The 288,358-nt window shown below is 37.7% G+C and overlaps 1 protein-coding gene across 6 annotated transcripts; it reads left to right on the forward strand.

Moving 5' to 3' along the window:
• Positions 1–64,246: 64,246 nt before the first annotated feature.
• On the forward strand, positions 64,247–222,364 carry RUNX1T1 (RUNX1 partner transcriptional co-repressor 1). Of its 6 annotated transcripts, none has more exons than XM_087706864.1 (12): positions 64,247–64,952; positions 90,717–90,867; positions 161,269–161,406; positions 164,238–164,479; positions 166,481–166,570; positions 174,219–174,400; positions 183,919–184,169; positions 186,174–186,259; positions 189,487–189,682; positions 202,508–202,576; positions 207,956–208,146; positions 217,211–222,364. In XM_087706864.1, exons 2-12 carry the CDS (start codon positions 90,780–90,782, stop codon positions 217,484–217,486), a joined length of 1,809 nt encoding a protein of 602 aa, XP_087562990.1. In that variant the 5' UTR covers positions 64,247–64,952; positions 90,717–90,779; the 3' UTR covers positions 217,487–222,364. The 6 variants fall into 6 exon arrangements, with proteins under 6 accessions (XP_087562990.1, XP_087562992.1, XP_087562991.1 ...); XM_087706865.1 differs by lacking the exon at positions 64,247–64,952 and adding an exon at positions 73,219–73,290; XM_087706866.1 differs by lacking the exon at positions 90,717–90,867.
• Positions 222,365–288,358: the final 65,994 nt, after the last annotated feature.

A 288,358-nucleotide genomic window follows, 5' to 3' on the forward strand; every position in this document is an offset into this window, starting at 1 on the left:
TTTATTATAATTAATTAAGCAAACATGGAATTAAGTGATCTGACTAAAATGTAGTTCATATAATAATGCACCAAGAAAATGTTTGTGGGTATGCATTTCAGTCACTATTGCACACGTATCACTCAATATTCACCTCAATCTTGAGGGTTTTTCCACATTTCCACATGTGGGTTTACTTTTTAAACCAATTCACTGGAATATAATATTGAAATTCTAACATTCATTATGTGGTGGTGCAGTGGTTAGAATGCAGTATTGCAGATTAACACTGCATTTCACTTCCAGGGGTTCGATCCTGACTGGCTCAAGATTGACTAAGCCTTCCATCCTTCCAAGGTTGGTAAAATCAGGACCCTGATTGATGGGGGCAATATGCTGACTCTGTAAACCACTTAAAGAAGGTTATAAAGCACTATAAAGCAGTATGTAACTCTAAATACTATCACTATTATATTATTAGAACTTTATAAAATGGTTTTCCTTCCAAATTAAAAGAAATATGTACATGTCCGTATATAGTATATAATAACAAAATTATCAAAATCAACCTATTCTAATTCAGCAAACCCTTGAAAATATGATTAGCAATAACATTGATTCTGCAGCTCCAATGTTTAATAATGTTTATCACACTGAAATGTCATAACTTTCAGAGAATGTATTTGTCAATGTGAACTTGTCTTCATTGATTTCAATGAGAATCAAGGTCTGATTCAAGATTTTCTTCATTTTTAAAAAAAAATGTGGGTTTTTTTGCTATTTTGAAATTCATTATTGTGAGTTCAATCTAAATGAAATCAAGAATACAGACTCTAATTAAAAGGGCTCATAATAGTTACCAAATGATATTCATTTGTATGTCAATTGCTGCACTATTGTGAACTATTTTTTAAATTCTGCAAATTGACAAGAATCTAGGTGTTTCAAAATATAAGGCTTTTTTCCCCATGAACACCCCAGATCTTTCTGAAACAATAATGTCTAAAAACATAACAATTAAATACAATGAAATGTTTGGTGATTTTAAATTCCATTTTCTATCAACTATTCATGCAGAGGAATAGTTGGACTCATATAATTATCTCTGTGTCAAATCTTTGGCAAGAAGTTCAAGGAAGATTTCCTAGCTGAGTGGTTAATAAGCGTTATCTTACTGCCAGTTGCATTGTTGCAGTTCTTCGACAGCACATTAATAACACAACACAGATATGCTCCCAATTTCAAGCTGAGGTCAAAAAAAATGCCCACAAGGGCAGTTGATTCACAGCCTGAATACAAAATATGTTTTATACATATTTCATGGTACTGACTCAATAACTATCATCAAATAAGCTTCTTGAAACATGGATAAATCCATTATTTCCTGTGTCCCACAAGTGCAAAACAGCTGCAAAATGTGTGACCTGGAGACCCCGGAAGTCTTACTTAAAGAGGTGCAACTACAAACTGTGAAATGATTACCTTTGCTTTTTCTTTATGGATTACCTTTAGAGATCCTAAAATGATTATATTTAAGGACAGGAATTCCTCCTTTTTTAAAAAAAAAAATGTCAATTCAATGTTAAATGTCCTTCAAAATGTCACAATATTTATAACTGTTTTAATAGCAGGCCTTTTCCTACTGTCTCATATTTCTGTTTTGCAAAAAGAAGTCTTCCAAATTTTGAAGACGTTCATATTGTAGTAGACTGAATCACATATCCATCCTCCAATACATGTAAAAAGTCAGTCTGAATAAAAAGGACACAGTTGAGTTGTTCACATGACTTAGGTTTAATTGGCAACCTTCAGGATACAATCTGAGACTGTTCTTCAAAATAATCAAAATCTAGACATTAGAATTCAACTTATAATATTTTTCCCAGTAGGTAATATTCAGGGGTGGGTTCTGGCTTCTGCTACTGATGGTTCGCTCAGGGAAGTGCTTTGGGCGTGCGCGCATGTGCAGTAGTAAAAAAAATGCTTCTGCATATGCACAGAAGCAAAAAAACAAGATGGCGCTGCCGCCGATAGAACTGATTTGGGGGTATAGCAGGCCAAGTTACTACTTACTCAGCCAAACCAGTCCGAACCAGTAGGAACCCACCTCTGGTGATATTTCACCAAACCAGATCACATTGATAGTTTGCAATATGATACTATGATACTCACATAAAACAACCCTGAATATCTATGTTTGTGTGTCTTTGAAAACAAATTTGGTTTTCTATAAACTATAGGGCTATAAACAAATAGATATTGTGGCCTTGGGTTTTTCAGCAGGCATAATTAAATAAATGTTGAATAAAGATCAAACAGTAGTACGTAGAGAATGAGGCATTGTGGAGCCAGTAAAATTAGTATTACAAAAATCAAGCATCAGCCACTTTCTTCAACTGAGTAAAATAAAATATGGTTACCTCATGCGCATTACACAAATGCACAGGAAAGAATCTATCCATGGATTCTCTTTCTCAGATAATGCGCTTGACAATGTGCTTACAACAGCAAGAGAAGCAGGTGCGGGGGCCCTGGTGGCAACAGCTTTGCATGCTGTGCACCGAGATAGTCATTATAGGCCTTGCCCTGTATCTCGGCACATAGCGGTGGGGTTCCAGTTTCACAACTATTATCAACCTCCCTTCTCTCGTCAAGGTCAAGGCTTACATAGGGCTTCCACTGATAGTGGTATTTGGAAGGCTGGGGGAGTGTTTCTTTTTCCTTTTTCTTTATGGAGAAGCATAATACGAGGCAATGGGGGTTACGGTTTGCTCAGTGATAGATATACTGAGCCACAAAATAGAGTTAACAATTCAGAAATAGATGAATGCTCATGTACTAGAAATATACTGCAAAAAATTAAAAACTATGCTGTGTGAGCCTAATACCCCTTTCACGTGTTCATTGTTTGACCATAGGATATTTCTACAATGCTTAAGCCTCACTTTTTATACAGTCTAGGGTACTCCCCAAAATAAAGAGTTGAAAAACATTTGTTATTTTGCTTATCCAACATAATCGATATCCACATCCTCATCTCCCCTCCAGGCATGGGATCCTACCAGTTTATCAACCAGTTCTCTGAGCACACACTCTGCTGTGCTGATCAGCTGGGCTTCGGAAAAGGAAATATAGGTAAGTATAGTGCAGGGGCGGTTAGGCTGGTCCACTTCAAAGTCAGGCGAACTGGTTCACTCCCAGCTGATAGTTGGAGCTACCAGTTCACCCAAACTGGTCCGAACCAGTAGAATCCCACCCTGCTCCCCTCCACAAACAAGGGGACAGAACTCAAGTCACACAGAGTATAAAGAATGAAAGGCGGCAATGATTTACATTTTCATTTAACTGTAAATAATATGTTGGTCATCTCAATAATGTACCCATAAAAAAAATCTGGAAATCAGCAAGTTAAAGTTACAAAATATATGTGAATCATAACAACACTATTGGCCGTGCTGTCACCCTTGAAGAGACCAGCTCTTCCTGATCTTCCTGGGATAGGAATCTCAGTAACAGAGTCATATAGACTCAACATCCTATATAGGATGTTGTTAAAACCATAGTGCTGTTAATATAAGGAAACACCTTTTCAAAGCCAAATACTGCTCTTAATCTCAGCCACATACAACTTATTTAATTAATTAAGTGATATGGCTGCCCATTTCATATGCTAACTTAGGTAGCTCACAACAATCCATAAAACATACATTAAAACCACACCCATGTGCCCAGTTGCCAGACCAAACATCTGACAGATCAACACCTTCCCCCCCACTCCATCTCAGTGCAATCCTTGGGGGAAGAGCCAGGTCTTCACAGCTGTCTAGAAGGCTAAGGGATAGGGGTCCTCCTGATCTTTGGTGGGAGATTCAAAATACTGAGTTAGCCACTGAGAAAATGCATTTCTAAGGCCTCATCAGATGGCAACCTTTAAGGGAGGTGACTTGAAGCACACCCATCCTATTTAAACTAGTAGGAAGGACAGATACCTTCAGAGAGAGGTAGTACCAAAGGTATCCTGGCCCTGTGCCACATAGGGCTTTAAAGGAGACAACAAATACTTTGAATTGACCCAAACAGCAACTGGAAGCAAGTGCAACTCGGGGTGATCTGAGGACACCCAAAACTGTGCATGCTGCTGAATTCTGGACCAGTTGCAGCTTCCAGATAGTCTTGCTTAAAGCATATTGCAGTAATCCAAATGGAAGATGATCTGAGCAAAGCTTCCCAATCCAGGAATGGGCACAATTGGTGCACAAGACAAATTTGTGCAAAGGCCCTCTTGTCCATAGCTGCCACTTGCTCTTACAGCAGGAGCTATGACCTCTCCCAGCAGCTTGATAGATGCTAAATAGCAGGGGAGAGAGACTTGAGTGCTGATCAGGGGTGGGTTCCTGTCAGTTCTAACTTCTATAGAAGAGGTTCCACAAATCTACAGTGCTGTTTAGACCTGGTTCCAGCTCCCTCCCCACACCCGTCCGCACTCATCAAGATGAAGAGTGAGAGGAGGAATTCTGGGAGTTGAAGTCCACAAGTCTTAAAGCTGTCAAGTTTGAACACCCCTGGGGGTTTTTTTCTAAAGGGTTAGGGGTGCAAGGGTCTTGTAACTTGACAGCTTTAAGACTTGTGTGCTTCAAATGCCAGAGTTTCTGAGCCAACATTTTGGTTGCTAAGCAAGACTGTTGTTAAGTGAGTTTCACCACATTTTACAAGTTGGCCACTCCCACCTAGTCACATGACTGCCAAGCCACTCCCACTCAGTCATATGGCTGGCAAGCCACTCCTACCCAGTCACATGATCAGCAAGCCACTCCCACAAAGCAGGCCACACTTACAGAAGAGGTTCTAAAAAAATTGAAAGCCACCACTGGTGCCGATGTGCCTCTCATCACAAGTGTCTAGGGCTGGGTATCTCCTCCCCCAGTAACACTGATTAATAATGGAGAAAAAAGGAGAACCACTGTAAAACAGTGTTCAGCCAGCACAGCTGGTGCCAGACTCAGACAGAGAGGAAGTTTTGGAGACACATGGGCCAGTCCTGGAGTCTGGGGAAGACTCTGATGAATGCTCTGGTTTGGAGGCAAAGATGGGGCCAGGGCCATCCAACAGTTATCACCTGCCTTCGGAGTCAGAGATCAGTGAGACAGAAGAACAACTGGAGATCTGTTCCGATATGCACATGTGCAGATCTGCCAGGAGAAGGGAACAGCTAAGGAACAAGAGCTGACTCAGGAGTAAAGGCACAGATGGATGGTGAATGGCTCCTTGAATAAAGAGGAGCGAAAGGGGAGTGGAGTTTGCAGGAGACAATTTGTTCATTTAATTAGTGTGAAGATTTGTTTGTGACTCTCAGAGACTCCTTGCCAAGTATTTTCTTCTACAATGTTGCATTTGGAAGATATCGGTCTGGCAGCTCTCCAAGCCTGATAAGGTCTGTGGTTGTAAATTCACCCTTGAAAGACTGTTTGCTGGGACTTTCCTGGATGTGAATGAGAGGAATTCACTTTAGCTTAATAAAAAGGGGTTTTGTCGGCAAAAGGAGTCTGCTTCATGATTTTGTGAAGCCTAGGTCAGGACAGTTCCCCACTCCCAGTACCCAGAGCTAGTCCAGTAAGATACTGTGGCTGGTGCTATGAAAACCTCCAGTAGGCCCAGGATGAACACACTACCCTATGCCAAAGTGATCCACAAATGCAACAAATGCTGTCTCAGAATTATAGCTGGTCTGAATTCTGAAAAGGATTCCACATAAACCTTTTCATCTAAGGCCCTTGGTAGCTGGAAACTGACCATTCTCCTAACAATCTTCCCTAAAAAAGGAAGACTGGATACTGAACAGAAATTATCCAAAACCGTATGGTCCAAGGATGGCCTCTTGAGAAGGAGGTGAACAACTCTTTCAAGGCTGGTCAAACAACCCATTCCCATAAGGTAGTAGGTAGTATTTACCACCGCTTGGAACTCAACACATGCTACCTCCTGAAAGGCCTTAATCAGACAGGATTCAGAATCTTTTATTTGAAGATAAAGCCAATCATAATTAATATTAATAAAGTAAAACAAGGGAGCAGCAAAGACCTTAAGATATTTGCCAATAATACCAATTAGTACTTAGACTATAGACTGAGCAGGCTCACAGGTTACAGATTATAGTACTTGAAGGTTCTTCAACATTACAAAGTCCAACAGCCTTCTTTGTGTAAGAATTTAGACTGAAACATCCATGACAGATGATTGGCTAAGCCTGGCTTCAACACATTCAACAAAGAAGAATCTTAACATTCCCTACTGTATACTCTATTTCTATTATTTCTAAGCATGCATCAATATAGATAAATTAGCATAAGCTGATTATATGCAAATCTGTGTCCTACTTTTTGGTGGTGCATTTCCATTTTTTTTCGTCCACTTCACCCCCAATTTTTTTATTACATTTCAGTTACTTAAAATACTTTTCTCACATTCTTTCACAAGCCAATGAGGTGGAGTAGGGGGAGAGATAATAAATGTCACTCAGAGAACAATAAATTTAAGTTTTAGCACTTTCAAATTCAAATTCATCAAATGGGAGACATTTAAGAATGTGCTTTACTTTCTTATTTATATCACTATATCTAAAAATATTTAAGTTCTGAATCATCTCCTAAATAAGAGAGTGTGCATTGTACATTAGTAAAATCAGAGTTACATGAAAATACAATGCAGAATTATGAAGTCAATGTTTTTATTAGATTTTTAGAATAAAATAACAGAGTTGGAAGGGACCTTGGAGGTCTTCTAGTCCAACCCCCTGTTTGGGGGGGGGGTGTTAGGCAGGAAACCCTATACCACTACAGACAAATGGTTATCCAACATCTTCTTAAAAACTTCCAGTGTTGGAGCATTCACAACTTCTGGAGACAAGTTGTACCACTAATTAATTGTTCTAACTGTCAGGAAATTTATCCTAAGTTCTAAGTTGCTTGTCTCCTTTGTTTCTTTTATTCATTTACCACCAGGAGATGAGACCAAGCCTGCCTGAAGATCTGACAACTCTAAGTAATATACAGTAACATAATAAATGACAGTGAATTCCTGCAAAATTAATAAGTTCAGTACCGTTGTGGAGGAAATTCCAAACATCTAACATCCATTAAGAAACATCATCTTACTGGTAGCAAACCTAGAAATTAGTATCTTTTAATATTAATATTTCTTAAGAAAAAAATTCATCACCTATAGGATTGAGTTACAGTAGAAAAGTTAGAATAACTTCATGGCTAAGTCTCATGCTCATCTACCATCTGAGGCAGAATATTATAAGGAAAAAGAACATTTAGTTGCAAATGTATCTATCTTCATTATTCTCCCATTCAAGAAATTCTCACCTGCGTTATTAGCATCTGACATTTGCATTGCTATTAAAAAGGGATTTTCTCCCAATGCAAAAAGCAAGAGTGACATTCCTTCTCCTTTCCTGATTCAGACGTTCTTCATCTATTGCTTTTTATACTACACAAACTGAACATTTAACGAAAACAAATGCTATATTGTTACTATAACACCTATTGTGAGTCTTGAGTTAATTTCACATCTATTTTGGCTCTGGTTTCTGAAACTGACTTATATGACCAGTGATATAGCTAAGCTATTTATACTTCAATGGGAGCAATTTAAATTGTTCTTGTGAGACAGACCACCCACTTACACTGGTGAATTCCAGAAGAGTCTCTGAATTCTCTTATCAACAATGCTATTGGCTTTGACCTTGCTGTCTGGATTTCTAGAAGCTGCAGTCTTAAAGCATTGTTGTTGTTATTAGTTGTGAAGTTATGTCCAACCCATCACAATCCTATGGACAACGTTCCTTCAGGCCTTCCTGCTCTCTACCATCCTCTGGAGTCCATTTAAGCTCATACCTACTGCTTCAGTGACTCTGTCAGCCTCTGTTTCGCTACTTCCTTTCGGCTGCCATTGAAATGGGGAGGAGGAGGCATGGTATTTGGGAAGGGAAGTTTTAAGTACAGGAGAGATTGTAAAAAGGGAGTTTTGTTCTCACCATCTACTGCGGATGCTGGAGATAGTGGATGGGTCCTCCAAGGCCAACTGTCCTGCATATCAACCTGACAATGTTTTTTGAAGATGGAACTCACATGACACCTGAGGGATTTGCAGATTGGACTAGGGATGGGGTTACCAGGGGGAGGGGGTTGGGTCACATATTGATATCTATGATTACGCGTGTTTTTGCCTCAGATCTTGTTTTGCTTAGCTGCTATCTTTTCATAACCAGTAAAAGTACTCTTAATTCTGCAAAATGGAGTTAAGTGGTTTCTTTCTTGGTTGCTGAGGGAGGCTGGCTTGACAGACTCCATCCAGTCACCTCATTCTCTGTCATCCACTTCTTCTTTTGCTCTCAACCTTTCCCAGCATTAGGCTCTTCTCCAGTGAGTCCTTCCTTCTCATCTTAAAGCACAGGTAGGCCCAAGTGAGAAAGACTGTCCAACAACAATGTCTTTTATAGCAATAGCAGTAGACTTATATACCGCTTCATAGGGCTTTCAGCCCTCTCTAAGCGGTTTTTACAGAGAGTCAGCATATTGCCCCCAACAATCTGGGTCCTCATTTTACCCACCTCGGAAGGATGGAAGGCTGAGTCAACCCTGAGCCGGTGAGATTTGAACCGCTGAACTGCTGATCTAGCAGTAGCCTGCAGTGCTGCATTTAACCACTGCGCCACCTTGTGACATTATTGTTTACCTATCATGGTAAACCATAGTTTATTGAATTATATTTTGTTGAAAAAATCCTGTCTGGTTGGGTTACACATCATGCTAAGGGAAACTATCTCATGGCACAGCAAAATATACAAATTCAGCCTTAATCAAGGAAAATCTTTATCTTCATTGCATGTACTGAAATATTCTGATACCTGCTTAATAAGCATTGTAATCATTAATCACAAATGAGCAAAACCAAGTAAAATACCATTATGAAGTCTTCTAATATCATTTTTTGTAGATTAAAGCCAGCAGAATTAATTGTAAATAATAAATATGTCAATTGCCACATGAATGTTTTCCACAAATTATTGAAATAGATAAAATGCCCATTCTGTAAATTAAAATATTTGCTGGGTGTAAGATCATTCTAAGTCATAATGTGCTGTTTGGTTCTGGTTTAATGTGTCATGTAAACAGAGCCAGTGTGGCTTTAAAACCACAGTTTACCGCTTAATAATGGATGAACTTAACTAAAGAAACTTATGAAATAAACAAGCTATGATTTTCATTGTTACTGTATTTACATATAACTTAGATTTTTATGGTTGCCAAGCTCAAGAACAATTCTGGGTTAAATTTGCTATGCAAATCTAAAAAAAACAAATCCACATTATATTATCCCCACCTAAGTAAACAATAATTATTACAGGGGAACAGCTATGCATTTTCACAAACATGATTCAATCCAGGTGAGTGCACACCCCAACCTATACCAAAGTGTGGAGAAAAAGACAGATTTTCAGGATAACAGGATCCAGATTGTTGCCTCAATTGTTACCTCAGCAGGGAAGACTCATCTGCTCAGATGCTGAAATACACCATGTAAGCCAAGCGGAGAGAGTGGAAGGGAGAGGATAGGAGGGGAAGAGAGTGGATAGAAGAGAGGGAAGCAGAGGTGAGGAAAAGAGTAGGAAGAGAGGAGGAGTGGAAAGAGGAGAGAGAAGAGAGAGATGATAGAGGGAAGAAAGGGGGTAGGGAGGGGGAGAGAGGGAGAGGAGGTAGTGCGGTTGTGGAACAGGGTATAATATGATGTATGGCAAGCAGAAGAGCAAATGACGGTTATTGTGGGTAGATGGTGAGAAGAATTGATATAATATTGGACAATACATAATGGTGTTTGTTAAGATGTAATGGTATACTTGTGGATATTTATATGAAAATTAAAAAAAATATTTGAAAAAAACAGGGAAGACTCGCTTCCTAGACCCCTTAAGATGAAATAGAAAGCAAGCTCTCTCTGTTGAATCTTACACTATAGACAGAAACAATGGGAGAAAGGATTTTTTTTTCAAATCAGTGGAGATGTTAGTCATTGAACTACATCTGGAAGCTCACTAATAATGCACACCTGAGATGTTACATGGACATGCTGAGGCATGCAGATAACTGTCAATACCACTGAATTCTGGATCAGCTGTGGTCTCAGATTATCTTCAAGGGCAGCCCATTGTAGACTGCATTACAATAAACTACATATGACATGATTAAGATGTGGATGATTGTGAAAAAGAACACCTGATGCAAAGTTGCCAGGCCACAGATACCACCTACTTTCTGAGCTTTCTGAGCTACAGCTATATAGGAAGATCACAAATTCTTTCTGAGGAAGCACAATTCATAATTGCAGAAGCAATTTGTAATCTAAATAACCATCTACCATTCAGAGAGAAGCGTAAAACATTGATAATTTTGAGTCCCATTTCATAAAACGGTTGTATAACATTTCTGAACAAAACATAACATTCCTGCTCAGATATCACTTTTCCATCTCACTTCTAGCATAAAACCTTTATATTGTACTGTAAATCTGCATTTACGTTACACTGATTCTAAAACAGGCCATGCCGCTCATTTGAGGGAAAAGGGCAACACTGATAAACTAAAAAATAATTGGGGGATACACAAAGCTACACCAATCAGCAGTTTGGTGCCAGTCAGTTTCTGGAGTTTTCAAAAGAGGTTGATGAATTGTGCAGGGCTGCCTGCTCTAAAGTAAAAGTTAGTAAATGTATGTGTGGTTGAAAAAAGTCCCCAGTAAGTGAAAATAGTGAAGTGAAACAGGCCAGTGTGTTTATTCCCAAAGAACTGAAAATAGATTGCAGCCAGCTTCATCTCTTGCACCAATAGTTTTCCCTGCCGGAGACTGAGGAAAAGAAAATTTGAATGGGACTCAGTCAATCAGCTCCGGTGATACCTTCTCCTCACATAGGAACTCCTTTTCTGCCAGGAAATGATTTTCTCTTGCACAACCCAACTATTTGTGAACTCAATTCTCTTAGGGTTCATACACTTCAATAACAAATTGAACAACATAGTCTAGATTGCAGTCAAAGCTGTCATTTGTTATATTTCAAAAGAAGGTGATAAGAACTAAAATTGTGTCCACTTGTTGTTAGGAAAAGATAAGTTCTTCCTTCCTTCCCTTTCTGTTTTTTTTTTTATTTTTTATTCTTTTATTTTTGTTTAAGTTTGTATTGGTTATTATCTTTTTAATTAAACTGTTAAATAAAGTTACTATTAAAAGAGGAAAAATGTTTCTGGCATCACTGGAATGTCCTGGGGCAGAGATATAAAGCCAGATTTTCAGCATGCCACCAATACTTAACACCGTACCAACAAATGACCTCACCTATTGTCTTCATGTGGATGTTAAACAGAAGTGGGGAGAAAGTTGAACCTTGAGACACTTCACAGCACAGATTTCTAGGCCCTGGTTCTTTTCTCGTTCAATACCATCAATCTCAAAAGAAGGAGGAGAAGCGCCACAAAACTATGCCCACTATGCCCCTAAACCAGTCCAGAGAATAGCATACAGTAATTGATAACATTAAAGGCCCCTGAGAGATCAAGGAGGAATAGACAGATACCTTGTTCCCATCCTGAGCCCGTCAGAGCTAATTATGATGACCTATATGTGATGCCACAAACTCAGTTCTTATGGGCTTGCACTGAATGCAAGTGTGAAAATTATAGGATTAGCATTAAATTCTCATGAAGCATGTTGTATCATCTACCATTCCAGCCCCAGCCCATATGAATGGCCTTATATTAAGGTGACCAGACATCCCGATTTCAGCGGGATAATCACGCTTTATAACAATTTTTCCCGTGTCCCGGGCCGTTTTTAAAAAGTCCCGATTTTCTGGCTTCATGTTGAAAGCCCAGTGGATTTGCTTAAGAAATCCTAACCGGGGCAAGACAAAAGACACCCTGTCTAATCCCTCTCTGTCTCAGTACTTTCATTGAAGGTATTAAAACGTTAAAGCAACAAAACGGACCCCTCCCCCGTGCCCTTTTTACCTCATTTTATAAGAAAAAATGACCAAGTACCATAGAGCTCCAGGAAATGGCTAGAGAGGTTGCGAGTGTTACTTCCTGGATTTTCCGGAGGGGAGGAGCACGGAAGTTGGAGGGCTGCTCCAAAATGGTGGCAAAGTTTCTTTGAAAAATATTTCCCTGACTAATTTCCCCATTTCAATTTGCTCAGTTCTTTGTATTAACATCTACATCATTCTTGGGTTTACTTGGAGTGCAAGCCTGCTGGTAAGTGAGCTGGGTTTTTTCTTTTTTTTTTTTTAATGTATTTTAAAATAATATTTTATTTATTGTGCATAGGATTTTTTAAAATTCCGTGTAGATTCTTTTTTTAAATTGTCTTAGACTATTTAAAAAAAGATTCTATCCAAAATAAATTGAAGTGAAACTATGTTTAAAAATTCTATGCACAATACTTTGAAATATATTGTGCATAGAAAGAATAGTTTGAAATGTTTTACTTCAATTTATTCTGCATGGATTCTTTTTTTAAATTGTCTTAGGGTATTTAAAAAAAGAATCTATCCAAAATACAAAATACCAGCTGCAGTTATTCACTTAAGAACTGTGGCAAGAAAGGTGGTGTAATAGGCTTAGTGACCAAAGTTACAATGGCATTGAAAAAAGTGACTGATGACCATTTTTCACACTTAGCGACCATTTTCACACTTAGCAACCGTTGCAGCATCCTCATGGTCACGCAATCAAAATTTTGATGTTTGGCAACAGATTCATATTTATGATGGTTTCAGTGTCCTGGGGTCATATAATCACCTTTTGAGAAAGTCAAATGGGGAAACCAGATTCACTTATGTTACTAACTTATCAGCTGCAGTTATTCACTTAAGAACTGTGGCCAGAAAGGTGGTATAGTGATCAAAGTTACAATGGCATTGAAAAAAGTGACTGATGACCATTTTTCACACTTAGCAACCATTTTCACACTTAGCGGCCATTGCAGCAGCATCATGGTCACGTGATCAAAATTTTGATTTTTGGCAACAGTTACAATTTATATTTGTAAATTGAAGTTATGTTGAAATTAAAAAAAATATTACAATACTATTTTTGCGTTGTATGAAAATTTTTGTTGCTCCGTATAAAATTTTTAATCAACCCCCCACCCCCCGGTCAAAGGTGTCCCTCTTTACCAATCTGAAAATCTGGTCACCTTACCTTACATTCTACCCTAATGAAAAAAGCGGAAATGATTCTTTGTGTTCACACTTTCTACCACAGGCATGCTGTAGTTTACCATATTTTTCAGAGTATAAGATGCACCCTTTTCCCTCAAAAAAGAGGCTGAAAATCTGGGTGCATCTTTTACACTGAATACAGCATTTTTGGCCTCTTGAAACTCCGCCCCCTTTGCAAAAATGGCCATGCATAGCCTTTAGGAGGCTTCCATAGTGCTCCTGGGGGCTGGGGAGGGCAAAAATGAGTGAAAAATGGGCTGGTTTTTTTGCCCCCCCCCCCCAACCCCCATCTATAAGCATCCTAAAGGCTATGCATGCCCTTTTTTGACGGACCATTTTTGGGAGGTCTGCAGAGTGCAAAAACTTCTTTTTAAAAATTTGCCTCTTCAAAACCTTGGTGCGTCTTATACTCCGAAAAATACAGGTAGTTTAGTTTAGTTTACTTTATTGTCATTGCACATGGTACAACAAAATTAAATGCCATCTTCAGTGTACATTATAACTAGAAAAATAAAAACACAAAGATACATCCTTTACATCCTATATAATTGAAATTGAAAACCCTATATTGAACTATATTATAGAATTCAATATAGTTACTGTCCTGAGATAGAAGCTGTTTTCCAGCCCATTTGTCCTTGTTTTTTTTTTATCCTGTACCATCTAGTTCAAAAAAAGGGTGAGATGGATCTTTAAGAATGTTTTGAACTTTCTTAAAGCAGCGGGAGCTATAAAGCTCTTCCAAGGAGAGAAAAGGGCAACCAATGATCCTCTGGACAAGGACGTTGACCTCTGGAGTGCTGTCCTATCTGCCCCTGTGCAATTGGCAAACCATACACAGATGCAGTAAGTTAAAATACTCTCTATGGTGCAGCAGTAGAAGGCCACCAGCAATTTTTCATTCATTTGTTGTTTCCTGAGAAGTCTCAGGTAGTATAATCTCTGCTGGGCCATTTTGATCAATGCTGCAGTGTGAGTGCCCCAGGTCAGGACCTTTTTTATGATAACACCTAGACACTTAAAATTGGCCACTTGATCCACTCGATGGATCAAGCAATGGCTGGATGTCTGACCTATTCCTTCTATAGTCAGTTATAAGCTCCTTAGTCTTATTGGTGTTAAGGACCAAGTTATTGTCTTATTGTAGACCCTTTTAAAGTAGATAATCTCTCCCTTGCCTATATTTATTTTATGCTTAACATTTCTAAAACAGGGTTTGAACCACAGGTCCATGGATAGATTTGACCTTGAGTCTCCGAGGATACATTTCAGAGGTTCTATGAATTTGCATAAAAGGAAAAAATACAATGTATTTTAAATATAAAAATTAGAAAGTGATTTGTAGCTTTAAGAATCCAAAAATACCCATTACCATCAAAGGAGCCCTTGGCACAAAAAGGTTAAGAAATCCTGTGGTAAAAGATGTAGCCAGAGGCCTGACCTAACTTCTTAAACATTCTGATTGCCCTTTTCTACAGTTTTCAAACTCCTCAGTACTTTTTTTTTAATGGTAGGGCCTAGATTTGGATGAAATCTAATCTAGTTATTATTGGGTAGGGAATGACCCAGGAATGAACTGATTCTGGCACCTAAGAATAAAAACAGCCATTAGGTTGATGAGAAACCAGAATTTCCAGCAAATACCACAGATGGTTTCCAGATGTTGCTGTAGATAGAGTGTTGAACCAAGGCATTTGAGAAAGTGCTCCAATTATGGGAAAACAGAAGTGGGGGGGGGGGAGCTTAATGAAACCCCATACTGTTGGTTTTTTTAAAAAAATGTTTAGGCAAATAATGCCTGTTCTTTAGCATTCCAAATCTTGTAATTAAACAGGCCTTCACAAAATGACTTTTGTGAACTCAACTCTTTAAATCAAGTAATCCTTGAAAGTAATTTTTAAGTTGAAGGAACCGTCCTAAAATTCTAAGAAACATACCATTTGGTTTGGAAATTAACTTGGGACAGGGGTTTAATATTATGCAAAGGTTTCACCTACAACTAAGCACAAAGGCCCAATTCATGGCATTACTATTCTTGTCTAGCAGTAACTTTTCTTGTTTATTTATTTAATTATTTCAATTTATATAGCTGCCCATCTCAAAGAAATGATCCTGGTCTAATTATTCCTACAGTTTTGGGACTGCACCAGGATATTTTATTTAACAGATGGACAAATTACCCAGGGACCCATATCAAATAAAGTCCCCATTCAAAGATTGGCTCAGGGTTTCTGGCAAATAAAACAAACCAATTCATTTATAGTCTCAAGAATTACTTCAGCCATTAGGTTTCCTCTTGCACTCTTTATTAAAGGTAAAGATTCCCCTTGTACATATGTGCTAGTCGTTCCTGACTCTAGGGGGCTGTTTTCATCTCCATTTCAAAGCTGAAAAACCAGCACTGTCCAAAGACATCTCCATGGTCATGTGGCCAACATGACTAAATGCTTAAGGTGCACAGAACACTGTTACCTTCCCACCAAAGATGGTCCCTGTTTTTCTACTTGCATTTTTACATGCTTTCGAACTGCTAGGTTGGCAGAAGCTGGGACTGCCGAACTGCCTTTTTGATAGACAAGCTCACCGTTCTAGCCACTGAGCTACCATATCCCTCTTGTATAATACTCTTGTATTACTAACCCATTAAACCATTGAACAGAAAGCAATGGATGAAAAATGTTGCATCAATGTAGGATGCACTGAGATGAAAGGTCCTTCTGCCATCCTTTCAAAGTCTTCAGATAACCCATTTTATTAGTAGATCTATCAACTATTGATAGAACCGTACACAGAGTTACACTGCGTTGTCTCTTTTTTCCCTACTTATTTGTGCAAGATGGCACACTGTATATCAGCAGAATTGTAAAGTTGCGCCAATCCAGTTGATGGTATTGCTTGATTATAACTACTTACTATTTTCCGCAGAAGACATAATCTAACTGTCTCAAGCTCACTATACATGGCTTTGAATAAATTCTAAAGCTGTTGAAGTAAGCTTAAACATTGGGAGGGGACACTCCTTTTTTTCTATTTATGCTTAAAATAGACACAGTATTGCATCCTGCAGTAATGAAATAAGATGAAGAAGAATTGCCATTTAAATTGCTCACATTATTTGGATGCTTTCTCATTCAAAAACAAATCTTGCACTTGCAGATTATAAAAGCTGGCACGACATTTTGGAAGGCTTCACATTTTAAGATAAATTGCACTAAATCAGTGCCACAGGGATAGAGCTACTACCCTGTCATAGAAAAATCCAAAGCAATTATGAAGTCCCCATAGATTTGAATGAGCTCATTATTCATCGAACTACCTGGAACATACACAACAGACTGAGCATTCTAGGCAGGTTGTTAGAATTTAATTGCCCTTGCATCATGTCAGTTTCAAAAGGTGGGCCAATGATTATTTCATAAATGTGCATAAAACATTTGTTTGCTTCTCTGACAGTGCAACTTATGCATATTTCTGTAACACGAAATCCTGTCCCTCTGCTTTGAATTCTGTGGGGTCTAGACTTATATTCTCATCATGAATTTGTAACAGAAGCATTTATAAATGAATGGTTATTAATGTCTGTCTCTCTTTATCTATCATCTATCATTTATCTATCTATCTATCTATCTATCTATCTATCTATCTATCTATCATCTATCTATATATATATATATATTCATCTATCTATCTACTATCTCTAGCATCTTTTCATTTTTACCACATATCTTCCTGTGTAACTTCAAAGCAATACTAAAAATATTTTCTTAGAACACTGTTAATTGTACTGTCTAATAACAAAAGATCAACAACTTTTTATCATTCTAGATACCATCACATAATCTCAGGTGATTACTTAAGTATTTTCCCCAACATTAAATTTAATCAAATCACAAAACCTTAAAAACTTGTATCAGTCTCTCACAAAAATGAAAACTTGTCCTTCATTTCATTTTTTAAGTCTAGTAACATTTCAGTGAAAGTAATTATTTTAATGAGCCAATGGCACTGCTTAGAGTTTTGGTAAGCAATCTGTATCTTAAAAGGTACTGAGTTAGTGGCCTCTGAGAGCCAAGAAAGAGCCAAGGTGGCGCAGTGGTTAAATGCAGCACTGCAGGCTACTGCTAGATCAGCAGGTCAGCGGTTCAAATCTCACCGGCTCAGGGTTGACTCAGCCTTCCATCCTTCCGAGGTGGGTAAAATGAGGACCCAGATTGTTGGGGGCAATATGCTGACTCTCTGTAAACCGCTTAGAGAGGCCTGAAAGGCCTATGAAGCGGTATATAAGTCTACTGCTATTGCTATTGCTATTGCTATTGCTCTGATCTATTCTTAGTGCTGAAAGAGGATATGACTGACTGAAGATGTTGCTAAGCCTCATGGAGAGTTAATACAGTATATTAATTCAATTTAACAAATACACACACACACACACACACGAGTATGGAAGAGCAAGAAGTAGTAGATTCATCTATACTGTACTGGATATATATTCTATTATAGAGAGGGAGGGAGGGAGGGAGGGAGAGGGAGAGGGAGAGGAAGAGGGAGAGGGAGAGGGAGAGAGAGAGAGAGAGAATAGTCTCTACTATTCTATACTGGCCTAGCGGGTCTTCTACTTGAGCAGGAGTTAGATGACTACAAGGTCCCTTCCAATTCTTATTCTATTCTATTCTATTCTATTCTATTCTATTCTACTCTACTCTACCCTACTCTACTCTACCTGCTTTTAATGGATATCAGCTAACTAGAAGAGAGACAGTTTGATGTAGCGTTTCAGAAACCGGGTTCCAAACTAGGAGACTGTGAGTTCCAGTCCTGCTTTAGGCATGAAGTCAGCTGGGTGGTTTACAGCCACTAGCTCTCTTCTAGTCCTAGGAAGTAATCAGTGGTAAATAATGTCTAAAAGTCTTGGAAAGAAAAATAAGGAAACTAATCAAGGCAGTTTCTAGGAGTTATGAACTTGAAAATAATAAAATAAAATAAAATAAAATAAAATAAAATAAAAAACAGCAACAGCACCTAGCCACTTTTGAGTAATCATAGAAAGCTAAGCACAGTTAAATCTAATCAGAACTCAGAAGAGAATTCCAGGGGATTATTGCTGTGGAAAAAGTAGGAGAAGAAAAAAATAACATGAGTATTTGCTCCCTTGAGAAATTTGTAGAAAGAATGAAAGTGGGGAAATAGATAGATGATATATAGATAGATGATGGATAGATGATAGATAGATAGGTAGGTAGGTAGGTAGGTAGGTAGGTAGGTAGGTAGGTAGGTAGAGAAATTTGTAGAAAGAATGAAAGTGGGGAGATAGATAGATAGATAGATAGATAGATAGATAGATAGATAGATAGATAGATAGATAGATAGATAGATAGATAGTTAGTCAGTCTTGGAAGTCAAAAATATTCTGCAAAAAAAGCAATGGCAATCATAGGTATATCCAGAGGACATAATGCATAAAACATGTTTTATGATGTCACTGTGTTATTGTGTAAATGGTGAATATACGTATGTCACACAATATGACACAAGTACCTAATTGCATCATTTGCATGATAATGTATATTTTATTTTGATTTCATTGTGACTTACTACATGGTCCTATAAAGGCAACCACCTTAGTACTTTTTTAAAAAATGGGATTCCACTTCCTTTTAAGGAGTAGGGTTGCAGTTTTATTTTATATATTAAATTAGTAGGCAAGCATGAAATAATTGTTTCTGAATTTTAACATTCTAGGCATTGTACTTCATAATTAGTTACCTCAGCTATGCATGCAGAACTTGGCATCTGTAACTCATTGCCTGGGGGTGCTCTGGAGCACTCTGTATTGATTATAGCTTTGAAAGGTTCAGTGAGGGAAAGTAGAAGATTGCATAACTTGTTTTTACTACAGTAATTGATGTGCAAAAGAAATTACCCAAATAAGAGATAAGTTGAAAAACACCATTGTACAGTACTTCTGAATCTATCACATGGGTCACAAGGAGGGGAATCTAATTAAGACTTCAAAAGAAGTCTTCTATTGTGGTACAGCATGGGTCTTATCAAGCCAGACCAAGCAGGAGGGATGTGGCAGAAGACATTCAGGTAAGCAAGAGCCCTTTAGATATAGAATTGTGTAACCAAGGCAACTGACCAATCAGGAGTTGGGTAAATACTATAAAATAGGGTCCAAAGAGCCACATGTGGAACAATTAAAATTCAGAAGGTCTTATCCACCAAAATTACTGGATTCAAGCTCCAATGTCTCACTACAGTCTCCTGGCTGCCCTGTGCTCTCATTTAAGTGGCCAACTAACTGCAACCTACATTTAGTGGTAAAGATTTTTGTGTGCAGAAATATATGCTCAGTTTCTGTGCTAGGAGGATTAGCATGAGGGTTTTTTTTGCCTTTCTCTTTGTTACATTTTGCTTACCATTAGAAACAAGACATTGACTATTTTCTAGGATTTGGATTTTCTTTCTCGATATGATTTGAATGTAATAAGAGGAACTACCTCTTACAATCAGCAGCCATAAAAATAGAGAATTGGGGAGAATTTTCACTAAAGAAAAATGGAGTTAAAAATTGGTAACCCAGTAAACCTGAGACTCCCTGCCCTACCAGCAGGGTATTTTATGAATGTAACTCAACTCAGGATTAAGGATTACCTAGGGAAGGGGGTAACTGTTATCAACACTTTAGAGAAATCTTATTTCTGATGACAAAGTGCCTGTTTAGGGGTGAAAATACTCCAAAGGGGTGATTACCTGATAAATTGTTGTTGTTGTCGGTGCGAGGTCCTACCCATTATGACCCCATGGACAATGTTTCTTCAGGCCTTCCTGTCCTCTACCATCTTCTAGAGTCCATTTAAGCTCATGGCTACTTCAGTAACTCCATACAGCCACCTCATTCTCTGTTGTCCCCTTCTTTTGTCCTCAGTCTTTCCCAGCATTAGGCTCTTTTCCAGTGAGTCCTTCCTTTTCATTAGGTGGCCAAAGTCTTCTCCAGGGTCATAGTTGAAAGAACGCAATTCTTTGGCACTCAGCCTTCCTTATGGTCCAACTTTCACAGCCATACATTGCAACTGGCAAAACCATAGCCTTGACTATACACACTTTAGTTGGCAGGGTGATGTCTCTGCTTTTTAGTATGCTGTCTAGATTTGCCATAGCTTTTTACCCCAGAAGCAAGTGTCTTTTAATTTCTTGGCTGCAGTCCCCATCTGTGGTGATCTTGGAGCCCAGGAAAATAAAATCTGTCAATGACCTGATAAACTAGTGATTCCAAAATATGTGCCTGACAGCATTTTCAATTTACAAATACCCTTATGTCTAAGCCATCCCTCAGAAAACTTATTAGGGTAATATTAAGATTGAGAATTGAGAGAGAGAGAGAGAGTGAGAGAATTTCCTCAAAGTGTGCGAGTATGCCTGCATGCCTGCATATAGATATTTGTTTGTTTGTTTGTTTATTTATTTATTTATTTATTTTATTAGACATACACCGCTTCATAGGGCTTTCAGCCCTCTCTAAGTGGTTTACAGATTTTTTTTAGCAAATTGAGTCAGCAACTTGCCCCCACAGTCTGGGTCCTCATTTCACCCACCTCGGAAAGATGGAAGGCTGAGTCGACCTTGAGCCAGTGAGATTTGAACCGTTGAACTGCAGATCACAGTCAGCTGAAGTACTGCAGTACTGCACCCTAACCACTACGCCACCTCGGCTCTTTTGATAGGTGAAAGAGAAAGAGAGACATCAATTAAATATCACTTTCCTAGAACATAAAATTAGAGATGCATAGCAGCATACATCTCCACTTCAAAATACTTTTGAAGCTACTGTCATAACCTTTGCTTTTGAACAGGATTTTGTTAAATCAACTTAGAATCAAACCATGCTGAACACAGGACAGGAGTTGGTTAAGGGAAAGTAAGGATATGTGTTTAGATTATTCTAAACACACTGCACTATCATTCTAATGGAATAGCTGCTTTCTATTACCTAACTGAAAATATAAGAATATTTTTTTAAAATGGAGTACGTTGGGAATGAATTAGAAATACCATAACTGGTATGGTGGCTTAGAGAATTATTTTTTGAAATACTTTTTTCAACTTTGACTTATGACTTTCTCCAAATTCTGCTGTGCAGCTCATTTTATTTGATCAATTCCTAAGGCTGCCCCTCACCAAGACCTTGGACAGTCTACAAAGAATTAAAATCAAATCAGTAAAAATGACAGCACTGAAAGACAACCGTACTAGGGAGGGAAAAAGTAGAATTAGATATCCCATGGTTACATCCCAGTTGCGTGAGGGTAATAATATTGTGGGCTGCTGTCTCTGGATGCTTTCCAAGTTTTATACTGGAAAAGGAACAAAATTATGGAGGGAAAAAACAAAAAAAAATTGAAAATCTGAAAGCACTTTTACTCAGCCAATAGTACCACTTAGAGTTGCTAATAGGGAACTAACATGAAGCATAACTGTTTTCTTCCATGTATACACCTTGAACTTTCAGAAAGGTAGGATATAATGGTGCTTATGACAATTGAACTGTCATAAATGCATGCCAGTTGCCAAGCATCCAAACTTTGATCACATGACTGTTGTGGCCAGGGGTGGGTTTCTCGCCCCGTTCCAACCGGATCGGTTGGAACGAGGCTGGCGGCATCCTCACGCACGCACGCGGCGCGCGCATGCACGCACGCGGCGTCCTCGTGCACGCACGTGGCCCGCGTGTGTATTAGCGTCTGCGCAATGCTCCAGCTGCTCCTGGAGGATCGCGCAGGTGTTCTGCGCATGCGTGGAAAGCGTGAAATTCAAAAAAACTGGGTAAGGAGCGGGCGCGGGTGTGCGGGTGCGTGCGGGCGCGGGGGGGGCTTCGCCATTCCCGGAAGTTACTTACTTCCGGGTTCGGCGACCAACCGGATCGCAGGGACCGGTGCGAACCGGTTGAAACCCAGCCCTGGTTGTGGCCCATCAGGAGCCGTTGGAGCTGCCACCAGACTCCGACAGTGAGGGGCCTTATGAGTTGGCTCTGGAGGATGTGGAGGACCCTGGACAGGTTCCGACTCCGAGCAGGGCACAGAGAGGCTGGTTGGCCACCAGGAGGCTCCTGAGCCTTGAATCAGTGGGGAGGAGTGTGAGCCTGAGGTTAGCAGTGAGTTGTTCCTGGATGCCCAGCACCGAAAAGCTAATAGGCGTCAGGAACAGTTGCGCAAGTACAGGAGGTAATTGCACTCAGCTGGTGGTCATTAGGCTCCTCTCCAGACTATAAAAGGACTGCTTGTGCACACACACCTCTTGCAGAAATCAACGCAGGAACTAATGTCGGAGAACATTATTGTGAGCTTGACAGGCTGGATTGCTGCCAAGTCTTATCTGTGCTGGATTGCTGCCAAGGACCTGTCTGTCTGTTAATTAAATGCCGTAACTTATCTTTGGCTCGGAGTGTGTGTTGGTGTGGGACCAGGGCGGTCAGAACACTATGGAGAGGTTACAACAGTCAGAAGTGTGATCACTAGTTATAAGTCGAGGACTACATGTACTTACAGTGAATTATTTTAATAAATCATTTACTATATATGTGTGTGTGTCTGTGTATCTGTGTCTGTGTATCTGTGTCTGTGTTACACACACACATACACACACAAAAAGTGGGGTTCACTTTTTCCGACGTTTCCTGAGTTTGGTGGAGGTGGAATTGCTGCCGAGGTATTGACAGATGTTAACAACAACAATTACAGTTTTGCAGGCTGCAAACTCCATCATCTATTTATGAATGTTATATTGGAGGCAGTCAGTCAGTCACTGACTTTGCCTATTTAACCTGTCAGCCTTTTAAAAAGCTGCATAAATAAAATAAAATGACTCATCATTATCCCTTAAACGGTTTTGTTATGCGGGTGTACTTTATTACAGTCAAGGTAATAGTATGTGAGCCCTTAATGGAATAGTATGACAAGCAGAGAAAGTTGCTACAGATATATTACAACTTCAGAGAGAAGCAGTTTTTGAAACTGAGGGAAGTTGTTGCTTGCTTTTTTCTTTTCTTTTCTTTTCTCATTGCTACCTTCCTCACCTCACCTTCTTACAGTGCTTTGAGGATAAACGTTCCAAATCAACCCAGCGGGGATTAAGACATAAAAATGCCATTAGGATGAAGAGAAAATGAGTGCATAACCCCTTAGTGACAACAGTCTTGGCTGTGTCAAAATCACGCAATTTGTATTGACCTTGTTAAATGTCTTCCCCTCAGCATCTGAACTTACCTGTTTCTTCACAGGCATGCATCTGTGCAGTTTTCATGTATTCAACTCATTAATGCTTCCCTCGTTTCCACTACAGAGGAAAAGACACATGAAAGTAAAAATGTTACCTTTTTTTACACAGCAGGGTTTCCTGATAATGAAAGCTGGCTACAACACCTTTAGAGAACAGTAAACCTTCTACCATTTACATAGATCCATACTGTTGTTGTGTTCAAGAAATAATAAGGAAGCCCATAAAAAGATGCTGCAGCAGTAATTGTTCATATTTATTGGGTTACAACATTTCTTGATTGTTGTGGCCTGCCAGCGGCCAGCGGAGCTGACAGCAGATTCGGACTGTGAGAGATTAGGAAGGAACATGGGCCAGTCGTGGAGTCTGGGAAAGGCTCTTACAAGTGCAATGCATCGGAGGCAGAGATGGGGCCAGGCCTGTCTGACGGATATCAGCTGCCTTCAGAGTCAGACATCAGTGAGGCAGAGGAAGAGCTGGAGTTAGTGAGTGCATGTGCAGAGTTGCCAGATTAAGGGAACAGCTAAGGAACAAGGGTCGACTTGGGAGTAAGGCCACAGGTGAAGGGGACCTCACATAGGGAATAAAAGAGGAGCGAAAGGGAAGGGGTGTTTGCAGGAATTCATCCCTGCATTCTTGCCAAGTATTGCAGTGTCTGAAAGATATTGGCCTGACCACTCTCCAAGCCTGATAAAGGTCAGTAATTGTAAACTATATAAACTAAGACTGTGGGAGAGGAAAGACTTTGCTAGAGAAGAATTCACTGTAAATTAAGTAAAAGAGGTTTATTGGGATAAGGACTCAGCTTCATGTTGCTGGGGGAGCCTAGATAAGAACATTGATCAGGTCAAAATATCTTTGACTTCAGGGCTCATAATTCCCAACATCATGGACAAAGATATGATGGCTGTGAATTATAAGACTGGATCCAGGAATCATCAGAGAAAGGATATTTTATGGATTTCAGAAAAAGATAGTCCTTGACTTACAAACATAATTGAGCGTGGAATTAGAGTTATACTTTCTGGTGATCACCATATAACCAAGCCTGATTTTACAATCTTTTTTGATGTGGTCATTAAGCAAAGACAATGGTTAAGTGAAGCCATTTCCACCAGTGACCCGTTTTTGCCAGAAACCATAAATAAAGGCTGAAGACTGTAAAAAAAAATCCCTATCCCAAATCACTGTCATTGAATACTACAAAGGGTGTAAATGCAAGCCAATTGCCAAAATGGTACCACATGATTGAGGGTGTGTGGCGGTTGGAAATTCTAAAATGGACATAAATAGCTTCAGAGAGGTATGTTGTAACTTTGAATGGTCACTAAGCAACTGTTCTTTAAGTGAGAACTACCTGTACTTATAAATAATTGATAAAACTTGTAGCACAATTTATCTATTTTCTTAACCCTACTCAGCAATCTAATTGTTAAATGGAAAGGTAGTGTTTCATATATCTATGGTGAGCAGGGAATTGACAATGGTTTTGGTTATGGCTATGTATTCATACCAGAGAAAGATTTATTTTTAAAGTTTGCTTCACAATAATATTGATAAAATAGTTAGAATAGTTTAACTCTAATTAAATTCTTACTGTTATAGCTGCATTATTATGTCTTTGCTTGGCTGATCTAAGCTTGAAAATACTGAATTTGACTGGATAAAGAAATTATCTTGAATCAACTCATGGCTATCCCAACTCAGTCACAGTCCATTTTATTTCCAGGCAACATTTTCCACAAATAGTTTGTGCTTAAAGAAAATCAATTTAAGTGCAGGAATATAAATATAATTTCATACATAACAAAATTTAAATTAGCATTTAAACAGATTAAATATCTGTTAGTGTATCTGATACAAATGAAGCTTGGCATTTTAAACAATTCCAATAATACAAAGAAGGATTCTCTCTGCATAAACCCCAAACCAAGACAAAATTTGGAGGGTTTTTTTTCCCCTTTAACTCATTCAAGATGTAGCTTCTCTTTAACAAGACTTTCCCCAATTCAAATGCCTCCACATTTGAGAGAGACAGAATTTGGGAGAGACAGAAGAAAAGCAATGGCTTTAATAATTGACAGATCTGCCATCAGATTATGTTATCCTTGTGATCAACCGTCCCTCTTTTTTCTCAGTCGGAGCATTTAGGAGCATTTATATTCACCAGACTGTTTCCAATCCTCCAGCCTTAAAAGTTGTCAGACTTTCTGTGCTATTTTAACTACTGGACAATTTCAGCAATATGTTAGTTAGACTCTTATATTTCTCACCATCTTCTACTGTTCACTGTTTTCAGAAATGAAAGAAATGTTGTTATCCTTCCTAGAAAGGAAGTTTTTAATGGTAGTTTTCAAAAGAGAAGACAGGAGCCAGAGAAAGGTCTGGGATAAGGGTAGATAAATGACTATAGTGGGATGGATTATGGGAAACTGAGGAACAACAAGATATGAACCCTTCGATCCCCAAAATCAGGTGACTTTCTAAGCCAGGTAATGCTACTCACTACTCCAAAGATTTGCTGCTCTACCATCTGAGATAACTCACCTTGTTAATCTTCAAACACATAATTATCAACGGATAGTTAGAACTGCAGAAAAAACAATTGCTACCAACCTGCCTTCCATTGAGGACCTGTATATTGCAGGAGTCAAAAAGAGGACTGTGAAAATATCTACCGACCCCTCACATCCTGGACATAAATTGTTTAAACCTCTACCCACAAAATGACGCTTATAGGGCTCTGCACACCAGAACAACTAGACACAAGAACAGGTTTCCCTCAAATGCCATCACTCTGCTAAACAACTAATTCCCACAACACTGTCAAATTATTTACTAAGACTATATTACAATTCTTCTTCTCATCCTTCCTATTATCTATCTCCTCCCACTTATGATTATAACCTTGTTGCTTGTATCTCTATGATTTATATTGTTTTATTTGTTTCCTAGTATGATTTGATTGCTTATTAGTAACCTTTGACTATCACTAAGTGTTGTATCTTATGATTCTTGATGAATGTATTTTTTTTCTTTTATGTACATTGAGAGCATATGCACCAAAGAGAAATTCCTTGTGTGTCTTCTTTATTTGGCCAATAAAGAATTCTATTCTATTCTATTCTATTCTATTCTATTCTATTCCAGTCCAGTCCAGTCCAGTCCAGTCCAGTCCAGATTCTGTGCTCCGGCCTCTTTCAGTTTGTACAAGTATTTCGTCTCTATCTCTCCAGCCATGTCTCACATTTTCACTATTCTATTGTTGGATTATGTAAATTTTAGTATGGGCCCTGGACATTTGATTAAATCAGACTGTACTTTTTAATGCTGTTTGTACATGCTGCATTTGTTTTTCAGCTGGGAACTGCAAAGAAAGGAAAGTTGGCCTTTTCTTGGTGAAAGAACCAATGGTGGAAGCAAGGTGTGTGTGTGTGTGTGTGTGTGTGTGTGTGTGTGTGTAGATAGAAAGCTAGCTAGCTAGATGGATGGATGGATGGATGGATGGAGCGAGGGAGGGAGGAGGGAGGGAGAGGAGGGAGGGAGGGAGGGGAGGGAGGGAGGGAGAGAAAAAGAATGTATGAAGACACTTCCATGATCATGTGAACCTCATGACTATATGCTGAAGTGCACAGAATGCTATTACCTTCCCACTGAAATGATACCTATTTGTCTATTCACATTTGCATGCTTTCAAATTGCTAGATGGACCGGAGCTTGGATAAGAATATATATAATGTGTGTGCACGCGTGTATGTGCATGTGTGCATGCATGTGCGTGTGTGTTTTCTGTGTGTATGTGTCTGTATGTGTATATACACACATACACATGTAAACACACATATAAAAATGTATTCAAAGAAAATTGAAATTAGCGTGATCATTAGATCTGTACAGCATGGATCTGATCGCCAAAAGGTATTTTGGATTCCAAGGGAGTACAAATGTAGTATCTCTCGGCAACAACTTAAAACAGCTTTCCCTTTTCCCAGGATCCCACATGAACTTATACCCGCTGGAATTCACTTTTTTCCCTCCAGAATTGTACATGCTCGCATAAAAAATTGCAGCTGCTTTAATGTGTTGCAGACAGGAATCCTGTGCTCTGAAGCATCTTTTGGACATGCAACCCAATGAGCTACAGAGTCCTAGTAATGAAACAAAAGAAGAATATGCATTTGTACCATGTTTTATGAACTTTTAATTTCAACCTGTGAAAGAGCAAGTATAGTTTAAATGTTTGCCCTATTTTTATTTACACTTTCTCATTTTTTTTATTATTCTGTTAGAAATAATATGTGTGTTTCTCTTGCGGCCATGAAATTTAGTTGCCTTCCCTACAGATTCTGGGAAGAATTAATACAATCAAACCCATTGGGGATCTTGACTTGGAATACTTTTGATTCATTACCCCAGAGTGAAAGGTCAGGATCTCTGTCACTTAAATAAGTTAACGCCACCCAGGTTTAATCAGCATAATTGTGTTTGCCATTATGATAAATATTTCTATTACAACTGAACCTCTTTTCTGCTTTTGCCCTAAATCTATAATATAAATATTCCAGCAGCCCCCTCTCTATCCCCCCCCCCGCCTTGTTGAATAGGAATTAAGGATCAGATAATATGATAGAAGATCATTATTAACATTATTAAGAAAATAATGTATTATTTTCTCCAACTCCACATAATATTTAATTGAGGAGAAACAAAAGTTTCAAATAAATACTGTTAGGTGTAAATCAGGGTATAACCAAAGCAGTTAAGTGCAATTAAAAAAAAAATCAGCTAGTCGCATTTCACTGTTCCAGCGGCACAGAATCAAAAAACACAAACATTAAAACTTCCCATTCCTATATGATAAGTTAATGGCAGTGTATTTGCATACACAGACATCTCTATTCTTCCTGTTACATCACAGATGGCTTTAATTTGCCTGGCTCAAGGTTGCCTTCTGATTGGTATTCAAGTGGAGTGGTTATGTGCGCAGTCCTTAATTTCTGCAACACATGGTCATTTTTTCATTCTCGCTCATGTTCCACCTGTTCATGGACCAGTGGAAGACTGAAAAATCCTATCAGGGGAACTCAGCAGTGCTATAAGCCCACTTGCCTGGCCCCAGTCCATCACATGTGTACTCAGGCTGCAGAGTGCCAAGCCAGCTGCAGCCAAATGATCACATTATCAGATGACGGATGGCTTCGTATTAGGTGTTTAAAGTGATGAGCTGCCCCATCTGGTAAATGATTTGGGGAAGATTGGCCTGCATGATGAATTAGAAAGTGGCAATGCTGATCAGTGTGACCCCTGTAGCTTTCCTACAGCCATTGCATAGCCACAATAAAGGAGAGGCACCAAATTTAGTTTTGCTGTCCTGAGACACTCTCATGAGATTTGGCCAGTTGCTCTCAAATGACCTTATCATTATGCCACGAATCCAATGATTCCTTTATTAAAAACTTCATAAGCAAATACTCAAATTGCATAGAAACCTTATCAATGGGGAAAAAAACATTTTCTCTTGAGCAAGGAAGACTTACAATTTTCTTTATCTAAACAATATTTTATTTTTAAGCCATAAGTTTCTTATTATACAAACTTTTATAGGATTAATTGATTAAATTCATGAGTTTTTAGGTTCCTCCGTAAGAAAGCAGCTGCATTTATTGTATTAACATCAAATGCTATCCCAGCTCAAAAAGACTCTGTCTAAAGTCCTTTAATCTGTGTGTCAGATTCCTCTAAATCCAATTGAGGCCTATTACAGTCAGTGGGAATAGTGTAACTAAATCATTCTGGATCTGGGAAATGAGCCCAGTTGGATTTAACCAAGCAGTGCATAGATCTGAAGCCTTAACATTCAACTTGTGAATGAACAACACATGGTATCCATCATGGACGAATCGTTGAGGCTAGGTTCCTATAGGTGTTTTTTTACCAGGAATTAAATAACCCATCAGATTATTTTTTATTAAATTGCTGTCTTAATCATGCTTCCTAGAGTGGCAGAACTATTCTAAATAAGTTTAGGTAGGAGGAAAGATGCTTCAGAAGGAGATCATTGATTTCTTAAATTTCCTTTCTATTTTGTAAGCATAAACAAGGGCCAGTTCAAAGATCAGAGGGCCTTAAAAATTCATAAATGCTTTTTCTTTCAAACTGATGGAAATTCTGTTTGAAATTATGAAGATAAACAAGCAGGGAAATTGGATGCTTGCTTTCACATCACAATGTGATGGGGAGGCAGGGAATAGCAATAGCAATAGCAGTAGACTTATATACCGCTTCATAGGCCTTTCAGGCCTCTCTAAGCGGTTTACAGAGAGTCAGCATATTGCCCCCAACAATCTGGGTCCTCATTTTACCCACCTCGGAAGGATGGAAGGCTGAGTCAACCCTGAGCCGGTGAGATTTGAACCGCTGAACTGCTGATCTAGCAGTAGCCTGCAGTGCTGCATTTAACCACTGCGCCACCTTGGCTCTTGAGAATGTCATGGGTCCCATCCCCTAGGGAGATACACCTGGTGGGACCCAGAAGAATGGCCTTCTCTGTGGTGACCCCCTCTCTCTGGAATATCATTCCCTCCAGAGATTAGAATTTCCCCCACTCTAGCACTCTTCCGGAAGGCACTGAAGACCTGATTCTGCCAGCGAGTTCTGCCAGCAGAACCCAGAGCTGGATGTATCCCATTAAATAGCTCCTGTGAGGTGCTGTCACTGGGGTGGGGAGTGGGGAGTGATTTTAGTCTATTAATTTATTATATGACTCTTCTTTTATTAGTTTTATATTCTATAAGCTGCTTGGAGCCGCCATGTGTGAATAGACAGCAATACAAGTGGTCAAATATAAGTGGTCAAAAGCCATGTGTACATGTTCTGGTTTTTGTATTTCTTTCCAGTACTTTTCACACACCTGGGTTTTCCCACATACCATTTAAAAACAGAAAGATCATCTCGTGACTCTTGCTTAATTGCTTCTTTTTTAATTTAATTTATATCCTACATTTCTTTCAGAAATTTAAGGGATTATACATGGATTTTTTTCATTTCCCCCCATACAATGAATGGGGTAGATGATGCTGGCAATCAGAAATGAGTCTACCCAGAAGGCTGTGAGGTCATCTTACTACAGCAAAAGAAGTTTTTAAAAAATCACTAAAAAAATCGAATAAAATTTGGAAGCGCTCTAATAATGAGGTAGAAAAACAGAGGCTATGTGCAAATGGTTCTTTTAATGTGTAATACGGATAGTTAATTGCAACCATTTTTATGGTGTCTCCAGATGATGCTATTTTTGTATAGTGAACAGGCTCTGTTTAACTTCCCTTCTGGCCCATTTTTATGTGAGCAGCAATAATCCATTTAAGTTGAAAGTCCTAAAACAGAAGTACATTTGCTAAAGTTGATGGGCTGCAGCATTTAATTCCCTCAGGTTTTTGTAAGGTGACTTCTGCATCAGCAATGACTGTTGTTTTCCACCCACCATTCTCATGATCATATGTACTACCAGTCTGGGGAAATGAACAAGAGAATAAATTATGCCTGAGACCACTATTTTAGTCTCTGCAAGCATTTACTCAGTATTCCTTGCTGCAAAAGTTGATTGAAATTTTTTACTAGAAAGAAATTGTTTGGTCTCAACAACATTTGTAGCCCAAACATAATAGAGGCCAAATACCATTCAGAAGTAGCTAAATATTTCCTCACTTAGCACACTGAACATTTTCCCTTATAAATAACCAAATTTGATCACATATTACACTTTTTTAAAAGTGATTCACAGATATACACTTCGGTCTAGTTTCGCTAACATCAAACACCATGATGCCCTAAGGCAGTTTTTCTCAACCTCCACAGCTTGAAGATCTGTGGTCTTCAGCACCAGGAAGTCCCCAGGCTGGCTGGGGAATTCTGGGACCCGAAGTCCACAGATCTGTAAGCTGTCAAGGTTGCGATATACTGCCTACGGGCATCATGGTGCCTCCACTTCACCTACATATTTAATTCAAACTAGTATTCAAAGAATCATATGATAGCAGGAGAAAGATGTTGCCCATTGAAAGTAATTATCTCCAAAATACTAGCTGTTTATAATAGGGCTTAGCCTGCCCCCTCCCCCCCCCCGTGACTGGTGTCATTGGCGTAGCTAACAATATAATACTGAAATTATAGTGTGTTTTATTATAAATGCTTATATTGTTACCTGTACTAGAAATAAAGGAACAAATGGTTAATCCTAAATATGACTAACTAAACCATATGATCATATTAACTAAATATATCATTTATATTTATGTTTATATTTATTTATATTATATTTATAATATATAAAGATATCAGAGACATGGGTCAAAAAAGTAAGATGGCAGTTGATCAAAGCTTGCCCATCTTTTTATGTGGGGCTTCATTCACACAGTCATAGCTACAGGGACGTGCAGTCAGGGGAGGCAGGGGAGGTGGGGCCTCACCAGTGTCATGAGGAAAAGAAAAGAAACATTAAAAGGAAAAAGACTAAGGTAGTTGCTGCCAGACTCCAGAGTCATAGTGGATGACTCTGAGTCTGCTTAGTGCTAACTGCAGGGGGAGGAGAGGGAACTCAGAGTTAAGCAAGGGTTAAAAGGCGAAAAATTCCTTATGCAAAGGAGGCATGTGGTTCTCTGCCTCCTGATCTGGCAGCAGCAAATTATGCCTAAGTTGCCTTTTTATTTAATTTTTTACATTTTCATCATGGCGGGCGGATAAGAGGAGAGTCGAAATCCACAGCTGGAAAAGCTTTGTGGATCAGACAGAGGGAGGGGAGGGAATTCAAAATTATTGTAATTTAATTTGTAATTTTTTATTGTGAGGAATTTGCCTGTGTGTGTGTGCGTGTGTTTCTTTCTTCACAGCGGTGGGGTCGGAGGAGGCGGGGGGCGAGGTGGCGGACCGTGGCAGCGATAGGGACGTTCTCCCTGCTGTGTCCAACAGGGAAGGCGTCTCGCATTTATGTCTGCCATTAACATGAGACACCTGACCTGTCGGACACAGCGCTGGAGTCAGAGGAGGCAGAGCGCGGCAGCGGCAGGGACGTTCTCGCCACTGTGTCCAACAGGCCAGGCATCTCGCATTTATGTCCACCATAAACACGAGACGCCTGGCCTGTCGAACACAGCGGTGGGGTCGGAGGAGGTGGGGGGCGAGATGGCAGAGCACGGCAGCGGCAGGGACATTCTCACTGTTGTGTCCGACAGGCATCTCACGTTTATGTCCGCCATAAACATGAGACGCCTGGCCTGTCGGGCACAGCGGCGGGGACGTTGCTTCTTGCCGCTGCTGCGCTCTTGCCTCACCAACCATAATCCTCACCGCACATCACTGCATAGCTAAATCTTAACCTTTTTTTTAGCTCACTGCAGAGGTCCCTGCCCAAAAATATTTTTAAATCTGAAGAATAAAGGAAAATGCTGATAGAGTGTCCAGTGTGCCTTTACTATTTTGACATCAGCTGCTAGTTTCCAAAGCTGCAGTCAAATTATGGGATACAGAAAGGCAAAATTTATGGTTGAATAATAGTACAATTCCAAATTATTTATTTTGATTGTGTTTTGATTTGATGCCACTCAACTCCAAATGTCTCTGGATGTCTCTCAATACACCAAATAATATATTAGTTAACAAACAACAAAACACTAAATTAGAACAGAGGAAAACAAAGAACAAGATGGTGAACATGGCAGACAGTCTAAAACATTCTGCCAACATCTAACATCCAAATGAGTGCAAAAGTCTTCAGAATCTAAAAAACTCTCCTATCTATGCATCTTCTGCAAGTTTTGTAACATTTAAAAAAATAAATATTGTATTTCTTGCTATTTCTCTCGTGCTCTTTGAAATTGGTTCTATGTCTTTTCTACCTTCCTAATGACAAAAGTTCCCCAAATAAAACTAGCAACACAAAAGGAATATACATTCAAACAAAAGAAACAACATGGTAATACTAAACACATTGGTATGTGTCTGATTTTTCAAACTTTCATTTCACATTTCAGAGGTAACCTAATAAAATGAAGTTAATTATAATATAGTATATTATAATAAACATAATATAAGATAAAATAAAGTCTAATAAACCAGATGTGTCTATTTGCACCGTAAATTGACTGCTGATTAGTAAAAACTATTCTCATCATGAGGGAAGATCTTATCCTGCAGGAGTATCCTTCCATTGGTTTGCGATTTGTATTCCTCATAGAAATAAATAAAATTCCAATCAGCAGCACAAAGCTTGCTAAAGTATGTATATGCCATAATGTGTTGCAATGCATTATTTAACATGCACACCCATATCCTTTCTCTCCTCATTAGAGTGTTAGCTATTCATGTTTTCCTGAGGTGTGTTTTTCTTGGGTAAATGAGCTGGCTAATAAATCAGGAAGACTAGATGGAGCACAGATCACTTCAATTTATTATTTGACAGTATGTTGAACGTGTGACACAGAAGTAGTAATTTAATTAGGTGTAAGAGATCTGGCCACATGTGTTACTTAGGGGGTTTAGTCTAGCTGTCCCCAAATCTCCAGCTATACAGGCTGAGATGGATGAGAATAGTAAGGGTCGTTTCAACATGTTTGATGGGCATCCAAATTTGTCATAATGGTTAAACTTGCTACCCCAATGAGTTTCCTTCACCTTGTTCTCCATTTGCATTTCTAACATTTGCTTTCTTGTATTCTCATGTGAGCCCATTGAGCTGGGCCAGAACAGAAAACAAATACCATCATACGTACTTGAATTTTATTGATATAGGCTGGGGTTTCTCAGTTTCAGTAACTTTAAGATGTTTGGACTCCCAGAATATCCTATGCTGGCTGAGGAATTTGGGAGTTGAAACCACACATATTAAGGTTGATGGAGTTGAAAAACACTGATATAGATCATAATAATGGAACCTTGAAATTAACAATTTGCTTACCTTTCCATTTATAACAGGGATAGAAGGAAGGGCAGTCTTGCGTTTCATTATCTTGTCTTCCTCTTTTCTCTGGCTATGTTCATTTTTTTTCTAACACTTATCTCATTTCTATTTTTGAGGATGTCTGCATGCTCCTCTACTCACAGTGACCACTTCCTTATCCAACACCCCCACCCCACTTGATCACTTCCTTTTTAAAAGCAATGTATGCACAGATTCATGCACACCTGGCATTCACTTGCAAGGTGGTGTGTTAGGTTAGACCAGTGGTGGTGAAATTCTTTTTTTTTTTTTACTACTGGTTCTGTGGGCATGGCTTGGTGGGCATGGCAGGGAAGGATGCTGCAAAATCTCCATTCCCACCACACTCCAGGGGAAGGATACTGTAAAGTCCCCATTTCCTCCAGACTCCTGGGAGAAGGATATTGCAAAATCTCCCTTCCCACCCCACTCTGGGGCCAGCCAGAGGTGGTATTTGCCAGTTCCTCAAACTACTCAAAATTTCTGCTACTGTTTCTCCAGAACCTGCTGAATTTCAGCCCTGGTTTAGACAGAGTGTTGTGTTAATGCAGCTATTATTCTTCATTCAACAAACCATGGTTAATGGTCTCTACTACATACATGAATAACTGTTATGTCATAATTTTTATGTTAAATATTTGAAGGTAAAAGAATTACCTACAGAAAGAGTTGGGTGCTAAAGAGACTTCCAAGAGGCATTGCTGCTGATGGCCATAACATTGGTCCTTGTTTGCGATACATTTTTTAAAATTAAATCTGCCAAAAATGTCACTCCTTATTCATGTCCTTTCAGAGATACGTCTGGCTGAGTTAGCTGTTTTTATACACTTTATTTATATACTCTCTGCATGTTTCTTGGATCCTCTCTTGGGTATTTCCTTGATAATTGTTTTCTTTTTCTCTTCTAACATTTTGGTTGTTCTTTATGTCCTGGCAATCACTTTTGCTAAGAAGAAGCAAATCCTGATGATGCCAACAGAACCTGTTTTTAACTGTATACATTTAACATTTCAGCCCCATAATACAGTAGCACAATACACTTTCTTGGCAACAACCATTAGCTAATTGGGAGAAAAACTTCATACAACATGCAAGTGTTTTCATAACAAAAGATGAAGGCAGATGAAATTTTCAGAGGAACATAGCAAAGTAGCAATTTTGCATTTCAACCAGGTGGTTGTGTGCTTCCTTTCAGAGTTTAAGCCAGCATTTAAAGATACAGTCTCTCATGCTTCTGCAACCCCCAGAGATTCCCCAGTGTTAGGTGGAGGGGGCGGAGGGCATGTGGCAAAAGGTATCCCTTAAACCTCTCTTAGCCCCAATTCCCCAAAATGCAACAGTTTTATCCTGTTGGCAGCTCTCTCAGATAAACCAGACAGGAAACACAACCAAATGAGCTAATTCTACTTAATTGTAAGGCTACATTAACAGAATTTTGCAAGTCTGAAAATACAAATTTCCCGCTGTAGCTTTTAACAGTTTGATATGTCAAACTATTGACATATCAAAAATATCAATTGATATTTTTAAAGTTTCTTTCTTTGCCCATTAAAATTATGGGCTCTTCTGCCTTTAATCTGATGGTTCCATGGGCAGCATCTCTTGCCCTTATCCCTCAAATTCTTTCTTGACATTCTCTGTTGATCCTAGTGATGTCACAAGATCAACAAACTCTTTGTAACTCTATCAAATCAGAACACTAAGAAAAACAAGGGTCCACAATAGAATTAGCTATCATTGTTAGTTTTGCAAGGTGTCCAGATAAGAAACAGACCCAAAAGTAAACTACAATGAAGTTCAATTTCGTTATAAGGTTACATTAACAGAATCTTAATATATTCCCATTTACAGTCCAAGAAACGAGAGAAGGTTCCTTCTGAGACATTTGCCACGCCCCCATTCATTCTGTGGACTCAGCTACCATTAGTCTGGACTGTCTGTGATTCTCCCTTCCGTCTCCTAAGGACATTCCATCCACATAGAGGAGACATTGTTGCTCTAAGAGACCATCTAATCTAAGTCTACTTTAAAAAATGCTGTAAGAACTGCAGATTCCTGGCCTTATCCTCCAAAGAGACAAATCAGATAATGTCCCAATTCTTCAGGCATGCAAAGCTCAAGGCTAAACAGAATCATAAAAATGGAACTGAGTCCCCCTGTTTCTAACTCTGCCCCCCAAAACCTCAATCCAAAGTCCCAACTATCAAACACACAGAAACTCTGCAATTTTGGAATAAAATACTGAAAGACAGAAAGAGATGAGCACAGTCATAGGGGGAAGCAAATAGGTGTTTGTTTGCTTGCTTGTTTGTTTGTTTTTCACTCTTGTACAAGATAACAGGAATAAGAATAAACATGAATAAGAACACAGGAAATAGGTACAAATAAATGGGGACACTAGGACAGGGACGTTAGGCATTCTGGTACACTTATGCAGGCCCCTACTCACCTCTTCGGAATGGGGTCAGGTCAGCAGTAGACATTTTAAGGTTAAAGTTATGGGGGTATATTTAGGAGTAAGCTTGTTCTCTGAATAGATTCAGACATTAGGGTGGACTGATGCTGTTTTGCCATTTGGATGCCTTAAAGAGTCTGTAGTTAATGACCCACATAAGTATAATATGGTGTTGTAACAACTCTTTGACAGTGCAGCTTTCCGTTCTCTGTGTTTTACCTTCAATCATGAGAAGCTTGGAGGTTTTGATTCCCACACACACACACTTATACTATGTTCCATGCTGTATCATCTAAACCTTTCTTGCTGGTAAACACTGTACTCATATGTGCTCAGTCTGGTATTTCATCTTGACATTTGTCCTACAAATCCCCCTGCTGATTGTTAACCTTAAACTGCTATTTGAAAATATTTTACCCCAGCTCTTTTACCTCGTCATGTACATCTAGAGCTATCATCTCTTGTTGGACTATAACAACCAAAATATAAGAACCAAACAAAAACAAGTATGATAATAAATCAAAAAATAAATCAATATTGATTAAAAGGAAATAAAATGCAAATAAGAAAAAATCATACAGTAATATTAATAGAGAACTCTCAATACTTTAAAATATAATTAAATTTAAACCATATAAAGCATATTGCTCCTTATTCTCATGTTCATGAACATTTAAAAAACCAATAAAGATTGCATCTCTTGTATTCTCTCTTTAATATTAGGAGTGCAAATTTCTCTCTGACAATGCAGAATAATTGTCTTAGCTGAATCTCTCATAAACCCAAAGTTCTTCATCAAGTGAAAAATTCATATTTATGGTGTATCATTCAAAATCACATCTTTAACTGAATACCTTTTTCTTTTGAAACCAGGACAAAAGATGGCTACTATGTCTTGGATGAATCAATCTGGAAGTCTGGTTGATGATATCTTGGTGATCTTTGAGCTTGATTCTTTTCTTTCAGATCTTTCATTACCTGGGTAACATCATCAGTGCTAATAAGAAATGGGATGTGCTCTCATTTTATAGTCTAATGCCCTGTCAGTGTTGGTGAGAGGGGTCTTGTTGGTTCTTGGGATGGGCTGTTTACTGTTACCAATAGATGATATTTGTAACTCAGGGTTCAAATGAAGAGTTCTTGGTGATCTCTGAGCTTGGTTGTTTTCTTGCAGATATTTTATTGCACAAACTAAGGTAATGATCACCAAGGACCTCTCATTTCAACTCTGAGCTACAAATAGTCTCCTCTATATGTATATTATGCTAAGTAGTGCACCAGTACACAACACCAAGACAGTCTAATAATACTGTAGTCTTCCTATCTACAGTAAAATGTACTAATTTTTTCTTTCAGTTAGATTATTACTAAATATGGTTAAATACTACCATGTTTCCTCAAAAATAAGACAGAGTTTTATTTTCTTTTGACCTCCGAAATAAGCGCTTGGCCTTTTTTTGGGAAAGGTCTTATTTTTGGGGTACAGGAGGCAATGAGTATGGTTGCCTCATGGCTGCTGCTGTGTTGCAATATTTTGGGGGAGGGCTTATTTTCAGGGGAGGGCTTATTTTAACACATGCACTCAAAAGCCCAATTGGGCTTTTGTTTTGCTATTATTATCCGGGGAGGTCTTATTTCTGGGGAAACCAGGTATATATTAGAAAATGAAAGCTGTTGTCCTTTTTCATCTTATTTGCTATTACACTTTTTATTATATTTAGAGCAATGCATAATTGCTACATGGTACTTATGGGAAACTATTGTATGCCCTTAGACAAAAGAGATGCAGCTCAAAGAAATCTCCCAGATGATATTTGTGAAAATTGTCCCATCTCTGAAAAACCACTGACACAGAAGATCCAGTCCACTCACCTCTTTTCAAGAGTTGAATGTGAGGAAGCTGGTTCCAAAGGATATGCCTGTATATCTCTCAAGCACAAATGTTGTACCAAATAGCCCACTCTATCTCAAAGTTTAACAGTATTTTGGTTACAAGTATCTGGAGAGCTATTACATGAAGAAACACATTATCTGAGTTTCTTTGTGGTATCTCATGGTGGTCTGGAGGTCATTCTTCCATTAGCAGCTAAGCTTAACTTGAGCTCCCAGAATTAGTGCTTGGATTTGCTATCTATATTTGTTTTCTTTTGTAGCTGCATCAAAACAGGGTGGAGAAACGGAGGGAAGAGCATGGTTTAGAGGCATCCTATAGCCACGTTTACCCATTCCATCTGACCCATTTTGCCATCCAGTCATCCGTAATAATGGCACTGAAAGTATTTATTAAAGCAATAACGCTGAAATAAAACCCTGAAAGAGGGCAGTGGCAAACCATTTCAGGATTACTGCCAAGAAAATAAAGTTAATGTGTCCATGAAGTCACCAGGAGTTGAGTTCATCTTGAAGGATATTTTATTTATTTCTTTGAATTATTCATATGCTGCCCACTTCCCAGGTCTCTGGGCAGCTTTAGTACCCAGTAAAAACATCATAAAAACCTCATGACTTTAAAATCATTCTTTGACCATTGTCTGATTATTGAACTGTAAATATCCTCATCCTCAACATCCTCATCCTTAAAATCCTCCTCATTATCATCATGAAAGAACAGTAATGCAATCACTTCTAAGCACCTGGAAAAAACCACCTAGGAATGGTAGAGCATCCAGTATTTTTACCACCTGTTTTCCAATGACCAATGAAAGGCTTCACCTGTTTTCAGAAAACAGTTAGGAAAGATATGATTCTAACTTCATGGCAGCCACAGAGAAATTCCATGACTTGGCTGCCATCTCCAAACCATCCAGGGAAAGAAAATCATCAGCACATCTTCTCAAATAGAATGCATAAGCCAAGCAGATCCTACTAAATGTGGTCCCTGAAACAGAAACCCCAGGCTGGAAAGAACTCTAAGAGAGATGGCTAGCATTTAAATTATATTTGGAAATTTACTGATAGCCAAAGCATCTCCCATAGATCATTATAATTCTTCTAAATCAAGTTTGATCTAACTAGTTGAAGTCCAAAATACATTGGGATACATTGGGATACATTGGTACTCAACTGCTTTGAAACTCATTGAATTTGGTACTCAATGCATTTTGGCATCTGTCCTGGTACTCAATGTTTGTTTGGTACTCACTGCACAAGGCAGAACTTGTCTGTGTCGGCTACCTTGCAACTCCCTACATTATTCCTTATGGGAAAAATGTATTTGGTGTTCATCATTTTTGGTACTCATTGTGCCTCCCAGAACCAATTAATGAATTGGTCTTGGGAGGCAGAACAGGGGTGGGTTCCGGCAGTCGCTAATGCCAGTTCACTCATGCCCACACCACGCCCACATGCGCAATACAATAAAAATTGCTCTGTGCATGCGCAGAAGCAAAAAACAAGATGGCAGCACCTATGGTGCCACCGGGAAAACCGGTTTGGGGGTGTGGCAGGCCTGGGTCACTGCAGGTTCCAGCAACCCAGGCTGCCAAACTACTACTGGTTTGGCCAAACTGGTCCGAACCGATTGGAACTCACCACTGGTACTGAGATACTACTCTATTCTTTGACATTATTAAGGCTTACTTCATTACCAGCCTTTTGAAGAGAAAATACAAGATTGCATTATATGTACTGTAAGAATCACAACAGTAATCAAAATGTTTAACTTTGCTACTATAATGTTTTTTGCACTTTCAAATTATGTTCACCAAGAAGATTTTAATTGAGGAGACAGACTGATTTTCTAATTTAGATATTAGTATAAGTAGGGTGACCATATCTGGGTTAACCACTAGATGACAGCAAGAGGTTTAATGTATCTCTTTACTGCTATCTGGTGGTAGATTTCTATAGGCCAAATCTAGTGGCAATAATGTAAGGTATCAGATGTTCAGATGACAAAATGTGACTAGTGCAGGCAATGTTTTTCTTTTTTTTACTGTAACAATATATGGAAGCAGAAGTTAGACTTTTATAAAACAGGATAGAAAGAGCAGGGATATTTTTGAACCTTGGTGTTAAAGAAAGCTCTTGAAGATATCATGGATAGCCAAGAATCCAAACAAATGAATCACCTAAAACATTAATGGAACATCCTCACTCAAGTTACAAGTGACTAGGTGCAAGTAATCTAACTTTGGACACATTATGTGAAGGCCTAGTTTTCTGGAGAAGTGTTTATGCTGGCAAAGTTGAAAGGAATAACAAAAAGAGAATAATCAGCAAAATAGATTGACTCAATAATATCAGTACAAAGTTAGAATACCTGAAGGAGTAGTTCCTCCTCAGGGTGAAAAAGTATCTTGCTAAATTTTCATCAATTTGATGACACATAATCAAAATCACCAGTTTGAGGACAGAACATTTCGTGAAGGAGATATTATTGATGATCTATCATCCTTAATTCATTCTTTATAGTGGTGTTTTATGCTAGAGGAAAAAAGAAGTGCAACAGATCACTAATTCATTAGCGAATGAGTGGATTCAACCAAGGTATGGTGTCTTCATTTTAACTAACAATAGGAGAAAAGCTAAATGGGGCCAAACTGACAACCATTTCTGATTCTGTAATAATTCAATTAGGCTGCTCCTCTCCAAGGCTTTTGCTAATTCTCCAAACAGCTTCAGTTGGCAGGTCATAAATATATTACCATTTTTCACGCTTTCAAAAGGCATGACACTTTGATGTGAATCAATAAATCTTGGGGAAGATGCTTTTGTATTGTGTAGGTATGGTACTTTTTAAAGGATGTCAATATTTCATCTTATTTCTGAGTTTACGTAACTTCATATTCCACTTGCCTGGGTTCCTAGGAGTCTGCCCTCCACAAACCACTCTAAAACACAACCATGTCCCATCATCTATTTTATGTACTAGGCAAAAGTGAAGAAACAGCTGAATATAACCAGATTAGCTGAAAGGAGAAAGCAGCTGGGATCACTGTAGGCCAGCCTGCCCTCCCCCCTACGTCTCACAAGAGCATGGCCATCATTGTTTTCTCTGCCCTACTTATGCTTTTAACAACAGCAGTACATCAAGCAGGAGAATCCTGCTTAAGATCTGGAAGCATGATGGCCATGGAATTTCTCCTACCTCAGCAAAACTGCCTGTCACATTTTGTAGCCTATTGAACTCACTGGCAAGAAGACTGCACTTCTTTATTTCTTTACTCAATTATTTATGGGATTTATAGGCTGCCCCAATCTATTATGTCCCTGGGAGCAAACATAATACAAGGATAGAAGAGAAGAGTAAAAACAAGAAATGACATCATCAAAATGAGAACATCTGGAAAACAAAAAATGTTCAAAACATCACACAAGGGATCCATCACCCACTCTAGCTCAGAGCCTGTGGATAAAACTGGGTTTTAATCACAAGTTTAATTAGGACTGGAGGGTGGGGGCCACAATAGACAAGGCCTGTTTCCTGAGTCCCACCTGGTAACACTGTTTAATCTATAGACTAAGTGCATGCTGACTCTCTTAGATCTTGTAAAAGGGGAAAAAATTATAGACAATTGGCATCCTTCAAATAACCGGGCACAATGCCATGTAGGGCTCTAGATGTGATAATAAGCACCATTAATTGCACCTGGAAACTACTGTCAACCAGTGCAATCTATGCAAGATAGATGTTACATGGACACAGTATGACATGCCTTGCTAATGCTGTATTCTGGCCAATTGCAGCTTCAAGGGCAACCGCATGTACAGTGCATTCCATATATTCACAACTGGATGACCCTTGCTACTCTAGGTTCAATTACATAGCTTCAGCATTTATACTACCAAATACTACAAGAAAAAGACATAGGCTTAAATACCCCCCTGTCTCTCTCTCTCCCCCTCCCTCCCTCCCTCTCCCTCTCCCTCTCTCTTTCTCTCTCCATCTCCCTCTCTCCCACCCCACCCCCTCCTCTCTCAACAAGTGAGGAATGCATTATAGTATTGTAGGAAGACATCAACTGAAACAAGGCATTTCTAACTTAACAATGGGTTGCTTTGTTTTTGTTGGTTTATAGCACTACATCTTTTTTATCTTTCCAAAGGGACTTTCCTTTTTTTAAATTTGGGTATATTATCTGTTCCTTTCATAAGATAATCACAGGTAACTAACTTAGTAAAGGCTCTTGTCCTGTTAGATGGCTAATTGCCTAATTGCCTAATTGCCTTGTATTTCTCTGGTTTCTTCCAGAAAGGAAGGTGGGATCAGCACACAACTTTTAAAAAAAGAATGATATTTCAAATAATAATTCCAAGAAATGAGCTATAGGAAATGGGAGAATAAGGCCTGCTAGAAGAGTGGTGTAGTTAAGAAAAATCATGAGATTTATTCTTGTATCAGAAAATCAAAGTTATTAATTCTCGGAAGCTCCCAACTTGCTTTTTCACATCCCAAGTAGATGGGACATGAGATTGTCACCCGTGCTGAAAATTAAAGGAAGAAACAATACATAGGGATGCTTTAATCATATTTATGCATGGTGATATGCATACAAGTTTTGGACTACATCTTCAGAAGTTCCCTGCCATTTAATTTAATCCCTTTTGTGTTTCCTCTTCTCTCTGTTTCAGGTTTAAAAAGAGAGCGCACACAAGGGAAAGGCAGTTAAAAAGGTAAAGGTAAAGGTTCCTCTCGCACTTATGTGCTAGTCATTCCCGACTCTAGGGGGCAGTGCTCATCTCTGTTTCAAAGCTGAAGAGCCAGCGCTGTCCGAAGATGTCTCCGTGATCATGTGGCCGGCATGACTAAGCGCCGAAGGTGCACGGAATGCTGTTACCTTCCTACCAAAAGTGGTTTCTATTTTTCTACTTGCATTTTTTACATGCTTTCGAACTGCTAGGTTGGCAGAAGCTGGGACAAGTAACGGGAGCTTATGTGGTGCTAGGGATTCAAACTGCTGACCTTTCTGATCGATAAGCTCAGGGTTTTAGCCACTGAGCCACTGCATCCCTGAAGGGCAGTTACATACCCTCTATTTCTCATTGCTCTTACTTTTTTCATACTAAGTGCCACAACTTACAATGCCACCCCCCATTTTGTGTAGTGGAAAGGCAACAGCCAGGTTCCCAGACCTGTGTTTGTTGCTGAAGATCTAATTTTATCCCGAGAAGGCCACTTTGTTTTTCTTAAGTTTGTCATTTTTAAAGACTGGATGGAATGTGGCTATATTTGGTTGGTGTCGACAAGGGAAAGAGTAAGGAATGAATTCCCTTTGAGACTGAACTTCATGGGGAATATTTTCTCAACTGATCTCATTCATAGATCTTTGCCAATTATGCCAGCAGCAAATTAACTAGCTGATTTTTTTTATATCTGTAGCAAAGCAGCTTTCTTCATTAAAGGCTCACCTTCTGATTTATTTCTTCACCTTTGATCTTCTTGTGCAACATTAGAGAACCTTTTTCTCTCAAGGGCTATGTGTTTCAGTGGATGAAGTCAAAGTCAAAAGTACATTTGCAAGATTATATAGCAGTCTTCCTCTAAATATCCCCCCCCCTTGTTTCTGGGGCACTCCCTCTCTCCTTGTTGCCTACTCAATCTCTGCAGTTATTTAAAAGTTAAAGCCACATGAAAGTAGCCCATGGATGACTTGTTCCCCAACTCTAGTGTAACCAAACTTTTAAAAAAGGTAAAGGTCCCCTTTGTACATATGTGCTAGTCGTTCCCGACTCTAGGGGACGGTGCTCATCTCCATTTCAAAGATGAAGAGCCAGCGCTATCTGAAGATGTCTCCATGATCATGTGACCGGCATGACTAAACACCAAAGGCGCCAATAGTCCCTATTTTTCTTCTTGCATTTTTATGTCTTTCGAACTGCTAGGATGGCAGAAGCTGGGACAAATAACGGGAGCTCACTACGTTACAAGGTACTAGGGATTCGAACTGCCGACCTTTCTGATCAACAAGATCAGCATCTTAGCCACTGAGCCACTGAGCCACCGCATCCCGAACATTAGACTATTATAAATATATTGGGAGCTTCACTATGCCATCTTTCTGAAACAGGCACTCTCTATATATCCTATGTGTTTTATTAGATCATTATGTTATCTACAGACATAATGTAAATTATATGCATACATTCTGATGATGAACCTAAATTGCCAAGAAATATATTGCAGTGTTTAAAGAAGTTCAAATTATGACAGAGCTGTGTGCCAGTCTGCACATTTATTACTTCATTCCTTATATTAATGTGAAAAAAAATCTTCTAGAGCATTCTTATGCAGTCTCCCAGAAGGTATGATTGTTTAGTTGCTCTTTTCCAACTGCTGGCTGCTGTTGCTGCATTATAAATACCTCACAAACCACTGTATTTGCCTAAACTGTTTGTTGGCAATACTAAGATTGTTTGAAAATATGCTTGGCAGTAGTTTCTCCATACTTTCTTGGCCTATGTTTTTAGAATCTTAAGCATCTTCCATGTACAACACACTATTTACCTTTTCATGAAGAAAATTCATTCCACATCTTATTTCAAGTCATCTAACAACTTAATTACAGTTGCTATGATGAAATGATATAAGTTGAGAACTCCATAACAGCACTGAAAAAGGGCAAAGAGTGTTCTGTGCTATTTCATTTTTTTGTCTGTAAGTCTTTACCCATAGAAACATTCAGCGAGTCTATTTGAAAAGCTTTAAAGCCTTTAATTCTATCAATATTACTCTTTTTGTAGATAGTTGTGTTAGTTGAATATATCAAAACCTGATTGCCAAACCCAAGTTCTCATAGCAGAAAGCTTGTCAGTGTTTTTCAACCGTGGTAACTTTAAGATATACAGACTTACCAATATATATATGACACCAATATTCCTAAAGCATTATTAAAAGAGGCTATAGCATTTTTTTAAGGCAATCTCATCTATCACGTAAACATGTCCAAAATATCTACAAGAGGAAAAATGTATTATGTTTAAAAGCAATTTCACCCCAATATTATTTTTCTTCATGTAAAAATTCTACACCAACCCAATGTTCAAAAAACTAAATGGAAGCTTTTAGGACAATTTCTCACAGTTGGTTCTGTTAGATTTGTTTATTGTTCTTGCCCTTTGTAAAGGGCACACATTTGAGAGCAGGAAGGATGAAAAATAAAATAGAAGTGGTCTGGACAATATTTTACAAATAATACATTTTAATCTGTTGCCTTTAATATCAATCCGAGAACAAATTCTTTTAGTATAGATAGTCCTTGACTTATGAGCATTTGTTTAATGATCTTTCAAACTAACAATGGCATTGAAAAAGGTGACTTAAAACTGATCCTTGCACATGTAATAATTACACCATCCCCATGGTCACATGACCAATATTGGGCGCTAGGGACCTGGTATATATTTATGACAGTTGTAGTGTCCCAAGATCATGTGATCACCATTTACAACATTCCTAGAGGGATTGCAACAAGCAAACTGAATCGAAAAACCTGGATTCAGTTAATGACTGATTCATTAACAATGCAACAAAAATGCTTTTAAAATTGGGAGTGACTCACTTAACAACTCATTGCTTGGTGACGCAAGTTCTGGTCCCAGTTTTAGCTGTAAGTCAAGTTCTACTTTATATGTTAAAGGCATTTTATCATCAATGCAAGTAGATAGTCAATACAATAAAAAGTACACATGCATGCATCTATGTTTATATCTATGTACATTCTGTATTTGTCAATTTATACATTTCTTTATGCTCGAAGCAGAAAATCAGCTGTTAACTCTTCTCAGTTATCTAGACACAAGAAGTATTTATTTTGTGCTAGGGCCAGTTTTACTAATGGAAAGATCAGAGAAGGAGATATTAGTGGGGTGTGGTATTTGTCCAGAATGTTCAGCAATTCAGTACTCATAATAGGACAATATGCATAACAGCATGGCAAGGGAAGAATAATTTCGGGAGACGAGCAGAATTTTTGGCAGACACTATTTTGTTACTTTGCTCTCGGTCATTGGTACATTAAGTGCTTGATCACTACTCAGCCAAAGAATGGTTGACTAAGTAGGTACAAGCATAAATTAGATAAATAGAAGGAATTGAGAGATTCATTTAATTCTTACTGTTGAGCTGTTACACAAACAAAACTTCAATAATCCTTTTTTGGAAATTGTGATTGCAGTTCACCAATCCAGAAAATCTTGCCTGTACAAAAATGCATATATTTATCTTTTTAAAATGTACAAAATGATTAATATTAGCATTTTTTTTGTAGGCAAAATGGTGTATATTAAACAAAATTGCAAACAAAAATGGCCGGTTAGAGAAAATGTGTACAAATAGGCATGTGTGTGTTTGTAAATTGTCTGGTATGGGCAGGAGAAATTAATATGAAAATAGGACAGTTTAAAAATAAACATTTGAGAAGACGAAGAAGGTAAAATTGGCAAATCTGCAAGAGTAAGAAATGAAGAGAAACCCCAGTGGACAATTGTACTCTGCATTCCAGATGAGCAGAGCTCTTGCAAAATGATTTTTTTTTTCCTAAGCTCTTGCTTAGAGAATTGGACTGAACTGCCTGAATCTTTGCTGCTTGCTCAGTTAAGGGATTCATTAGGAGAAAACTATATATAAGAGAAATCAGTAACAAGAAACTTTGCTTTCTTTGGAGCGTGAAATAAATAGTCATATTCAGTAAAACAGCTGAATGATTGCAGAAGGAGCTAATGGGAAGGATTCATAGAAAAGGTAAAGATTTCCTCTATTCAGTTGTGTCCGAATCAGTGGTGGGTTGCAGGCAGTATGCCCCAGTACGGGCAGACCGGAGCCTGCCCGGAGCACCAGGTACTGTTCTGGTACGTGCTCTGGAGGGTTCACCTGCCCTCCCGAGGTCCTTACCTGTCATTTAAGCCTTTGGCGCTTCCGCGCACGTGCATGGTGCATACAGTGCCAGAGCGACGCTCCACTGAGCAGCTGGAGTGTCACGGAGGCGTTGCAGGCAGGTACAATGCATGCACGTGTGCACGTCCATGTGGGCGACACTGGGCCCGTACCAGTTGGAACGGGATCTGGAATCCACCACTGGTGCGAATCTATGGGGTGCTGCTCATCTCCATTTCTTGGCTGATGGAACCAGCATTGTCCGAAGACACTTCCATGAGCATGCACCTCACTGAGGTGCACAAAATGCTGTTCCTTTCCACCAAAGTAGTTCCTATTGATCCACTTGCATTTGCATGCTGTAGAACTGCTAGGTTGGCAGGAGTTGGGGCAAGAACACCTCATCATGTGGTGCATGGGTTGGGTCTCAAACCTGGGCTGTGAGAAACTCAGCATATTTAATCTCTGAGCCATCACGTCCCCCTCCAGCCTTATGGTAGGACTAAGAAGTCGGCCTTTTTGAAGAAAGGACAAAGCTGGAATATGGCACTGCTATTCCAGGTAACTTCTCTCTTTGTCTTTCACCTTATGTGGCAAAACTGTGTACATGATGGTGCTATAAATGCACACTTAGCACAACTCTAAGCTTGATTACTGAAGTATCTCTGTTGAGCTTTGGTGTCAAGAAAAAGCCATCCTGGACATGTCCTTAAAATTACTAAGTATGAGTAAAATTGTCCCTTTCATCTAAAATCATTCTGACTAGCTGGTACAATTAATATGAAGTTTTGCTTTCTGGGTTTAAATCCTTCTATGTTATGAGAATAAATGTGCATGTGAGAGAGAGGGGGGGAGGGAGGGAGGGAGGGAGGGAGAGAGAGAGAGAGAGAGAGAGAGAGAGAGAGAGAGAGAGAGAGAGAGAGAGAGACAGAGAGAGAGAGAGACAGAGAGAGAATTACCGTGTTTATATTCCCACCATTCTTCAGCAGAGTCATCAATTTATCTTTTTTTTGTTGAATAGGTCTACACAGAAAAGCATGGCTATTGTGTTTTATACAAAACATGTGGACTCTTTGAGGGCTTAGAAAAGAACCAAGAACCCTACACATTAAAAAAATACTTTACTGGATTACATATCTATCTGTACATAAAGAGATGCTAATATTTATTTGACAGAGTCAGAAATAAAATTCTCCTCTGACTCCTGAAGGCTACAAGGTACAGGCATGTAGTTTTATAATGAATAATATAAACGTGATTATTTCTTTATTCCGATATAGTTTTTGATATCCTTGTGCAATATTTTCAATGTTCCTGAGTGCTCATGTGTGTGTGTCTATGTGTTTGTGTGTTTATAATATTTCTGAACTCCCCATTTCTTTCCCTTTTTCACTAATATAATATTGAATACAAGTTCCCACTGAACTATAGAACAAATAAGTAGGTAAGAATCTACAGCAGGGGTGAAATGCTACTGGTTAGGACCGGTTCGCCCTAACCAGTAGTAAAAAAAGCTACCAGTTCACTTGAACCAGTAGTAAAATAATGCTACCAGTTTCGATGAACTGGTATTTCCCATGATATGCTGTGATGCATGATTTATATTAGCTAGAAAGCTAATTAATCTAAATCACATGGCACAGCAGATTCTCCCCCCCCCCTGTTCTACTTACCTTTCAGGAGCACCTGGTATCAGGCTCTGCTTACCTGTCTGGACGTCATCATATCCATTTTTGATGCTCTGTACATGCGTGGAAGGTCCTGCGCATGCGCAGAGGTGGCACATATGCTCACATTTGCAAAGGTAAGTAAATTTCAACCCTGCTCTACAATTGCAATCCAGTAAATTTTTTGTTGACTTTATTAATATACCTATACAGACTTGGATTCCAAAACTGTGAAGTTCAAACTTTTTTCAGTTAGTTGGTTGGGAAATGTGTGTGTCATTGTGGCATTCAGGTATTGTGTGAGTATGTATCACATCATACCTATTAGAGAAGGACATAATGTTTTAAGAGTAGGAAATAATTTGTTCTCATTGTCAGCCTGAGCAGTTTGAGATGCTCAATTGACAAGAAAGAAGGCCAAGTTCCCAGCATGTGTGGGCTTATTTTGTCTGCTCCTAATTAATAGCCCATGTCCCTGCTCAATTTGGGAGAGGGGGTGGAGAGCAGTTCACAGCGTGCCCAGGTAATGCCTTCTGACAACATTTTGAAGATCAGTTATGTCATATGGCTGCCTTTTATGGAAAAAAATGTAATGGATAACAGTACCATATGGCACCTCTGAAGAATCAGCTGGGTTGGACAGACATTCCTTGGATAAAGTCCCATAGTTCTTGGAAAGGAATGTAATCCTGTTGCCAAAATGTGGCCTTTGTTAATCTCCTAACTACTATTGTGCAGGAACCAATTCATCTGTATTAATTATAAACACATTTTAATTACTTTGGTAAAAAGCTCATTATATCACGAGATGTGATATCTATCCACAAAGCTCTGCCTTAACCCTTTGCTGAACTTCATATAAAAAATATTATGTAAATTATAAGAAGCATGAGTAAAGAACTAATTCAGGACTTTCGTTATTGTATTTCTGAAAAGTCATGGATAGATTTGGGGGTATAACATGCTTGGAAGTCATGCCCATTGAGCTTTCATGCCCTAGAGCACTCTTCCCCAGTCTATCTATGAAGATACCTAGCCATCTAAATCAGGGGTCACCAATCTTTCGGACCTCAGGGAGCATCAAATTTTAAATCTCGTGGACCACTAATATGATTTTTTTTAAAGATAAATAGTATTTAGTGCAATATAAAAAATGCAAATAATTTTTCTGCGGACCACCAAAATTTTCTCAAGGACCACTGATCTAAATCAAGATGAGCTTTTTCAAGACGCAATTGGACTTCTTTGTTTTTCTTTGAAAATGCTTCGCTTCTCACCCAAGAAGCTCCTTCAGTTCATTTCAATGTAATATTTTACAGAAAGACCACCAGACAATTTTTCTGATGTGATGTTTTTGCTACAGCTGTGGAACTAGCAACCGAGTCTCAATTATTATTTTTTTGCTGCAAGGCAGTTTCCCATAAGAACTAAGTAAAAGAAATAAATTGCTCTAAGTTTTTAAAATGTTTATTTAAAGTGCTGGAACATCTTCAGTTCTGGAAACAAACAAACAAATGAGATCTAGAGAATATGCATAGTTGAAACAGGGAGACTGAGGTTGGCCCGGGAATGGGAGGGCAGATCTATGACTCACCAACTCTCTCTTTCTATGTCTCTGTGTTAAGCATTTCCTCTATGGATTTTTTTTTAATGTAGCCCTTATAATTGGGCCTTGGCATACGAAGAGTTATGATCTTGAACAGCAAGAAGGAATCATGAAGCTGGCAGGATCGACGGCAGAAGCAGCCAGAGCATCTGCTTCAAAACATTGCCATAAAAAGGAACTGCAGGGAAGAAAACCCATCAAGAAAGTAGGCGGCTTTGGCAGCAAAATGAGGAAATAAGCAAGGATGAAAAGTGAATTAAAATATGGAGCTTAAAAATATAAACAAGCATCAGTTTAATAGGTGCTGTTCACCTATTGAAAAAGATAGGATAATGACTAGTTCCCTCAAGCAAGAGTTTGTGCTTTTGTGCAGCAAAGAGTGACTTTAAATTAAGTGTACTCTCCTCACTAGCACATTCTTGCTACAAGCTTCCTATAGTCCTTCGATGAACATTTTTCATCTCCTTTTTTAAAAATCGGGTCAAATCATAACAAATTACATAATGCATTTTAAATGATGCTGAAAGTGATGAAACATCAATGACTTATCTGTGAAAATTGGAAAATGGTACCACTTCTGAAGCTTGCAGTCTCACTGGAGCCAAACTTTAAAAATATTCCTTGTTAGGTTAAAGGAGAAGGAAGGAATTGAACAGTGACTTGCTTCCCTGTCATTGCAAATAGCATGTATAGAGTCTAACTGAATGGAGATTGTGAGCTCTAGAAATTATTCAAACTAAAATGGGGTTTTATCTTCCAAGTGCAACTTTCCTCTCATTTTCCTCTCAACAACAACGCTGTGATGTAAACTGGACTGTGAGAGAGTTACTGGCCCAAGGCCAACCAGCTGGTTTTCATTTCTAAGGCTGGATTAGAAGCAAACATGATTTCCGGGTGCTTTAACCAGTAGACCAACTGGTATATATCAGGTGATTACACCTCCTACAATTCCACCAAGTGCTGAAGTCTTCTGGAACCCAGGAGATGTATCTACTCCGTTAATAGCACTTGTTATCTGGAATTATATCACAGTTTATGCAGCTTATTTTGGAAACTGCTAAAAACCCCAGATTTTGTGATAGGTTGGTTATGGAGTTTAGTTTAGTTTAAAATTGGGTGCTTCTTTTTCTGATCAGTTGTATTCTTTCATTTATATGTATTGTGTCTTTTATATTTGTAAGTCACCAAGAGACTTTATTTTAAAATGGAAATAAAGACATTAAATCTAATGACTGAGCATTCTAAGTCAAACTGCTATTGAAATCCACAAATTGGCAAGATCCAAAATATTTCTACAGCAAAGGAATATGCTTGGTAAAAATTCACAAGTTCTGATAGTAAACAAGCATGAGTAAAATATTTTGGTTGTTTAAAAAAATACTGAAACAGCTGTATTATGGCATTTCATGGATTAAAAATGATGTAATTCTGAAGTATACTCAAATTTCTTTTCCAAATGCACTTGCATTTAGGTTATTGATTCAATCACTTTGTAATCTTGATTGCATTTTTAAAAAATGCTTTAATAATTTCATAAATGACCATGAATAATAATGGAATTAATCTTCTCATAAGGGGGATTAAAAGATTTCTTAGTGCAAGGCAACCTTGATTTTACCACCATTATTTGTTTCAGAAAACCAACCAACCAACACCCCCCCCCCCATTTTTTTTAGTATCTTTAAGAAATAATAAACAAGATACTTGTCAGTTCTCAGAGCCAAGATTTTGAACAAAGATAAAATTTTAAGCAGATTGTCACCCTGAAGTGACTGAAGAGAAATGTGCAAACATCTGAGGAAATTTTAGAAAATAATGCTAAGGAGACAAAATCCTCATTGGAGAAAAAAGAAATAACTACCAAATCAACCAATTTTCATTTAGGAGCAATGTAAAGCTCTAGAGAAAAGCTAAATTCATTCCACACTAATTTGTTTTAACAATGGTTTGTTGAAGAAGTCACTATTGGCGAGTTCACACATTCTGTAAACCCCAACGGCTGGCTTCACATAATATACATTAATATCTGACTAACATTTTTTAGAATTCAGGTCATATGGAAATCAATATGAACAGAGCTGTAAGCTTCAAAGCTTCCGCAGTACAAACTGTTCATAGAGCTGTCTCTCCTTAAATTGCATTAGCATCCTAGGCAGATGGGCTTCTCTCTGCTACTCAGAATATGGCTTTTTTTTCCTGTTTATGTAACATCTGAATGTGACCAATGTGTTGACAATTTAAATATTTGCAAGGATTGAACCAGGTTTTTCCTACTCATCATCCAGCATTCTGAACTTTGTAGCACACTGATGATAGGATAACTTTAAATCCCTTTTAAAAACCTCCTGTCTTTATGTTTTCTTTAACAAACATAGACCTTAAAAGTGTGTATAGAAACAGTTCAGGAGTTGGAACGCTGAAGTCTTATGGCATTAGGTGTGTTGTATATGAGTGTCTGCACTTTAGTCTTAAATTCATTGGATTTAACTCAAATTCATTTTTTGAATCAAATACCTGTTTGTCAAATTCATGTATACCTCCTTGCCTATACTCCTATTTAAAATACATCAAGGCATTAAGAAGTAGTGACACTTCATGCATTGAGAAGTATACAAGATAACTTTTATTATACAACTTTGGAAAAATAAATTTTTGTTCATTTGCAGAAGTGGATTGTCATAATATGCTATTTAACTAAATTTGAATTATTCTTTTTTTTCAACAGAGGGGTTTTTGAACAGAAGATTTTCAAACAATTTGGAATCATAACCTCAAATTATGTATTATGCATATTTTAAGACATTTTCTTTCCAAATTTATTATATATATTATCAATACTATTATAATTATAATTGTTGATCCAAACTGTATTGATTGCTCATATTTGTGTCAGATCATATTTATATTGATGTAATTTTGTTTTGGAGGGACGAGGTGGCTCAGGGGCTAAGATGCTGAGCTTGTCGATCAGAAAGGTTGGCAGTTTGATGGTTTGAATCCCTAACACCGCATAACGGAATGAGCTCCTGTTACTTGTCCCAGCTTCTGCCAACCTAGCAGTTCGAAAGTACGTGAAAATGCAAGTAGAAAAATAGGGACCACCTTTGGTGGTAAGATAACAGCGCTCTGTGCGCCTTCTCCGTTTAGTTATGCCAGCCACATGACTACAGAGACGTCTTTGGACAGCGCTGGCTCTTCGCCTTTGAAACGGAGATGAGCACCGCCCCCTAGAGTCGGGATCGACTAGCACATATGTGCGAGGGGAATCTTTACCTTTACTATTTTTGTTTTTAATATTTTGTAATTTTATTTTTTATTAAAATAAAAGACAAGATAAGACATTTACTACTGTACATTACTATAAATGCTGGTAATTGGCATAAGAAATTACAGTTTGGAAATACATTGGCACAAATGAGCCATCAGTGGTCTAAATTAAAGACAGCACTTAGAAAGATAACATAGGAGCCATCTAATGTGATAAAAATATTATAATTATTATCATTATAATAACTGAAGATATTTCACTATATATATGCATAAAGATATATATGTATAATAAATGAGATGTAGAAAAGTTACTTTTAATGTTTTCCATACTTAGTCTAATGCTTTTTAAAAAACAGAGAGAGCATATTTCTTGGTAAAATAGTTCATTACCTTAGGCAAAAATGGTTCGGCCTGACTCATTTCAATCCTGAGCTACAAATATTCTCCTTTATTGTGAATACATTTATTTATTTCCCATCCTTAATATTCTTTTTAAAAAAACAACAACTTGGAAGTCTTTCTTCTGAAAACATTTAGTGATAACTGGTAATGCAATGCTTAGTCCTCCAGGCCACTGAATAATTATTATGATGTGAAAATGTAAGAATATAACAGAAAAACAGAAATGCAAAACTCCCATAGCAGTTATTGAAACATTTATGAAAATATCTAAGGGAAAACTAAAATCAAGCTGAGTTTTGTGCTGGAAAAGTCATCATCTGGATGGATACAAACTTTAAGAAAATTTCTGTTCAAAACTGTACAGGGAAAAGAAATAAAACCCTACACACATCTGCTTTTTGGTTTAAAACAGTAGATAGGGCTGGATGCAAAGTAAGCTTTCAATTGCATCTGGGACCAGGCATCCCAAGGTTGGTTTGGTTTTTTTTTTTGGCTTCACAGCTGGGAATATGAAGTTTTAAGATGCTAAAAATGGTTCTGATCATAGATAGCTGCTTTGAGAAATCTACAGCTTGAATGTTCTCAACATAACTGTTCAATTAAAACATGCATTTTAACTGCGGTAGCATCTTGTAGTCAAAAATGAAACAGTCTTTTTAACAGAAACCAACCTTTCAACTGCTTCCATTAATGCAGACCAGAGAGACATAATATTTCTCAGGACAAAGCCTGTACTTTGAATGACTTTGAATGACATGTCAGAGGACAATTTCCAAAAACAGGTAATATCAGGCCAAGAAATAAATGGAATCGGGACAAAATCTTCATTTCTTTAAAATTCAATGCAACTTGCTTAGTTTTCTTTTTCTGACATATTACAATTGCAACTTGATGACAATGTTTTTGAGGAACTTCAGGCTATATCAAGTAATTTTGGAGTGGGTCACATAAGTGTTGACCCTCAAGACTGTACATCCTTGTATAAAAAAATATTGGTGTAGAAAACAAAAGAACTACATTTTCTTATGGTGAATTACTGGTTCCCCACAAATTATCAGTTTATTAATTCACCATAGTAAAATTGATGAAAGAAGAAAAATTACAAATGTCATATATGAACGTTTTGCTATTTTTTTTAAAAAAAGCCTCCTTGTAAATACTGTATATTATTAAGAAAATAATGTATGCATATGTATGTATGTATGTATGTATGTATGTACTGTATGTATGTATGTATGTATGTATGTATGTATGTGTGTATATATTACATACTAGGCAGACATAATATAGCCCAGATTCAAATCCCAGTAAGGGTATGGCTAGCTGATGAGAGCTAAATAGCTTGAAATAGATCTATACTAGTCTCCCTTTATTTATTTATGAGCACAAATACAACAAAATGTAACAAAAAGGCAACAGTAAAAATATTGGGTTTCTGCCTGGATGGTCTCTTGTGACGAGCCGAAGTTCCTCCCATATTTGGGCATACCGGGGGTTGTAAAAATCTTGTGTGTGTGTGTGTGTGTGTGTGTGTGTGTGTGTGTGTAGTTTATTATTTATCAGCACAAATACTATATATATATATACACACACACACACACATACACACACACATACATACATTTATGTGTGTGTGTGTGTGTGTGTGTGTGTGTGTGTGTGTGTGTATATGTATATGTGTGTGTTTTTATAACTATTAAGTATTAACAATTTGAAGAACCTCTTCATTGCCAGCAAATGATTGTTCAATTTTTGTAGCCCGGATGTAGTACCTGTCTTTGAATAAGTGTGTTTAGGTTTGCAGTCTTAAGTCACAGTTAAAATAGCTAAATTGGGATTTGTACACATATTAGCATAAAATGTAACTAGGTATTTTAATTTACTTTCTGCTGCATATTGATCAGCTCTGTTTCAACCTGATTGTTTTTTATGAAATTTAGACATGATCTGTGACTTTTGTAGGGCTGAACTAAATTCAGAAAGTCAGACATAAGTTTTAGGCTTTGTTTTTCCACAGAAAATTTGAATGGCAGAAAAAGTGCATAGAAAGGTCAAAGCATCTTGGATTCACAACAAATCTATTTCCTTAGATAGCTTTTTCTTAGATGATGGCATAGTTGGGCAAATAGGAGACCGATTTGAAACAAATGTTTAAGAGGGGTAGACTGTCCTCGGAGATAGTCAGAAGTATCAAGAAGTGATTCTCCCACTTTTGCAATTCAGCTTTGGACGGGTTTATGGTCCTGTTTAGATAAACAGCTTGTGACTGTTTATTTCATTACTGACCAGTAATAGGCCACCATTGTTTAATACAGGTGTCTGCCCAGCAGGTGGGAAATTGAAAGAACCCTAAGTGTGATCCAAGAAAATAGTCTGCTCCTTCCTACACTTGATAAGGAAGGTGTCTTCTCTCTGTGTGCCTATGTCGGCATTATGGCAGTTATTACTATACATTTAGCCTCCAGGAATCTCCACAGCAGAGTGTTTTCTACACTTTCACACTGCAGGAAACTAAATTAGCTCTTTTTCCCATTAGTTGAAATCAGGAGCTAACATTTGAGGTAACACTTTGTAGCAAATCTTCCACACTGTATGTCAATTCCAATCAATATCTCAAATCAGAGATATTATAATATGTTAAATCTTTTCAGTATTAGTTGGTGCTTTCCTAACAAATACATTTCGCTTTCACTAGACTGATAAGTTGCCATCACTTTATTCACTGCTTCCAAAAAAGACTTCAAAGGTGTTTAAATGTTCAGTTCTAAGACCTTAAAACGCAGCAGTTCTGCAAAATGTTCCTCAGGAATTGTTCCAATAATCAGAATGTCACCTAGATGTAAAATAAAATGCTCTTTAACAGAAATAATCTGAACGTCTGCTAAAAGATGTTCCATTAACCTTCAGAATATCCTGCAGGTATTGCATATCCTAAATGGAAGCATACTGAAGTCAAATATTAATTGCCCAATAATGTGGTTTGTACTATATGCCCATTTAAACTTGCCAATTTCTACTTGCCAGAACTAAAGTAGAAAGTTATTCAGCATTAACCAACATATCAAAGGTATTGTCAATTCTAAGAGGAAGTTAGACAGTTAAAGAAAATGTAATTATTCCATGCTTTTCCATATAATAGTACAATAGAGGTACATAGCACCTTTTCTGGCTATATATACTGTGTGTGTATGTGTTATATGCATATGTATATAGTCAGAATATATATAAGTGTGTGTATATGTGTGTGTGTGTGTGTATACACACACACACACACATTTATACTATATATATATAGTATATACAGTATGTGTGTGTGTAAAAGGTAAAGGTTCCCCTTGCACATCTGTGCTAGTCGTTCCCGACTCTAGGGGGTGGTGCTCATCTCCGTTTCAAAGCTGAACAGCCAGCGCTGTCCGAAAATGTCTCTTTGGTCATGTGGCCGAAATGACTAAATGCTGAAGGCGCATGGAATGCTGTTGCCTTCCCACCAATGGTGGTTCCTATTTTTTCTACTTGTATTTTTACATGCTTTCAAACTGCTACGTTGGCAGAAGCTCAGACAAGTAACGGGAGCTCACTCTATAACCGGCAGTAGGGATTTGAACCACTGGACTGCTGACCATTCTGATCGACAAGCTCATCGTCTTAGCCACTGAGCCACCACTTTTCTTTTGTGTGTGTGTATGTGTATGTGTATGCATATATATGCATGCATATATATATATATATATATATATATATATATATATATATATATATATATATATATATATATATATATATATATATATATATATATATATATATACATACACACACACACACACATATACATATACATATACATATACATATACATATACATATACATATACATATACATATACATATACATATACATATACATATACATATACATATACATATACATATACATATATATATATATATATATATATATATATATATATATATATATATATATATATAATTTGTGTTTTTTTTAATTTGTGCTGATAAATAAATAAAGGGAGACTAGTATAGATCTATTTCAAGCTATTTAGCTCTCATCAGCTAGCCATACCCTTACTGGGATTCGAACCTGTGCTGTATTGCATCTTAGGCAAATGTCTTAGCCATCAAGCCACAGGTCTCCTCCTTATCAGCTGAAGCCAGGGAAGAAGGTATATATTAGTGTCACAACCCCTGGTAAGCCCCAATTATGGGAGGAAGCTAACTGCTTCCAACATCTGTCAATCGGCTCGTCACAAGAGTCCATCACGACAGAAACCCAATATTTTTACTGTTGCCTTTGTTATATTTGTATTTTTTTTTAATTTGTGCTGATAAATAAATAAAGGGAGACTAGTATAGATCTATTTCAAGCTATTTAGCTCTCATCAGCTAGCCATACCCTTACTGGGATTCGAACCTGTGCTGTATTGCATCTTAGGCAAATGTCTTAGCCATCAAGCCACAGGTCTCTTCCTTATCAGCTGAAGCCAGGGAAGAAGGTATATATTAGTGTCACAACCCCTGGTAAGCCCCAATTATGGGAGGAAGCTAACTGCTTCCAACATCTGTCAATCGGCTCGTCACAAGAGTCCATCACGACAGAAACCCAATATTTTTACTGTTGCCTTTGTTATATTTGTGGTTCGTTTCTGTCGTGATATATATATATATGGAGTCGCTGATAAGGAGTCGATGCAATTTGTTTGAATTTTACTGCACATTTACTTTACTTACTGCACAATACTTATACTGAAACAAGACTCTTCTTCAAACAATGGACTATAATTCTGGGGAGCCTAAGCAGTTTAAAGTGGGCTATCACATTTTTTTTTTAAAGCTGATCAGGCTTGCTCAGACATCACTCTGACTTGGTCTAGGTAAACACATAACAAATGGTTTCAGTGAAGTTTGAGCACCTGTGTTATATAGAGATTAAATTTAATTTAATGGCATACTTATTTCTAGCTTGGGAGTTCCAGAGATTCATTTATCATGTTAAGGTACTGTAGTACTTCAAAGTTCCCAATTGGTTGCATGAATACATTGGTCCATAAATTATTTATTGTTTCTAACAATATTTCCCAATCTTTCCAATCCAGTTTTTCACTGAATGATTAGTGGTTGCTTCATTTTGCAAAGGAATGACTAATTCTTCTATCTTATCATGCATCTTGGAATTTAAACTGCCTTCTCTCCATGAAAAAACGTATTCTAATCAATATTCAAATGTGGGTATTCCAACTTATTTCACCATACTCAAAAAATGGGTTCCAAGCAGAACACCTGAACATAATTTTCACAGTAAGAATTCATGAGCCAGTTTTGTCATCTACAGTAAGTCTGCAGTTATCTAACTTATTTCACTAATAGGAAGGCTAGACCATTGGCGATTTTAAAAATCGTTTTACAATCCTGTACAGATTCCTTGGTACTTTTCATCTCTCCAAATATTAAGGATAAAAAAAATACTCTCTATCTCAGTGATGGCGAATCTTTTAGACACCAAGTGCCCAAACTGCGCACATACATGCCAAAACTGAAAGGTGTGCTTGTGCACAAAGATGTGTGCATGTGTGTGCATGTGCATGCAGACACGTGCATGTGCATGAAGACATGTGCACATGAATGCACAGACATGCATGAATGTGCACATGCACAGACATGTGCAAACATGCATATGGGTGGACATGTGTGCGGACATGTGCAGCAGAGACCTGAAGACCAGGTGCCCAACACCGGCAGTACGGCAAGAGGTAAGATCTTTTTCCTTCGTGAGCTTCTGTTTCATCATTTGCAGGGAAACAGAAGCTCACAAAAGAAACGCCACGGAGATCTGAGCAGAGTGGGTTCTGCGTGACACCTCTGGCATGGGTGCCATATGTTCGCCATCATGACTCTATCTTTTCTTAACTGATAACAGCGACTATATATGATCTGCCCATTGTCCAAGCCAATCCTTCTATACCTGGATTAACTGGGTTATCTGAGGGACTGCCTCTCCCTGATTATATCACCCCATTTAATTATGACTGGCAAAGAAGATATTACCTGATAATCCAGGTACCATCTCCTAGGGACTTACATTTGGTAAGTCAGGTACCATCTCCTGCACCTTGATGGGGGCCCATTTTCACTTTTGCCAGGCTCCGAAGGCTTTCCTCAAGCTGTGGAAAGGCGAAAATGGCCTTCCCCAGGCTCCAGAGGCCTGGTTCCAGCCTTCCAGAACTTCCAAGAAACCCATTTTTTCTCCTCCCTGAGCCTCACATTCAAAACGGGCCGAGTGGAGACTCCTGAGAGGGAGGCGGGGCCAGGCAGGGGTGGAATTTGGAGATTCTCCGAACTGGTCATAACGTTAGCTACGGGTTCCCCCAAACCTGGACGAACACATAGAAGCCCACCCCTGCGTTCAACCACTACAGTGAGTAGTTTCAAACTGGTCACCCCAATCAGTCTGCAGATATTTCCAGAAGAGGCTTTTTTAGGGTTAATTACTTTCATGGGCCTTCTTTCACTGTTTCTTTTAATAAAGAAAATAAGAGAGATGAAAATGTTGCACTGTGTCTTTTTCCTTAAGGACCAATTCTCATTTAGTTTGCTACACATGCGCAGCAGAGATCTTCTGGTTACTCTACCAAATGAGTTAAAGTATGATTAAGACAGTAAGCTTATCCTTATAATGGCACCATTTTCTTTTTAAATATCAAGAAAATTAACAAGAGTTATTGAATATTATTTGCTGATAATGTGATGCTATACAGCAATGTTTCTTAACCTTGGCAAGTTTTAAATATATGGACTTCAACTCCCAGAATTCCCTAGCCAGACTTGCTGGCTTGTTGAAGTCCACACATCTGAAACTTGGCAAGGTTTAGAAACACTGGTATAGTATATGCTGTGATTTACTGTTGCAATTGCTAGCTTTTATCTGTGTTTTATGCCGCAGCCAAATATTGATTTGATTTACACTATATATATATATATATATATATTTTAACAGGTAGACTTCCCTAGAAACTGTTGGGTGATTAATAATAATAGCAGCAACAAAAGGGGTTTGTTTTTTTTTTGGAATGTAAAAGCTCCATGACTAACCACTGACTGAATAGAAGATTGAACACAAACAGGAAGATACAGTAGTGAGTGAAGCATCATCTCTTCCTTATGGTCAAATCTCCATATGATTTGGACTGGAATCGTCTAATGCAACTAGAGTTTAGACTGGGGATAGTTATGATTCAACGTTCAAACATCCGTTGGTGGAAGTGGTTAAACATGATTTCGTAGTAAAAAGCAAGTCCATGCGTCATATCAACGAAAAAGTTCAGATTTTATGGCGGTGACTATTTGGAGATGAACACTTTTTTTTTTAAATAAATATTTTTTTATTAGACTTATTTTCAACTCCAGAATCAGCTAGATAGGCAAAAATAAATTTAATAAAGACATCTATCATCTATCTGTCTGTCTGTCTGTCTGTCTGTCTGTCTGTCTGTCTGTCTGTCTGTCTATCTATCTATCTATCTATCTATCTATCTATCTATCTATCTATCTATCTATCTATCTATCTATCTGACGTAGTGGCTCAGTAGCTAAGACACTGAGCTTGCCGATCAGAAAGGTCAGCAGTTTGGCGGTTCAAATCCTTTGTGCCGCGTATGGGAGTGAGCTCTAAATGGGGACAGTAGGACAGAGATGGAAGGCATGCTCATGCGCTTATGCATGCCCCCTTTACGGACCTCTTAGGAATGGGGTAAGGTCCATGGGATACAGCTTCTTCCTTTGGTAACAGTGTTCTGTGTGCCTTCGGCATTTAGTCATGACAGCCACATGACTATGGATCTATCGAACTATCATCTATCTCATCTCATCTTTATTTTCATAGATAACTCTCCTCTTTGTCCCACAACCCTTTGAGGTAGGTTGGGCTGAGAGTGGCTGGCCCAAAATCATCTAGGTAGCTTTCATGTCTAAGTCAAGACTGGAATTCAGTCTTCTGGTTTCTAAGGGTACCTTAGCCACTGGACCAAATATATACGGTATTAATTTGTAACTTAAACCATTCGCTTCTCCCTTTCACAGAGAGAATAGGCATGTTGCTTTATCTTCCCAATAACTTTGTAGGCTGATATATAGTGAGTAGCTCAAGATCACCCACAGAGTTAATATGGATGAGTAGTAACTTGAACCCGAGTCCTTGTCTTCACTCAATGCGCTCTCTCTCTGTCTCTCTTTCTCTTAACCAATGCCCAACACTGTAATTTAGCCATAATGGTTGGCTGCTACTGCTACAATTTACGTAACAAAAAATCCTTTTATATGCAGTGTGTGGGTGATTTTAAGCCCACTGCCCAAATCACAAAACAAGCATAGAATGTTTATAAAAAACACGACTATTGTGGCACCTAAGCAGGAAGCCCCCCTTTAAAGAGTGCTTACAATTGCAATCTAATTAAACAACCATAACTCAAGAAGCAATGAATGAACTGGCTAATTGCAACAAGTGTTAATCAAATAAAGCTCAAATGGTAAAACAGCATTTTGCATCCTGAGGTTTATTTTCAGTTTAGACTTCTTTAACAAACTTAATTCACGTTTGCGGAGGGAGGCCTCTGAAAGCCTTAAGTGATCATCTCATCCAGCAAAACACCGTGAAACTAAGATAAGCCGCCCCCCCCTCACTGGGGGGGGGGGGATTGTATGTTTTGATGCTGTTGTTTTAAAGACATTTTTCAAAAACAGTAATCCCCCCCCCAAAAAAAGACAGAAATTGGAAAAAAGAAAGAAAAAAATAGAATAAACACTCGAAAGAATCTGACGACGGTGGCTCCACACACCCCACACCCTTTTTGGCCTTTAATGTGAACGCAAAGAGTCAAGGGTTCCCATGAGCGAGAATTAGCCAGAAGAGATCGCCGAGTGGCTTGCTTTCTAACCCCGGCTGCCTCTTTCCGAAACTGACGGAGATACAAGCGAGGTGGTGGTGGTGGGGTGAGGGGGGAGCAGAGCAGCTCTCCAGATGGCTGGAGAAAGTGTTTCTCTTGGGTTACTCGAGGGCGGTCTGGACTTTTAAAGGAAGCAGCCGTGGGGAGCGGCTGGGCTTGGGAGCAAGTGGCACGTCCACTGTATAAGGGGGAGGAGGCGGGAAAAGGCAGGAAAACGAAGGCAGAAGAGGAAAAGGACCCGAGGATAGTTAACATATACTTGACCTCCCCCCCTCACACACACACACTCCGCCGTCCGCCCCGTTTTTTTTCCCTTTCCTCCCGACACAGATGTCTCCTAACTCTATCACCTCCCACTGCTTTAAGCCCTCCCTTCTGCACCTGGGTAGCTGAGCCAGGCCAGCTGCTTGCAGTCGGCTGCTTGACTTTAGAGGTGGCTGTAGAAGAGGAGGAGGGGAGGGGGGGTGAGAAGAGACCCAGGCGCACTCGCTCACTCACCCACCCACCCACCCACCCATACACGCGCGCACACGCACACACGCGGAGACAGACAAACAAACAAGCGGCGGAGACGCTCCTGCAGGGCGGGTCTGCGCAGCCATTGCATGGAGCGGTTTGCCCAAGGCGGTCGGGCGCAAGGGGAGCCCGCCGATCTATGACTCGCCGCCTTCGCGAGAGGCAAGCAAGCGGGCGCCTCGCCGTTGACAGCGCCGGACGAGCGGCTGCCGCTGGGACTTCGGCTCTCGCCTCGGCCCACAAAAAGAGGATCTCCGGGCGGTCGCCGTCGGACTCTCTCGGCTCGCTTCCCCGCTTTCTTTTTTTTGCTTTTTCTTTTTGCTTCTGCTTTTTTTTTTTTTTTTTTTTTGAGCCGGGGATGATTTTGCAAACCAGGTGTGATCCTTCCTGGCTCTCGGCGCGGCCCCTCCAGTAAAGCTCTCCCGCAGCCCCAACCAAAGCTGCACCGGCCGGAGAAAGGACAGCTGGACTTCGGGCTTTGTGTTTGTTTCCCGGTTGCCCCCTCCCCCCCTTTCCCCGGCGTTTGGACTCGAGTGCGCGGTTGTGTGGACCGGGGGGGTCCTCCGGATTGGTGGGGGGGCGGGGGGGATTAAAAAAATAAAGAAGAAGAAGAAAGGAAGCGAGATCAGCCTCCTCCTCCTCTTTCCTCGCTCGCCTTTTTCTCCGCCAGCCGGCCTGGGGCTGTCGGATCTTCCTCCAAGAAGGACGGGAACTTTTTATTTTCAGCTCCCTCGGCCTGTGGCGAATGGTTGGAGTCTCCAGTCCTTTTCGGTGTAAGTATCTCCGCTGCCGCCGCCGCCCCATCCCCGCTGATAGGAGAGAGAGAGAGAGCAGCACTGTTCGCGCCTGGAGCTGCGTTGAGGACCGGATTGTGGGGGTGCAGGCGGGGGATCCCGAGCCTCTCCCGCCCCCCGCACCGCTGTTAAACTAGGCGGGCTCCAGGGGCAGCCTTGAAGCCTCTCGGATGGAGGCTTCTCTTCGCCCGCCAAGGGGAGGGTTGCTTGGCGAAAAGCAGCAGCGTCGTAGGTTCTGCCTTCTGGCCCCATCGACATTTTTCTGAAAGCAACCCAGCGCAGGAGAGAAAAGTTTTAGCCCTCCGTTTAAGTTCCGCCTGTCGTCTAGATCCGGGGCGGCAAGCGGTCCAAGGCTTTCAATCTGAGCTAATAGGAAATAAACCAGGATTTTCCCCTCTCTCTCTCCCCCCCTCCGCCCCCAGGAAAAAAAAAAGTACAGCAGCACCTCTGAGCATGTACGGAATGATTTCGTTGAACGCCGAATAATAATTAGAGCCGTGCAGTTAGAGTGGTTGGGGAGGGCTAAGTGCTAAGGTATAACGCTGATTTCTTTCTTATTAATGTTTTGTCCCCGTGGGAAGTTGTTCCTTGCTGGGTTAGGGTTCGTACTATGCAAGATGGTTGGATAGATTTAAACACCCGTAAGTGGTGGCTTTGCTATAGGTAATCATCAGGATAGATAACCGCTTAGGCGCGTTCTGCACCGAACACAATATAGAAATGATTATCAAAAGGCACCCTTTATTTTCTTTTTTGCAGAAATGCATTTCAGGTAAGATGCACTAGGCATTGCTTTTTTTCCCCAAATCTGAAACTTTTATAAGTGTCACTACAATACATGCCAATATGTGGAAGGAGAAATGCACAAAACTGTGTATTAACTGTAAAAAAAAAACCCGGGAAATTGAAAGTTCTAATTAAATTACTTTTCGGAGATACTGATTTTATGAAAAGGGGTCTGAAACAAGATGCAGTTTTTTAAAATGTATTGCACGTGCCTAGCTAGATATGTTTACTTAGAAGTAGGAGTCACTGTGTTCAATGGTCCTTCCAGGTAAGTGTATAGCATTTAGGACAGAATTATAGCCTAAGCTTATAAATCACGGATATGTTTTCTTTAAAATCATCGCTATTGAAAAATCATAGAGGAGATACAACTGATCACTAACAATTTTCATTGATTTGAAGTTTTATTCACTTTACTGTTAGGAGAGGTTGGTCAGGAAATCTCTTCAAACTATATTGGATTTCAATTAGCACATATGAGCCAAGTTCCTGTATTCTTTAGATGTAAGTGGAGTATTATTTATCCTTGGACCAGATAGGCAACTTATCATATGCTGAATTACACCTTTGAACTACTTTCTTTAGACAGCACATCTGGAAATAGTAGGGTAGTGCAATTGTGTGAATGTTACTTGGAAACAATTCCCATTGCACTGAAGAGGACTTACTCCTAGGTAAATGCGTAAATATGCAGCCTTAGATTCACTTTAGATTTTATATATATATACATATAATTTGTGCTGATAAATAAATAAATATATATGGGAATTTCCTAAGAAGTATAACAATCTGGCCCACTCTTTGATGGATGACTTCTGAGTCTTGGAATGCAAAAATTCATGTACTTAATGTAACTTTGACCCCTTTAACTTTTAACATTGCTCCTCCTAATTAATCTGTTCAGGTCCCTGGACTTAAATGGCTGTCTACAGCTCCTGAAAATTGATTTATTCCCTGATGGTGGTCCCAATTGCTGACCAAATCATATTTTTTTCCCTTTAAGTTTTAGGCAGATTTTTATCTGTTTGGACTGTTTAATGAATGCATAGTTTTGTAATAAACTCAAAACACCTTTGAAATGCAAAGTTTTGAAATAAACTCAAAATACCTTCATAGCAATTTCAGAATTTTATCGCTTGAATATTTGTGTCGATAGCATAATGTACTTCAAATGGTCCCCAAATTGGTACCTTTTTAGACATGGCATTATTTGTTGAAAAAGATGCTCCTCCTGCTGATCTGAAGGATTCTGTACTTAGTTTTTATTCAGCTAATTAATGATTAGAGAGACTGTAGAAAATAGATAGCTATAGCATGGATGGTATTCTTATACTAGATTTAAGGGTTGGATCATAATCAAATATAAAAGCTATTGCTTTTTTGAGAGATGCTGGAAAGATTAGTTTAAATAATTCTGGAATAATTTTCTGCATAAAGCTAACTGACATGATCTTCTGTAACTACATTTTTAGAAAAGAATTGTTTTCCAAAGATTCTTTTCTAGAAACCCAAACTGGATATTTTATTTTGTTCAGAAGCACATGCCAATAATCAGTCGTTAAATATATGACAGGAGATGGGGAGATAGGTGGCTTCTTCAAGCCTCGCCAATGATTAAATGTCATTGTATTCACAAGTATTTTCTTTAAAGTATTGGTATGAAACTTTTCAAGACAGCATATCAAAATTCATTGTGCACGATGAATCAGCTTGGTCAATTCTACCTCTCCTTTTCTAACTCCACTACTGTACTGTCTAACATTATAAATATAGTTTATTGTTTAGTTTAGAAAGCCTATAGCAACAACTGAATGGGAAATCAAATCTTCATTCACATACAAATGAGAAATGCTTCACTTTGAAAATCTTATGAATGAACCAACAGACAAGTAATAATTCTATTTTGCAGTGGAATGTAGTTAATGATATCAAGCCATTTCATTCTAGTATCTGCTGCTTTCAGCTTGTCTTTCTTCAAAGGTATCCATCATTTCAGTGATTCCTACTTTATTTTTGAAATAGCATTTTCCCATTCCCATTGTTAAGCTACTGCTGATGACCCTCCACTAAAGCACCACAAGTATACCTTCGGCGGTATCAATTTGTCATCATGTTTCTGCAGCACATCATACTCTTATGCTGAAAAGTACTGTTTGTTGTATGGAAAAAGGAAGCAGGAAGCTAAGGGCACCTGAAATAGTGGTCAATGGCCAGAAAGCTTAAGGAATTCTCCTCTGTCAACTCCTATTTCTCACTGTTTTGAAATGGAGCTCAGCTGACAGCCACTGAAAGGAGAATCACTGAGCTTCTGTGGAGCATTTCTTTAGCAGGCATTCTGAAGTAGCTTGCATTGCAGGCAGGGAAGCCCTCGTGAAATTGGGGTTTGTTCAATACTTCAACTTTGTTTACTGCAGTCCCAGTGATGTTAAATATTAGATAATTCCAAAGGATTTATAACTGGTAATCAGTGTGCCAATATGAATCTTTTTTTAAAAAAACCCAAATATTTTCCACTGCCTCAAGTTAAATTTGGAAATATTCAACAGAAATAAAATAATTGTCTCTTGTTCAATGAAGGTGATTTGTTGTGAATTGACTGCATAGAAGAAGTTTTTAAAAATGGTCTTTTTCTCAGAGCTCTGACTTAAAAAGTGATTGTTATGGGAGTTTTACTATCACATAAAAAGGAATATTACTATTAGAATGTAAATGGAGCATCTTTCATGGAAGAATGGACTCCAGTGTGATTTTTTTAAAAATCTCCAGATTCCTTTTAACATGCTGAGCACTGAATGATCTCACTAGACAAAAGCCTTCCAATACATGGCATAATTACTTTTTCACATGAATTCATACATTGTTAAATACAGCATTTGATTTTTTAAAAAAAATTGAACAATTATATTGTAATTCAAGCTTGCTTTTATGTAAGGTTATGGGGGAATAAAAGTAGCAGTGAATAAGACCAGCATTTACAAATAAGAATAGTTAAAAGATTAATGATTGTGTAAAGAGAGATTTTGATTTAGAATTTATTAGCTTAATCTGATAGACATCAACATCCATCTTCATTATTATTTTTTTACCTTCCTTGATAAGAAAGTTCTCAAATGATGTTTGAAGAGCAGTGAATTTTTTATTAAAGTAAGCATTGCCTCGGCATAATGGAAGTAATTGTGAATGATAAGAACAGAGTAGAGCTCTGTATGTTGTCTAAACAGAAAGAGATACTTTTGCTCTATTTCTAGAGCTCAGTTTTGTATGACAAGGGCCACCTGTCTGTTCACACTAATTAAAGACTGAGAAGAGAGAGAGAAAGAAAGAAGGAAAGAAAGAAAGAAATCTTAAGATGTTTCGTCTCAATGAAATTTACCATAATTATATTATTATAATGTAGTGCTACATAAACACGACAGTCCTAATTTTGAAAGGAAGTAAATGCTATGTGGTTGCCATGGACTTGTAGTATGCATCAGTGATGGATAAGCTGGGGATGCTAAATTTACATTAAGCATGAATTTTAGTAGCAAATAATAACATTGCTCATTTTAATACAAGATATGCACAGAAATTCACTAAAATGAAAGAGAATATTTTAGTCCAAGTATGCATTTTCTATGCATTCTATTTCACCTGATTGTGTGAATATACACATGATCACTAATCTTAGAGGACTAAAATATATACACTGTGCCATAAGATCTTAGGAATTTCTACCACATCTGCTTATAGTAATTATGACCATAATTAACATAAGAATTACAAGCGAAGTGATGATGAGCTGAGCAATGAGGTATTATGGCATAATAGTCATATGTCGGTATTCTCACATTATTGCACACTAGAATTCACATATTCAATGCAAGAAAAGATGTTAGATTTCGAAGCATTAAGCAGCTAAAAAGGCCTCCCTGCCTAAGGCAGATGGACCTTTTTGATTTATAGGAAGGTAACCATTATTAAGAGAGAATCAGTTGAAATTAAGATTTATAGCCCCAAGCTTGAACTTTCAAGCAGCTTTGATTATGAATGGTTCATCTCTTACACATTTTCATTCTGACCATCAAGTATATCATATATATATATATATATCTTCCTTTTTTGTAAAAAAAAAAGTAATGGAACGTGTTAATAAATATTTTTAATCAAAAAATAAGATACCTTATAAAGGCAGTGTATGCAGTAGGCACTGGAAAATAAGTACAGGGATTTTTGAACTAAATAGTTGTACATAATTCTTTATTGGAAGATGTGTTGTAGATCTGGCGCCAAATTCATTGTTTCCCACATAAATGACTGCACGACTTGTGCTTTTATGTTCTAGGATGTAGTGTAGATAAAGTTGAGATTGATTTTAAATTAGCAGAGCAGTGTTGTGAATATTGACTTGGAATTAAGATTTTATTAAACTATGGTCATCTTAATTTGATTTCCTGAATAAATTACAATTATCTGGATATATTACAAATCATAATATGCTAGACCAAAAACAAGCTCACAAGGAGTGTGTAAATCCAGCCCCGGCATTCCATAGAGTTTATTCTGTAAGGCTGCAGCCTAACCATATCTGCAATCCTACATCTAAAATTGCTACTACCAGAAATGATCTATTTGCAGTGAGCATACTTCCTTTTTTTGTGAATATATATCTAGTTTTCTTTGAATCTAATGGCCCCAAAAATGAGTATGAAGAGAAAGGGATAACAAGAAGTGGGAATGTTATGTCTTTCAAATATGTGAAAATAAACACATACCAGTTTAAATCAATATAATTTGTTATTTTTCACAATGTACATTTAGAAATTTTGGAGAACAATTATCTAATTTTTCCTTTTCCTATATATAAAATTGATTTGTTGAAACAAAATTATGTTGCAACTACTGGTACTTGGCTCTAGTAAATTATATTGATGAGCAAGCTAATAGAACTGTCTCTTAAGGGTGTTTAAATAGAAATAAATGTTGTAAGTATAAGCTTTATAGGAAAGAAAAGTAGATGTCTCATCAATATCTTAATGATGCTATGAAAAAATTACATTATTAGTTTGATTGATTATGTGTCATCAAGTTAGTGTTGACTCTTATTAGATTATTATTAGTTTACTCAGAGGATTTATCATAAATCACTTTTAGGTATGATATAAGTTTCCATATAAATGAATTACTCTTTTGATGTTAAGTGCTGGATTTGACTTTTTATCTGTTTACTTTAGTAGAAAAGGGGTCCTGTGCTAAAAAGATTTTGGGTGGGATAGTAGGGTACTTGTCTTTTGTTTTGCAGTTATTCCAAAATAAATTAGGCATCATATTATGGCAAGGATAGCTTATTTCTACTTGTTGAGAGGTGCCTTATAGATCAGGTCAGACATCAGTCTAGGCTTACATGCTCTGTCTGGTTTTGACAAACAGATGCTTCATGGAAGATTGCAAGCTGGGACAAATAATTGGGGGGAAAATATTTGCCTCTATTTGATATCTAGAAGAATGCTTCTTCAGAAGATAGTTATGGCAAATAATTAATAGCACTTGATACTGTCTCCAAGAGCTTGTAGAATATGATGGTTGGTTACTTGATATACAGTGTTGTTTTTTCTACTTGGCTTTATTCTGATTTCATATAAAAATTACATTTCTGTTTTTTACATCAGTCAGGAGAGATCTCAATTTCTAACCTGCTCATATGTCATTCTTTGGTATTCCTGCGTGAAAAAAGAATAATAACTTGTCCAATACAGATTCTTTTAAAAAAAATAAACATTGGCTTTGCCATTGGAAAGCAGTGGATTAGAAAAATGTCTTTCTTATGTTTCATAAGCATATTAAATAGCGAAAGAAGAAATCCAAAAATGGTCAAAGTCTGAATTCAATATGACTTGCTAATTTATCAGATTACATTACTCTGTTGTCTGTTTCACATAAATTAAAAGGAAGGGAAACCTCCTTAGTTGGCAGTTCAGGGAAGAGATTATAGATTGTATATCTCTTTTATTAACATGTTGAAGCCAATTAATTTGAGGTGGAATACATGGCTCATTGGGTTGTCAGTTTAGTAGATTAGGACATATAGTTCAGATCCTAATTTAAGGTAGGTTATATTGATGGCACCCCCACCATTTTTGTTCCTCCCTTTGTAACTATATTTAGGGGGAAGAAATTGGGGCGGGAAGGAAGGATGTAAAAATAAAATATAACTAAAGAGCAAATGAAATGCAAGTCACGTTTTCTGGACTCAAAAGTTATTCTTATTAATTGGCATAATTAGCCGCATTGTACCAAATGTTTTCCAATAATGATAATAAATATATTTTATTGTAAAATACATTTTAATTGTATATAAAAATGAACCCCAGTAATAAAATTTATTATCTAGATTGACTTTCTTGGCATGGCATATTCTAGTAAGTAACTCCATCTTGGCCCATTTCTTCATCAAACAATGTGTTTTGCTAGCTCTACACTGAAGGACGACAACTGAAACTATTCTACTCAGCTTTGATTGGTGGTCCATTACAGTGCGATATTATGCATTTTGCAAAATTAAACAAAGAGAAAAGAGCAAGTAATCCATGAAATAGGCAGGTGGATTGACATGTATGAGTGTTAATCATTAGAAAATGAACATTACATTATTATTCAATGCTAAGGGAAAATGAACAAAACTTTCCTAATTTTTATTTTATACCCTGCGGCAGATTACTCATACAATCAGATTGGTGGACTACAGTGATTGTACCCTAATGCAATAAAATTAGATGTTTTTTGCAGTCCAAAACTCTGGACTGGATGCCTGGATTGTCCTCTGTTAGGTGTTGAATTGAATACAGGATTGAATTCCCCACGGAGCTATGAAAAATTGGGTAACCTTGGACCACTCACTGCCTTTCAGCCAATGCAGCATTACAGGATGGTTGTGAGCATAAAACACGGTTCATAGAAGAGTGGGACACACTACCCTGAGCCCCTTTGAGGAAACTTAGATTATAAATACAATAAATCAATTTGCCTGTGCATCCATTTTTTACTTCATATCTTCTGGGGCATGACACCCAGCTCAGAAAGAGCATTGCCTAGCATTCAACTTAGTCCTGTTCAGAAGAAGAGAGAGAAAGAGAGAAAGATAGATGCTTATGAAGTGAATGTTAACTTAAGGAGAGAAAAAAAATGGAGATCTGGAAAGCGCTTGCAGCTCTGCTTTCTTAGCAGGTATGAGTGTGTGTGTGTGTGTGTGTGTGTATCAAAGTTGGTCTTTCTACTTCCAGAAGGAGTTGCCCCTCTCAGTCATAGGCCAATGCCTTTCTCTCCCCCTCTGTTTATTTTTCCTGCCTCCATCTGGATCAGGCTGATATTGTAATCACCCTGATGCACATTGCCTCTCTCTCTCTCCCCCTACTCTCCCCCCTTTTCTCTCACACACAATGTGCCATCCTGACAAGGCTTTTACTTCAGATAAGCTGCAATGTGTGTTTAATGAATACAAAGCCCTCGCTGCGCTGCTGTCTCGGTTCCTGCCCGTGTGCTCCTCAGCCAGAAGGTAATCTCCAAGCAGAGGGAGGGAGGGAGAAAGGGAGGGGGAGTACCATCGGTTCTGCCTCTTCTGCAATAGCCATCTCCGGAGTGTTTTTTCTCTCTCTCTAAATGATGCTAAAGTTGATAACAGGCTCCAAGTGAAGATGTAACCTCTTATCTTGCCTCTCCTCTTAGCTGGTGGAGAATTTACATTTAAAGATTAGCTTGGAGTGAGACGAGAAGAGGGATCTATCTACCTGTGTATGTTGGGGAGAGGTGTGATATACATCCTGCCTCCCCCCCCCTCATTTATTCAACCGCATTTGAAAAGGTGGGATTATTTTCCCCACCTTTCCTCACTCCACTCTGTTTATGTTTAATTGTTCAACCTGATTGGATTTAGTTTTTCTTTTTAAAGAACACGATAAAGAAACCGGGGCTTTTGGGTGCGTGGGGGAAAAGATACATTGATGAGCTTTTACAGGCTGAAATGGGAATTAAAAATGAACCTCGTAAAAGTATAGTTCATTCTTTTATTGAATGAGAACAGGAAAGAAACTGTTTTTTGTGCAAGATTTGCCAGGGTGTGGGGGGGGACTCTGATGATTTTGGAATTGATGATATTTTTTTTTAAAGAGATGGCTTATGTCTCTTCAACTCTTCTCATCCATCTTTACTAAAGTTCTTCCATTCATGTTCTGTAGGATGGGCTCAGGATGAGTGTGCATGAATAAGAAGTCCCAAGCAGACTAACTTAGACGTACCTTTAGACAGATCAATGAGGTTTACTCTTTTGTAATAGTTCAAATGGGTTTTTAACTATTGGGTCCTTGTAATAGGATGTCTGATTTGGATTTTATACCTGGATATGTGAATAATTTCTGTCAAAAGAGTGATACTACAGTTTAAAGAAAGACGATTTGTGTTTAATGTTAGAATCTTTGTTTTTAAATGACATGACTCACCTTTTCCTATGTAATATTTTTTTACATAGTTATTATGCTCAGTAGTCTTCAAAAAAAGGAGAAATAATATAATTGAGAAAATATTGTACATTTCTAATTAATATTTTTAAAACTTTCTACTACTGTAAATATTTAAACTAAAAAAAATGAAGTGAACTACAAATCAGCCCAGAGAATTGTTGTTTGTAAATAAGCTTCTTAGAAACCAAATATGCCTTAACTCGGAGGGGATTAACCTTTTTGCTACAGTGCTTGGTCAGGTGTATGCATAGCTAGTTAAAGAAACATGATCCAATAGCTGCAAGCCTAATTAAAATCTGTTTAAAGCTGAAAGGGGTGGGAAGTCATGGATCCATGTTGACAACAGAAGATCAATGGGATGAGACAATAGAGTCCCATTACTTTACTTGCATTGACTGAATATATTGACATTTCAGGTTTACGAGTGCCTCAGTAAGCAAGCATGATGGAACACAAGTTCACAAACCAGAAGGCAGGAGTGCCCCATATATTATTGTATGTTGTGTCTGCCTTCAGGTCTACTTATCATTGAACCAGAATAGCAATGGATAATTGCAGAAGACATGGGAAGGTTTTGATCTCTATCTGTTACAAAAAGCAAATCTTAGGAATTTCTTTAATTGTCCCAAGAATATATAGTATTTCTGGGTTTGCATTTTCACATGTTGTGTCAGGGACTAGTTGCTTTACCATTTTTTCTGTGAGAATTAGTTGGCAAATGTGTCAAAACCTATTATTTATTCAGTTCCACTGGATTCACAGATTTAAATTACACCATTCATTTATCATACAATTTATTTCTCTGAGTCCATTTCAGAGAAACAATTTCTGATATAATTGTTGTGATTTTTTTTTTTTTGCTGGCATCTTGGATCATCAAGTCTACTGCCTGTGTGTACTGATATCTTTTGAAGACAAGTTAGATATGAAACATTAAAACCTTTATTATCTCAAATTCTTTGAGACACTATAAAATGGAACCAGTAATACAATAAAATTCATCAGTGTTAGGCAAGCCTGGAAATGAAAATTAATTTAAAGCAGACAAAGAACTAATTTGACAAGAGTCACCAGTGATTTCATTCCTTTTTAAAAATGCCCATGAAAATATAAGATAAATTCAAATAGTACTATAATAATACAACAGTTGTGGCCATGAAGTCAACTCCTGATGTTTCTCTGAAATGATGTAGAGAAAATGAATCCTTCATAACATTTTCGTGAAAATTTTAGGTTTCCGTTTGATCAGCAGGTGCTGCTGAGATGAAAGCCACGTGTAAATTTTCAGAAGGCCATAAGTGTCAATTCAGAAAAGGAGAGTGATAAGAGAAAATGCAATCAGTTTTCCTGTTTTCAATTTGTGCAGGATTTGAAGAGCTGTTTTGTTAAACTGCCACATCTGTTCCAATATGAATATTGAACTACTTTCACTAAAAATAACACCCTATAATTTGCAAGCCACTGCAATCTTTTGTTAATGTGAGTGGGTTATTTGGGGGGAAAATTGGTTCTGAAAAACTGATTCTAGATTAATGTGCACTTTTGCTTATTAGTAATTTTATCAGGAGCAGGAAAATAGTATTATGAAGCTAGGAATTTATTATGATAATGAGAAATAAATGTGTTTTCTTAAGTAAACATTTGTACGTTGTGTAGCACTCGTTAATTTTTTGGGGGAAAAGTCACTTTGAAACCAGTCTTAGCATATATTTTCTCTTTATTTTAACATGACATTTATTCATTTTCTACTACTCTCCCATTCTGCACAATAATACAGTGCCTGTTTCTTCTTAGACCAGCAAATCAAAATTTTAAGGTAATCAAGGGTATTTTAGTTAATAGGTCTTTCAGTGCAACTTTTTCCATATTTAAATAAAATGGCTAAATTATGCTTGAGTGTATTCATTAAAAAGTCTCTTCAGTCACGTTGTTAATCAAGTTTTATGGAATGCACAGGATACAAATTTTAAAAGCATGTGTGTAATAAAAAGTATAGAATAGGCAATAGGAAAGAGCTAAGCATTTGTGAAGTCATTTTTTTTAAAAACCAATGAAGGAAAAATGCTACATGATAATTCAAAATGTGGTAAATTAGTATGAAAAAAGAGATTAGTGTGCCAAGGGATTTTTTGTAATTGCAATATGTACCCAAGTTTTAAATACATATTTTTCTTCAGACTTTTGGAAATGTTATAAATACAACCTTTGGCCTACTAAAAATAATACATCATCGGAAGCTCATTTGAATATGTAATGAGGTGAATTGCCTTAGTGGAATAATCTACAAGTGAAAGGAAAGTCTCGGAAGAACCTTTACTTTTCTTAGGTTCTGCTCAGTAATCTGTGTGGACTGTTACACAATGAAACAAAACATCTAAAGGAAAAGATAGCCTAGGTTACAAAGCAGTTCTTGTAATAATTGCCATTATAGGTGAGACTCCATCTAGTGGATAAATTTGTTCTTCCAGTAGCAACAATGAAACTGGACTATTGTTATTTTAAATTATTGGTTAGCATTGGTTAACATAGGTCATTCTCCATCACATTTTTAAAACAGAGGAGTGTTAACCACCATCTGAGAAAGTAGTTTCACGGCCCACCTCAGTTATATAGGAACCTGTAGTTACCTCGATGGCTATAGGAAGCTTCAATATCTGCCTGGCTGGATGTTAATATGCAATTTGCATAAGTACCAGTCATTACCACCAACCAGTTCCCCTTTGTGATTCACTTTAACTGAAGAGCTATGGGCTACGTTGCTTGCCTGACTGATGATGACCGCACAGTCACCTCCCTAGGTGGTAGTTCAAATGTCATGTTTCAATTCGCTGGATCAAAAGACTTTCCACAATGGACTGTCTGGCTGATATTCTGTTTTCAGTGTAACATTTCCTGATTGGTCTTAGAGCAGCAGGATGCAAACTACTCTCTCATCATTTTATCACAACATGTTGTGTTAATACATATAACAAGGTGGCATCAAGATGTTCATGTTGACACTTGCCATGATTTTTCCTCAGTAAAAAAAAACTTTACATCATTTATATCTGCTTTAATACCTTCAGCTAAGTATTTGTTTTCCCCTAAAACAACAATAGCAAATGTTATTTGTTGTTCTCCATGATGAAAGGTTTGTATCCAAGAGTGGTACATTATGATATAAATAGAAAGCATGGATGATACATTTAAAATAAACCAGTTAAAAATGTAAAGTAGCATAGTTAAAAAAAATGCTTTAGGGCCTGAGAAAATGCAGTTTAATGAACTGATTAAAAGCATCTACTCAGATGGGCCTTAACTGTATTGGCTATTGAATGACAGCATTCCAAAGAATTAAGATGATAGAATTGTTATATGGAAGAATGGATAGCAAGAGACAGAAATGTTTGTTCCAATATGATTTTTCTCTGATATTGAAACAGAAGCATGCAAAAATACTTGTGCAAAGGAAATTTGGGAAGAATGCTACAGTAGATTAAGAAAGCATGCTTAAAGAGACTTCCAGGTAGAATTGTTTGTTAAAGCGATTAAGTCTCTCAGCTGCCAGAAATTTGATAGCATTGCCAGACATTTATGAACAATGGTGCCAGATTGTGGGTTTGTTCTTTAAACATAAATTAGTGCCCTTCCTGAGGTGGGGGGGGGGGAGTCTGACTATATTACAGAGAAACTTTAAAAGGTAAATGTGTCAGCAGATTCAAAAGAATAATAGAATTAGGATTCCAGTTCTGGATTGTGGAGTTGTGTTCTTTGAGAGAATGACTGAAAAGATGCTTAACTTTATCATTTTTTACCTAGCATTCAAACCTGACTTTATCAGGTTTTTTAAGTATACTGTACAAAGCTGACTTGAAGTGACATCCGTACTTATCAGATATACACGCTTCAGGTCAAAAAACATATTTCCAAATAAAAGGCCAATCTATTTTTCTATACTTCCCTCTTTCATAAACCTTAAATGTATTGCATTTATTAAAATTAATAAACAGTAGTTGTACAATGAGTAGAGGACTAATCCCATACACAATAATTTAGGCACAAATGGTCTTATTATAGATAGAACATATTTAGACAATGACATTGTTAGATTGATCCATAAGCTAAACAGTACAGCATTACCTACAGCAGTAGCATTTAGGACTGAACAGGTCTATTTCTGTGGTTGAATTTTTCATTCATGTTGTGATTTTTAGTATAAAAAGCCATGAGAAAATTCTACAATCTTCATATGCAGTTCACTTATGCATTTTTGTGCTGTTTACTCTAGCATGTATTTTCAATTGGCCACTGCATCACAAAATATGAAAACCATAAAATATTTTTATTTAGATTTGCATATTAGTTTGGAGAAGCATGAATGAATATGGTTTGTTTTAACATATGAATCAAAACAATTTCTTCCTCATTCCTAATATTGTTGTTTCCTCTCTCTCTCTCTCCCTCCCTCCCTCCCTCCCTCCCTCCCTCCCTCCCTCCCTCCCTCCCTCCCTCTCTCTCTCTCTCTCTCTCTCTCTCTCTCTCTCTATATATATATATATATATATATATATATATATATATATATACATACATACATACATACATACATACATACATACATACATACATACATACATATATATATATATATATATATATATATATATATATATTTCAAATCTATTGTTAAGAGATTGCCATTGTCTAAATTGAGTTTCCTTTGTCTGAAAATCTAACATGGATCTTAAAATATTACTCAAGATAGCAAAATCAGCCTGTTTGCAATTATATATCATCTCACTGTGAACAATATTTCTGAAGTTTTTTATTCTCCAATATATCTTCCTAATTATAAGGGAAAGCAGATATTGCAATACATATTGGCAGATGTTAGTTGTCAAGTTTCACACTTGCATTTATGAGCCAAGGTTCAGTAACTTTGCTTTCCCTTGGGACAATCGAAACTGCTCTTTGTGTTTTGAGGTGTTCCTATTTCATAATAAACACAATTGGGGCATATTGCACCTAGTAGCATGCATGAATGTTTAAACAAACATAAAGGAAGAATATTCATTTAAAAGCATTATCATTTTACAGGGTGGTTCAGGTTAAAATGATATTTGAATAGGAAACCTTGGGTGTTTATGATCCTCGAGGCCCATTGTTAAGGATAATAAATAAGATTAGTTAGATAGCCTGGCTTGGTATAAACTGGTTTCCTATGATGATCATTGAGGTGACAATAAGGTGTTAAAATAGGTTTGTTAGTCTGTTAGTTTTTATCCATATCCTTCTATACTTATTATTCATGTGTATGCCCTTGCGATTTTTGAAGTTGAGAGCCTTGAGCCTTGAGATTTTTGAAGTTGAGAGCCTTGTAGAAGAGCAACACAATGAAAATATTTATTGTTATGTCCCCTTCATTATTTTCATAATTAACTCAATGCAGAAAATATACCTGACCTTCCTTCCTCCTTTGTGGGATAATACTTGGGATAATAATAATGTTTGATATAATGATTATAATGGTGAAAGATGGTCACAGTTTAATGATTCTGTTTATAGGCTACCTTAAAACTGAGAGGTGGGTCAGTGACATGGATGAATAAGAGAAATCCTTATTCATCCATGTGCCTAGTGTACTTGTAGAATATGAAGGGGGGAGACCAACAATTTAGGCAACTGATACCAATTTTGCATTGATACACTTTCTTTGATAAATTTTGGGTGTATGTGTGAGAGAGGAGAGAGAGAGAGAGATCAGCTGCAATAGTGGTAGCAATAGGCAAATAATGTTTGCAGCTGGGCAATTACAGAAGTCCCTAAGATCCGCAACTGTCAACCATGAACACAGATGCCTTCAAAGTTATGTTTTTCTTCTGTGTGGAAGTCACTGGCATGGAACAGATGCCTTCATTCTGAAGAAATCGGACACTGGATATAATTGATTCTGTCTTCTCTTTGTTCTCTAGGGATGGTCCCTCATCTATGATATTAGATAAAGGAGATGGAATAAAAAAGGGAAAATAAATATTTGTAGAGAGTTTTCATAGTGTGATACGAATCAGACTATGAAATTCTGATCTATTTGCAATGTATTTTTCTTTTCATATTTAAAGATGGATCACTTACTGTATTTTTGTTCATTGTTTAAGGAGTTTTTTTTAAATTAGAGTTTCTTCTTGGCAAGTATTAAATCAACAAGATTGGAACATGATGATTTATCAAGCACCTGACTGCTTAGAATGTAATCATCAAGTAATGGGTGATATTAGATATTTACATAAATACAAAATGACTTTTGCATTACATGCAAAAGACCTATGTTTATTATTTGTCCTTCTCTTAAAAATGGCAGACTCAGCTGGGAGATGTACAAGTTTAAAAATCCACAGCTTTTTCTTCGTGTTACACTGACAATTTTGCTAAGCATCCATCCTTCCTTCTTTCCACTATCATAATTGTGAAGGAAAACATTACAGTGAACAAAATGGACCTTCTTTAATGAAAAAATAATTAATCAATTAATTGTAATAACTATAATATATTGAATTGAACTACATATATATTGAATATAATATGTATATTGAATTGGATTGAGATTTATAGCATGATTAACCTGACCTTTGGTTAGCCACATCTTTCAGTGAGATAACACTAAATTATTCAAATAACTAAGGGTACCTTGTGTTTTTTCTGCTTGGTTTGCTTTTTGGAATCCCATTTTCATCTTTCCAGAATAATATAAAAATTGAGGCTCTTTCTCATAATAAGTACTTTGAGTTCAACTCATGTCTAACTCATTTGAGTATTCAATTTGGGAAAACACTAGAGATAGAATCTCATCTTCTGTACTGATTCTGTAAAACAGCCTCTTTGAATGAACTTGAATATATATATATATATATATATATATATATATATATATATATATATATATATATATATATATATATATATATAGTATTTGTGCTGATAAATAAATAAATAAATATAAATAAATATATATGTATTTAGTGACACTATATATATATATATATATATATATATATATATATATATATATATATATATATATATATATATGTTGTATTTGTGTGTGTGTGTGTGTGTATGTATGTATGTATGTATGTATGTATGTATGTATGTGTATATATATATATATATATATATATATATATTGCAGAGTCTCTAAGCTGTTGAATGATTTAGTGCATTTTGCAGTAGCTGTTCTTTGTTAGTTTGCTTTTTCTCTGCACTTATAAATATTAATTCATACCTAGAGGCAAGAAATATCCTTTTTTTTCTTTTAGAATTATTCCTAAACTATTTGAAATATTATAATCCCCTTGTTGTTATATTCAGTTTTGTTCTTTAAATTACCACTGGTAGTGGTTGAGTGAAGTTGGCTGTACTCCAAACCAGATGATCAACTAAAAATGTGATGTTTTATATCCTAATTGTTCATAGATGCTGAATCACTGTTCGTAGCAAATTTAGCAACAACTCAGGTGTTCCTGACTGGAAATGTTCAAAGTTTCAAATCTCTTTTATTTTCAAGTCTGGAACACAATATCAAGATCTTAAAGTGCTAATGCAATCTGCATTACTAACACATGTTATGTTCCAATCATTGTCTATTAATAATTACAGAACTATGTATTCTATTCTTCCACAGTACAGTACAGCAGGACATAGGGATGTATCTTGAAACTTAGTGCAATAACTATAGTGGGAGGTAGGGCTAAGAAGATACAATTAACTCAGTTGGGATTACTTCTGAGGACTGTGTGCTGAACAGGTAGAATGACAAACTAGGACTGAGTATCCTAGACCCAGATTTTTATTCTGGCTATGAAGCGAACTGGGTGACCTTGGACCAATCTAAATCTTTCACTAAAGGAAATTCACATGGTTGTTGTGAAAATAAAATGAAATAGAGAAAGAACCATATATGCTGCTTTGGATTTTTCAAAAGAAAGAGGGAATAGACATTTATTTCTTAAATAGAAAAATAAGCAAGAGCCAAAATCTTCTCTTTCTTCCATCCCATGAGACAAATTTCTTTGAAACAGACATTTTTAATGTCAGATAATCTATTTCTCTTTGTTAAATACAAATTCTTCGTATTATGTTTCATTCTCCCTATAAGATCTATTACATTCTTAAATGACTAAAGGGGGGGGGGGACCCAAGGGTACAGGTATGTAGTTAAAATGAAGTTGGTTCCATAAATTTGGGCTGACTTTGGCATGCAAACTCGAGCCCTTGTGACCTCTAGGCTGGAATACTGCAACGTGCTCTACATGGGGCTGCCCTTGAAGAGCATCCGGCGACTTCAGCTAGTCCAGAATGCAGCCGCGTGAGTGATTGTGGGTGCCCCACGGTTCGCCCACATAACACCTATCCTCCGCGAGCTGCGCTGGCTACCTGTTGATCTCCGGGTGCGCTTCAAGGTGCTACTTACCACCCATAAAGCCCTCCATGGTAGTGGATCTGAGTACTTGAGAGACCGCCTCCTGCCAATTACCTCCTCACGACCTATTAGATCACACAGATTAGGCCTCCTCTGAGTTCCATCCACCAGTCAGTGTCGACTGGCAACTACGCGGAGGAGAGCCTTTTCAGTAGTAGCTCCGACCCTTTGGAACGATCTCCCCGTGGAGATTCGTACCCTCACCACCACCCAGACCTTTCGCACAGCCCTCAAGATCTGGCTATCCCGTCAGGCCTGGGGATAAAGATCGTAATCCGTCCCCACCCGAATGATGAATGAATGTTGTGTTCTATTTTAATTTATGTATTGTTTATGTCTTATTGTTTTGCATTCCCCTCCCTATAAATTGTAAGCCGCCCTGAGTCCCCTCAGGGAAAAGGGCGGCCTATAAATAATAAACTAAACTAAACTATTAAATAATTTTGTAGTAAGCATTATGCTTTGTTTTTTTACTTCCTGCACTACTTTTGTATCTCTGCTTTGTGATACCATTTTAATAGGAAGGAATAAAAAGCTCTCTGTGATGGGATCATAGTAGCTCCTTTAGTTCATTAACTCATGTCCAAGTACATGTGATGGCCTGGTAATATTTTGAAAAACAGATCGTCGCTTTAAAACATGTGCTATTCTTGTTCCAGATTGCTGGTAATCAGAATTAAATATTTCTTGCTGTTAAATATTTCATTCATATGGTGGGAAATAAATTGTTGTAGTTAGTTTTGAAAAAACAAACAAACCAGACATTCTGATATAGGCCTTGTATTGCAGATTTTATCACATTTACACTTTAATTGCCCATCATAAAAGCACTTTTGCAAAGTTTTGCAATATACTGCAAATTTTTGAAATTTGGGAGCTGTGGATATCCAGGCTACAGCCCATAGCTTCAAACTAGACTTTAGATTTGGAATTTCTGTTTTGGAAAATCACATTGAATATATCCCTCCATATCTACTGGACAGAAAGCAGTAACTATACAGTCCAGTAGCCAAATATAAAAATGGAATCCTTAAAAGTTAATGTATTACATATAATAAATAAATGCTTCATCAAGGTTTGGATCAATGTTGGCTTCTTTAACTGAATTGAACAAGTAGTCCTCGTTTAGCAATCACACTTGGGTCTACAATTCAGTCCTTAAGCGAAATGATTGCTAAGTGAAACTCTGCTTACAATTTTACTTCAATTTATCTTTGCTTTACAACTGAAAATTGTAAATGTGAGGAGTTATTGGTAAAATTGTAAATGTGAGAAATTACTTTTTTATCACCATCCTAAGTGGGAACAGTCACTAGTAAAGGACTATTTGTAGTTAAGAGAAACCAGCTTCCAGGATTCAAGTAAAAATAATAAGCTGTAGATGGTTAAAGTAAAATCCTGAAATTTCCTAAGAGCTATTCCAGAAAAGGGATTAAAATTAATATTTATAAACAGGACAGTTTATCAAATTTAGAGATCAGAATACAAATCAAATGTACACATTCCTGGGACTAAGGTTTATAGCAATATTCAATAGCTGTATTTATTTATTTTTTATTTACTCAATAATACTCTTGATCTGATAAGGTTGGAATGACAACACCAACAAATGACTAAGTATTAACAGTCCTACTAGTATAATTTTGTCTCTCTTAGGTTTAAAAAAAATGGGATATGAACATTTTGCTAATTATGTATCAGCAGTTTTGGCTCAAGAGTAATCTATCTGGCAAGTCTGATGCATTTCTCATGTGATTTGCTGTTGCTGAACAAATTGCTCTCTCTTTTCCAATGGTAATATAATCCTGTGTATGCTTAGGTGATGAAGGGATTCCTGACAGTAAGTAAGTAAGCAATGCAGGAATTGGTAACTGCCTTTGATTTTCTTTTACGTTGATTTCAATATGTGTAATCTTTACATCCTATTAAATACTTTGAAAGATAAACTGATGCAAGAATGATTGGGAAGCCCCAGCATCCCCTTTTCTTAAAACCTTAGCTTGGCTGAATATCTTACAAGGGAGTGGAAGGAATAAGATAAATGTATTTTTACTCTAAGGTTAACTGATTTCAAATAGAAGGCGCTCTCTACTTATTGCATTCTGTGAAAAATAAATACATTTCGCATATGGTTAAGATTGATCAAAAAATATTCTGCATGCCAGTGATTACATTCCCATCTGTGATTAAGGATTTCTGTCTGCATCTGGTTTTCACATTATATTTCTGTAACAAGAATCTTTTATATGGCAGAGTTCATTCTCTGTATTTTCTATTAGCTGCAGCTTGAACTACTGCACGGATCACAGATTTACACACATGGCTTTAATTACTTCATACCATTGAGAAAAAGTAATATTTGTTTGGAAATGTATGTTTTCAGCATTTCCATGGTTATGCAACACGATAAACTTTTTGAATAATATTCTTAGGGAGACATACAAATTGTTAAAGTTTAAAATCCTTTTGGCTGGATTTTAAATTGGTCCAGACATTTTAGTTTCAAGATTGCACATTAAGTAATAAAAATAGTACCGTATATTGCCTCCTCGCCTGTTTCATTTTTAGATGTAATAGAAAGATAGAAATATATATTCTTATAATTATTACTGCTGCTACTATGACTATAATTTAAAATGATATTTTAGTGGTACTTTGGAAGGCAGAATATTCATAAAAAGAATACTTCAGTTGTAATATATCCACTTGCATGGAGTAAAACCAGTTAAATTTAATGGAACTTACTCCAAGTAGACTTATAGGGAGGGTACTTGAATGACACATGTCAATCTTACACAGATGTAAAAGATCAGTGCTATTGAACTGTAAATGTGTTCTTCATATTTATGTTTAGGATATTTGTCTTGATAAAAAGACAGGATGCACATTCAATAATTTGAACTCTGGTTCTTGAATAGAAATACGTTTGTAGGTATGAGTGTTATGACTGAAATGGAGCTTGCCAATGAGATTCTATTGTAACTCATGAGAGTTGTAAATTTGGTAATCCGTGTGACTCACCATATTTTATATTGTTATGCAAGTGGTTGTAAACTGAACACCAGAGTTATATAGTGAATTGGCCCATGGTTCTCTATCAAAAGTAAATGCCGGTTTTGGGCAAAACCATCATAAAACAAGCTCATGTGACTGTGGGACACTGCAAATCAGAGGTGGTATTCTACTGATTCACACCGGTTCGGGCGAACCAGTAGTGGTGGCGGTGCGAGGTTCTGCCCACCCACCTTGATATCATTATACACACTTTGCGCACGCGCTTCCGCTACCAAACTGGTAGCGAAGATAAGAGGATTTCATGCCTGCTGCAAATGGCTGTCAATGTGGCCCAATTGTTAATGCCTGAGGTGTGGTCATGTGACTACATCAACCTGTAATTTGAAATCTGGTTTTTAAGTATCCCCCAGGTAGATCGATTGTAACTTCCAATGATCGCTAAGTGACTAAGTGATTGTAAGTTGAAGTCCAAGTCTAATGCACCATTCTAGAAATCCACCTCTAATACACCGCACCAGAGCTGTTGTGGCGCAGTGGCTGGAATGCAGTACTGCAGGCTACTTCTGCTGATGGCCAGCTACCTGCAATTTTGCAGTTCGAATCTCACCAGGCTCAGGGTTGATTCAGCCTTCCAGCCTTCTGAGGTCAGTAAAAAGGAAGACCCAGATTGTTGGGGGCAATATGCTGACTCTATAAACCGTTTATAGAGAGCTGTGAAGAAGTATATAAGTCTAAGTGATATTGCTATTGCTATTCTTTGCAAATAGCTACTGTGTGTCATTTAAACAATTTTAGTACTTTAGTTTGCAGTATCCTCTATATAATTAATTCTTTCACTTTCTATTTTTTTAAAAAAGACTGTAGGTATTCAAAGAATGAAAAAGTGGGATACATTTTCAATAAATAAGTAAATATAGCTACATTAAACATTAAATGTTTTGTTTAGTAAACTTGCAAAAATGTAGAGAAATTATGTTCCTTTAAAACTGTTTTCAAATATTTGTAAATGTCTGTAAGATTTATTTTGTAATTTGCATGAATCAGTATAATTAAACATATAGCCTTTATATTCTGCTTTGGATCTCAGAACACTATTTTGATAGTGATTTCGCATAATTTTTATAATTTGCCATCTGCTAACCCCTTTTCTTGCATTAAACAGATCTGTGGAACCTATTAGTCAAATGATAGTTGTTGCATAAAATAAATTATCTGATTCAAAATAATTCTTGATATCCCAAAGCATAAACATTATTCTTCTGAGGTTGCATGATTTAAGGATATGGGTTTGTAGCTGACAGATATTAGTTGGGCAAAACATGCTGCCTCTAAATTTAATAAAATAATTTTTAAAATGTTATAACAATATAAAAGTTACTTTTTTATTAAAAAACTGAAAAATATCTTATTTGTGGGCTGATTTGTTTTTTATAAATATTTAACTTACATTAAAACTGTTAGAAATTTGCCTGCAAAGGAAGCATTGATTGATAATCTAACTCTGACACCTCAAATATGGTATCCGTGAGCACAAAATTGTGAACTACTAGGTCAGAGTATAATTGGATCCAAATGATTTCCAAGAAAGTGAATGGATTGATTTTCACTTGCCAATATTTTTTTACGCATGCGTGTACGTGTGCGCGTGCACACATGGACGTGCTTGGGGGAGGGCTTTCTGATTCCAGTTTTTCCACCTTTATCTAACATACAATCTGCCCCTCACTAAACATGAGAAGATTCCTGCGAGTCCCTTGGACTGCAAGGCGATTAAACCATCAGTCCTAGAAGAGATCAACCCTGACTGCTCTTTAGAAGGCCAGATCCTGAAGATGAAACTGAAATAATTTGGCCACCTAATGAGAAGGAAGGAGAAGAGCCTAATGCTGGGAAAGATTGAGGGCAAAAGAAGAAGGGGATGACAGAGAATGAGGTAGCTGGATAGATTCACTGAAGCAGTAGGCCTGAGGTTAAATGGACTTCAGAGGATGGTAGAGGACAGGAAGGCCTGGAGGAACATTGTCCATGGGGTCACGATGGGTCGGACACAACTTCGCAACTAACAACAACAACAAACTTGAGATGACAAAATCTGGTAGTGAATTTGATTTCTCCTTTTTTTTTCCCCACCAATTTTTCAACAGGACACATTTTTTTATCAAGCCACTTGAGAATACAGAGGAGGGGACACAAGGAAATCATGGCTCCTGAAACTCTTTCCTTTCCTCCTTCCTTCCTTCTCAACTTTTTATTTCTTTTTATGGTATTAGTCTTAATTTCTTTTTTTCCCCTTCTTGTCCTCTTGTGTTCTATAGAGCCAAGACCAATTGCCTTTTCAAACTGCAGCACTACACTGCAGTTGATGACATACAACTGGAAGTTCTCACAACTAAGAGTCGCTTGCTTATACTGTCTGTGTGTAGAGGACTGTATACAAATTTTTGAACCATTTTTTTGACTCCTGGTTAGCTGCCTGGACAAGTTTGTGCAGTTTTCTTGGCAGTATTTTCAGAAGTGGTTTGCCATTCCTTTCTTCCTAGGATTGAGAGTCTGGCTCAGGAACCCCCATAGGCTTTGTGCTTAGGGCAAGATGAGACATTCCCCTCTCCTGGTTTCTATCCTGTTGTTTTAAACACTACACCAGGCTGGCTGTGTGATAACGTTACACAGACCAGACAGACATTTTCTGTAACATTGTGTTATCTTGATGTTTTGCAAAACAAATGCATATTGATAAATTACATTAGGAAAATGCAGAAATAAAGCAAATGAAACAGAGAGAAGGTGCAGGTTTTATATTTCCATTTATCTAAAAAAATGTTTCCTTCACGGTCTGGTTGAACCTTGGTGACTTCATTGGCAATCCTTGGAGCATTCATGGTAGCCCTATTCCCAGTCTGAGCTGATTGTAATTGTCTCTGAGATAATTCACTTGAAGTACTTTGAACAAGCCTGTTGTATCTGCTTAGTTTAATATTATTTTCCCTTTATGCTTAGTTGCCCTTGAAGAGTTTCCTCCCCCCTTCTCTTTGGTTAGTGCATTTTACTCATTAAGACGTTTTGTAGGTAATTCCATTTACTTGCGAACATGTAAACCTTTATGCAGGGTTTTTAAGTTAAACAGTAAAGGCTCGTAACATTGAAAGAATATGTAGAATCCCAAGAAGCTGCCTAAACTGATCACGCTATCTTTGTACTGTCCTTAATCACTGTCAGTGATCCACTAGAGTTTCTGGTAAGAATTTCTTCCTAGCTGAAGATACTAGAGTTAGTAACTGAGATTCTATCAATAGAAAGTGACTGTTTATAACCCACTGTAGTTTTCACTTTGTTAAGACAATATATGCATCCTTTGACTAGTACTAGGGGGTGTAATATCAGAAAAGTAAGCACCATAGTCAGTGGTGGGTTCTTACCAGTTCGGACTGGTTCAATTGGAACCAGCAGCAATCCAGGCCTGCCGCGCCCCCAAACCAGTTCTCTGGGCAACGCCATAGGCAGCGTCACCTTGTTTTTCAGTTCTGTGCATGCACAGAACAATTTAAATTGCACTGCGCATGCACTCAGTGCACACACAAGCGAACCGGCAATAGTACCTGTCGGAACCCACCCCTAACTATAGTTAACAGAGGCAGTTTTTAAAAACTTAGGAACCCAGCTTTTTGTTTTGCTATTGAACAATCTAAAAAATAAAGCCCTAAAACAATCTTAAAAAGAAAACAGAACACAACAGTACAGAATAGAATAGCTTTATTTGGCCAAGTGTGATGAGTCACACAATAAATTTGTCTCTGGTGCAGAAGCTCTTAAAGAAACTTTAAGGTTAGAGCATAGTCTAAAAGACATCTTGCTAAGAGTCCACAAAAATGAAATGAGAATTATATTAAGAAATACTTAATCCCTTTTTATTTGCCTAACATTTGGGACAGAAGAAAGAAGCTCCATGCAGCTTCTTCTGAAACCAGATAATTTTGCTGTGTTGCTACGTTGGTGCTTGGGATTTATCAATCATTTCAAATCTCATATTTTAGTTCTAGCAGATCCTGATTGCAAAGAGGCAGGGTGAGAACAAGCAGTTATCCAGTGGGCAGCCTCCTTTCTTGATGGTGCACAAATTGAAATTATTGGGCTATGAAATTATTGGGATATTATATGATATAATATCTCTTTAAATCAAAGAGATATTAGTATGGCAGGTTGCTGGGCTGAAGAATATCTTTCAAATGGTATCCAACATGATTTGCTGCATTTCACTTATATCACTGAAACCAATAAAAAAAACATCAGCCGAAGGAACAAATTTACTACCTCTTAGGTGGTTGGAGAACTAGATTTGATTTGGAAATTCGAATCTAATATATAGTTTTGCAGGAGATGGTGTCAACAACAGAGTCCATGACATGAATCCCAAAAGCTTCAGATTTAGTCCCTTGCTGTTTGCACAGTAATTAAAAAGGACCAGGTAACCACTGATAAGAAAATTTCATCTATTTGGATTTTTGGAAGGCTGAGTAGATAATTGAGCCTTATAGCCTGACCTAGGATGTAGCAGTTGCCTTGGTTTTTCTATAAACAGTTGATTTCACTTAAATCTTGGAGGTCATCCAGACTAGTAATTTGAAGTGTAATCCAGCCATCAGTGTGGCGATATAAAATATATCTCATTAGTAATATATTGTTACAGCAGTGGCTGGAATGAGGCTTATAAATTATCAACCTGAAGGAGTTCATAGTTGCAAGCTATATATAATTGACTTTATTACTCATTCAGCATTTTTTTGCATTTTCCTACAGACTTAAACATTTACTAATGTATTGGGTTCGGATTGTAAATACAATGCAAAATATTGCCTTTAGGATTATGCCTTTTGTTCTTTTTTAATTATTTTTTTTAAAAGCATCTAGTATTAACATGTAAACAGAAGGCCTTTGTGCTTCAGACTGGCTGTGATATGTGCGTTTTTGTTTTTCCCCCCCTTTTGTTGTTGTCAATAGAAAAGATTGATCACTGGACTGGTGAACGTAATAGCTGTCCCAGTCAGAAAAGGAGAGAGGAAAATGATATCTGTCAAAAGAAACACTTGGAGAGCACTGAGTTTAGTAATAGGTGACTGCCGGAAAAAAGGGAACTTTGAATTTTGCCAAGGTAAGGAACAGATTTGTAATTCAACATGCTGTTTTTGAGAAGAAAAATAATGATTTTTTTTCTTGTTTCTTAACTGTGTGTTTAAATCTCCTTGTTATCTTATATATGTTTTCTGTTCCTCCTAAAGTATTTGGTATCTAACATTATTAAGCTTTTGGATTGTAGATGGCAAACTTAAGAAAATCCATAAAAAAACATGCCCCATTTACTTTTATCTCAAATGAGTGAAACACCCAATTGAGGGGAAGAAGACAGATATGTAATGAACAGATACACTTTGTTCCCTGCTTGCAATTTCTTCCCCTCCAATTTTGGATTTAAACTTCAACAGTATCCATATACAATCAGACTTTCTCTCTATTGCTTCTTTTCCTGTGCCCACCCCCCCGCAAATCCCAGTTTCCAGCATTGGCTAAAGAAAAATAAAGGCCTAAGCAGGGTTTTAAATGCACTTCGTTGTGGGAAAGAGCCATCAGGTGTAGTCTGAGCAGTATATCTTAGCATTCTGCTGATTTGCTTTTAAGTCAAACTGTAGATAAGTGTGATATCCTGATGCAATCAAAGTTTAAGCCTGTGATGTTAGGTCCTCTCCCCAAGGAACAAAAAAGATGAGAGACTGCAGGAGAAAAGATGATTATTTAAGCTATTCTTGGCTTAATTTTAAGAGCTGTGGTGTCACAGTGGTTAGAATGCAGTATTGCAGGCTAATTCTGCCAATTGCCAGCAGTTCGATTTTTACTAGTTCAAGGTTGACTCAGCCTTTCATCCTTGCGAGGTCAGTAAAATGAGAACCTAGACCTGTGATGGTGAACCTATAGCACGGGTGCCATAGGTGGCACGCAGAGCCATATCTGCTGGCAGGCGAGCTATCAGCTCCAACACGAATGCACATGAATGCTGTTAAGTTTGAACACCCCTGGGTTTTTTTTTCTATAGGGTTAGGGGTGCAAGGGTCTTGTAACTTGACAGCTTTAAGACTTGCACACTTCAATGCCAGAGTTCCTGAGCCAACATGACTGGAGGAGGAATTCTGGGACATGAAGTCCACAAGTCTTAAAGCTGTCAAGTGTGAACACCCCTGGGTTTTTTTTTCCCCTAAAGGGTTAGGGGCGCAAGGGTCTTGTAACTTGACAGCTTTAAGACTTGCGTGCTTCAAATGCCAGAGTTTCTGTGCCAACATTTTGGTTGCTAAACAAGCCACTCCGACCCGGTCACATGCCCAGAAAGCCACTCCCACAAAGCAGGCCACACCTACAGAAGGGGTTCTAAAAATTTTTGAAACCCACCACTGTGCTACACATCTGTTCTTAAAGATAGTTCCAGTATACAGCATAGCAGTGAAGAACGTATGAAGGCTTAAAGACTATTTTATGCTTAGTGTATCAATATTAGATCCAATATGTGCCCACAAAATGAACAGGAATACTTTGAGTGGCAGGTGGCATATGTACAAGTGGGATGTTTTAGATGGCATATTTCCCTCCTTATCACACATAGATATTGTAGTTTTCAATGTATATGAATGGCTCCTTAAAACTGTACATGTCTAACCATTTATTCAGAAATAGATTCAGTGGCACTAATGAAGGAGTTGTAGACAAAGTACTTTAACGTAGCATCAACACTGCTTTTAAAGTTGGAATCGTTTTATGATTTAGATATTTTTTGGCATTCTTGCAAACATGTCTTTGAGTTCTAATGAATGATTCTAAAGGAGTTGAAAGGGCAACAATATTTTGATATTTGTACCATTTGATCTATATAGGTAGATAAAGTAGACAAGGTGTAAGGTACATCCATTACAATGACAGTCTTGGGTTTTGGAAGCAATCCATGATAAAATGTAGCTTTTTTCTGCCTTTTGGGCTACAAAGATTTCCTTTGGCCATGCCTCTGCAAAAAGGGAAGTCGTGAATCATTTATTTTCATGAAGTCCTACATAAAGTATATTTATTTCAATCAGACCAGTTCTTACTAAACCTTCACCATCATTTTACTTGACCAGCCTACAAATGTTTTTTTTTTCAAATGATATACAGTATGTTCATATTTTGCCTCATGTACAAAACGTCTTGTGTCTTATTCTCTAACTGGTATTTGACTGAAATGTTGGGACTACAACTACCAAAATTACCAACAAGAATCTTCTCCAGAACTTATAGCTGTCTTCTCTTCTCCAAAAGCCTGATTCTTTGTGGAATATTGGCCTTCTGCCATCATGTGAAATTCTGCAAAAGTTTGTAAACTTTTTTTGCTGGAGTGCTTTAAATCCCATTTATTTCAGGGCAAAATGAAATACATCTTTGTTTCTCTTTTAGTGAATCAGTGTGTTTGAAAATCAAGTGGTTTATATGGATTATAATAGATTTCAGAAAGTTTTGAATTGGAAGGTCAACAAAACCACAATTTTAAAATAAATTTTGGCAACTTTCAGACCATAGACATGCCTAGATCTCCCTGCCATCATGCCTCTAAGATTCAGTAGCAAACTGTTGGTTACATTGTCACATTTTTCAGGGTTTCCTTTTTCTCAAAGGTTATTTCACAGGGGTCCCACCATACAAATAATTTAATGTTACTGAGGGGTGTTCACAGGGCTGCAGCAATCACCCCATGATAGACCAATCCTTTTTACCCACATAGAAAGCCTAGTGCAGTGATGGCCAATTTTGTTTGTCTTGGGTGCCAAAAGCACACACGCACAAGCTACTTTGCTTGCTCGCATGCTGACCTCCAAAATTTAATGCCGCCCCATGTTGTGCCCCCTGCGCATGTGTATGTGACCCCACTGCCCCGTGCATGTGTGCATGGCTTTCTTGGAGCCTGGGAAGGGCAAAAATGGCCTGCCCCACTCCCTCCGGAGGTTCTCTGGAGGCTGGAAACGGCCCATTTTCTGACTTATGGTGGGCCCAGTAGGTACGTTTTCTGCCGTCCCCAAGTTCTAGGGGCTTTCTAGGAGCTGGGGAGGGTGAAAAAACAGCCCAGCATGCAAACCGGAAATTTGGGAACAGACTTCTGGGTTGCCTGTTGAGTCATTTTTCTCCCTCTGGAGCTTTCAGGAGGCTTCCCTGAAGCCTCCAGAGCATGAAAAACGTCTGAAAACCAAGGCCGAAAATCAGCTGGCCAGCACGCGCATGCACGCTGGAGCTGACAGGACAATGCCTTGCATGCCCTCAGAAATGGCTCCCCGTACCATAGGTTCACCATCATGGGCCTAGAGTTTAATTACAGAATTGTAGGCACTATCTTGTATTTTATACCACGTGGACCAGCTGATTGTGGAAAGATTTGTCTCTAACCCATTTCTTTCTTTTTCTTTTTGTAACTGAGCGGGTGTATCGTTTTTCATTGGCTATTAAGAGTTTTGTTTTGCTTGTAGTTTTAATTCTATTTTATTACAGTTTGTGGTTATAATTTTTGTAAGCATACATTGAGATTGAGCAGTTTATATATCATGCCAGATGATAAATAAATTGCCTTGTATATTTCCTTCCATGATCTTAAAGTCTTTTTTTTTAAGTCTTTTTCAAAAGGGGGGGGGGGGTTAAACTTTTTTTTTAAAGTACAAATATTGTTTTCCTATTCCCTGGACAACGACAGAATTTTCCACAAAGCACTAGGATTCTGCTAAAGGTTGATGGTCTTCTAAGTTTAAAAAAAAAAGTTCTTTGGAAGACAGCCAATTATATCTCCTTAGAGTTTTCCCCCTTGATCAGAGGTTCCAGAATAGTTTTTTTTTTTTTAAAAAAATAAGAAGTTACAAGAAGTTATACTGTCTGAAAAAGTTTGAAAACCCATAGCCATACTTCCTTCCCTCCTTAAAGGCTAAAACACAATGCTTCCCCCTCCCCATCTCTAGACTGCAAAATAGGTTGCTCTTTTTTTGCACAATCTCTAGTTTGCTTGTCCCTATCTAAAAGCATCTACTCATTAGTAGGCACTTATGAGATTGAAAATTTGGCCACTGATCTTAAACTGAACTAAAAATTTTCAAACAAATTGAGAAGCAATGCTACCTTTGAAAATCATGTCAGGAAAGAACAATGCATACAGCAGCAGCCTTCTTCCAAGGTTTGGCTTAATGGATGTATTTCCTTTACATTTTTAAAGAAGTTGCCCTTTCAATGGTGTGATTTAAGTATCAGATTTCATCTGCTTGCTAATGAAAAACAGAGATGAAACAAGCCTGAAATATCAGTATTACTTCCTCAGAGACCAGTAAAACGGTTAAGAAAGGTGGCTGGCTCAGTGGCTAAAACGCTGAGCTTGTCGATCAGAAAGGTCGGCAGTTCAGCAGTTCGGTTCGAATCCCTAGTGCTGTGTAACGGAGTGAGCTCCCCTTACTTGTTCTAGCTTCTGCCAATCTAGCAATTCGAAAGCATGTAAAAAATGCAAGTAGAAAAATAGGAACCGCCTTTGGTTGGAAGGTAACAGCGTTCCGTGCGCCTTCGGCATTTAGTCATGCCGGCCACATGACCATGAGTCTTCTTTGGATAGAGCTGGCTCTTCAGCTTTGAAACAGACATAAGCACTGCCCCCTAGAGCCAGAAACGACTAGCACATATGTGCAAGGTGAACCTTTACCTTTACTTTTACCTTTTAGTCAGACTTTCAGTGGTGAAATAAAACAGTTACACTCTTAAACTACTTGTCTATTGCAGTTCTTGGAAGGGTTTCCATTTCTATCCTGCTTCTTTAAAAAATAATAAGATAGACATTGTTTTGAGGATCAGAGAGAACCAGTTTCACATCCCTACTCAGCTATAGAGCTCTCAGCCAAGCCACATTACAGGGATATGGCAACAAAGGTAAAACACGTATGCGTGGTGAGACCCAAAATGGGGACATAATTATAAGCAATTTGGAGATTAATGAGAATTAAAATCCCAGTATAGGAATTGTATTTATTGTATGTGTGTGTAGGCAAGTCAATATTGACTTCTGGTGTCTGCCTGGATTAGTCCCTGCAATTTTCTTGGCAATATTTTCAGAATCGATTTGGCATTGCCTGCTTCCTGAGAACTGAGAGAGAGAGAGAGAGAGAGAGAGAGAGAGAGAGAGAGAGAGAGAGAGAGAGAGAGAGAGAGAGAGAGAGAGAGAGAGAGAGAGAGAGAGAGAGAGAGAGAGAGAGACTGACCCAAGGTCACCCAGATGGCTTCATTCTTGAAGTGGGCCGAGAACTCCCGGTCTCCCAGTTTTTAACACGGTAGTAAAAAAAAATGGAAACCCACCATTGGTCAACAATAATAGTTTTTATTACTCTTTCAATTTAAAAGTTTAATTTACTTGTCACACATCACCAATGAACATAGAATTAACATGTTAAAAAAGCTTAGATTAATTATTACATTAATATCCCAATTTCCTTCAAGGGATAGAAGTGCAATCAATTTTGAAAAAAATACTTCCACGTGTAATTAACCAGACAGTATTTTCATAAGCAAACTTACAACAAACTATGGAACACCCTTTTGCTAGTTTCATTTAGGCATACAGCACACATAACAGCATAAGATATAGCAATTAGAAAAATGATGGAAGTCAATATTTATGACTTAGTGTGGCGTGAATGCACTTTGTTGAGGTTTCAGGACTGCCTACACTCCTAATAAAAGGTTCATCTGGCTGTATAGGAATTCTTATTCTTTATATAAGCTCCATTTATTGATCATTTTAATTTCTTACTTGTTTTGATATGTTGATGCTTATATTTGTTTAAAGTGATTGACATTAGTTTCAACTTCTGGAATAGATATCTAACAATATTTCAAGGTGCTTTGGAAAACTAGTGTTCAAAAGTTGCTTAAGAAATTAATTGTACTCATGATTTATACATCTTCCCAGAGGTAAGGATAAAATTAGTCATAATATTGATTGATTGGTCAACAGGAATTGACTGACTAGCTTATTGCCAGAGTCTGATGTTGGGAGCTGCCCGAGAGGGATTGACCCAAAGTCACCCAGCTGGCCTATGTACTAATCCAGGACTATAATTTACAGTCCCCTGGTTTCTAGCCTGGAGTCTTAACCACTAGACCAAACTAGCTGTCTCATCGCATTTACATATAGACAAAAATATCCAATTTAGTACACAGAAATTACTGGCAGTAATCATCCCATTCAACCATTTTTTTTCTTGTGTTTAGTCATCCCTTAGTTAGTATTACTTCTGAAGCCACATTTTGTATAGTAATTTTACTTTCAATTTCAAGTAATTGCTGGTATAATTATATTGAGCAACCTCCCTTCGCATATTTATTTTACAGAAATACGCAGAAACGAGTGAATTATGTCCTTGCTATGTCAGTTGGATGTTGTCCTAATTCTCTAAAATGTTAGTAATAAGCAATAATATAGGGATAAGCAGTCATCCCCTTTTATCTACACATTACAAAACAAAAGGATAAAGCAAAATTGATTCAAGTTTTCAGTGTGATTAGCAGGAAAAATAAGTGTAGAAAGAAAAATAAATGTATAAAGAAAAATGCCCACATATTGTACCTGTGATTTTTTTATTTTATTTTAAAATTACATTTCTAAAAATCCAGATTATATAGCAAACCTTGCTTTGGAGTAACTGAAGTTATGTTCTCTTGACTTCTCTTGTCATATCTTTGATTTCTCTTGGACAGCTTGATTTTGTGGACAAGCTAAACCCAAGGCCTGTTCAGCGCCAAACCACAGTTTACTGTTATCTCTAAACAAACTATAATATATGTGCCCTGGCCTTCGTTTTTGCAAGCACGGGGATTTAATGAAATACTGAAAAGCATTGATCATACTGGTTGAAGCGAAATGTAGTTGTTTTGCAAAATATTTGAAGGGCACCAGTTATTCCCATATTATGGGAGTGTACATAAAATCAGCGCTTCTAAGTACAACTGATTTCTGGCTCAGTTGCAGTCCATTTGTTTGTGTAAGTCAGATTGAAATGGAACAATTAAAGAGGTGACTATTCTCTTCAACTTCCTTTCTCTGACTATAAGAAAATACTGGGCTAGTGGCCAAATTCAGAAGTACAAACAAAATAGAGTAAACACATTATATAAAACATATATTAAAAATAAGAAGAATTCAGCTGGAAAACAGTATTTGAAGAAAAGAGAAACATGAAACGTTTTTGGGTTTTTTGTAACTTTTTTGTTTTGCTATAACAAACTCTGGATTGCTTGCTTCAGATTCCATAATGTTTTAAAAAATGGATCTTTCATTATATGGATTCACCTTTACATAGATAGAGCAAGGATCTATTGGGTCGTGCTTCCTGCTAGTACTTATATAATTGGTGTTAGTTTGACAATGGCCTTGGAGTGTAGGACAACCTCGTGTTCTTAAAGGGTTTTGATTGCTATCCCTTACTTTTAACCATGCTGTTTGATAATCCTGAGAACCAGGAGTGGGCTTGAAAAATTGCCACAACAGGTTTGCTGCCCTGTTGCTGGGTGGGCGTGGCCTAGTCAGCCTCCTGCACCGGGGGGGGGGGATTCTTTTGCCCTCCCCAGGCTCTGGAGGCTTTCCTCAAGCCTCTGGGAGGGTGAAAACTGCTTCCCTAAGGCTCCGAAGGCCCTCCAGAACCTCTGGTAGGCCCATTTTTCACCCTCCCCAGACTCTGGAGCCTCTCCTCAAGCCTCTGGGAGAGCAAAAACTGCTTTTCTCGGGCTCTGGAGTACCTCCAGAAGCCAGAAACAGGCACATTTCCAGATTCTGGAACCTCCAGTAGGCCCGTTTCCCCCCTTCTCAAGCCTCCATGTGGGCCCTGGACTTATCTGGCATGATGAAGCGGCTGCGTGGAGACTCCTGGGAGGGGAAGGGTGGAAAGAGATGGGCATGGCCAGCCAGGGGTGGCATTTGGGGGTCCGCCGAATTGGGCAGAATCCTAGCTAGAAGATCTTCTGATCCGTATGTACCCCCAGTAGCCCACCCCTTCTGAGAACTGAACCTTGAGTCTGGCAACTGCCTGGTTATCTATAAGCAGTTTTCTTGGCAACATTTGCAGAAGTGGCACTGCCTTTTTCCTAGGGTTGAGACAGAACTCAAAGTTATCCAGCTGGCTCCCTGTCTAGGACAGGACTAGAATTTAAAGTATTCCAGTTTCTAATATGGTGCCATTAACCACTACATTAAACTGACTTTCTAATTATATAATAAGTTACTACAATAGCCTTATTCATTGCCAACCTGTCAAACTGCACAAATAAGCAGTATAACATAAATAACCTACAATTATTGGCAAATGTTTCTGAGTTAAAATAAGACTGATATTTGGGGCAAGGTGATGGATGTTTCTTTCTATTATATGGAGATGAGCAACATAGGGCTTATTGTTAAAATAAATTATCTGTGTCACCTCTTCTCATCCCTTTCTGTCAATAACTTTTCTGATCAGTTGACCAGCAGAAGAGAAGACAATTGACTAAAAAGTAATCAGTGGCCCTAGGAAAAATTAACATATGCTTTTGCTCTTTTTACTATTAATAATAGATTTAAAAGTAGCATAATGGTTGAATTAGGCTCAAGTATTCATGTAGCAACTTCTTAATTGCTTTAACTATCCTGGCGGATTGTGATAGTTGTTAATTGCAAGCCTAGCAACTCACCCGCAAATACAGTTCCAAAATAAGTTTTAAAGAAGTTGGCAGCTGAAACATGTTACATGTGGGAACAAGGCTTTCGAGCCGTGGTGGCACAGTGGTTAAGAGTGCAGTACTGCAGGCTAATTCTGCTGCCTGCTGGCTGCCTGCAAGTTGGCAGTTCAAATCTCATCACACTCAAGGTTGACTCAGCCTTTCAGCCTTCCGAGGTTGGTAAAATGAGGAGCCAGATTGTTGGGGGCAATATGCTGACTCTGTAAACCGCTTAGAGAGGACTGTAAAGCACTGTAAAGCGGCATATAAGTCTAAGTGCTATTGCTAAATCCTATTATATTTACCTGGTTCCCTAACTGTGAGCTAATAACTTGGTTCATAAAAAATATAGATATTTAAAGGGATTAGAATCCAATTAGGACAATAAATGTGATAGCAAAACCCATGAGGAATGGGGTTGGAGATTCAGAGTTTTCAAGTTTTGTTTTAGAGCCCTAAGGCTGTTTGATGGTTGTAAAAAGGGAATAATAAAGGAGATAGATGGTGTTTTGAGTAAAATACTACAGGTAGTTCTCACAATCATGTATTTAGTGATTGCTTGAAGTTACAATGGCACTGAAAAACATATGATCATTTTCACATTTGCAAGCATTGCAATATCCCCATAGTCATGTGATCAGAATTCAGATACTTGGCAATTGCCATGTGTGTGTGTGTGTGTGTGTGTGTGTGTGTGTGTGTGTTTGTGTGTGTATGTGTGTATGTGTATGTGTGTGTATGTAGCAGTGGATTCCAGATCCCGTTCCAACTGGTATGTATGTATGTGCTAAATTCCAGAAGTTGATAAATCTAAATTTTGATCCATATTGGAAGTTCTTATGATGGTGTTGCCTTAATACCACATACATATAACCTTTTTATTGTTTCATATAAATATTGCTGCCCAATGTTTTCTTTTGTAGGACAGATTGCTAGTTTTTTTATTTGTAATTTCTAGATTATTTAATTAATAGGCCTAATGATTAAGAAGGAGAAAACATCTCCATATATTAGAAAGGGTAGTAGCAGAAACTTCAGAAATAATGTAGAGGATCAGAGCAAGATTTTTAATCTCATGTTCACTGAAATGAATGTTGCATGGAAAATATCTCTGGCTTAGAAAAACTGTTTCGTTTCCACTCGTGTTTGACTTGTTTCTTTTACAAATAAAGCAAACACAAGTAGGGTAAGGTGACCAGATGGCCCGCTTTTGGCGGGATAGTCACACTTTTTCACAATTTTTTCCGCGTCCCGTTTTTTTAAAAAAAACTCCCGATTTTTTTTAAAATTACGAAAAAGCCTCCAGCCGCCGAGGCTCTCCTAGCAACTGGGAGCGTATATTCTTCTTTGAGACAAGCACATTCCTGCCCGCGCGTCCCTGGGAGCTGTTGCCAATGGCTGAGGGAGGAGAAGACTTACTCCATGTGGAGACCGTGGACTTCCCTCACAGATTTTTTTCTTTTTCTGTTGCTTTGAGAGCCAAGGTGGCGCAGTGGTTAAATGCAGCACTGCAAGCTACTGCTAGATCAGCAGTTCAGCGGTTCAAATCCCACCGGCTCAGGGTTGACTCAGCCTTCCATCCTTCCGAGGTGGGTAAAATGAGGACCCAGATTGTTGGGGGCAATATGCTGACTCTCTGTAAACCGCTTAGAGAGGGCTGAAAGCCCTATGAAGCGGTATATAAGTCTACTGCTATTGCTATTGCTCCCTCCCCCCTCTCTCTTCCTCTCTCTCTCGGAGCTAGCTAGCAGCTGCCTCCGAGGCTGTCCAAGCTCAGCCCCTCCCCCGCCCCCACCCTGGACTGCTGCTTCTCCGTGTTGTTGTTTGAGGAGGGGATTACTGATAGAAATACAGCGTGTGTCTCACGTGGCTGATAACCTGGTCTCTACAGAAGAGGTAATTTTAAAAACTTCTGAGCAAATCCAGAAAGAGGGGAGAAAGAGGCTGAAGGAGTGTGTGAGGATGGGCGATTTCCTAAAGTTTAGGAAATCCCCCATCCTCACACACTCCCTCTTTCTCTCTCTCTTTCCTCCTCTGGATTCAATGGGGTTTAGGAAATCCCCCATCCTCACACACTCCCTCTTTCTCTCTCTCTTCCCTCCTCTGGATTCAATGGGGTTTAGGAAATCACCCATCCTCACACACTCCCTCTTTCTCTCTCTCTATTCTCTCCTCTTTATTCAATGGGGTTTAGGAAATCCCCCATCCTCTGGTCACCTTAAAGTAGGGTATCATGAATTTCCAATGCTATTCCATCAAAGGAAGCAAAATCCCATAGCAGTGGCCTTGAAGCTTAATGCTACTTAGAGCAAGTAGGGAATAACATAACACATCTTCAAAACAGTTAGAAATTACCTTTAAAACATTCATACCTTTTAAAAGAAATACGTTAACCTGTAAGATGATATTATGTATGCAAAGGGAGAAAAGATACTTAGTTTATAAAATGAAATATATATATATATTCATATTCATATTCATCTTCTCTTAAGAGACAGATTTGGCCACATGTGTGCATGAGAGAGCAAGCATTTTTCTTGGTAATATAGTAAGTGTCTGATACCATTAATAGGCTTTGCCTCACACAGAGTTCTGAGTATATTGTACCACTGCTCAGTGATCCAGGCCAGTGTGAGGCATGAAATCAATTTATTTGAATCTCTTTGCCTCTATAGGAATTTGGCAGCATGTCAGTTGTTTTCATTTAATGTTCTTTGTGTTGAACATGGACAAGTGAGCTTGCTTTTGTACTGCTCCTCTCTTGTCTTTCAGCCTGTGTTCTATGCAACAAATTCTTGAGACAAAGCAGAAGGTTACTCACTTTTTAATTTTAAAAAATGTTTTATTTCGCATGGCATTTTAAACAGTAGGAAATTAGATCAATTTCAAAGCCTTCCCGGTCTTTGCTTCTGTGTTGCTTACCAGCCATGTGTTCTGCATCAAACAATTCAAACATCTCTGCTGTATGGGTACAAGCAAATTGTGTGTGTGTGTGTGTGTGTGTGTGTGTGTGTGTGTGTGTGTGTGTGTATGCAATCACACACATACACACACACCGTTTCCCCAAAAATAAGCACTTCCTGAAAATATTGCAACACAGCAGCAACCATGAGATGACCACGCTCGACACCTCTTGCATCTCAAAAATAATAAGACCTCCCTGAAAATAAGGCCAAGTGCTTATTTTGGGGATCAAATGGAAATAAGACTCTGTCTTATTTTCAAGGAAACACGGTAGAGATGGTAGGTAGGTAGGTAGGTAGGTAGGTAGGTAGGTAGGTAGGTAGGTAGGTAGGTAGGTAGGTATGGACGGACTTGGAACAAAAAAGGGAAATTCTGTATTTACATTCTGTTCCTAACAATTCTTTAAATTATTGTTCCTATGATACATCTCTGGTTATGATAAAGTTTAACAATAATTAAGGAGGCAGATACTTTGCAAGAAGCCATAATGAAATCCATTAAAGTTAACATGATCTGCTGGGAACCCTGTCTGTGTTCAATATATGGATGACCCCCAGATGGCATCAAAGAGATAATGAAAACTCTAATTCTTTTATATTGACTCATAAGCATCCAGATTTTTGCAGCCCAGGAGAGATCATTCCTATTATTTACACTTTACATATTCTTTACTCTTTTACATATTTGAAGTGCTAATTTATTTCTAGTTGATACATTGTTTCTTCACCTCTCTATTTTTTAAAATTAAAAATAAAGACATTATAAAGCTGCTTACTCAGAACAATTCTGGAAATAAACTAGCAAATTTGCTTCAGTGAAAGGAGAGTTGTGTGCGCCTATGTCACTCAGAGGATAAACATATCTAGAAGATTATGTTGACGCTTCAGGCAGTTCTTGCGGAAGTTGATATGTAGAAGTTTGGAGCCACTGCACTGGCTGAGTCTTGTACTCTCAAGCCCCTGCTTCCTTGTTTAATTACCTGAAGAGCAAAACATCCAATCTGGAAGCCTGTGAAAATCCAGTATCTCTCACTGCAGGTTGTTGCTCCGATATCCTGGAAAGGCAACCCTGTCAATGTACTAACGTCAGGGCAGGTTCCTGACAGTCGGCTATCTCTGCTGGGCTTTAGTTCCTTTCATTCAGGAGGCATTGTATACAAGAGGGCTTGGTCAGGAATGTGAGGTTCCTGCCGGTACTGTTCTCCCGGTGCTGACAACTCTAGCAGAAAGGCCAAATGTTTTTTTTTTCTTTCAAAAGGGGAAAAGAGTTGGCTCTGGTTATGCTTTCTTTTTATAATTTCTGGCCTTGGTGTATTGCTGATCTCTACTACAACATCACAGCATGTTGGCTGGTTGGCTTCTCAATCTGAAGTATTCTTTTTTTTTTTTAGTTCGGTCGATGTTAGTTTAATCAATTCTTGTATTCCTGCAAGGGGAAAAAATATTTGTGGGGGAAAACCATAGTGCCATATAAAAGACTTTTCCTCCTGCTATTACATAAACACAGCCAATCCATATTGAGGTAATGTAGTTCTTTGCTGTATTTTAAAACTGGATTGTTTGTCCATTAAAGGTTACAAATCTCACATTTATGACTCTTGAAGGTGCTCTGTTTATGCCATAAACAAGCACAGATGGCCCACTATACGATTAAAATTAACGTCCCTGTGGGCTTCAAAAGGGGTGGGCTTCAAAAAATTTAGCAACAGACTCTCTGCCCGGTTGCTGGGTGGGTGTGGCCATGGTGGGTGTGGCCCAGTCAGCCTTCTGCACCATGGAGGGGAGGGGGCTTTTCGCCATCCCTGGGCTCCGGAGGTTTTTCTCGAGCCTCTGGGAGGGTGAAAATGGCCTTCTCCAGGTTCCGGAGGCCAGAAATGGACCCATTTCCAGCCTTCTGGAACTTCCGGGAGGGCCGTTTTTGGCCCTCCCCAGACTCTGGAGGCTTTCCTCGAGTTTCAGGGAGGGCAAAAATGGCCTCCCCTGGGCTCCGGAGGTCCTCCAGAGGCCATGCGGCCTGTTTCTGGTCTTCTGAAACTTCCAGGAGGCCTCTTCACCCTCCCCAAGCCTCAGTGCAGGTGCTCCACTTACCTGGCATCCAAAATGGGCCGTGTGGATACACCTGGCCAGGTGTGCCAGCCAGGGGTGAGATTTGTGAGTTTGCCGAAATGGGCCGATCCTTAGCTAGAGGATCGTCCGAACCCGTGTGAACCAGCAACAGCATACCCTGCCTGTATAAAAATGGAGTATTTTTCAGTATCTTTGGTTTGTTTGCCATAATCTGAGGATGAGGAAGGTTTTAGTTGAAGGAGGGTACAGTTTTGTAGAATAAGGAAGAGGAAGAAAATGTTTTAACAGTTTTTTTGTGCATTTTTAAATGGCTGTAGTATAATTTTTGAGCTATATGTTCAAGAGGGAAAATGAAAAGTTTAAGCATCTTTTAGAAAGTATAATATATATGAGAATTATGTAAAACTAGGTTATTGCATTATATGGAAAGTTTTTAAAGAGAATCAAAGGAGATGTTGGATTTTTTTTTCCATCCAAGACTGAAGCAGGGAAACTAAAATCAGTTCTACGCTTCTGACTCTTGGAGAAATATCTGGAGCAGCTTTGCAGTCCACAAATGTGAAGCTCTGATATCAGGAAGTTAAAAAATGGGGAGGAGAGGAGTGTCATGAGGTGGATGGGAGACTATTTGGATCCAAACATTCCAGAGGTTCAGTTCCATTGTGGTTTTTTGCCTTCACAGGATCCTGGATTCCTTAGTAATCCCAGACTTGGCACATTCTAGAAAGGCTTGTAGGATTGTCAGGCCTGTTCTTTATTCAGTAAGCTTAAGTCTTAGTTGTAGGTTTGTTCAAGAAAATATCAAATAATCGAGGTGTACAAGAAAATTCTTCTGTTCATTCTTATAATGTTGACACTACTTAATGTAAGGCTGTAATGTATTACAATGTACTACAATATAATGTATAATGTAGAAACATAAAAAAGAAGCTATCCTTTAAATCTCTAATAACAAATAATCATATTATAACTATTAAGATAAAGGTAAAAGTTCCCCTTGCACATATGTGCTAGTCATTCCTGACTCTAGGGCACGGTGTTCAAAGCCGAAGAGCCAGCGCTGTCCAAAGACGTCTCCGTGGTCATGTGGCTGACATGACTAAACACCGAACGCACAGGGGACGCTGTTACCTTCCCACAAAAGGTGGTTCCTATTTTTCTACTTGCATTTTTACATTTTTCTACTTGCTAGGTTGGCAGAAGCTGGGACAAGTAATGGAAGCTCACTCCGTTACGCAGTGTTAGGGATTTGAACCCCGAACTGGCAACCTTTCTGATCGACAAGCTCAGCACTTTAGCCACTGAGCCACGACGTCCCTTTACCTTTAAAACTATTAACTATCACTAAAATGGTACCCAGCACTCACATTAAACCCAATAGCATCACAATTTCAGTATCCAAACTCATCTTACGATGGGAGGAGCCAAGTCATCTTTAGAGAGCTTAATTTTGTTGTTGTTGTTCCATGCAGTCTCCAGTTACTAAAGTGTTCACTTAATCTCTGGCTCAACCAGATAATATTTTACGTCAAAAAACCAGGTTACCTTTTCTGGCAGTTTCATGTAAATGTTCAATGACATGAAGAAAAAAATGGGCCTTGGGCATACAAAACAGTGCAGCAACCATGAATATAGCTGTTCCTGCTCATAATCACTGACTCACCCATTCCATTCAGGAAGAAGTAGAACAATTGTAAAATGGTTGTTCCTAGATTTGCAAGTAGACCAGAAAGATGTCACAGTTCATGATACTGAGTGCCTTTAAGAGTTTTTATAGGACAAGGAAGTAAATATCAGGTACAAGCAACCAGAGCGACTTGTGAATAATCTCAAGCAGAAGCTTTATTGTTAGTCACCTATGTTACAAGACCCTCACTAGACTGACTGTATTTTCTTGGGGATGGTCAGATAAAGCTTCAGGGATTCTGGGAAAAATTAGGGCCTGTGCTACTTTCTGCAGTGCAAGGACTCTTAAATTCAGCTTCTCTTAATACATACCTTAAGTATAGCGGGAGATTCTACTGCAGTGTAACGTTCAAATTTGGACATGACTCATCCATCAGTGCCCAATTTTCAATTCTGACTGGATGGGATTCAAACAGTTTGCTCCATCTCAGTGGTGGGATTCAATTTTTTTTACTACCGGTTCTGTGGGCGTGGCTTTGTGGGCGTGGCAGGGGAAGGATACTGCAAAATCCTCATTCTCTCCATTTCTCTTCCGGTTCTCCAGAACCTGTCACAACTGGCTGAACTCTGCTTCATCTAGTATCCTCTGTAGCCAAAGTCCTACCATCTTCTTTAAAACTTTCTCCAGAAAAGGGAAAAAATGGAAACAGTGTGAAAATTGTATAATGTGATTTACCCCCTCCACTGAAGACACATTCACAGAGTCCTAGAGTTGCAAGAGATTTTGAAGGTCTTCTAATCCAAACCACTGTTTAAGAAAAAAAATATCCAGATCAATGTCCATCCAACCTTTGTTTGAAAACTTCCAGTTATGGAGCACCCACAATTCCAGAAGGCAAAGCAAATGAGGCACTAACCAATAAGAAGTGTTTCTTCAAATATGTCAAATATATAACAATTGGCTTACCTCGAATGGAGAAATGTTATCAAATGAATAAGCTGATGGGTAGTCGTGGAGAAAATTTATGTAGAACATGATCCATATCATAGGTTATTGTTCATTTTCTCCCAACTATTGTACAAGGAGGTTTATATGGGAGGAACCTAGATATGCCAGTTTAGCTTATTGTAGTCTTTGTTCTCCCATATTTTATGACAGAATACTACAGTATTGTTGTTATGGAATGTGGTGGCTCAATGGCTAAGATGCTGAGCTTGTCGATCAGAAAGGTCGGCAGTTCGAATCCCCAGCGCCGCATAACGGAGTCAGCTCCCGTTAGTTGTCCCAGCTTCTGCAAACCTAGCGGTTCAAAAGCATGTAAAAATGCAAGTAGAAACATAGGAACCATCTTTGTTGGGAAGGTGATATTGTTCCGTGTGCCTTTGGCATTTAGTCCTGCCAGCCACATAACCACGGAGACGTCTTTGGACAGCACTGGCTCTTTGACTTTGAAACGGATATGAGCACTGCCCCTAGAGTCAGGAACAACTAACACATACGTGCGAAAGGAACCTTTACAGTACTGTTCTGCTACTTCAGGTCAAATCTGATTTCATCAAGCGTATTTCCATCAAGATGTCTGCAATACTTGCCATCTATAGAGAAAATCTATGCCGATAGTCCTTGACTTACTGTCATTTTGTGACAGTTCAGGGTTACAACAGCAGTGAAAAAAGTGACTTTCAACTAGTCCTTGAATTTATGCTGGTTGCAAAGTGTCCAAATTTTGATCCTTTGAATATGGTGCTTCTGCAATGGTGCTTCTGGAATGTTGCATCTAGTTGTGTGTGGGTGGGTGGGTGTGTACACATGTGTGTGTGTATGTGTGTGTATGTATGTATACATACATACACACAATAGTTGCAACATTCCAGAATCACATGATTGCCGTTAAGATTCCCAGCCAGATTCTGACAACAGTCAATGGGAAGAGTTGGATTCGCTTAACAACTGCAGCAATTTGTGAAGCAATCCTGGCAATAAGGTCTTAAAATCAGGAATGACTCACTTAACAACTGCCTTACTTAGCAATGGAAATTTTTGTCCCAGTTTTGGACATAGTTGAGACTTGCCTGTTACATTTGAAAAATAAATAAATAAAAGCCATGTTTCTTAAATGGGTAAGGATGGGTTACAGATATGACTTGAGAAGCGTTTTTGACACTATTAAAGTAATTTGACAAGTTCCAATTGCAGTAAAGGCACTTGTAGTAAACAGAAGAGGCAAGTTAAGAATCATTCTTTTAGGAAATTATGTTTATTCTAAGATGATAATGCCTATTATATAATATTTTCATATTACTCAGAAGTACAGGAAAGAATGCTGCAACACTCTGGTTGATAGATGTACAGGAGGGTTGCAATTAATGTGAGTTTGAATAATGTGATTATTTGATTTACTATGAATTGTGCACCGTTGAGGCTTGCAAATGCGCAATTACAGTTGGGGTTTAGATGCTGCTAATCTTCTTATGTGTAATATGGAAAAAAAGAAAGATTCCATTAGAGGAAAACAGTACAAATTTTTAAAAGAAGAGGCTCATTATTACTTTACTAAAATAGGATGGTGCTGGAATGCCTGAATCTACAGTAAGTTTTGTTTTGTTTTCTGTAATTACTCTGTGACTTCGTCAACTGTAAATTGAAATTAAGTGTACATTCTTTTTATAATTTACTGCAATATTTCATTAGTATACATATTAAACATATATGTTTGAATATTTTCATGATTTTTTTTTCATCAAGCTGGAACCATTTACCATATTTTCCATAGAAATAGCACTTCAAATAGTACAAATTCAACTAATGTCCGTGGGATTCTCTAACTTCACTAATCAAGACCTATCTGTATGAGGTACCTTAAAGAAGCACCACACACCAAAGTGGTTGTACACCTGATCCCAACCATCAAAAGCTGTCCTTCCTTAATCGAGGATTGATTGATTGATTGATTTTATTATATTTATATGCCGCCCTTTTCCCCCGAAGGGGACTCAGGGCGGCTCACAATTCAAATCAGGGAAGGGGGTACAGACAAAAATAAAAACGAAACATAACAATGCATAATTTAAAAAACACACAACAGTCATACCATTCGAGACGGGGGCAACAGCTCTTTAGCCCCAGGCCTGTCGGAACAGCCAGGTTTTAAGGGCTTTGCGGAAGGCCTGGAGGGTGGTGAGGGTTCGAATCTCCATGGGGAGTTAGTTCCAGAGGGTCGGAGCAGCCACAGAGAAGGCTCTCCTCCGGGTAGTCGCCAGTCGACACTGGCCGGCGGATGGAATTCGGAGGAGGCCTAATCTGTGGGATCTAATCGGTCTAGTGGAGGAGAGAGAGTGGCATTTATTTTTTTTCTGTCTTTTTCAGTGTAGACTAGTAGCTCAACCATAACAACTTCCCAAAGCCTGGGACTTCAGATGGGATAAATTTAAAGACAAGTGATGAGAAATCGATTCCAGTGAGGCAAATCCCACTAACCAAGACATTTGGATAACATTGGTGTGTAAGTTAGCAGCTCTAGAGCTAATGGATATATTAAATAGAAAAGAAGTGGAAAAGGAAAAAGTAGCAGCCTCCCCTTATAAGTGTTACTGTAGTTTAGTAATCTGAATTTATGTAGACAGCTCTATAGTGTTGCATATTTGCTCCACCTGGTGGATTTCATGAAGAATATCTTAATCCTTTTTAATAAGGAGCTGCGCACAACTGAAACACAAAATCCTACTCAGAGTAAAGCCGTCTTTCAAGCTTAGAACAATAAAGTCCTTCTAAAATGCAATTATTAAAAGTAAAAATTAATATCAGATGGTTTGCTTCCCTGCATTCATTTAGTTTTGTGATTCTTTAGCAAGCAGACTATTTCAAACCAATTAATGAGCCCCCTACATCCTAATATATAATTTTTTGATGTTCAATATGATAGTTGAAAATTGTTTCTCATTCCATTGCAAACAGGCAACAGTTGATATAAGAAACAGCAGTTCCACCCAAGTAGGTAATTGTGTACAGAAATATTTCTGTAGAGTATTTGGCATAAGAAAGTCCAAGTCTAGCGGACAGAGATTATTTTCTTTGGAATCCAATTGGATATATTCCTGTAGTTCTCCCTCCCTTTCTCCCACATATACACAGCTAATTCTAAATTCTAAACAATCTTTAGCATAAAGTGAAAGTTAGAAACTCGGGTTGCCATATGTGGAGAATTTTGAAATCTTTTTGTTCCCTTTAAATATGCTGCCCACAATCCTTTTGAGCATTTATTGTTGTAATAAAATGAAAAAAGGGGGTGGGGAATGAAATTGGTATCTCATGAATGGTTCCACAGAGCTCTGGAGCTCTGAAATGTTGCTTGCAGTGTGGTGTGGAGCAAGTATTCAGAAAAATCTGTCCAGATGGCTGCCAGAGATGCAGGTTTTTGTCTTTGGTGCTGAGAGGAGCAAACTCACTGGAGCATACGCTATCAACCCTTTGCATTTTAACAAAACTAACTCACTCTCTGTCAGAATGGGGAGGGGGTGACACTGGAACAAAAAAAAAAGTTCTCTGTTCTATTGCAATCCCCTCTCAAAAGGGAGGAAACACATCAGATATATCAAAATGCTCCTTTTAAAAAAGTGAAAGTCTAATATTTATATAAAGGAATTACTGTATTCCCTTTTGGAACCTATAACGCATTGAGCATACCAAAGGCTCAAATGTATGCATAATGAAAAAAAACAAAACGTTGGATCAGTTTTAATGTCTGATATAAGAGTTTCAAATAATATGGTAGATTATTATATTTCTGCTCAGAGTAAGATTTCTGGACATTAATTAGCTTCATTGGTTATATGGAAGTTTTTATGATAGGTTACAGATATTTTTATTATATATTTATAATTGAATATAAAGTTAAAGGCAGACCATTTGTTTCATTGAAAAGATATATGTGAGCTGTCTAGTCCCTTTCAATTTACAAAGTGAATTGCAAGATAGTAATTGATTATTCATAATATTTATTTATGTTACTTGTATAATGTCCAGTTTATAAGACTCTGACAGTAGCATTATTTCTAGTTTGAAATTAGGCTTAAATTAAATGTCTATACTTTCAATTTGTGTGTTAATTTTACATAATTTCACTAACTGGATTCAGTTTTTAGAATAGAACAGAACAGAATGGAATAGAATTCTTTATTGGCCAAGTGTGATTGGACACACAAGGAATTTGTTTTTGGTGCATATGCTCTCAGTGTACATAAAAAGACAAAATACATTTTCAATTGTATTTTATTAAATTCAGTATGTAGCCAGGTTGCCTTCAGTGTGTAGCCAGATTGCCATGATGCTGACAAATTTCACAATGTTGGCCTCTTTCTAAGATATCTATACATGTCTATAGTGTACATTTAATACTTAAGATCTCTTTTAAGATTATTATATTTGAGGATTCCCTGTTCCCACCTATTCCAAAGCATATTGAGAATAGAAAAAAAACAATCTCCCTCTTTCCCTCTCCCCCCATACAAAAAAATACACATACGCTAGTCTCTAAACATAGCTACTTTTTAAAGAAATAAAGTATTTAGTCAAAGTACTGGCATTATTCTTGTTTTCTCCAAGATATAAATTGAAACCACAAATCACATGTCATCATGAATTATTTTAATGATTTTTTGAGTGGAAAGAAAATTGTCTTTGTTAAAGGTTTAGTGTAGATACTGTGTCATGGCAGGACTAAGAAGAAAATCAATTATTTGAGTCTCTGATCTCTGTTGGAACATTTATGCTCTAACTTGAGTACAGTTATGATATCTAAATGCAGGCCTTTACACACAGATTTATCTTTTGTAAAAGGTGTGACACATCTAATTTTCATCTTAATATGAAATAAGACAAAACACATTACTGGAAACCCATTTTCAATGTTTTTTAATGAAAGGGAAGTGACAGAAATTTGCTAGAGAAATATAATAGGGAATACTGTCACTCAGTGCAAGACATTAATAGATGATTTCATTTGATATTATGTTTACTGTACATCACATTGACAGTCTAATGAATAAAGTTAGGAAAGCGTCCAAAAGGAGTTTCTCCACAAAAAAACCCCTCAACACTTCATCTGTTAGGTGGGTTTGCCTTGTCAGTAAAATTTCTAGTGAAAACACTGATGACTTCCAGTCGAGTGGAAAAATCAAATCTTTGGGATCTGACAAACCTAGCAGGTCAAAATTCAAAAGTCCAATGAATGCTTCTTTTTTCACTTGTTGGTCACCCATAAAATATTATTTTCCAATATGTCAGCCTCATTTGGTGGCCAGTGGCCTGAGTAGGAAAATGGAACGAGTGAGTGGACATGACTGAGTCTGTTCTTTTCAACTGGCATGCTACTTCATGGAGTAGCTTTGCCTCTAGATGAGGGGGTGTCCTAATGACCATTCATCAGGGCCCGTTGCCTGATCATTGAGTGCCTCCTCATTCAGTTTATCAAGCCTTGCACATAAAAAGTCAGAATAAGCATTATTCAGCTTTGTTAATGCCAAGTAGGAGTAAAATGCTCCATTTGAACCCATTTTGCCCTAGGTTTTTCACTTTGTTAATGCAGTCCTGCTTAAATGAGTGCCTTTATTGGGTCAGTCAGACTATCTGAAACTATTAATTGTCTTGAACTGAATAGCTGGTGGCAGGCCAGAACAGATGGGATAGAAAACTATTTGGTTGGATGTATTGCTTTCAATTAGGATCAATGAGGTTTCAATGCCTTTGAATTAACTCACTTAATAGTGGCTGGGTGAAGTCACAGTGTATCACAACAGTCTGTGAGGAGAAGAGAGGGGAAGTTGGAAAGATCCTCAGAAAAGCATTTTCTTCCATAGCTGTTGATAACAAAGAACTTTCATCAACTATATATGCAATTCAAGGGACTTTCATCTATTGTAGTAAGTTAGTATAAGCACAAGAGGAAAAGGATCTGTTTTCAAGCTATAGGCCACTATCCTGACCTGCATATTATTATGCCCGCATTAATTTCAGCACACCTGATTACACAAAGAGTTTTAGGCTTAAGACTCTAACATGCAGGAATATTCTCTCCCGTGGATAATTTTTTAGTTATAGTTTTGTATTTGTACACTCCATTTCTCTGGATGCAAGAAACAGGAATGTTTAGTTATTTGTATTGATGAGGGGGTTCTGTGCAAACCAGGCAAGGAATACTGATAGTTTTCAGAACTGTTAATCACTATTCACATGTTTTTAATCGCTGTTGCTTCTTTTGGGCTCATTTCATGAAAAACAAAACAAAAGTAAAAACTGAGTAAAAACTGTTATAGCATTGTTTAAGTGCATTAATTTTTTTTTAAAAAAAATCCAGAAGTACTTATTGAAGCAGAACTGGCAAATGGGTCGCTTGCCTCTGAGCATTAAATATGGGAGGGGGTGGCGGGGCAAGTAGATTATTCTGCATCTGGCTGCTTGAGAAAATGCTGAAGTAGGCCTCAGATGTACAGGCATTCTGTGAGCCGCCTTCCATAAGTAGTCTTCTAGGTGAGAATCTCTAGGGATCCAGTTTTTGTTGACGTGGATCAATTTAAATGGCAATTACTGCAGTCAGATAACAGCTTAAAAAGCCTTTTTACACATAGAAAAGATGCATAATCACACAGCATATGGTAGCATTCAATTTTCTGAGCCATAGCTTAAGGATTTACAATGTGTTGATATTGACCCACTTTTAAGATTGAATACAATTCTGTTTTATTTAAATGTGTGGTACCTTTAGACCCATTCTTTTCACCTCTGTTTCTAAAGCTGCATCTGCCTTGCTTGTGCAGTGATGAAACACTGCTTTTCCATTAGCAAAAATGCCCCCTGCCTACTCACATATGAAGCATAGCCTTATGTGTTTGCTTTTAAATCATAAATAAAGAAGTAGTGGTCTCTCTTAAACACTTCATTGCATAAATATTATTATCATGTTCTCTTTTGCTTTCTTCCTGTCAGATTAGTTGATGGATGTCTGTAACACTTCTTTGCTTTATAAGAGTTTTGTTCTCATTTCCTACATCCCCCAGAATTGTATTGTATAGTATACAGTAGACATCTAACTGTTGTTGTCCTCCAAATAAATACCATTAAGTGGTTATGGTTGACATTGAGGAAACATTGTACATTATTTTCTTTAAAAAAGGATACCACAAATTCAGCAGTAGACTTCTCTCTGTGTGTATCTGTCTCCCTCCCCCTTTTCCTGCTTGAAAGTACAGCACATCATTTAATACATGATCAATAGCAAGTGTAATCAGTTTGCTTCAACGTGCCAAGTAGTTCATCAGATAATTCCTACTTTTATATTTCCTTCCTTCCTTCCTTCCTTCCTTCCTTCCTTCCTTCCTTCCTTCCTTCCTTCCTTCCTTCCTTCCTTCCTTCCTTCCTTCCTTCCTTCCTTCCTTCCTTCCTTCCTTCCTTCCTTCCTGGAAGAAAAAGACAATGGATACAACACACACTGAGTAGATTACATTTTAAGTTAATATTTTGGACCTAATATTTAGGTCCAAAATATTCCTTTATATAGTGACATATTTAGGTGGATTTTCTTCCCTGGCAAATTGACATGAACATATAGATTTGGGGAAATGTTTAGAGAGAAAGCAGTAATATGGCTTTGTCTGAATGGAGCTAAATTGGAAACAAGGTGAGGTGTGTTTTTTTTAAAATGGGAGGGGATAGTGGATGAATGAATAGAGTTGGCTTTTCCACTTGCTTGGAATTTTGTGTAAGCCTGAATGCATTGTGGAAGGTATATGAGGATCAAGCTTCTGTTTCGCTTAGGAAGCAGTTGATGCTTTACAAAGGACAGAAGACAGACTGCTGAGAAGAAAATAGGCGGCTTTAGATAAAGCACTGTAACAAAGACTTGTAGTTTTATGTATCATGGTGTCCATTAAAGCTTAATAAGGAAGAGTGCATTGAACCTAGTCAGGCATATGTTATTCATGGAAAGAATAAACATTTAAGAGACACGCAGAAATAAAAAAAAATGGGAAGAACGTGATTGTTTAGCTTTTGAAAAAAGCTTTGCAGGGAAGATTTTTGTTTTCATCTCCCGCAGTTTGATATGCAAGGTAGAGGGAGAGTAAGCTACAAATGTTTGGAGCATATCAATGCTAGAATTCCAGGGGGGTTAAATGCATTGTGGTAAAATGAAACTGGACTGTCTTTAAGTGTGCTCTATTTTATACATACTATTGAGAGCCTGACAAAAGGAATGATTTTGATACTCTGCTTGCAGTGATAAAAACCATATCTCAACAACAGAATTGTTCCCCCTTTCCCTGAAAAATAAACTCATAGGCTTAAGCCCATTGCTTCTGCACATTAAAATTAGCAGTCCAGGTTCAGCTCCCCCCTCCCCTTTTAACATTTTATAGTCATTAATTGGGAAGAGAAATAGAGAAGGAAGTGCAGGTTTTTAATAGATGCTTTCTCTGGAAGAAAGGGTTAACTTTTAAAGAGGGAGAAAATGAATAATTCAGTGTTCAGCTTTATCACTCTGCATTTTGCTATCTATTCTTTTGGTCCTCTGGAACTTGCCGTGAAAGGTACAGTAGAAGAAGTCAGCTGTGTGTGTGGGGGGGACTGTGATAATTTGCACACCCATCCCTGTCATTGTTCTGCCTGAAGAGACGGGGTTAGGTTCAAGGCCACATGTGCTCCTGTCATCATTCACATTTCTGCTCCAAGTGCAATACAGATTGTCAGCTCTCCATCTGTCTTTGCAAATGTATGAGCCCAGCATCCTGCTTCCAGCTACAGAGGCACAATCAGTTAGGATGGCCCTCCTTGTTTCTCTGTGTTCATTCCAGAACAGGAGGCACTGAGACCTAAATAACCTCGCCTTTAGGAGAGAATCGGTTACTGTGGCTCTGTTTTATTCATAATGCCTGGTAAGTGACCTCCCCTTTCCCCCTTTCTTTCTTTCTTCCTTGATTTTTTTTTCCTGTCATTTTATGGATAGATTTTTTTGACAGATAAACTGAAGACTTTGAGGCTGGCGTACTCAAAGAATAGTTTGAAATGTGAATTGGATCCTATTTGTAGTGGGCTGTGTAATGTGCGTGTGTGTGTGTGTGAGAGAGAGAGAGAAAGAGAGACACAAGAGATTATTTAGGGTATAATAAATTGCAATGCTGAATATTAAAGGAGGAAACGCAGTGGCTAGCCCGTCTGCCTGGGGATGCACAATTCAGTGAGTTTCTGACGAGAAAGGGGTTTTTATTTCATACATTTGACTGTATTCTTTTATCTGTAAATCTTAACGTCAAGGAAGGAGGACTTGTGTAATCATGAGGAAAGTCCTCACAATGAGCTTTCAGAAAAGCAGTTTGTGTTAGAGACCTGAAGTGAGAGGGAATACAACAAATTGCTTCTGATTTTGCACTTAAAACCAACCCGCTGTATCTCACGAGCAGCGGCTGAATATGGGAACTGTATTTCTCCTTAACATCTCCTTAAAACTGCATATCTGCTGAATGAGTGAAACTGTTATGGAAGTGGAAATTTTTAGCATGTCAGTTTCCTCCTGAAAATATTATCCTTGGACCTTGACCTCTTGCCTAATTGATAAATGGTACTGCCAGTGGAAATATTTCATTGGTGTTGAGTAAATTATGTGAAGGGATTGAAGGCGGGGGAGTATGTGTGCGAGAGAGGAAAAGAGAATCTTTTGTAAACGAAGGAAGAATGGAATCTTTCTCTTGAGTGGGCATTCTGCAATTTACATGTATATTTGCAACATATCCGTAAATGATAATTAGATTACTTATATATAGATTTTAAATAACAGTGAGTGATTCTACAACTGATTGGTTATTTTAGGTAGGGATTGGGGGGGGGGGGAGAAGAAAAGATGCTGTCTTTGCTGAAGTGTGTGTACCCATCACAGATAGTGATTTGAAATATTATCTGCCAGTTTGCTTTGACCACAGTTGTATGTAGGTATTGCCAGTGTTTGAAGAATTTATTTTTTCTGGGATATGTATTCCTGGTCATTTCTATCACTGATTTTTTTTTTTTTGTCACAATTGCAGTCCGAAATCAAGAAAGTGAGAATACACGTGCTCATAGAAGAAGGCTGAGAATTGATGCAGAGATACAGACAAATTAATTTGAATAAATATTAACCAAAGATAGGAAATACCAGTTTTAACTCTTTGTCTGGAAGTGATAATGTGCAGATCTTGCATTCTGAGAGAAGTAATCTTAATTAGTAACATAGCTATGACTGCAGGGATCCTTCACATTGAAATGCTGCAATGTTTTCTATAGGAGTTTTGCATATATGGATATATAAACTGTAAATGCTTCTTTGGAATGTTATGTTTGTTATAAAGACATAAATAAATAGTTTTGTGATACTTAAACTGTCACAGAGTGTCTAAAGCATTCATATCTATATACAGTATCTGTATCTTTAAACTTAATAAATCATTGGCTCTCAAATTACTTAATCTACCTACTAGTTAAATCACCATGCATCTTTAATAAAAAGGGGTTGAACTCCACTTGTTTATGTAGACACTTATCAAGGCTGTAGAATTTAATAATTACATAAAATTTGAATTTCCAGCAGGCTTTTTAACTGGAAACAAAAATGATGTACAAGCGAGGCTTTGGGAAGAGAGAGTCCTAATGTTAGCTCTGAGTGTTAGAAAACCTTACACTTGGATACAGAGAATACCCTAACAGCTGTGACTGAGAGCATGTGCCAGAATGGAGATACTTGAGCAGATCTGACACTTGGCTATTTTTGACACCCATCTGTACTCCCTACCCCCCCTTCCTTTAGGATGCACTGCCTCTCAATCTGTTCATAGCATATTTCAGCCTTTTATTATTATATTGTTGGTATTTTTTCCTCCAAATCAGCATTATTAGCCATCTGGGAAAGATTTTGTACTTTTAAAATAAAGAGATAATGCTCAGGAGTGGAAAAGATGTTTAAATTTTATGAAATCAATATTATGTCATTGCTGTATGTGCCTTGAGTTTTGAGGAAGCATTCTTGCAAGAAATTCAGGTATTTGGGATTCTTGCATTGCAAGAAAAAAAAATGAGAGATTGCATGCAGTAGTTATATCTTTTCTGGTTTTAAGTATTGCAATAATACTCCAAGTATTATAGTTTACAAGTGTGATTAGCTATAAATATTTGCTATAGATGGAAACCTTTCTAAAGCCACTATTGTTGGGGATAGAGAGGAAGAATTACAGTACAATAAGATGGATATTTTCAGTAAATTCGTATAGCTATATGGATGGTAGCAGTACATGACATTTTACTACATAACATTTCAAGTTAGTCCATAATACACAGCCCTATTCATAGCATTATGAAACAAGGCCTTAATTTTCAGTAAATTAAGTAAATCATATAAAGCATACATGTCTTTGAGGTTGGAGCTTTATAGTCTCTTGAATTTAGTAGGAATTACCTCTGAGTAGACAAAATTGAAATTGTACAGAATGGCAGTAATTTTGCACTGTTCACATTTTAAACAAAACACCAGCCACAGTTTATGAATTTGTTTTGTTATTAGCATTGGTTTAGAGTTGGCTGTCTTTTTTTGTAAAATTACAAATCTACCAGTCATTTTACCATCCTTTCAAATAGCAGATGTTGGCCTACAGAATGCTTTATTGTTGCCCTTAGCAATCTTCAGGATAGTTGCCTTAAAAGGACAATAACTAATCACAGTCATTGCAGCCTAGAAATAATGCTGTTCTTTCAGAAGATGGCTGGTATTAGGTCAGACCACCTCTTCTTTACTTCTGCTCTCCAGATGTGGCTGCAGAACTTTTTAAGTTCATGTTTCCAGGGGGGGGGGAAGGAGGAGGGGGTGTTTTCAAATCTGGTTTTACTTAAGACATCTCCATCCTGGAGTGCATTTCATAAATTGCCCACATATTTTTCTTAGCAGAGAACTTAACTGGCTATAATTTTAAACACATGGTTACATCATGTGATATTTTCAAAACATTTGTACACATAAGCTATGAGGTCCCAGCCGAAATGATCCATCATCTCACAGCCATCCCTTTTTTAAACAGTATATCTGCATTTTCCATTTAGCAGAGCTATATATTATTAGCTTACATTCTGGGTAGTAAAACATTGCATTGCTGATTGTAAAACATGGACTTTATTATCTGTTGAAAATTGATTTGGCATTTATAGCCACTGTGTACCAGAGAAAGGCTTTCTGGATTTAAAATTAGTGCAAGCTACTGATGATATGTATGAAGAAAGGAAACACGATTGCTCTTGTCCCAGTAACTTCACCTTAGGAAGATCCACCTGTATCAAACTTTCATTCTGATTGAATGTACATGTGAATACTATTATGCAGCAAACAGCTTAAACACTATTAACTTGGCTCAGTTCTGTTTTAACTTGCTGTTGCTATGCTATTACTTCAGGACAATGCTTTACAAAACAAGCGTTCTGCCAATTGTAGAAAGTATGTCTGGAAATATTTAAAGGGCTTCAGCAGTTAATGCTGTATCACTGTATCACTTAATGTCTTGGCCCAACCGAAAGGTTTAGCCAGTGATTAAAACTCTGATGTACACTTTTGCCTCCCGGAAAACATATTGACAGTTGGAGAAAGTTATCTAAATATTTTCAAGAGACACAATTTTGTTCTCTTTGTCTTCTTTCATGTTAGCAACAGTTTCTGAAGTTACTTGGAATAAATCTATTTTGGGTGATTTTTGAGAGAGAGACTTTCTGTGCGGCTTATATACAATATAATCTTAAATAGAACTTTTATTTCTCAATAGTAGTACTTAATCTTCCTAACAGACAGATTCTCTCATATATTCAGTTTATCCTCCTGAAACTTATTTCAGGCAAAAGATTCCAATAGGCAGTCAGTCAGTCTATCTGTCTCTACTATGCCCCCACCTCTGATTATTGATTTGGTTTTACAATTTTGGTTCCCAATTTTGACTAGAACCTTATGGAATTTTTATATAGAAAATGAAGAAAGAATTTCTGTCTAAAATCAGTCCACGACTGATTTATTTAAAGAAACTTGAATGGTGAATGAATTTATATGTAAACACATCAGTATGTATATATTTGTTAGATATGGAGACTTTTATTTTCTCCAGGATCTACAAGTAGCTTGCATAGAGATTACTTTTTAATTTTATCTTTACTACAATAACCTTGTAACATATATTGAGACTTTGAATAATTTTATATTGGATTGTAGTAAAATGTACCAGGAGCATATTTACAACTTTTGATTCACTTGATTATACTAAATTACGGGTGCCAAACTCACAGCATCATGTTGCTGTCACTTGACGTTTCGTGATGCTTTCCCCATTCGTGGAGCTGGGGTGGGTGTGGCCTGCATGTGGCGCATCCAGCCCACGTACTGCCATTTTGACAGCCCTTGTACTAAATTGTAGCTTGGTTCTTATTATTGGCTTAGCAAGGATGAAGTGTGGGTGAATGACAATATGTCAATCTTTTGTTTTCCTCCATGTTCTTCATCGAACTTAACCAATGTCACAGCCATAGTCTTTTCCTTTGTTCATTTTGTAGAATCTGTCTATTCTGCATACATACAAGGAGGCCTACATTGCAAAGCTGTAGATCATGCTAGATAGCAGGCATTTCGTCTTTTTCTTTTCTGCTACCTATTGTGGATTGTGGAAGACTAAATCTGAAATATTTAATGTACATGCAATCCGTACTTCCTTTTGTATAGAAGGAAATACTTGCATATGCATTGTGAAAGGCTAAGGCATTAACAATTGAACAAAAATTCACAAAGCCGAAAGTTGTACCTTGCTAGACCCATTAAGGTGAACTATATATGACTATATTTCTCAGAAAGTTTTAGTAGATAATCATCATATCTGATTTTTATAAGTGCTACTGTGTTTTCTTCTTTGATATCTATCTACAGTATATAGTAGGTATTATAGCCTTCTGTGTACCTTATATAGAAATTAAAGGACTCAGACTTTTAATCTGTGGTGGGTTGCCAATTTTTCTACTACCGGTTCTGGTGCACACACATGCAACTCTTCTGTGCATGCCCAGACGCTTCGGTGAGGATGGGTGGAGCCTCCTGTACCGCTACTACTGGTTCGCCCTATCCGGGCTGAACCGAGAGCAACCCATCTCTGCTTTTAATTGCACCTGTGTTTTCAACATTTTCATTTAGAGCCGAGGTGGCGCAGTGGTTAGAGTGCAGTACTGCAGGCCACTTCAGCTGACTGCTATCTGCAGTTCAGCGGTTCAAATCTCACTGGCTCAAGGTTGACTCAGCCTTCCATCCTTCCGAGGTTGGTGAAATGAGGACCCAGACTTTGGGGGCAATATGCTGACTCTGTAAACCGCTTAGAGAGGGCTGAAAGCCCTATGAAGCGGTATATAAGTCTAACTGCTATTGCTATGTGAAGGTTTAGAAGTATAACCATCTGACTATTACTTTAATGATTATTTATTATGTCAGCTCTTCAAGGTAGATCAGATTAGGAATCCAATGTAATGTAGGTCAATACTACAATTATTGTAAAAGTATAATAATAGACTCTTGCAAGTCTGAATGTACTTCCTGCTTCCCTCCTTTTACCTTCATAAGAACTTCATAGTATGAATTATTCAGATTACATTCTTGCCCCAGACTCTGTCCTCTTTTATATGACTATTGTCTTGGTAGAGACTTTTCCTCCTGTCCTTCAAGTCCATTCCCTCTGTCCTCTACACATTACCACTTTTGATACATTTGATTTTTTTCATTTGTGAGGGAGGAGGAGAAGCAGCAGGAGGAGTTTGGCACAGTGCAACATACATTCTATTAACACTTCAAACAAGAAATGTTATTATGCACATAGTTATGAATGCTCATTTGATTTTTGTTCCTCTTCTTTATTTAGCTCATTTCACTTTTAGCTCTGTAGTTAGACAGTTTTTACATTCACAGTATTTCAAAGAAAAGTTGGACTTGAAAGTGCATATTTGTTAGGGATTTCATTCAAATAAAATATAACATTTTTTTAAATAATTGTTGAAAAAAAACAGATTTTAAAAAGCTGCTATGGAGAAAATTAAACTGCCAAATATATCCATCATTATATAGTCTTAATCTTGGAAGCAAAAAAGAAACATATACAATAATAACTGTGCAGTATAGGAACACAAGAAATATTGCACAATGAATTCATCTAATTCAATGTCTTTCCCAAATATAAGACATTGATATATTTCAACATTTATGATAGAAAGATGGTGGAGGAAAATGACAAGGTAGCTCTTAGAACTACTTACCATGTATTAAATGAGAGCAGAGAAGGGTCTGCTCTTGTCAATTGCATTATTTTGCAATCCAGATAGTAATATTTTTTGTAGCAAAACATATCTGTCTTTGCTTCATAGTGCTTTACGGATATTTAGTTAGGTTCAGACTTATCTAGGAGTGTATGACAGAGCCAACCTTCTACAGCCTGCTGACCTGTATGTGTTAAAGTTATAATTCATGGAATTTCCAGTCAGCACAACAAAAACATTCAATATGCTAACATTACCTATTTCTGGTTTTGGTGTTATGTCAGCATCCTGTTTGTGCATAGTTGCATTTTTTTTTTAAATGCCTATGGAAACATCTATTTCAGGAGACTTGGTTCATGCTGAATTTTAAAAGAAAAAAAAGTGCAATTTTTGCTCCCCTCAATGTTTAGAATACTTCCTCTATCAAAATGACAAGACGTGTATAATTTGTTAATCACGTGGCAAAAGATCTTTTCTCCTCACAATTTTATCTAAAAATTCAAAGATTCCCTCAGTTGGTTCATATGTGGAAAAAAAAATCTGTGTTCCTTTTGAAATTGATAATAAGCCAAAAGATTCTAGAACCACTGAATTGAAGGAAGCCTTATAGGCCACTCAGTTCACATCTAGTTTATCATCCTGCCATCTGGAGGTAGGAAATCCAGTTCTAGTATATCCCCAAGAGATTGCTATCCATTCTCTTTAAAGATCTTCAGAGAAACACAGAGAAAGAGCCATCTGCTCTTTTAATTAATTAGTTCTGTTCTTAAACTACTCTTTCAATAAAAGATTAAACCAAAAGACTGTAAAATCTAGTTTTATTGCATATTTAAATTATTTTATTGGTTTCTTAAGCTGTTAAAACATTTTAGATATTTTTAATGTTTAAATTATGTTTTGTAATCTGTCTAAAATACTTGGTGTGTGGAATGGAAATACAATATTGTCAGATGTCACTGAGAAGTTCACAACGATATAGTCCCACCATCCTGTTCATATCTCCAGTATCCTAATGAATACTAATAATATTTATTATTAATTGGTTTGATTTGTTTTGATTTGCATAGCTGCCCTTCTCACCAAAGTGATTCTGAGTGACTCACAGAGTTAAAACAACAATCCAATAAAATGGTAAAAAATCAGTATAGCTACATAAAGCAATAAATATCTAATCCTTAATTGTCTAATTTGTTTCTGAAAACATTCAATGGATATGTGTGTGTGTGTGTGTGTGTATGTATGTGTGTGTGTGTGTGTGTGTGTGTATATATATATATATATATATATATATATATATATATATATATATATATATATATATATATATATATATATATATATATTTATATTCCCAATTTTGGAAGATTAATCACATAGTTTGTGGAAACATATTTTGTCTGCCTTTAATTTTCTTTTGTTAGCTACATTAGTTATCAGGTCTAATTTTACATTTTTTTCTAAGCTACCATGTCTAGAATCCATAGCTGCTTTTCCAAGAAAATTGCTTTTCATCCATAATCATTTTAGATTACTTTTTCTAAATACTTTCCAGTTTCACAATATTATTTTGAAGTCTTGTTAAATTTTGAAATTTTGTTCAGGCACCTTCACTAATCCAGCAGGCTTCTTCTGAAACTATGGGAGAACCTGATGCCAGGATTTCATATACTACTTGGATTATTTTCAAAACAATTCTGTGAAGAGATAAGTTTATGGTTGGTAATAAATACATCTCTTTTCTGTAATTTCTGTTTTAAGAAAGAGAGAGGGAGAAAGGAGTGTTAAAAACAAAGAAGGGACAACAGATAGAGAATTACCATATTTTTGGAGTATAAGACGCACCTTTTTCCCTCAAAAAAGGTGAAAATCTGGGTCCATCTTATACTCTAAATACAGTATTTTTGGCCTCCTGAAACCCCACCCCCTTTGCATGGGCTGGGGAGGGCAAAATGGGCTGTTTTTGCTCATTTTTGCACCCCCCTCCAGCCCCCAGGAGCACTCTATAAGCCTCCTAAAGGCTATGCATGCCTTTTTTTGACAAAAAAATGGGCCTGTTTTCACGAAAATGGTTTTGGGATATCTGCAAGAATGCAAAAACTTTTTTAAAAAATTTCCCTCTTCAAAATCTTGGTGTGTCTTATACTCCAGTGCATCTTATACTCTATAAAATACAGTAGAGAACTCAGTGAAGGACACTTTGAGTGAATGTAGCCCTTAAAATTTTTATTTATATAGACATCCTTTTCTAATTAGAACTTCCATTCTAAACCCTGCTTGGACTGCAAGACAGAATATTTTTCTCAAAATAATTTTTATTAGTCATCTAGTATAAATACGGAACATTAAATAAACCAATACACAAAGGTAATAATCGTTCAATTACATCTGTACCCTCTTTTATAACAATACAGATATTTTCAGCAATTATCAATTCTTTATAGTACCACAATCAGCATCATTGATGCATATTTTTAAAACAAACAGGAAAATAGAGGATACATATAGCTGAGAGAGAAAAAAGTGTACATACAGACAATAGTAGAAAGAGGAAGAAACACATCACTATTGCAATGGATAAACATGTATACAAGTAGCAAAGAGAGACATTGCTATTGGGATCAAATATTTTAATAATGCATTGTGTCCTTGTTTCTTTGCTTTCCTTCATATAACTCTAGAAGCTTTTCAGCCATCTAAAGTTATTTGCCCTATTGGCATCTTCTTATGATGCACCTGTTGTCTTGCAGCCATTCTTTGAACAAACTGAAATAGAAAAAGAGCATGATGTAACCAGAAGGGAATGTTCCACTTCATGTTCTGGAAAGAGAAATATTATATATGAATGGCTGGTTCATATAAGCATTGTTTACATTTATAAAATATGTGTATAGAGATTTCTGTATATCCTGGCAATAATCAATACTGTTGTGTTCCACCAAGGTGGCGCAGTGGTTAAATGCAGCACTGCAGGCTACTGCTAGATCAGCAGGTCAGCGGTTCAAATCTCACCGGCTCAGGGTTGACTCAGCCTTCCATCCTTCCGAGGTGGGTAAAATGAGGACCCAGATTGTTGGGGGCAATATGCTGACTCTCTGTAAACCGCTTAGAGAGGCCTGAAAGGCCTATGAAGCGGTATATAAGTCTACTGCTATTGCTATTGCTATTACCACCTTCTAGATCTCAGTAATGGTACATCAGAAACTGTGGATGGCTATACATTGTGGTGGGCAGGATGGAACTCATTTTAACATTATAGCAATAGCACTTAGACTTATATACTGCTTTACAGTGCTTTACAACCCTCTAAGTGATTTACAGAGTTAGCACATTGCCCCCAAAAATTTGGGTCCTAGAGCATCTGGATAGTATAGTGGATAGTGCACTGCCCTTTGATTCAGGAACCTTGGGTTTAAATTTCAGCTCTCTACCTATAGGAATCCTTGAGCAAAGACACCTTAATGTTTTATCTGTCTACCTCAGATGTACAGTAACAAAAACTAAAAAGTCATGCAAGCTCAGACATCACGCAGATTAACAAGGTCCACACAAATTGTTGGAGAAACAGAACAGTCTAAACAATAAGCAGGCTATTGGAACAAACCAATACATTCATGAGACAAGAGAGACTGGAATTGATAGCATGCTGCCACAACAGAGAGCTGTCACAGCTCTACAGTGAAGACATTGGGATGTCATTCAGATAAAGAAGTGGGGATGGATTGTAGTAAAGAAAGAGAAGGCAGTTAAGACTGATGGGATGGAACTATCAACAGACCACATAGCAGACATCTAACCCAGCTACAAGTACTCAGGCAGCAGCAGACAGGATAAACATCAAACAAAGGAACTGCCATGCCACGACAAGACTCTTCATGGGAGGTACTATTGACAGTTATTTGAGTTGACTGACATTAGAAAATTTTACCAGTGCCTGGAAAGGCTGGACAAAAAGACAGCGCTGAGGTACTAATCAAGGCAGCACAAGAACAAGCACTGCTATTACTAGACAGGATCCAAGATGTAGAGAGGCCCCAGAGACAGTCAAATTTATAGTTGCAGAGTGTAAGATGAAGGCAGGAACAGTATGAATTGAACAGTACAACCAGATGGCATTGTATACGGAAATATCTGTAGAGGGTTAGACCAAGTCCAGATGGCACATTCCCCAGAAAATTGTGGAGGGCTAAGATTTTGTGGGACTTCTAAATACTTCCAGGCAGATACTTGCCAATCAACTAGGTAGTATAGTAATAGATATGGACTGGACAACAATACTAGTGATAGATGTAGCATCAGAAAGAAATGTGAGAAGCTGGAGAAGTACTAAGGTCTGAAGCAGTAGTGGGTTCCGGATCCCATTGCAACCGGTATGGTGCAACAGGGCCCGGTGTCCACCACTTGAACGTGCGCAGTACATACATGCGTACTTACCATCTGCGACGCTCCGTGATGCCTCCATGATGCTCCAGCTGTTCGGCGGAGCATCGTGCAGGCGCCATACGCTCCATGTGTGTGTGCAGAAGCCTTGAAGAGCTCAAATACAGGTAAGGTCGACAGGCAGGCAGGTGGGCCCTCCGGAACACCGTACTGGAATGGTAGCCGCTGCTGCCAGCAGGCACTGGTATGCCCGTACTGGGGCATTTCTGTTGTAACCCACCACTGGTCTGAAGGAAGAACTAGAGAGGATGAGAAAAGTAAAAGCAAAACTGGTCCCATTGGCAATATGTTTTTTCTTTCTCTCTTCCTATTTCTGTCCCCCCCCCTCTCTTCCATGCCTCCTCTACCTCTCTTCCTTCTCTTTCCTCTTTCTGTTTGTGCAGCAAGCCAGTCAGTTAACTCCCGTCACAACCAATTGATCAACCAAGTGTTGGTTCCCCCAAAAAATGAACCTTTGCAAGTGTATGCTAGAAAGAAAGGAGAGAGAAAGGGAGGGAGAGAGAGAGGGAGGTGAAGAGAGAGAAAGAATGTAAGTATGTGTATGTGTTTTAATTCATATATATGTATGTATGTATCTATGTTTTTCACGCTGATGTTTTTCAGCCTAGCAGAGGCATAGCTCTCAGAGGAAATTACCATTAAAAGAGAAATAAGAAAGGAGCTATGGAACTGGGTCACAGTGACAAGGATGGGAGTTCATTTTTCACTTCCAATACTTGAATTGGTTACCTGATTATGACTTCTAGCATATTATTTCTAATATAACAACTGTCCCAAATCTATTAAACTTTTTAAGTCTGAAGAATTCCAGGAAGCTACAGAAACAAATAGATTGTATAAAAAGGTGAGAAATGAGATGAATTGTTCTTTTGAGATTTGAGTGATGGATTTCTCCCTTTCTTCTTAATCTACTCATGAGCATTAAAGTGTGCACATTAATGGCTGATTGATTTTGCCTGGAAACATCACTGGTTCAGATTTTGTATAATAATCCAAGAGATGGCACTGTAGAAAAAAAATAACAATACAGATGACAAAGGCAAGAACATTAAAATGAAACAACTCTCTTTTATCTGTTAGCCTTGGTTTTCACTTCAAATAAGGTAAAATAACGAATTCTGTTACACATAGTTCATTCCATTTTCTTTTCAAGTTTTAGAATAAGATTGTTATTTTACAGATTATGTCAACTTGTGCCTCCAGTTCTAAGATAGCTGGGTCACTAACAATATTTACTTATCATTTAGAACAGCAACTATTTATTCATTTATCTTTTCTAAAATATCTACTAGGCATATTGCATTAAGGGGACTGTTCCTGGCACACCTCTGAGACAGGAAGTTGTTCTTGGACCGTCTTAGATCTTCATACATATCTAATAGTTTGTAAAAAGTGTTTAGTGGTGGTAGATTTGGGGGGGGGGGCAGTAAGCAGTTTTACTACCTTGCTATCCTAGTTATCAAATGGTGCTAAGGGCAACTCTGAAGGTAACCAAGGTAAGCCTTTAGGGGTGTGTGTGTGTAATATGATATATTACATATGATATGTGTGTGTGTATGTAACACTCATATATAATACACACATATATAACATAAAACACACACACACACACACACACACACACACACATTATACACACAGAGGTGGGTTCCTACCAGTTTGGTCGAGTAGGTAGTAACTCGACCTGCCACAGCCTCGAACCGGTTCTCTCCACAGCATCGCAGGTGGCGCCATCTTGTTGTTTGCTTATGCACAAAGCATATTTTTAAGTAGTGCACATGTGCTCACGCCCAGCGCATCCCTGAGTGAACCGGCAGTAGCAGCAGCCGGAACTCACCCCTGTACACACACACACACACACACACACACACGTATATATGTGTGTGTATGCATATATAAGTATATATACATGTGTGTATGTATAAACTTACATAAATAATATTTAGCAGTGAATAGTTGGGATAAATGAAATCCCTGGTAAAGCTTTACAGTCCAGCAGAATTACAAGTAGGTGTTTGGGTAAATTTAGTGAAATAAAAGCAAGGCCAGTGATCAAAGACTGTTTTAGAGTCTCCATCAGTTACAGATTTTTTAAGGCTGATTACTAGGAGACCTTTCTAAGTCCATCATTTGATCACAAGAGATATATTTGAAGGCTTTCTACTCAGGAGGAACATCCTGGTTTAAGATAATTATGTAAGAAGGCATTCAATTGACCTGATTTGCTCTGCTACATAACCTTCATAGGATTAGTCAATTATTCGACTGGTAGTATTTTATTAGAAGGGAGCTTTTCTCCACTTTGAAGGAGTAGATGTGGTTGAGAGGTCTCCCCAAAGAGAATAATAGTTTTCTATTCCTCTTCCAAGTTGCCGCTTTAATTCAAGAAAATCCAGGAAAGAATAGAATACTAAAAAGTTTTGGAAACTAAAATCCCTGAATCCCTAAACTAATCTGAATGTGAAATTCATTTTTGAGATATGAATGATAAGAGAGGGAAGAACACAGTGCATGACAAAGACAATTTGGGATTATGCTGGAATCGTTTCGATACAGCTGTTTGTTGATCATTGTTGCTCCTATCTTTCAGATTTGGTACTTTTCAGTAAGCATAGCCAAGCCCTGTTTCTTGCCTTTATGAGATAAAATAGATTGAAAAGGATGCTTTGGCATATTTGGAGAATTCTGCTTTGGGAGCAGATAATAAATACTAAGAAATGTGTAAGAGTAGGCAAAGCTGAGGATTTCCTGTTTAAATAAAGAAAAAGAAAAAAGAAAGCAGGGAGCATTAATATATCTTCCTAGGGTTTGATGAGACATCTCTGCCTACCATTCCATCTGGTGCTTATGATACCGTGGCATATTAACTTGCTGCATGCTGCAAGTTCATAATGTATTCAAAGCAAGAAAGCATCACTTGCATATTAATTGACACATCTTCTACTTGGGAACCTTCTTTTGCATTTTAATTATGTTCATTTCATTTAAGCCTTGAACATACAGAGGTGGGTTTTTTTAAAAAAACTTTTTCTTCTCTTTTGGAATTGTGCAAGCGCCATGTACAATTAATACTGAGAGCAAATTCTTACGTATTAATTAGGGCGAGGATTACGGTTGCTAGTGGCCAAAATACAAAATTTTGATATATATATTTTTTAGCATTCTGTTTTCCAATATATAACTTTACATCTTTTAGTTGAATAGGAAAAGGTTTATCCTTATAAAATAGCCATGGCTGTGCCATTTAAAATATTTCATAATGGTATTTGGGGAAATTGAAAATTTCTATGATTTCTTATCTTTATTATCCAAAGAGTTATGTAGCACCTATTATCTGATTTTATTTTTCCTTTTGAAACAATATTTTTTAAAGAAACTTTGACTATGCAAATAATTAGTGTTGTTTAATTTTGAGCCTATCTTTGGAAACTGTTGGTCTTAACCTATGATCATATTTTTACAGTGTAAATATGTTTGAAGTTTGATTTGGTGACATGTATTCTTAATAGAGTAGTTCATTTACTCTCTTGTAACTTATCAGAAGTTAACCTACCCCTAATAAATAAATGCAACAATGAACTTGGTTGTTGTATGCCATCCAGATTGCTTAAGATAGGCAGTCATATAAATCTTTTAAATAAAATACATAAAAATAAATGTATGCAAACTGTGCTAAATATTTTCAATAATTATTGCATATGCATTTTTGTATGATTAAAAGATACAGCTCCATACTATAATGTTTATTACAAAATGGTTCTTATCTTCTTGATTTTTGTTTCTTTTAAAAAATAGTAACCATCTGAAATTTGGAAGTTAGGGGAGACATTTAAGTATTTGGTACTGCCTTAATCCTAATCAAAATTAGTCTCCTATAGTATTTGCCCTGGGAGAAAAGTTGCCATTGGTGCTAATTGGATGATTGAATTAATGGTTAATTACAGTGACCTGAGCCACCAGCAGTGAGTTTAAAATCCTCTGAAAGCAGGAGCTGCTAATTATTGTAGGGCTAGTCTATGGTGCCATATTTGAATTCATATGATAAACAGCTGTTACTTGGTCATTGGTTTTCTCAAGAAATGCATAATTTATTATCTGTCAATTAAATTATCTGAAAGTTCCACAAGCATGTGACATTTAGGGCTTTCTGATTTATCTATCATGATCTACATAGGTTTGAACCCCAAGACCTATAATCAGAACACAAAAATATGTTCATATGGTTCTATTAACTTTTGGTTAGGCATATACAATAGTCTTTTTGAATTGCTGCTAGGTGTCTCGCAGTGCTACATCATAATAATTCAGAATGGAGTTATTAGAATAATACAGGGAATATAATGAGTTAGGAAGATCTGTAAATATAGAGTACCTTTAATATAGAACTCAGTGTACAAAGCTTTAAGCAGACAGATTTATCTGATTCAGGGTTATTCTTCTCAAGTGATCTTTTTTTAAAAAAAAAAACTTCTTTTAAATCAGAAATGCCTCTTCCTTTACTATTAAAAGGAACTAAGAGCTGTTGTTTTCCTTTGAGTGCTTGTAGGAAGAAGGTCACATTTATAAAATCGGGCAAAGAAGGAGCAGAAAAGTAAGTAGAATGATGTGGGTTTTGAATATAATTGCTTACATATCCTGTGGGAATACACACTGGAATTGGGAGCCACATTTGAAGTTATTTCCATCTACTTTTACATGTTCTTTTTATATTTATTTATTCTTTGAATTCACCTTTGAAATCAAACAGTACAGACATCCATCCATGCTCAGAAAACCTTCTTCCAGTTAAATTTTGAAGAACATATGGAAATGAACAGCTGAACTAGCATCAGAGAGCTTGACAAAGCATTGATGATTATCAGTTAGTGCTATTTTCTTTGATCAAACTATGATAAAGATTATATGACCTTTGACTACGTAGTTGGTTGTTATTTTCACTTTTCTTAAAAAAGTAAGAAAAGATTAATCTTACTTGATGATTGAATCAAAAGTTGATTGTAGGTTGGCAAAATGAGCAGGAGGACAGTGCAGAAGAAGCAGGATACAAAGCTATTGTGATAAACAAATGTCTTGCTTCTTCTTCATAGTTTGTGGTCATAACTTGCACAACTATGTGCACGTGTACAGTGTTCCCACTGTTTTAAATCAAAGAGTAAAGTTGGTGGGTAGAGATTGGAGTTTAGACTGTCATTTTTGCATAGGTGTATACTGCTGACTGAAACGGAACAATTAATGCAACTTCTTGCTTTATTGAAATGATTATACAGTATGTTGTTTAGATAACAGTAATCATTATTATCATTATCAGTAATAATATAGATTTGCTGTTAATAAAAACAATTGGGGTTATATACCTGCAAAGAATTTGCAAATGAGATAAGGATGTTGTAGCATTTAAAATGCAGATCAACAAGCATATATTGATAAACCATAGACCAGATTGTATTGTAAAAAACAAATTGTTCATACATGTAGCAATATCAAGGAAAAGTCGAATTGAACAGAGACACAAAGTGCAACAGAATGTCAAAATTTGCAAATTGAGTTGCAAAGATGCAAGTTTTTGGAAGAAAAAGTCAAGTATAGTACCAATAATAATTGAAGCTCTTTGAGCAATATCAAATTCTAGCACAAGCCATCAGAGTTGACACAATTGACTGTTAGGAAAAAAAAAAAAGAACCTTGCTTGCAACTTCCTATATATTCCAATGTCATCTTCATGATTCCTAGGCTGTTTGTTAGAAAATCAGAAAATACTCAGCCTAAAACCTGTGGTATTCACTGGGTAAACAGATAATTGTAATAGAGCAGCAGCTGTAGTTATAAAGAGCTTTTGAAAGTGTTATTTATGCATAATGTTACTGAAACTGTTAACAGCAGCAATCCTCTAAGGAAGTTAAACATTATTCATGTCACATATTGCAGAAGAGAGAAATAAAACTGAGAATGGCTTGCCAAATGAATATAAAGTAAAATATTTGTTTTGTACATAATTTTCTCAAATATATACTTTCTAGTGCACAACTTCTACAATGCAATGTGTAGAGTCTTAGAATCCAGGTAAAGCTTGTTTGAGTTACAAAAAGTCAGTTTTGGGAGATGACAAGTTTTCTAAGCGTGGATTTTCCCAACATATATCCCCAAAAATCTTTGATCTTGGAAACTTTATGTCCATACATAAATGCTCTGGCATCAAATGTGAGAGCTGGCCCAGTTGAACAAGAATGAATCGTTTACCTATATGCTATTATAGACATGGAAATTAAAGATATGAAACATTAAAGATATTTTTTTTAAAAAACTTCGCTATTGTGATGTATGTATTAAACAACCATTCACAAAGCAAGTGGATAGGGGTATAAGCAACACAATTATAAACTTTCTTGAAATAAAAATGAAATAAACTGGTAAAGAAAATATCCCATAACTCCCCACTCACCCCTCCCTGGAGAGTAAAGCTCATTTGGCTCCTCAATGCTTGAAGAAGAACTATTTCTGCCAAAGCCACTTCACTAAGTGGAGCAACAGATGCTGCAGTCATTCTTTTTTCCTCTTAGCTCTTTTGTATTTTTTGCTAGGAAAAGTATTCCTAAAAAATGTTATGCTGTTGCTCTGCTAAACAACTCCTGGAATTTTTTGACTCTTGCCTCCCACTGCATCTTTTATTGGGAAAATATTAATTTCAAACCATAAGAAATTTAAACCACAAACCATTTTCTATTTATCTAAGTAAGATTTATAATGATGGTGATAAGGAAGCATGATTCCAATGAAGAAAATTAACAATGCTCATCAAAATGGTTTATCTATTTTAGGTGCTGCAAGATATTTACAATTATACACATAAACACAGGCATTAGAAAACAAAGGAGAGTGTATAATATCATCAAGAGAGTAAAAGAAGTGAAATAGAAATGGGCTGGTCACATAGCAAGAAGAACTGATAGAAAGTAGACCAAGGCAGTCGTAGAATAGATCCCACTCAGGGGTGGGTTCCGGCAGTCCCTACTATCAGTTTCCTAATGACCGCACCCTGCACGTGCTTGATGCGCATTTTGGACGCATGCACAGTGCAATAAAAATTGCTCTACGTATGTGCAGAAGCAAAAAACAAGATGGCGCCGCCAAAGGAGCCGCCGGGAGAACCGTCGGGGGTGTGGCAGGCCTGGGTCACTGTTGGTTCCAGCGACCCAGGCCACCTAACCACTACCAGTTCACCTGAACCGTCTGAACCGGTAGGAACCCACCTCTGATCCCACTTGATAAAAAAGTGTCCACGAAAGAGTCCTAAAATTAGATGGATCGATGAGATCAGCAAGTATTGTGGGCCCAATTGGCAAAAGAAAAGTCAGGAACATATTGGTTGGAAACATGCAGAAGAGGCCTTCATCCTGCAGTGGATAGACATTAGCTAAAATGATGCTGATGGTGATATGATGATGACAATAATGATGACGATGACACGCACACATATACACGTTGAATAAATAGATATTTTATATATGCAAGAAAGCTGATATAATTTTCTGCATCTAGATTTTTATTTGCTTACTATTTTTAGGACTTTTTTTTTATTTCTTGACTCCCAAAGTAATTAAGGATAAAAACAATTCTAGTTCTAATATAAACTAAATTTTAAAACATAATCAACATAAAATCTGATCTAACAATATAACCTGGGCAATCAAATCAGAAAATCAGAATTAGCAATATTAATAATACTGTTAGAAGTAAAAAAAAAATACTGCAACACAGAACAAATCACATGAACAGATAAAATGTGCAACAGGCAAATAATTTCTAGACCTGAGCAAATCATTGGATGGGTCAATGTGCAAGTAAATGTGGTGCCCTTGTGAATCTATTTCTCAGAGGCCTGATGCCTCCACTTGAGGTTTGGAGCAGCTGCTTCAAGTCACTTCTGAAGTCTTCAGTAGATGTTTGTGGACCCCCAAAAATACTTCTGTTGAAATAAGCAGGAATGGTGTAACATGGCAAAGACAAGTGCTTGAGCCCTACTTAAAATAGAAGCTCATGGAAATGCATTTATAAATGATTTAAATGCACCTATTGTAAATCTCACAGGGACATAGTGGCTCAGTGGCTAAGCCGCTGAACTTGTTGATCAGAAAGGTCGGCGGTTTGGCGATTCGAATCCCTAGTACCGCATAACGTAGTGAGCTCCTGTTACTTGTCCCAGCTTCTGCCATCCTAGCAGTTCAAAAGTATGTAAAAATCAAGTAGAAAAATAGGAACCATCTTTGGTGGGAAGGTAGTAGCGTTACATGCACTTTCAGCATTTAGTCATGCCAGCCACATCTTCGGACAGCGCTGGCTCTTCAGTTTTGAAATGGAGATGAGTACCACTCCCTAGAGTTGGGAACAAGTAGCACATATGTGCAAGGTAAACCATTATCTTTACCTTATTCTAAATCTAAGCGCAACCCCACAAAACCAAATTGGACAAAAAGTCAAACAATTGCCTTAATATCCATTTGGATTAAGGTACATATTTAAATATATAAATACAGAACAACAACAAAGATTGTTGTTAATAAACAGATCGTCTTTTAAGTCACAGTTGACTGAATTAAATATTCTAAAACTGTTATCAGAAACCAGAATATTCTTGCTTCTGTAAGTCCCTCTAGTCCACATATGAATTGACTATGAATGTAATATCCTTGACATTTTAATTACAGCATAAAAGCAGATTGCATGTTACTCTGTATGGTCCTGTTGAATGTTCACCTTACAGATTGTGCAACTTCCAATTGCCTACTGGATTTTGAAAATCTATTTTGAATTGTCCCATAGATCCCAAAAAGTCATAATGCATGTGAAATGATTTATTCAGGACTCAGAAAATATGTTTTTTGCTTAGCATGATTTGTTTCAAGATTCTTACTTGCCAATAAAGGTTCCTTAGTTGATTCTATTGGGAAGCAAAACATTGTAGATGGCAAAAGTTAGTATCTAGTCCTCGGCTGATAACAATTCATTTGGTGACCTTTCAAAGTTATAATAGCACTGAAAAAAGTGACATGGCCATTTTTCACACTTACATTGAAGAATCCCCATGGTCACATGATCAAATTCAGATGATTGGCAACTGGTTCATATTTATGATGGTTGCAGGATCGTGGTGTGATTGTCATATGATTAGCTTTTGCTACCTTCCGACAAGCAAAATCAATGGGAATCTAGATTCACAGCCATATTACTAACTTAATGTACAATGGTTCCTTTAACAATTGTGGCAAGAAATGTCATAAAATGGGGCAAAATTCCTTTAACAAATGTTTCACTTAGCAACATAAATTTTGAGCTCAGTTGTGGTTGTAACTCAAGGACTACCTGTATTTGTAGAGTGGCTTTTTTATTTCTTTTTGTGGAATCACATGAATAAGGTGACAAAACTGGAAAATAATATTTCTTCCATTCCTCTTACCTTCTTTATCTTTTCCTTTTCCCTGTCCACTCCGTTCCATGAGGAGCATAGCAGGCATTGAAATCAACCTAGTGAATCATTCTACAGATAAAGATTTGAAGCAGTGGGAGATTGCACTAATTGCTCTCCCACCTTACTTCTTTTTAAATATTGTTTTAGCAATTATCTCTGTGTGTACTGTGGCTGTGGATCATATGCTGCACAGGAGGATGCTGAAGATACTGAGAATTAGTAACAGCAATGTGATAACATGTGATTAGCAACTCAAAAAAATACCGAAAAACCAGAGAGGGCAGTCAGCCCAAGACATTATGCTGCCTATGGAGATGGCAAATGTTCCTCTTGTTCAAATAAAAATATATAAGACTGAAGGCTGGCCAAGTTATTTGGAGGTGTTAAGCAGATATACACAGAAAGAGACATAGACAGAGTGTGTAATTAATTAATTAAATAAACCAGGGAACACAAATCAGTTTTCTGAGGTAACTGCCTCATGCTTCATTGTTCCAACATACTAAAAACATCTTAGGGTATTTGAAGAGTAGATAGGTTGGTAGATAGACGATAGACAGACAGACAGACATATGTGTGTGTACTAACCTTTACATGAAAGTAAATGGAAACATTAGGGTCATTACTCAAATAATAGACTATTACTATTACTAGTAATAATAATAGAATAGGACTTTTAAAATTATCTGAAATATCTTTATTTATCCTTAGCAGATAAGGTCCTTATATTGTCCTTATTTATAAGGTATCAGAAATTTGGGAACAAGGCATTTATCCTTCTAACCCTCATCCTGAGATCCTGTTCCTAAATATTTGTAAGTAAAGAAAACCTGCACATGCTACTGAATTCAACCACTGATGGTGTTGCTGATTCATCTGTTAGTATGTTTACTGTGTAGCTACTTGAAGTTTCACAAAATAATGACTTCCCCTACTTTTGTTTAAAGAGCTGATATATAGATCACTGACCAGACAGTGAGATGAGCAGCATACAAATTTAATAAATAAATATGTTCATCTCTGCTCATGCACTGAAGATGATTTTGTAGGAAATGTGGAAAAAGGTCATAATTACTAATATGTATCACATTTTTCTTCACTTTTCCTACAAAGATCAAGAAATGGCATGACATGTTTCTTTCTTTCTCTCTACCCAATAGTCAATGTGATTGGATTAGATTGGATTAGATTGGCCAATAAACTCCAATATCAACAGACCTTTATCAATATTCTGACCAAAATACCACACTGTTTTAAATGTGCACATCTCAAGTTATTTTTAAATGTGCACATATTGGACTATTTTTAAGTTTTATATATATAAAATATAAAATATATATTTTATATATTTTATATATAAAAAACTATATAAATAAGTTTTATTTTTATATATTATATATATATATATAATATTCACCTTTCATCACTCATCAGATATTTTAGAACCTAATGTTATTTTATCAAAATTCAAAATAAAACATAATTTTTGAAAAAAGGAAATAGTATTTCAATAGCTGAGTTTTCCTCCAAATATATGAAATTAAAATGTTTTTCTATCATATTTTTATTTATTTATTTCCAATCCCTGTATAAATTTGTAAACAGGTTTGTATCATTTGTATGATTTGATTTTATGAAAGTTTTTATGTTTGATTTTGTAGGAAATGACCAACAGATTAAAGTCAAGCATGGGAAAACAGAAATCCGGGCAATTCAAATGAATATAAAGGTTTAGTGCAAGCTTATGTTCTCTACAGAAATCAGAACTACTAACATGCAAAGCAAATTGGTAGTAGATAAGAGTCAGTAGAATTCAAGGTTGGTTGAACTTAGATCTCTTGTGGACATGCAGGGAGTAGAGACTGATGACATGCTTGACCCCTCCCTTGGACTCAGCCTGATCATTTCCTATAGATTTACTCTGAAATATATTTTTCTGGTTTTTATATTATTACAAGGAGACAAACATTTTGAAATAATTATAATTCTTTGAAATTGTGATACTATTAAAATTAACTTTAATTTAAAAGTTGGCTCCTTAATCTCTATCTATCTATCTATCTATCTATCTATCTATCTATCTATCTATCTATCTATCTTTATTTCTTTTGATGCTGTTGAGCCATCATTGGCTCTTGATCACTGCCAGAACAAGTCCCTGTAGATTTCAGGGCAAGATTTTCAGAAGTAGTTTGTCATTGTGTCAATCATAGGGCTGAGAGAGAATGACTGGCCCAAGGTCACTCAGCTGACTTTGTGTCATAGGCAGGATTAGAATTTATGGTGTCCGGGGTTCTAATCTGATTCCATAACGCTGCACCAAACGGTTCGTGTTTATTGTCTGATGGCTGGTATAAAATCTATGTTTATTAGAAATACATTTAGTCTTAGTTATTTACACGAACAGGTGGTTGATTATTAGCTACGAGTAAAGCAGCAACTTTAGTCAGCATTTCAATAACCTTGAATGGCATCTTACAATATTGTTAACATCTGCACATTTTGTGAAGAGTCATATTTATTGCAGCTGTACTTGAGCTTGAATGTAAGAAAAAAAGAAAAATAAAGTTAAGAATGATGCAGCTGTCTTTCATGAAAAAGACTTATCATTTTTTTCTCGTTGCAATAGTTTCATATGTTAGTAGTGTTGTTTACAGCAACATTTTTAATAGTGACTGAAAAAGTCATAACTTCAAGTACAAGTGAAGTAAAATTTGAAGAACCTCTTATTAACTATTATGGGGGAAATTGCCACATATGAACACATAGAGTACATTATAGTAATGGTTGAAAGTATTTAGATAGACTATCAGAAAATTCTGTAAGGTGGAGAAGTAACATCTTGGAAGAAGACAATGGCAAACAACTTTCATGTTGCTGCCAAGAAAATTATATAGATATATCATGTAGCGTCTCTACTTATATTCCCAACATATAGTATGTATATGTATTCAGTTTAAACTTTTCCTCTTAAAAAGCAAAAGTTGGCTTGAATGAAAAATTATTCCAAGAAGTGGTTAGTGAACTATTCACTTCAGTTACTTGTTATTTCTCTATTACATTCTGTAGATTTCAGTAAAAGTGCATAGAAATATTTTTTGTCAAGAACTTTTTAAAGTAAAAAAAGTGAAATGAACATATGTGTCCAGGCTTTCAAAGAGTGGTCCTTCCCCCCCCCCCCCCTTAAGATTGAAAAAATCCAAATGCAGGATAAGAAGAAACTTACAGAATTATCTATCTTTCATTTTTCAGATACATAGATAACATAAATATACAAAGTATATACTCCTCAAACTGTATACTTTTTCTGCTGCTTTTCTCTTCCAAACTAATAGTCTTGCTTCTATTAAGAATTGTATGAAATACAATAGAAGGGGAAATAATATAAGGTGAGCGGTATCGATTGATAATTGCCATTAGAAAGAACAGGAAGCTCCTGTTCGTATTGTATTGTGTAAATGTGGTGTACATCTAAGTTTTGTGTGTGTGTGTTTTACATGTTTGTTAATAATTTTTTTTTAAAAAAATAAAGGTTGTCAGATGTATAAATGAAAAAAAAAAAAGAATTGTATGTGAGAGTAATACAACCTATGTTGACAAATTCAGGGTCATAGTTTTAAAAGCACATGCATATTCCCTGAACTTCTATAGAAGCAATGTGAGTATTTGATATTGGTAGAAATAGTTGATGTTGTCAGTTTAGCAACATTATATTCATGTAGAAATTTAAGAGAGTTTAATAGGCTGAAAAGACTTATTTTACTTGAAAAAAAAATAGAGCAAGCTGCAATGTATTCAAAACTGGAATACATTGGAATTGGAGTGTTTCTAATTCAGATCTTCACTTCAGATACTGTAGGCAGTTGTTATTTTTCATTTGATCATAGGTATTTGCCGAGAAGCAGGAACCATTACACAAAAAATTTAGTGGGAAAATATGGCCTTTGTGAGAGATTTCTTTGCTAGCTTTCATCATAGTATATCAGGCCTCTGTCATAGTTTATCAATGTTTCGTGCATGAACTACCACCAGATGCTTTTGATATATACCTAATTGCAACCATTTATAACCATATAAAGTCTGTATCTTTGAAACATCTGATATGATTTAGAAATTGAAATAGGATTAAAGCAATCCTGTTCATTTTGGTTTGGAAACAAAAGTACATGACTACGTTTTAAAAAAAACCATATACCATCTTTTAGCAGCCTATTGGTGGTATTGGACTATCTTCAAGAGAAGCATTGGAAATATTTCCATATTTGCCTTAGTCAAGAGGCAGCCTGGGAGGTGTGGTAAATTATAGAAGTGGCAGGTAAGTAGATAAAGACCAACCCACTTAGACTTTCATTGTTCCTTGAATTAATTGGATTCTCATCTGGCTAGTAAGAATGTTAGCTCTGCTTTCTTAAATAATTTTGAAATCTGTTTTAAAAAATAATTAAAATGTTGCTTTCTAGCCCTCTGATTAATAGCCATTAAATAGGATAAATTGAGGTCCAAGTTACTTCTGTATGAACTTTTGCATAGCTAAGAAAGAGGGGGGAGAAGGAGAAAATAAGAATAATATTCAAGAAGATATGAGGAGGGGAAACTGGTCTGTTACAGCTCTATATTTGAATCAATATATAGTTTCATTTTTTGTTGGTGAAATAATTATCTCAGTTTTTTTTCTAAATTTCAATAACATACACAGTTTTATTATTTAGAATTGCTGTGTTCTAATTCCTTTTGGCCATACAACTGCATAATTTTTATAAAGGAAAAGCAATGTAGCTTACAAATTTTAGAATCTATTCTATTTAGAAAATTTCATCTTGTTATTGATCAATGCTTTACTGAGAATCAATGGTCAAGATAGTGTTTGTTTATTGCAGATGGACGTAGAACATGAAAAGAAATGGATATTCATAATATAAAGGAAATGGCCTTTATAAATTACAATAATATTGTAAACTGCTTACTGCCACTTAAATAAAAGAGCCCCCTATATTTCCTAAATTAGTTATGGATTAGAAAGTTTTTTTTCTTACAATGATGGGTTTCAAAAATTGTTCGAACCTACTCTGTGGGTGTGGCCTTTTTTGTGGGAGTGGCTTGCCGCCCATGTGACCAGATGGGAGTGGCTTGCCGCCCATGTGACCGGATATGAAGATGCCAACGACACTTGTCAGAACCATCTTAAATTACCTCACACACAGCACTGGCATGCATAAGAATATGATGTAAACTTGTTTTTTAAAAGGCATCTTTGGTTTGCGTTAAAACAACTTCAACACACGCAATTTTCTGATTGCACCACAAACGCAGTAATCATCCTTACTTTTCACAGAGGCACTGAGTTTTATAAATATGAGTATGATAGTGTAGAATAATCATATCCAAGGACCAGTGGTGGGTTTCAAAAATTTTTGGAACCTCTTCTGTAGGTGTGGCCTGCTTTCCGGGTCCACTGGTGGAACCGCTTCTAACTGGTTCGGTAGATTTGACGAACTGGTTCTACTGAATAAGTGCAAACTGGTAGGAACCCACCTCTGATCCTATACCTTACTCTCAACTCCGTTGGACCTGTTTTTATGTCTCGAAATGATATTTTCAGTTTCAGAAAGATGGAAAAGTCTTTTCATGAGATGATACTGTAAATCTTGGTTTACGAATTATGAGAACAAAAGAAATAAATGAAGTGATTTTGCCTGTGTCTGTTGTAGTGTAAGAACTTAGAAAAATCAGTTTGAAAAGCGTTTGAAAGATGCTGTAGTAAAAGATAAAGGTAAAAGTTTCCCTGCCAGTCATATCCGACTCGAGGGCATGATGCTCATCTCCATTTCTTGGACGAGGGAGCCAATGTTGTCCAAAGATAAATTTACATGATCATGTGAACAGCATGGCTGTAGGCCAAAGGCACACAAAATGCCATTACCTTCCCACCAAAGTGGTATCTATTAATCTACTTGCATTAGTAGATTAATATTCTGTAGTATAAATATGTAATATGAAAATTATTTGAAGAAAATATGCATACCAAATGTTTTTGCAGCTGTCAAACAGCTTTCAACTTGTGGACATGATCCAACCAAGCAGAAGAGGAGACATAGAGTTAATGATTTCTTGGACATTAACTGCTAAAACTAACCCCAAAGCAAGGTACCTTAAACCATGGAGCTTCCATCTAACAGTTTTACAGAAGCAGCAGCTTAAACTATTTGTGTTGTTGAATTATACTATTTTTACAAAGTATTAATTTAAAAAAACCAATACAACTAGCTACTGTATGTCCTCTTTTACCACACTGAAAGGATGGATAAAGTATATGTATCTGATCTATTGATCAACCAGCAGTAGTTGTTATTTTCTATGTTGAAATAGAAACATAAATGTGTTACCTTGTGATTGATTATGAGTATGATGTAGGTTATCTTCTCCTTTCAAGGGATCCTACAGGTGAAACTCAAAAAATTAGAATATCGTGCAAAAGTTCATTTATTTCAGTAATGCAACTTAAAAGGTGAAACTAATATATGAGATAGACTCATTACATGCAAAGCAAGATAGTTCAAGCCGTGATTTGTCATAATTGTGATGCTTATGGCTTACAGCTCATGAAAACCCCAAATCCACAATCTCAGAAAATTAGAATATTACATGCAACCAATAAAACAAGGATTGTACATAGAACGATATCAGACCTCTGAAAAGTATAAGCATGCATATGTACTCAGTGTTTGGTTTGTGCCCCTTTTGCAGCAATTACTGCCTCAATGTGGCATGGCATGAAAACTATCAGCCTGTGGCACTGCTGAGGTGTTATGGAAGACCAGGATGCTTCAGCTCTTTGCATTGTTCAGTCTCATGTCTCTCATCTTTCTCTTGGCAATGCCCCATAGATTCTCTATGGTGTTCAGGTCAGGCAAGTTTGCTGGCCAATCAAGCACAGTAATCTCACGGTCACTGAACCAGGTTTTGGTGCTTTTGGCAGTGTGGGCAGGTGCCAGGTCCTGCTGGAAAATGAAGTCAGCATCCCCATAAAGCTCGTCTGAGGAAGGAAGCATGAAGTGCTCCAAAATCTCCTGGCAGATGACTGCGTTGACCCTGGACTTAATGAAGCACAGTGGACCAACACCAACAGATGACATGGCCCCCCAAATCAACACAGACTGTGGAAACTTCACACTGGACTTAAAGCATCTTGCAGTGTGTGCCTCTCCATTCTTCCTCCATACTCTGGGTCCTTGGTTTCCAAATGAAGTGCAAAAGTTACTCTCATCAGAAAAGAGGACTTTGGAACACTGAGCAACAGACCAGGTCTGTTTTTCTTTAGCCCAGGTAAGACGCTTCTGACTTTATTTGTTGTTCAGGAGTGGCTTGACAAGAGGAATACGACATTTGAAGCCCATGTCCAGGATCCGTCTGTGTGTAGTGGCTCTTGATGCACTGACTCCAGCCTCAGTCCACTCCTTGTGAAAGTCCCCAACACTTTTGAATGGCCTTTTCCTGATAATCCTCTCCAGGCTGTGGTCATCTCTTCTGCTTGTGCACCTTTTTCTTCCACACTTTTCCCTTCCACATAACTTTCTATTAATGTGCTTTGATACAGCACTTTGGGAACATCCAATTTCTTTTGCAATTACCTTTTGAGACTTTCCCTCCTTATGGAGGGTCTCAATGATGGTTTTCTGCACAACTGTCAGGTCAGCAGTCTTTCCCATGGTTGTGATTCCTACTGAACCGGACTGAGAGACCATTTAAAGGCTCAAGAACCCTTTGCAGGTGTTATAGCTTAATTAGCTGATTAGAGTGGGACACTTTGAGCCTAGAATATTGCACCTTTTCACAATATTCTAATTTTCTGAGATTGTGGATTTGGGGTTTTCATGAGCTGTAAGCCATAAACATCACAATTATGACAAATCATGGCTTGAACTATCTTGCTTTGCATGTAATGAGTCTATCTTATATATTAGTTTCACCTTTTAAGTTGCATTACTGGAATAAATGAACTTTTGCACAATATTCTAATTTTTCAAGTTTCCATAGAAAAGGCAGTGACTTTACAAATTGGGATTTGACATATCACTTATATTGTGCTAATATTTTTCAGTCCCAGACTTCTGGTTAGATAATAATGTAATTGAGAATTCAGAGAAACTTGAAGGATTTTAAAGGGGAAAAATGCATCGTTGCTGGCAGTAAGAGTAACTGTTCATACTCAAGTAGACAAGAAAAGTTCTGTTTATTTTGTCACCAGATGGTATTGTTACTTTCAAGGTATGGTGATCAGATTTGACAGGGTTTGTTTAAGCTTACTGTTTGTTATATTGATGACATATTTCTCTACAAATGTACAATATGTCATTTTGTTTGAAAAGTGTACAGTTGTTCAACTGCATATGCAAGAAATGAAAAGGATATGTATGCACATACATATATATATATATATACATACATACATACATACATACATACATACATACATACATACATGATTTTCATTTTTTTAAAGGACAAAAGTGGCACACCATATTTTCTGGGCTGAAAAGCAGATCTGGATCAACAAATGAAATTAAAATGGTAAATACAGTTACTATGCACAGAATTGGATTTAAGGCCGAAGCATGATTCTGGGCATGCATGTTTATCAGTATAGCACCTGTTGGAAATGCCATGGAGCAGCAGCAGTATTTTTAATGCTCTTTCGCAGCTGCCCATACATTGCCAGGAAAATATATTTAGTTGAAGTTGTTCTCAGAAAGTACAATAGGCCCATCTCATCTGATTCACCCCCCAACAAATAAGTTAACATTAATATTTTAAATATATTTAACTGTTTCTTCATTGTCTCATAATTTGGGAGGACCTTGAGGAGAGGGTGTATGATTCTGGGACTAAACCGTATAGGCATTGTTTCGCAAGTTGTTCCTTATAACTGGTTAACAATCATCACAAGGTTAATACACTGATGCATTCTACTCATCTTAATCAAGACAGAATGAACAGAAATTCTTATACTGTCCACATTGACTGTTATGGCTCAAGACACTTCTGTTTTGAAAATGTGGTTGTATCCATCATGGAAACAAATTGTGTGATAGATTTTCTTTACACCATCTCTTAAACATCCATAGATTTGAATGACTATCCTAGAATTGAGAAAGATTACTATTGTCCTCAAAATTTCAGGACTGTTTTCCATGAATTGGTAACAGGACGGTTTCATGAGCAAATTCCCAACATTCTTCCAAATCATTCCGCTGATTCTTAAGCTTTTTTATGCAAAAAATGAACACTACTAAAGAAATTGGACCATATTTTTATTAAAAGTTCATGTAATTGCGCTGTTAATACTTATTGCACTCTTCTATCTCCACCCCAGATAGGACGTTCATTTTTATGTATCCTTCTCAAAATGAAGCGTCTTCATTATCTCCTGATTAACCACGTGGAGATATTGAACTGCTCTTTCATAGTCTCACTGACAGCTGAAAATTTGAACTTTAATTTCATCAATCCAAATGCAGTATGATACCTTCAAAAGTACAAGGGCAAATATAAACTGGAAAACATTGATTGCATATATATTATTGGGGCCAATGAATTAATGGTCCTAAAGCACTTAGAGCCAACTTGTTCATTTGCAGTATTTAGAAACAATATTTATACTTTGCCTACCTGCAGCTGAAGACAATGGATTCAGCATAAAATCAGTGGCTCCTCTCTTCCTTTCCCCTTCTTGAGTATGAAATTCATTCCTCTGCTTCTATTATTATTATCAGCCATCTAGATGTTTCTTAGTCCCATAAATGATTGTGTGTTTCCTTACTGTCCTTCTGTACAGTATAGCTCTCTCTCCTTCTAGGCCACATTTTCTGTGAAATCTTAGGCTTAATACTTTAGTCTCTTATCATAACTAAGCCAAAGTAATTCCAGCTTCCTTCGATCTCTCTCTATTGCCTTCCCTAGTGCCATTTTCCCCATTTTTTAAGATACTTCAATATGTATTTTTTGTTTCTCTGCAAACAGCAAGACAAAAATAATATTCTCAATTATTTGACAAAGTTATGAATTAAAAATTGCTTTTGAAGCATTATGCAAACATTATTATCACTTAAAACCAAACTTTTAAAGTTATTCGGTACTTTAAAAAGACCAAAAATAATTAGGAGAAACAGAAAATATTGCACTCTCTGCATTATAATGTCATATGAATAGAAGGCTGTTTATATAACAAAATATCACATAGCCATAAAATAGAACATACAATTTGATGCCCAGAAACTATTTCAGATATTTTCATTAAAAGATATAGAGAGAAATAAGGTTAGTTTGCCAACATTAAAAATAGGAATGCAAGATACTCCGATTGGACCACCCAACAATGTTATCATTGTTGAAGTATTTTCATATTTTACTTTCTATAGAACTGATTTCCTGGGTAACACTATTCATGAGGATACTATTCTGTGGCTTGTAAATGTTCTTTACATATGAGAGAGCTCAGACACTGATATCAATATTGCTCTTAGATGTCAATTAATTTTCTTTCTCTGTATCCATCATTGCACTTTCTCCATCACTACTATTACTATTCTTAATAAATTCTGTTTACCTGATTCTCCTGTATGAAATATAAGTGCTTTTCCTGGATTGATGGATATTTAATTTCTACTGTCATGCTAATTTAATAGTTAACTTGGTTCTAGGTGAAATAAAGACAAATCTAAACGATTTACTTGGTGTTCTTATATGGTAGATGAGCATTATGGAGCATTAATAATATTTGCATTTGTAAATTCTTTTGTGATTTCTTCCAAACCTTGCATTTACTATAGATCCTTTAATTTTTATCACTGTCTTTGAAACAAAGATAATGTTTGATTATAAATTCTTCCAAGTATATCACTTCTCATTTGTATTAAAAATACTAAATAACAATTCATGGAACATCTGTCAGAGAATTACCATAAGAAACCCTGTGGCACATTGGTTAGAATACAATATTGCAAGCAAATTCTGCTCACAGCCTGGAGTTTGGTACAATATATAGATATCGATAATGTTAAATGACATTTTCAAGACAAGTCAAGCAAATTAGCATATTTGAATAAATATTATAAAAGATATGATTGGAATCATTAGGGAAAGCTTTGTGATCAGGTGCTTTAATTCATCTAATGCTTATTTGCTTTTACATGTAAACTTATGTATTTAAATTGCTTTGTGGACTATAGGTAATCAATAGATCTACTTAAAGCTACTTCGCTACCATTTTGTTTCCTTTGTTTCAGTTAATATCCTTTTTGCAAATGACTCACTTACAGATTCTTACGTTAATGAATTACATTTATGAATTAATGGATTTCTATTAACGAATGAATTACATTAAGGAGTAGAGGCAGTTATTATATATCCCTTCCTCTTACAAATATCAATCTATACTGCAAGCTTCCTAAAAGTACCTTAAAAATACTCATGAACAGGATTACACAATACTAGAGTTCTTATTGACATTACTGATTTAAATTTCCAGAGACATCAATGTCCCTCTGTGCCTATAGTAATTGCAACATACCAGTTTCCAGCGTCTTTCCAAAGCATTCAGCTGATTCTTACTTATGCACAAAGTGAATATTGTTAAACAAATTGGGCTGTATTTTTATTAAAAGTTTATAGAATTGCACTGTTAATACTTGCTGCACTCTTGCACTTCCACCCAGATGGGACTTTAGCACATTGAGTATTGTTTGCTTCCTTGCTTCCTCTGTATTGGAGTGTTGGTTAAAAGAGAGAGACAGTATAAGTAGCATATAAAATGTTGGACTGGCATCAGGAGACCCAGCTCTTAGTCCATACTCAGCCATAGAAACTCACTGGGTGATTTTAGGCATGTGTCTCAGCATGGCCTAACTCATAGGGCTGGTGCTGTGGTAAAGGGGGGCAGGGGTTATATGCACACACTCTTGAACTGCTTAACAGAAAAGTGGATAGTGCATAAAAGAGAACATGAAAGATAGATGACCTACGGGGACTTCCTTGCACAAAAGAATGCAATACGTCAGAAGCCCCATATAGGACTCCAACGGCAAATACTGACACTGTATGCTCCTTGGTTGTTAGCAGTCAAACCTTTTGTGTAAAATCAATTTCTTATCCCCATTTCTGTTTTATTTTGTTCTGTTTTTCTTTAGATGGATGGAAGGACGGACGGATGGATGGATGGATGGATGGATGGATGGATGGATGATAGATAGATAGATAGATAGATAGATAGATAGATAGATAGATAGATAGATAGATAGATAGATAGATGATAGATAAAAGTATAGACTACCCATCTTAATTGTAATCTAGTTCATTCTATGGGCAGTGCATTCAGTGAAGGATCAATATTCCATCATTTATAAAGCACTGTCTCTCACCTGGGGTAAATGTTCTTGTTGTGTTTTCAATTTCTGATTTTAATTGGTATGCTTAATAAGAATGGTTGGTTATATTTTGAAAACTGCTTTAAATAGCAACTAAAAATATAAACTGCACTGTAAAAATAAATTAAATGCATTGAAAAAAGTATTAGGATAAGAAGTCTACAAAGCTATTAAATAATTGCCAAGTGAGGAAGTACGTCAGATAGCTCAAACTCTTATGTAGGTTGCATTGAAGACTAGCTATTCTGCGGATATATTTACATGTGTATGGGGAGTACATCTTTCAACAGCTTTTGGTTATGGCAGAAGGGAAGATCTCCAAGACTATTGAGTGACTGTGCCTCTAAATCCTGGCATTTATGTTATGGAATTGCACAGAACATTAAATTTGGAGTATTTGCTACTACCTGAAGCTTTGGGAGGCAGGTATCAGGCATCTGGCATTAGTCTCGTCAAAATCCTGATGACATTCAGATCTTGTTCTGTATAACATTTGAACTAGGAAATATACGTATGTTCTGATCAAATATTTAGATCAGTGGTTTCCAAGCTTTTTTTAGCCATGCCCCACTTAAGCATCTCAAAAATCCTGATGCCGCTCCCCCTGTGACATATAATTCTTATTATTCAAAAAGTGAACGCCTACTCATGCGGAGGAAGCCTAAAAGGCAATTGACTTGGTTTAAACAAGGTTCCAAAGAACACGGCATCCATGAAAGAGAAAAATAAAAGAACAAACTTGGGTCCTGGCTTTCCCCAGCAGTCATCCACTCTGTCTCCCCACAGAGCAGGTCTCCCTGCAACCACCCAGCAGCAAAGCCCACAGGAAAGAGAGAGAGAGATCCTTAGTGGGAACACATCTGATTGGTTGGCCGTTGTCCGTCGTCCCCCCCAGCTGGGATATCCTTTTCATACCAGGCCTTAGGAAATGCACTTTAGCAAAGACAACGATAGGTAAATGAAACACAGCTGTTTCATCACAATTATATAAGAACAATTAGCAGGCTTTCAAAAATTCAGTTAATAGCTTATTTTCGAATTGCCCCCCTGTGGGGCACGGGCCCCAAGTTTGGAACCACTTGTCTAGATGCTCTAATTTGATGGAAGAGGAGCAATGAACAAAGTCTGAATCCTGATAAATCAAAAACTTTGTGGATGGGGACTGGCATTTGACAGTTTTTAGTTTGATTGCATTTTCTTGGAAAGATCAGATATGTATGTTGGTATGCCTAGACTCCTTGCTATTATTATAGTACTGGTGAAGTGAGTTCATGAAAAGTTCTTACACTTTTTTTATTAAAATTGATTACCATATTTTTGGGAATATAAGATGTACCTTCCCCCCCCCCACACCAAAAAAAGCGTGTGAAAATGTTGATGTGTCTTATAACAGAATACAGCCATTGTTGGCCTCCCGAAGCCCTGCCCCCACATCCCATTTTTGCGAAAAATGGGCAAAACACGGGCCATTTTTCCTTTTCCTCCAGCCCCCAGGAGCACTCTGCAGGCTCCAGGATGGGCAATGGGAAAATGTTCCCATTTTTGTGAAAAATGGGCTAAAAAATTGGCTGTTTCTCGCAAAAACTGAGAGGTTTTTCCCTTCCCCCAACCCCCAGAAACATTCTGCAGGCTTCAGGAGGGCTAGGGGAAGGAGAAAATGCTGCCGTTTTTGTGAAAAATGGCCCAATTTCCACCCATTTTTTACAACAACAGGGGCATTTTGCCTTCCCCCAGCCCTGCTGAAGCCTGCAGAGTGCTCCTGGGGGCCCGGGAGGGCAAAACCTTTTTTTCTTACTTACCTCTTCGAAATCTTTGTGCCTCTTATACACTGGTGCATCTTATAGTCCTAAAAATACGGTAATCAAAAAAGATGTTACCTAATTTTTGACTATAGTAGATTAACATTTTTCTTCTACATTTCAGTTAATATAACTATCCCCTTTCCCAGCTTTGATAGCATATGTATTGTTATCCATAGTACACTGATAACCTCTTGCTCATATTAAATCTATTGCTTTTGAAGTTGGGTTACCATTTGATGCTACATTCTGGACTAAACCGACCCTTGATATTTTGTAAGAACATACACTTAACATTTTTAATTCCTTTGTCTCCTAGATTTATACATTTATTCTGTATAAATGTTAGATGAATATTTTCCTGTGTTTCTGTTTTCTCGTCTCATTTTTAGTATGTCCTCTTTAAATTTATTATATATTTTAAAATTTGTTTTGAGATAATTTTGTACAGGAACAGTATAAAAATATCATAATCATCCCCTTTGTTTAAATTAGCATGACCATCTTCATCCTTGTTAAAAAAAGATATTATAAAGGGAATATTGCATTTTTCCTCTTCATATGTGTCTTTCGTATGATGTCTCCCTGATCGTTTGTGGGAAAGTACAGAATTTTATCATTGGCAAAAGACATTACCTTTCTAAATATTGTTCTACAAAATGTTCAATTAATATATATTTCTCCCTTATACCTCAATTGTCTTCACCAATCAATTTAGCTTGCAGGCTTATTTATCAAGAAGAGACTAGGGTGGCCTATAGTATATAAAAAATTAATCTATCTTTCCTTAAAATGATTCAGAATTTGTTTATATATATATTCTTAATTGTAACATATAATCATAACTCATTTTCACATACACTTTGGTGCATTTAAACCCTTGCTTCCATTTGCTATCTATATAATCATAATTCTTCCTATAATCATGGTGCATGATTTGCCATCTAACTCAACTGATGTAGCACAAAATGTAGTTAATAACACTAGACAAAACAAATAGTATGCTTAGTACACTCATGTGACCCACAGACATAATTGTTTCTTTAGTTCCAGATCACTTTATGCCTTCTTGGGTGTCAAATCAGTTTTACATATATGAGGAATTAAAACTTAGTAATTGGTTGATGAATTACATTCTGAAGTAATGGGATGGCAAAAAAAATGGATACATTCAGCAAACTTTATAAATATTATATTGATTTTCTACAGGTTAGCAAAAACATGTTCTCACAATGAATCAGTGAAGAGTATTTTTAAAGAATCTTTCATGCCTGGACATACATCTGGAACTCCTTATACTAGCTAACAGTAAAGTAAATGCCACTGCTTATTATATCCTACTTTTTTATTTTAAAAAGGAAATTGAAACCACACCACTTGCAGAACTGCCTGACATTAAATTGGCTATTGAAAAAGCATCAGTTGTGTATTTACATATTCCATATTTTGTTCCATACATCACCCTTCCCTGATGCACTTGAATTGGATGTTTTCCATATAAGCTAAAATATATGAAAAGCTATCTTGTTTTTCAAAATGGGCTGGCTATAAGAGCCTCCCCCCACCCCCTTATCGTGGACACATTTTCTTAGTGATTTCTTTCTTTGTATATATTTATTTCTTTTATAAAGTTGGAAACACTTGCAGTATATGTAGCAGTTCATCTAAAAGCTAGGTATAGAGTTAAAAATAATTCCCATAATAAGAACCGAATGTATGACAAAGAACAGCTCAGTGTCAGAAACAAAAACAATCCACAGAAGAGACGTCATAATTTAAAAGTTGGTTTTACAGCATTCTTTAATTTAGAGTGGGGCAAAATGCTTCTGTGATTAAATCACAGCTTCCTGCTCTTTGCTGCTAGAAGAGGTTCAAGAATGTATATTTCATTTTTAAAATATAATATGAAACAAATGGAGGACATGTGTGCAGACTTAAAGCATATTTTATGAATTTATCTTAAGACTCTCCTGTTACCAGAAGGTTGTGAGTGCATAGGTTGGATTTGGACTGTTATTTCACCATCTACTCTCATCATGAATTTATTGCAGGAACAAAAGCCAATGAGTTTCAACCCAACCTATTTCCTTGGCTTTAAGCTGAGTTAGAAAAGTTGGCTGTTTCTCAGTTTTTTAAATGCAGCACACATTTCTTTACAATTCATAAGGAACTTATATAAAGCAAAACACAGTGGTTGAACTTTGCAGCAAAGAAATCTAAATTATTGTGTTACCTACATAAGATTTTCTGAGTCTGTTTTTTGTTAGAAATTCACAAGAAAAGACCCTTGACCCATGGGTGTCAAGAGTTGTAGGCATTTTGGTTTGTGTCCTTAATAGGTCAGACTATTGCAGTGACCTCAGTTAGATCCTACCATAATTAAATCCTAGTGTTTTGGTTACTTACCTGTCCTGTGTTGTTGGTAAGATGGTATCCAGAGAATTCTTGACACATGGAGAAGTATGCCAAACTCTTGTAGGTAAGGTTTCAAATTAATATCAGAAGGAAAAAAAGGAAATAATAAGTCCCTAAATTCTTGTTACAAAAAAAGCAAAAAATATTGAAGAAGAAAAAACATTTTATATTTCTACACTTTAATAGACAGAATGGCAATCACTATCAGTATGAAAGTGTTTCCAACTTGAGTTCATTGCTCTACACTCACACAGTCTCAAAATAATTATGGCTCCATCATGGTGTTTGGAATGCTTCTTGTTGGGCTACAATTGAGTAGTTGATGTTCACAGAATTTTATTGAGGTACTGGATCGCTCAAAAGAAGGTGCAAAGATTTGTGTATTTATTGTACTCATGGGCGATTAATCACTATACCCCTTGGTATCACACTTCAGTTTCATGTAACTATAAATCTGGGCTCTCCACTCCTTATTCTGAAATTGATTTTCTCTGTGATAAATTCACACACAACTCAGCTGATGCAGATATTTTATTGCAGACGAAAATGAAGCCTGCTACAAACAGAATCTCTGCTTATTACCGTGTACAGCAATATACTCTGTGCAGTTGTGTGATTCAGCCAGTTTGCACCACTTCGGGAGAGCCAGTTGTTAACTTTCTGAGCAGTTTAGTGAACTGATTGTTGGAAGAAATCATTAGGACAGAGAACCGGTTGTTAAATTATTTGAATCCACCACTGGCTCTGTATCTGTCTATAAGAAAAAGAGATAGCATGTATGTCTGCTTTGTATCACAGCAGGTTGTTGAGATAAGTCGTAATATCAAAATATATATCTTAAATAATCTTGACTTCTAAAGCACCTCTATTTCTTCAATAATTTAAAATGGTTATTTCAAATAAGAAAAACTGAGGATGTACTTTAAAACAAAATTATTATGTGATTCTACTTCAGTGAAGTTATTAATTTATTGCATGACTCTTGGCGGCCAAAAAACAAAAACAATTTAATACTATAAGTAACATAAAATAGCACCTGGGATCTACACGTAACAAACAACCATTGTCAATACAGCCAAGAAACCCTCCAGATCTTTGCTGGTTTGGCTAACTGGTCTACAATGATATAGCATAAAGGATAGTATACAACAGGGGTGTCAAACTCAATTTCATTGAAGACTGCATCAGGGTTGTGTTTGACCTTGCAGGGCTAAGTGGGCATGACCAGCTCAACGTCCCTTGTGTCGGGTTCCTGTGGTGGCCCAAATACTCTGCCAGCGAAAATGGATTCCTGAGCTCCATTTTAGGATGGGACAGTCTCCTGCAACCCTCTGCCAGTGAAAACGGAGCTCAGGAGGACTTCATGCAATCCTCCCAAGCTCCATTTTCGGTGGCAGGGCACTGCGGGCTGTTTGCAGGGTGGCCCCTCAGGCTGGATCTAAGCAGCCCGCAGGCCAGATCTGGCCCCTGGGCCTTGAATTTGACACCCCTGGTATAAAATGATATGCTAAAGAATACCTGAGTGGCGACTTCTCATATGCGATAGCACTATAGCTATGACTTAATGATAATAGCTAGCCATGCTAATCATGTTAGCTCTACTAAAATAAAGTAATGACAGTGAATTTGTCTTTAAGCAACCTATTTTTAAGAAAGAAAAGGAAAAAAGGAAGCAGAGAAAGGAGAGAAAATCTGATGGTTTCTTTCATTTCTTTCTCTGAATTTTGGGATTAATTTGCCTTTGAATCTATATTTGTATAAAATACTTTGCATCCACAATATTCCTTAATACAGCTGGTAAATCAAACACATCTCAAGTGTTTCTTATTTAATATTTTTCTTTAGTTTGAAGATGCAAACTTTAATTCCAGGGTTAAGAATAGAACAAATTAAACATTCTTCCCTCTGGGAAATTTAAGAGCATGAGATTGGGAAGCAAATTATTGATATTCTCATATCTTCTGTTTCCTATTTCAATCAGCCCTTAGTTTTGAATAAAAGTAAAAAAAAATCATGTCACATATCAAATAATGTTTTGCCCTAACATTATACTAATTTATTCCTGGGAGAGAATTTCAGAGCATGGGGAGCAGTGTTGCTGAGGACGAGGGGGGGGGAGAGACAGGGGAAAAAAAATCAGTTGTAATGGCCTGAGCTTGAATTTTCTTCACAGAGCTGAAATAGCTACCATTGTTAGTCTCTATAAAAGATACACGGAATTTCATTTTGTATATAGTCACACAAAATTAAAATAATGACTACTCCATATACTCCATAGATGTGAGTGTAAGGCATTTTTGGTTTGCTTTCCCACTTTTGTGCCTAGCCAATACATAGTCAGCCTGGCATTGAGACTGTAAACAACAACAAAATAATCTTGCCCCTTCGCAGATCCCCAAAAAACTAAGAAAATAAAATGTGTCTCACATTCTGCGCTTGACTCACAGAGCAACAAAGATGATTAGGGGACTGGAGGCTAAAACATAGAAAGCAAGACTGTCAAACTGCTACCCCATGGGCAACATGCATGACACCCTAGCCACGGCCATGCCCACTTTAGCGAAGGGGGAAAAAGTCCTGATACATCACATGACGCCGCTGTGACAACGTGAGTTTGACACTCCTGAGATAAAGGATGGTTGCTGGAATTGGGTATGACTAGTTCAGTGAAGAGAAGGATTATGAATGACATGATAGCTAAGGAGCTGCTATAAAGAAGAAGGAGACAATCTATTCTCCAGAGCATCTGAAGACAGAATAAGAAGTAATGGATGGAAATTAATCAAGGAGAGAAGTAACCTAGAAATAAGGACAAATTTTCTAACAGTTAGAACAATTAATCAGTGGAAAAACTTACCTCCAGAAGTTGTGAATGCTCCTACACTGGAAGTTTTTAAGAAGAGATTGGCAATCATTTGTCTGAAATAGTATAGGGTTTCCTGCCTGAGCAGTGGGTTTGAGTAGAAGACTTCCTATTCTGTTATTCTTTTACTTTCCCAGTCATATAAATGTGACACAGCTATAAAAGCAACTCCAGACATATAGGATATAGACATTACATTTCATTCATTCATTCATTCATTCATTCATTCATTCATTCATTCATTCATTCATTCATTCATTCATTATTTTGATTTGTTTAAATGCCCATCTCACATTTGTGACCCTGGGCAGCTCACACAATTAAAAACAAGCAAATAACATAACCAGTAAACAAAATTCATAAATCAATAACTATCATAATAATCTCCTTTAAAACTGAATTTAAAACCCAATTAAAAACCAAAATCAAAATTGAGAAACATAAAAAGCAAACAAGTCAAAGTCATGGTTCAAAAAGTATATGAACCATAACCAGATCCCAGACCAACTGAGAATGAAGAAGTGAACTAAAATCATATTCTAAACTATTTTAAAAAAAATAAAAGATAGTTCAGAAGGCTGAATTCGTCTGCTTTAAAGTAGCAGCCTACAACCTCTTACTTGTAGCCTTTTTTTACATACCTGTTCAACTGTCTTTCAGAAGATTGGTATAGCAATAGCAATAGCAGTTAGACTTATATACCGCTTCATAGGGCTTTCAGCCCTCTCTAAGCGGTTTACAGAGTCAGCATATTGCCCCCAACAACAATCTGGGTCCTCATTTTACCCACCTCGGAAGGATGGAAGGCTAAGCCAACCCTGAGCCGGTGAGATTTGAACAGCCGAACTGCAGAGCTGCAGTCAGCTGAAGTAGCCTGCAGTGCTGCATTTAACCACTGCGCCACCTCGGCAGGATAGAAAAAAGTTCCAAGCCATTTAAACTAAGAAAGTGCTGTACTTCTAGTTTTCTTCCAAATGAATGGGTTATACAAACGAAGGATGACTTCTACAAACAAAAGAGAATCATCTATTTCTCCTATTTTTGTTGTTTTAAGAAGTTGAATTTTTTGTATGGGATCCTTCTGGCTATGACCACTCATTGCCATTATCTTTCAGGATTTAACAAATTTGATCTATTGGTTGTATTAGAATGAAATTATCAAGATTCATATCCATTTTTCTTTCTACCTTAAGTGATGGGGAAAGGTAAATTTGTGTTGAAAAATTAACAGGTGAAGTGGAAGATAAGCTTGAGAAAAAGTGGGAGGAGCTTTTGGGGGATGCTATGTGAGTCTCCTGCTTCATCCCACTACTTTCCTATGATCCATTGGTCTCTGAGAGGTAAATTAAAACTTTAGTTGCATAAGCTCATTTTTTTCATACCTAAATATAACTTCATCTAGTAATTAGAACATCTAACATGGAAATTCTGACCATCTGACCATCTTTACCAGCTAGGTTCTACGTCCTAATTTTTTCTGTTATTAGTACATTTGCAAAAACATAAAGCTGCCATTTGCAAGTTTACAATCTTTCTACATCTCCTTTGTTTTAGAATCAAAGTTAGATTTAAAAATTAATAACACTGTCTAAGATAACTCAGTTTTTGTGGATTGCTTTTGACATTATGGACAGATTCCCATCATGATAGTGTTCATTACACATCTAGTTCTGTTCAAAAATAATACATGTAATTATGGCCAATGATTGATGGAGATTTTGAAAATGCTTTTTTAAATGTCCAATGTAGCATATAGTTATAGTGTTTAAGATTTAAGATTTGTCATTTCCTCAATTCTACCATTTTTACACATTTACAAGGTGTCAGAATTATCCAAATTACTGGTACGTCGTCTTCATTCCAACAGCTGAAGGATTTCTTTGAAACCCTGGGAACTAATAGAAGTATATATACCAAATCTACCAAAATTATTATGATAGTCAATAACACTAATTAATTTATAATTAGGTTACAAAGATTATTATTATGCATAATCATTTCAAATTAGTTTAAATTCATTTTTAAAAGATTGGAAAGTAATTTACAGATTGAAAGATACCAATTGTTTTTTAATAGTGTCTTATGCGATGTATGAACTAATATTGTGTTCATCAACACAACAGACTGCTAACCAAGTGGTTTACAGTCCTGTACCTTGCCCAACAACTCTGAGGACGTAGGTTGCATAGTAAGCAGAAGGTAATTGCAAGGAGTTGGAAAATATAACTCCCATTATATTAATAGAAGACTTTATCTATAATATTGGCTATAAACCCTATACTGGGGCAACTAATATATCAGAAATAGCATGTTCTCTTGTCTAGTTGAATAATAAATGGAGCTTTTGCCTTGAAGACCATACAGTCAGCCAGGCCACCCACACTTCCTTTCCTCTTTTTTCCTTCCTCTTTTGAGGTCAACCCATTTTTCAACTGCTCTAAAATGGGAGGCAATATGTTGCCATTGTGTTGTAGAGAGAAAGAAATTACTTTTTCAGTTCCCAGGAATTGAATTGGAGTGATATCTTGTGATTACCTTTTCACAACTGGAATATAACTTCCTTTTCTTTCTCCACATACCGCTCCCTCTCTGTTCATGTCCAGGCTCACACATGTTTTCAGATCTGTGTACCTGGAATACATTCTCCGACACTTCAGCATGAGTGTTAGCAGAATGCAAAACAGATGGACCAGCAGTTGCCAATGTTATCTTCTGGCCAGCTCTGGCAAGCCTCTCTTCTCTCTCCTTTCTTGGCATGGCAGAAATATCTGCCTTTATTTAGGACAGCCTGTATTCCCTGCCATGCCGCTTTTCCTCTGTTGCATTGTAGGTTAAATGCTATTTATTTGCTCGCTGCTGAGGCTGTAGGTGAGTTCAACAAACAATTAACATTTCCAAACTTGTTGGGTTTAAATTTATTTACTTTGCCTATTAAATATTTGGACACAGTATCAGCCAAGTCATTTTTTTCCCTAGAGAACACTCATCTTCACCCATCTCTGTAGATGTCTTAATGTTTAGTCCTACAGTTTGCAAAGTGCTTTACTTTTTAGGTTTAATTCTATTAAAAAATCTTAACTCTGATAAGTTCTAAGAATGAAATGATGATTCCCGGTCTTTATTTTCTATTACAAAATTCTATTTTCTCTTAGAAATTTTGAAAAATAAATGCTTGATTGTCTACTGAATTTAAATTATAACCCGAAGGAATCAGAGCTTCTACCAATTGCCGTTTCTTTCTGGAAAGTGACAAATTCAAACACAAAGTTGTTTTCATATTGTTACCGCTCACTTCAGTAGGGTTTCTATTGAATCTAATTGTTTTGGATGCTAGCCAAAAAAATTTTTTTTTCACCAATCTTGTCCTCTGGTGCCTTTGATTATTTTTTTTAAACAAAGGTTTATAGAAGGAATTTTTTTATATTTGTTTTACCCATTGTGAGCTGCAAAATAAATCACACAGGAAATCAAACTGGATGTAGCTATATTTATTTAAGTGTTCGTATTTCAGTCACTGTCGTTTAATGATTAGACTTCCTACGCAGGCTTTTAATTCAGTGCTATTAAATTTAGCATCATCTTAATATTGTATCTTCTGCCAAGGAAAGTGGCTAAGGGACCATCAATACAGCCAATATAAACAATTGGGGTGTGAAAGAGGAAAATATGAAACAATATTTTGGCTTTTTACTTCCATAGAGATTTCTATTAACTGTTAGTTTGATTTTTAAAGTCTAAATGGCAAATTATGTTTACTGATTTTCTCTATCCACAAATATAACTTGATACGGTATTTTCCCAAGATTCTTATAAAATGTAGCACTTTTATACTAGTATGTTTGCAAAACATATAACATAGAACAAGCTTCTCCGTTTTTTCCCCTCTCAAATTTCAAATTTGATGATTCAGAGACTACAAGAAATTCAAACAATCTACCGTATTTAAGAATAAATCACACAGTTAATTTCCAGACATTATGTGGAATATTAATCATGCTATTAAGGGTTATATGTGGTACTTTGTAAATGCTTTCATCTTTACACAGACCTTACAGCTATTAAGTTGCTTGCTGTGCACATGTATCGAGTGTACAAAGGGAAAACGGTATAGGAAAAAGACTATCTTGCTAGGCAACTTAATCTAGCAATATCATGAGAAAAAATGTGTAATCTTGAGCTATATTCGGGAGTCAGAGAAGTTTTGTAGGTGACTTTTAAAATTAATTAATGTTGATGTACATTAAAGTACCTGCTTAAATGGCATATAAAATGTCTTCATGGCATGCTTAGACACTACATCACCAAGAGTATTTAATCAGAATGTATCATACATCAGGTCTTAAATTTATTAACTTCATTGCTTCATTGTAAAACATGACTGAGTACAGGGCTATAGTTATACCTGATTGCCTGTATTCAGTAGTGGGTTTTGGCTATAGGGACAGCCTTTTGCTCAAGCAAGGGAGAAGATACTTACAACAAGTTCATTTTGTGACCGTTCAGAGATGCAGCAGCACTGAAAAAGTGACTTATGATGTTTTTTCACATTTATGACTATTGCAGCATCCCCATGGTCATGTGACCAAAATTCAGATGCTTGGCAACTAGTTCATACCTATGACGGTGGCTGCATCTTTGGATGGTGTGATCAGCTTTTGCAACCTCCTGACAAGCAAAGTCAATGGGGAAGCTAGATTCACTTCACAACCGTGTTACTAACTTAACAATTGCGGAGACTCACTGAACAACTATGGCAAGAAAAAACGTAAAATGGGGCAAAGCTCACTTCACAAAAGTCTGAACAATAGAAATTTGGGGCTCAGTTGTGTTTGTAAGTTGAGGATTAGCTGTAGTTATAGCAAACCAAATTGCTGACTGGTTTTTATTAAAAGCAATGTATTCAGAAAGTTGGTGGAATATGCCCTTTCATGCACAGTCCAAACTTTAATTGCGAAGACTGGATCTTTCTAACTTCCACAGGTTTATTTACAGCGTTTGGCCATAGAATGGCAGTGCCAGAAAAATAAATTAGAGTAAATATCAAATGTTAAAAGTTGTTATGTAGCTGATCTTCATGAAAGAATTATAATGCCAGTATTTCTCACTTAGTCATTGATGGTCTTGTTAAGGCTATAATCTCTTTATACTAAGCATCATTCTTCCAGCTACAACACCATTTGAACTCAATTATAGAAGAGTTAAGGATAATGCTATCACACATTCTGGTTCGCTTTCAATAACGGGGGGAAAAAGATTCTCAAATTAAAGAAAGTTATCCAATCCTAAAATATATTTGTACATCTGAGAACCGAAAAATGTTATATTTGGTAGCTGACATATTTTTGCGGATGTCGTTTTCTGCCCCTATTTGACCACATAAACTTTTTATCTATTACAGATCGGATTGAGAAGCATTCCACAATGCCAGATTCACCTGTGGATGTGAAGACACAATCCAGGCTGACCCCTCCAACAATGCCTCCTCCCCCAACTACCCAAGGAGCCCCAAGAACCAGTTCTTTCACACCCACAACATGTAAGGCATAAACTTCATTGACCAATAGAAGTACATTCAATAAAGTGAACAAAATAAAACTATCCTCTAACAAGAAGAACTATTGGTGTTTTGTGAGTGACGTTTACACATAAAGGAGTAAAATTCACTCACAACATGTAATTCTACTTTTCTTCTATATACAGTATGTTTCTGATAACAAAAGTGAAGCTGCAGCAAACATCTTGATCTTTCTTCTGGCCCTCATGTTCTCATTTTGGATAGCAAGAGATAAAAGAATTAATATTAATTAAATTGTTAATTGTCCCCTGCATTATACAGATCTCCAGCATTGCTTATCCTTCTTTCCAATTCAATAGTTAAGACTATTGTTTGTTTGCATTGCAGCATTCTGAATAAGAGTTGATGCTGATAGAGAAAAAAATGAACTTTTTTGACAACCGAATTACCCATTTCCAATTTACTACATATCTATCCGGCTGATTGTGGTAGATTTAAAGCTCACTCATTTTTAAAAGCAGCTCGACAACTATTTAGATTGGAAAGTAGTGCCTCAGTTTGCAATAATTGTAACCCAACTTCTCTAACCACGTAATGACAGGGATGCTATTATATATTTCTGTTTTCCTGTTCTATTTTCAGGAGCATTGTTTCCCCACTGTCAGCAGCTGTCTGGTTTTATTCCTATTCTTAGAGTATATTGTGATAAGTAACATCTGTATACATGCTCAGATAGGAACAGTGCCAGGAAAAAACCCATCAAGCTGTACTTCCTCATATTTCCTTATATTAAGGGGAGTTTATTTAAAACTGAAAAGTATTGTTATAACCTTGAAAGTAGAGATATTAAAAAAAAATGCCACATGAGTTCTTTCAGAATAGAAAGGGGGAGGCTCTGCGCACATACACCTGCACACACACAGTAGCAAAAATAAAATTGCTACCTACAGCCCAGTTCCAGGTAATCCAATCCAATCTCCTCTGGGAAAGACTGTATTTTAAAAAGTGTAAAGTCTTCAATGAATTTGTTTCACCTTTTTATAACTTTTCGAAAGTCCAGTGTGATTATGGCAAGTTTGGGCTGGTGACAGCTCCTTTTTTTTTTCAGGTAATGTAATGAATTTATAATCACAGAATTTTGCTTCATGATATTATTGCTCTATGCTGTTATGAGATCAGCATCCTTAGAACTTTATTCACCTGGGTTTGAGACCCTCAAAACCCTCTCAGTCTGGAATGTTTCATTATACATTAAAGAGGTCCTTATAAAAAAAAAGAATCACATCCTGAAAATTGCCCAGTTAATTCATGCTAAAGAAGGAAACGCCGTTTTGAAAACCTGCACGCTTTACATAATGTAACATTTGCAGGAACCAGGTTTTTATGGGTTTTTATGCATAGAGCCATACAATCAACACAATTGGGAATTTAAGGAACTTGTGATCAGACAGCAAATGCATTTTTTAAAAAGAAGCCTTTTTCTTACTCTTTCTCATGTAAGCCAAGAGTGAAAATTAAAAACATACAAGTTTTGAGTCACAGTTTTAAAGAATGTGCTGGGTTCCTTATTTTAAACCCACAAGATTTCCAACATTATGCAAACAGTAATTATTGGTTCTAAAAGTCTTTTTGGATAAATTCCATAAGGATGTTGTTTTGAAAAAATAATGGTAAGAGTTTCCTAGGTATGCCATGTTAATCTTCTGGAAGAAAGGTCAATTTTCAATCTAATGAATACTTACGGTATATGTGTACATTTCAACAGAATGCTTAGTTTGGTAATCAGGTTTTCATTCCATTAAAATGTATCATGTGCTTCTATTGAATCCAACAATTATAATTGCAAAACTATATGCATACAAAGTTTTCCTCCTGAAAGATAAATAGGAAACTGTATTTTTGCATCCTATTTAAAATATACAGAAAAATATAGTTTTACAATATGTTGTTTTCTTTTAAGATAAATTCATGTTAGGGCTGAGAAAGAGCTAAGAGACTCATTTGGATTTTGAAAGCATGTTGGAGGAACCCTCAAAAAATAGCTGGGTTGTTGATTGTTTGCGAAATGTCTGCTATGATTGATGTGGTTTTGCAACTAATCTTCTGGTACCCCAATATTAAATTAAAGTCAAGTAGGATAGGAAACTTGTAAGTAATCACTCAAAGAATCCACAGGCCTGTTTCTGAGAATCAGTTCTTTTTTGAAATCTAACACATTTACTGCAATTTATCTACAATATCCTTACTATTTAGGAAAATAACAAGTTAGTGAACTAATAGGATAATAGAGTTGGAAGGGACCTTGTGGGTCTTCTAGTCCAACCTTTTGCTCGGGCAGGAAACCCTATACCACAATAAATGGTTGTTCAATTGCTTTAAACGATTGCATTTCACCATTGCCCATTTGTACAAAATACTGCCTTCAGAAGGGGTGCAGTGGCTAAGACGCCGAGCTTGTCAATCAGAAAAGCCAGCAGTTCAACAGTTCAAATCCCTAGTGCCACATAACAGAGTGAGCTACTGTTACTTGTCCCAGCTTCTGCCAACCTAGCAGTTTGAAAGCACATAAAAATGCAAGAAGAAAAATAGGGACCACCTTGGTGGGAAGGTAAAAGCGTTCCTTGCACCTTCGGCATTTAGTCATGCCAGCCACATCATGGAGATGTCTTCGGACAGCGCTGGCTCTTCAGCTTTGGAATGGAGATGAGCACCACTTCCTAGAGTCAGGAATGACTAGCACATATGTGTGAGGGGAACCTTTATCTTTACTGCCTTTAGAAATATTATAACTTGGGGAAATATGATGGTGAAAAAGTTCTGACAATGTGTCTTTCTCTTCTTTCCTTTTTTAGTAACTAATGGCACGAGCCATTCACCAACAGCTTTGAATGGGGCTCCTTCCCCACCAAATGGCTTTAGCAATGGCCCATCCTCCTCCTCCTCATCATCTTTGGCTAATCAGCAGTTACCACCAGCTTGTGGAGCTCGGCAGCTTAGCAAACTGAAGAGATTTCTTACAACCTTACAGCAGTTTGGCAATGACATTTCACCAGAGATTGGGGAGAGAGTGCGTACCCTTGTGCTAGGACTTGTGGTAAGTGAATTAAATTATTGAATAACTGGTTTTTTTATCTTTCTTTTCAGACTTTCCTTGACTCCTCCCTTTTATTTATATACCTGACAAGAAGATAAGTGGTACTTATATTTTATTTATTTCATTTATATCCCAGCATTCTTCCAAGGGGCTCAAAGAAGTGTTTTTAGCCTGAGCTATCCTGTTGAGGCAAGTAAGTCTTAATCATAATGATTTGCCCAATCTTTGAACCCTATTTGAACCCTGGATTTCCATAATACAAAAAAAAAATCCTTCCTGTTTCATGATTTTTTGAACTAAGGACTATCCTGCACATAGTATGATTGGGATTTTAGGGCAGAGAAGTAAAGTACTTTATCACACACTACAGATTTAATTTATGTGTTTGTTAGCACAAGATGATGGCCATTAAAAGGAGATCAGGTGTCTTCTTGGATGTTGGGAGCTGTGGTGGTGCAGTGGTTAGAATGCAGTATTGCAAGTCGACTCTGACTCTGCCCACTGCAAGGAGTTTGATCCAGATGGCTCAAGGTTGACTCAACCTTCCATCCTTCTGAGGTCAGTAAAATGAGGACCCAGATTGTTGGGGACAATATGCTGATTCTGTAAACAGCTTAGAGAGTGCTGTAAAATACTATGAATCAATATACAAGTCTAAGTGTTATTGCCAGAGCTATATCAGTCGCTGATATAGAATTCTTATAGGATTTGTAACCATTTCTGTTAGATTTCCAATCATATATGTGTTTTTGTTTCCATAATAGTATGGTTGTGCCACCATGAAGAGAAAATAATGGATGTTATGGTCTGATTCCGCATGCATCCTATGTTTTGCATTCCAACAATAGTAGATATTGATCTTATGCTCTATTTAAATGAAGGATGTGGGTTTATTAGTACCTTTACGTCTCAGCTACTCAAATTAAATATAGGTTTCAGCAGAACCTTCACATATTTCTTAACTTGGATGATGTATAAACAATGGAGACTTATTCAGTACTCAGTGGCAATACAGGTAGTCCTCGACTTACAACAGTTCATTTATTGACTGTTTAAAGTTACAGAAAAAACTGACTGATGACCATGTTTCATACATATGACCATTACAGTACCTCCATGGTAATGTAATCAGATGCTTGGCAACTGGCTCATATATATAATGGATGCAGTGTCTTGGAGTCATGTGATTGCCTTTTGTGATCTTATGACAAGCAAAATCAATGGGGAAGCCAGATTGACTTAACAACCGTGTTACTAACTTCACAACTGCAGTGATTCACTTAACAAATGTGGCAACTATGGTCATAAAATGGAGCAAAATGCATTTAACAACTGTTTCACTTAGCAACAGAAATTTTATGCTCAATTGTGGATGTAGGTTGAGAAGTTGAGGACCACCTGTACTGAAAATAGCCTTCAACATGGCAGCTCCATCTCATTCTGAGTTCACAACTGATTAACACACACACACACACACACTGCACTATATGAACTGAATTTCCAAAAGTCTTTATGTAAAACAGTATTAAAAAGTCAATAGATACTGAGTTATGGCTGGGCCATTATTTACTATCTTGAAGCTTTGTACCAATAGCAGTAGACTGAGTAGTAACTGTCATGCAGAGACAATTGACTGTTAAATGTTTCTGCTAGTTTGGTACTTTCCCCAAATATATTATCCCTGTTCTGTTTCTCATACATGAGATGCAAACATGACTGCATAAAGACATGAATTTAAATGAAACCAGACCCTTTTCCCCCATAACAAATATCATCTTGAGGGTAATTTGAATTGCAGAAATACAGCAATAAAATAGTGGTGGTATTTTTAATACTGTATTAATGTAATGTTTTTTCTTAGTTAAAGTGAATGATACAACATTATTAATACAAAGCAGTTAAGAACATTTCTCTGTGTAAAATACTGCAAGACTAATGTATATTGCCAAAACATTTCTATTATCCATTTTACAGAGTCAGATTTTTTTTTTCATTCAACAGAACTCTACTTTGACAATTGAAGAATTTCATTCCAAACTGCAAGAAGCCACTAACTTCCCACTGCGACCTTTTGTCATCCCATTTTTGAAGGTATTGCACAGATCATTGATCTGGAAACTATTTTAAACCATATCATTGCTCGGTCACAGATGTGTATTATAGTTCTGCTTTTTAAGAGAGTGGGGAAAATGATTCTCATTTTTAAGGGCTGCATTCTTAGCGTAAGTGGGATAAACTCTTTGAGAATAATTATTTCCTATATATGCATAGCTAACTAGACAGAATTTGTCAGCTCTGTAACATCTACTTTCAGTGTTATAAAGCACAGTTGTAAAATCATTTTTCAGTTGTGCTACCTCATAATCTATTCAATCCATTTTCTCCCATGTATGGTTGATTGACAGTGGCTCCTTCACCAGGTATAGCCCCATTGAGCCAACTCTTGCACAGCTTGGTTTATTATCAGTAGCAGTAAAAAGTGAAATCACCTAATAATGTTACTGCTGTTTTAGTAACAAGGTTCAAGCTAAATTTCTGATAGTCATATTTAATAATATGGATAACATGACAGAGAGAGAGAGAAACAGAGAGTGTTTATTCAGTTCATTTCAGACATGATATAATGATAACATAATTGCCTGGATGCCCATACACAGGTAGTCCTCAACTTACAACAGTTCATTTAATTACAGTTTAGAGTTACAATAGTACTGAAAAAAGTGACTTATCACACTTACCACCATTGCAGCATCCCCATGGTCACGTGATCAAAATTCAGAAACTTGACAACTGACCATTCATATTTAGGACACCTGCAGTGTCCCAGGGTCATGTGATCACCTTTTGTAACTTTCTGACAAGCAAAGTCAATGGGGAAACCAGATTCACTTAACAACCCTGTTACTAACTTCACAACTGATTTACTTAAACACTGTGGGAAGAAAGGTCATAAAACTCACTTAACAAATGTCTCGCTTAGCAACAGAAATGTGGGGCTCAGTTGTGGTCATAAGTCGAGGATTACCTGTATATACTTTGAAAAGACTCTTCTCTGAAACCTATACAGTTGAACCCTCTAACCCTCACAGCTCCAACCTTAAACTGTCTACCGTGGACCTCACCCCATTCCTAAGAGGTCCATAAAGGGGTGGGGGGGTGCATAAGCGCACCAGCGTGCCTACCATCCCTGTCCCACTCTCCCCATGTATTTATATTCATTTCTTTCGTTCATATCCATGTTTATATTTAATATACCTATTATCTTGTACATTTTGACAAACTAATAAACACAAATGCAAACATTACAAAGTCCAATCAGAATCATCTGCAAGATACAGTGCTTTCATCGAAATAATGAAAACAGAACCTTACTGCACCTTACAAATACATATACTGTACATGTCTACAGCATCACATCAGACAAAAGGAGTGAAGCTTTTTCTCAGCAATATCTTTAATCCAGACAGTTAGATTAGACCTGGTGATTTGGCTCATAATATATTGCATGTATTGTGTCAGCTGGCCAACAGAAAATCCTTTTTCAACCTCTTGCATTAGGAAACCAGATGTCTTGAGCTTTCCCTTCCCCCTTAGATATCCTGTCAGAATCACCAGCTTCCTACAGCAAGGAACTAGTGATCTGAAACAAAATCATTCAGCAGAGTGAAAGCCTCATTACTTTCTACTTCCTTCAAGCAAACTTGGTCAAGATTTCTGTGAGGAAGGGCTCTTCAATAAATATCTACAGGAAACAATTTCAGACTTTCCTCATATGTCATATTACTGAACATGCCATTTGCAAAAAGGTTCACTATCTCATATCAAAATTCAGTTAGCTTCATATGGTGCCCCAAAAAATGGAAAGCACAGGCTCTAACCAAGGTTTTTTAATAAAAATAAATACAACAAAAGAAAAAACATGCAGACCACTGGTCATATGGTTTCCCTCAGTTACATGAAATAAGCAATGCTGATTTATTGGATTTTTTTTCAGGGGTGGGGGTTGGAGCAGAAAATTTGAAGACCTCTTTTTAAAAAGTAAATATTCCCAAATCCTTAAAATGAAAAAGAGGTTAAGAAATAAAGCCTGTTTGCTACAGAAATATCTTGAAGTTTCGAATTCCCAGATTTTCCCTCAGGCATTTGGTCTGGATGGTAATTGAGTCTAGTGTATAAAGCTGCTGTTGTTATTAGATTTTTGCTTTTTTCCAATAGTGTATTGGGAACTTTGCTCAGTAACATTGTGTTATATATATTTAAATTGGGTATATAGATATTTAAGCTATTGTTTTTACTTTATTGTTGGCTTGTTTTTCAACAGTCACTATCAATTTCTCACCTTTACTGTTTTTTATAAATACCTCAAGGAGTGCTGGGTTTAAAAAAATTTAGAACCTCTTCTGTAGGCGTGGCCTGCTTTGTAGGAGTGGCTTGCCGGCCATGTGACTGGGTGGGGGTGGCTTGGAAGTCATGTGACTGGGTGGGCATGGCCAACTTGTAAAATGTGGTGAAACTCACTTAACAACCCTCTTGCTTAGCAACCAAAATGTTGGCTCAGAAACTCTGGCATTTGAAGCACGCAAGTCTTAAAGCTGTCAAGTTACAAGACCCTTGCACCCCTAACCCTTTAGAAAAAAAAACCCAGGGGTGTTCAAACTTGACAGCTTTAAGACTTCTGGATTTCAACTCCCAGAATTCCTCCTCCAGTCATGTTAGCTCAAGAACTTTAGCATTGAGGTGTGCAAGTCTTAAAGCTGTAAAGTTACAAGACTTTTGCACCCCTAGCCCTTTAGAAAAAAACTCCAGGGATGTTCAAACTTGACAGTTTTAAGACATTAAGGTTTAGATAGGACTCTTAGAGGCAGGCGGGGAGATTGGTGAGCCAGCCAATCAGTGAGCGGGGACAGGGCAAGCATGGTGCGGATGGGCGGGGGGAGGGAGCTGGAACCGGTTCTAAACGGCATGGTAGATTTGTGGAACCTCTTCTATAGAAGAGGTTAGAACTGGCAGGAACCCACCCCTGACCTCAAGATAGTAAACACACACATTACCGTATTTTCACCCATATAACCCGCGGGTTATATGCGGTTTTTACATGCACAGCGCCCCCCTGCGGGTTATATGCGTGGGCGGGGTATACGGAAGATATTTTACACGATCGGAGGCTTGCGCAGGCTTGTTTCTCCGTTTCTTCCCCCACCCCGATCTCAGCTGTTTCCTTCTCCTCCGTTCCTTTCCTCTTCCCCAGCTTGCGCAGGCTTGTTTCTCCGTTTCTTCCCCCACCCCGATCTCAGCTGTTTCCTTCTCCTCCGTTCCTTTCCTCTTCCCCAGCTTGCGCAGGCTTGTTTCTCCGTTTCTTCCCCCACCCCGATCTCAGCTGTTTCCTTCTCCTCCGTTCCTTTCCTCTTCCCCAGCTTGCGCAGGCTTGTTTCTCCGTTTCTTCCCCCACCCCGATCTCAGCTGTTTCCTTCTCCTCCGTTCCTTTCCTCTTCCCCAGCTTGCGCAGGCTTGTTTCTCCGTTTCTTCCCCCACCCCGATCTCAGCTGTTTCCTTCTCCTCCGTTCCTTTCCTCTTCCCCAGCTTGCGCAGGCTTGTTTCTCCGTTTCTTCCCCCACCCCGATCTCAGCTGTTTCCTTCTCCTCCGTTCCTTTCCTCTTCCCCAGCTTGCGCAGGCTTGTTTCTCCGTTTCTTCCTCCCCCATCTCAGCTGTTTCCCTTCTCTCTTACTCGTCGCGGGTTATATGCGTGGGCGGGTTATATGCGTGGGCGGGGTATACGGAAGATATTTTACACGATCCGGAAAACCCGCGGGTTATATGCGTGGGCGGGTTATTTGCGTGGGCGGGTTATATGGGTGAAAATACGGTACTCCTTCTTCCTCCTATTTTCATCACAAGAAAAACCCTTTGGTAGATTGGGCTGAGAGAGACTGGCCCAAGGTCGCCCAGCTAGCTTTCATGGATTAAACAGGACTTGAACTCACAATTTCCGGCTTTCTAGACTAGTTCCTTAACCACTAGACCAAACTCACTCTCTGTGTTCTCAATGTTCTATGTTTTATGGCTCGACTATGGGGCATCCATTTAAACCTTTTAAATAAAATAAGTAATCATCCATAGACTTTGTAGCTCCTAGCTAAAACAAAATCAACAATATTGCTCTTCCCAGTCCCAATTTATTATATATAAATTATGAGATGGCAGTCCCAAAAAAGCTTTTTCAAAAGGCAACTGGACTTTCTTGTTTTTCTTTAAAGAGTTTTCACTGCTCATCCAAGAAGCTTCTTCAGCTCTGAGTTTCTTGGATAAGAAGCAAAATCTTCAAAGAAAAACAAGAAAGTTCAGTTGCCTCTTGAAAAAGCAGCTTTGGGGCAAACATAACCTGGATTACTGAGAATCTCCATAGACATATGAGGTGGCAGAATATAAAATAAATTACAATGCATTACTTATAGAATTTAATATTTTACTGTAATATTGTGATACATATGAAGCTGGGATGAATCCAGAATTATTTAATCACAACAAATCTTCTACAAATAAAAAAAATACCCATAAAACAGAAACTTTAATTTCAATTCAAAAGCAACTTCTATCATTTCAAATATCCACAGGACAAATACTTGTTTTTCATTGTCATTATCTACTTGCTGTACAATGTTTTTATTCAGTTGTTTAATAAGGCAAGTGGGTAGGAAGAAAGATTCAGTTACAATTCTTACACCAAATGAGATTTTATTTTTCTGCATGTCTTTAAGAGAGAGAAGTATTTCAGTGTTGCAACTCATCATACCTAAATATTATCATGGTGAAGTAAACAACTTTAAAAAAAAGGAAAACAAAAGAGAATAAGGGAGGGGGGGCTGCAATAATACTTCTAGACCTTTCCATCATTGCTTCACACCATATGGTTGTCATATCATTTATTTGGGATCACTAGAATCAAAGATGCAACTTCTCTTTTCTTCTTCTAATTTTAGTGCATTTCCTCAAAGGAGACATTAATGACAAAAACCATATGGTTGTGGGAACACGGGCCTTAATAAGTGCATTGAAATGCTGCTGTAACAATATGCATTAAAGTCTTGTTTTCATTAAGCTAATGTAACTCACAGACCCTCAGTTCCATTTTGCATTTATGGAGAAACATTTACTGGAAGGATATTAGACACCGTTCTAATTACCTAATCTGGCACCAGAATTAGAGCAAGCAAAATTGCTTTGCATTACCATATTTTAAAAAAAAATTGGCAGAAGATGTTTATGGAGTCAGTAAATTAAACAGAGTACTAAGGGAAAGAGTGCATGTATTATGTCATTTGTATGTATACATTTGTTAATGGTCATGTATATGTCTCTCATTACCTATTTGCTTATGTAGCTATGCATATTTAATCTATCAATTATAGCATAATTTAATATATTCCCCAGTCCCAATAGGTATTTTCACTACAAATTTCTCTAATTATAGGTTCTTTTTTCTTATTAATAAATATTAATTTAAAACAAGTTTTCAGCAATTCTTTGTGAATGTGCTTGATTTAATTCAATTTTAATAAAATATTAGAAGCTTATGGATCTCATCATTCCATTGCAAAGCTTGTTTATATTTTGTGACCAGGATTTCTTTTTCAAACACATATTAATCCCTTTTCTGGGGATGAGCCAAAAAAGCCTGGCCAAAAACATCTGCATGCAAGATGTCTAGCACATGATATCATTTTCCTAAATACCATTTGGATATTTAAAGACTGCATAGATGCATCTGTATGCAAAGCTGAAAACACTCCCTACATAACGCTAAGAAGAAAACTTTGGTACAAGATGGGAAGAGACTAGCAAATAGATATGAGTGGCCTTTTAGATATATGTCCATATACTAATGCAGTGGTTCCCAAACTTGGCAACTTTAAGACTTGTGGACTTCAACTCCCAGAATTCTCCAGCCAGCAGAGCTGGCTGGAGTTGCCAAGTTTGGGCTGGCTGGAGAATTCTGGGAGTTGAAGTCCACAAGTCTTAAAGTTGCCAAGTTTGGGCTGGCTGGAGAATTCTGGGAGTTGAAGTCCACAAGTCTTAAAGTTGCCAAGTTTGGGAACCACTTACTAATGTGAGTTCTACTTATGCTATTTCAAAATGAAAACTTCAGAAAACTTCATGAACTTAATATTAATTTATAATCCTGTTTTGTGTATCTGGTAGAAGGAATGGAACTTTTAATGCCTGTGAGAAGATAAATGTGGAAGCTTCTAATATGGACACAGATAAGGAATGCACATGATGAAAAAGCCACCCAGAAGTGTTCTTGTTCACGTTTATACACATATGTACACATGCACAGCTTCTTTGTCTCAGAAAAAAATGTGCTGTTTTTTTATTAAAAAAAGTCACTTATAAAAGTAGATCTCTAGAATTAGTTAGCATAGGAGAATACAACGTAGGATAGATTCTGCGGCAAACAATCACCTTGTCAACAAACTGCAAAAAACATACTTGCTGCAATTTATCACATGGTATCTATTGCAATTCTCATCATATCACATTCAGCACAAAACGTGAACATTAACAGGGACCTTGGAGGTCTTCTAGTCTGATCCCCTGTTCAAGCAGTTGTTTAAATTTTCCTGCAAATTCCAAGTTTCACGAGACAATTCTTGATTTGGTTTGTATACTAATCAATTTACATAGCAGAAAGAAAATTACAGAAGCTCTGAGAATCTTTTAAGATCATAGGGAAAGTTTTATTTGCCTTTAAAAACTCCCTCTTCCTCTCTCCCTCACCCCCTCCCTCTTTCCCCTCCCTCTCTCTACCCCTCCCTCCCTCTCTCTCCCCTTCCCTTTCTCCTCATTTCTCTCCCTCCCTCCCCCCCTCTCTCCTCTCCACATATCTTTCTTTTCTCTCCTATCATCCTGTTCTGTCAAAGAGACCTTCACATCCCCCAAGCGCACCGCAGTGCTTTTCCCTATTTGTGCCTGAGGCTCTACATAGCAGCTGGAGAAGGGCCAGATGGTCACAGAGGAGAGAGATGTTTGTTGTTCAGTATTGCAAAGCATATGATAGTTTTTCTTAGCCAGGAGAGTTTTGCTTTCCACTCTCCTTTCTAGAAAAGCCCCATTCAAAGCTTGGTATTATTGGTAAAGTTACCAAATCATGATTTGTTGACACTCACTATGTTTCAGTTTTGATGCATTTTTTTTAAACATTATCAATATTTAACACTGGGACAAAAGGTGATGATTTCAGCCTTCACAGACCCAGTTTTCTCCTGAGGTGTTAAGATTAGACATTGCAGAATTTCTAGTCTACGTAGAGAAGTCATGTGGGAAATAATGTCCCACTTTTTCATAATTGAGAAAAACTGAAGTACATTCCATTTTTATGTATATACTAGTCGATAACCCGGCACTGCCAGAGTATTTATTTATAGGGGGGAAATGTCTGAACCAAACGTAATTTCTAATGTTGGATTTTCCCCCTTATCGGAGGGAGCCCCCTTGTGGAATATTGTGAAGCCGATACCATGGCAACTCCACTACACTGTATAGTAGAAGCCATTTTAGGCAGTACAGTAGAAGACATTTAAAGGCACAAGAGGCTGCATCTTAACAAAATACACATCCCGAGGGGTGTTAGGGGTGTCTTATCCCCACAGTATTTTTCTCCAGAGAGTAAGTCATCTGTGTACCAAGTTTGCTTGAAATTGCTCGAGGCGTTCTCATATCGTTCCTTTTCTGTTCTCTCAGGCCAATTTGCCCCTGCTACAGCGGGAGCTCCTACATTGTGCAAGGCTGGCCAAGCAAAATCCCGCCCAGTACCTCGCTCAGCATGAGCAGCTGCTTCTGGATGCCAGCACCACCTCACCTGTTGACTCCTCAGAGCTGCTTCTCGATGTGAACGAAAACGGGAAGAGGCGAACTCCAGACAGGTGAGCATTTCATCCAGGTGAACTGCCTTTGCAATGTTTATTTTGTCTCAACAGTATGCCTTCTTCTCCCTGCACAAATACTACAGATCTCCATCATCCAGCAAAAAGCATGGAACTTCTTTCTGTGTGTAAGGGGGGGGACGACGGATGAGCATTAGCAAAGTAGACTGATGGATGGATAGGGATGGAATGTATTACTTTAGCTTTGGCCTAGCAGAACACTGGCATTCAGTAAAAGAAAAGCTACAGTCAGAAAATGAAGGCCTTTAAAAAGTGAAACTATCTATCCTACCTTTATTGGGTAGAAGGGATTTCAATATATTGAATCACTTTGACGACTGTTTCAAAATATTTAAAGAGGAACTGTAAAGGGAAAATGAGGATCTCTTACACCATTTTATTAGCCACACATAAATAGAAAAATGTGTTGCACAAAGGGAAGTGGATTTTGATTTAGCACTTTTTATAGATTATGTAATGGGACACGATGGCTCAGTGGCTAAGACTGTGTAACAGAGGGAGCTCCCGTTACTTGTCCCAGCTTCTACCAACCTAACAGTTTGAAAGCACATAAAAATGCAAGTAGAAAAATAGGGACCACCTTTGGTGGGAAGGTAACATTGTTTCGTGGGCCGTTGCTGTTTAGTCATGCCAGCCACATGACCACGGAGACGTCTTTGGACAGTGCTGGCTCTTTCGCTTTGAAATGGAGATGAGCACCATCCCCTAGAGTCGGGAATGACTAGCACATATGTGCAGGGGCAACCTTATAGATTATGAAGCAATTTATAGTAATGGCACAGTTGTTGTTGTTACTCATGGTTTATACATTGCAACTAATCTAACAGTGAAATGTAGAATTATTATTGAATTCAACTGTAGTTTATATATTATTTGCAAATTATGTAAACATACGGGGTGTGATTTAATTTGCAGTGAACAAAATTTTCACATTGAAGAATGCTTATACTCTAAAAAAGATCCACTTCTTTACTTCCATTGTTTCCATTTAGTCCATTAGAATATATGCAACTTGAACTACCCGGAATGTGGGGGAAAGTATACAGAATTGCATTTTGTCAAAATATCTCACAGTAATGTAGTTATTAACTACTAAGATTCCTATACATTCCATATTGGCCTGCACATGATTGTCATATTGGATATATTTGGATAAATGTGCTGAATATATTGAAGTTCCAGATCTTGCACATGTAATAAGCTAAATGTAATAAGGATCTCGAAGTTGCAGCTTTGCATAAAATATATCGAATGACCACCTGCTGGGTGGCTCATAGATAGTATTCCAAGAAGAAGAGCAGCAAGCAAATATGGTTGGTTTTGGGTCACCACAGCATGTCTCCCGGGCACAGTAAGATATGGCTGGCTGGACTGCCCAGGGGTCCCCTTTAGAAATTCTGATTAGTTCTCCACTCCATCCCAGGTTGTGCTTTGGGGGCAATGGCACACTTTTTGATGGCAATTTGAACCTTCTTTAAACCAAGTTAATGGCCTTTGAGGCTTCCGCCACATGAGTAGAGTTCTCTTTTTAAGTAAAGTAAGAATTATATGTCACAGGGAGGGCATCAGGATTTGAAAGATGCTTAGGTGCAGCATGGCCCAAAAAAGGTTGGGAACCACTGTTCTAAATCCTTCTAGACCTCCAGTATCTTACATAGCGCATATCATGCAAAATTCAGCAAGTCCCTGGGTTAACAACACTCCAGTTTAAGGAAGATTCGTAGTTTTGAAAGAAGCCTATTGTAGCAAAGTTTGTTTTAAATACACAATGATTCAAGTTAAATATACAATGGTTCAAATTCATTATACAATACTGCTCATACAATAATACTGTTCCAGTTTACCTACAATTCAATTGAAGGATGGACCTTGGGAACATAACTCATTATTAAACTGAAGACTAACTGTAATAAAATACCATGGTAACCTGAACAAAACCCATATAAAATATAGAGTATACTAAGACAATCAGTAGTAATAATAATGCAATATAACTATACTGCACAATCTAAAAGTTTAAATATACTCAGTACTCAAAGCCCCATGAAAGAATTCAGTTGTTCTCTGAATGTCACAATCATGGGAGATCAAGATACAATTTCTAGTGAAGACTGTTCCATAAAATAGGTAAAATAATTACAAAAATATTTTTGTCTGGTCTCACTTCTCTCATCTTGTAAACATGGGGAACCACTAGCAATTTTGCCACAAGGATCACCTGATGGGTCAGCATAGTTTAAAGCAGTCCTGCAGATGTCATTGCTGTTTATAAATATATGTTTAATGGCATAGTATTCATCACTTTTGATCCATGAGATGTATGAAAAACCTTTCAAACTCCTTACAATAGCTGCACTCCTTACAGTCTGAATTTGAAACCCCTTGATCAGATCATGCCATAAGAATGTTTTAAAAGCTGTATCTTTTAATTGTTCATTTCACTCTCAGACTTAATCCAAGTGCAGTTATAAACCCTACTGGTTTCTCTATTGATTCAAATTTTTCTGGTTCTTAGGTCAAGTAGTTTGTTAGTAATTTCTTGTTTAATTTTGTTGATTGTAGCTTTCTGTGCAAGATTATTTTAAAACACTATTTGATGATAGAGCTTCTTTAGTTTGACTACTTTTGTGTATAACATGAAGCCAAGATATGTAAGAATTGGTTGGCAAAGTTCATTGAATTATCTAGAAGGAAAACTGATTTTATTTAAGCAACGTAATAGTTATAGGTGATCCAGTTAAATAACAATTTTAACAATCTTTTATATAATTGGGATGAAATGCTAATGAGATATTAGTGCACACTGAGATTAACATACTTAGTGAAAGAAGCAGGCAACATTTTCAACTAGAATCAGAGATTGTATCATAACCAAAGCAGCAACAATATTTATACTTCAGGCATATAACAGAAGACAACTTTACAGAGGTACAAATATTCAAGGCTATGCTGAAGTTTGGGGATCCAGACCAATGAACTACATCAGACCATCCTCATAAGTTTTTGTATAAAAGCAGCCATAATTATGGTGCCCAAGTGATTACCTACTTCTCTCTGACAATATTAATCTAACCCCATGGTATCACATATTTAACTTTTTTTCAATTTTATTTTCAGTTCATTGGCAACCAAGACAAATTTTGATTTCATTCCTTGCACTTGTTCATTTTCTGTTCTGCAGAAAAGCATTACTATATGATCCCACAGATTCATTTTAACAAATACAAAACTACTGTAACCTTATGTTTTATGGCCTGTAAAGCACTTATGCCCATAATACTGCAAAATGTTTCATCACAAACCCCTTCCATAGTCACATGATTACATTCTGGATGATTATGATTGGTTGCCAGGCATCCACAATCATGTGCTCACCATTTACCACCTTCTCTGCTAGCTTCTCTAGAAAGTCGATGGGAAAGCTGGCAGGAAAGATTGCAATCTGTTGCTGCCTGCCTCTTGTCTCTGTGGGTGGCTGAAAGAGGTGGCTACTTAAGAGAGATGAATTCCCCAATGAAGTTAAGAAAGGGAGCTCAGATCCAGAACACAGAACAGTTTTCTTCTGTGCCTGGAGAGAAGATGATTTTGTTTGGGTAGGTGGAGAAACAGAGCTTAGCTCCTGAAGAGCTGAGCTCCATTCCTGCAACTTGCCAAAGCAGTTCTTTTCTACCCATGGAGTGGAAATGAAGTTGGCAGACAACTTTTTTGGTTGTTGTATCCACTTAATGAGCCAGGCAATCACTTAGCAACCACAACCAGGAATGCCAGGATTGTGGTTCTTGAACAAAACAGTCACATGGTGTTAGGTAAGCTCCCCGTTGGGAAGAGAAGCGTTGTGAGAGTGTTGTTGGAGAACACACAAACCAGCATACAGAGACACTGCAGTTTAAGTAGGCTTTTACTTTCGTGGAAATAGAGGTATCAGAATCCATCAAACAGTCCAAGTCATACACGGATAAGACAATCAGTCATCAATGTCTTTCAGTTAAGGGATAATCCAAATAACATAGTCCATAATCATACAATCAGTCCGGTACACAAAGTTTGCTAGCATCTCACTTCATGCCCACTTTACTCAATGCTTGAGATTTTGGTCTCAATTGCAGCCACAAGTCAGAGACTATCATGTCTTTTCTATATTGGCTGTATGGTCAAATAGAGAAAAATAAAAATAAATAGAATGGATACTGAAGATAAAAATGTCCATATTGTATCGGTATTTTTGAAATTGCTGAAATATTGTTTTATGAACTATCAGTTCTAGGTCCAGGCTACTTTGGAGGGCAGTCTCTGCCACATATGTGGGAGACACACCCACATGTGTAGGTGATGGGGGGGGTCACATGCAAAGGGGGAGGGGTTCACATGTGCATGCATGGGGGAGTGCGGGTGGTGTGGTGCCCCTCTCCTGCACCCCATTTTTGGTCCCAGGAGGTTTCAGGGAGGCCTGCTAGGCCCAAAACAGGGCATGCAGCGGGGGGCAGTTATACACATGCATGTGGGAAGCACGGGTGGTCATGTGCATGCATGGGAGTGGGGGGGGAACATTGCATTATGGGTGTGGGCACATATGCGCTATCGTGCGCACACGTGATTTCAGCAGGCGAGGGGAAAAAGGTTAGCCATCACTGGCCTATATGAATGTTTTTGCAGATGGTTCTACTGTGATTTTCTTCATGAATAGAAGCAAATTTGGCATCTTGAAAAAAGTTTTCACCAGCTATTTGCTTTCAGAAATGCTCCTATTCTTCTGGAAACAATGTTACAGCATTTTAAGACAGGAATTTTATTCAATTTTTTGTCTTTCGGCTGAGGCTGGATTTAGTTTGGCTTTGTTTTATTTTTTGGCAGTTTAATACATTATAAACACAAAGTATTAAAGTAGACCCATATTTAATAATTATCTCCATTTACATTCTCCATTTACATTTGCTACATTACATGCTATCTTTTCGGTTAAAATATAAAAGAAATGCTGCATTTCTTGTTGGAATTTTGATCTATGCCCCCTCCTAACTAAATTACTTGAACAATAGCAATAGCCCTTGGATTCATATACCATTTCACAATGTTTTGCAGTCTTCTCTAAGGAGTTCACAGAGTCAGCGTATTGCCCCCAACAATCTGGGTCCTCCTTTTACTGACCTCGGAAGGATGGAAGGAAGAGTCAGCCTTGAGCTGGTCAGAATCGAACTCCTGGCAGCCAGCAGAACTAGCTTGCAATACTGCAAATATATACAACTTCTTTCTTTCTTTCTTTCTTTCTTTCTTTCTTTCTTTCTCTTTCTTCCTTCCTTCTTTCTTTCTTTCCTTCCTTCCTTCCTTCCTGTCTTTCTTTTTTTCTCATTTTGTCTGTATATTCATTTTCTATCTCTTGCTTTTTATCTATATGCCCAGTTCTGCTGTATGCAAAGTTTTATGAAACAGGCTGACAGCAGAGCTCTCAGTGAATGTTTTCTTGGTACATATGGTCTGACATGGATGAGCAGCCACGGTGAGATTTTGGAGTCTATTAAATGAGCTCATTAAAAAGATCAATCTGTTTCTGTAATAACACTGGAAGCCATCAGTCACTGAATGAGAGAAGAGAATGACACCTGAGGAGACAACACATTTTTAATAATTTTGCTTGGTATATTAGAAACAAAGTGAGAGATGAATATACTGGTAGATATATGTATGTGTGCATATAAATCTGTACATGTATATATACAATTTCTTTTCAGTCTGTACAGGAAATCTGTACGTTTTCTAAAAAGAAGAGCTCATATTTATGCATTTTAAAAATTCTGTACTCATTTATATACAGCATCTTTTACTAAATGCCATATACTTTTGTTCTGAAGGTGATCCTGATCTCTTTAGATCTCATTAGGAGCAATTATTTTGGTTTTGAGTTTTTGGATATAGATTATATTGCATTACTTTTTCCAATATAGTTATAGTGACTATCACCAGACTTAATTACATAGTTGGAAATTAATACAGAGGAGCAGTTAGTTTGGTATTGTGGACCACAGTTCATTGTTCTCTTTTATATAACCTCCAATCTTGTGAGTGACACTTGTATTCTAGTCATCTTCCATAGCGAACAATAGTTGCACTTGACTTGTGAAGATTATTATTTCTCCTCCTATCTGTTTTTTTTCACCCCATCTCAAAGCCCAACCAGTAGCTGCTAACCTTTTTTCCCCTTGCATTTTTTTTAAAAAAATTGTTCTTTGTAATGAAAATTGTGCATGTCGCATTTTTGATCTTCAACTTGTAAGCCACCAAGATTCACCTTGTAGGAGAAACAGGTAGCACAAAATTTGAATAAATAAAATGAATAACCTAGTATGTGCCCAAGAATCTGCAAGGTTCAATCAAGGTAACGTTATTGAGAACTGTTCTCATCTATAATTGCCACATTTAAGTCCCGGAATGCTATTTATAATGAATTATTTCTTTCGCCCCCAGTTTCCCCAGCATACAATAATAAGGCACATGTGTGTGTGTGTATACACAATTGAAATATGGGGAAAACCATGAAAAAACTAATTAGAAAATGTAGATACATATAGGTATGTATGTATGTGGGTGGGGGTATGTGTGTGGGGGGGGGTATGTATGTATGTATGTATACACACACATACATACATATACATATATATATACGCACACACACATATATATATATGTCTACATACATACATATACACATATACATATATATATATACACACATACACACACACACATCATCATCATCATCATCGCTCAGATAGAAAGCAAAATCATTGCTGATGATTGTTGTGCCACAAATGGAGAGCCAATTTGCTTTAGTCCTGGCTAAAAACCAGAAGACGGTGAGTTCTAATCATACCTTCTGCATGAAAATCAGCTACGTGACTTTGGACCAGTCATTTTTTCTCAGCCCAAGCCACCTCACAAGGTTCTAGTTGTGGGGAAAATAGAAGAAGAACTATTAATTCACTGGCTTGAGTTATTTATAAAAATAATAACAGCAAGATATAAAGGACTAAATAAATAGAACAACGGAACTTCAGGGTAGATGAATAAAGAATTACATAACAGTTTAAAATTACCAATGAAGGCAAATAATATGGTTTAAAATTAAATTATATACTTAAATAAATAGAAGATCCCAAAAGGAAATGAATTGTATCCTGGGATACCAAAGAAATTAATGGAGGTGGTTAGAAATACTAATTGCCATATTTGAGAATTCTTGGATAACTGGCGAATAACCCAGAAGATTAGAGAATAGCAATGTTACCCTTACCTTTAAAAAGGAAAGGAGGAGGGCCTGAACAATTTCAAACTTGTCAGCTTGATGTTTATACTGGCAAGGTTTTTAAGCAAATTATTTAAGATAGTATTTGTGAACGTAAGTACAATACTTATCAAGAGCCACCCACTGGTTTATCCCAAGTCATGCCAGACCCTTTCTTTTTCATTTTTAAACATTTACCAGCTGAATAAATTGGAGAAATGCCATGGATAAAATGGACTAGGTGGGAATGGGAAAATTGGAAAAGTATTGTAAACCAGCAGCAAATGCTATTTGGGATGCATTAATAGGAGTATGGGATGCAGTTGCTCAGTGGCTAAGACGCTGAGCTTGTCGATCAGAAAGGTGGGCAGTTCAAATCCCTAGCGCCACATAGTGAGCTCCCGTTACTTGTCCCAGCTTCTGGCAACTTAGCAGTTCGAAAGCATGTAAAAATGCAAGTAAAAAAATAGGCACCAACTTTGGTGGGAAGGTAACAATGTTCCATGTACCTTTGGCACTTAGTCATGCCGGCCATATGACCACGGAAACGTCTTCAGACAGTGCTGACTCTTCGGCTTTGCAATGGAGATGAGCACCGCCTCCCAGAGTCGGGAACGACTAGCACATATGTGTGAGGGGAACCTTTACCTTTAATAGGAGCATAGAGTCTAGTTGATGGAAAGCAATTATATCTTTTTTAAATAGACCCCACTTAGAATTCTGTATTTAATTCTGGGCATCACAAAACATCAAGAAATGGCAAATAAAGAGAAGAACTACCCAAATGGTAACGGGGACTAGAAACCAAATCCTAGAAAGAACTGGTTTTAGTTATCTAAAAGTTGTCATGTAAAGAGAGAACATGTTATATGTTCTCTGCTGTCGGAGAAAGCAGGACTAGAATCAAAAGTTGAAAATACAGAGAAGTCGATTTCAGCTAGATATTAGAAGGGATTTTATGTTGGTAAAAGAGGTCAACCAACTGAATGGATTTCCTTATAAAGTAGCAATAACACTACAGCACTTAGACATTTATACCGCTTCACAATGCTTTACAGCTCCCTCTAAGCGGTTTATAGAGTCAGCATATTGCCCCCAACAATCTGGGTCCTCATTTTACCAACCTTGGAAGGATGAGTCAACCTTGAAGCTGGTGAAATTCCAACTCACAAATTGCAGGCTGCCAGCAGGCAGCAGAAGTCTTCAATACTGCATTCTAACCACTGGACCACAGTGGCTCTTCCTAATATGTTTAATAGTATATATCTTCATTCACAGTCTTTATACAGAGACTGGATAATCATCTGTTTGAAATGATTTAGTAGATCCTGCATCAAGTGAGGTATTGTAATAGATGACCTTCCAACTTCATGGTTCTATTATTTTATTGAATCTATTTAAAATGGAATAGGAATACACAGCTCAAAACAGCCATTTAAATGTTAAGATTCAGATACGTTTCCCCACTCGTCAAAAATATTTGCATTACAGCTTTATAAACCAATGCCAATCTTTTTGGTTGCTCCACCTCTCCAAAACAATCCAATAAAATATACAGTTTTAACGTTTGGTATCTTCTGTCATAAAACTAAGATTTTATTTTTCTTATAAGGAGTTAAGAGTTATTTTTTTAACATTTCAATTACCATTGGTAGGCTTATCAAGGAAGAAAGATCATTTTCTCTAATAGCACTCACATGCAATAATTTTTTAAAAGTACAGAAAGTGATCAATGTGTGTTTGCAGTAGGTTCTCAGTAGTCATTTTGTTTGAAAGAATTTGAAAAATTAATATGATCACCTGTACAGTTAATGTAAACATAGTATGACACTTTTCTTTCAACTTTACTTTTGCTTTGTCTATCCCTCCATATTGAAGAAAAACCTCAGTTCAAACTCTGCTTTAACTGCTACTGTGCAAACAGATATTTTAGAAGTGGTCTTTGAATATGGAGTGGTATATAACATCTGTAAAATATTTGAAATGTAAATAGAAGACTATGCCGTTGTAACTATGAATGGTCACTAAATGAACTGTTGTAAGTTGAGGATTACCTGTACTGCAGTTTTCTCAAGCTGACATTCTCCATATAGGTTGGGACTTTATCTCCCTATTTCTCGTGGGGTGGGGAGAATTGGAGAAGGCAAAATAAGTTGTGCAGGACTTCCTTGTGGCTTGGAAAAAGCCTTAATCAAACGTATGTATCTTTTTTTTCCCCTAGAACCAAAGAAAATGGCTTTGACAGAGAGCCTTTGCACTCAGAGCATCCAAGCAAGCGGCCGTGCACTATTAGCCCGGGCCAGCGGTACAGTCCAAATAACAGCTTGTCTTACCAGCCTAATGGTCTGCCTCACCCTACTCCGCCTCCACCTCAGCATTACCGTTTGGATGATATGGCCATTGCCCACCACTACAGGGACTCATACAGACACCCCAACCACAGGGACCTCAGGGACAGAAACAGACCTATGGGTAAGCAAAGCTTTTCTTTCACTGGGGTTTCGATCTCCGTATGTATCACCCTTCGGTTGTTATTTGAATCCCAGTGCTTGCCTGAAGATACCCGTCCATAATGTATTGTTTTATTTAGCCACAGTGGCGTAGTGGTTAAAGTGCAGTACTGCAGGTACTTCTGCTGACTGCCAGCTGACTGCAGTTTGGCAGTTCAAATCTCACTAGCTCAAGGTTGACTCAGCCTTCCATCCTTCCGAGGTCGGTAAAATGAGGAGCCAGATTGTTGGGGGAAATATGCTGACTCTGTAAACTGCTTAGAGAGGGCTGTTAAAGCATTGTAAAGTGGTATATAACTCTTAAGTGCTATTGCTAAGTGCTGTTTAGTTTCCTAGCATGATTTGATGCTTATTGAGTATCCTATGTCTACCACTAAGTGTTGTATCTTATGATTCATGATGAATGTATTTTTTTTTTTGGTACATTGAGAGCTTATGAACCAAAGAAAAATTCCTTGTGTGTCCAATCACACTTGGCCAATAAAAATTTCTATTCTATTCCGTTCTGGTCTGGTCTGTTCTGCATTACATTGTATTGCATGTCTTCTTTTATAGTGCAGAGCTCATGCAATCAAATGTGGGACCTACATTGCCATACAAGTTTTCATACGTCAGTCAGTGTGCTAGTTATTGAGTGAACAACAAAGCTTTAGCCTGTGAGTTCTCATTATGTTGGATCATAGTACTGTTAGTCAGGAACGGAGTCTTTTCTATCCCAAGAAATGGAATACTTTTCTTACAGAAGTAAAGAGGTCTTTGTCTTCATTTTGTATGATTTTTTTTCCTATTGTTTTGTAATGACTCTCTTATGGATCAAAAGAAATCTATATACTTGTTAGTGAATTATTTTGGTTTGCCTTTGTGGGATGTATTTCATTATATAGGTAAGCTGCTTGGAGTAGATAAAGAAAAAAAACTTCAAATCCATTAACCAAAATAATTCTTCCTATCCTCATTCTTCCATATTTCTTTTTGAAAATTGATTAGATTAGATTAGATTAGATTAGATTAGATTAGATTACCTTGCTTTATTGTTTAATGGTGTGCCTCTGTCCTGGCTGCTGATCTGGCAGTCAGGGAATTAGAAAGGGGTTCTTGATTATTTTTTTCTACTTCTCTGAAAATCTTACTGCTGATTCAAAGCATCATGAGCCATGGTGGCACAGTGGTTAGAGTGCAGTATTGCAGGCTACTTCTGCTGCCTGCCGGTTGCTTGCAATTTGGCAGTTCAAGTCAAATTTGACTCAGCCTTCCAACCTTCCAAGGTGGATAAAATGAGGACCCTGATTTTGGGGGGCAATATGCTGACTCTGTAAACTGCTTAGAGAGGGCTGTGATGCTATGTAAAGTGGTATATAAATCCAAGTGCTATCATTACAACTTGGGTTCTACGATTTTCTTTCCTATTTTTAATTCTGTAGATTTCCTTGATCCCTGAAATATTCCATCAGAATCAGGTCTTTTTTTTCCCAACTATTTAACGATGACAACCTTGGAAAAAGTGACTTACAACCGGTTGCACTTATGACCATTGCACTAGCCCAGTGGTCATGTAATCATAGTTCTGTGTTTGGCAGCTGGCTTGTATTTACTACTTGTTGTAGCATCCTTGGGTCACGTGATTACAATTTTCAACCTTTCAGCAAAAAACATCCATTTGGATGTTTTGGATATATTTGTTTAATAACTGTGTGATTCATTTAGCAACCATGTGATTAGCTAAAAAAAACCACCATAAAAATTATCATAAAATTGGGTCCAACTTGACATACAACTGCAGTAATTTATGTCACAAATTTCAGTCCCAATTGTGGTTGAAACTAAAGAAGTACCTGGATCATGCAATGCCCCTAATCAAGCAATGTTAATAATGCATATATTTATAGCCATAGGCTGAATTTGAAGCTACTGATAAAATGCCTCATTCATGTTATTCATATGTAATACTTTACACTTTTTCTGCCAGGGTTGCATGGGACACGTCAAGAAGAAATGATTGATCATAGACTAACAGATAGAGAATGGGCCGAAGAATGGAAACACCTTGACCATGTAAGGAATGTCTGTATTCTGTTATGTAGTGTAGATATCACAAGTTTTAAACTTACTGTATCTTTCGTAGTATAAGAAGCATCTTTTTCCCTTAAAAAAGTGAAAATCTGGGTGCGTCTTATACACTGAATATAGTATTTTGGCTGACCGAAACCCCATCCGGTTTGCAAAAATGGATGTGCATAGCCTTTAGGAGGCTTCCAGACTGCTCCTGAGGGCTGGGGAGGTCAAAAATGAGCAAAAAAAAAATGGGCCATTTTTGCTTGTTTTTGGGACCCCAGCCCCCAGAAGCCTCCCAAAGCCTCTGCGTGCACTTTTTTTACTTGTTTTTGCCCCAGCTCCCAGGAGCACTCTAAAAGTCGTCCAAAGCTTTGCATGCCCCCTTTTTTTTTGCAAAAAAAAACGAGGCATGCAGAGGGTTTGGGAGGCCTCCAGAGTGCAAAAACTTTTTTAAAAAATTTACCTCTTCAAAATTATGATGCATCTTGTACTCCAGTGCATCTTATAGTCTGAAAAATACGGTAATTTTAAGTTTAAAATTAGTGCGAAATGCTTATTATCTTTGTCCATAGATTATGAAAATTTGCAGTCTAATTCTAAATATGCTTATAGATTGGAGTGATCTTCATCTCTGTTATATTAGCACAAAGACAAGCAAAACCCATGAAGTTAAGAAACAGGATTCATCATTATGAGTGAACTTCACACATAATGGTGAATACTGTTTCCTACCTTCATAGGTTTTGCTTGTCTTTGTGCTAATATAACAGAGATGAAGACCACTCCAATCTATAAGCATATTTAGGATTAGGCTGCAAATTTTCATAACCTATATATATGATACAGAGAGAGAGAAGGAATGTTATTTATGATTACAAGAGGAAAAGTGCCAATTTCGGTGTCAACTATTTTGAACTCACTGAAGTGACACTTGCCTTTTTCACATGAGATATCACTGAAATTTTGCAAAATTTGGGAAGTTCATGATGACGCGTTTTAAAAATTATTGTTATTTACCTTATTTGGAATGAGGTCTGCTTGGCAATCGGGAATGCTATTGTTGAATTGCCAATTCCTGAAACATTCTTGACACATTCATTAAGATGTCCAACTGGATCTAAAATTGCTGGACTCAAATTATTCCTTATCTTTAAAACTATTTCCCGAGCCATCCCATGATAAATGAGTCCAGCAGTTTTCCCAGGATCAGCATGAAAACAAATGTTTGTAGCAGATGGGCATACAACTGCTGGAGTTGAACATTCCTTCGAAAACCAATAGTAAGCGTAGTATCAGGATCTGCTGGAGAATAGTCAAAAATGTCAAATCTGGGTTCTGGGACTTCCTTTGCTTTCCTATTTAAAAATAAATGGCAACTAATATGCTTAAAGAAGAGTAGGAGCTTTATGTATAAGACGTAGTCTTCGTACACATTGTTTGGAACTAAAATATCAGGATGTTCCCTGGCTGAGTGCTTTATTTCCTTTGCACATTGGATTAGAAAAATAGAAATTGGAAATAGAACTTTTAGGACAGCATTGGTAGGAAGGAGATTCTGAGCACATGGCAATAGCTGTGTGGCACTTTCATCTCTGCCTTGTGTGTCTATCCTACACCTTCTCAACATTTCAGACATTGTTCCCACTGCAGAAAAAGTTGGAACTCCAAGCTAATTTCACCATTGAGCCCTGTATAGTAGATGAGTAAAATGAGGACCCAGATTATCGGGGGGGGGGGGGGGGGGCAATATGCTGACTCTGTAAAACGCTTAGAGAGGGCTATAAAGCTATGTAAAATAGTAGATGCTATAACAGATGCAGTGCTTCTGGAACAGCAGTAGCAGCCACTTCTCTCACCTGTCCTCATCCCACCCCCAGTAAATATTGCTAATGGCCCTTCTGAATGGGAAATGACTTGGACTAACACTTGAACGTGCTTTGTGCTGGCTGACCACCAGATTAAATTGGCTAAAATCCACTGTGCTGCTTTGTTAATGTCAGGTTGGGAACTGTGTTCTGGATACTCAAACATAATCAACCACAGAATGGAACTGTGAGCCAGTGTGGTTCTCATTCTATGGCACCACAGTTCACCTAGAAAATACAGTCTGTTTGTGTGGCCATCGGTGGTGAAACCTAAGTAGCATGTCCTACTGGGAAAACATGACAGCAGTGGATGGTGGGAGTCCATTTGACACTTGTTTGAAGAGAACCACTGAAGTGTGACCCTGCTCTATAGAATCTGGGTCTTATGCTGAGGTGGCGCAGTGGTTAAATGCAGAACTGCAGGCTACTTCAACTGACTGCAGTTCGGCTGTTCAAATCTCACCGGCTCAGGATTTACTCAGCCTTCCATCCTTCCGAGGTGGGTAAAATGAGGACCCAGATTGTTGGGGCAATATACTGACTCTGTAAACCGCTTAGAGAGGGCTGAAAGCCCTATGAAGCGGTATATAAGTCTAACTGCTATTGCTATTATGGGCAGTATTCAGAAATAGACTTCTGGTTCGTCCCCGAACTTCTAGTCGGCCCCATTGGGCATTTTTAGGCCTACCCAGGCTTCAGTGTAGCTTCCTGAAACCTGGGGAGGGCAAAAAATGGCCCAACACGCAAACCGGAAGTTCAGGAACAGACTTCCGTTTTGCACATTGGGCTGTTTATCACCCTCCCCAGGCTTCAGGAAATCCTCCTGAAGCCTCCAGAGGGAGAAAAACTGCCCAATGGGCAACACAGAAGTCCATTCCCAAACTTCTGGTTTGCATGGTGGGCCATTTTTTGCCCTCCCCAGGCTTCAGGAGGCTTCCCTGAAGCCTGGGTAGGCCGAAAAACGTCCCAACAGAAGTTAAGGAACAAACTTCTGGGGTGCCCGTTGGGACGTTTTTCTCCCTCTGGAGGCTTCAGGAAAGCCCCCTAAAGTCTGCAGAGGACAAAAAAGAGCCCAATACGCCTCCCGGAAGTCCAGAGAACCCTGTGCGCATCCGCGTGGGGGGGTGCGCACATGCGTGGGGGAAGGCCCACGTGACACACACACCCCACGCTCCCCCATGCTTTTGGCACGCCTTAACAAAAAGCTTAGACATCACTGGCTTGAGTGATCACTGGCTTGAGTGATCACCAGCAGGGGGTTGGACTAGAAGACCTCGAAGATCCCTTCCACTTCTGTTCTGATTGATATACATCAAATAAACATTAACGTTTCATAATTCTCTTTCCCTTTGTGACATCTAGCTCTTAAATTGCATCATGGACATGGTAGAAAAAACAAGGCGATCTCTCACTGTGCTACGGCGATGTCAAGAAGCTGACCGGGAAGAACTTAATTACTGGATACGGCGGTACAGCGATGCAGAGGATTTGAAAAAAGGCAACGGTAGCAATCATTCTAGGCAGCAGAGTCCAGTGAACCCGGATCCCATCCCTTTAGGTATGGTGTCTTTAAACCATTCAGAAACCACTTTCAACACTTTTATGTTGCTGTGTTTACAGACTTGCATCTGTCTTCTTTTTTAATCTTGGTCATTTTTTAAAAAAAAAATTACAATTTTGCGGCTATAAAATGTTTGCCTATATTTAAAATCACACTTTTGTTCTGACCTAGGCTTCCCCAGCAGCACGAAGCCAAGTCCTCGTCCCGATAAACCCCTTTTATTTAATTTACAGTGAATTCATCTCCAGCAAGGTCCTGGCCCACAGTCTTTCCCAGCCCACAGAAGATAGTTCTGATCTATAACAGGCTTAGAGAGTGGCTAGGCCTCTTTCAGATGCCGAAATACTTGGCAAGAATGCAAGAATGAACTAATTGTCTCCTCCAAACACCCCTCGCCTTTCGCTCCTCTTTTATTGGGAGGAGCCATTCACCTTCTGCCTGTGGCCTTACTCCCAAATCAACACCTGTTCTTTAGCTGTTCCCTTCATCTGGCAACATTGTGCATGAGCACACTGGGAACAAACTCCAGCTGTTGTGTGCCTCATTGATGTCTGATTCCGAAGGCAGCTAATAACTGTCAGATGGCCATGGCCCCATCTCTGCCTCTGGCATAGAGCCCTCATCCGAGCCTTCCCCAGGCTCCAGGACTGCCCCATGTTCCTCCCCAACCTCATCACTGTCCGAATCTGCTGCCAGCTCTGTTGGGCGCTGGCGGGCCACAACAACTTTACAGAGAAGGTGGAGGATTATCGAAATACAATATTTAGCTCACCTGGATTAAGCTATAGGGATTCTGTTTATTGGGCTAAGAAAAGAAAAGGGCTAGTAAATCATCATAAATTGATACAGAAAAGAACTGGTGTTATGATCCTACATCGGTGTCTCTTGAAAGTACAGAATATTAAAACCCTTTCAAGCACATGCCATCAAATTTGCAGCTTCTGTTTTGAACACAGTATGATAATAATGAATTAGAATTAGATTCCCTTACAAATTATAGAATTTAATAAAAGGAGAATAACATCACGACAGTGTGCTGCTAGTTCATAAGGAAAATAGTCAACAACGGATGAGTTGCCTATAAGGCAAGATAAGAACTTCATCAATATAGGTGCCATCCCACACTTACAACTTGTTTTTAAAAAATATTGTATCACAAAGAACAAACACTGCATTTTTCTGTATGTTGCAAATGTCACAAATCCCCTTTGTCATTTTTAATGAGCTAAACCACCCAGTAAAAATTACCAGCTTGTCATCTCCAGTAGCTATGGATGGAGGAGAAGAGGGCCATCTGTTATGCCTTTGTGTCTCCCCCTCCCCCCTTTATGATTTATATCAGTGCCCATTTTGTAGATCAGTTTCAATTATAGCTATAATCTATCCTTTTTTTCAAGTTTATAATAATGGCTTTAATCCAGAATTCTCTGCAACCTTTGCACCAGGTGAAATAGCAAGGACGCATATGCTAGCCGCTACTGACCTTTCTAATAATAAGAAATGGTGTGAGATAAGGTACCGTAGCAGCAGATGCATGCGGAATTGTGAGTATCTACAGTTAAAAGTAATTTATGGGTGTTGAGATATACAGTATCTCTGCCTGAGACCTTGGAGAACTGTGGTTGAAAGAAATAGCATTAACACAGACTCACAGTTTAAAACACTCGTTCCCCCCCTCCCCATACACACCCTGCTTTATTGATTTATTAGTTTTCTATCCTGTTGCAGTGATAAAAATCAATAATTGTCATGTTATTTGCATTATTTTTTCTTACATTAAAATTGATACACTCTGAACCACTTTCTTGAAATTTCTATACACTATTTATATTTGCATGTTTTATTTACTTATCTATTTACAGTATATCTGGCCTTTATTTAAAGGCGGTGAACATACTTAATACTCTTACCTCCTCCTATTATTGCCCACAACAATAACATTGTGTGATGGGTTGGGCTGGGCGGAAATGCCTGGTCAAAAATCACCCATCTGGCTTTCATGCCTAAAGTGGGACTAGAACTCAGTTTCCTGGTTTCTAGACCAACAAGTTAAACTCTACACCAACCTGGTTTATATGCTTAGCATAAATTGTTTGTAAGAAATACTTAAATATTTGTTTGGAAGATGATTAAATTTACTTTACTCCTGAATAATCCATATATATATAATATGATATATAATATCAGACAAATTATTCATATTTATACACTTGATAGAATATGGTTGTGAGCCGCCCTGAGTCCCCTCCGGGGAATAGGGCGGCATAGAAATATAATAAACTCAAACTCAATATGTAATGGTAAAATTATATGTAAATAATTTATTTTATTCAAGCATTTTTGCAAAAGGATATACAGATACTCTTCATTTTACAATCATAATGGAACCAGCCCATCATGGCTGTAAATTGTAACATTCATAAATTGGATTACTCACATGATTGACCTAATTTTACCACTAGGTGTTTTGTGGCAATCATTAAGCGAACAGTATGGTCATTAGTGATTTGCAATGGTCTGATTTTGCCATAAAACATGGTCATATGACCATGGGATTCTGCAAATGGCTGTAAACTCTTGAGAGCCAAAATGCGATCACATGACTGGGGGGATAGCCATTTGAATTTTTGCCCATGCCCCACCCCCTAGGAGCACTCTGCAAGCCCCTCCCCCAAGGCTATTCATGCTCTTTTTTAAAAGAAATACAGGCCGTTTTTGGGAGGTTTGCAGAGTGCAAAAACTTTTTTTCCCCTTTCGGAAAGCTCTTTAACTGATTGATGAGAATTAGATTGATCAAGTGCTGTGCCAGCAGAAACAAAATGTTAGGTGCTGCAGATTGTCAGCACATGGATAAATACACCTGGCAACATCTACCTACTTATCTACTCTCTCTTCCTCCGTACCTACTGTATTTCTCTCTCTCTCTCTCCCTCTATCTACCTACCTACCTACCTACTCTCTCTCTCTACCTACCTACCTACTGTATTTCTCTCTCTCTCTCTTTAACCCTCTACCTACCTACCTACCTACCTACTCTCTTTCTCTCTTCCTACCTATCTACTGTATTTCTCTCTCTCTCTATTCCTCTCTCTCTATCCCTCTCTCTCTATCCCTCTACCTACCAACCTACCTAGTCTCTCTCTTTCTCCCTACCTATCTACAGTATTTCTATCTCTTTCTATTTCTCTCTCTCTATTCCTCTACCTACCTACCTACCTACCTACACACACTCTCTCTTCCCCTACCTACCTACTGTATTTCTCTATCTCTTTATCTCTCTCTTTCTCTCTCTCTATCCCTACCTACCTACTGTATGTCTCTCTTTTTCTCTCCCTCTCTATCCCTCTATCTATCTACCTATTTTTTTTTTAAAAAAAATGCCTCTTCAAAACCTTGGTGCGTCTTATACTCTGGTGCATCTTATACTTCAAAAAATACAGTAATTTCATTAAAGACTGCCTAAGAATGAAAACACAACACATGTAGGAAGGAGGTGGATTTCCAGGAGGAAGGGGGTGCATTCCAGAGGTATAAGACACAACTCAGTCTAGATATCATATGGGAGGGAAAAGGGTAAACCTAATAATTCAGAGAGTATATTGTAAGAAACAGACAGTAGAATTCTCAGTCTGGCATGATTTTGTTAGTATATGTGAAACCACAAAGAACTCAGCTGGGAAGAAACACCAAGTCTCTTTGTTGGTTTGGGGCCTGACATGCAGTATGTTACAGTGGCTTGCTTCTAGGTCACATCTACCTCAAATTCATTTGTTGACATTTTTCACAAAGCAAGCCTCATCAGTGTCCAAATGTGATCTTTAGATAGTGCAGTTCCTTAGCTAACCTTACCCAAAATCCCAAATGTGCTTTATGAAGAGGCAACTGGACTTCCTGGTTTTTCTTTGAAGACATGTTGCTTCTCAACCAAGAAGCTTCTTCAGCTTCTTGGATGAAAAGTGAAACATCTTCAAAGAAAAATTAGAAAGTCCAGTTGCCTCTTCAAAAAGCATGGGAAAACCTTTGGGAAAACCCAAAGGTTTGGGAAAACTATGACCTGATGACTGATGCACATATGCCAATCATCTGGATGGCGCGCATTCTTATGCCAGAAAATGGAAGACCAGCTCTTCCCGTTTCCATCACTGCCACATGTACAAAGCTCAGCTGATCATCACGTGCACATGTGCACCAGAAACCCAGAAGAGGAACAAGCGACGGTGCACATGCAAAGTGACATGGTTCCATGTGCCACTTCTGTGCCATGGTGAATGTATGACATGTGCCATAGGTTCACCATCACGGCTATAGACCCTTACTCCAAATGCCATTTTGTATGTTGCAAGACTGCTGATTATTCTTGCCTCTTACTTTACAAGGTGAGCTAGACCAACTGCAAAATTTAAATGAAAAATCAAATTCTAGTTGCATTTTTTACTATTATTCAAAGACTTCCCCCATTACTTCCATCCTACCCCAATATAATAATTTCCTAATAATAGTTATGCAAATATGAATAGAGCTGAACTTTTTCTATGAAAAAGCTCAAGGAATTGGGATAAATATAATGAGTTATACTTTTTTTAAAATCAAACTGTCAGTTTGTTTTATCTGTCAACCTGCATTTTCTCTTTTCATGCTTACAACACTGGTGATTTCTGTTGCATCGAATTCCCATATGATTTGCTGAATTCAAAAGTGCTTCTTACTAACAGGATTATAGACTTTCCTGTTCTAGAGGTTGATTAAGCTGATTTATATTACTTTGACAATAGGACATGTCATCTTAATTCGTAAGGATCTTGTGAACTAAGTAAAATAATTGGTTAATGGTATTCATTGCATGCGGTATGCCAAATCCATTGCAGTTTGGGGCATATTTTATTTTGCTGTTATTTTTCTGTTTTCTTACACCTTTGAAGAAATATATATTAGTCTAGTAGTTAGAAAAGAATCAATTAGTTCTTGTGATTAACCTATTGTCACTTGAAAAGTAAAATATTAATATTCAAGTGATGCTTTTACTGTTTTTTGATAAAAAGCTACATCTCAGATACAAAAGGATTTGTAAATGTTGTTTCAAAGCAACTACCTATTTTCAGGAAATGGAACAGAAGCAAATTTTACACCAGTCAATCAATGTTGATATTGGACAAAATTCTAAAACAGAATATTAATTAGCTAGCTCACATCTTAAAAAAGATAATTGATTATAAGATAAAAGATCTGTTTATAAGAATTAATCAACTGTATCCCTTTTGATAGAATCAGTGTTGATTCTAAACAAACATTTGGCAGAATCTTCTGTGAAATTCTTTTGGGACAGAGTGGTAAAATGTAGATTATCTGATATTATTTGACTTATGAATCTGGTTAAATAATTATTTTTAAGAAATGTTTTGAATGTATGCTACAATTTTTTTTGTACAATCATTGTTTCTAGTACTATGAATTAAGTGAGTAAGATTATGAAGGGAGTGGTCATGCGGTTGGGAGGAACCATTAACACCCTGTAAGACAGAGACAAGATTCAACCATGTTGACAGGCTACAATGCTAGACTTGAAAACAAGGAAATATCCAACATGGATAAATGTCATGTACCAATATGACAATATTTTACTTCTTCAAAAGCTCTATCCCAGCAGTTTCACATACACATTAATACATTAGACGTACTTCTCTAAAATATCACGTTGAGTTCCAGATCACAGAACAAAAATCATCACTGACCAGAGAGACTAACTCTCTACAAGGAATAACTTGGCACAGATGCCACATATCTTCTGTTTAACTTTCTGCAACAAAATTATATATTATCTGCATCAAGAATTGCTAAAAGAAGTTTTTTTTAAAAAAACAGAGAAAAAATACATTATTTCTCCCAAGTACCAAAGAATAGAAACCATCCACCAGAGATGCTAAATTAGTTTAATCTTATACTGTAAGATAGCAAAAGTGTGATTAAAATGGTATGACTTAATTTGCGCATGCTAAAGTAATGTGTGATTTGGATTGTACACTTCTCTTGAAACCAGCTAAAATTATGGACAAAAATATGGTAGGGAGTGTTGTGTACAAAACAATAAATTAGACAAAGATGCATAGAAATAACACATTGAAATAAATGTAAATTCCTTTTATTAGGTTCTCTGTGGGTGCCTACTTGACAGATTAATGTGGGACAAAAATGGAGGAAATGATGCTATTTATGACAATTACACTGGGACGTGGTGGCTCAGTGGCTAAGATGCTGAGCTTGTTGATCAGAAAGGTTGGCAGTTCAGCGGTTCGAATCCCTAGTACCACATAACGGAGTGAGCTCCTGTTACTTGTCCCAGCTTCTGCCAACCTAGCAGTTCGAAAGCATGAAAAAATGCAAGTAGAAAAAATAGAAACCACCTTTGGTGAGAAGGTAACAGTGTTCCGTGAGCCATTGGCGTTTAGTCACGCCAACCACATGACCACAGAGACCTCTTCGGACAGCGCTGGCTCTTCGGCTTTGAAACAGAGATCAGCACCGTCCCCTAGAGTCGGGAACGACTAGCACATATGTGCGAAGGGAATATTTATTTACCTTTACCTATGACACTATGGGTTCTTGGAGGAAAGGTGCATGTAATATGGAAATAAATAACCTCAGAATAATAAAAAATGTGATGAAGTGATGATTGAAGACTTTGAAATTTGGGGAAAGTGATACAGACTGCTGATAACATCTTCATTGACTCATAAAAAATAGATCATATAAATTTTATTTTATATGAGACATATAAAATAGATCTATGATTGTTCCAGGTGAAGCTCTCTTATCCCAGGCAAAATACATTTTTTTAGGATATTATCAGTGGAGGGACAATCTTTTTCTAAAATAAAATATTTATTATTTCGGCCAGCAAGCAAGATATAATGGTCCTCACTTTATAAAACATCAACAAATTCTCAAAGAAACAAGCCTGGATCATTTTCCTCTTCTATTTTCAAATCTTACAACTCTTTCCTTAGATGAGTGATATGGAATAAAATAATTAGAAACTTTGTTTACTTCCTGGTTTAAAATTATGGAGCTATTTGTCTTTGGAAACACAAAGTTCTCTTCATCATATCCACTTTTAAATTATTTTTAAAATGTGGACGTGTGTTTCTTATTTTCAGCGTATATTATACCATCCTTTCCTTTCCAGAAAAGAAAATTAAAAGCCATGTGGAAGTCCTTCGTAGATCTTGATTTAATCTTTTTAACAGTGTCTTGGCTTCGTTATCTATATGAATTATGGGTTGGAATATGAGCTTGATTGATCTTCGTGCTTCGAAATTGAACCAATTAGCTGGCAATCCAGTGAATGATATCACTGAATTCCATTTAGCTTTGACTGTTACATACCTAAACAAATCAATACAGCATCTTGTTCCAGTTTTTATATCGTACCAAAAGGCCACTCTTGTAGTGAAAATCATAGTTGCGCTGGATGGCTTATGTTCTTTTTTGGCTAAGACAAAATATTTATTACAGGGTTCCATATTTCGTAGTATGTTACCTTTCTTGTAGCATTCAAAGGATACTCAGCATAGTTTCACTGATTTCAAAATCTAGTTATGGATTTTAATATTTTATAAGAGCAAGCATTAAAATGTTTTGTTATGGTTTTGTTTTGTTTTTCATAGTTTATGTTACTTTCTTCACACTGAATTTGGTTTCATTTTGTGATACAGGTTCAGTATCCAGGATCATTTAAAAAACATTTTTAAAGCAGAGTGGGGAGGGAATGGAGATTTTACAGTAACCTTCCTCTGCCACACCCACCAAGCCATGCCATGCCCACCAAGCCACCTCCACAGAACCAGTAGTAAATTTTAGGCATAAATTTTAAACTCTAAATAGCACTTTATTGATGTTTCCAGTGTCACCAGCTTCCTTTGGCCTGTAGAGTTTGGAAACAAAGATGCTTACTTCAAGGAAAAGAGGGCTTAGAAGCAGTAATTTCAGATACCGATTGTCCTTGGCTTAGGCCACAATTGGGATCAGAATTTCTGTTGCTAAACAGGATGTTTGTTAAGTGAATCATATCTAATTTTATGATATTTAAGCTAATCACTGCAGATTGTTAGGCAAATCTGGCTAAGGTGGCGCAGTGGTTAAATGCAGCACTGCAGGCTACTGCTAGATCAGCAGTTCAGCGGTTCAAATCTCACCGACTCAGGGTTGACTCAGCCTTCCATCCTTCCGAGGTGGGTAAAATGAGGACCCAGATTGTTGGGGGCAATATGCTGACTCTCTGTAAACCGCTTAGAGAGGGCTGAAAGCCCTATGAAGCGGTATATAAGTCTACTGCTATTGCTATTGCTATTGCTTCCCCCATTTACTTTTCTTTCCAGAAGTCAGTTGGGAAGGTTACAAATGATCACATGACCCCAAGACGCCTCAAACATCATAAATGCAAATTAGTTGCTGAGCACCCAAAAATTTTATCACATGACTGGGGATGCTACGACAGTCAAAAAAGTATGGGGGCTGGTTGTAAATCTCTTTTTTCAGTGTAATTTTCAGTTGTAATTTTGAACAGTCACTAAACAAATGGTTGTAAGTCAAGGACTACACTTACATGGCATATTTTTGTGTTGCACAGATTTGCCAAGGTTTCAGTGAGTATTGCCAACAGATAAGAGATACAAGCCCACTAGTGCATTCAGGAATCATCTGGATATAGCATTTTGAGTGGCTTCTCTTGACTGATCTTTAACCAATCCTCCCTGCCCCCGTAAAAGCCTATTGAAGCCACCAGCATCAAACTGACTGTATAATATCAGAGTTACAACCAGCCCCTCTACTTTCTCATCAACATCTCAAACTGAATAGGAAATCTAGTATATGTCCTGCTGAATGATTCAGTCCAAATAACAGGAGAGGTCGTTGATCATCATGGTCAAAATGAAATCCTTAACCACTGCTAACTTGGCAATCTTAGTATGGTCCTGTTTTGTGTAGGAATTAATTTAATTATTTCTGCCAGCTGCCTTTCAGATGTAGTTTTAATCACCACTTAGGAAATAGGTGCAAGTGTTGGACACAGTTGCAGAATATTCATGAATATTCAGCAAGACGAGAGGCAAAGGTCATTTTATTAAGTATATACTGATTAACAATATAGAAAAACTTAGAACAACAGAGTTGTTCTCTGTTGTTGACCTTGAATGTCTTCCAAATTCAATCTTTGCTCAAGTAGGAAATGCAACACCAATTCACACCATTTCTTCTTAAAAGCCTCCAGGAGCACTCACAACTTCTGGAGGATGGGTATCAAACTGGATCTGTCACGTGACATATCGTGATGTTTTTTGCCTTTGCAGAGCTGGGGTGGGCATGGCCTGCACGTGATGTATGCAGCCCATGGGCCACCAGTTTGACAGGCCTGTTCTAGAGGCAGGTTGTTCCACTGATTAATTGTTCTGTCAGGAAATTTATCCTTAGTTCTAGGTTGCTTCTCTCCTTGCTTAGTTTCCACCCGTTGCTTCTTGTCCTGCCATCAGGTGCTTTGGAAAATAGCTTGACTCCCTTTTCTTTATGGCAACCCCTTAGAGATTGGAATGCTGCTATCATGTCACCCCTAGTCCTACTTTTCATTAAACTAGACATACTAAATTCCTGCATCTTTCTTCATTTGTTTTAGCCTCCAGTACCCTAGGTTTATAAATCCCTTATGGTAGGGTTTATTCAGGATTAAGTTTACGAAGTCTTGTTTCAAATAACTATAGATAAAAGGTGTGCAGACTGCACATTGGGATTACTATTCCACTCAATTTCCACAAATCAGAGGAAGGGAGCCTGCCCATAAGTGTATGTATATGTAGTGCGGTACGCACCTCTCCAAAATATACCCCTTAAAACAGTGCATTATGATGATAATCTCTATCGTGATGTGGCACTATTTGTGATTAGTCCAAAAAAGAATGATGGATACTGTTAACCTTGAACATACACAAGAAAAGTATTCCTTTCTGCAGAAGAACAGATTTGCCTAAAGAAGACATTGGTAACTACAAAAACAGAGGGATAGAGAGAGAGAGAGAGAGAGATGCAAGTTATAGAAAAGATTACTAAAGGATTGAAATAGATAAGAAATAAAATATAAACATCTGCCTTTCACTGAATAGAACATAGCATTAAATGCATGTTTGATAGAATCCAGATGGAGCTACAGTTTCAAGCTACAAGCGTAGACTGAAAAAGGCTGCAAAGAATAATGTATCTCCCAAGAATAACCAGGATACATTCAGGACATGAGCTTTCACCACACGAACATGTCAGTCCTGATTACATCCTTCTTGTCCTTTAACCTTTATGCCTGAGGGCTGCCAACCACAAGGGATAAAAGAAAATAAGTCTTCCACAAATTTCCAAACCTAAATCAGAATAGTCCAAAATCAGCCAGGAAAGCACCCATAAACAAAACTGCAAGAGCAGACATTATAATTTGCTATAAGGGTAAAATATAAAGAACATTGAACAAAAGAGACAAGCTAAAGTATTTCAGTTAAGGAGTCAAGCACAATTTAAAATCCAGAGTTGGATCATAATATCCAATTCCCTGTTCGGTGCAGGAATCTTTTACTCCAGATTAGATACATAAGATTGTACATAATAATAAGATACATAAGGTATTGTCTCAAAAGGAGATGCCAAAACTGAATCCAGAAAACAAATTCAGCTCATCAGAAAATAGATCATAACTGAGATCTCTAAACCCATAAACTTTCCAATAATTGTAAAAACCAAATTGCAATTCCTTACCAGTTACTATTTAAAATTTGGTTTTCTTCAGTCCTCACTCTTTTCAATATCCCTGATCATCTCATTCCAGAAAACCATAATTTAGTTAGGCAGCAACATTTAGTAACTTGTCCCAATTGTAATCCCAGCTCTTCTCCAATATTTGCAATGAAAATAGAGTTCTCCGCCTTAAGGGGTATCAAAAAAACCACTTTAAGGGTCACTCCCTTATCAGTAAGTCTAAAAATGGCAAAGTCACCACCTCAGGGGGCAAAATTTAGGTTGAGAGCTAGAATTTCTCAGAGCAGACTTGTCAGTTATATCAACAATTCACTCAGTTTAAAACTGAGCCACAGGCCAGAGCAACTGGGAAAAGCAGGAAAAAGAAGTTTCCTGTAGAGAAATACGAAGATGACCTGGGAAAAAGTATGCAAAAAGGGTTACAAAAACATGCTTAACATTGGGAAGCAAAACATGAGGCGGAAACTCAAATTGGCTCCGCTCTAACTTCCTGGAATATAAGAGGGAGGGGAGAGAAAATGCAACCAGGCTTTCAAGATTCTGTTACTAATAAACTAGAGTTCAAATAAAACTTTTTGAGTCAGTTTCCTGGTCTGATCCACCTTGAAGGATTGTCAAATTATACACAATGGTAAAATAAAGAATCATGGTACCGTTTACATCTACTATGCAAGAAAGATTCTTATCTACTATACTATGTGTCTTGAGGAGCTTCAGTGAATTTGAATCTAGAGACTTAGTCAAGCTGGGTCAAGAGTAGCATCTGAGAATTACCCACCCACCAAGCTCTTGTCAAGAAGCCTGAAATGGGCAATAATCCTTTGAAAGTCAGGGAACTGGCCATTCAATCTTTATACAGAGATGCTCCACCTGGACAAGTCTTCAGTGATCCTTGTTCTCAAATACCAAGGGCAATTGTTTGCAGCAGCTCTTTTCCTAAAGAAAAATAAACATTTCATACCCACATATTGGATGGTGCAGCCTTGATATACAGAAAGGCTAGACATGTTTTCTGTGTTTCTGATTCTGCAAACAGCCCTATGAGGGACAGTTGTTAAATTGGCAGCAAGTCTTAACCTAAGGTTCACCACTCACAAAGCAAATTTGTTTTATAGTAGCCAGAGGTTGGTATTCAGCCGGTTCAGACTGGTTCAAGCGAACCGGTAGCGGAAATTTTAAGTAGTTCGGAGAACTGGCAAATACCACCTCTGGTTGGCCCCACTATCCCGTCTCTGTCATTCCCTCTCCAATATTCCCCTGTTTTTTTAGCTCAGCTGATTCGCGCAGCAGAACGGATTGCTGCGCCTCAGCTGGGCTAAAAAAACAGCTCAGCTCACCAGCGCTGACACTGAGGGCAGTCTTTGACTGCTGTGCCCGTGTGCAAAGTGCGCTCTCATAGAACCAGTAGGAAAAGATTTGGAATACCACCACTAACCAACAGTAAATTATTTCTTTAGTAGAGAGCAACTGTTGAGGCAATCCCACAGATATTCAGTTTGTTTGCCACAATCCTAAACAAAAGGGTTGCCATTATAATTAGCTTTCTCTCATTTTCTAGACTGAGACATCTTGCCTGCCATTTGTAGTTTGTGGTAAAAAATTGCCTTCCTATATCTTACAGTGGGACCCAGTAATCCATTATGAAGTATATTAAAGAAAAACAATATTTGCTATTATTAAGTTGCAATAATGCAATTTAGGGTACATTTCAGTGATTAATATTAGTTTTTCCATAATACACACACACATATGGATACACACACACACACACACACACACACACACACACACACACACAGAGTATATGTGGATATTGGAGAAGAACATAATTATATCAGATTCATTTAGTAGGGTTTATTTCAAATGTTTCATAAGGAATTTTGGAATAAAAGCATTGCTCTCTTCATTTTTAATCAAGTTTATACTTTTAATCCCTTGATTGAATTATGAAAAGCAGTTTTTTTAAAAAAAAAATCTGTTTAACCAGATTTAAAATATACTGTTTTATTTCTCTTATTCTCCCCCTGGTTCTTATAGACTCACATCGGGAATTCCTTCACAGGCCTGCTTCTGGATATGTGCCAGAGGAGATCTGGAAGAAAGCTGGTAAGAATTGTTTAAAAACATGAGCATAACAGTTTGGCAGCTGTGTGTATTTGTGAATACTTTGATAATATGAATTTTAAAAACAAAGAAATAATAAAGGCATTGCTAATAAACCAGTTTTAATTCATAATGCTTAGCTGGAATGGATCAGAACACAAAATAATTTTAATTACACCAGCATCTATGTCAGAAGATAAGGTGATATCAACATAACTCTAAAATAAGAAAGATACCCAGATTATATTACCTATCCTTCTGGAGAAGTCTAAATCTAATGATTTTTATACATCATTATTCTAATGGTTGGCAGGCAATATCTACTACCTTGTTTTCCTCAAAATAAGACCTCCCCAGATAATATGTCCAATCGGGCTTTTGAGTGCATGAGCTAAAATAAGCCCTCCCCCCAAAATAAGCACTTCCTGAAAATATTGCAACACAGCAGCAGCCATGAGAGACCATGTTCGCTGCCTCCTGCACCTCAAAAATAATAAGACCTCCCTGGAAATAAAGCCAAGTGCTTATTTCAAAGGTCAAAAGAAAATAAGACCTTGTCTTATTTTCAGGGACACATGATAATAAAGCCATTGTGTTGTATGAGAAGATCTACATCATATTTTTTTTCACATATAGACTTTGTGTAAAGCCTAAGCTATAAATAAATATTTGTATTTGATTGACTGCAATTGAATCCATTGGCTAAATCCAAAAGAAATCTAGCCTGGTAAATTGTCTGTCTTACTGATGCTGATAAAGTTGAGAAATTAAATTTGGGGGATGAAATTTTTTAAAGTCCATGATCTGGATCAGACAAGTATTCTCATCTTTTCACTAGTTATTGTTGATCACCCACATCCCCAAACATTTCCCATACTATTCTTCCCATTATTTACTATCATACAAGTATGAGTATAGCAATGAGTAGGATGAGGGATTTCCCCCCCTTATTTTTCTATCTCTTTCTACAGAGATGAGGAATGGCTTTTGGGATTGGGAGTTACAAAATCAAAAAGAGTTCCCCCCCCCCTTTTTTTTTTCTTCCTTATGATTTTTTCTTGTTACTTGAACTACTGACAGTATCTCCCTTTGTACTAAACAAAGGCAAGGATTGGGAAGTTGTTTGGTAGAACTGATTGCAAGGAAGAGATTTCTCATTTTCTTATTGTTGAATGGATCAAGACATGAAATCAGAGATAGTATTCAGCCAGTTCTGAGAGGTTCTGGAGAACTGGTAGCGGAAATTTTGAGAGTGGGCAGGGAATGGGGATTTTGCAGTATCCTTCCCTTGCCATGCCCACAAAGCCATGCCCACAAAACCAGCAATAATTTTTTTTGAATCCCATCACTGCATGAAATTGTTTCTGGGTTTTTGTGAATGAAAAGAATTCATTTTTTTTGGCTGGGCCAAGGAAATTTTAGAATATCTCCCCATTCCTATCCTTGTGTTGGATATTTCCTGTGCTCTTTCTACATGTAAGCACAAAAATTTCCACAAATGTCCCTTTTATTAGACTCTTACCCTATTTTTAAGACGTATCTAGCATGTTCAGCTGAATTTTGGTTTCAGAACCACAATAAACAGACCCTAGGGTTATATGTTGGTTGATTTCTAATAAATATTAATTGATATTAATTATTACTGCTTCGGTAATGTTTTGCAGTACTGTATGCTTATAAAATTCTAGGCTCCAAGGGTAATATTTGTAATTTTTTCAGGTTACACAAAATATTATAAAATAATAATGTGATTGGTAATTACACATAAAAGAGCCTGTAATCAAGTTCATTTCTTCTTTTTAAAAACGTTTGCAAAGATAATAATATGATTTTCATTTGTGGGTTTGTCTTCATGTATTTCTTTTTCAAGAGATCTGAAAATGTTTGCAGTTGGTAATAAATATTCAAACATCTTGCAAATGTCCTACCAATTCTCTTTGCTGATCTTTGTATGCCGGTGGGACTAGAATAGGAATGCATAATTTAAATATAAATTGCCTTATTTGCATATGCAATTAGTCAAGCTGCAGCTTTGATCGTAAGCAAAAATTATTGTCCTGTTGCCACTTACACAGAATAGTAATTCACCTTGAATATACAAAATAAATGAATCTTGACTTGCATAGCCTCCAAATATTTATGGGAGGGTAAAGTGAAGACATATTTTAAGTTTCATAAACTTAGCATTTTTCCTCTCTAGGCACAATATCAATATTTATCTTCACATGTTTTAAAAGAGGGTGAGATATTAATAACCATGTGTTCCAGACACAGAAGGTGCCACATGTAGTGCATGATAACTATTTGGAATTATCAGACAGATCAATACTTTTCATTAACACTAATAGAGAATTGTAGTTCCAAAAACTTACTCCAATTTTTTTAAATAATTTTTCCACATGTTCCTATAGATTAGGTTACTTCGGTGAATAAACAACAGTGGGAAAAAACATTTTTAGAGTGGGAAAATAAAGAAAGAGAAGGCATCTGCCCCTTATACTTCACCGAGAAAGGTTCTACATTTGGTAATTTCCTACTCTGAATATGAACAGCTTTATTAATTGAATATATTGTATTGCCTTCAGACACACTAATGTAGTAGAACTACCTATATGCTACTACAGAAAATATGTTAATGTTTTGGTTTATTAAGCTGATAAATATTTATCCAAATTGGTCACTGAAATGTCTTACATTCCCAGCTATCTAGAAGAAATGATAGTTCTATTGCCTGGATGGATGGATGGATGGATGGATGGATGGATGGATGGATGGATGGATGGATAGAGAGAGAGAGAGAGAGAGAGAGAGAGAGAGAGAGAGAGAGAGAGAGAGAGAGAGAGAGAGAGAGAGAGAGAGAGAGAGAGAGAGAGAGAGATGGGTTGCTACAGGTTCGTCTGGGTTCAGAAGAACCTATAGCTTACGTTATGGCCAGTTCGGAGAACCTCCAAATCCCACCCCTGGCTGGCCCACCCACTTTGCCCCTCCCAAGAGTCTCCATGAGGCCCATTTTGGATGCGAGGTAAGTGGAGGGCTTTTGCAAAGGCTTGGGGAGGGGGGGAAATGGGCCTTCTGGAAGGCCAGAAACTGAGTCATTTCTGGCCTCCGGAGGGCCTTCAGAGCTTGGGGGAGGCAGTTTTCACCCTCCTAGAGGCTCAAGGAAAGCCTCCGGAGAATGGGGAATGCGAAAACGCCCCCCCCTGTGGTGAAGAAGGCCAACTAGGCCACGCCCACCATGGCCTTGCCCATCTAGTAACCAGGCAGAGACCCCACTGCTGAAATTTTTGAAGCCCACCCCTGGATGGATGGATGGATGGATGGATGGATGGATGGATGGATGGATGGATGGATGGATGGATAGATGATAGATAGATAGATAGATAGATAGATAGATAGATAGATAGATAGATAGATAGATAGATAGATCTTTTTCCAATAATATTGCTGTCATAAAACAAAAGCTTTCTTATTCAAGAATGTAGCCAGGATTTAAAACACTTATGTAAATCATGTCAGGTATCCAAGTAGAATTTAATGAGGGCTTTTGCCAATATCACATATAAAATCAGACTTCTATTGACACAAAGACAAGTTTCAAATGCAGTTGATGATGAGATGGAAGTTTTGATGCTCTCCAGTCAAAAGGATTAAGCATACCCAACGCAGGTCCAAGGATCTCAATCTATTCTATGCAGTTAATGAGAGCACAGTTATATGCTTATCTTCATACAAGTAAGTCACATTGAATCTATTGACACTTAATCTCTAATAAGAATTCCTAAGGTTTCAGATAAATTTAAGAATAGGATGGCATCAGATAAGGAGAACTAAATTTATAGTACTGGAAAATAATGTACATCTCACAGTAACCACTGAGCTTTTGTAACTCAAATATTTTTATTTTACACTTAAACATTTTTATTAGAAATCTTATGTTTTTAATTAAACAGAACATTTAATTAAGGTGCTTCTTAAGTGGGTGAAACAATTAAGTGCAAATACTTGAATGAAACATGTCATAATTAGTTTTAATAGAGTGTTAATTGGTACTACATTTGCCAAGTTAATAATTAGTGCTTATTAAATTTTCAATTAATCATTGTCATTTTGCTTTGAATAAAGATGAAAATTAGATACACTAAATCAGAGGGAGGATAGTTTCCTTGTTAATTAGAGTAGTTAGTGTTATTTTTTTTTAAATCACTTGTTTTAGTTGTCAGTTGAATACATGAAATCTTCCACTTCTCTTGCATCAAACAAAACCCAGTCAGCTCATTGACGACAAATCATGTTATACACTGTGAAAAAGAATATCGCATTATGGTAATTTTTGCTAGCTAATTTAAATGGAAGACATAGTAACTCTCTCTGCATTGTTCACTGATTTCTAGAAAGATATTTGAAGAAGACCATTAACACCATGGAGTTCAACCACCATCAAAGTCCCATAAAAACTGTTTTAACTATGAAATCTGGACTTGTGCCAGTTTTGTTCTATCAAGCTTCTGCGATACAAGTACTGTATTTGAAATCAGAGTTAGAGGAAATTTCTAAAAAAACCTTATGTATTTACCTAAATTTCTATGAAGTTTTTGTACCATTTCTGTGTTATTTTATCCCCTGGGGTTTATGGTAGGGTTAATTAGTTGTTTTCTATTTCTCCATTCCTCCCAGTAATTAATATGTCCTCTTTTCATAGCTGTTATAGATCTGCATTTCTGGAGCAAAGATTTGTGCATTAAAATTTATTATGATAGTTTTGTTTTACCTCTCTGATACCATCTACAGCATAGAACTTCTCCCTTAAGACCCCCATATATTAGAAAAATGGAAATACGTTATATTGTTTAGTAGCTGGTACCATGTACTCTTTAAGGGATGCGGTGGCTCAATGGGTGATACGCTGAGCTTGTCAATCAGAAGGTCAGCAGTTAAGAGATTTGAATCCCCAGTGCTGCGTAAAGGAGTGAGCTCCCATTACTTGTCCCAGCTTCTGCCAACCTAACAGTTCGAAAGCAGATAAAAAGTACAAGAGAAAAATAGGAACCACTTAGGTGGGAAGGTAACAGTGCTCCGTGGGCCTTCAGCATTTAGTCACTCTAGCCACATGACCAGGGAGACATCTTCGAACAACGCTGGGTCTTTGTCTTAGAAATAGAGATGAGCACTGCCCCCTAGAGTTGGGAACGACTAGCACGCATGTGCTGGGAAACCTTTACTTTTCCTTTATTCTTGGAATCAAAGGACATTTACGTAGATATAGAATATTGACATTATATAGATCAGCAGCTTCCATAATCTAACTACTTTTGTGCATAAAAATCAGTTGTCTTTTGATCTTGCTCCTGCTGCACCAAGACAAATTTCTTATTTTGTTTACAGAGGAAGCAGTCAATGAAGTAAAACGACAAGCAATGACCGAGTTGCAGAAGGCAGTGTCAGAGGCAGAACGGAAAGCCCATGATATGATTACTTCGGAGAGAGCTAAAATGGAGCGCACAGTGGCAGAAGCCAAGCGACAGGCTGCAGAGGATGCATTAAGTGTGATCAATCAGCAAGAGGATTCTAGTGAGGTGAGAATTTCATGGTGCAGAATAAGACCATATCTGTGTCCAAAAAGTATAGACACAGTAATAAGTAAAAAGTAAATAATACATTTATCAGCATTGAAATTTTAGCAAATCCATAAATTATTGGGAACTTTCTAGTCTTTAGAAGAAAGAGGAGGAGGAGGAGTCCTCCTGAACACTGAGTAACTTTAAAAAACTACACATTCCAGCATTCATGTGTATGAAGTAAAATGCAGAGCTTTAACCATTCTTGGTTTTCCTATTTTCTTCATCCTCTTTTGACTTTGGCTAGCATAGAAAAAGAAAGGAAAGCAGAGAAGACAGGGCTGACAGGATTTCCAAATGGAGAGTTCCTTTGTATATTATCCTCCTTGACAGATTAGGTATCAGGGGTACCAATGAAATCAGTGAAGCTTGATTTCATTGAGGGACGTATCACGGTTGTGTTTGACCTCAGGGGGACGTGGCCATCTTGACATCACTCATGTTGGGGGCGCCTGTGGTGGCCCGAGCGCTCTGCCAGTGAAAACGGATTCTTGAGCTCCATTTTTGGCTCGATGGGATCCTCCAACCCTCTGCCAGTGAAAACAATGCTTGGGAGGCCCACATGCAGCACTCCTGAGTTCCGTTTTCATTGGCAGAAGGTGTAGGATGCCATTGTAGCTAAAAACTGAGCTCGAGAGCCGGTTTTTGCTGGCAGAGGCACTGTGGGCCAGTCTTTTGCTGTTTCTAGGGTGGCCCTGTAAGAGAGATCTAAGCAACCCATGGGCCTGATATGGCCCATGGGCCTTGAGTTTGACACCTCTGGATTAGATAATGTTGCAGTAATAAATCTGATTGATTTTATTTTTTGAATGTGTTTAAAGCTCAGAGCCATTTTGGTCTAGAGGTTTAAGAACTGGGCTTGGAGTAGGGAGACCTAAGTTCTAATACTATCTTAGGCACAAAAGTAATTTTGTCATTTTGGGCCAGTCATTCTCTCTCAGCCCCAGGAAGAAGGCAGTAGCCAGCCATTTCTAAAATTAAGTAATTCTACACAGCCTTTGATGCCCTAGGTTCATATGAATTGCCATATAACAAGCCAAAACATTCCTTTGTTTGTTATGATTGACAGAGATATCTCCTAACTCTTGTACTTTACTTCTATATTATTATCTATATTATTCAAATTTGGCCCAATTTATTGTAGCAGTTAAGGCATTATTAGGCTAAAAACCAGAAGACTCTGGGTTCTAGTTCTGCATTGGGCATGAAATCAGCTGGGTAACCACTCACTTTTTCTCAGCCCTAAGGAAACAATTCAAACTACTTTTGAAAAAAAAACTTGCCAAGAGAACTTCAGGGATTTTCCACATAATTTCTGAGAATCAGATATGATGGAAGAAAAAAATGCAAACTATAAATAGTACATTAAGATAAAGTTATCCATTGTCATTATGTCAGCCTGAGATTGCAATGCTTGTGCTCACTTAGTATGGAAGTAATTCCCACTAAGTCAATGGAACAGGGTTTTGAAGTAAGGCTATATTGAATTCTCCAATGCAAATATTAAAATAGTTTTAAAAGTGTTTAGATCATATTTATTGAGCTCATGTTTGTCTTCTGATTTCATGTATTCCAGTGGCTAAAATACAGTCACTGCAAATTCTACTCTAAATTTCCATATTTTATTTTGTGATTACATGCTGGTTCCTCCATAATGTAGATAGGATGGACATATTCATAGGCATAATGAATAATAAAATAATGGGGAGGGGGTGTTATCTTTTGGCCACAGTTACATTAACATGGGGGGGGGGAATCTCACTTGATAAATAAATATTATTAGAGGTCTGATAATCTTATGTTGGTGATTTCTAACTAGTTTTGAGGTATATTTAAATTGTCTATAATAGTTAAAACAATTTCAAAAACAGATTGCATTTCAAATACTTTCCTACCAATAGAAAGGACATATATTTCAGCAGAAAATACATCATTATATATAAGTATAATAAAAGTCCTAAAGATAGGACTTTTACTATACTTATATGATCAATGAAGAATGAGGTTTTTAGAATGCAAACAAAAGATGTTATCAGATTGGTGAGTTCCTTTTCTGAACTGGAATCTATTACTTAAACTGCAGGATTTTCTGTAAAGGGAATGGTGGGAAAACAGCATCTGGCAGAAGAAAACAGATTCAAAGAGCAACAAAGAGTAAATTAGGGACAATGATGATAAGCCTTAGTTTAGGCTGGAAGATGTCCGTGAAAGCTTTTGTGGGGCACATATGGCACCATATATAACAGGAAGTAAGGATACAGAGGGAGGATCATATATTCTGTTGCAAATCCTAAAGTGTTTTGGATAAAATGAATTCTTGTGTCTTTCAGAGAAAAAAGAAATGTTAAAATCCATGCGGAAAGGGAAGTCTTGATTAAACCTGCCCCCCCAATAAACAGATGCTAAGTATAATTTCTTTCAGCTTAACATTGATGGAAGATTTTGTTTATGGTCTTTCTTTTTATCATATCTTTTTACATGTACCAACATTTTTGTGAGTGTAGTTTTCAATAATATTTCAATACTAAATTAAGATATTTGTAAGATAATATCTTAATTTAGCATTTTAAAGTTATATGAAATATTTCACACAATTGATCTATTTTGAAATATTTACACACTTTTAATTATTCTAAGCACGATATTTAATGTGTTTAGTAAGTTGGTAACATCTAGAGTGATTTAGGTGCAAAAATCCCAATTAAGTCCTTGCTCCATCCTGAAATAAGTGGCAAAAATCACAGGCAAAATCTACAGAATGGAGCAATACACATCCATTATTTAAGGGAGAGTAAGATTTTAATTGGTCCCAGACATCACCAGAGATGAAAGGCTATTGGGTAATGACTAGATGCCCAGAGTTTCAATTTAATGTGTAGCAGATGAATGAAGAAGAAACATAAGGAATTGATTTACAACATCTGAAAGTTTCCTTTAAAAAAAACAATCTAAGAATAAATGTGTGTCTGTTTGTGTGTATATGTATGAAAGAGAAATGTCATTCTTAGCAAATCTTCTGCAGAATTAAATTTGATATAAATTAAAATGTATTGGCATTATGAACTTCACTTATGCCAAGGCAGTTTGTTTGCGAATGTGATCTTTAAACGGTCACAACCATTCCAATATGTTGAAAATAAAATTCCAGAATTTCCAGCCAATAGAGACATCAGGGAAATGCAGAGTAAAATAGTTCTAGAGAGGTCGAGGTCAGGGAAAGCTGAATTATTACCCTATCTCGAGACAGAGAGGGAGGTATAGATATAATGTATATTTTGTTATGCGAAGATAATTGTAATTCACCTTCAGTCAGTAGCAATAGCAATAGCACTTAGACTTATATACCACTTTATAGTGCTTTTACAGCCCTCTCTAAGCAGTTTACAGAGTTAGCATATTGCCCCCAAGTAGGCCAACCCACTTCACAGGGTTGTTGTTGTTGCAAGGATAAAATGTAAACCCTGTCTAATAAGATTTGAGTTCTTGGAGGAGAGAGATATATATATTCACATATAAACATACATACATGCTCACGCACGCACGCGCACACACACAAACACACACACACACACACACACACATATACACCCGTGATATATATATTTCACGGGTGTAGGTATGCTGGTCTTGTTGTATTTGGGTCTTTTCCCATATAAGATTGAGATTGTCTTGGCAACGTTTCGGTGAGGTCCTACTCACCATCTTCACGAAGCCAAAAACACCAGCCTGAAGATGGCATATGAGACCTCGCCGAAACGTTGCCAAGACAATCTCAATCTTACACGAGAAAAACACGAATATAAGACCAGTATATATATCAATTGTCACATGCTATTATCAAAAAGGAGGATACTCTGATGCATCAGTACGGCAATCTTTTTGAAAAGCATTTAATTTTCTCAGTGTCTGTAAAAGCTCAGTCTCTTTGGGGAGAACAAGATATTTCAAATAGCCTGATACCAAAGCATGTAACTCATTAACAGCTGTAATAACTGTGACCAAAAGCGGACCAAGTAGCCAGGGAATCCTTTTTAGCAAGAAACTAAAGGTGCTCTCTAAAAATGTTTGTGGTTAATAATATGTCCCAAAGGTGCTTTTTCAAAAGGCAACTGGATTTTCTTTGTTTTTTCTTGAAGACATTTCACTTCTTATCCAAGAAGCTTCTTCAGTTCTTAATAATATGGTTAATAATATGATTGTAGCATTTGGAATCAGCTGAACTGGTAGACACTTTCAGAACTAAGATTATGCTGTAATAATAAGATGAAACAAAAATATGTTTCAGCAGAACTTGGGTATATACAAACATAAGCAAAGAAAGTGCAATAGACTTTGTTATGCAAACATACCCCAAGCATTCACTAAATCCAGTTCGTTCTGCTTCAGGACTGAATCCAGAAGCAATCAATTATGATTTGAAGTAATAATTATCTCCTGGCTTTAATTTCTTCGACTTAATATTTCTTACTCTTTTCCGTGTTTTAAATAACATTGATTACCCCAGAAGTGAATGTCCTGGGTATATGTGTATGATGTAAAAAATGAGGATTGTAAAGACTGGAATCAGTACTACAGAGTTGCAACTATAGGTAAAGCAAAATAACATTGTAAATAGGTTTTAATGGGCGCACTCATATTCTTAAGCCTTTTCTCCTTGCATTGATTCCAAGTGCATCATGGAAGAAACACATCATTGTTTATTAAGGGTTTTTAAGAAATCATATCAGATCCAGCAAATGTTAAGCACATTTTAGTGCCATTAACATTGATTGAAGCATATGTTTATAGCTAGGACTTGGTATCTATACATTTATAGGTAGCATTTCACCGTTCTATATAGTTTCTCATATTCACATCCAAGGAGGTTTAGGCTGCAGTCAACAGCACAAACCCCAATACACAGGCAGGGCTTTGCACAAGAAAAAAATGTTTACTATTATAGTTGTTTTAGACAGCTATGAGGCTGTACATGATGAGACAATAATTGCAGATCCGATTTAGCATCTCTAAGCACTGAGGGCAGAACTATGATTTAAGACCCAGAAGGAGGGCATGCAAATTCATGACAATTTTTGCCATCACAATGCCCTGATTGACCATTGTGTCAAAATTTGAGAACCTTTTGCCAGGAGCGCTAAACTACTCTTAATACTTCCTTAGGAGAAATAGCTAGTGAAGACCAAGAAATGCCTCTCTTTTCGCTTATTGCCATAAAATGACACTTCCTGAATATTGGTCCCCTAGAGATATAACAAAAGTCAAAGAGAACAGGATTAGTATATCTTTCTTTTTTTACTTTTCATACTGCTTCAAGCTACAATCCACAATTTTATCCAAGTATTGGATAACTATGCTCTGCTAGATGATAGCCAATATGTTTTCACCAAGGCTTTAAATCAATTGACTAATAGCAATAAGCTTGTGGTGTTTTTTTTTACAATTGCCCATTAATGTAGCTATGCATGGGAGACATACAATAAAATATATTTGTTATCCAATGTTATTATTAGTTGTCACGGAAATAATAAAAGGTGGGGTAAAAAAAAATCTAAAAAATCTTCCAGACCATGAGTTCTATTCCCACTTTATTGCTAAGAAAACTGCAGGGACTTCTCCAGGCAGTGTCTGAGAATCAAGCACAATTGAATGGAAGGGGGGGGGGAGTCAAGCATTATACAAGCAGATACCCCTGTGGAAGCCATGCGGCTTCTACAGCCCAATAAAAAATGGCTGGAGAGGCAGGCCCAATGAATAGGAAGGGAGATGTGTATCTTCAGAACCACAAGTGGCCAATGGATGTTAGGTATATCCCATTTTGACAGTGTTATCAATCACATTATTTATTAATAATGCTAGATATTATCCACACCTAAAATTATGTCAGGAGAAGAGGGAAAACTAAACTTGAAACATCTAAATATGATATTAAGGCTTCCCCAGCTGTAGGCTGGCAGTGAGGTGAAGAAAATATTACTAGGCTATGTCATGTAAAAACAGTTACCAGGGCATGTTTGCGCCACTGTTAGAGGGATATGAGAATATCCCGAATTGTCTTTCCAACCCAATATTGTCAAACTGCTTTGGAGTAGCTCTTCAGTTTCACAAGCCAAGTTCTTTACCATTGCTGGTCCATGACCCTTTTAACTGAAGTTGCCAAGGAGTCTGTCTTTACCCGGAGACCCTGGAAATTTTAGATGCAGAACTTTCAACATTGTTGTTCTTCTAAATCCACTCAAGTGGTGGTTTATAGCAGAGAGTGTTGATGTGGGAAGTCTCCTCAGAGACATAAAACTGATTAGTAATGACTAGCACTGTCTCCTTCTTTCCCCGAGATTTCCATAAAGTTTCTGTTTTGGCTCCAATGAAATAATACAAGTTATACAGCTGCAATATTTGATGGGTTGCAAAACTGGGCTTCAAACTAAACTCAGCAAAATCTATTTGAAATGTTGTTTGTGATTTTATAATTTTTTATAATTTTTCATCATGATAATTCCCCTCCCCATGAAATAATTGTAAAATTACAGTGAACTATCCTCCAATCCTCAGAATGAACCTGAAACCATGGACAGTGAATCAAAACCAGCTGATGCAGACAAGGAGCCTATGTTCCCTGCAATTGACCCACTAAAAACATCTGTTTCTCTGTGCTAGTAATTCCACCTTTTAAGAAGAGTTTTTAAAAGATGGGAACAATTTCTGCAAATACCAAAAAAAAAGCACCTAACCCTTAGCTCATGCATTTGTAATTACCTGGTTTAGTCTGCACACTTCATTGGTATGAGTTTAGATATAATTCTGCATCTGAATTCAATCTATGAAGGAGAAAGAGAGAGGAAGGGAGGTATGAGTACTGGACACTTAAATATTCTTACATCTGCCAAAACATTCCTGTGCCAAAAAAAGAGAGAGAGTATATCTTACACTAGAACTGTTTTCTAAAGAAGCCACTTGACTCCGATTAAATGTTTAATTTCCTTAAAACAGTATTTTGGACTTAGGCCTTTGTTCTTCCTGGTAATTGGGATTTCTGTTGTAGTTTAGGAATTTCACTTATCTGCTGGCTTTGTTCCAGTGATCCAGCTGGCACAGTAAAGCTGAAGGGAAAGGAGCAGCAGGCATCCTTTTGGTGGCTTTCTATTTGGCAGGGAGCAGAAATGTAAGATGCCATCAGCTGGCTATGTGCTTAACAAGGAATTCTTGTACTTTGGAATGAAACATAGACCAGGCAGAACTTCAGTATCTTAAGCACCAACTTCTGGAGTGGGGAAAAAAGGAGATTTCAGCACAATGTTTGTTGTTTGCTTGTTATCCCACAGTGAAAATCTATTGATGGTGCATCAATACAGGGAGACCAGAAAAATCCAACATAGTAATATAATTTCTGAAATTTTGGGGTGGTTTTTTTCCCCCATCGAGCTCAGGAAGAGGAGCCTCCTGCTCCTCTTCTGTAGCTCGGACTGTGGGGAAAAAAATCAGGACAAAATGGGGAGCAGAAGAGGGAGTTCCCTCCCTCCCGACCAGAAAAAAGATCGCTTGGAAGAGAGTCGCACAGAGCTCAAGAGGTATTTGTGGGGAGGGGGTAAGCCGATCAAGGACGGAAGGAGAGAGGAAGAGATTGGAGGAGGAGAGGGTGGTTCCCATACTTCCATGCTTCTCCAATGATGAGTTGTCCTGTGAGTTATACGTGGTGATGTAGAAACCGGAATTTAATTCTGGTTTCCAACAATTGGAATTCCAACAATTTCCACCCATTACAGACAATGGATTCGCTTAACAACTCTCGCAAAAAAAAGTCATAAAATTAGACATGGTAGCATGAAAATCCACTTAACGAACAGTGCAACTTATGACCATAATTCTGGGCTCAGTTACAGTTGTAAGTCAAGGACTATCTGTAGTGTGCATCCTGAGACAACTTCTGCAGTCATTTTTCATGAGAAAATTCTTTGATGCATCTCTTTCTTAAGTGACTGTCTCCTGACTTCTGCATTAAGGCATAATATAGTGAAACCTTGTTTTAGTGGATTAATTGTATTTCAGGATGTCCATTGAATGAGAAAAATTTGGCCCAATGCATGCAAAATCTACTGCATCAAGATCTGGTATATGGAGGTTTTTATAGAGGCATAAAATTGTGATGCAATTATGAAATACTTCCCTTGACAAGTTATTTTCTAATGCTGAGGATTGCTGCAATCAAACTAAATCTTGATATCTTCGTTATGTTGCATAAATACAATAAGGCCTTTACAAAACTCCAGGAAACTCAATTATTATGTGATCATAGTCATAGCAGGTAGCAGCAGTTAACTGACTTTTTCCGATCTCAGAAGGTTATGCAAGGTTGGGCCTGGAATAGTCTTTAAATGGGAGACCACCACAACTTCCAGGGAAAAAAGTTGAAAAACATCCTGGAAGAAGAGAAAGACAAAAGTATGGGTGTGCCCAGGTATCTACTAGAAATCCACCTTGGTTCATAATGCATCAATACCTGGATTTTTTAAAAATTTGCTTTTGTGCTTCCCTTACCATTTTGAGCCAGGCCTTCTCAAAGCTTACTTCTATCTTAAAACTTCTCCCATTTAATGACTATGGCTGGAGCATTGATTGGGTGTTTGGTGACATCCAAAATGGTTGGTTTCAAGGAGAAGTTTCTTAAAACCAATGCATTTCCTTTCTAAAGGTTAGGTGTCACTGGTTTCTAACCACCATCACTATTTTTAATTGGATCAGTTGTAGTGGAATTGATTTATAAGTCATAAAAATACACCGGTGGCAGGTTACCAAATCTTATGTGCTATTATGGCAAATGTTCTAAAGGAGATCCTAGCTGTGGTAGGTCAAATGGCCGAGATTTGGATATTTTGGATATTCCTCTATGTAGTAAAAGCTGGTTTGAAGTTTTCTCCTTCCCTCCCAGTTTCTCAAAATTGATAGCTTCATGTTCGTTCTACCCATAGAATTTCTCACCAATTTTTTTTTGCATCCTTTGTTCTTTTCACCCTATCTCTCTATGCAGAGTTGCTGGAACTGTGGCCGTAAAGCCAGTGAAACCTGCAGTGGTTGCAACACTGCACGTTACTGTGGCTCGTTTTGCCAACATAAAGACTGGGAGAAACATCACCACCTCTGTGGACAGACTCTACAGGCCCAGCCACAAGGGGAGACACCAGCAGTCAGCTCCTCCGCAACACCGAATAGTGGCGCCGGGAGCCCCATCGACACCCCACCAGCAGCTACTCCTAGGTCAAACACCCCTGGAACTCCAAGCACCATAGAGTCAACTCCTCGCTAAGACTGAACTTTAAAATACTTAAAGACAAATACAAAGCAAAACAAAATCCTCATCCTCAGATACTCAAAGGTTTCTACTGAACTTTTACATTTCAATATTATAAAAGAAATTATACTGTATCTTGAGGTAGAAGCAAAACCCAGAAGGCCAGTAACGGGTCATAATGACTTATTCTGGATAACAAAGATATCTTTTCTTTAGGAAACAGAGAAGATTGAACATACACACAATGATAGATTTGACCTCCTCCCTGTTATTTTCCAGTAGCTGGGATTTTAAACTAGGTGACCTCATTAACACGATGCTTTACCAAACAGCAAACCAAGAGATTGCTAATTGCTGTTGAAAGCAAAAATGCTAATAATATAAAGTCACAATTGTTCTTTGTAACAAAAAAAATGGATTTTTTTTAAACTGCGAGAAAGAGAGAGAGAATGAGAGAGAGAGAGAAAGTAAGAAAGAAAGAAAACAAAACCCCCTCATGGGCTTAAGCATTGGATAAAGCAGCAGACATTTTAATAAGAAGATGAATAGCGTCCATGGGTTACTGACTTGAACTCTGAAGACCCGTATCAAAAACACGCAGATGTGCAGCAGATTGGAAGGAGACACAGATGTTCATTTTTTTTTCTTGTTTCTGAATGAAATAATAATAGCCAGGTCAACAGAATGAAAAATGGAAGATGATTGCAGTGGGATGAAGGATTTAAAAGAGCAGCAAAGAGAAAAAAAAATACCATCACACAAAAATCTCCTCTTCTTTTTTGTCCTTTTGTTTCGTTTTTTGGTGGGGATTATTTTTCTGTTTTGTTTTGGTTTTGTATTTTTTTTTTAGACCAGAAATAAGAACACAGCCTGCAGTTAATTAGCATTTTGGCAGCTATAATATCAACCAGCTGCCTCTATCCTTCCCCCTATCAAAAAGGGAAAAAAACAACCACCAAGCTTCAAAATTTTCTTCACTTTTTTTTACAAGCTTCCACAGTGGAAGACCATCCGGTCTGTTTCACCTCGTTCGTTTTTGTATCAGCAATGGTGACAATGCAGTGACTCCAGCTCCAGATCTCATCCAAATCCTTCTCCATCTCATCCTGTCTGGGTTTTTAATTTTGAAAAAAAAAAATTAAAAATAAGGAAAAAAAATATAGTAGTTCTCTTGGTGTAAAAGCACTTCTGTCCTGTGAGGTTTCCCAATTGTGTTTTTTCTTTCCTTGTAAATGTGTTGGGGCAAATGTGAAAATGCATTGTAGTTAACTATGCTCACATTTAAGTCTTCTTTATTACTAGTAGGTGAGAAACTTTCTATGCTGCTTTTATATCTGTCTGTAGTAGTAATATTTCTCTAGAAGGTCAAAAGAAAAGAAAAAGAAAAAAAAGAACCCCCCCCCTCCTTTTTTCATTTCTCCTGAAGAAAAGGAAAAAAAGCTATCTTTCGGAGCTGCTATTTCACTCTCTTATAGGGGGGGAAAACATTCTGAAACCTAGCATGCTTCCTGGAATGCTAAAATATTGGTGTTTTTCTAAGAGGGATGTACATAAATGTATTTTGCACTGTCATAATGACTCCTAGGCATGCTTTTTTTGGGGCAAACTCTTTTTAAAGATGCTAGAGCCATTTCACCGAATTTATCTGTAGGTTAGAATAGTGGTGGGTTATTTTTTAATTTTTCTCTCCCCTCCTTTTTTTTGTTCTGTTTTCTTTTTTCTTTTGCAAAATTCATTAATATGTATTTTATAAAAAAAATAAAAATAAAACAGGCTATCATACTTTTTTAATAAAAAGCAGTGCATGCATTATCACTGTAAGGTTGTACGGTATTTCTGATTTTACAAAATAGAAATTATGATGATTAGAGCTCCAAATGCTGAGATGTAGATTGACAGCTTTAACACTGCTGAATGCCAGGTTTATATTACAGTATTATTACAAAAAAAAAACAAAAAAAAGGGAAGTCAGCCAAAGACTGATTTGATGGACCAAAATCTGAGTTCTGAAAGCATTGTTTCTATTTTCCAAATTATCAGCAGGTTAAACATGTTCAGCAAAGGCATAATGTACAGTCATTTAACCCTTCATTGTCCATTGTCTAGGTCAGAAATATCTGTAAATGTAAACAACCCATAAGATGGTTATGTGCTTTTGTACCAAGTAAGCCATGCAATAAATTGGTTTTAATATCGTTATTGAATGCCATTGTAGAAGGCATTCCTAAATATTTTTATTTCAAGCTTTCTCCAAGAAAAAAGAAAACAATTCTGTGCCATACAGTTAAAGTGGCTTGGATGGGCCTGGATACAAAGAACTCCCTCAGTTATAGGGCTGCTCAATGGCTACAGACATTTTGTTTAAATATCTCTATTACAGATAGTCCCAATTTACCAACCACTTGCTCCATGACCGTTTAGATTATGATGGCACTGAATAATGAAACTTACAACTGGTCCTTGAAGTTGTGGCCACTGCAGTGTCCCTGCAATCATGATTTGCAACCAGTGCATGATGGTCTCAGCATCCCACAGTCACATGATCACTATTTTCAACTTTTTCAGCTGGCTTCTGAAAAGCAAAGTCAATGGGGAAGCCAGCAGGAATTCACAAGTTGCAGTCACATGATGTACTTAATAACTATAGAGCTGTGGTGGTGCAATGGTTAGAATGCAGTATTGAATGCTAATTCTGCCAACTGCCAGCAGTTCGATTCTCAACAGGCTCAAGGTTGACTCAGCCTTCCATCCTTCCAAGGTGGGTAAAATGAGGACCCACATTGTTTGGGGCAACATGCTGACTGTGTAAACCGTTTAGAGAGGGCTGTAAAACACTGTGAAGTGGTAAATATGTCTAAGTGCTATTGCTATTCACTTAATGGCTACAGCCAGAAGTTATGAACTGTCATAAGTCTGTTGCGAACATGCGATTTTCCCCTTTACGACCACATTGCTGAGCAATGGAATGGCCAATCCCAATTGCAGTTGGTAGGTGAGGACTACTAGTATTAAAATCACATTTTGACTTTTCTGGATAAGGGAAACGTTTCCTATAGTATTATTCAACAAATAAGGAAGGTTTAGTAATCTGTGACACAACGTCTGTATAAGCTGAGGTGGAGTTTTCTGTTTCCCCAATTTTACTTTTTGTCCGGGACAAGGAAGGTAACCTCTACCAAATGACCCATTTTCTGCTGAGAAACAATGCTGGAAACTGGAGAAGCTGCAAATTCAAAGCATCCATACAGGCAACATACGACTAGGTTGCCTCATTGTTGAGAAGCCTGGCTCTTATGCAGCAGAAGCATGGATGCTTGCCAACTGCTTTGCTTTACATGGAAATCAAAAGCACATAACAGGTTCTCCTTGATCATGGTGCTCCCAAATTCATTCCAATCTCTTTTTGTTCTTATTCTGCTTGTGACACCGAGTCTCCATTCCTCTAGAGCTCTAGGCAATGAAGGGTTTAATAATCCAAAACATATATGTATGTATGTGTATGTATGGAGGTGCATATATAGATAACATGCACACACACATACGCACATAAATATATGGTGTTATCTCATAATTCTAGAAGCTATGATGTATGTGAAACAACACTTGCTCTTGAACATAAGTGTGTGAAAGAGGGATTAGTACAGTATGTCTCATTACTTTATAATTCAGGGCACCCGGAGTGAAAAAAAATACAAATACAAAAAAAAAAGAGAGAGATTACCCCCCTAACTCTGAGCTCTGTCTCCTCCTCTTCCTCCTCTCCTCCTGTTTTGCTACAGTCTCCTCAGTGGCAAAAAGTTTCACTCTACCTCTGACAGCATGTATATTGCACCAGTAGCTAACAAAAAAACTGGTCTAGTCTAGTCATACCAAATGGGCACCGAAGAACCAGGATACCAAAAGTTAAGCTCATACAGCTGCAAACCATATCACTTCTTGGTAACAATGCAGACCTCATAAACCTAAAGAAGAGAAAGAAAGAAAAAAAAACTTTTGTTACTTTCCTTTTTTGCTTGTCACTTATTATACAGGCTACGCGAGAGTATAATTTGTAGGAATAAACACATTTTAAAAAAAAATAAATAAAAAGCTAACTTCATTGGGTTAGATCTGAATCGTGGTCGCTAATAGAACTAGGGCGTCCTCTGATCTGTCTCTTCCTCTCCTCTTCCTCTTTTTCTCTGTCATGGAACTGTGCGTTGAGTTTGCGTGTGGCAGGGCTGCCAGTCTCTTCTTTTTTGGGGGGGAAAAATGAAAATAAAACCATTCTGTTATCCTTTTTTAAAAGAAAATTGTGTGCGGGGTGGGGGGTGCGTATGCCTGTTGGTGTGTGAGTGTGCGTGTGTGTCGGTGCATGTCTTGGGGATTTGAAATGTACAAGGCTGGATTATATGCAAAGCATGCCAACGTCTGGAAAACATTTAAGGGGGAAAACGTTGACTCCATGTTGTCTGAACTGCTCAAGGGACAGGACAAAATAAATAAATTGGAGACTGTTGAAATGCAGTTTTTTTTTGTTTCTGTTTTCAAGTACTTTGGTTTTCTTTTTGTTTTATGTTTATTTTGGATTTTTGTTTTGGGTTCTGCGACATTATTGTGAAAAAAAAAGAAAAAAGTTGTTGTGCAATACTTAATTCAGACATGTACCACAAGTTGATGGTAGACTAACACTGGGGTGGGGGTGGGGCGATGGGTGGGATACTAGGCATCATGCTTTTGTCAACATACTCTTGAGCTTTTAAGTCTACTATGTCTGAACTGTGGTTTCCTGTTAATCCTTTTTTTTTTTCCTTTAGTTGGACTGTAATGTATGGTCTGTCAACCTGTGAATCTTTAAAGTATGATTCAGGTATTGTTGTATTCTTTACTGTGTAATAAAAAATGTTAAAAATCCATACTTTTCCATTCTTTCTATGTTGTGTTTTGTGTCTGTGTGTGTGTGTGTGTATTTGTGTGCAGGCTCCTTTGAAAGAGTTACGAAAAGAAGCAGCCATACATTGATATCAGAAGTGTTCAGAAAGTTATTCTATCCAAGATACAGCTACTCCTTGACTTATGACCCTAATGGAGCCTGCCTGTTATGGTTCTAAGTTGTGACATTCGTAAAGTAAGGTCACGCATGCGGCCAACCCAAGTTTATGATCTTTTTTGCAGCAGTCATTAAGCAAACACCACTGTCATTAAGCAAATCCATTGTTTACTATTGGACATTTTTTTGCCAAAAACCAGAAATGCCATGTTTGGGCAAAAATACCATAAATCATATAACCACATGCTGGATGTAAACTCAGGCTGCCAAGTGCCCAAAATTTGGTCACTTAATCTTGGGGAGAAGCATTGGAACTTTGGAATGGACTTGGAAAACCCATCATAACGTTGGAACATTTACAAAGAATCTGGTTGTAAGTCAAAACTGTAGATCTCCACAGCTTTATTTGAGTAACCTTCTAATTTGAACTTAGCAGGCATGTCCACAGTTCCTCTTATTTAAAAGACAGCTTATCAATTACATTTAATGTCAAACATGTCACCAAAATACCTCATAAAGATTGTGGGTAAAGAAATGAGTTAGTTTAGCTCACCAAAATCTCATGTCTTTAAATAAAATGGGTTAATCAGAAAAGGTGTCCCCGGAATTGTCCTGATTTTCAAAATATTGTTATTAACTATAGAGGATGTTGGCATTCCTTTAGGCTTTATCTTAACACCCAACTTGTACCTCCTTTCCAAGGAAATAATTCTTGAAAAAATGGTCAAGATGTGCCAGATTTGTCTGCAAGCAGTTGTAGGACACATACAAAACTAATTTATTTCTGTACAGTCCAATAGGGATTCATTCAACTTTCTTAAGTTAAATAAGGTTTAACTGTTAAACCTTGATATATCAACTAGCCTATGTACAGATAGGCTAGTTGACATAAATCAAAATAGAATTGGACTTTAGTTTTACCTAAGTACATTTAATTAATACACGCATTGAAAACTAACCCTGAACTAACAGCCTTAGTGTAATATAAGACCACAGTCAATTGTGGCTTTAAGAAAACGTGATTTAACATAAAGGGAAAACCCATCCCCACAAACACAGCCTGGTTGCATACTTTAAAGAACTTGTATTATTCTCATATAAACTATGCATTCATCACAGCTAGTTAGATACCATTCAAAGATACGATAGCATTGAAAAAAGTAATTTTACATTCTAAGTTCACATATCAGTACTAAGAATGCTCACAGCACCTCCATGGTCATTCAGGCACTTTGCCAGGCATTTATGACTGTCACATATTTATCTGCTCACATGACTTGTCTTTTGTGTTCTTCACAACCTGCTTCCATCAAACAATCAATAGAAACACCTGCAGTAAAATTGCAAGTTATGATCATCTGATGTCTGACATACTGATGCAGTTGCCAGTCCTAATCTTGGATGTTAAGCAAGGACTGTCTGTATTTTTCTGATCATTCTAACTATGAGAATCTAAACTATGGGATAGTTTCCAGTCTAAGACTGTACCCATATATTCTCAAGGACAATATAGCCAAGTCACATATAGAACAGACTAAGATAGTCACTGGCTTACACCCTCAACCAGGTTCAGATTGCAGAGGGATCTCTCTATTATCCATCTGCCTGTTCTTCAGCAGAAAGGCTGTTTTAACCAGAATGCAGAGAGAAGCTTGATGAGAAAGGCAGTTAACAGAGATCATACATACATGCGTTTGTTTTTTGTAATTAGACACAGTGTTAGTAGAAACATCTACTTTAAGCAATAGTTGCTTATTTGCACAAACAGAAGGACCATATGTTCCTGTGGGTGTGGAAGGATGTTGATAACAAAACTAGAAACTTCATACATTTCATTGCATGAAATGTTGCACGGTTCCTTCCATGAGATGTTGACATCTGAGTCATAGTCCTCAACTCCTATCTTAAACCTTTTTCCTTAGTAAAAAAAAATGTGCTAAATTGAATAAAAATATAGCAAGCAACTAAACAGAAAACAGATGCCTGGGAAATATTCAAACTTGATTGTTTGAAATCAGAAAATTAAAACTGTAGCGGTGCAAATGAATGAATAGTTGGATGTTGTCACAAAGTAAGTTAAGAGACTGTATTTGTTTGTTCCCTTTAAAATAATCCACCAACAAGCTAAGTGTTCACTGGATCCTAAAAGGATGATGGCTCAGGCCACTCTCCTATGACAGCAAAGGATAAATATGCCCAAAGCTTTTGAACATTGAAGCGCACACTGCTGTATTATTTCTATCCAGATGTTTGTTGGCATTCTTAAACAAGTTTGCAGGTTTATGGGATTCTCATTTGCACTTATTGTTCTTCAACAAGGCTTGATCTTCAACAGGCTTTTTAGAAGTAATTTCAGTGTTTAAGTTGTTTAAATATTTTGAATGACATTGTTAGGAATTGTCCGTTTATTGATTTTTAACTTCTTGATACAGGTATAGTTCAAACCTCATCATTTATGCTTCTATTCTCTTAGAGCAGTGATTCTCAACCTTCCTAATGCCACGACCCTTTAATACAGTTCCTCATGTTGTGACCCCCAAGCGTAAAATTGTTTTATGTTTTCTGTATTTTTTCAAAAATATGTGTTTTCCGATGGTCATAGGCAACCCCTGTGAAAGGGTTGTTTGACCCCCAAAGGGGTCCCGACCCACAGGTTGAGAACCACTGTCTTAGAGTCTCTTCCTAGCATATCAGTTCAAGCTTAGACATCATTTTTATGCTGCTGTTTCATCAATCCCCAGGAAAATTAAGACAACTTCATAGGTTCATCAGGAGGCCACACTTAATGGCCCACCTAGTGTAAAGGACTTGAAACATTAACATTTCAATAGCTCTCTGCCTATTCACCTAATGAGCCTAGCCAGATTAGGTGAGAAATGATACCTCCCTGGTGGACATTTATGGGGTTCCCCTGACTAAATTGCCCAGACCTAAGCAGCTATGTAACTAAGCAGAGAAATGTTTCGAACCAATAAAAGAAGTCCAGTTGTTGCCATGACTCAACTTCCGGACAACTCCACCTGGATGACTAAGAATCTTCACTGACAGTTAGACATCAACACTTTCTATGGTGAAGTCACAAAAATGCAGATTATTCATTCAACCATTCTGCCCTTCTTCAGTAGTAGTTTGTGTTTCAGGTGTAAACATGTCAATTCAGCACCGATCAAATCCCTAAGAGACAGCATCAAAACCACCCAAGATGGTAACAAGTTCTTGTGAGATGTCTTAAAATCCGAAATCTATCACCAGATCAGAAGAGGTCATTCTTGTTCATTTTATCACTACTTTTCTGTTAACATTTCTTTGCCAAAGGTTTAATTCCTTTTTTGTTGTTTTTGAATATTTTAATAATTAATAATTTAATCTTTTATTAAAAAAATCTCCACTATGAAATTTGTTCCTTTTAATTACACTTCCTTGTAATTATTACAGAATGTATACTTGAAGGTAAGCATAACTTGCCAATTATCTTCAATTAACCAGGATTCTTTTATGCAATAAATGTTTCCAAGTTCTTCAACTCTCCCATCTTGGTCTGGTAGCTACTAGCCTTAGATAGAAGTATATCAATTTGCAGTTCTCTCTCTGAATAGCTCCAGTTTTTACAGTTTTGTACATTGGCCTTTGACCTTACAATGATTATCAGAGATCATCATATAAATATTGCCTAATTTTCCATGTCAGCAGCTTGCTAATTAAAATCGATTTAATCTTCATTTTGTAGGAATAATTCATCTCAAACTGAATATAGGAATTCTATACACTTTCACTTAGGAGTCTCTTGATATTTATTAAATAAATAAATGCATACAGATGTCCACATCATACAGGTGACCCCAGGAGGCTAACAATATTTTAAAAATTCCCAATATAAGAAGTCATACTCTTCCCTCATGGCAGCAGCACACAATCAAATCAACCATTTGATATAATTCATCTTCATTCATGATCTCCAGGCCCACTGACAAAACCATGTCTTCAGAATTTTTGGAAAGCAACATGGGGGGGGGGGGAGAGATGTTCCTCCAGGGGATTGATGTTCTTCAAAGAAGGGGCCACCACCCGGAAGGCCCTTTTCTGGTGGCCCCACCAAATGTGCATCCTTAATAAAAAAGACGTGTAGCATACTCAATCTTCCCATTCTGGTAAATCAAATGGATCAAGCCAGCTAGGACTAGGCCCCAGCAGCCTGATTGCATATCACTTGAATTAAACTTCAATCTTCTCAAACATAATGCAGTGAATAAAAAATACAAATACTGCCATTCTAATATTGTAAGTTTATCTACTCTTTGAGACTTCTGATTTTAACCATCTAGCTGACCAATAAAGACCATGTTGGTCTCAGATTTAACTTCCTACCTTGAAATCTATTTTTCCCCAGAACTTCTAGTCTATATTTCCACACCCCATTGCCAAAAACAACAATGGATTCTTCTTTATCCTTGTCTCACAGTCTCTCTCTCACACACACACTCACTCACTCCTTCCTTTCCCTCTCCCTCCCTCACATTCAATGCTTATATTGACCCACTTGTACCTTGTTTATTTCTTAATTGCAAATTTCACACTTTCACAAATTCAGCATAAAGAAATGACACACCGATCTTCTTGGCCTTGTTTATCTTTCATTTCCAAACTGTAACATCACATAAAGAAGAACTCTCAGATAATCAAAATCTATTCAAGGGAAGTCACTTCTCTGCAAAAAAAATTTTTTTTGATTCATTTCATCTTTCTTCCCCAAAACATCAAGGCAGATAACTAAAGTATTTTTAGTAAAAGGCTCTTTCTTACTTTTGTTTTGCAAATCCATTCCAGCAGTTCTCCAACCAACTTGGCTTTTTGTTGCTGTAGTATTAATGGTCTTGACCATTATTCTCAGAAATTGCTTTAATCTCAGAGATTAAAGGAACCCTAAAATTCTCAGAATGATAGATTTACTTTCTAGGGGAGAGGGAAACCACATTAAACTCTGTTCTGAAGCACACAGATTTTTAATAATTTACCTTTTTTTGTGCTAACAATTTTATTTGACCAAAAGAGATGATATCTCAAGACAACAGATGTGAAGTGCTAACAAATGGAGCCAGTCTCAGAAACCTTCTAATCTAAATGTTTCTAATGTATAAATGCCATATGTTGAATGGATTTCTTGTCCTTTGCAGACTACTTTTTTTAACTCTATTCTTTCATGAAACTCCCTAGTAAGGGACAGAAAGATAGGTGAATGTGTTATTAGTGAACATGTTGCTTTAAGACTTATTGCTCTCATCAAATTTTAAAGTCAACTGAAAGGGCAAGAGAAGAAGAAATACAAACGATGAGACACAAAGGGAAAACCTTTTTCCACACTAACTTGAGGTACCAGCCAATACACATATGGAAATGGTTATTTTACATGTGCATTCATTCTCTCTCTCTCTCTCACACACACACAGACACACACACACAGAATAGAAGGCTCCACAACACCTAAAACCTTATCCATTTGGTTTACAGTCTGTTTAAACTGAGTATCAGTAAGAAGTATTCACTATTCTAAACTTAAAAGAAAAAGTCACGTTACTATTGAATTATAATAAAGAAAAAATATGAACATCTTTCTGCTTAATTTTTAAAGCAAAGACATTTGTGGATAGATCACAAAGCAAGTCTAGCATAATTGTATGAAAGTTGCAGCATGTTCAGAAATAGTATCCTTATCTGTATGTTTTCTTCCCTAAGGACAAGACTTAATCTTATTTTTAAAAACAACCAATAGGCTATCCTATTTGAGTAGCTTTCAGTTCCATTCACAAAAATAAACCTTCATATATAATACATCAATATGTACTGGCAATCCATGAATATTTTATGAAAAAGTAAAAATAATATTACCGTATCTCAGAAGTATAGTGATATAATCCTGTATTGTTGCCAAGGAAAAAGAATTCAGCAAACCCCAGTAAAATACATGGGAAGTAATTCCATATTATTTTCATAATAGGTATAGTATTGACTGCTTTGAACTTTTTAACTTTTTTCCCCAAAGATATATTGATAGGCAAATGGAAACATTGTTTAAAAATTATATAATTACTAAGGTCAACGCATCAAAATGATTTCTTTTTTAAGAAGCTTCTCTGTAATAAAAAAAAGTTTACAAAAAACTTTTCATATATCAAATAAAAATCAATCAATGCAATGTAGACAAATAAAAATAAAATAAAATTGAGGCAGCAGATCTCAAAATAAACAAAAAAGTAGCAATTGGCTATCTTTGATATACATGCAAAAAACTATCCAAATAGGATTTTTATGCACTAGTTGTAGGTTTTAAAAAAATAACGTTTTATTAATGTTTTACGAACCACAAAAATATAACACAAACTAAGAAATAGCAGAAGTAAGCTGAAAGAAAAAAGAAAACGTAAAGAAAGAATTTAAAAAATAGAAAGAAGTTTCTGATTTCCTGTGCAACAAATACGAGTACATTTATAAAATTCTCTCTTGCTATACAATTACAAAAATAACTCACTTTTTTCTATAATCCTTTTTTTTCTAGCCTACAAAAACCACAATCATAACTTCATTTTTTGTTTCATGCAAAAAAGTCCACAAAGGGTTTCCAATCAACCATAAATGTAAATAATTGGGGTTTTTTTCTGCTAATCAATGAGGTTAATTTAGCCACCACTACAAGTTCCGTAATCTTCACCAACGATTCCTCTGTTGTAGGTAGTGTCAAGCCTTTCCACTTTTGTTCATTTCATAGTCTTCCTGTAGTTGTCATACATAAAAACAACATTCCATGACTTTTTTCAGGACTATTCATTAGTCCCAAATGAAATGTTTGTGGTTTCAATTGTATTTAATCTTCAATTGTATTTAATCTTTTAAATCATTGGAATCAATTGTATTTGTATCCAAAATGTTTTGGCTTGTTTAGATGTCCACCAAATATGATAAAAGATTCCTTCATGTTGTTAACGTTTTCAGCAAAGATTCAAAGAACCATGACACATTCTATGTAGGCAATATCTCTGGTGACATTGTCTGTCATGCATCATCTTGTAAAAATTATCTAAGACTAGAATGCAATGTAAATTTTATGCATTCGTTTTAGAACACCATGTACCATCACAGAAAATGTGATGAAAAACTTTTCTAAATTTGTTGTCTTCTTTTCTCCATGGCAAAAAGGTGTCATCAAGCTGTTCAGGGATGGTGTCACTTGAGAATGAAGGTACAGATATCACTTTTCTATTGGTCGTCTCTATCTTTTTTATTATTATTATTTGACTTCCTTTTCGCAGATCATCGTTTTCAAATGTATGGACACATTTCTCTGATGGTCTGAAGTATTAACATTTAGACATGTGTTTCTTCACTATACAATTGGATGTTTAAGGGCTAGACAGAAAGTAACGGTTCACCGACAAAAGGGCAAACAACAAAACCGCGCCCGACTAAACCGCATTGCTGACGTCATCAACAGGGCGTCAACAGCATGGAGACAGAAGCACGCTGTAAACCCTAAACCTAAACTTAACCCCTAAACCTAAACCTAACCCTAAACCTAATCCTAAACCTAACCCTTAACCTAACCCTAAACCTAACCCTAAACCTAACCCTTAACCTAACCCTAAACCTAACCCTAACCCTTAACCTAACCCTAAACCTAATCCTAACCCTTAACCTAACCTTAAACCTAACCCTAAAGCTAACCCTAACCCTAACCCTTACCTTAAGTTGAATCGGCTTTCTTTCAACGCGCTATTTAAAGCACCCTTCTTTCTCCGTGCTGGCTGTTGTCGCCGCATTGATGACATCAGCGACGCGGTTTAGTCGGGCGTGGTTTTGTCGTTCGCCCTTTTGACGGGTCACGGAAAGTAACTAGATGCAACTTGCTATCAAGGGAGTTGACAATATACCACCTCAAAGATGGCTTAGAATTCCTGGTGAACCACAACACTTTAAAAAAAATAGAGTGACTTATCTCTAAAGCAATTTTAGACAAAATTTCATGGATCTTGTAGTAGGAGGGCCATGTTAGTTTATGATAGCAAGAAATTGGGAGTCTGATAGCAACTAACAAATGTTATTAAAGGCATTAACATTTGCTCACTTCATCTGATCTTCATTTTATTGCAATTCATAAAAACTTGTCCTTTTTAACAATATTGGTGCTACCAGACTCCTAATTTTGTTGTTGTGGTTGTTGTTATTGTTGTTATTGTTGTTATTGTTGTTGTATTTTTTTGCCAAATACAATATGGCAGAATATTTTGCAGAATTTCAGAATATTTTCTGATAATTTTATATTACTGAGTCTCTGTGCTTTTATGCAACTCATGTTGGTAGAGGCCTGCAAGTGTACTTCATCCTGTAAAATCTGTTATCTGAACTCTGAGTTCTGAGTATCTTTCACATAATTATGCATCCTGCTCGTGTGCATAATAGAATGTAAAACATGTTGGTATTTGATCTTTTTCTTTTTCTCCATCTCCTCCCTTTCAGATGTTCAAGATGTCTATTCCCAGAGGAATGGGTTGAATTTATTACCATAAGTATCTCCAGGCTATCAAAAAACTTATTTTAATACAGCTATAAAACTATATTTCTCCTTGCTTGCAGTTAGGGCTTACAATTGTGATGACCATCCTTGATCTTCCCACATAGAGTGTTAATTACACTTTGATGAACTATGGGAAGGTGGGAAGAAGCAGTTGGGGGGAAAAACAAGACAATATTAACTGGATTTTTTTCCCCCATGAGACTATTCAATTTAGAATGCATATGTATCTCTAGAAAACTCCAAAAAACTCAGACGAAATCCTAAACTTTGGAGAGAGAGTAACCAGAATTACAACCAGTGGTGGGTTTCAATTTATTTTACTACCGGTTTGCTCATGCACACACATCTGGGCAGTTTCTCGCTGCCACCACTACCGGTTCGCCCGATCCGGAGCGAATCAGCAGAAACCCACCTCTGATTAAAACCATGGGAAAATCCAGATTTTTTTCAGAGCTGTATTGTTTTTCTATTGTTGAGAAATTCATCCAAAGTTGTGGCTATTGTGATGCAGCCAGGATAGTCATCAGCTATGCTAAAAAATGTTTAGGCAGAAACACATTTAACATAATAAAGAACAATAAGCAGACATCCTCTGAAAGAAAAATTGTTTGGAAGAAATTATTTAAGCATAAATTGAGGATGCCACTGTACTTGTCCAGATTTTATGGTTTTTTTTCCCAGTGTGAGGCAACAGACAGTTATAGCATTTTGTAACAGTTGACCATATTTGCAAATACACAAGATGAGATGAATAGAGACAGCGTTTAACTGTGACAATCTCAAGTCACCAGCCCACATCGTCAGAAAAATAAATGTTACTACAGAATCCTGTTTGTTAGCAACTTGGGTGCTTTCTGGGTGCCAAGCAACATTTCCCTTGCTAAGGTGTGAATATGGGAGGTGAACATTATGATCACTGCATTACTGAGCAAAAATCAATGGCTGACTCCATTGGTCAATGCCAGAATCCCTCTCCTCCTTCCAGTGGCACCAGGACATTGTCTCATATATTCAAGAAACATCATATCCTACATTACAGAGTGGTGTGGTGGCCTAGAGGTGGAGTTCTCGCCTCAGAATCAGGAGGCTGTGAGTTTGATCCTAGATATGGGCAGATATTTCTCTTTCTGGGCACAATGAGAATATATCTGCTGAACAAAACTCTGCATTGGTGACAGGAAGGGAATCTGGCCATTAAAACAGTCTGCTAGCTCCATTCAGTTGCCCAGACTCCACCCCGCAAGGGATTATGGGGTTGTTAAAAGAAAGATCATAATCCTACATTACGAAGATGAGGCCAGTAATATTGGGGGAAAGGATGAAGTCTGTTCAGTATTGCATTTTGATCTGCAAAGAAAAAAGAAAGAAAAATTCTTGGTCCATTTATTTTTAAATTCCTAAAAGTTCTTTGTCTCCAAATTCTGGAAGATAAATTGACAATATCATTAACTCGACACACTAATCCCCACAATGGAAGAGTTGATGGTAAAGATGATAAGAGTTAGCAGAGCAGAGATGGCAAAATTGACTGTTTTGATTAAAGAGAAGAATCTATCTAATTTTTTTCCTGCTTTGAAACTGCTTCTGGACTTTTTGGGGGGCTCCAAACTGATAAAAATAAAAATGTTATTTTAGGCTTTGATTATTAAAATGCTTTTGCTATTATAGAAAGGGCTTGAAATGTTGTGAAATGCAAAGCGAAAGGTTGAAGTATTTTTCCTGTATTTTACTGCACTGAGAAATTTGGAAATCACTTCTCTTTTTCGCTCTCTCTCCACTACTCTCTTTCTTTCTCAAGGTTTTCTAACTTTTTTCTTTATTTTTATCTTAAAATGAAACAATAACATTCATTAAAAAAATGAAAGAATGCCATTAACTTGGGTAAGCAAGGTGTGACTCAGTGTTACTGTGAACCCTATTTTTTTTTTTATCCTCAGGGGCAACTGTGAGAGGAATCAAAACACTCCAGATGGTAGCTGTCTTTAAGTGATCAAAGTGTTGTCACTTTTATAGGTGTGCCACAAAGACGAAGCACAAAAAAGGAATGGGAATTTAATCAGGTAGTTTGGGAAGCTATCTTCATTTTTTTACATACCCTGCCCCCTTTGCAGCTTCATTTGTAAGCTCATCACATATTGCAGGACTGATAATCAGGAAATGGGAAGGGTGGAGAGGGAATTCACAAACTGGTGGACAGAGCCACACAAAGAAAGTCTCTTCCTTTTCTACATGCAACAATACCAAAATACTCTTGTATTTGAGATGATCAGGATCATCAGTGCTTCTAGGCAAGTGGAAAATGAATCCACTAAAAAGATAGTTCCTATAGTTATCTCTTTGTTGTTGTAAGTTGCGAAGTCGTGTCTGACCCATCACAACCCCATGGACAATGTTCCTCCAGGCCTTCCTGTCCTCTACTATCCTCTGGAGTCCATTTAAACTCATGCCTACTGCTTTGGTGATTCCATGCAGCCACCTCATTCTTTGTCATCTCGTCCCCTTCTTTTGCCCTCAGTCATTCCCAGCATTAGGCTCTTCTCCAGTGAGTCCTTCCTTCTTAATAGGTGCCCAAAGTATGAAAACTTTCATCTTCAGTATCTGGCCTTCTAAAGAGCAGTCAGGGTTGATCTCCTCTAGGACTGACCGGTTTGATCACCTTGCAATCCAAGGGACTCCCAGGAGTCTTCTCCAGCATCATAGTTCAAAGGCCTCAATTCTTTGGCACTCAGCTTTTCTTATGGTCCAACCTTCACAGCCATACATTGCAACTGGGAAAACCGTAGCCTTGACTATACACACTTTTATTGGCAAGGTGATGTCTCTGCTTTTTAGAATGCTGCCTAGATTTGCCATAACTTTCCTCCCTAGGAGCAAGTGTCTTTTAAATTTTTGGCTGCAGTCCCCAATTGCGGTGATCCTGGAGCCCATGAAAATAAAATCTGTCACTACCTCCACTACCTAAGTTATCTCTTAGGTATAGGTTAAACAGATCCTTGTGTTTGACTTATTTAGCCAAAGTTTCATTAACCAAACGAATAAAACAGAAATATCTGAACTGTCCAAGTATACAATTGTAATTATAAAGATCTTAGTGCAGTGCAGGTTCATTTCATCAAAAACCTAAAAGCTTATTTAGTTGCATAATAGTTTAGTAAAGGAACTAGAGCTCCAATAATCTATCTCTTTGTTTCTTGTACTTGTGATGGCAAAGATGTTATTTTTAGAATTTTATAAAACGTTTAGACATTCTGCCAACGTTTTTATTCCAAACAGGATTTACCTCTTTCTTTTCAGTTATATTGCAAAATCTTTCCCTGGACAAATGAAGCTCAGTACTATTTTTCCAAAGTTTGAGGAATGTTAGTGGGAAAAGCTAACTTAATTTTTAACTCAGAATGATTTGTTCTAAGCAAGTGAAGGCTTTTTCCCTAGATGTCATGCCCTTTCACTTTTTCTACATTTCAAATATTAGTTGCCAGGTGTAGAAAAATATATCACTACATCCAGCTTTACTTCTAATTCTGCTTCTACTAGTGTTTCTATCTATGTGTTATTATCTATATGTTTCTATCTATGTGTTATTATTAGCTTAGATATGTTATCTAAGCTAATTTCAGTGCAAAACTCTTCTGTCAAGAATCCAGAGATGTCCAACAATGAGTAGAGAGTGCAAAGAATGAATGAAGAACGTGTTGAAAAATCTTTTTTCCTACATTGTTGTTTATGAGAAGCTTCCCAACAATATTCTTTAAAAAATGATGCATCCACCAGATCTGGGCTGTAGTAATCTGGAGAGAGATGTTCTGACCTAGGCTTCCTGAGAAAGCATAAATCACAATCTTGGTCCCCCAAAAACCTCTTTTATTTATACGGCTGTTAATTATGGTCATTCACAGTCCGCACGGCTTCACAAACAGTCTGTGAAGATTCCGACAGATGTCTGCTCCAATTGCCACAGTCTTTCAGGGCAATGTTGATAAGCACCCACCTTAACTCCTTTGGAATGCTGCCAGAGAACTAATTGACAAATGCAGAGCAAGGCCAAACTTAGCACAGAGTCAAACAGAACTTTTCAAAGCTTGAACGACCAGATGAACTAATTGCTTCCTGCAAAAGCTCACATCCCATTCACTCCTCTATTACGTCTTATGGGAAGGGCCAATCATCTCCAAGCCTTACTCCCATGTCAACTCTGTTTTCTTAATTGTTCTTGCCTTCTGGCAGCTCTGCGCATGCACACGCTGGGAACAGGCCTCCCACTGTTCTTCTGCCTCGCTGATGTCAGGCTTCAGAGGCTCTGGAGGCAGCAGATAACTACCAGATGCCCTTGGCCCCCTCTCTGCCTCTGACAAGCCTTCATCCGAGTCTTCCTCAGACTCCAGGACAGGCCCATTTTTTTCCCCAACCTCCTCACTGTTTGACTCTGCTGCCAGCTTCGCAGGCCGCCGGCAGACAACAACAACAGACTAGATAAAACAACTTTCATTCAAATTTTTGCAGGTGTGATTTGGAAGCTCTGTGTTAAGGAGGGAAAGATACAGCGCACTGTCAGAAAGTCACTTGTCTAGAAAAATGTTTCCAGGTCTTCCCGATTCTATAGATGCACAGAAAATTCATTTCTTCATGCAATGCAAGAATTCCATCAGTAGGGATTGTGAAAAAGATAAATACAACCTAACAAAAAAGCCTCAGCTGGCCTAAGTGTTGGCATCAACTGCCCCCTGACCCCACCCACCTATCCCCCGGCCCCAGTGACTGTTCACTTTTCTTGAAAGCCCTAAAGGCTATTTTAGGTCACTAAATCCAATCATCCCCAACTGCCTGATATTACTCATTCCAGGAATCCCAGTTATAGCATTTTCAACAGAGAGGTGGCCTGTCTTTGCTTGAATGCCTCTATTGATGGGAAGTCCACCAAGATAATTGATTCAATTGTCAAAATGCAATTATTTAAGGAAGTTTTCCTAATTTTCAACTGAAATCTCCCTCCTTATAGATTGCATCAATTATTCTAGGTCCTGCACTCTGTGATGAACAATTCATGGCCTTTCCCACCCTTTCAGATACTTGAAAGAACTTATTATATTCCCCCCTCCCACACCGTCATATTTTCACTCTGCTAAGCATACTTGTCTCCTTCAGTCTTTCCTTATAACCTGTCCTATCGCCTGATCATGTTCCTTTCATTTTTCCTGAACCTGATCTATGCTTGTTTGTATCCTTTTTAAAATGTAGCACAGTCTAAAACTAGGCACAGTCCTCTAGAAGAGGTATGATCCGAACGGAATGTAACTAATAACAACCCATGACCAATCTTCTACCAATGCATTTTTTTTTCAATTTAATCACCCTGCTAATCAACTTGCGGACAAGATGCTTTCACAAGTCCAGTTAATGTTCTATATTCATCAATCGATCTCTCCATCTGATCCAGAAATAGTTGTGTGATGGTATGTTTTCATTCACTTTCCCAATGATCTTCATTCTCTCAAAGCAGCTGGCGTTACATGAGTCTTGAATGATGCCACTTCATTCGAGGAATGAATGAAGCCCTTGCTTAGGCACTGCCTTCTCCTGATTCTCTTTCAAAAAGTACGTTATTCAGAAGTGGCCTAGTAGTGGAGATGAGAACAATCTGACCTTAGTATCTGAAGAGCCTTTCTCGTCCTCTTCCTTCTCCAGGTATGAAAGTGATGTCTTTTCCCATAGCATTTGGTTAATAGTTCGAGAGCAGAAGTTTGCAGTGTGCTTTGCATGATCATTGGAGAATCACTTGGCTCCCTGCCCCAGAATAAAGAGCCACAAACTCTACTGCAATCACTATGAAACTGACTAACATCAATTATTTAGGATATTTACATCTTGCATTTCAATGTATATAGTATAATGGCAGTTGGCTTAAGTATTCACACCCAAACCTTCTAAGCAAGAATTGTAAGGACATTACAATTGTTGTAAGGACCAAATCCTGCTTCCTCCTTAACATAACAACTGTTTTCTTCTTCTTCTTCTTCTTCTTCTTCTTCTTCTTCTTCTTCTTCTTCTTCTTCTTCTTCTTCTTCTTCTTCTTCTTCTTCTTCTTCTTTCTCTCTGTCTCTCTCTCTTATTTCCTTCCTTTCTTCCTTTCCCTTCTTCTCTCTCCCTTTTCCCTCTTTCTTTATTTCTTGCTTGCTTGTGTGCTATTCATAATGCATAATCATACTTAGCATTATTTTATGTTTAAAATAATAACATTTCTTTAACAATATTGGATACAACAGAAGGATAGGCAAAGAGATGTGCCAATCCAAAAATATGATATTGTTTGTGTAGTTAGGCTTTTTAGCTACCCAATTTCTTTGCAGAAAAATCAAGGTAGTTTTCATACCTCCTAAAACCATTTGCTATAACAAACACCATTTAAAAAGGCAATTATACAGTAATCAGTTGAAATAAAGGAATATCTTTTAAATAAATAAATATGTTCTGTCTTAGAATGTTAAAGGATCTGGATGTGGTCCAGTCTTAATACTTCAAAAACTGATTGAATGAAATGCAACATCTCTTTTGCCAAATGCAGTGTGTGGGAGAATAATATGGAATGCGGTATTCCTTATGGTATCTTGGCTTTTACAAACTTAGGTGCAAGTAAAAACTAGCTCTTTAAATTTACAACTGGAAATACATGGGGAGATGAAACCAAATGGATCTGTTAATCAGGCTTCAGAAACCAGTTAGGCTAATCCTTTGATTGGGCCTCCTACTGTAGGTCCCTAGGTTCACATTTAAATGCAATGCCTTTTGCACACTAGAATTCCTAATAATAATTGGAAGTGTAGAAGACACCACCATTAAGGATAGTGAAGTTGCGGCTGATTAACAGGCTTTTCATAAAAACACTGGCGCACACTTTTTTTTTTAATTATCTCAGGCTGCAAATGAGCATCATCCATTTTGCTATCATATTTTCTCAGCCTGCAAAGTGCATTCTCACTTTCAGATTTCATCTAGGAATGAAAAATGACAGAATTTGGAAGGAGGGGAGTGAACAACATGTTATCAACACCCTTTCACCACGAAAAAGGCATCACATCAGGCTTCTAAATCACGTCTCTGCCACACCTTTGGGCATCTGTGATTCTGCCAGAGCCCTCAAAATCTGCTATGTCTATCACCAGGTGCAGCCTTTGAACGTTGAAATGCTATCTGCCATGCTGGTTGGCATGGCAACAGTTGTCAAATCATCCCTTGATAATGTTCTTTAATTGATTGTATAAATTATTTCTGAGCTATGCTTCCGTGAACTGATGTTCTGAGTCTCTTAAGTGAAAGGCTCAGATTGACTGCACTTAAAAATGCATTGCATTTAGTGACCTTAGTTGGGAAACTGACTCCCTTACAAGACAAAGCATCAATGTTAAGCATCAATGTAGGAAACAATAGACAGCTCTGGTCAAGCCAACCAAGTGTATGTTAACTGCTGCTTGAACAAAGCTATATTGCTTTGAATGTTACAAGAAAAAAATGTGTAAGTCATACCCCCCTCTAAGCTTAATTGCTGTTTCTGCCATGATAATAACGCATTTTAAAAAACTTTCAAATGCCATTATAACCCACCCAGCAAAGCCAAATAAATCTTCCTCCTTGCTTTTTTCCTAGAACAATAGCTGCTAGTCTCCATCATCATCATCATCTATTTTTATATACATTTGTACATATACACTATCACATACGGTGTTTAGTATTCATATACACTAAATATGATGATATTTAGCAGTTTATTTGGGAAAAGGCCACGGAGTTTAAGAAAACCGCCGATAACCTTTGCCAATTGATGCCGACAATACTTGATTAAATGGACCTGAGGCTTCCTATTTGCATTCCACTACAGACTTTAAAATGTGGCATTAACTCTTTATCATTGCATGAAAGCCAATAAGCCTCATACAACCTCAGTAGCTGTGATTCTACTGGTATTAACATAGTGCTTTCAGACCAATATTGTAAACCATCTTCATTCTGTGGTGGTGTATTCATTTTTATCCATATCAAAGTTTGGTCCAGTTTTTCCCAGTTCTGCTCACCTGTGATCAATTCCTCTTGTTTATTTATCTTTCATTTGCATTTACTTTTCTCACTTTGAGCCACCCGATCAGTTTAATAAATGGAGGACAAGATATTAAGCTATGTCAAATCAGGCAGACTGCTAAGTAACAGCTGCTGCTTAATAGGGAGATGAAATCACGTCCTTATTATTTTCCAGTCATTATATGTATGGGAATCTCTTTAGAAATGGCAAGCATCATTGCAGTTGCATAAAGCTAGTTTTTTTCTTCCATGCAATTGCATTCCAGCAACCTCTTGAGATCTCTGACTGGTTTCACACAATGCTCTAAACCCAGCTTAATATAACTTTTTCTATTTTGTTAAACTACAATAGATTCCCTAAGCCATGCAAAGAATGGACTGATTGCCTTGCTCACATAACTTAAGGAACTACATATTTAACCTAGTCCTGATCTACTATTTTGTGTGAACCCAGTCTGTATGTGTTATTTTTAAGTGGCAGCCTTACTTATAAAAGTATGTTAACTTTCTAAAGGGAAAAGCTGTGTTCTTTGCCATTAAAGTTCTCCAGGAACATACCTTATTTTTCAGAGTATAAGATGCTCCAAAATATAACACACACCTAGCTTTTGGGGAGAAAAACAAGAAAAAATATGCCTCCCAGCAATTTTCCACCTTGCAGCAAACAGAAAACAGCTGTTTCAATTTCAGCACAGCCTGATTAGCACAAGAAAAAAAGTCTGCCTCTGCCTCCCAGCAATTTGCCTCTTTCAGCAAACAGTGAACAGCCTGGTTCAGTTTCAGCTTCAGCACAGCCTGATTAGCACAAGTAGCTGATTGTCGACCCCCCCCCCAAAGAATCAGCTGTTTCAGGCTGCAGGGAGTGCCATAGCCTATTGCCGCCTCTGCACACCCCGTTTTTTGGCCTCTGTGTGCCCTGTTTTCTGCCCATTCTGGGCGGCGGGGATCAGAATGGGTGGAAAATGGGGTGCATGGGGTGCTTGGGGGGTGCATAGGCCAAAAATGGGATGGAGCAATAAGGCGCGCAAAGGCCAAAAAAGAGGCAGCAATAAGCAATGGCAATCCCGGAGCCTGAAACTGCTGATCCTCCGGAGGCCGATCCAACTGACAATCAGCTGCTTGTGCTAATCAGACTGTGGTGAAGCTGAAACTGAAACAAGCTGTTTACTGCAAGGAGGAAAATTGCTGGGAAGCAGAGGCCAAAGAATGAGCGCTGGCGGGTAGGCGGGCTACATTTGGTATATGAGATGCACCCAAATTTTCACCCTGTTTTAGGGGAGAAAAGTGTGTCTTATACTCTGAAAAATGTGGTACTTCTGATGTCCCTGAAATAGCTTTACTTCCAATTTTCCTAGACTGAAAGTTAAGCCTCAAGTAATCTGTCTATTAATTCCCTGATCTCCCAGGTGAAACCAACAGAAACTAGAAGGTACCCAATGAGACTAACTTAAAGGATTATATCAAAATTTACTACAGCCTTTCTAGAATAGATAAGCCAGTGACAAGTGCAGACAAAATTGTTTATGTTGCTTTCCTACTTAAGGTTTGCTTTGCCTTCAGGGAAGGAATAGGAGCCTCATACTGGGTTGATCTTCATTTCAGCACCTTTAAATATGTTTCATAATCTAATGCTTTCCTTTCTCCCATATTCCTGGGTGGAATTCCCTTTTTAAGAATGAGAGATTGAGGAGAAATGTTAGCATAACATATTATGGAGAAAACTTTAATTGGATATCCTATTTTCATGTGGGCCATTGAGGAAGAGCAAGAAAGCACTACAAACTGATAGGAGAAAGATTTAAATTTTCATCCAACCCCATCTTAATCATCTACCATATTGCTGATGTTAGATCCGCGGAAAGAACCAGTCAGGAGGCGTCTGAGGTAACTGTAAGTGAACAACTTTTATTGCAGGCAAGAACGAAGAACAGAAGTAGACCGGCACCCTTCCTCCGTCTGACAGCTTTTTATATAGAGCTGTCAGACGGAAGGACCAATAGCCGCGCGTATGACAGCCCGGCAACTTGCAGGTCGCGCCTGATTGGTTAAGGCGCGCCTGGCTGTTGCCAAGCTGTCATTCGTAAGTCCGAGGACTTACTCGGGCTTCAACAGCTGATTGTTAAATTCCTTTCTTTTCCCCATTGACAGCAATTTAATGGCTCAGCCTAAGATGCATCCTAGTTTAAAACAAAAGCATGAGTTCCTGGTTGGATTTAAACAACTTTTGACCAACCGATCAGTCCTTGAGTGACCCATGACTACAACCTAGATTGCACTAGTCAAAAATGAGTAAAGAGGCTTCAACTGAGGTTTGACTTCTGTGAACTGGTTTGCCAGAAACAGTTATTCCCATTAAGCATTGATTCTCAGTGAAGTAGGTTCCAGCTACTGGAACCGACTGGAATCTTACAATCTTTGCTGAGTGGATACCCAGTACAGCTGGTCTGGAGAAATTACTTCCAGCAATCATAAAAATATACCTGGAAAGAAATGCTCCAGGACAGAGAAATTCTGCATTTTTTTCTTTCAGTTCTGTGTCTCTGTCTTTTTCTCTGGCTCTCTCTGACTCTGGCTCTCTCTCCCTCCAGCCCCCACCCCCCCACTTTAGAATTTCTTTCAAAAAAGAAAAACAATCAGAAGAATATAATGGGCAGGATTGGGCTTCAAAAATTTCAGTAACTGGTTCTCTGCCTGGTTGCAGGGTGGGCATGGACAGGGTGAGTGTGGCCTGGTCAGCTTCTAGCACCATTTTTGCCTTCCCCAGGTTCTGGAGGCTTTCCTCAAGCCTCTGAGAAGGTGAAAACTGCTTCCTCCAGGCTCCGGAGGCCCTTTTGGCCTGAAGTTCCAAAAGACCCCATTCCCAGTTTTTTGGAACTTCCGGGAGACCCGTTTCCCTCTCCCCCCTCCCAAGCCTCCGCAAGGGGCCTTGCACTTAACTCGCATCCAAAACGGACCATGTGGAGACTCCTGGGAGGGGAGGTGGAACCAGCCATGGGTGGGATTTAGAGGTTCTCCAAACCGGACATAACCCGGGTGAACCTGTAGTAGCTCACCCCTGATCATGCAAGAATGGTCTATTTGTACTTAATTCCAAGGAGACCAAGATATGGTAGGATGACGGTCCTGCCATCTCTTCCTCTCTCTCTCAAGATCATCCTCATGTACCATTACATTCCTAGAGCAACTTAAAGAAGTTATCCACGCAATATCTGTCTGTATAGATTTGTTGGAGAATTCAAAAAGGCATTCATCATACAGAAAGCTTCTCTGTGTAACAGGTATATCACAGAGGTATCTGATTCTAAAGATGCTTTGTTCTCCTGCTGCACTCTTATCAGTAAAGCACTTTTGCCTGGCCTCCACTTATTTTAAAAGAACTAGTCAAATTTGAGGAACTGTCCTGATTCTTTTTTCTAATTTCAATCCAAAAGCCGTCAACCAAGTCTGCTGTTAGCTTTCCAACCACAGGGACCACTAAGGCCCATTTGTCTCATCTTCCACAAATCCAGTAAGACACAAGAGATAAATTTCAAGGAATGGAGAAACTAATTTGTTATTTGCATTCAGAAATAGCACAGAGCTGTTCTATTTTAATGCATCAAATAATAACTTTATGTGACAGATTCACAGAATTACATAGACCCCCAACAATAATTTTACCTCAAAATAGCTATTGAAGTCAATGGGGATGAATCCTTCTCCACCACCACCATCTTCTGTGAGACTTGGCAAAGAAGCCTCTTTAAAGAGAGGTGATACATTTTAAAATCAGAACACATTCACACAGGTGTGGGCTTCAAAAAATTTAGCAAGAGGTTCTCTGCCCGGTTGCTGGATGGGAGTGGCCATGCTGGGTGTGGCCTAGTCGGCCTCCTGCACTATAGATGGGGGGTTTGCCCTCCCTGGGGTTTGGAGGCTTTTCTTGAGCCTCCAGGAGGGCAAAAACGGCTTTAACAGGCTCCGGAGGCCCTGCGGAGGCCCAAACATCTGGTAGGTCCGTTTCTTTCCCTCCCTGACCCTCCATGCGCACCCTGCACTTACCTGCATCTAAAATGGGCCATGTGTGGGAACTCCTGGGAGGGGAGGGGCAGGGTGGGCGGGATCAGCCAGGAATAGGATTTGGGGGTTCTCCAAACTGCACAGAATCTTAGCTAGAGGTTCTCCTAAACCCCTGCAAACCCCCAGCAGCCCACCCCAGCATCAGATTCACACCTTTCAACACTTTAGTTTCATTGTGAAAGTCTCATAGAGCACTTTCCACTCCCCTTGTCTTGTCTTGTTCCCACCTGATTCTTTGCAACTTCTACTTACTGTACTCAAACCAGATCCAGGTTTCTTAGCTCCCCAGTTCTTCAGCTCTGCCACTCCCAATCCATTCAGTGGACATTTCTCATCCTTTTGGCTTTTACTGAGGTCCCACCCATTTCCTAAGTGATTTCTGCCATCCAGCTTGCCTGCTTTCAATTCATTCATGCAGCATTATGATACAAGCAAAACAGAAATCTAACCCTAATGTTTTCCCAATTTCTACTATGGAAAGAAATTGGGCAACTGAATATATTCTTTAGATCCAAATTTATTTTACACTATTGCTTAACATCCCTTTGGCAAGAGGAAAGCAAAATAAATGGAAGACGAATAAATATCTGGGACTCAGTTTTATTAAGGATCCCCAAAATATATTCAATAAAACAACTTGTGCCTTTGAGATGTAGGTAGTGCATATCTGATACTTCAGAAGTGAACTTAGGCCTGAGAATGTTTTGAATACATTTTAATACAAATTATCCTTTGTTTCCAGGTGGTCCTTTTATCACTTAGGTATGCTCTTACACTTAAATGCATCTTGATTTCTTCCATCTAATACTGATTCTGCGATTCCACACCACCAGTGGCTTCACTGTCTGCAATCAGCAGGTGGGTTCTGCTCACAACATATCCTGCTGCTTTGTGCACTTTCATCATGATGCACACAATTTTTATTCACCCACTATTTTCCAGGAGCGATTGCTTCTCTTTCCCCACAAAAATCTTTTGCAAAAGGCAGGGGAAAGAGAAGCATGAGAGAAAAATCATCATCTGCGCTCAGTTCTGTTTCCAGACAGGACAGGAAATGGCTCAAGCAGCTTCAGAAGGAGATAAAGACCCACCACCAGCTGGGCAAAATATAGGCACACCAGGGATAGGTCCCAATGATCAGCCAAGTGTAGAAACCAATTCTTACTAAGAAACATAATTCCACAATGCGTTAATGCCTAGATGTACCAGGGCTAGCCAGACCATTGACCTTACTGCATTAATAACCAGTTGTCAAGACTGATTTACCAAGTCTGGTTTGTATTTTTTTTTTAAAAAAAACCTAGGTTTTCCAGAGCTCACTTCTCAGTGCATCAATGTATTCATACAGTATAATTCATGCATTAGATCCCTTTTGAGAAAGCCCAAGGTTAGAAAGTAGGAAGTCATCATTGGTGGAAAATCCATTTAGGGTTAGACCAGTGGTGGGTTGCAGGCGGTACGCCCCGGTAAGGGCATACTGCAACCTGCCCGGAGCACCGGGTACCGTTCCAGTACGATGCTCCAGAGGGCCCACCCGCCTGCCCGAGCTCCTTATCTGTGCTTTAAGCCTTTGGCATTTCCGCGCACATGCATGGCACGCATGGCGCCTGCATGACACTCCACCGAGCAGCTGGACCATTGTGGAGGCTTGCGGAAGCATCACAGGCAAGTACAACGCATGCGCGGGCGGCACACATCCATCTGGGTGACGCTGGGACCATTCCAACCGTACTGGTTGGAACGGAATCCAGAACACACCACTGGGTTAGACCCACATGAATTTGGAAACAAAAAGGGATTAGGAGACCATGGGTACAGATAGGAGGTTGAATATTTTCTGAGCCTGCCTTATCTATGTTTCCTGGAAAAATACATAAGAAAACTCCATTCACTAAAAGATGAACAATCACAGAGCAAAATGGACATAGGCAATGGATTTGGAGCGCATGGGTATGGATAGGCGTGTGCATACTTTTTGAGCCTGATTCATCTACGTTTCCTGGAAAAATACAAGATAAATTCTCATTTGTGGAAAATTCATATAAAAGTTAAAGCTATGTCTCCATAAATTTGGAGAGCAAAACTAATATCGCCAATGGATTCAGAGCCCGTCGGTATGGTTAGGAGGGTGCATACTTATTGATCCTGCATTATCTACATTTCCTCAGAAAATGCATGGGAAAATACCATTCATGGTATTAGGATTTAGGCTTAGGATTAGATCCACATGAATTTGTAGAGCAAAATGGACATTGCTAATGAATTGAAAGAACATCAGTATGATTAGGAGGGTGCATTTCTTTCGAGCCTCCCTTGTCTACATTTCCTGGAAAATACAAGTGAAAATCCCATTAGCAAAAAATCCACTTAGGGTTAGGGTTTGATCACCATGCATTTGAAGAGAGAAATGTACATTACCAATGAATTTTGAGTGCATGGATATGGTTAGGAGGCTGCATACTTTTCAATCATGCCTTATCTATGTTTCCTAGTAAAATATATGGGAAATTCCCATTTTACAAAAAAACCCAGTTAGGGTTAGCTGACCATGAATTCTGATGGAAAAAATAGAAATCATCAATTGAGTATGGAGCCCATGGGTAAGCTTAGGAAGGTGCATACCTTTCCAATCTGCTTTATCTAATTTTTCTAGGAAAAATTATGATTAGCAGGGTGCATACTTTTGAAGGGTGCCTTATGTACATTTCCTATTAAAATAAATAGGAAATTCCAATTTGTGGAAAAATTCACTTGGGGTTAGCTGACAATGGACATCATCAATCGGTTTGGTGCATATACATATTTTTAGGAGGGTGCATATTTTTGAACTTGCCTTGTCTGAGTTTTGTGGGGAAATACATGGCAAAATCCTATTTATAGAAAATCCACTTAGGGTTATGGTTAGGTCCATATTAATTTGTAGGCTAGATGGACATCACGAATTGTTTTGGAGGCCACTTGAGTGCAAAAAGTCATATGCAGCAAAAAGTCAAATCCTAACCCTAAGTGGATTTTCCGCAAATGGGAATTTCCCACGTATTTTCCCAGGAAAAGTAGATAAAGCAAGCTGGGAAAGTATGCACCCTCCTAACCATACCGAAGGGCTCTGAATCCATTGGCATTGTCCATTTTGCTGTACAAATTCATGTGGACCTAACCTTAACCTTAAGTAGATTTTCCATGAATGGGAATTTCCTAGGAAACATATATATGGCAGGCTCCAAAGGTATGCACCCTCCTGAGCATACCAAAGTTCTCTGAATCTGGGAAAATACAAATGAAAATCCCTTTGCAGAAAAGCCAATTAGGTTTAGGGTTAGATTTACATCTACCCTCTAACTACACTCTAACCCAGGGTTAGAGCGTGCATCCTTTTTGAATCTACATTATCTAAATTTCTTGGGAAAATACATGAGAAAATGCTATTTGTGAAAAATCCTCTTAGGGTTAAGGTTAAGTATAGCAAAATGGACATCGCCAATAGATTCAGAGACTATCGGTTTGATTAGTTGAGTTCATATCTTTCTCTCTTGCCTTATCCATATTTTCTTTGGAAATGAATAGGAAAATCCAGTTTATAGAAAATCCACTTAGGGTTATGGTTAGGTCTCTATTAATTCAGAGAGAAAAATGGAGATCACTAATGGATTTGAAGCACATGGGTATGTATAGGAGGGCGCATTATTTTCAAGCCTGCCATCAAATCGTTTCCTGTTAAAATACATGGAAAATTCCCATTGGCGGTAAATTCACATAGGGTTAGGGTTAGGTCTCCATAAATTTGGAGAGAAAAATGTATATCACCAATGAATTTGGAATACATGGGTATTGGGTTTTTTTTTTGAGACTTTCTTATTTATTATACATAGCAAATAGGAGGATGTTTACAGTAGATATTTTACAAGAAGATCCTGACTTCTACCAGGTGCCAAATCTCTTTTTAATCTTTCTCCCAGAAGCCACCTCCCTCTAACTTTCCTCCTAAAAATCTAATTTCCTCCCCTTCATTCCATCTCCTCCCTTTCTGTGCCTTGGGTGAAGATTTTTCCCTTATCTAGGGCCTTGCTGCTTTTTCTTCAGCCTGGGAACTACCAATTGTCCCATACACACGTGTAGCTTAATATCACTTTATAATGCCTTGATAAGGCCACACTTGGAATACTGCATCTAGTTTGGGTTACCACAATGTAAAAAAGATGTCTAGAGGAAGGTGAATTAATCTCCCATCCCCAAATTGGTTTTTTTGTTGTTGTTGTTGTAAATAGCAGTAGACTTATAGCAATAGCAGTAGACTTATATACCGCTTCATAGGCCTTTCAGGCCTCTCTAAGCGGTTTACAGAGAGTCAGCATATTGCCCCCAACAATCTGGGTCCTCATTTTACCCACCTCGGAAGGATGGAAGGCTGAGTCAACCCTGAGCCGGTGAGATTTGAACCGCTGACCTGCTGATCTAGCAGTAGCCTGCAGTGCTGCATTTAACCACTGTGCCACCTTGGCTCTTGTGTTTTTATTTTCCATTTTCATTTCGTACAGTCACATATATACTGTACGGTTCCTTCGCAATCTGAGTAATTGTCATACAACTGCTACACGGCAGTTCGAGTCCTGCGGGCGCTGCGAGCCAGCTTAGCCTAGCGGTTCCTTCGCAATACATGGGTATTGTTAAGTGCATACTTTTCGAGGCTGTGTTATCTATGTTTCCTTGGAAAATACATGGGAAAATGATTGTCTTGCATTGAGCATGAAGCCAGCTTGGTGACCTTGGGCAAGTCACTCTCTTTCATCGCTAGTAAAGTTGTAGGATAGATCCCAATATCAAACCACTTCCAAAAAACCTTGCTTCCCAAAGATGTATGTGAGCATGGCCCTTGAGCTTCCAAAATAATCCTTCTGTTTATTTTCTCATTGCTCCTGATCTTAACCAGTTCCAAGTTAGCTTTTGGATATGCATAACTTTGTTTTTCCAATTTTCAGCTTGCTTCTCAATTACTTCTTTCTTATATTCAGCTTTTGACTTAGTTGTCTTTAAAAGACCTTCTTTATTTACTTTCTTAATCATTGGTTCTTCACTTTTCTGGATGTAATCATTCAAGCTGTGTTTTTCTTCTTCCACAGTCTGTTTTACTTGTAGGAGTCCTCGACCACCCTCTGCTCTTGGTAAATATAATCGGTCAACATCACTTTTAGGGTGCAAAGCATGATTCATTGTCATAAGCTTCCTTGTTTGTTGTTGTTGTTGTTGTTGTTGTTGTTGTTGTTATTATTATTATTATTATTATTATTATTATTATTATTATTAGTTAATCTTTGGTGAGATTCACAGCCTTTGGGGCTGGTTGGTAGCTCAACAGCTTGAGTCCTAACCAAGAACCTAGAAACTGTTAAGGTAACGTTGGAGGATATAAGCTGTTCTAAGTAGGGTGGTTTTTTGTAGAATCAGAATGTTCAAGTCTGCTAAATTTAAAATTTCCAAATAGCGAATTAGCCCTTTAGGTATTGCTCCAAAGGCTTCAATTACAATCGGGACAACACACTATTTCTTTTTCCACAGTTGCTCAACTTCAATTTGCAGGCCTCCGTACTTTGTGATTTTTTTCTTGCTGTTTATCTTCAATTCGTGCATCTCTAGGTATTGCAATGTCAATGAACCATTTTTTTTTCTTTTCAACTATTGTTATGTCAGGTGTGTTGTGGGCCAAGTGCCTGTCAGTCTGAATTCTGAAGTCCCACAAGATCTTGACTTTCTCATTCTCTAAAACCTTCTGAACCTGATGTTCCCCGAGGTTTTTGCTGTATTCAAATCCAAACTTTTGGCACAATTTGCAGTGAATGATCTTAGCAACATGGCCATGGTGTTGTAGGTAGTCAGTTTATGAAATTTTGCTGCACCCACTGATCAAGTGGTCGACTGTCTCGTCTTTCTCATTACAGAGGCGACATTTGCTGTTGATGGTAACATGTTGAATTTTTGCCTTCATGTAGTTTGTGGCTAAGGTTTGTTCTTGAGCTGCCAAAATAAAGCCTTCTGTTTCTTTTTTCAGTGGTCCTGATCTTAACCAGTTCCAAGTTAGCTTTTGGTCAGCTTTGCCTTCAATACTATTCAAGTACTGGCTATGCATAGCTTTGTTTTTCCAATTTTCAGCTCGCTTCTCAATTACTTCTTTCTTATATTCAGCTTTTGACTTAGTTGTCTTTAAAAGACCTCCTTTATTAGTTCCTTAATCATTGGTTCTTCACTTTTCTGGATGTAATCATTCAAGCTGTGTTTTTCTTCTTCCACAGTCTGTTTTACTTGTAGGAGTCCTCGACCATCCTCTGCTCTTGGTAGATATAATCAGTCAACATCAATTTTAGGGTGCAAAGCATGATTCATTGTCATAAGCTTCCTTGTTTGTTGTTGTTGTTGTTGTCGTCATCATCATCATCATCATCATCATCATCATCATCATCATCATTATTTCAATCCTAAAATGGATCAGAGGAAAAAGCCAACTTGGCAAATTAGTTCTGAATGGCAGCAAATGCTTAAGAGTTTCTCTCTATGCCAAAACATTATTCATGCTGGCCAGTTACAACTATTTCCTCATATAATTACTTTTCAATTGATGTAAAACTCAAGATACCATCTGTGTCTGTTTCTCTGATTTTGACAGCTAAATGGAAGAGAGCATGGGCATCAATGATGGAAAAGGTGATGAAAGAAGGCATGCTTGATAATGACAAAAAATGGCATAGTCTTTGCAGGAGATTTTCTTCTTATCTGCTTGCTGTTGTTGTTGTCCTCCTCATTGTGTTTCACTTTCAAGTTGATAACAGCAGAGCCCAGTTGAAATATTCTGATTTTCTTCCCTAGTTTCTCTTCGGAGTTCATTGTGGCTTCCCTTTTTCAGTCATCAGCAGAATGAAGCAGCTCCTGAATTAAGCAGAGACTGCAGAACTTGGAGAAGGCGATAACAATACAAATGGATTTTCCCTAACAGAGAAAAACAGCTGTCCCTATTATTTGAATGCTTCACCTTTCTCCATTCCATTAATTGGTTCTTTGATCACAAGCTGAGGTGGAAAGGCCCTGATAAGAAATAGGTTATTAGTAAAGTAGCCTACAGGAATGAATTGGGCCAAGTACTCACTATAGAAGATGAGATAAACCCGTAATGCTCATGTATGTGAGTGGTAGCAAGCGATAGGGCCCTCCAACTGCATGGAACCGCTCAGAGAGTGAGAAAGCTAATACTCTCGTGCTATGATAGCTATGGCACCATATAAATTTAGCTCCCGGGAACGGAATAGGATGAAAATTCCATAAAGAGTTTTCTGTAAATGGCTTAGACTTTTATATCAAACTGTGTCAGAGTATTTGTGTCTTTAAAAAAAATCATTTTTTGATCTCACTATGTTAAACACAACTGAGAGCTTTCAGTATAAGAGGAAATTACTGTTAATTTTTTTCCCCACCAAGACAATTCATAAGAACACCCTTTGAAGTGTGGCAAAGCTAAATTGGAGGAATTAAATTTGATTGAATCTAAGCCAGTTGATTTTACTACCCCCACTGCTGACAAGAACCATTGAGTAATTTGAAATATTTCACAGGAAAATCTTCAGGAATTTTCTATCATGTAATCCCCCCGGGTTTTTTTTTTTAAAAAAAAACCTCAAGTATACGACTGTGGGGACAAGGCCATATTGGTTTATTGTTAATGTACTGGAAAGAAGTATTATGGAGAAAACAGTTAATATTAAATTATGAACACAAGGTTATCTTTCTCTTGCACATGCTCCATTGCCCTAGGCAGAGGTAATCTGTTAATAGCATTCAGTCAAAATGACACCATTAAGAAACGGAAGCTCTGCTGATTTTGCCAACTGAATGATGTATAAAGTTGAGCTTCTGTCATCCAAGTTGCAACTGTTAGTTATGCATTAAAATCCAGTACAAGACCAATAGCTTGCAAAACAGGTATCAGACTTCACAAAACAACAACAACAACAACTTGAGAAAGGAAATAAAAAGCATCAACTTTGATTTGCAACTTACATTTTATTCTTCATTTTGTATTCTTACAAGTGGGCGCCTTGACACAAAATCATTGTGTTTATACTTCAAGCCAAACCAGTTCACTTATCCATATTTTCTTGAATAAGGCGCAATTTGTTGGTCATAAAACATGCTCGATACCACACATTCTTTGTGTATACACATTACACTGTACCAAATGAACCATAATATGATCAGCCACATATCTGTTAAAAAGCCATAAACACATCAAAATGAATTTTGATGAATAAAATAAACAAATCGGCCATCAACAGGCACATAGACAAAAACAACATCTACACACCATTCAAAAGACACACTCAAAAAGGAAACAAAAAGACTAAAACACGTCTTCATCAGCTATCAACACCCAAATATGAACAATCTTAATGTTAATCTAAGATTAACATTAAATCAACAACCAAGAAACAAACAATACCCCAATTAAAGAACTGCCAAACAAGCTAACAAGCCCAATCAAGGAACTACCAAAAACACTCTCACCAACACTGACAGGGCAAGCCAGAAGTATATTAAATGAGAGCAAATCTCACTCCCTATTAGCACTGATAATGTTACCCAGTTTGGTAATGAAATGTCTGCAAGAAAATGACCAAATTTGGAGAGCATTAAAGACCCCATGGACAGGGGACTTGAGGATATAACAGGGAGAGATACTTTGAAACTAAGCAAAACAGACTGACAGTGGGAAATTAATTCAAGGTATCAATATCCATTTCTGTTCTTCTTTCCAGCAATGAGTCAACCTGAATAGTGTGGATAAATTAACAATGCACTTTCTTTCAACTCATAAATGAATCCTGATTTAAAGTATAGTACAAATATTTTTAGGTGACAGAAGGGAGATAAATGTTAAATAGGAGGACAAAATTCCTATTACACTATGTGTAAATCTTTTTTTTTTTTGCATCACTTTTTTGAATTGCACCATTCAACATCAACAACATGTAACGCAAAGGCTAAGAACATTAACTATCTTGAAAAAAATGCAAACCCCTCTATTAGGGTAAGAAAATCAATTAAATGAATAATTTCAGTTGAGTTTGTTGGAAATTTGGCTGGATTTGGATAAAATTATTCCACAATATTTATACAAAATTATTGCCCATTTTATCTGGTTTTTATCTTTTGTGCAAATTTTAATTTTAATAATTTCAATTTCAATTTCAATTTCAATTTTAATAATTTTGATTTTAATTTTAATTTTAATTTTAATTTTAATTTTAATTTTAATTTTAATTTTAATTTTAATTTTAATTTTAATTTTAATTTTAATTTTAATTTTAATTTTAATTTTAATTAATTTTAATTAATTTTAATTTTAATTTTAATTTTAATTTTAATTTTAATTTTAATTTTAATTTTAATTTTAATTTTAATTTTAATTTTAATTTTAATTTTAATTTTAATTTTAATTATTTTAATTTTAATTATTTTAATTTTAATTTTTTTTAATAATTTTAATTTAATTTTCACATTTTTAAACCACCGACTTCCCTCACAGAGCATTATTATGCTGTTAAACTAACTTGTCTTGGTATGATCATTTCACACATTTTCTCTCATGTGAAATTATATATACAGCTTTGGAAAATCATGAATGGAGCTTTACTTGAAGCATTTTTAGCATCACTTTACTCTTCAGCCTGGACTTGTTCCAGAATGTCACAGATGTGTATGGTCTACAGGCACCGCTTTCCCTTGAGTGCATTGAGGAAAGAAAATGGAATTCCACATAATAAATTCAGTTATTAAGCAAGTACAGCTTTGCTACCAATTTGCTGTAACCAGCAAGTATACAAAGAAGTAATCAAAGTTGGGAAGGAAAGTATCCCATCTACAAAGGGTTATCATTTATAAATGCATATTTCCCTAAATGTGGATTGCTTACTTTTCCATTGCTAAGCATGATTTCTCATGAATGAGAGTATTACATTATATTCAGAAAATAAACCTGGTGATACTTCTGGATGATAAATTGTTATAATTATATGTCAGAATAAAGTGTGGCTGAAGAACCTTTTTTCTTCTGAGGGCATAATCCTGCAGAAGTAATTTATGGAAGACTATTAATGGGCAAGGATGAAAGAATTAAGCCACCCATTTATTTTCTCTCTAGAACTTCCCCCACACCCACCTCCTTTATTTAAGCATTTCTTTATCTTTCTTTTCTCTTTCCTCTACGTCTCTTACCTCATGTAGTAGGCAGCTAGAAAGGAACAGACTCATCACCATTGCAATATTTATTTTGAACTGTACAAGAGACAGCTGAAATACTATGAGAGCTAAATACAGTTTTCATGGGTATAAAAGCCCTTGCAATTATCCCATTGCATCCACCAGTGATACTACTGAGAATTGAGAGAATTGAGAAGGGTCTTATTTTCTTGACACCCCCCCTCCCGAAATAAGCGCTTGGCCTTATTTATGTGGAGGTCTTATTATTTTTGAGGCGCAGGAGGTGGTGAGCTTGGTCACCTCATGGCTGCTGTTGTGTTGCAATATTTTTGAGGTGGGCTTATTTGGGGGGGGGGGTATTTTAGCGCATGCACTCAAAAGCCTGATTGGGTTTATTATCCAGGGAGGTCTTATTTTCAGGGAAACAGAGTAGAACAATGCTGACTATTAGCTAACTCCACCTCTTTTTGAATGCTTAACATATAAAGATATTGAAATGTGATGTAAAATTTAAGAAATTCTGTCCCATCTTTAAAGAAAAGGTACATCATCATTTCTGAAGCTTCCTAAAATGCAAATCTAGTCTTCTAAGAGTTTGTCCTTCCCTAGTAAGCCTCTCTACATGACATCGCCAGTTTCACTTTTCATACTGAAGTAATCCATGACAAAGTCATGTCAAATATGCAAGTGTTTGGTATGATAAGAAATCACGTGTTTTCATTCCTAATATACAGTTTTTATGGTAGGCTTATTTTATGCAGCTTAGCCCTAGTCAATTCAAGTTAGACATTTTGATGCTTCCAGCCATGCCTGTGGCTTGATAATCTGTGCCACAGATGTTCCTCATTGCTCCTCTGTGACTATAAAAAGTTTACTTATAGAAATATTCCAGTTTTAAGAACTGATAATGCTAGAAGGAGATCCTGATTTGGTGTCAGGGTATCCGAGTTTAAATGTATGCTACTATGGCATGAAGGGTCTGCAAACTTTAAGGCACCCGTTTTATTTCTCAAACTCTCCAGTGCCATCCCAGTATCATCATATTGGCATTCACACTTAGCAACATGGGTAGATTTTTTGTTGGGTAATCTGTCTTCAAACCTGGTCATCCAAGTCTCCTAATGGACATCCACCACTGCTATAATCAACTACTCACTGCTGATTTCCTTTACCCTTCTCAGCATTATTGATGTCTGAAACTTCTAAATTACCCAAAAGTAAAAAGGACTAAAAATCCAGTTTGCTAATTTTTAGGTGAATTCTAATTTATATATCTAATATTATGATTTATGGAGATGCATGGTAAAGTAGTGTTTTGAAGAGCCAAGGTGGCGCAGTGGTTAAATGCAGCACTGCAGGCTACTGCTAGATCAGCAGTTCAGCGGTTCAAATCCCACCGGCTCAGGGTTGACTCAGCCTTCCATCCTTCCGAGGTGGGTAAAATGAGGACCCAGATTGTTGGGGGCAATAGGCTGACTCTCTGTAAACCGCTTAGAGAGGGCTGAAAGCCCTATGAAGCGGTATATAAGTCTACTGCTATTATTGTTTAAATTTTATTTCAAAGCAACGTCTATTAAAAACAACCATCTACTATATATAGTTCATTACTACAAATCTTTTCCCCCTGTATATAGTTTTAAGATACGGTTTCCCATGATACTCATTTAAAATGTTCCTGATGTGCTTTTTTAATATAAATTCCTCTAATGGGGCCCAACTGTGAAGACATATTAAAATACTTAGAATCATACATAATGAGTTGATGGGATCTCTTGACATTTATATTGGATATTTATTTGAATTTAGAAAAGCAGAACTGAGCTTCCTCACAACTAAATCATAATAACTAAACAACTAAAACACCCACTAGCACTGATGATGTTATCTAGTCTGGTAATTGGCAACCAAACAATGAAGTTCAGAGAGCACAAAGAACTCTGATATCATTTCTAGAATTTCTTTGAAGAAAATTATATAATTTTAGCACATCTGAAGTATATAATGCAGGTACGGAGATTGTTTATATTGTGAAAGAAAACGAGGGGAATAATAAAAAAATTAAATCCCTCCCTCCCCAAACAGAGAAAGATGAGCACACACCCTATTTATTTTGACCTTTAGTCAGAATCATGACTCATACCAAGCATAAATCTGCATCATATCTAGTTTTGAAAAAACACAGTCCAGAAATACTTTCTGTGATCTGAAGTTTGTATCACTAGGGAACTTGAAGTCTGGCAAGTTGTTTAGTGATTTTACTTCCCAGATTCCTGAATGTAGCAAGATAAATGTTTCTTGACAGCTGTTTGAGTAATTCTTTTGTCCAAACAAATAGAGACCTATTATCAGCCTTATAAAAATTCATGTGCTGGGATAAGTTAAAAATAACAAAATGTTTAGCAGAGATTAGCCAATTTAAATAACTTTGGAATAATCCAAAGAAAGTTACATGCACTTCAGTGACAAATCTGAGTGACATTCAAGATGAGCTAAGATTATTGTTATTCATTGCTCCATGCTCTGCAATCTTTTCTCGTTCTAATGTCATTCTCAATTATTAATGCTGTATTGTAAAGCAAGTCGCCTTTGCCTCTTTCAGATCTCCCTGTTTATTCCATGGGATATAAATAGTTACCACTGAGAGGGGAAATTATCAAAGTCATTGTTGTTTCCATATTTATTTGAGTGGAAATGCTTCAGTCATCATTAAGTACTTCAATTACAGTGGATTTTTAAGACAACATTGTTCCACAATTCTCATTGTTGTTCCATCACTAAGTCATGTCTGACTCTTTACAAACCCTATGGACCATACCATGCCAGGCCCCTGTCTCAAAATTTGTGTTGGAGAATTCATTCAAATTCATGTTCATTTTATTGCTGACATTATCTAACCATCTCATACTCAGCCATTCCTTTCTCCCTTTGCCTTCAATCTTTCCCATTACCAGGGAAATGAATCTCCTCTTCTCATTTGCTGGCCAAAATATTTGAGGTTCAGCTTCAGTATCTGTCCTTCCAAAGAACAGTCTGTCAATTTCCTTTAAGGTTGACTGATTTTATCTCCAAAGGACTCTCAAGATTCTTCTCCAACACTATAGTTCTTCAGCACCCAGATTTCCTTATGGTCCAACTCTCACAGCCATACATTACCACTGGGAAAAACCATTGCTTTGATTATACAAACCTTTGTCAGCAAGGTTTGCCATAGCTTTCTTCCCAAGAAACAAGGATCTTTTAATTTCATGGCTGCAGTTCTCACTGGGCACATGCCATTTCATGGCCTTTGCGATGACTTCCTTAAGAATTATTTGACCATTAGGTTGACCATTGAACTGAAGGATAGAGAAGAATCAGAGTACTATAAAGTGTGGAACAGATGGTATAAATGGTTGGACGACAGACGTGAGATATTGTATAAGAACTAAGTATTATTTACAACAAATGTGATAACACTGTATAAATATGTAAATACTAATATATTTTAAGTGATTATATGATATATTATACAATATAGAATATATTAGAGAATATAGAAATAGAGCTTATGTGAATACGAATGATATCAATGATACTGATATGGGCTCACTGTAATAAGTGGGCTTTTAGTAATTTATTTATTTATGTATAACCCAGCTTTATTATTTTTATAAATAACTCAATCTCTGCCTATATCAGGTTTTTGAGAAGGACTTGATAGCTGGATAAAAATGCCAAATCCAGTCTGAACATCTGGCTGACTGTGCAACAAACTATAATACAGTAATCAATTTCAAAGTTTTAACTTCTTCTCACTCCTTTATTATCTTCTTCTGCTTCTTTCTCTGCTTTCATTCTTTATATGTAATTCATATTTCTGTCCTTTAAAAAAAATAAACATTTACAGTAAATGGAGAGAAAATTATTCTTTACTTTGGCAAAATATTTTAAAGTGGCCAATAACTCACAAATCACCATCTATGGTATTGGATCATCCAAATATCTGAAAGGTCCTCAATGCTCTCTGAGCTTGGTTGTTGTCTTGCAGATGTTTCATTATCCAAACTAGGTAACATTATCAGTGCTAGTTACCTAGTTTGGGTAATGAAATGTCTGCAAGAAAACAAGGTCAAAGAGCACCAAGGACCACTCATTTCATTTCTGAGCTACACATATTGTCCTCTATCAAATAACTGTAAAAGCATGTTTCTAAAAAAAAATCTAGAAAGAAATCACATACATACTTACTGCCAAACACTTGTTTTAGAAAGAAAACATCAATAAAATATCGAGAAAATTAAGTTCAAACTGCCAAAATGTTCTATTCATGTTTCAAATGGACTTCATTTAGGAAAACTCTCGCTTCATCTCAACTGCTGCACACACTCCCGCTAATAGTCTCCAGATTTGCTTTGCAGAGTCCTCCTCCTCCCCTAAGGCCAGGTGTTTCTGCAAGATATGGTCACTTGCAACAATACAAATAAAATAGGCAGAACTTTGCACTTCGCTCTGTCCTGACTCTGCCATCTTGACATTTTGACCACCACACCCTGTAGACACATCTGACCAGAATTGTGAGAAAAGGACCGCCCGTTCACAAGTATGTTTGCATTAGCCAGACATTGTTGGCCTTCATCCAAGACCATGTTAAAGCATAAATGAAACCAGACTTTGATTCATTCTATTGTTTTATCAGTAGATTAAGAGCCCATCTGGAAATAGATCTCAGTAAGAACAACTTGACATTTAGAAATATGAGCCTATTAAGAATTCATTACAATATCTAGCTCTTTATTTCTGAAATAATTCGGAATGTAAAGGTAAAGCATGTTCCATACATCCTTTGTATATTCACATTTGCTTTCTAAAAGAACTAATATTTAAAATGTGTAATTGATGGTATTTATAGTTTATCTTGACTTTTTCCATTCTGATAGATAGATGATAGATGATAGATAGATAGATAGATAGATAGATAGATGATAGATAGATAGATAGATAGATAGATAGATAGATAGATAGATAGATAGATAGATAGATGATAGACAGACAGACAGACAGACAGACAGACAGACAGACAGATGAATATTTAAAACAAACATCCCATGGTTATATTGTAAATATCTATTCAAAATTAAAACTTACCTTAATTCATTCATTTCAGTCACTAAAAAATATATCTGTCATACCCCAAAGGGTATTAAAATATTTCATCAGCTAATCAATCTGTAGAGACATAAAACAATAAACCATACTGAAATATTGAATAGGTTCCTCTAAATGTATTTCCAATTGTTGTTTGCCTTTAGGAACTGCTTTAAAAAACCCATAAAAAGTGCTTATATAGCTGGCCAGATGCAAGATGTTATGAAGGAACAGAACTGCATAGTATTGTGATATATATAATTAGGCACACTCCTATTTTACTTTTATTTTATTATTTTTTCTTTTATTATTTCTATTTTATTATTTTATTTTATTGTTTTTATTATTTTATTTTATTATTCATTTTATTTTAATCCTGAGCGGAGTTTTTGTACTTGGTTATTTGAAATTTTGCTTGATTATATCCAAATCACCAGTCTGTCTATCTCCAACTTTTATTCAGAATGTTACTGCTGCAAAGTATTGGTCCAACCTATTGATCATACCTATAAATTTACACCATGGTTATTTAATTTTTCAGTCAAAATATTCTTCGTACTTTGGGGAATTTATGATATTCCTGCCACTAGGATAAGAGAAAAAGAGAGACCAATCTAAAACAAAAGTCTCAGAAATTCCAACAAAGAAAATAGAATCTTGTTGAATAGAACATATCTTGGGACACACTGTGGGTCTATGGGATGTAAAGTCTTTCCAACTTTCTCTTCCAAAACTGAACTCTTTTCAATTATGTTTGAAAGGCCATTCCACTTTGCCCTGGCTGTCACACTGAATTCCAATGGGTTTTGTTTTGACCTTCATATGTGGTTTGATTACATTACCAAGGATTCCAACCTATAACATCACTAAAGAATTGACAAAAAAGCTTGGAAATTTCAGAGAGTCCATCAACTCCTTATTACAATGCTTCTAAAGAATCAAAGACAATAGACCTGACAATAATTGAAAATGAAATCATGGTCTCATTTCGTTCGTTTTAAATATGTTTATTTCCATTTCATTCCATACAATCACATGTATACTGTGCATAACCGGGGCATATGACATTGAATAATAAACATAGCCTTCCTTTTATAAACATTACCCCCCAAGATACAAACCCAATATACCACCTTGACCCACCATACACCCACTTTCACCCCCCTCCAACTTTCATTCTTCCTTCCAACATTTCCCTCTACTTACTACTTCCCCTCCCCCTCTATCACTCCTCTCTCCCACTACATTCCCTCCCTTCCTTCTCCTCCTGCCTCCAATCCTCTCTCACACCCTCTCTACCCCTCTTTCTTCTTTCGCTCTACTCCTCCCTTCGGTGTATTTCTATTGTCTATCAGTGTGTTCAGCTTGTCCTATTTTTACCCTAACATTAAAGAACCACAGTATACAAGTGCAATCATGTGCTTTAAGATCTAACACATATTATCTTTCCCCCCTCCCCCCTCCCCCTAAAACCCCACCTCCCTTCCCTCCCCACGACTTCCCAGAGCCCGTACACGGTATAGCTTTTTAACAAACACAGTCTAGAATATCTTAAAACAAAGAAAATTAAAGAGGAAAAAAAAAAGGAAAGTCGATAAGATATCTACGTTGGACTCAGCTTCTTACTGTTACCCAAACTTTAAACAGTTTAACTTATTGCTAATCTTAAGCATAGGCTGTCTGGAGTTTCTTAGTCCCATATTTGCTTTGTATATAATCAATCCATTTTTTCCAGTCTCGTTTATATCTCTCGTTTGAGTGATCTTTAAGATATGCTGAAATTTTTGCCATCTCAGCTAAGTTTATAACTTTCAAAGTCCATTCTTGAGTTGTAGGCACGTCTTCCTTCTTCCAGTATTGGGCCACCAACAGTCTTGCTGCCGTTATTAAGTACAGAACCAAATTAGTCTCTACCGCTGTAAAGTCAGTACATATACCTAGTAAAAATAACTGAGGGGTGAATTTTATCCTTCTTTTGAAGATATTTTGCATAATCCACCACACTTTTATCCAAAATGCCTTAACTTTTCGACATGTCCACCATATATGAAAATATGTAGCATCAAGAGAACCACATCTCCAACATTTAGGCTGTACATTCGGATACATAGAAGCGAGCTTTTTGGGATCTAAATGCCATCTATAAAACATCTTATAAAAATTTTCTCTCAAATTTTGTGCTTGTGTAAATTTCACATTTCTTACCCATATTCTTTCCCACATGTCCAGCATTATTGGTTCCTCAATATTCTGAGCCCATTTTATCATACAGTCTTTAACCAGTTCCTTTTCGGAATCCATCTGTATTAGTACATTATATATCCTCTTTATATGCATTAAGCTTTGATCTCTTATTTGTTTAAACAGATTAGTCTCATTTGATGTCATAGCACTCTTTACTCTCTTTACATAGACCCAGAATTAACAAAGAGATCCATGACAGCACTACTGCAAAGCACACCTGACCTAATCACATACCTCAAGATTGAAGTAACAAGAATTGTGGCCCACATCAACCTTTGACTGTCCAGATACTTTCACTCTGATGGATAGATGTATCAACAAATCAAATCATGGGATTTCCACTTTCAGGATTCATATCTGAGACTATAATGCAATGCAGAGAATCTATAGTATTCCCATGCATATGCCCCAAACTATGGATCCAGTATGTAGATGACGCCTTTGTCATAAAGACCCAGCAGCCTCAGAAGAAAAAAACAAGAATCATCTGTATTCCATAACATATAGGTTTAGGACTGCCACTATGTAGTAAGTGGAAGACTAGCAGAGTGTATCCATGAACATCAACTAGCAGTCAAAAGATATGATAAAAACTCCTTTATTTCAAAACACAAGGACAGACTTAAACATAGTCTGTGTTGTAAAATTGAGGAATTTTTCAAGTAAGGAGTCAAACTAAGCTTCCTTGTGCAATTGGCTGCACAAAACCCCTTCTGAGGGTACGTCAGACATTTCCTAAACAACTTGCAGCTTGAGGTTTTTTTTCCTTCCTTCCTTCTTTCCTTCTTTCCTTCCTCCTTTCCTCCCTCGCTCCCTCTCAGGAATGCATGTTAAAATTCATGGGTTTATGTTGATGACTGGCCCAATTTTACAGAAAATGTTTTTAGAAAAGGTTGTTTTATAAACAATGTACATCCTACACTGCCATTTCCAATAACAGAAATAATTCCATAGATGTTATGTTTCCTCCACAGGTACTCTCCTCCATTAAACTATATATACTGGGCTTCGCCAAATTGCTTTATTTGGTTGGTTTTTTAAAAATGCAATAACAATAAGCTTGTCTTTGTGTTTCCTGACTATTCTGCTGTGGTTACATAAAAGTTGCAGTGATATTTTGCTGGCAAAATAGATTCCTCTTTGTCTTCAGTACATATCTGACTCTTCTAGGGGACAGTGAGATGGAGCCTTCATTGTTATACAAACCACAGATAAATGTTTGAACTGAGAAATGTTTATCTTAAAGTGTTGCTGATTTGACTGAGCTATAGGCAGCAGCTCTATTTCCCCCCTCTCCTTTTGGAAACTTGTAAGGGTTTTCCACATCTTAATCTGTATGGTTAAAGAAAAGTTTCAGTATCTTAGAAACAAAGCTGGGAGGTGGTCTTTTCCTTGATGTTTCCATTTATTTCCCTTAGTAAAAGACAAGTGTGTCATTTTCTTTTTTGTTGTTCTTCTCCTTCTGTGATGAGTCTTTTCTACCGTGTTTTCCCAAAAATAAGACAGGGTCTTATTTTCTTTTGACACCCAAAATAAGCACTTGGCCTTATTTTCAGGAAGGTCTTATTATTTTTAAGGTGCAGGAGGCAGTGAGCATGGTCACCTTATGGCTACTGCTGTGTTGCAATATTTTCAGGGAGGGTTTATTTTGGGGGGAGGGCTTATTTTAGCCCATGCGTTCAAAAGCTCAATTGGGCTTATTATCCAGGGAGGTCTTATTTTCAGGAAAACAGGGTAATAGTAAATACGGGTAGTCCTTGACTTAGAACCACAATTTGGTTCTAAGAATTTCCATTGCTAAGCAAGGTGGTTATTAAATGCCTGATTTCATGACCTGCAGTTGTTAAATACATCATGAGTCATTAAACAGACCTGGCTTTGCATATCGGAAGCTGGCTAGGAAAATCAGAATTGACCATCACATGACCCTTGGATGTTACAGCCATTGTAAATGCATACCAGTTGCCAAGTGCCTGAGTTTTGATCATGTGATCGTGAGAATACTGCAGTGGTCATAAGTGTGTGGATGGTCCTAAGTCACTTTTTTCCAGTATCATTGCAACTTTTAAGTATCACTAAATAAATGATAGTAAGTTAAGGACTATCTGTAGTGGGTTTGGCACAGCAAGGAGAAATATAATCAAAAATTCAAGAAGTCATTGGGAAGGGCTAAGTAATATCAAAGGTCAAGAGGCTATTTATTTCAGTTTATCAGAGACGGGAAGAGAGAGCTAGAAGAATGACTTATTGCATGGCTCCCTGAACTCGACAACTTTAAGACTTGTGGACTTCAGCTCCCAGAATTCCTCAGTCAACTGTCTGAATAATTCTGGGACTTGAAGTCCACACGTCTTAAAGTTGCCAAGTTTAGAGACCGCTGACTTATTGGATCAAAAGAAATATTTTGAAAGCAGCCTCTTGGATCAGAAGAAATATTTCAAAAGAAAGTAAAAGTCAGAACTTGAAATTGTGTCTCATAGGTCACCATCATCTAAAATGTGGGGAGCAGGGGGGCTGGAGAGTGGAAGAGTGAAAAAGTTTTTTTTTCCCAAAGAACAAGCCCAGGAGAACATTGTCTTTACAATTAGAAAAAGGCAAGTATAAATCGTGTTAGCATGACTGCGCAGAGAATCAAAAATGCTGCATTAAATACATGAGTCCAAATCATGGGATTAAGTCAATTAACCAGCCCAATGAATAATATTTCTGACAGCTTAAGATTTTTCAAAGGAGGCTAACAATGGTTTTTCAAAGTAGTATAAATGGCATGTCTATGCATCTCTTTTTCCCTAGTCAACTGTTATCTACATTCTAAGCATCCATATTAATACTTATAATTATTTTCCAAGCTGTCCAAATCATCAGATGTAAACCCCTCACCCCCATTCCCCAGAGGAACTAGCTTCTTATGCTTTGCTACACTAATTGGATTTTTTTTAAAAAAAAAAAAAACCTACTATAGTTTACTTTATTTTCTTGGGCATTTCTTAATGTAATCAATTTAATGAACTACAAGGTGCCAGTCTGGTATTCTGAGTCTCTCAGGGCTATCATTTATCTACAAATCAATTCCTTTTGTATAATGTATGGTGAGCCAATATCTCTCGGCTCAAGCCATAGAGCAGGAATTGAAGCATTGTCTTTTCCCATCATTCAGTACACTACAGGTTTGTGGGTATATATAGATAATTGCCAGTTAGAATATCAGTAATCAGGCAGTGGCAAAATTTAACAGTGCAGGATAAGCGGACAGTTACAAGGCAACCAGAAGAGTTGTTTGGAGTTGTGCAGCCAATTCTAAGCATCTGGCTTTTCTCTGGCAGTTTGTCATCTGCTTGTCTCTGTGGTTTGGCCTGTGTTAGTACAATATGCAATCTGATTACTCACAAACAGCACCTTGATATGTAACTGATGTCCAGCATTTGAATATGTAAAAAAGTAGTTCTCATAAAAGGTGCAAATGCATATCTACCTGTGGTACAGTTGTCCAGTTCAGTGGCTAAGAAACTGATCTTGTCGATCAGAAAGATTGGCAGTTCGGAGGTTCGAATCCCTAGCGCCACGTCCCAGCTTCTGCCAACCTCGCAGTTCAAAAGCCTATAAAAATGCAAGTAGAAAAAATAGGAACCACCTTTGGTGGGAAGGTGACAGCATTCTGTGCACCTTCGCCATTTAGTCATGCCAGCCACATGACCACGGAGATGTCTTTGGACAGCGCTGGCTCTTCGGCTTTGAAATGGAGATGAGCACCACCCCCTAGAGTTGAGAAAGACTAGCACATATGTGCAAGGCGAACTTTTACCTTTACCTAACTAGACATATGTTTGCTTGTGCCCTTTAAATCACGCATTCTACTTTAAAGACAGTTTATTTCATGAAACTATATCTCATACAACTATAATTTGCCAAGGTATTGTGCAGAGAATGGAGTTGAATGTCTCCCCATTCCTTCTCCAATACATGGACAGCTGTCCAAGTCCCATTGATTAAGCTGCAGCATCCAATCAGACCCAGGCAAAATCTGAAGTCTTGTGAAGTTCAGTGAGCCTATGAGTTGTTACCCATTTTTAACTAGCTGCAATCTAGAAGAATCAAAGCAACCATATTTCTCATCACAACAAGCACAGTGACCTCTGAAAGAGTCTAGGGGTAATGTAATAATCTGCATAAATAAAACATTCAGGACCCAATGCTCTAGGAGTCTTCAAGAAGAATGAGTGAAAACTGTTTTCCACCTGTTTTCTCAGCAGGACAGTCTGTGGATGGAATGCTTTTTGCAAGGTCTCTGAAGACAAATTCACAAGTTTTCTGCTGTACCTGTAGGGAATTTCTTGCCTTTGTTCCTGAAGACGACCATTTTGCCTTATGGAGAATGAAAATGGTAACTTCCTTTTAAAAATGTAGAACAGACCTGTGTGCCACACCAGTGCTTAAGATCCCAATGCTGTTCTTTTGACATTCACAGGTTTGTAAAGTGTTGACAGCCCTTTGGCTCTAAAGACTTGAACAGAGCATCTTCCTTGCAAATCATTTTCCCCATGTCAGAGGGACTGTCAGAAACAGGCATCAGAAGGGTGTGATTTTCTGACAGATGCCTTTATGTACTAATGTTTAAGATGTCCCCAAAATCTGCTCTGCTATTATGGCTGCCCATAGGGTTGAGAAACTCAAGTATGTCTTATCTGGAGTCTGCCTAGGCAATAGGAAAGTGAGCTTCCTTCACCACCCCATCTGGTGCCATTCTGTTAAAAAAAAATAATCCAGAAATAGTGAAAAGTTGGCTCTTTGTCCCGGTAGAGTGTTTTTGTTTCGTTGTTGTTCCCCCCCACCCCCGGCCTTCAAACTCTACCAACTTTGCTTTCTTTTTTAACTGAAGAAGAAAAGTTGGAAAACTTGGTTTTTCTTTCACAGGAGATGAGAAGATTGACTCTGCAAGAGCATGTCATAAACAAGAATCAGGCGAAAACTCTTGAGAACAACTTTGTAGCCTAAGATTGCTCTCCTTGTATATTAAAGATTTTATGGGATGTGTGTTTAGTACTGTGTACCCTCCTGTCAAAATGAAGTAACAGAGCAAAGAAGGGAAGCAATCTTCATTTTATGGAGGAAAATGTTCATTCTGGTCAGCTCCATCTTGTAAGCCATTCCTCTGGAGTAAAACAAAACAATAATTCAAATAATACATTTCTGTGGAGTCAGGGGTGAAATCCAGCAGATTCTGACAGGTTCTGGAGAACTGGTAGCGGAAATTTTGAGTAGTTTGGAGAACTAGCAAATGCTACCTATGGCTGGTCCCAAAGTGGGGTGGGAATGGAGATTTTGCAGTATCCTTCCCCTGCCACACCTATCAAGCCACACCCACAGAACCGGTAGTAAAAAAATTGAATTTCACCACTATGTGGAGTTGTAAAGATTTTAAAACCATTATTTTCAATGCTGTCTCGAATGAAACTGGTACTTTTTTGTGAATGCTAATTAAGAAAAAGGTGAAAGGCAGCTATGTAACACTCAAACACAAAATTTCGGACTAGGAAATAAAATTTCAAGGAAGAAACATTTTAACACCTGAAGCTACCTTAGAAAGAATCACTAAAAAGCTTTATGGCAGAACTTGTGATTTTGAAGTTTTAGACAATTCATTTGGTCTACATCTCAATTTTCTCTCCCTAAGAAAATTTAGTAACTGTTTTTCTACTTACATAGATGCGCCTACTTGTGTATGCCACAAAAATATTCACTCTAAAAAGCTTTCCAGATTTTAGAGTTCCTCACTACAACTAATTCTCCATTACCATTCCGAACTGTACCGATATATATGATGAAGCTTTTCTTATTTTCATTCATCTTTATGGTCATACAAAGAGAAATAAACATTCACAAAGACAGTGCAACTGGACATTGCAATGGCTATACAAATATTGCATCACATTCACAGACAGACAGACATTTCTTGCCAGTTTTTCATGGTGGGCTGCAATTTGGGGTAACAGTTTTTGCTGGTAAAAAGTGATTCTAACCCAGTGGACATGCCACTGCCCAAAGGACAGGCTGTGATTAATAGGATCCCTAGTCTACAAACCTCAATTATCTAGGTGTACATCAGTGGTGGGTTCCTAACGGTTTACTACCGATTCGCTGAGAAGGCATTTGCACATATGCTGCTTGCTTCGCTCGCATGTACGCCCACCGTGTGTTGCTACGCATGCACAGTTGACTGAAAACTGTTCTGCGCATGCACAGAAACATGCCCCCAATGGCAGAAGAGATGCTAGGATGAGTCATTATACAGAAAACTACACATGAAAAACCTTATTCAAAACAATTTAGCTAAGATAAAGAAATAAAAGGTTTCCAAATTAGTTTTGCTCTGCCAGTTGTGGGAATCCTTAGTCTTGTTGCCACTGTTACAGTGGTGGGTTCCGGATCCCATTCCAACCAGCATGGTTGGAACAGGCCTGGCATTGCCCACATGGACGCGTGCGATGCAGGCATGTGTTGTAGCTGCAAACGACGCTTCCACAAGCCTCAGTGACACTCCAGTTGCTCAATTCTCTGCTGTATGTGCCATGCATGTGCATGGAAGCACCTAAAGCTTTAAAACAAGGTAAGGAGCTCGCACAGGCCAGTGGGCCCCCCAGAGCATCGTACTGGAATGGTACCCAGTGCTCTGTGTAGGCTCCAGTATGCCCGTACCGGGGCATATCGCCTGCAACCCACCACTGCACTGTTACGATCTTACACCTAGTTGAGCCCTAAACCTCATGTGCTCTTAACTCCCTTTTCCCCTGAGGAGTCAGCATGCTAGACAAGGCATTAGGAGGAAGACCGGAACGGCTGCTGCTGAATAGGGCTATCAAAAAAAATCAAAGTGATGTCACAATCATGCAATCAAAGTCCCATCCTTTTTACTTATATGTCAAAAAAAGAACACAGGTTCAATAAGTTGGTTGTGGCCTTTGACCCTTCTCCTTGTGAACCATCCTGTTGCAGAGTTTGAGAGAGAATGGGAAAGAAACAAATTATTTACATACAGTAGGTCCTGATCTGTAGACCTCAGACTTAATACAATGTGTATTTGGACAAATTATCTGTCAAAGAGGTCCCTAATTGTCAAGAAAAAAGGTTAAGCCAAAGAGAATTATTATCAGGGGCATCGGCATAGTCTTTTAATGACCCCATAATCCCTTGCATCGGGGTGGAATTGGGGCAACTGAACAGAGCTGTGTTTACTGGCCAGATGCCCTTCCTGTCACCAATCCGGAGGTTGCTGCAGACATTTTCCATTGTGAGGGTCATCTGCATAGTGTGCTCAACCAAATCAAAAATGGTGATCATGATAAGGTGATTGAAACTCTGCCTACTTTTTTAAATGTGTGAAATAAAGGTTGAGCTTCTGTCATACCATTGTGGCTGCCATCTTGATTTTGTTTTAAACTAGTAGTAACTCTTGATTATCATTCAGTCGCCCCCAAAAAGTTATTTTGTGAAAGAATCTTAATTACGTCTTTCTTAGAAATGTACTGTAGCTATCTATATAGCAGAACATAAACCCAGAAACGTTTTTTTTCCAGCATTTATGCAGACTATTTGTAAGAGTTTTTCATTCCTGAAAGGGCAGGCAAATCAGAAGTGGGGAACATGCTCACTTGTGCATCTTTAATGTAAATGTACCTTATGGATTGTTGAACTTTCAAGAGCTACTGCTGTGCTGATTAATTGCTAATGAATGCTAATGAAGGGCTAAGGTGAATATACAGTAGATATATTTATGTGGTGATTGATTGGCTTTAACATGGACTATCAGGAGAGTGCTTACCACATGCCCAAGCCAGTCAATAAATATGCATAAAGCTGTTGGTTGCCTCACTAGGAGCTCTTCTCATCTTACAAGTTGAGTGGTGATAAATAGGATTGCTGCCTCTTAAGTCTTCCTCCTAAAATGAACCTGTTTTTTTAAGAACAACAGTATTTGAGTAGAAGAGCCCTGAATGAAGCACTGCTTGGCAGATGGGCATGGAGCAAGGTTAACTTTTTATTCTTATGAAAAATCAACCCCTGTGAAATATGTGACAGTAAACTAGGCTGTTTTGAGTGCTATAAAGGTGCGTGGAGATTGAAGTGTGGGCGAATCTAGTGCTCTTTCCTGTCATGTTGAGATCTAGAGGAAGAGTTAGTGATCACCTGCCAACTTTCCCAGCTGGTGAGGTTTACTCAGCTTTTTTTGGAGCACAATCCTCACACCCAGAAATCCCACTGTGGAAAATCAATAGGTTTCCAGCAGGGATTGAGCAGCAGGCAAGCATGGTCAACATCTGGATGTGAAAGGGATTGGAGATCATTTCACATCTGTCTGGGTGCACTGTGTTCTCTAATGGAAAATCTCAATCGACCAGGACAAGGAGAAGGAGTTTAACGAGAAGCAAGGTCTGACAAGAAACACATGTCTGTAGATAACACATGGCTCGTAGTGGCGCTGTGTGTGTGCAGCATGCATGAATCTCTGGGAGTGTGAGACTAAATCTGCACAGGGGTCAGTAGGGAACTATTTCTACTGCTGCTGGTTGAAGTAACATCTAGTGGCTGCAACTCAATTGGAGAGCATCACACATAGCCTCTTTTACACACAAGGCAGATAGGCAGGACTCTGGGAGATAAGATGAAAATGGAGAAATGGCATTAAAAATGCAGCTCCAAAGACACACTGGGTCCACACTTACTCCAAGAAGACCTTGAGCTTCGTCGATGCTGAGGTTAAATAATAAGTCACTAGCAACTTATGGCAACTTTTAGAATCATCCAATCATTGTTGGAGACTTCCAATGAGGTCATAGTGAGCTTGTCTGAGCAGGAAGTAGTATTTTTTATGTGTATCAGGCTTTCCAGAAGTAGAGGGGACTACTGGCATATATCAGAAAATGCTCATGGACACATGTAGATTGGTCCCCCTGATCCTTCTGGGAGAGATATACTTGGGAAGGATGCTTCCCCAACTTCTTTCTTCTTTCATTTTTCTGCAGTGTCAGAGAACTGGTGGCTAAAAAGCTGTACCTCCATGCTCACACTCACATCTACATTTCTCTTGCCTTTCCTCCAAGTCCCCATAGTATTCTATAGGCAGGGGTTTCAAACTCAAGGCCTGTGGGCTCTGTGCCCAAAGAGGCACTCAAGGCACTATGGGCTGCAAAAGACCAGCCCATGGTGCCTCTAACAAAACAGGACACAGGGGGCATGCATGGCTACCATGCCCCCTTTGGCCAGCAGAGTGCTGCAGGAGGCCATCCAGGCTAAAAATGGGGTGTTGGGGTCATGTGCAGTCCCCCACACCCCGTTTTGGCCAGCAGGATGCTGCAGGAGATGTCCGTCCTATCTCCCCACACATCTGGCCCATAGAAGAGAAGTACAATGCTGATCCAGCCCTCAAAGAAGTCCAGCTTGACATCCCTGCTATAAGGTTTCACAGATTTGGAAAGAAAAGTGGGAGAGACAATTCTTGGATATGGGGGGAAAGCCCATTTGGAAAGACCCAGACTTTTCTACTCCCGAAAGCAGAATTATGTTGTAAAGGATTGGCCAAGAGAAGTATGAGAGAAAAGGAGAATGGCTTGAAGCAGTTTTGACTGGCCATTAGTAGCTAAGCAAAATCCAGGCTCTGACTGTATCATCACTTGCATCATGATGGAAATTTCATACATGGTTCACACAGCACTGAATTATTTTCTCCCAAGTATATTGAACTAGTTGGAGTGATTCCAATCATATCTTCAGATAACTGATTGCCAAGCCATTGTGGGGTGGGGGTTACAGGTTAACACCAGCCTGTTGAATTACAATCTGGAAGCCTACTTGCAGTATTCAGATCACATTGCAACAGTTGATGATGAGGGTATGAGTCACTGAAGCAAGATCCCCCTATCTACTAGGAAACCCACCAATGCTGTTGCCTTCATCTGCTTTTCTGTAGGAGTCCAGAAGAACACTCCAAATGATATGTACTATCTTTGAATTAGTACCACTGTAAGTACCTGTGAAAAAGACGACTTCAGTGGCCAACTGTAATGTTTTCCTCCTTGGATTTAATTTAACTGTATCCCTACCAACAGGACCCTTACAACGTCCAGGTACTGACAGGCTTTGGCAGACTTATGTAGCTTTTGGAGGGTCTGCCATAGATTTGAACAGTCACTAAGTGACTGATCATATGTCTAGGACTACATGTATTGTCTGAATGAAGTCGAAGTATAAAACAGTTCAACGCCTTTCCATTTTTATCAAAGAGAAGCTGTACATCATCACTGAAATAATATCAAACATGACCAGATCAGATCATTCAAATAATTTTCTTTCATAACATACTTGATGGTTGCTGAAAACTTTATACACCACTCAGAATCCAACAGTGAAAGATGTTTTGCAGCTTATTTTAGCAGAGACCAACATTCTCCCTGTTAACATAATTATGTGGAGATATTCAACTGTATGTTTTCCTTTCTTTCTACTATATATTAGCATCTTACTTGAGCCAGCAGAGGTCAGGATTTATTGAACAAAAATAAAGCATAACATGGAAAACCAAACAGGAGGCTATAAAATGAGTATGTTTCATTTAGAAAAGTGAAACCCGGTGCTGGAATGATGTTGCAATTATTCAATAACTCTACAATATGTGCTGCTTAACATCCTTATCTGATACATAGAAGCCTAGTGCATAATATATTGATATTTTATATTCAGCTATATATTCATACTTGCCACTGAAAATCAGTTTGGTATAGTGGTATGATAGCTCGGTTATTAACCATCTTCACATCTTGAGATATTCAACTTTTTAGTTATAGGAAAATTAACATGGGGTAGGAAACTTTTTATGGCTGGGGCAGGGATTAGAATTTTAAGAACACACAATGATGGTCATTGCAAGCATAGCTCATCCCAAGGTAGCTATTTACTAGGAAATACGTGGCTCCCTTCCTCAAACTAGTAAGATCTGATGGGTCTACTAAGAGCCAGTTTGCTATACTGTTTAAGAAATTAGGCTACGAACTGGTATAGGAGAAAGAAAGGCAGAAACTGGGGATGGAGTCAAAAAAGGAATCAGCCTAGAATTACTAAACAGCCACAAACTGATTAAGTCCAACCCAGTTTCAATTCTGTTAACCCTTATCTAGCACCAAAATAGGGCTAACAGTTAATTGAGTAGACACCTATGCATGAGTAGTAATAAATCAGCTTAATTGGAACTGCAGTCCTGGGACTTCCTGCCTGACACTGGAAGCCCAAGATTTCCAGACCTGTCTTAGGCACAAAGCCAGTCAGAGCTTTGTATGGTCTTGGATCTCATTGTGACTTACTTATCTGATAACCTTCTGTAGATGCCCTGATGCCAGTCTTCTTGCTGTTGTTGCCTACTGGTGGTTTTTAAAAGGACAGAGCATTTTTAAAAATATTGCATATATTTTCTATTAATTTTATTATAGAGACTACGTCTAATGAAACCCCATTTACTTTTCAGGTTGTAGTGCAGCAAAGATGGTACATCGGTAGCAGGAATGTCAGCATATTCCAGAAATGTTGCTTTCTCTGTGATTTATATTTCATTGTTAAGTGTATTTTGTTCTTTATAAGTTGTTAGAATTCCAGGAAAAAATGTTCCTTATATTCATTTGAAAAGGGCTAGTACAGTAAAAACAAAAAATGCCCCTCTCTTAGATTGCTAATTGATAACATTGCAATATCATATGAAAAGCGGTAAATTCTTGCTTTAAACTTTTTTCTTTCCTTCTGGAAAGTAGAGGGAACAATTGGTGTTTTTTTTCTTTCCAAAAGAACTTTTCTCACTAACTACCATTATCCCAATCACTCCCTTTTGGACAGTCACTTTCTTAATCAAAACCAGATACTTCCTTATGTCCTGGGAAAGAAATCATACTTGGTTAAGCTTTTCCCAAGCTCCTGGCGTTTGAGCCATGGACCATATCCATGAAAGATTTACACTCCTGTTTATCCTTTCCTATAATTACCCTTATTTTTCAAACTATTTTCTGAACAGTAGAACTTTCACCTTTGACGAAAAGTTCATATTCAAACCACAGATCTTGAACACTAAGTATGTTACTTTGGCAGCTCTTTGTTTCTGATGTTTACTTCTGAAAAACAAAACAAAACATTTTTTCCACCCGGATCATTCTTTTTTGGGGGGGGGTCTCCACTTTTCACAAAATATTTAACCATTTAAGCAAGAAATGTGGGTCTATTGCCATCTCAAGTAGAAATGTCCACTAAGAATTCTTTTCATATTACTGTATTGCACAATAGGTATTAAATTTCTGACTCAGTTTTATTACTGCAAATAATCCCCTGGGCTGGGGGTTGCATGCAAAGCGTTTCTTTTGCATAGCCTGTAGAATTTCCCACAACCCCAAATCCTTGAGATCATGTCACTGAAAGGAGATATAGTATGAAAAAGAAAAACAAGAGAGCTGATCGCATCCCTTTGAAGAGCCTTCACTCTACAAATTCCAACAATCACATGCATTTAAAATTGGAGCCTCCATTAAAAAGAAAGATGCAGATTAAGGCATGGAAAAAGGGAGAATGAGAGAAGCTACCAGAAGCAAGAAATTTCGATCAGCAACCTGAGATGCTTGCTTTGAGCTAACTCTCAATGGCCAAAAGGGGTGTCTGAAGCACAGGTCAAATCAGTCAAAATGGCAGCTATGACTGCATAACCTGCCTATCCTTGTGCTTTCCCTTCTGGGCTCACTACTAGCCTCAGGAGAACAGTAAGATGGAGAAATGACTCTGTGGTGTGTGTGTGTGAGAGAGAGAGAGGGGGAGAGGGAGAGGGAGAGGGAGAGGGAGAGGGAGAGGGAGAGGGAGAGGGAGAGGGAGAGGGAGAGGGAGAGGGAGAGGGAGAGAGAGAGAGAGAGAGAGAGAGAGAGAGAGAGAGAGAGAGAGAGAGAGAGAGAGAGAGAGGGAGAGAGAGAGGCTTCCTGGATTCCAACACCTTGGTCAATCTGTCCAAATGGATGTCTCGCCTGTTATCTGAAAAAGTTAGTCCTGTCCAATGGAGGGAGGAGGCTCACTCCCCAGTCTTCCTGTATCAGGTCCTGCTGAATTTCTCCTCCTTCAGCATAATATTGCCAGTCCACACCAGTGGTGGGTTCCGGATCCCATTACAACTGGTATGCTGCGTACAGGGCTGGGCATTCTAGTCAGGCACACACGTTGCGCACACATATGTACACCACCGCCCTGCAACATCCAGTTGCTTGGCAGAGGTCACGCCGGGGCTGCATGCTGTGTGCATGTTAGCAATTGGCCAGTCACATTATAAACAGCTATGGAATGGAGTGGGCGAATGGGCCAAATGAGCCACCGTACTGGTACGGTGGCCGCTGCTCCCAGCTATTAGCAGCACGGCCATACCGGGCCATACTGCCAGAACCCACCACTGGTCCATACTACACAAAACAATCTAACAGAGCCCAACAACCTCCATTAGTTCATGCTTCTCGCCTTTTATAGGTTTATAGCTAGAAGGCAGATTCTACTTTTAATCAGCTTCTTGGTATCCATTAAGACACTGAACCTGATTTTGGTCCACAGGAGAAAAAAAAACATCCACAAACTTTTAACTATTGCAGACCATCAGGGCAATTCATCCTGTCACAAGGCAAAGCACTCGTCACACAAAAAGAGATTTTCCTCCTCTTGAGATCCAAGGATCATCTTTAAAAGATACTGGGCTACATTTGGCTAGTAAAATAGGTAATTTGGAATATAAATGCAATGACAAAGCATTACAAAACCTTTATAACGTAAGTTTGACTTTCTCATAAGTAGATGAATGATATACTGTTTTCCCAGCAGGCTGGGGATTGCAGATAAAGTGTTTATTTGATGAAATCTGAATACGGCTATTCCAAGCTATCATAGCACAATATTCAGTGTTGGTAATATTAATAAATAAAATTTAATTTATATTAAATTTAACTGATATCAGGAAGATATTTTCCCATGAAACAAGCAGGAAAAACATTTCAAGAACTGGCTGAGTAGCCTTATTGTGTTTATGATTTTGTTGTTACTGCTAGTAGGATGGCTGTAAGAGACATTATCATGTTATGTTTATTATGATATGTTACCTGTTGTGTTGTGATGTGATACAATGAAAAACACCATGTATCCTGGGTCCCTAAATACGTTTCAATGTTTTATGAGATAAAACATAGGCGGTTAGGAGCCAATTTATCCATTTGATTTGAATTGCTTAAATGTTTAAGGTACAGGCAGTCTTCAACTTATGACCACAATTCAGATCAGAATTGTGTTGCTAAGCAAGGAAGTTATTAAGCAAGCCATGCCCAAATTTATCTTTTTTTGCCACTGTTGTTAAGTGAATCATTGCAGTTGTTAAAAAAAAAAAACCATAGAGTTGTTAATCTGAATTCCCCCCTTTGACTTTGCTTGTCAGAAGCTGACTGGGTAGGTTGCAAATGGTGATCCCAGGACCCCCAGGATGCTGCAACTGTCATAAATACTTGGCAAGCACCCACATTTTGGTCATTGTATTGTATTATTTGTATGCCGCCCTTCTCCGGGAGGACTCAGGGCGGCGAACAATTCAAGGGGGAAAAATGGGAACATAAAAAGACAAAATACAAATAATAAAAGTAGACAACAGTCGCACAACCATACATGTCGAGAGGGGAGGGAACTCATCACCCCCAGGCCTGCCGGCAAAGCCAGGTTTTGACGGCTTTTCGGAAGGCCTGGAGAGAGGTGAGGGTCCGAATCCCTGCGGGGAGTTCATTCCAGAGGGCCGGAGCTGCCACAGAGAAGGCCCTCCCCCGGGTAATAGCCAGGTGGCATTGGCTGGTAGATGGCACTCGGAGGAGGCCAACCCTGTGAGATCTAATGGATCTGTGGGAGGTAATTGGCAGCAGGCGGTCCCTCAAGTACCCAGATCCAATACCATGAAGGGCTTTATAAGTTACGACTAGCACCTTGAAGCGTATCCGGAGACTGATCGGTAACCAGTGCAGCTCGCGGAGGATAGGTGTAACATGGGTGTACCGAGGTGCACCCACAATCGCTCGCGCGGCTGCGTTCTGGACGAGTTGAAGTCTCCAAATACTCTTCAAGGGCTGCCCCATGTAGAGTCATCATGTGACCACAGGGAGGCTGAAATGGTTGTAAGCGCAAAGACTGATTGTAGGTCACTTTTCTCACTGCTGTTGTAACATCAAACGGTTGCTAAACAAATAGTTGTAAGTGTATTCTTGCTGAATAGATTTTGCAAGAGTCCAATGGGCGCTCATTAAATAAATATTTGTTGCAATTTGATCTTGTTGAGATGCAAATGCTTAGCATGAATTGTTAACGGCAAATGTTTAACAGTTCTACTTTAACTTTTGCAGGACTCGTTGGGTGTGAATAATTTGGCTCTCACTAGCATATATGAGGTTGGGCTGCATTTGCCCTAAGTGTGTGGCTTCATAAAAGGCTCCACCTTTTGTTTCTGAGCCAGAAGTTTGAAAACCTCTAAGGGGGAGGGGGCAAGTTGAATGCTATAACTATTCATGAAGCTTCAGGCAGCCTTTCTAACTAAGCTAATCATGATTACTTTGATTTATATTGATCTGTTTTTCTGTGCATGCTTTGTGTGCAGTTGCTTCCTTATACCTTAAATGTAAATGAAGACTCTCAAACAAAAGCCTTACAGTAATTTGTGACATTCATGCTCCAGTTTTCTGAATGGATCTTGATTAAGCTACTAAGCTTAGCATATTGTCAGACTTAAAACAGGTTCGCAGTGAAAAGGTCTGTTGTTAACCTTACTGCTTTGAAGAGCTTCTTGTTCCCATCAACAAGTGGAAAGAAATGAAGTTTTGCTGAGGCTGCAGGTGAGGAAACAGAGGCTGATGCTTAACACCTTTGCCTGGAGCAGGAAAAACATATAAGCCACAGCAATAAAAGGAAGGGTTCTGGCACATGTGAGAGGTAAATATAGTGCCAGTTTCTGGAACAGCTGCTATACAGATGGAAAAGGACCAAAAAAGCAAGGAAGCAAGAAACCTAATTCAAAAAATAAGAATCTTAATAGTTTTAGCGACTATGCAGTTGTTCAGTGAGATGACTTGATTTGATGAAGCTTCATTTTGTCAACTTTACAAATTGGACTCTTGAAGCACTTTGATGAGCAAAATCCAATTGGATACCGACAACAATCTGATTTGGTTTTGGCAGAGTTTGTGAGAATGTTGCAGCTTGGCTTGCAAAGCTAAGTGGGGCTTGATTTAATTGGCTCTTTGAGATTTACTAGACTGTGCATGCTTCAAAAGTGCTTTTGAAGAAATGCTCAAGACCTCCCCCCCAGGACAGTAACTCTCATATTCATTAAAGTACCTTTTTCCCCGCAAACATCCACTGTGACTCTCCTTAATCTCAATGTCTTTTTTTTTGTTCCTGAATAGTTTCCTAATGAAGAACAGTCATTGGAGAAAAAGAATTGGGGATGCAAGGTAGAGGTTAGCTAATTATGGAAGGTATAGGTTGAAAATTAAGTAATAATTATACGATAGCAATAGCAATAGCAGTTCGACTTATATACTGCTTCATAGGGCTTTCAGCCCTCTCTAAGCAGTTTACAGAGTCTGCATATTGCCCCCACAGTCTGGGTCCTCATTTTACCCACTTCGGAAGGATGGAAGGCTGAGTCAACCTTGAGCCGGTGAGATTTGAACCAGAGAACTGCAGTTAGCAGTCAGCTGAAGTGGCCTGCAGTACTGCACTCTAACCACTGTGCCACCTCAGCTCCTCCTTATATTTGCAAGTTGATACAAACGGAGAGGCGAACATGTTTCCTCAAAAATAAGACAGGGTCTTATTTTCTTTTGACCCCCCTCTCTTATTTTTGGGGAGATCTTATCATTTTTGAAGTTCAGGAGGCAGCGAGTGTGGTCACCTCATGGCTGCTGCTGTGTTGCAATATTTTAAGGGAGGGCTTATTTTGGGCGGAATTGCTTATTTTAGCGCATGCACTCAAAAGTCCGATTAGGCTTGTCCGAGGAGGTCTTATTTTCAGAGAAACAGGGTAAGATACTTACAGAATCAACATTTGAGAAAGTTTCAAATGTGATAATTTTCCCTTTATGCATAATTTTTTTGTCTTCCATTCTAATGCCAGGTATACTTGATCTATTTGGCAGAAAAACAAATATCTCAAATTTTGCTGATACTGTGAATTGTCAGATGCATTTATAGGAACATGTTTAATAACTGAAAGAAGTTGCTGGAGGGCCCGGGCAGAATCCTTCTAAAAGCCTTCTCCAATATCAAAGGAGCCTCCCCCACCATTTGCCCTTCCCTAATCAGAGCAGCAACACTCTGAAAATTTCCAAAAGTGTCTCTGACAAGGTGTTCAAAGAACTAACTAGTACACAGGTGGGCATCACAAACTGCCAGATGTTCCCAGAACTCAGTTGCGTACACAGGTACTAAATCTGAGAATCCCATTTAGCTAAAAAGAATCATTTCAAATTTTGAATGCCAACTTTGAACATCACAAATGATTAAAAATGGATTATGCAACTTCTTTTAGACTCAGGAATGCATTTAAGCCATAAAAGGCAAGTTGGGAACGTCAGGAAAGCCAGGACAGCAAAATTTGATTTGATTGACATTTACCTCAAAGTATGCTATAAGGATACATTGATTCTTTCTGATATATTAAATATTGCAATTTGTGGATAACTTTGGGAGGATCAGCGGGGACCATACTGAAAGTATTGAGTAGTCACAGGTAGCCCTGGACTTGTGCTCATATACTTCTGTATTATGCAGGTAGCTACCTTTGCACTTTTCCCATAATTGAAGTGCATTCTTATAGTATTCATAGTATTGTGCCATTTTCACATAGGATCCCACCTCTTGGTCTTTAACTGGCAGCCTCGCTTAGAAAGAAGGAGCTTACATTAACATTACCTTTAACTCTGTTTTATATTAAATATATTTAGCATGACTACTATCAGTCACGTTCATCATTCCCCTTTTGACAGATTAAACATGGCAATCTTTAGAGTACAATTTTGAGAGGGCTATGTAGACTTTTGAAAGTTTCTGAGAGTTCCCTGCAAATTGAGGTTTTCGTCTGTGCAAAACATCAAATCTCCTTTGGGTCAGTTCTTTACTACTCATTATTTCACGGGCACCTGCATGCACTTCTTGTGCAATAGACAGTGTTTCTTAAACTTGGCATCTTTAAGATGCACAGACTTAACTTCCCAAAATTCTCCAGCCAGCAAAGTTGCCAGGTGTGAAAAGCATTGCCTTCTTCTAAGATATTGTTTGCAACTTTCCAGGCATGCCGACAGCCGTGGGACTCTCCAGTGATTTAAGTCCAATGCAAACCAAGCAACCCTGCTTAGCTTCTCAGATCAGGCATAATTGGCCTGCAGGCTGCCACCCACTGAGACTCACATTAGGCACTTTAGTGCCCCAATAAAGGGAATAGAAGAGAGATTGTATTCGACCAATGTTCAAATAGGTTTTTGAAATGCTCAAAGGGGTATGAACTCTTGAATACCCACTTACGTTTGTATATTGTTCCTAGATGGAATGGAACAATTATGATTGTTTATTTCGTCTTCTGAAACTGTAGTTCCATGTTGCCAAATTACTCCAGGGAAAAAATGGCTTCTTTCTGCTGTAAACTAAAGTTACTACTGAGTCAAAATTGCAGCTAGCTATTATAATAATATGGCCACCTTCAGTTGGAAGAATTTGGGAGGGGGAAGAATTCAACAGTAGCATTACCATAACTGCATCAGCACAACCATGCTCTGCTCCATTTACACTCAAGTGTTTTTAGAGATGGAGAGATTCTGGACGATCATTTTTCAAAGCACCATAATGATTCCAAACTGGGAGGATGTGGAAGATGACAGAATGCAAAGTGTCAGAACACACATGAGCTTCCATTGCCCTCAGAGTGGTGATTAGTAATGTGAAAGAGCCAGAATGTGAAAAAGTGTCCAAGGTTCCTATGAACAAAATTTATAGCTCACAGCTTCAGCATCCCTTGGTCTTTGCCAGCTGCTCTGCACCTGGAAGTGGAACAAAGAAATATCTTCCTCCCATTTATCTTCTTTGAACTTGTTGCTTAGGGGACTAAGATGGCAGGTGACAGGGAAATAGTAGCAGAATACTAAATATTCACGTACAGAGCCCCAATTCCAAGTGGAAATGTTCAGGCATAAGTAGACAACCTTTGTGTCATCTGAAGTTTTAAAGCTTTTCTAATGGGTATCTCAGATGCTCTGCATATTCTTCAGTTTTGTTTACCTCAGAGATTTTAGCATTTTTCATGTCAAAAGGTTGTCAAAAACAAGGGGTTCTTACCTACGGAATGGGACAACCTGCCATGGCCAACACACTGCAGTCAACTTGCCATGGCCAACTCACCGTGTGACAGCTCAGCCCATGACTATTCAATAATTCCATTTCATTATTTAAAATTAAAAAATATTTTAATTTTTGTCATCCACATTTCATTTTGTCCCTCCTTTGACATTCTTCCTTTAATGATTCTATTACACCATTTCTACGATATTAGTGTAACTCTTGTCTTAAGTTGCCCTGTGGCAAGTTGACCAGATTGAGCTATCCTGCAACAAGGATGGCTGTAGCAAGTTGGCCACAGCAAGTTGGCTACAGAGAGTTGTCCTAGACCCCTTGCCTTTTCCTTCTTGTAAAGTGAGGTAATTGAGCAATTAGAAGATCCAGCTCTTTGTAGGGAAAAGACTAGGGGAGGTCATGACCTTTATAGCAGCCAGCCCTACCCCCTAACCTTCAAATGTGGTAGAGCAGAATCCCCACATTTCACAACCAGGGTAGCCAAGCTGCCTCTGCACTCTATAATTTAATTGTTGCGGTATATTTTGGGAGACATATTCCAAACAGAAATTCTTGGCTTCACTTTTATGATTTTGTTCTTCAGAGAATGGAAGAAGCCCAAAACAATTGGTTATCCCTAATTTGTTACCTGTCAATAAGGAAGAGTAGATCAATGGAGCAGAAATACCAGGCACAGTGGGAAATTATAATATAGCCAGAACAATGATTAGCCTGGCCAACCATAATAAAATAATTCAATCATAATGAAACAATTCTTGACTGTTAAGAGAAGTTAAAGCTGAGTATAGTTGAATGCAAGGGACATGTTGGCTCAGTGGTTAATATGCTGAGTTTGTCGATCAGAAAGGTCAGCAGTTTGGCAGTTTGAATCCCTAGTGCTGCGTAATGGAGTGAGCTCCCATTGCTTGTCCCAGCTTTTGCCAACAGAAATTCGAAAGCATGTAACAATGCATGCTGGCCACATGACCACGGAGACGTCTTCAGGCAGCGCTGGCTCTTCAACTTAGAAACGGAGATGAGCACCGCCACCTAGAGTCAGGAACAACTAGCACATATGTGCAAGGAGAACCTTTACCTTTTTATAGTTATTTTTGACTTTAAGAAAGTGGATATAATATAACCAGAGCAATGATTAGGATGGTCAATGCTAGTAAGGAATTCTAATTGGGTAAGAATTTCTATTAAAAAAAGTGGAGATTAACTACAGCTACAAACAAATCCAATGAAGAAATAAATGAAAAACAGAATAAGATGGTAATGAGGCTTCAGTGAAGATCTAAAATGAAAATGGACATGCAGAGCAGGAAAGTGGGAAGCAGGTGACCAAGGAATCACAACCGTAGAGAGTATGTAGGAAAATCTAAAGGCTAGAATAAACGTAGTTTGGAAAAGGATTCTGAGAGCAGCAAAAATTGTTCTTTCTGGTGTATTCAAAATAAAAGGGAGAGAACAAAATAATTATACCAGCTGTTCAATAGAACTGTCAAAGATATTTTACAAATTCAAAACAGTTAATAGAGATAAAAGAATTCTTCAACTCATATTTAGACTTCAAGAAGAGGATATGAATTACTTCAGGCAATTGTGAAGCACAAGAATCTGAAAATCTGGGTATTTGAATCAGTTTAAATCTTCAGGGTGAAATGAATTGTCTCCTAGGGTGCTGAGAAAACTTGAGCTCGGCAACTCCTGTATTTAATTAGTTCACTGCAGTGGAAGGTGCCCATACAAAGCATTAACCCTACTATGCTTTGTGAGATAAGTCTCAGGCATTTTATGGGTTCCTTCCATATCTCTGATAAGAAGGCTCTTAAATACCAGTTTACCAATTCCTATACACACCTGCAACAGGTAAACCAGCAGTTGGCACAAGAAAGAGATGATCAGACAGGATCAGTGAAGCACTTTCACTGGTGCATCAGTGAGATATTGGCTATTGATTAAAAAAGAAAAGCAGGTTAATTGTGGCTCCTGTAAAATGATGGACTTTCCTTCCTTTAAAAAACTGCAGGTGAAGTTTATAAGAGTTTTGCAGTGGTAAGTATTAGGCAAACCATGGATTCTACTGAACCCTGCAATGCATGGCATAAGAACAATGTGAGAAGGGAAATAAGGGGTGGAGGGTGAAGAAAATTGCTTAAAGATGCCTCCTCCATGAAAATACAAGCAATTAGAGGGATGTGGGCGAGGCTGCTGTGTGGAAGATTCTTTTATTTTAAAGTATCACTAGTACTAATGGGGATGTGTGGCTCAGTTGCTAAGACACTGAGCTTGTTGATCAGATGGTCAGCAGTTTGGCGGTTCGAATCCCTAGTGCCGCATAACGGAGTGAGATCCTGTGACTTGTCCCAGCTTCTGACAACCTAGCAGTTCGAAAGCATGTAAAATGCAAGTAGAAAAATAGGAACCATCTTTGGTGGGAAGGTAACAGCGTTCTGTTTGCCTTCAGCATTTAGTCATGCCAGCCACATAGCCACGGAGACATCTTAGGACAGCAATGGCTCTTTGGCTTAAGAACAGAGATGAGCACTGCCACATAGAATCGGAAACAACTAGCAGAAATGTGTGAGGGAACCTTTACCTTTAGTACTAATAAATATTAGTAATGCCAATTCCAGAACTAAAAAGTATTTCCACCTTTTATGCTGTATAGATTTATTTATTTGTTAAATGCCATCAATATGTAAATATTGGTGGAACAAGAACCCAGTTATTTCCACATATCAATGTGGATTATTAAGTTATTAAGAACATTTTTACATCTCTATGGGGGTGTCCACAGGGTATGGTCACAAAAGTCTAATATGGCAACCATAACAGTATTATGAATACATATAGAATGGGCTGAGCTTTGATTACACTGTTGTAGATGCCATCTTGACTTTTCTTTACCATATCCTGTAGAGCCCTGCTTTGTACCTTTGTTTCTACCCTTTTCTATATTCTCTACACACACACCGTATCCAGTGTCAGTGAAGATGCCCTTTGAGAAATCAAGGTATGTTCTTGATGAAAATAAGTGGATACTAAAAGTACTTTTATGTTACCCTTATTATATAACTACACAGTACTACTCTCCTTTTTAAAATGGAATAATTCTTTTCACCATCTTAAGTCATCTGTTTGAGATGACACTACCAGGCAAACAAATCCTATAAATAGGAATTGATCAATATATAAATATAAGTGTATTCTGGAAATGCATGCCAATTTGTAGTCAAACACCCTGGATAGATAGGAACTAAAGTCTATCAAATATCCCATTCCCACAAGGCACATAAAAATTGATTAGAAGCAGAAACTACAATGAAAGGGAGCACAACTAGATCACTTTCTAACAACAGCCAGATGTTTTCCCCAATGACAAGCCTGTATTTTGATAGACCAGTCAAAGAGAGTCACAGAGGCAGATGTTTCATAGAACAGATCTAATCTGGAGAAATGTTCTAATCCACGTATCAAAATTTTTGTGTGCGCACAAAATGTCCTCTGTCAGCAAACCAGTAGTAAACAGGTTAGGAACCCACCACTGAGTCATGCACAAACAAAAGAATGGGGAAACACAATAAAACATTGAAATTAAAATACATGTATACCAGTCGGCCCTGTTTTGTTCCAATTAGATGATGGGGAGGGGTTTCCACAGCCATTGAGAGAGATAATTTTCTAGTTACCCTGGCTAAACCCCCTACACCTCAAGAAACTGAAATTTGCTGTAATTGTATCAATTACCGCAAGTCTGCTCACAGTAGCTTACATTCACTGCCAAGATGTCACAATGGGTTTGGATTAGAAGAAAGAGGATTTTTAAATACTCAGGAGGGCAAATTGACAAGTGAACAGGAAAATAATAATTATTATGTTTGGGCTATTGCAGAGAGAAAACTTTTGTTAATATAAAAAAAGCCGATTTCTTTTAAAAAAATAAAATAACATGAAATCATGTTTTACCTACGGGGCAAAAGTATTATTTATAAATAATCACTAACACCAACTGGGCAACAGAATAGTCAATGGCTAAGAAATTATGTATCAATAAGAGCATGAAATAAGCCTAATTAGACTAGCTAGATAGATGATAGATAGGAGAGAGGGAGGGTGGAAGAAACAGAGGTGGAGGAGAGATAAACAGAGAATAGAATCTGTTTGGTGTAGTAGTTAAAGCATCAGGCTTTAGTCCCACCTTAGATAAAGCCTTAGAGCAAGGGTGTCAAACTTACATCATCCTGACAGCGTCATGTGACCTATCGGGACTTTCCCCCCTTTCACTAAACTAGGTGTGGGCGTGGCCAGCATGTGATGCATCCGGCCCATGGGCTGGAAGTTTGATAGCCTTGCCTTAGAGTCAGCTGAAGGACCTTGGGCCGATCAGCTGTAAGAAGAAGACAATGTCAAACCACTTCTGAAAAACTTTGCCGAGAAAGCTACAGTAGCTTGTCCAGGCAATCTCTGAGAATGAGACACAATTGAGGGGAAGTGGGGATGGAGAAGAAGCCAGGTATAAATAGATTTTGGGTTTCTTTAGATTTCATTTTACTTGCAAGCACTCAAACAGAATTGATTGGATTATTGTTTTGCAAATCAATAGCAGAAGCAAAGAGACAGTGAGAGATTAAAAGAGAAAGAAAAAATAAAATACTAATACATTTAGATAAAAGTTATTGTTTGGAATACTTTCCAACTCTTGAGTTTTTGTTCATTAATCATTTATAGATGATCAGAGCAGCCTTACAATCCCAATTTTATCCCATCTCTTCCCACCACCTAGCATCTAACACAGAAGGAAGCAAGGAGAATTAGGATAAGACATTACACCAGTGGCTTTTCCTCTCACTGTAGCAAAAACTGGTTTTTTTCTATGGGTTGCTCCCATAAAAAGGATCTTTGCCAGAGTTGCTTCATCAGCTCACAATATAGACACATTAAATAAGTATCAGTTGGTATCAGCATCAATAAGTACCAAATTTCTAGGTACAAATTTTTACAATGCCAAATTTTCAAGATTTGTCTTTGCCTTACAGTATGATGTGCCAGTTTTGTAGCACCAACCTATTTCTATCAACCTGGTTTTCTTAGGTATCACAATATGAAAATGTTTTAAATTAGATACATTTCTTGCTTCAGGGCACAAGTTTTAGAATGATCTGGTAAGGAATTCCTGTGCATTTCAGGATTGCTCCATGTTCCTCTCCAACCTCTTCACTGTCCGAATCTGCTGCCAGCTCTGCTGGCCGCTGGCAGGCCACAACATTCTGTCCAAAGACATTTCCATGGTCATGTGGTCAGCATGACATCACAGAATGCTGTTAATGATCTGGGGCTAAGAACAATTAGTCCAGGATCTGTCTGTCTTTCTGTATGTCTATCAATATCTATCTATCTATCTATCTATCTATCTATCTATCTATCTATCTATCTATATCTATCTTCTACCTATCTACCATCTCTCTACAATATCTCTCTCTCATCTGTCTGTCTGTGTGTTTATCATTTAATTTATAGCAGCATTTTACAATGGTAGAAATATAGCTAATTCAGGAAAGGTCATTTCCACTATGATGTTTGCAAAGTTTTGAAGTCCTAAACCTTCAGTGAGAGAGACCTCTTCAATATCGGACAGTGCCCCTTCTCAGTACATTCCAGGTGATAATCATGCATTGATCCAAAGGCTTCTTTTTAAAATAAAAACAAGCTTATAAAAAGCACACATTAAATGCAAATTGTAAAAGTTGAGGTATCTGCACATTTGCAGATAAAATAAATACCCAAGTCCAGATCAGAAATATGATGGAAGCATTAAATTCTTGGATGAATAGAACAATCTTGATTGAAGATCAATCAAGACAATTGAAGACAACTTGGAACTATCACAGTCAGAGACAGATGTCACCCAAATTGCAAGGAATCACATAAACATCATGTTCCTGAATTATATCTGCAGGAGTAGCTTCTTAAAGATGTACAAGTACCTGCTTTCAGGGTCTTTATCAGACTCAGCCATTAGCCCATGTCTTCTCTCTGCCTTTTTCTTTCAACATAGCTTTTTTGTTATTGTTTTAGTGTGCACCATAATTAATATAAAACAAGATTATATTGCAGAATATAAAACAAAGTGGGGGGGGAAGAAATGTATAGCCGATTGAAGAATGAACTTTAGAACAGAACAAAACAGAACAGAACAGAACAGAACAGAACAGAACAGAATAGAATAGAATAGAATAGAATAGAATTCTTTATTGGCCAAATGTGATTGGACACACAAGGAATTTGTCTTTGGTGCATATGGTCTCAATGTATCTTGTCTCATAAAAAGACAAGATACATTCGTCAATATTGTTCCAGCACACATGAAGACAGTTGCCAAAAAACACACACAAAAAAGTGTGAAAGATGACACCACCCAATGTTTCTCATCCAACATGGTTCCAAAGAGACTTTCAATGGGAGTGAACCTGAAAGCAGCTTCAGCTTCAAAGGCAGGAGAGTCAAAGATGAGATGGTCAAAAGCAAGTTTACCCCCCCCCCCCCAAGAAAAAAAACCCAGTAGAAAATACTTGTATTAGATTGAACTCAATTTCCTCAATTTTGGAAAATAAGGCATCAATTTTGCAGAAAGTCATTCTCTTTTCCTCAATGTTTGCTATTATTTTCCCCCATGCCTTCAGAAAGCCTCTTTCAACTGACCGCAGGATGTTTTGCCTCTCTAAACTTTCACAAAATGAGGGATTGTATAACGTGCTGTTTTGTTACGTATTTCCTCCTCTTGTGTTTTGCTGCTGTTGTGGAAGAAGAAAGAGTGCAGGAATATTTGGGGTGTTAACTTTTGTAATCATTGATGCATATTCTCAGTCTAACCATGTTAATATACTAACATTATTCACCTCTAATCATTTTTTCTCTCTTTCTCTCCTGTGCTCAAACAATGCATAAAGAAGCATTGTGCTTGCATCTGAGTGAGCTATTGACATGAGAGCAGTTGTGATGTACCAGGTACTCCTTGACTTATGACCTTAATAGAGTGTATATATTACAGTCGTAGGCTCTGATGATCATAAAGTAGGTCATCATGAGGCCAGATCCAATTTTACTACCTTTTTTTGCAGTGATCATTAACACCATGGTCATTAAGTAAGCCCATTAATTGCGATGGGCCATTGCGCTGAAAACTGGAAGTAAAAGTCAATCTTCAGCAAAAGTATCATAAATTGCAGTCACATGTGGGACATTGAAATGGCCATGAATATGGGCTGATTGCCAAGCTCCCAACATGTGATTATATGACTGGGGTGGGGAGGACTGTTGTCAGAACTTCAAAATTGGGTCATAAGTACCTTTTGAGGAAACCATTGTAACTTTGATCATTAAATGACTAGTCATAATTCAAGAACTGCCTGTAATTAAATGCAGCAATAAGGATCAGAAACAGAGATGCCCTTAAAGTATTTCTCAAACAGGCACGGGCTTCAAAAATTTCAGCAATGGGTTCTTTGTTCGGTTACTGGGTGGGTATGGCCATGGTGGGCATGGCCTAGTCAGCCTCCTACACCATGGGGGGGGGGGTTGTCTCCCCCAGGCTCTGGAGGCCCTCTGGAGCTTCCAGCCTTTCAGAACTTCCAGGAGGCCCATTTTTCCCCCTCCCCGAGCCTCCACACTACGTGCACTTACCTTGCATCCAAAACGGGCCGCATGGAGGCTCCTGGGAAGGGCAGGGTGGGGTGGGTGGGGCCAGCCAGAGGTGGGATTTAGAAGTTCTCCAAACCAGCCATAACGTTACCTACAGGTTCTCCTGAACCTAGGCGAACCTGGAGCAGCCCACCCCTGTTCTCAAGCAGTGGAATGTGAATCTTCTCAGTGTGAGGTGGAACTTATCCTGTCAGTGTTTATGGTCATGTGCTCACTGATACACCAGGGTCAACGTAATGTTTCTCTGCATGCTCATTTTTTATGCATGTATCGATACCCTGTGTGCATGTCCCTTGCATTATAAAACCAAGCTTATTGTTAATTTAAAAACTACTGAATTCAACTACAATTTATTTACTATCACTCTGGATTCTTGCAGCTATTGTTGCAGTAGTTTTATGTCTCTAAAGGACTCTAAAGGAGAAAAATGGCAGTCCCTTTTTATTGTGTCTAAGAAATTAAA

Source organism: Thamnophis sirtalis, unplaced genomic scaffold, assembly GCF_051295495.1.
Source record: "Thamnophis sirtalis isolate CommonGarterSnake01/CBP01778 unplaced genomic scaffold, rThaSir2_p1.2 scaffold_2, whole genome shotgun sequence".
NCBI lineage: Eukaryota > Metazoa > Chordata > Lepidosauria > Squamata > Natricidae > Thamnophis > Thamnophis sirtalis.

Bases quoted from the DNA above. Each gene is read 5' to 3' on its own strand.
- RUNX1T1 (XM_087706864.1), top strand. From the start codon at position 90,780: ATGATATCTGTCAAAAGAAACACTTGGAGAGCACTGAGTTTAGTAATA. The intron at 174,401-183,918 runs GTGAGCATTTCA...TTTTTCCCCTAG, and splicing joins AAGAGGCGAACTCCAGACAG to AACCAAAGAAAATGGCTTTG. The intron at 202,577-207,955 runs GTAAGAATTGTT...TTTTGTTTACAG, and splicing joins GGAGATCTGGAAGAAAGCTG to AGGAAGCAGTCAATGAAGTA.